Source organism: Xyrauchen texanus, chromosome 50 (assembly GCF_025860055.1).
Source record: "Xyrauchen texanus isolate HMW12.3.18 chromosome 50, RBS_HiC_50CHRs, whole genome shotgun sequence".
Classification (NCBI taxonomy): domain Eukaryota; kingdom Metazoa; phylum Chordata; class Actinopteri; order Cypriniformes; family Catostomidae; genus Xyrauchen; species Xyrauchen texanus.
Window position 1 is genome coordinate 4,428,279 of NC_068325.1, and position 288,358 is coordinate 4,716,636.

The window sequence follows — 288,358 nt, forward strand, 5'->3', positions numbered from 1 at the left end:
AGAGTTTTCAGTAGAGGACGATGCTGCTCTAGTGTGGATGAGAGGTGTAAACGTAGTAAAATGTATATTTTCAAACAAATACATATTAGTGTGGACAAGGCCTTATAAGGACATACAGTAGACTTTTTGTTTTGATATAAAGCTAATTATAATTACCACAGACTAACACAAACCCTTATAGAAAACATTTTCCATTTATCGGATTAAGCCAACTTTTGCAGAAGCTAACAAAATGAACAGAATTCATTGCTAGCTTTTGACAAAAAATTTAGCAGCAAAAGAGTAAATATCACATCAAGTTGAAGAAAATATGATTATGCCTAAATAACAGAATGACAATAGCATTTGCCCAAGATGTCTCAGTAAATATTATACAAAGAAGTAACAACACATAAACAAACAGTAACACATGTCATTTTGGTTAGACAGATTGTGCATATTTACAATTATGTAACTAGTATTGCCACTAAGCATTATTTCTTGAACAAACATGATACATGTGGAAAATTCACAAGGAAATGTGTAATGTCATCAAGATCTGACAGAGGTGTTTTGAAACATAATGTAGCATGTAAAGTAAAAATAGACGTTTTGGGTATAATCACCCAAGTACTTTGGGAAAGGAAAACTATTTGCAAAGCATGCCATAAATTACTCTATCAATAAAGAAATTTATAAATCCTCCTCTTGGTTCTAACCGTCAATGCAAAGAGACTTAATATGATCCATGTGCATGTTACTACCTGACATGGCATTCCTGCTGTTTGACTCATGGAATATGGTATGTAGTTGAGTGACAGGTGTACTTATATAACATTTATGACAAGTAACAGCACAATTTTAACAAATAAACAGCGTCACCATGTGGTCATTCTTCATGTAATTATTAAAGCACATCTATAAAAATTAACCCTAAAATAACTTAACAAGTTGAAGAATGAATGAAAAGGCTATGATTAAAATATATATATTTTATATATATATTAATGTAGTAATAAAACAAGTCAGAAGCCCTACTGGATAAAAAAAATAATTTTATATATATATATATATATATATATATATATAAAAATAGTTAAAACTATTAAATTTCAGAAACTAAAGAATATGGATTAAACCAATAATGTTGCAAAAATCAAAACTATATTCCATATAAAAAAATGTCTTATTGAAAAAACGTAAATGTGGTAAAAGAAATAAATAAATATTAGTCAAAATTACATACAAAATGCACACAGGTCTTTTTGACCCATTTATTAAGACCTAGGGTAGTGATACAAGTGCTAATTTTTCTGAACCCATGACCTGTTTATTATTTTTGACTACATGGATTTTATTTTTCATAAACTATATATATGCATACAGAGGCAAGTAAAAAGTATGTGAACCCTTTATTACTATAATTAGCTGGTTTTCTGCTTGAATTGCTTATAAAATGTGATCTCATCTTCATTGAAGTCACAGGTATAGACAAACACAATGTGTTTAAGCTAACAGCACACAAACAATTATAATCTTTCATGTCTTTACTGAAAATATCCCATTAAACATTAACCGTGCTGTGGAAAACATATGTGAACCCCCAGGCTAAAGATGACCAGAAAAGCAAATTAGAGTCAGGAGTTGGCAAACCTGACATTTAATTAATAAAACAAGATTGGAGGTGTGGGTTAGAGCTACTCTGACTTCTAAAAAGCACTTCAAAATGTTAAGTTTGCTATTCATAAGAAGCATCTGCTGACGTGGGTCATGAGTCACAAAGAGATCTCAGAAGACCTACGATGAAGAAATGTTGCTGAAAGCTGGAAATGTTTATAAAGTTATATCGAATAGTTTAGATATTAATCTGTCCACAGTTAGACAAATTATCTATAAATGAAGATGATTTAGTACTGTGGCTACTCTCACTAGAAGTGGCCGTCTAGCCAAGTTGACTCAAAGGGGACACCGCAGAATGATCAATGAGGTATAAAAGAACCTTAGAGTGACAGATAAAGATTTGAAGGAATCATTGGAACTGGTTAACATCTCTGTTTATGAGTCTACTATACGGAAAACATTAAACAGGGCAGGACACCACGAGGAAGCGGCTGCTTTTCAACAAAATCATTGCTGCATGCCTGAAGTTTGCCAAAGACCACCTTGACACTTCACAATGCTACTGGGAAAATATTTTGAGGACTGATGAAACTAAGTTTAAATTGTTTGGCAAGAACATGCAGCACTACACTGGTGTAAAAAGGGCACCACATACCAACATGAAATCACCATCCCAATGGTGAACTACTGTGGAAGAAGCATTATGATTTGTGACTGCTTTACTGCTTCATGGTCTGGACTGGTTGTCATCAAGCGAAAAATGAACTCCCAAGTATATCAAGATATCCTACAGGATAAGGTGGCTGTGTGCCAGCTGAAGCTCAGTAGAAGTTGAGCTGAGCAGGACAATGACCCTAAACTTCGAAGTTATTCCACTACAGAATCAAACTTCTGGAGAGTCCAGACCTCAACCCAATAGAGACGCTGTGGAATTACCTCAAGAGACCCGTTCACACCAGAATATGGCTGAGCTGAAGCAGTTCTGTAAGGAAGAATGGTCCAATATTACTTTTAACGTTGTGCAGGTCTAAACTTCAGCTACCGGAAATGCTTAGTTGAGGTTATTGCTGCCAAAGGAGGATTGGCAAGTTATTAAATCCTACGGTTCATTTACTTTTTCCACACCATAGAATGTTTAATGGGATTCAATGAAGACATGCAATATTATAATTGTTTGTGTGTTGTTATCTTAAGCACACTGTGCTTCGTCTATATGTGTGCCTTTGATGAAGATGAGATCACATTTTTGGACCAATTAATGAAGAAAGCCAGCTAATTCCAAAGGGTTCACAAACTAATTCCACATCATACTGGATCGATTCAACCCTCTTTGTGCATTCTGGGGCAAAAACAAAATACAATAATTCTTCTCCGAGAAGAATTGGCAATTTAACTTTTCTGTAACTTAAATATTAAATAACTTAAAAACATTTAAGTTAACCATAATAGCCCATATTAGGGGCCATTCAGACCAAATGCGTAACTTTTGATAAAAAAAGATGGATGCAGCACAAGGACTAGAAAAACATGCAGGTGCCTCGAGATGCGTTTATAACAGTTAAAGTTCTTTTTACTTGACATGTCCTCTAAAAAAACGTACGAAACGGTCTAAGCTTTCCAAGAAGTGGCTGTTTAGATAAAAAACAATTGACAACCAGCACAGATGGATGCCAACACACATTTGGTGCGAATGGCCCCTCAGGCCACTTCCTCACTACTATGTTTTTATTTGAAAGCGCATTGATTTCGTTACATTTATGGCTCTCATTCACACTAGACTGAGTTTTCCAATTTCATACATAAAAAACGAAAACCTCAAACTTTCAAACGTAGGCTACTGAATCACTTGTAATTTACTGCAAATCCATATTGTTTGTTTAAACGTAAGAAAAGAATGTCTTCCAGGACCTGTGCATTCATCGACAGTGCCGGTTCAGAAAGGATAAACCTGAGGCATGAATATGCACGTTCTACGCTTACTTGCGTTACAGGGAGTGCAATGACATTCATAGCAAGTTTATACAAGTCTGGGTTGGTTGTCGCAACGCTTGCCCAGTACTTGAAAAGACACTCACTACGCTTAAGACGTGCTCCTCTCGAGTATACGTCCAAAAGAGATGTTATGGAAACGTCAAAACTTCGCACTGTTGTGGCCTCCAGTTCTTTTGCCATTAACAGCTGTTCAATCTCGTCCTCTTCCTCGGATGACTGGAATGGTGTGCACTGTGCACTATCAGTCGCGTTGTTGCCAGATAAATATTCAATGGCATCCCAGGCATGAGTTAAGAGAATTTTAGCCCTTTCAGTTTGATGTTCCGTAAGAAAAAGTCTATATCTAGGATCAAGAAATAAAGCAGCTACAAAGGCGTCACTATCAAAAAGTGTAGCTTGCCGTACTCTGAGGCACTGGACTAGTCGTTTGGCAAAGAGGTTGTCAATTTTGTCTGTGCACAGTACACATTGGAGCCAAACGCCGTAGAAGTCACCTGCCGTGAGATGGTCAGACTGGAGGCTTTTCATCGCAATTTTCGCAGGTTTCAACGCGCACACCAAGTTGGCTATGTCCTGCCATTCGTTCTCATTTAAATGCAGTTCTTTAATGGCTGGCGACATATCCTCGCACAAGCTCCTGAGCTCCAAAAGCTGCTCAAGCATATGGTATGTCGACTGCCAGCACATCGCACTGTCGACAGTGGCCCTCTCATGCCCCATTTTTTTCAGAGGAATGACGATGTTCTGCGTGCTCAACTCTTTCGCAATGCGCCTTGCTGCACAAATCAAGCTGGATGACTGTTTCTCTTTTAATGCATCTTCAACTGCTATTTGAAAAGTATGAGCAGGACACCTTATACTGTCCAACATGTGTCCTTGCATCACAGAATCAAGTTCAATGTCTAATTCCTGATTTCCGACTTCAGCCTCAGTTAGCTCCTCTTTAACCTGTGTATTCGGGGCACCGGTTTCATTCCGATCATTAGACAGGCCATCTGGCATATCGGACAGCAAATAAACTTCTTTCATCATGTTAACGCCATTATCTGATGTTACGGAGTACACTTGGCGCATTTCGACATTATATTCACGCAAGACATCCTTCACAACTGATGAGATGTATTCGGTCGTGTGCCTTTCCGTTAGCTCCTTAATGGCCAACGTATGCATCACAATTTTTTCTTTGTCGGTGTACTGTACATTTATACAAAGAACAATTCGGCCTCTGCATGTAGCTGAATCAATTTTAAGCATCAGAAGTCTTCCACTTAACTCATTCTTGAGCTGTTCTCTTTCCCCTTGAGCAACATCTGACACCAGTTCACAGATGTTTGTTGAATTGATGGCAAAGCCATTTCCAATAGCCTCTTGTATTGGGTCTATAATTTTTCTGAAGCCCGAGTCCTCCATTAATGACAACGGTCTCCCGTTAATGGTTACTAGCTCTATGCATGCATCTTTTATGATATCGGGACTTAATTGGACATGTAGGCCTGAAATCTTTGGCCTTTTCACTACAGCCACATCCAGAGTCATTAGTCCATCCGCAGATGCTGGTCTCTTTTGGGCAGTTGTCTCGGCATGCTCTGCTGGATGTCTACGCTGAAGGTGTCTTTGTAGATTGCCTCCGTGGTGCCCAGATATTTCTGCCCCGCATCCTTCAATTTTGCAGAAAGACTTATTAGAGACCTTGTCATAATAGAAATACCGGTGCGCTGGATTCTCTTGGTGGCGACCCATCTGAAAAAAATCCATATATTAATGCATTTAGACTAACTACATTTTCCTTTAATTTAGTCGATGTTTGTCAGGTTTAATAATTTTATAAGCTGATGAAAATAACCTTGTAGTACACGAAAATGTGCAAAATGACGAAAACAGGTTTTAAAATGCAAGATGCCAAATTTGACCAAATATTCAAACTTTGAAAAAAGATTATAAACATTTATTTATTGAATCATGTAAATATGTACAATTGTTAACATAAAATCCATGAGAAAACAGTCCTTATCAAACCCAGACAAAAACAACATCTTTAAAACAAACTCATTAGTAACTTTTAAGAAATTCATGGGTATTGAATTCTTCATGCTTTAGAGACTGTTTAATGTTAATTTAGGATATTTTCCCACACTTTATGACAAATTTGCAATCCAAAACATCGCAATAAGTATGCATTCCCTCTAAAAAATGTGCCGTTCCCTCGCAATACGTTTTTGGTTTCCTCGCAATATGTTTGCCGTTTCCCTCGCAATAAGTCAGGTTTTGACCGCAGTAACATTGTAACCATAATATTCCTAGTAAAACCGTGGTAATAATTAGGATTTAACAATTTGTTTGACTGATACTTTCAGTTAAAACATAATATTTTTGTTTTAGAAGAAACAACTATTTCATGGGTTTATCACATAGTTCCCATTACGTACACAGAAAGGTGCTATTTAACAGTGCATTTCTCCAGTCTGAAAGATCGGAAAAAATTAAACACACAGCTACAAAGAGTGGTGTCTGGGACCATTTTGTCTGTTAAGTCGACATGTTTAGTAGTTGCATGAGTACAATGCAGTACCATATAAAAACAAATATATACAAGCCTCAACATCTGATAGCATATGTTGGTTGGTCTTTCCATTAACCAGCTGCACACCATACTGACCCCTGCCCATGTCGATATGTTTATTTATTTTTTTTTTTAAAAGGTTTGCCCAGAAGCACAGATTGTGGGTAGGCTAAAACTTATTTTATTGTTCTACTGTTAAACTGGCAAAGGTTATCACCTACAGGAAAACCAAAACTACAGTAATAATTACCATGTAAATTACAAGTTTTAATATAGTAATACCATGGCCTTTGCAAAAAAATAATGAACCATGTTTAAAAACCATTGTACATGTTCCACAAATTAATTATGGTTTTCAAAATAGTTTTGGGGTTTCCTGTATTTTTACAATGATTTTTTACCAAAAATACCATGGTCAAAATATGGTCACTGACTGTAGTAACACCACAGCAGATTTTGTATTTATGCTTCACAGCAAATACCATGATTTAGCTATAATTACTGCAGTAAAACCATAATTAATTGAGGTAACTGTGTGTTTTTGTGGTTCTACAAAATTATTTCTGAAAATAAATTGCCTCACTGTCATCTAAGGGGATTCATAGAATTATTCCAAAAGGTCTGCACTATATTGCAATAAAAAACAACAAAAAACATGTTCAACACTTTCCATATCATTTTTGGACATTTATCATTTGTTTGAATTAACATTACACTAAAAAGTAAGATGGGTGTGTCATTTATAACTTAAAAGTGCAACTCTTTGCATTTCAGGCAGATTGGAAATGAAAGATATGTACATGTTTGTGTTTAACATACCTCTGTCCAGTTGTTTGATGATTGTCTCACTCTCAGTCATACAGCATGTTCATTGTTAAAAGACTGCTCGATTAAACTGATAAGTCAGAACGAAATGACGTTACTAACAGTTTATATACCATTTTAAAACGCGTTTTAGTTCAGAATGATTAAAAGATGGTTACGTTTTCGTTTTTGTTCCTGTTACAATTTCTTTCGTTTCCGGTTTCGATCCTCCTTCTGTCTGTCGAACTCCGGATCGCAAAGTGAAATAACCCATTACCGCCACCTGCTGCTTCTTCTCCGGACAAATCAGTACTGCATGTTCAGCTCCAGCTTCAAGTAAATACATTTGCAGTTAATTGTGGCATTTTCACTGACTCACTGACCCCACAACATTCACGAAGCCCAGTTAAAAGTCTTGATATTATATTTTCTTCTCCCTATACAATTATCTTTTCCAAAAATGTTATTTCTGTTCCTTGGACAGGAGTCCTGTAAATAAGAGGTGATATTTACTTCCTGACAGTGTTTTTTATTTTATTTTATTTTTATGGAAGAGTACAGTGCAAGAGAGTGTTATGATGGTAACAAGGTTGATGGTGCATACCTAGCAGACAACTCCAAGCATTTAAGTGACACAGGTATTCTCAATAAATAAATAAATACAATGCATATTATATCAAGTTACTGGATAATGTTGATGTATTAAGGAAATGCCTGTAATAACACACAAGGCTTGTTTCAAGTTGGGTTTGCTAAAATTATGTTTTATTAATATGTTAATAGGGGACTCAAATGATGATACAAGATATTTCCAGTTGTTTCCTGACAGGTTTATGATTTGCAATTTACAACTGAAAGACTATTTATTTATTTTTGTTTCTGTATTGCCCTATAATTATTTTATTTTTTTCTCCACAAATGATGAATCATAGTGCTATGTCCATTACACCTTGTTGTAAGTTATTTTGCATAGATTACACTGTGCATTGCACATAATTATTGCTCAATGTAATAGTTTTAACTCAATCTGGAAGTGTACAGTTCTTGAGGGGAGGGCAGGGGGCAACCAATACTCCTCTCAGCAGTACAAACTGTCCTTTGTAATCTTCTGATATCCAGTTTCGTAGCTGAACCAAACCAGACAGTTACTGAAGTGCAGACTCAATGACTGCTGAGTAGAACTGTATCAACAGCGCCTGTGGCAGGTTGAACTTACTCAACTGGCGAAGGAAGTACAACCTCTGCTGGGACTTTTTCATAATGGAGTTAATGTGGGTCTCCCACTTCAGGTCCTGTGAGATGGTAGTACCCAGGAACCTGAATGACTCAACTGCTGCCACAGTGCTGTTTAGAATGGTGACCGGGGTCAGTGTTAGGGTGTTCCTCCTAAAGTCCACAATCATCTCCACTATTTTGAGCATGTTCTGCTCCAGGTTGTTTTGACTGCATCAGACAGCCAGCTGTTTAACCTCCCTTCTGTGTACAGACTTATCTTTATCACTGACTTCACTATCCTGTCTTGTTATGGCGCAGACTTTCTTTCTTCAATTTCTATGAAGAATTGTACAGTTTTTTCCCTCCTACATTTTTCTATATAGATAAATCGTATATTATTTAAAATGTTATATTATATAAAAATATTTTTTTATTTTGTTTAATACATTTTTCCTCCAGCGACTTTTTTCATGAAAAAGATCTGCTTCCGCTACTTCCGTAATACACTTCCTGTCTCAGCCAATTATCGCTGACTTCATGAGCCTCGGTTTGTTATTGTGCAGGACACCCAGTGAAAACAGCTTCTGCTGCCTGACTGCAGACTTTCTCCGTTTTTGTCCTATCTAAACTGTCAGTCCGATCAGTTAACTAGGACGGAGATGGAAATATCGATGGGGTCAGAGGAAGGAGAGCGCAGGTAAATAAATAATTGTATTATTTTATGCAGCAGTGCTGAGTTTGACAGCTAGATACAGTACACAGCTTTAACTATGAGGCTTGTGTTTAAGATTCCTGCTTAATTTAAGTAGTTTTAGCACATTGTCCTCTTATAAAATTAAATTTAAATAATATATTCAATAATAATCTTGTTTGCCGGTCGTTAACAGGTTTCAAATCGATCTAGCCGGCTAGCTAATTTATAAATCCCACTATGGTGAAGGTTTGTCTTATGCATATTAATCACGCTACGTGACATTCGTCCAGTAGCTCAATCTGATTGGCTGAAAGGTTAATATTAGTAAGTGGGCTGCAGATAGCTGGAGAATCAACCAATAGGCTGGGGCGCTCAAGGAAGGCGTGCAAGGAACGTAAGCGTGATGTATTTAATATTCATGATGTACGGAGTCCCAATTTCCCAGCATCGTATGTTCTAGCAGGTTTACCCGCAGAGCAGTTGACATACACATAGGAAATTACATCTCCAATCTTGTGATATACTAACATTTAGTTGTTAAATATCAAACGTCATCGCAAAACCACATTTTAAGTCCTTGTTTTGAAGAGGCTCTCAAAGTTGTGGCAAGTTTCACAGCCACTTCTGCAAACAGACTCCTAACAGAAACTGTGAATGACTCGGCAGTGTTGTGTGTAATGCAAGTAATTAATTACTGTAATTAAATTAATTTCCATAAAAAGTAAAGTAAGGAATTCCTTTTTTATTTTTCTGTAATTTAATTTAATTAGTTACTTCTGATGTAATTGCGGTAAAGCAAATTAAGGTACTGTAGAACAATTCACTATTAAATAATAGTGAATTTAAAATCGAAATTTAATGTCTAATGTTTAAATATATGTTTTCTAATTTAACGCTGCCCCCTTAAATTCTTTGACCAGTTCGTTAATAATTTATATGATTTATTTGAAATTAAAAATAATTTTGAATTAAAAGAACAATACTTTTCAGATGGTGGTGGCGTAGTGGCTAAAGCACAGGGCTGTTAATCAGAAGGTCGTTGGTCCGAACCCCACGGCCACCACCATTGTGCCCTTGAGCAAGGCACTTAACTCCAGGTTGCTCCAGGGGGATTGTCTCTGTAATCATTGCACTGTAAGTCGCTTTGGATAAAAGCGTCTGCCAAATGCGTAAATGTAAATGTAGTAGATAGTATTTCAGTAATTACTTTTAAGAGTCATTTACCCAACACTGTTCAAATGAAAAACATCTTTGTGTCAGGAAAAGTGTTGTGTTAGACACATTATATATTATAAATATGAAATGTAAGGTAATAATACAATTTACCATGGTTGTACCATGTTGTTTGGACTTTGTACTTTTGGTTCAGCATCATGGTAATACCTTGGATTTGAGCATATACCATGGTAGTACTGTGTTTTTTTTATTTTATATATATATATATATATATATATATATATATATATATATATATATATATATATATATATATATATATGTATGTTCTGTGGTACTAAATAATTTTTCTTCCTTTTTTATACAGTACATTTACCATGGTAGAACCATGTTTTTGGGGATATGTGTTGTGGTAATTTTTTTTTATACACATGTACCATGGTTGTACCATGGTATTCTTTCAAGTGCTTTACAGAAACATATAAATATTTATTACTGCAGTTTATACTGTATCAGAGTGCCTTGGTATTACCAACTGGTGCCATTACTGTACCATGATCTGTTATTTTTTTTCCATATTTTTTCCAATCAGATGGGAACACTGGAAGCTTCTGTATAATCTAAAGACCACTGTTGAAGGCTTGCTGTCGACCAACAATCCTAACGTGTGGTCTCGCTATGGGGGTCTTCAGCGCCTGCACAAGGACATGAATAATATCTTGGGCCATGGCCTAAAACTTGAACAGGTACTGTGTACTTAGAAAGGTTCACAAAAGACAGTTGTTTATGTTTTATAATGCGTTAACTCCAATATTCTGTCCAGAAACATGCCTGAACAACAGCATGATTTATTACAGCCAGGAACTATTAGACAGAAATAGCAGAATACATAAATTGCCAGTTAGGCACATGAGAACAAAAATAGATCAAACTTCAAAAGTTTCAATTCTTCTTTGTTTAGAATAGAAATTGCCTTTTGTGGCAGTTAAAACAAGAGAAAATTATATATTCGTTGGCGGCCAAAAGTTTTATGAAAGAAATTGGTACTTTTATTCACCAAAGTGGCATTCAACTGATCACAATGTATAGTCAGGACATTAATAACATGAAAAAAATACTCTAACAATTTGGAATTTTATTTTCAAAACTTCTTAAACTCCTTCAAAGAGTTCTCATTAAAACATCCTCCACGTGCATCAATGACAACTTTGCAGATCCTTGACATTCTAGCTGTCAGTTTGTCCAGATACTCAGGTGACATTTCACCTCACACTTCCTGTAGCACTTGCCATAGATGTGACTGTCTTGTCGGGCACTTCTCACACACCTTACAGTCTAGCTGATCCCACAAAAGCTCAATGGGTTTAAGATACATAACACTCTTTTCCAATTATCTGTTGTCAATGTCTGTGTTTCTTTGCCGACTGTAACCTTTTCTTTTTGTTTGTCTGTTTCAAAATTAGCTTTTTCTTTGCAATTCTTCCCATAAGGTCTTCACCCCTGAGTCTTCTCTTTACTGTTGTACATGAAACTGGTGTTTAGCAGGTAGAATTCAATGAAGCTGTCAACTGAGGACATGTGAGGAGTCTATTTCTTAAACTAGAGACTCTGATGTACTTATCCTCTTGTTTAGTTGAACATCTGGCCTTCCACATCTCTTTCTGTCCTTGTTAGAGCCAGTTGTCCTTTGTCTTTTAAGACTGTATGTTTTTTGGCAATTTCAAGCATTGTCCAGCCTTTATTCCTCAAAACAATGATTGACTGATGAGTTTCTAGAGAAAGCTGCTTCTTTTTTGCCATTTTTGACCTATTGACACTGAAGACATGCCAGTCTATTGCATACTGTGACAACTCAAAAACAAACGGAAAGACAATGTCAAGCTTCATTTAATGAACCAAATAGCTTCAACTGTGTTTGATATAATGGCAATTGATTTAGTTTCATATGATCAATTTAGCATGATAACTCTAGGATAAGGTGTTGTAGTGATGGCTGTTGGAAATGGGGCCTGTCTTGATTTGATCAAAAATGACTTTTTTCAAATAGTGTTGTGCTGTTTTTATCAGTGACGTCTTGACTGTACATTGTGATCAGTTGAATGCCACTTTGATGAATTAAAGTACCAATTTCCTTTCGAAACAGCAAAATCTGTACATTATTCCAAACTTTTGGACACCAATATATATAAACACAATTTGACCTGTTTAAGGTTATAATAGTTCAGAATTTTTTTTTTTTTACATTTTGATTTGATTTTGAATTTCATTGTTGTCTTAGTTGATTTTAATTGAATTTGTTGCTTTTCAAAAACTAAAATGTTTAGTTTTATCTTTGTTCGTATCATTATTAGATAAGTTTACATGTAGTTTTCATGTTGTTGTTTTGTGTGTTTACATCATGGTCTTACACCGATTATCCATAATAAGCCAACAATGTGAGTGGTCAGGTAAACGCCTTATTGTGATAAGATCATTAACGGTTTAAGCAAAAACGATTTTTGCCCGTTACTTCCATCTCATCCTGCTATGAGACATATGTTTTAGTTTTTTTTTTTTTTTTGCAACACTCACAGATTCACTTTCAGCTAAAAAGTGCAATTTTGCACATGTGCGCAACTGATGCACGTGATTACAAGAAAGTTTCTGCAACTTTAAGATGTGAGCTATAACCAACACAACACATTAAAGAGTTTTTTTTTTTTATTTCTGTCAGCCTGTAGGCTAAAAATTTAATTTAATATTGTATACTTGTATACTGGCATAACCAATAGTCACATGTTTTGTTAGCATGCTTTTTTTTTAAAGTCAGAGTTAAATCAAATTAAATCACATTAATTGGTATTTTAGTGCACTTTTATAGCTTCAGTATAGTTTTGGTTCTTTTGGAAATTAAATTTGATTTTATATCATTTTATTTTAGTTAACAAAAATAGTTTTTGACTTGACCTTTTTTTCCTGTTGTCCTGCAGGTATATTATAAACAAAAAGACTACTGGCGTTTTGTGTGGTGTGTGCGGTATCTCTGTCCGCATTTAGCCCGTCATGTTGAACAGGTAATTGTCCATTGAGTGAATCTTTCCTATTTGATCAAGCACTTGCATGACATTTAGACGACATAAATGAGCATTAACCACTTTTCCTCTTTCTCTGCAGTTCAGTCAGTTGGAGCCGGTGTTGAGTAGTGGCATGCAGTGCTTTGGAGAGGGTTATAAAGCCGAACGCTGGCTTCTACACAGTCTCCAAGGTCACATCTTATCTGCTCAGCTCAAGCCACTGCTGCAACACAAGGCAAACACACAGAAATTCTACAATGGTACCTCAACCCCCTACTGAACAATTTGCACCTTTATACAATCACTTTGACACAATTGCTAGTTAAGAAGGCAGCTCATAATCTAATGAAATTGCATTTTGGTGTGTCATTATTTATTATGTGATTGGTTTGGTCTGTAGATGGGGCCTTCCTGTTGAGTGAGCCGCATGTGTCTGCTATGTTCCAGTGCCTGGAGGCGGTAGAGCAGAACAACCCTCGAATGCTTGCGCTCATCGACACCGTCAGGGTGAGAACCTTTTAAATTTGAAACAGTCAAATTGATTTGATCTCACCAGCACACAATCTTGCATACTTCAAATATACAGTGGCTGAACTCTTTAAAATGACCTTTAATGAGAGCTGATCTTTATCAAAGTCATAATGTTAATCAATAAAGAGGGTTTGATTAAGCATTACACAGAACGAAAAAATATTTTATTGAACACCATGGTCTAGCATGTAAACACGCTCAATGATGTTGAATGTAAGTTCTTTCACAGATTATGCTTATTAAGCCGAAACTTGTGTGGTCACGTGAATGCAAAAAAACATAATTTCTCTGTTCATAAGTTCATAAACGGCTTAAGAATAAATTGATCAGGTGCCTGGGAAGTTCAGTGAGTAAAGACGCTGACTACCACCTCTGGAGTCGCAAGTTTAAATCCAGGGTGTGCTGATTGACTCCAGCCAGGTCTCCTAAGCAACCAAATTGTCCTGATTGCTAGGGAGGGTAGAGTCACATGGGGTAACCTCCTCGTGGTCGCTATAATATGTGGTTCTTGCTCTCGCATGGTGAGTTGTGCGTGGATGCCGCAGAGAATATCGTAAAGCCTCCACACTTGCTATGTCTCTGCGTTAACGCGTCCAACAAGCCACGTGATAAGATGCACAGATTGATGGTCTCAGATTCGGAGGCAACTGAGATTCATCCTCCACCACCCGGATTGAGGCGAGTCACTCCGCCACCACGAGGACTTAGAGTGCATTGGGAATTGGACATTCCATATAGGGGAAAAAAAAAACGGTAGATTTTTGCTTGCTGGAGTTTTTAACGGTTTACACAATGTGCGCAAGTGTTGTGGGCATGCCTCTTCGTGGTTTGACATCAAAAGCAGAAAATAACACCGCTATTTCAAATCTCATGTAAATGTGGATTTCTGGCTTAGTCAAATCTTTTTAAGAATCAGAATTTTGGGAGTCATAAGAATATTGGTGTGGATGTAAATGTACTCATTATTGGAGGAAGTATATACACTTTAGGTGTAGGGACTGGTGGCATTACCTCTGGCAACAGTAACTTCAGATGTTTTCTATATATATTTAAAAACACCCTCAGAGCTTAAATTCCCTTTAAGCTCTGAGGGTGTTTTTAAAGATTTCCTGTTTCGTTGGCATACCCAAAATTAAGGCTTGTTACTCAAACAAAAAACAAAGAGGGCCAAGTGTTTGGTATAATTTTAAAGGTGACATAAATTATTGTGATAAATTCTGAGACTCAGCCTAAGGAACTGCTGAAAAATCACAGAAAAACTTGAGCAAAATTTTTTTTCAAATTTTTCTGATTTTACATTATATATATCTCAGATGTAAATAAGGTAGCTCCAAAAACAAACAATTGTTTTGTTTCCAGTCATGTCACCTGTAACTGAACAAAATGTTGTGTTGATGCAACAAAGCAATCAAAAGTTATAGCATTTCATTTGAGATTAGTACTTGGCGCCATCTCCTGGTGGCCATATGTAATTAGAGTGAACGATCCTCTCTGCCCTTATTTGGATGACTTTTACCTCTGGTTGCAGCGATCTGAATTCTAATACGATTAATTTAGCATTCTATGATGCTGGACAACATACTACATAATTTACGATGAAGTCATCTGATCCAGGAAAGCTTATGTGTTATCATATTATTTGCATTACACACAATAACATTAGCACTGCATATAAACAAGACCTGATTATATTTAGTATGCATGTCAAAGAGATATACTTAGCTATTACTCACTGTTATTGTCTGTGAGTAAAATAAATAGGCTGGTTGTATTTTACTCTTTGAGAGCTTTCCAGCGACATATGACGATTTGATGAGTTTGATGTTTTTACAGATTACAATACAGTGCAATGCAAAATTATTAATACATTATTAAAACAGAACACTTCTGATTTGTCTGGAAAGTTTAAAGCATGTGTTCAGTTTTGGTCATAATGCCTACATGCATTGTAAAGCACAGCTTCTAAGTTTTAAAACAATATATTTTTTGTGTTGGTCAAGAATGTAGTTATTAATATTTTGATAATTAATATTTTTCTCGGCAGGTTTATATATAGGTGTTTCTTAAACTTTTACTTAACACTTTTAGCACTGTGGATTTATAGAAAAGTACTTTCAAATTTTTTTTTTTCAATTGCTTATTTGTCTACTAACAATGTCCAACAGTGTATGTCCATGCTTCACAGGAGATTTGTGTTGTTTATTTTATTTTTCCTGAAAGTCGTGAAAATTCCCACAACAGTTTAATTTCCAGCACATCTCAAATTCTGTATTGTGTTTAATAGAATACTGTGGTGGAAATAGTGCTGTGATGGGTATACCTGGACATTGTTAGTAGACAAATAAAAAATAGTCTTAAAAATATTTCAATGAGACTTTACTTTCTAGAAATCCAAAGTGCGGAAGGTGCCGCAGTTGAATATACACCCGTATATACTCTCTTTATATTGGGTTTGTCTATTAAAAAACTCACACCAGTCAACCACTAATACAAGTTATTGATATTTCCCTTCATTGACAGTCATTTTCAGGAGAAATGTTTTTGCATTCCAAATCCCATTCGATTTCTGATGAAAGTGAATGTTTGGGAATTTTGCTGCACAATCCAACTTCTTTGAACCTTGAGATGGACAATTTGACATTCTTCTACTCTAGTACAATGCTGGTACAATTTTTCTCTGTGTTGCAAAGTCTACTAAGCAACACCAAACTGCGGTACTCCCACAACTCAATAATACAGCTGGGATTAGATTATTTCATTGGAATGTAGTGTGTGTAGTATAATTATTTATCTTATTCGTCTTCTACACTACAAACATTGACAAACCTGAATTGTGCAGAAATAAGCTGCAATATAAAATACAGTACTGTGCAAAAGTTTTAGCCACTTGGGAAAAATGTTGCATAGTGAGCAAAAATAATTTTAGTTTCTCAGTTAACGTCATACAAAGTCCAGTAAACATTAAAAAGCTAAATCAACATTTGGTGTGAACTCTTTTGCCTTCAATACCAAATCTATTCTCCTAAATACATCTGGACACAGTTTTTCTTGGTTGTTGGGTTTCATTGTGAGGGCCATACCAACTGTTGCAGGGCTCCCTGTTCTTCTATTCTATTTGCAAAAGTAATGTTTGGGAGTCTAAAATGTATATTTCCTATTGACACACTAAAGCTGAAAATATAAAAACACATCTTAAGAAAAAATGTTTTTGTGAAGCTTATGTGCCTAAGACTTTTGCACAGTACTGTACACCTCTCTTAAACTATGCTTAGTAAAACTAACAATGGTGTTGAATTTCCTCCACTAAATAGGAACTCATCTGTTTGGATTTATGGAAGCCAAAGTTCAATAGAAAGCATTTGTAATAACTTTCAGAGGCGTTAACCTTTTTATGAGATCCTCTGAAATCTTTAGACCAGAAAACAATTAACTTCATAAAACTGAGCCATGAAACATGTATCCGTAAGAGAATGACATCCAGCGTTTGTGTTTGATTTATAGAAAAGCGGCCACAATCTTGCACGTAATTTATGTTATCTTAATATTATGTTATCAGCGTCTGGCCCAAATGTGTATCTCCACAAAGCTTTTATTGATCATACCAATAAATCTACCTTTCCACCAGAGACAGTAGACGTAAGATCAATGTGTTCAATAAAGATATGAAAAGTCTTTTTGTGAAACATTAAAGGTGCAATATGTAATATATTTACTGTACTAAAGCATAAATTATCAGAATATGTTATCAGAGATTTAGGTAACATGGTAAGTTGAAATACTGGCTTCTCTGAAAACAATGGTTCATCCAGTATATTCTACTTTGAAATGTCCGGTCTGGAATTTCTGTTTGTGTTTTGGCTTGTGTGATCCACCCACTGCCCATTTCCCAATAGTGTTTCGACACCTCGGGTTTCCAGATTTGAAACAAGTTAGCTGGCAAATACAGCGTCAGTTTGCTCGTTCCTGTTGCGTGTCCTCAACCTGGCAACCGTGTGAGCTTCGAGTCTGGGTAGGAGGGGGTGGGGGAGATGACTCACTCCAATATTTTGAAGTTGGACTGCAGTACCCATTTTAAACGCTTGGTGTCAATGTTACATATTGTGCCTCTAAACTTTTAATGTAATCACACAAGCTTTATTTTGTGTTTTGTGTACTGTCATTGTGTACATTTCTGGCTTAAGGATTCATAATTGTTGCCTCACTATTTTATATACTATTCATCTATCACTTGTGTGTTCAAAGCTTTCACACCTGAAAGAGTCTCCTCCCATGGGTTTGCTGAAGAGCCAGAGTCTGGTTTTCCTCCCCAGGGCAGCAGGAAGCTTGAATACTCCAGAGAGCTCAGAGTCTCATAGATTCAACACCTCCCAGAACTGCCTTACAGAGATTCCCAACACCCCAAACTCAAACAGCAGCTCAGGTCAGCAGGTTTCCCAGCGAGAACAACAGGCCGCTCTGTGGCTCTCTATTACCGGCACTAAATGCTTGCTTGCTTACATTCAAAAAGTCCCAATATGAACAGTAAACAGTGTGGTGTTTGGCGAGAAAACTGGAGATAGAAGGTGGGCTGTTAAAAATGCTTGTGGTATGTGACCATTTCTCAGAATCACAGGCACTTTCCACGAATAAGATGATGGGGCCTGATCCTTTTATAAAAAATATATAACTTTTTTTCTTTTCCAACAAATGGTCAGTTAAAAGAGGTGCTTACCCTCAGTAAATGATGTTTGTCCACCACAGGTCAAGCTAAATTTCATATGAGCAGTTTTTTTTTTAATTCAACCTGTTTATTTTTGGTTTATTTTTTGCAATCCTGTCACCAGAATTTGTGGCATGTCTTCAATGCAGTTTGAAGACCGATTTGTGTGATTTTTTTTTTTTTTTCTAGCAATAAACATAACAGAGACAATTTATAAAATTGTTATATTATTTATCAAATAAACAAATTAACAATAGATAAAATTAACTAAATAAATAGATAAATAAGAAGTACTTAATGAATAAATAAAATGTAATAAATACAATGTTATAAATCATTTAATACAGATTTATGATTAAATAAATGCTATGCCAGAATGGGTAAAGGGGTGGCAGATTTAGCCTGATTAAACATTAATTTATCCTGATTTAATAAACATCAAAATTCAATAGAGAAAACATATAAAATACTTACATAATTCTTCAAATGTATACATTAAAAATAATATTTAATAGATTAAATGTAATAAAATATATGAAATTAATAAATAAATGAGTAACTTAAATATATTTAATAAACGAAGTAGTGAATAATAAAAAAATAAATACATACTATGCCAGAATGAGGAACAGGTTTGTAGATGTAGCTTTATTAAACATCAGATTAGCCTTTGGCATTACAGCCAAACTTTTTTTGCCCGAGATATGAACGGAAAACTGAGGCTTACTCCCGTTTGGACATTACCGGATTTATTAGAGAGTTATGAGCAAATTAGCCATGGACTACTGTTAGCGGCCGTAACATTACAGCTTGTATTTATTTAATTATATAAGACTCTTGAGATCGACCATTTTGTTACACAGTTTTAGGTAAAAGCCGGTCCACAGCAAAATAGTAAACCCTTACCAAAACAATAACATGTCAATTTAGCCGAGCACTACCATGGATTGCAGATGTAAAATGACCGTTTGTAAAAATAAATGAATCTCCAGACTTGATCAATAATCATGATGGTAAGAACTACAACAGTCTGCATAATTCTACACAATTGTAGGTAAAATTGGGTCCGCAGCTTATTAGCAAAACTAGTTCAACACAATAAAATTAGCTAGCAGTTTAGTAGAGGCCTACAGCTGTGCACTGGTTGTACACCATAGCATTAATTTAACCTGACTGCATAAACATCCAAATTAAATTGAGAAAAGGTTTAAAATATATAATTATTGAATTATTGAATTTAATTTGAATACATGTATAAATTAAAAATAAGTTAAATGTAATAGAAAATAAGTAATAAGTAAAAAAAATTATGAATAATAAATAAATAGATTATGAACTAAAATGTATTAAATAAATAGGTAAATGAATCAATAAATGAATGAGAAAAAATTAATAAATAAAAACATACTATGCCAGAATGAGAAAGTTTTGCAGATTTAGCCAGATTAAACATCAGTTTAGCCTTAGATTTAATACACATCAAAATTAAATTGAGAAAATTTTAATGGGACATATTATGCGCTAATATGGGTGCATGCAAAATTTGGAACACAGTTGAATAATTTTTTAATATCATTTTTTTTTTTTATAAATTTGTTTTGCAAATTGTGTCAAAATGATGTAGAATTTTAATTGTTGAATACAGTTGAGAAAACATTTGATGTATTTAAAACTAGCTACTATAAAATTGCATGCTATGTAAATTTTATGTTAGATAATAGTTTTGTTGAGGTCACAGCAGAAAACAATATTTTTTGTCATGGGACACCAAAGTATATGTGTAGAAAATGCCAACTATGCATCTCTCGTGTGTTTGCCTTTCAGATGTTGCCCCATCCAGCAGTGCCCAGGGTGCACCATGGGTGCTCGGTGGAGGAAATCAGAGTTCCCCAGACACAGGAAACCCCGAGATTTCCTTCACAGAACCCACCTTGCCTGCTCGGGCTGAGATCCGGGATTGTACGGATGCCGATCTGGATGATGGGCCGGAATATCTGGCCATCGGAAATCTGGGCAAGCACAAACGACGAGACTCATCCCGCTCCAATCAGAGCATTGAACACACCGGCAATCAAGCCACCACCCCCACATCTTTGGCTCCGCCCCCACCACGCCGCTGCTCTTTCTCAGAGGCTCAGAGGAGTGTAGGGCGGAGCTCCAAGGGCCATATCCGCTCTCTGTCCGACACAAGCATCACTCAGAAACAGCAGAATGGTGCGTACAAACAGTTGAATTAACTGCATTCTGGAACACAAAGGCCTCGTCCAATCAGTGTTGGGGAGTAATTAACGGTTACAAAATTAAAAGTAGTGACGCAACAAACTTTTTTTTAGTAACGTAACAAAAGCTCAGCTATTTACGAAATAGTGTCATTTATGTCATTTTTTTTATTGTGCCTGAGCGAACTGAAGCGATAATAAAACACTCTATTGTAATCTCTTCTCTTCCTCAAGTCCTTTGCTAAACTAAGGTTCTATTATGAAGTGTTGGGGGTGGCTGTGGCTCAGGTGGTAGAGCAGGTTGGCCACCAATTGCAGGGTTGGCATTTCGAATCCCGGCCCACACGACTCCACATGTCGAAGTGTTCTTGGGCAAGACACTGAACCCCAAGTTGCTCCCAATTGCAGGCTAGATAAACTTCCACACTTGTACGTTTAAGTTTTAAAACCCAGTTTTCAGTTTAATAATGTCATGTCATTCATTTTCAAAAGTATGCTGTTATGGAGAGCAATTTCGAAAGTCTACGTTTTCATTGGAGGACAACGGCGTTCTTGTGTGCTTTAATTTTTTGGTAAAAAAGTTACCTAATAGTTATGTAATTAAACCGATATTGCCATTGCCAAACCCAAAATGTAAGTAATGTTTCAGTGAAAATCTTTACATGAGAGAAGCTAGTTTACAATGGCTCACATGCTCGTGGAAAAGAAGCTTCCCCAACACTGCATGCAAAGAAATACAAAATGCAAAACTAAATACTAATTACGTCAAGTAAAATGTAGGTAAATTTCCAAAGCTGGCCACCAACTGCTGTACCTCTTCTGCTCTTTCTTCTTGCTTTGGGTGAGTGTAACACACTTTCTCAGCTTCAACTCTTTCTCTTTCTCTTCTCTCTGTATGTGAAGGAGGGGGTCACAGGAAAATCACCATTATTATCGAGGACCCTGTCGCAGGTTTGCGGTGCTGCGTCTTATCCACCCCTCCATCTCTGTCACCTTTGCATGATTCATGCTGGTTTTATTTGGCATGTTACTCTCCATGTCATTTCGTTTATGTTTCCTCTGCTTTTTGCATTTATGGTTTTAAGATGTGAGATAAAATTACGGTCCTGTTGCATTCATTGTTGTTGTTACATTATTTGTACATTGTGAAACTTATATTGACTCATTTTTGTTTTGTGGTAATTGTCGCAAATTCCTCGTTTCTTGACGTCTTTGCATTTTTGGCCATTTTGTTCAAGTCAACATGAACCGTCTCACATTATAGAAGAACAAAGGGTTGTGAAAAGCATTTCTGATTTAAATGGGTGGACTTGGGACTTGATTTTATCCATTGAATCCTGCAAAGTAGCCATTACACAACAGAATTGATCCAGGTGATTAGATAGAAGGGGTAACAAAATAAGAGGGCTTGGTGACGTCGTCCCCAAGTCATCAAAAGTCATCAAGTTGTAACGTTTTAATGAAAGATAATGAAGACAACATTTTTTCGTAATAACTGGCACTGATGAATCCTGCACAGAACATGCATAGTAAATGGGGTCAATTTGGATTTCACGTTGACTTAAAAATTAAAATTACCAATTGTTATGCTGACGAACATTCAAACACTTCGGTTTGTGTAGATCCAGATTGGTTTTTAATGCAGAGAAGAAAGGACACAGTGAATGCTCTTTTGTTTATTTCCTCCATTTTAATTTGACTTTTACATCTGCATCGTGGAACAGATCCTGCAACTAAGAAGATGCATTTGTTATCTTAATCCTAATATCAAATATATTTGAATCATTTGAATTGTGTTTTTCTGTATTTCTTCAGAATTGGTTGCGGATACGCTGTGTTTGAAGAGCTGTGATCCATTCTCACCCCAGAGCAGTGACAACAGCTCCAACAGTTCACTTTATATGGAGTCTAGTGAGTGAATACATATATGATATTAAAGGAATATTACATGTTCAATAAAAGTTAAATTAAATCGACAGCATCTGTGGCATAATGGTGATTTCCACAAACAATTATTTTGACTCGTCCCTCCTTTTCTTTACAAAAGTGAGTTAAAGTTAAAGTGAGTCACTTACAGTGTGGATGGGACCAATCCGTAAATGTTAAACAAACTCACTGTTTCAAAAGTACCATATAGCCACAATAAGTAAATATATGTGATAAAATCACTTACTGATGATGACATAACGGCGCTAAACCTAAAAACGTACTGTTAAAAAAGCGGCATAAACAACTACACAGCTAAAACTGAATTTTTATTTAACAGAAGTAATGTGCTTTTATAAAATTATAAGCTTCAGATTTCTGCCTTTTTTAAACCCTTCAAAAATGGACCCAATTCTACCTGACAATGACTACCTGACTGTAACCCAGATTTTTGCTTCTTTAAAGAAAAGCAGGGATGATTTGAAATAAATTTTTTTGTTGTAATCAACATTAAGCCACAAATATTGTTAATTGAGCTTGGGCTTTGTCAAGCCAACAAATATAGAGCGCAACAATTGGGATCCTGAAGCCAATTTTTAACAGTATCTTATAAACCTTGAGCTCCGAGGTTTTTAATTGTTGATATATGCCTCCGTTGAACTCATCAGTTGGTATTATTTCAACGTTTTTGTTTAAAAATCGTGTTTAATAGTGGAATTCCTGATGAAGAACTACACTACCCATGATTCTGAGGGGGAAATCCACCAATCACAGAATCATGGCCAACAAAGTGCGCCAAAAGAGCTCTGCAGCGACCGCCCACTTCAATGATGCAAGTTTCCTACGATCTCAAACTATTTGAATATTTAAATAGTTAAAATATAGTTTCTATACTTCTAGTCAATAACTTTAAATCAATAGTTTTGTATTCTTTCATCATTTTTTATTTCGATTACGTCAGTCACAATGCTTGGAATTGTTGCTCATTCCCTCAATAGGGGAAAATTGCAATGTTGTGATTCACCTAGGAGCTGGCTGATTTGGTTCATGATGTAGAACTCTTTTATGAAAGATCCCTGTGAAAAAAGTATGGTTGATAAAGTTGACGAGCACTGCTGTGCTCTATTGACCCAAACTCATGCTGTTGGTTGAGCAAGAAGGGTTGGGCCATTGGAATAAAGAACAATGTTTTAAAAGCACAACAGAGCCACATCGTTTAAACTCTTCAGGGAAATCCATCACCTCTAAATGGCTCACTTATAGTTTAACATAAACTTAAACACACTTTAAACTTTAGGTCCAATACACAAGTGCTTTGGCTGGCTTGTCAAAATACTTTTAAACCTTTAATCTATTATTCACTTTTTGTTTTGCCTGTGGTGTTGTATTTGTCAGTAAAATTAGTATATTATTCCATGTGCACTTGTAGGTGGCTCCCTATACAATAGTGTGCCAGACGGATTGTTCCGCAGACCGTCAGAGGGTCAGAGTCTGATCAGCTACCTTTCAGAGCAGGACTTTGGTAGCTGTGCTGATCTGGAAAAGGTAGGTCAAATTTTTGTACCCCTCCCATTATTGTTCTTATCTGTATATAGTTTAATTGTGACACTCATTAATTCCTCATGGCTGCAGGAAAATGCCCACTTCAGCATCTCTGAGTCGCTGATAGCGGCCATAGAGCTGATGAAGTGTAAGATGCACAGGACGGTGGAGGACGCAGAGGAAGAGGGTGACAGCGACTCTGAAATCCAGCAGCTTAAACAGAAAATTTGTCTGCGCAGACAGCAGATACGACGCAGTTTACTGCAGCCACCTGCGACCTCTCATGGTGAGACACTTTAATTAATTAATTGGTATTAGTATTCTTTCTATACAATTCAACCTTAGTTTCTTCAGTCCACAAACATTGGTGTCAAATTGGTCTTTGGCAAACTTCAGGTATACAACAATGTTTTTGTTGTAAAGCAGCAGCTTCCTTCGTGGTGTCCTGGCATGCCACCATGCCTGTTTAATGTTTTCTGTATAGTAGACTCATGAACAGTAGAGTTCTTGTCCAGTTCCATCGATTCCTTCAAGTCTTTAGCTGTCTTTCTAGGGTTCTATTTTACCTCATTGAGCATTCTGCGGTGTCCCCTTTGAGTCATCTTGGCTGGACGGCCACTTCTAGGGAGAGTACCCACAGTACTAAATCATCTCCATTTATAGACAAGTTCTCTAACTGTGGACCGATGAATACCTAAGTTCTTCAAGATAACTTTGTAACCCTTTCTAGCTTTATGCAAAGAAACAATTCTTGTTCATAGGTCTTCTGAGATCTCTTTTTTGTGATGCTTTTTTATTAGAATGCTTCTCATGAATAACAAACTCAAAATGTTTGAATGCTTTTTATGAGTCAAAGTAGCTCTAACCTACACCATCTTGTTTTATTAATTGGATGCCAGGTTTGCCAACACCTGACTTTAATTAGCTTTTGTTGACCTCATTAGCCTAGGGTTTCATATATTAATCCAACCTACAACTGAATGTTTGAATGATGTATTCAGTATGTACAAGAACAATACAATAATTTGTGTGTTATTAGTTAAAACAGATGGTGTTTGTTCATTATTGTAATTTAGATGAAGTTCAAACCTGATTTTAAAACAAATCTATACATAAATGCAGGTAATTCCAAAGGGTTCACATACTTTTTCTTGCCACTGTAATACTATTTAGTTTGAACTCTTGATCATTTATTTAAAATGACTTTTTCAAGAGGTCCTATTCATGGAAAGTGCCATAAAAATGTTTTGCTGTTTCTGTAGGCTTCTCATCCATGGACAGCAGCGGCTCACAGAGGAGCTCTCAGGATTTATTTCATGCCTCTGACTCCGGCTCAGATAGAGACGTGGAGGATATTGAGCTCAGAGGTAGGACGTTAAGGGAGCAAATAAATGGAAGATGCATGTTAATGTTCTCAGATTGTGACACCTTGATTCTTTCCATATAATCCTCATGATTGCCTTAATCACTGATGTCATGTGATGAGAAATGTGTTTCAAATCACATTACCAGTAGCAGTAGTTTACGCTCATTTTTAACTGCTGATTTGTAATTTTTGGATCATGAAATTTTTCTTGATTTACGTGTTTGAGAGGAAAAGTGCAGAATAGTCATTGCAGCTGCATTTATACAGTTATATATTATGCAGAATTCACCATTAGCCCCGCAGCATTGCCTTAAAACCCACCCTTAATATGCCTCCCTGGTGCCAATGTCACACACCCCACCCAGTTCAAAAGCAAGAAGAAAACTCAAGCTAAGGAATCAGAAGAAATGAACGTGGTAGAGACTGAAGCTGCCATTTGTTTGCTTATTTTGGTCTTTACTTGGTGGAAAGTGAGACCTGACTCAGCGAATCTCCACCTTTCACATTGACACTGCCTCAATCCTCAGTTGGCCTTCTCTGGCCCAAGGGTAATCTGCAGGCCAAAGGCGCTTGGCTATTGGCCCGCGAAAGCCCCAAAGAGGCACGATGAAGCCCCGGAAGTGACAGTGGGAACTCAACTGGCCCTGGCATGCACTTGCCCTCAATTTGCCCGATAGTACAAACGTGGCTAGTGGTAACTACAGTTTAAAGAACTGATTCGATTGGATTTCTCAAATCTCAATTTGTAAAGACCTCCAAAAACTTTATAAATACAGGAGCATGACCAAAACATGCAATGAAGTCAGAACACTGTTGCTCCCACATTATTTGAATGAGCTCACAAAGAGACAAACAAATGTTTTTGTCTTCATCAAATATCTAAAATCTATCACTCTATCTTTTTAATAATGAGATACAAATGGTATTTGTCCCTACACGCCCAGCATTTGTTGTAACAATAGTTTCAGAGTTACTACATTTTGATGAAAGGCTATGATTACAAATGAGAGACCAGTGTGACACTGAACAGAAAAATTACTGCGTATGAATGGATTATGTGGATTTGGGCCTGTCCTCAGTGGCGTCTCTGTCTCTCAGATGGCAGTGATGGCCAGTCGCTGCTGGCAGTGTCACGGAACGGCCTCTCCCTGTCGCTCGCATCACTCTTTTCAGGTATCAGAGACAGACAGGAGGACCAAAGGGAAGCCATGTCTACAGTCCCTCACTTTATTGCTTGCATACGTGTCTAATGACTATTATACAATAGCATGATGTGTTTTTAGGGGTTGCGGGTCAAGATGGGATGAGGGTGCTTGAGGGTGCTGAATCCGCTTATTCACTGTCTCCGACATTCACATACGTCATATTTCTCCCCCTAGTAGCAGTCGTGATTTTGCTTGCAATGGATTTTTTTTAATAAAGGGAGAAGCTACCAAAGTTTTACCTCAGAATGACATTACTGTGTGGCATTTTGTTGAGCAAATGAATGAATTTAATAAAATTCAGGATTAATATTCACTCAGTATTTATTATTAATTGTAGTTTTTATCATTATTACTGTTTTATAGTTAATATTATGATAATTAACAGCAACAACAACCATAATTCAGCAAATATAGGAAGCAGAAATTTTAGATTTTAAATATATAGGTTTTACGGGTGCAGAAATAAATGACACACATATTTAATCACACATTTACTAGAATAAAAAGCTTTTTCTGCTATATTTGCTACGTAAACATACATTTTTGACTTCCACATTCGTAAATGTCTAAAATACAGAAGTAGCAGACATTTAGGACAAAATCCATTGATATTTCTCACTTCACGCTGATAGTTTTGCAGGAATATATCACTTCCAATTGGGTGGTTGCATACGGTCTAGTCGCATGAGATGAAATATTTCATTGCAACCGAATCTCAAATCTGATCCAAAAATGTGGCATCCGGAAACGGTTGGAACCGCACGCAGCCCCCGTGCGACTCTCCATTGGAAATGAATGACTTCCAGTCTATCATCTGTAGTTTGTTGAATGCAGTGAAAAGGCAGCTCTAGGCTGCAGTGGGTCTACCATCTGTGTACTTCAGCAGAAATTGAGATTCATCAGACCAGGTTATGTATTTCTAGTCTTTAACTGTCCAGTTTTGGTGAGCCTGTGCCCAATGCAGCCTCCGCTTTTAGTTCTTTGCTGACAGAAGTGGAACCCGACGTGGTCTTCTACTGTTGAAGCCCATCTGCCTGAAGGTTCGACGTGTTGTGCATTCTGAGATGTTATTCTGCTCACTACAATTGTACAGAGTGGTTATCTGAGTTATTTATGAGCCTTTATGTCAGCTCAAACCAGTCTGGCCATTCTCCGTTGACCTGTCTCATCAACAAGGCATTTCCCCGTTAGAGAAATGGGGCTCATCATCTGATACATATTTATGTAATAAGTAGGCGTAATTAATCATGAATTAATAATGATAAATAATCATTAATCCTCAGATAATTAATGTTTTGTTGCAAAACTTACAAATGCACTAATTCAATTCCTGTGTTGAATTTCTTTAAATTCGTCTTCCTGTCATTCCATTTCAACATCTTGTGGGTGTGGCAAATTAAATGCAAATGCACACTCATGAACTGAAAAGGAGTCAATTCTTACATTTTGGATTTGGCTATATATAACCCTATATATACTATATACAGTACTGCATATAGTACAGTGTGAACTTTAAACTATACACACTATAAACCATTAAATACACACAGGCTTAAATATCCATCAAACTTTCATTCTTGGTGCTGTCACATACACTACATTAATGTGTCATGCATTGGTCAGCAGATATGGGTTTTTCAGTGGACTATAGTGATGGTTTATGTAATGCAAATTGGTATATTTAGTTTTGAAATTATACAATTGAATGATACCATAAACATGCACAAATAACTCCAAATTTAACCCAATATTGGGAATATACTGTGTAATAATATTCAATTAAAACAGAAAAATTAAGTATCTTTTAATAGATTTTGAAACTGGCATAATGCAGAGCTACAATTAATCCGCCAGGTCAGGGCAGTTATCGCCATTGACAATTTCAAAATGGCACATTTTCTCTGATTAAACTGCCTGGGCAGCTTTTCCCAAAAGCATTGCAAGCCCAAGTAGATTGTAGAAAACATTGGCGCCAATGGTCTCTACGATCAACATAAGCTTGCCATGCTTTTGGTAAACTCATCACTGGCTGATATATTGGTATGTCTCTAGTATACAGCTATTTCTATAGATGTTAATGGACCATTAACTGTTTCCTCTCATTTGATTCAGATGCAGATATCAAACGCAGTGTGACGTGTAGCAGTAGATCCTTCCTTAGCTCAGAGTCCATGTAAGTACTCTTGAAATCAGCCTGATACATGGATGCATAGAGACAATACAGCATTTTTATTGTACTTTGTTTGGATATCATTGTCAGATCATATTGTGTTCATACGGTCCAATTGTTTATTGTTTGTGGTGATTGCTAAGGCGATTACAGTTGCTTATATTTAATATTAGAGATTTGAACAAACCCCTAAACATAAGTATTAAACATCAGCACGTAGCTCATCTTGCACGTTTGTGCTATGGACATGGATTATACTTCAAATCGTGTGGCTTGTTGGGGAGAGGTGTGCTTTAGCCATATCTAGAGACCAGAATATCTTAGAATATAGAATAGAAAACAGATATATTTGGCACATGGGCCAGTAGGCAATCACCCAGAACACCTAAGAAACCACATAGCAACACCCTGGCAACAACCCACAACACCCTAGCATCGTGGAGTCGAGTTATGCACAGGCAAGTGCCACTCGTATTTTCTTTAGACTTTTCTCAATGTTAAAAGAACCTGAATTTTGTTCTACCGCTGAACATCGTTTTTTGCTGAAATTTTTCAGAACTGCTATTTCTCATGTTTATGAGTAAATACTGGTGAATTACAGTATTAATTCTCTACACAGCTCTCCATCCATGCTACAGTCCAACTCGGCAGAATCTGTGGCCATGGGTCTCCTCAGACAGTTTGAGGGCATGCAGCTGCCTGCCGCTTCAGAACTGGACTGGCTAGTTCCAGAACAGGATGCTCCTCAAAAGGTATCAACACTCCTGTAGTTGCATCTTTAGGCTTGAAACATACTCTGCGCAAGTAAGACAACACAAATCTGTGTTGCATTCTCAGCATTGCCACAAGGGGGCGCTATAGCAGACATAAGCATGAACTGTCTTGCTGGGCAAGTTAGATCTTAAACATATTGTAAACATCTGGTTTAATAGCAGACAATTGAAGTCAACTCTATCACCCCCTTGAGGTCTTTGTCCGTCACAGTAACGTAGAGTAAGAATGCAAATTAAGTTCAATGGGACAGCGCTCTTAAAACGCATGCTCTTCTGCATTTGCATACTTCTGTAGAGTATGTAGAGGCTTAGTCGACAACTGTTGTAGATTTTTTTAACTTCCGATGCTAATAATATAAAAATGGTCAAATATCGTTCTATATTTCGGTATATCATTAATCCTTCTATTTTGATACAGATTAAGAAATGTCGGCATTAATGCAACCAATTTTACCATTGATTTGTTTTTTTAAAGCTTCTTCCAATACCAGATTCTCTTCCTATATCACCTGATGATGGCGAACATGCAGACATTTACAAACTACGCATCCGAGTTCGTGGAAACCTGGAGTGGGCTCCTCCGAGACCACAGATCATCTTCAACATTCACCCTCCTCCAAAGTGAGACCTTCACTGTTCATGTGTTTCATATTCAGGCTCAAATATTTTTCTTATTCACATTTTTTTTTTTATAACTTCTCTTTGTATTCGTCCAAATAGGAGGAAAGTTGTGGTGGCTAAGCAGAACTACCGCTGTGCTGGCTGCGGGATTCGCATTGATCCAGGTACAAAACACAAAGAGATTCAGTATGTAGGGGACAATGTACAGTCATCCAGTCATTATCGAAAAATAAACCCTGACAAACTCTGAAACAGAGGATCTGAATGTCTCTAGTTTTGTATTTTTTACTGGAAAAAGAATAACATAAATTATTATGAAAGCCAAAAAAAATTATGCTGTGGATCCATATTAACTGAGTTGTCCAATTATTTTGTAGAGGGGGCCAAAATGACTATTTTTGCCATTGATTTTGGAGCCAAACTACAGGTCAAAAAAATTACCTTAGAAAAGTTGCAGCGTCATTGTTTTATTTTCACACTGATATAGGGAGGTCTATTACTAAAATCAGTAAATTTTTTATAAGTTTGGGATTTTTATGATTTACGGTCTTACACTTTACTCCAAGAAACTTTAAATACAGTAGGGTTCCAGCATCTTTGGTTTGTAGATCCCTAATGATGCAGTCCAGAGCTCTGCAGATCCAAAAACTAGATTTACGTATGTATTGCACAAACTGAGCATCCACATGTGTCGCTTATTCTTAAAAAATAGTGTCATTTAGGACTTTATTTGTACTTCAGACCTTTGTTTGAAAAAGAAAAAACTAGCTTCATGCCATGTGACCTACATGTGGATTTCGACCATTAAAAATCGGTAGAATATATGGATGGAGCCACATTGAGAACTCCATATTGCTAGGGTTTAACCATATATGACCTTAACAATGAAGATACAAAAAGGAAAGTTTGTTCTTAACAGGAATCTAAAGGGTTGTTTAAGATATCTTTAATACGTCTAGAGTTATAGGCATTCCAACTTTGGAAAAACAACTAAAAAAAGTGTTTTTCTCCCATTTGTCGACTCACACCATTGATATATTATGCAACAAATGGTGCTGAAGTCAACTGATTTTAGTAATAGACCTACCTATCTCTGTGTAAAAATAAAACAATGACTCTGCCACCTTTCTAAGATGATCTTTTTGACCTGTATTCTTGCTAAATGAAATGGCCCTTAAAGGTTCCGCTAAGAAAATTCTCCCATTACAACATAGAAAGCAATGAGTCTAGCAAAGAATGCGCCTAAAGATAAACAATTTATACATTTTACAGCATTCATATATATATATATATATATATATATATATATATATATATATATATATATATATATATATATATATATGAATATATATTTATTATTATATATTTATTATTATATATATATATTTATTATTATTATTATTATTATTATTATTATTATTCAAAGTTACTTTTCTATAGTCTAGTTGGCTAGCATATTTAGCTAAAATGTAACGTGTCTCTTTTCTCATCCAGCTCTTTGTGTTTCTTACCAGTTCCCTGTTCTACTGAGCGATGTTTTCATTTTTCTTTAACTGGCCACTTTTGTACTTATAGCCATCTTATCAAAGATTTTATGCTCTCCATACAGTATATTGAAATCAATACTGAAGTCCTCTAAGGTCATTTTTACTAAAGTCAGCAACTAACCTTTTTGAGTCTCTTTGAGTGTGGGTCAACTATAAAATATACAATTACAAATATTTCACTTCTTAGTGCTGCGAGTTGACCGATCAGAATCAAGTATTCAAAAGAGTTGGGTAATAAATATGCATAGTAAAAATACCACTCACATTTCTCGAAAATTTGGGCTTTGGTAACTTGGGAATAATTTCTCTTTGTAATAGACTACACAAAGAGGCTGCGGTACTGCGAGTATCTGGGTCGGTATTTCTGCCAGTGTTGTCATGAGAATGCACAGACTGTGGTGCCAGGAAAGATCCTCAGAAAGTGGGACTTCAGTAAAAGCTATGTCAGCAACTTTGCCCGAGACTTGCTGGCCAAGATCGCAGGAGACCCTCTCTTCAACCCAAATGACATCAACAGCGGCCTTTACAAGAAGGTCAAAGCCCTGGATACAGTGCGAGTATGTTGCATTCATGAATTTGTGTCTCATGAACACAGTATGCCTCCTGTTTTTCTTCTTAAGCAACTAAAGGAAATGCTTGGTCACATTTACTTTTGCACTGTAAAATTCCACAGTCAGCTCAATGGGAATCGACGCAGTCAGGAATTTCTCCTGATGGACTTCCGGTGGTAAAGACGTTTTAAGTTAAGTTTAGTGAACTTTGACACTGAAATTTGCAGCGTTAACAATAGGAAGTTGCATTGTTTGGTAGTGAGCTCTGTGTGGGCCTTGCTTCATGCATAGCTACACTGAATATTCACAATGGATGAGGAAAGTGGTCAGTTTCTTTATAACCTAGTTTATAAAGTACAGCATAAAAAGAGGCTGCTTGGCAAGGAGTTTTTGGTGGTTTTCGCCAAACGGCAAAAACTCGCTTAACACTTTAAGCTCGGAAGGGCCAGTGAAAACAAAAAAATAATTTGTTAATAACTACTGTCTTGATCAACACAAAATATAAATGTAATCGGTAAAACATCAAAGCCACCAAAGAGTAGAATACAACCAGCCAATTTGTTTTCCAAATTGTTAGAAAATTTGAACAGGTGTTGCTCATTAGCACTGGGCGATAAAACTACCTCGATATTTATCACGCTAAAAAAATCCACGATATCGATGATAAGCTTTAGAATAATTTTCTATATTTAGCTTATGTTCTACATCTAGACGATCATGTTGTATCATGAAAAGCACAAGCAGTTCAGCTTTCTCAGGCTACTGAGACCTCACTAGCATGGAAGAAATCCACTCAAAGCCGCTCACAACGCTAGGGAACAGCTTGCTCCGCATCACTGTCAATCCTACAATGCCGCTCGGCTCCAATAGAAATTAATTGAAAATGCTCTCTGTTTCACTCACAACGTGCCAGTGGAAACATATGGCCAGGCTGTATGAAGTTTCTAACGTTAGCAGCCTTGCTAATGATTAGGCTATGCCGGTCACTGCGATCTGGGTCCAGACACCAAATTGATTCCATCTGGACTGGAAGACTTTATGATGACGGTTGCTCCCTCTCATCATCTCTAGTGAGCAGCACGGCACTGTGAACACTAGATCTGATCTTTCTGCACTGTATTCTTTCATATTTTTCTTTAGCACCGAACACACTTCATTTATGCCCTGTCCCGCTTTGCTCGCATTGCCTCTTTTCCCCGCATTAGACATGAGGTGCCACATAAGTTAATGTGGTTCCAGAGCGCCTTTAGACCGTACAATTTTTGACTTCTAAATTAAGCTTTGTTAATCAGCGTGTGAGCCTTTAATAATTAACAATTTAGGGGGCCTGGGTAGCTCAGCAAGTAAAGACGCTGACTACCACACCTGGAGTCACAAGTGTGAATCCAGGGTGTGCTGAGTAACTCCAGTCAGGCTTTCTAATTAACCAATTGGCCCGGTTGCTAGGGTGGGTAGAGTCACGTTGGGTTAACCTCCTCGTGGTCACTATAATGTGGTTCCTGCTCTCATTGGGGCACGTGGTGAGTTGTGCATGGATGCCGTAGAGAATAGCATTAGCCTCCACATGCGCTAGGTCTCTGCGGTAACGTGCTCAACAAGCCACATGATGAGATTCGCAACTGAGAATCGTCCTCCGCCACCCGGATTGAGGTGAGTCACTACTCCAACACTAGGATCTAGAGCTCATTGGGAATTGGGCATACCAAATTAGGGAGAAAAGGGGAGAAAAAAAAATTGTAATAATTAGATTTCTGTTCTAATTGTGTGAAAATGAATCCGATGTCATCATCTCTGACATAGATGACAAGGAAAGACAAAAAAATGACTAGTTTGTCTTTCTCATTTTAATGAAAATATAAAATGGTCCATTCAGACTTTTACATTTTTTACATTTTTCTCTCAGGGGACACCCCTGAACCCCCATACATTATCATTCCGCAGTCACAAGGGCTTGTATGCCACCATACTTTGGTATCTGAATGTAAAGAAATATACAATTTGAATGTAAAACATATTCAAACAAGTACTGGACTGCAGTTATTATACTTCAAAATGAACAGATAATGTTTTAACATTTATATCCAACTGCATTCGATTAATAAACAAAAAGGTTTTGTATTTTGGTAGAAGATCCCTCCGACCCCAATGCTTTGGCTGTCTTTGGGCCCCTAATGCAGTTTTTTTAGAGACTATTGTGACTGTTTAGGATAAAAAAATAAATTCTTCTTTTCTTCTGCCAACTTGGAGATTAAAAAATTAGCAATGTGCAAATGTGAAATGTATATCATGTTAAATATTGAAATCGAACTATATGAAAAAGAATATTGTGATAATATTTTTGGCCATATCGCCCAGCCCTATTACTCATAGGTTGTGTTTTTCTTATAACTTCACAAAAAATAAACAAAATATGAAATATCATATGCCATTACTTAAAATGAGGCACACAAAAGGTAATAGGATGCTAAGCTCATTAGATAATCCACACGAAGCACAATTTTCACACAGCATTTGGCTATCTGACATCTTACAATCTATCTACTAACATGTTAGCTTTTTTGGATAATATGACGTCATCGGAAATGCTGTAGCTTCATGTAACACTAAACCAGTTGTATTGGGTTCAGATTACTCAAACCAGTGGTGATAGTCCTCCATATTTGGGCAGAGTCATGTGACAAATCACTTTAATTGCATATGGCCACCAGGAGATGGTGCCAAGTACATCATACAGACTCAATGATGACACAAATGGCACAGAATGAAACTCATTCTGTGAAATCTCATTACAAAATGCTATTCAAACCTTTAGTCATTGACGTGTTTGCATGTGTAATTTGTTATTATGTACAATTACTGTGTTTTATTTGTTTGGAGAGGTTTTGGACACTTTTTTTGGAGAAATTATGGTGCTATAACTTTTGATTCCTTTGTTGTATTACACAAAGTTTTACTCCGTTACAGGTGACATGATTGGGAACAAAACAATAGCAGTTTTTTGGAGCTACCTTATTTACACCCTGATATATTGTGTGTATATATATATATATATATATATATATATATATATATATATATATGTTAAATCAGAAAAATGTGAAAGTTAATTGTTGTCTAGTTTTTTTTGATTTTTCAGAAGTTTTTTAGGTTGAGAATCTTTATTGAGAATTTATCATAATCTATATCATTAAAAAAATCAAACACTTGACCCTCCTTGTTTTTTTATGTATTTATTTTTTTTTTAGGTTTTTTGTTTTTGCAAGCCTTTAATTTTGGTTATGCCACTGAAACCTAAAATATTTAAAAACACTCTCAGAGCTTAAAGGGTTCTTCACCCACAAAAATTTGCCGCGCAATGGTAAATGTGACTGAACACCTGAAAACATTTTCATTCCAAGAATTGATGCATATTTCACAAGATCATCAATTTTGTTAAAAATGTCTTCTTTGCTGCAACAATCCATTTTTTTAATTATACAGTATATATGTGTCTCAAACTTCAATATTACCATATATATCTGCTTCAGATTTGTTTAGAAATCTGCTACTTATTCCTAAACATTGTAAATTGTCAGGTACAAAGCGTTCATTAATTTATTGCATACATTTAATAAGGTAATCAAATGTACTTGTTTAAAACAATTGTTTTGCCATCAAATAACAAAGGCATGAAATTCTACTTTCTTACCTCAAATTATTTTTGTAAATAAATCCTGTAAATCCTCATATATTTTATAGACTTTGGTTTAACAGATGGTTTTACAACACTCCCTGGTTTATCTATATAATAATATTATTATATTGATTATTTTATTTGTCATTTTAATTTTTTATTTCATGTCTGATTGAGAATGAATTGACACTTTCTGTTGCAGACATTGAGGGAACAGCTAAACCTCATGAAGAAACTCTTAAAAATGTGCCGTTTGGCTAAAGAGTAAGGATAATTTCCTGCATTTTTGTTCTTTCTGGTGTTTTCTGACATTGCAATAAAGTCTTCATTCTGTTGACAGGGTTTTAGATCAGTTTGACACACTTCCTGGACATCTGACTGAAGATCTGCATCTCTTCTCTCTCAATGACCTCACTGCTGTACGCAGTGGTAGTCTGGCACCAAAACTGCGAGATCTGCTTCGTCTCGGCTGCAGTCATGTCTCCGACTGTGTGGTGAGATTCATCTATGACGTTACCTTTAATAGGAAAATGACATAATGTTCCATTTGCCTATGCGTTATCAGTTTTGCACTTGATCAGTTCCAGATAATCTGTTTGATGTTGCTCTGTTTCTTTCATACAGCTCTGCCAGGCCAAGGGCTTCATTTGTGAGTTCTGTGGAAATGACAAAGACATTATCTTCCCCTACGAGCTGAACAAATGTCTGCGTTGTGAAGGTGAGACTGTTTTGAGTTGTTTTTTAATTGAAGTGCTCACTAACCATGTGTTTTTCTGTTGCAATGGTTATTTCTTGTTATTAGCAGTTTGTATTGATTCCATCCACAAAACAGACAAACACATCATAAAATACGGAATCAATTATATACATTAAACCCCTCTCCCCGAACATTAATTACCACACCATCACCTAAGATGAAGAGTCTGGGGCAAGATGAAAATTGAGTGTCCAAAACATCACACATAAATCTCTGAACCTTCAACCAAAATTCTTGGATCTTAACACATCCCCAAAATACATGGGTGTCCCTGTCTTCTGACTGGCATTGCCAGCAGGTGGGTGTGTCTTTAAGACCAAGCCTATTCAATCTAGAGGGGGGTCATATAGAATCGATGTAAAATCTTAAGATGCACCCTTGAATCTCTAAATGCAGACTTCACATTTTTTAGAATCCTAGACAATACTCCCTCCTTCAATACAAGTTTAAATCTTTCTCCCATAATCTCTTGAGAGAATTTAAAGCTCTGTCCCCAGACTCTGAATTAGCAGGGAGTAATACACTGATGCCTCATGACCTTTTCCAAAAGCCGTAATCATCATTTCTAGAGTATCTGCCGCTTTAGGGGTATGTTTAGGGGTATGTCTGCCGCTTTATATGCTACTCACAAAAATAGCACAAAGCATGTGGCGCAGCTGTAAATACCTAAAAAAATTATATCTGAGAATCCTGAAATATTGAACCATATTTTTATAAGATCTCAATACTCCACTCTCATTTAGGTCACCGAGATTATTAACCTCCCTCACAATCCACAGAAAGGGGATTTATTAATATAATTTTGGGTTCTGCCATATGCTCAAGGCAACATTTAAATAAATGTCTGAGTTAAACACTCTGGACACTTTTGTCCATACCGAGTGCAAATGCGAAATAACGGGGTGTAACTTAACTTCTCCGATTAGTTTGATAGAAAGGCTTTACTATGGTGAAATAGGGGCAAAAACTTCCTGTTCAATACCAAACCAGGGAGGGGCTCTCTCAGGTGGAAGTGACCAATGAGCCAAATGTCTGAGACCGAATGTATAATAATATAACAAAATCTTGGGTAGCCCTAGCCCACCTTTGTCAATTGGCCTATGTAACTTATTGAAATGTAATCTGGGACGTTTACCATTCCAAATGAAGGACTTCGCTTTGCTATCAAGTTGCTTGAAATAAGAGAGGGGGACATCTATTTACAAGGAGAGATTGTAGCAGGGAGTTGAATTTTGGAATACAATTAATTTTAATAACATTAATCTTCCCAATCTTCCCAATAAATGGAATGAAGCCCGCCTGCCCACATCGCTCGAAAACCTTTTTATTAAAGGATCAAAATGAACTCTGACTAACTAATTCACACAAATTTGCTGGGATTAAAATGCCCAAATATTTAATGCCCTGTTGGGGTCACTTGAAAGCATCTGGCTGAAAAGCCATTACCGTGCAGTACACTGTCCAAAGCTTCGGATTTAGACCAATTGACTCTGTATCCTGAGAATTGAAGGGATTAATAATTCTGTGGATTGAAGGCATAGATCTAGTGGGGTCCGAGACGAATAATAAAATATCATCTGGGTAAAGCAAAAGCTTATTACATACCTCTCGCCACCACCCCTGGAAAATCATCTTTCTTTCTTATCGCAGCTGCTAATGGTTCCGGGGCAAGACAGAACAATAATGGGGAAAGAGGGCAATCCTGCCGGGTGCCCCGTCCAGAGTATTTTTCATTCCTTGAATCGATCATTCTTCTCTTGTCGAATTTTCTTTCCTTTACACCTCGCCTCATGTAACACAAGATCTTAATCAGATGATCCCAGAAATTTGGCCAGATTTGATCGGGGCCTGTCTCCCTCAGCGGATCTCCGAGCTGGAACTCTGTAAGCTCGCTCGACTGTCTGCAGGCTTATGGCCTGTTATGTCGAGCAGTCTCCGAAAGAGCCCATCCAGAAATTTCACCATATCTCAACCTTCTCATCTTCAGGAATTCCAACAATTCGGACGTTGTTTCATTGGCTGCGATTCTCTAAGTCTTCCAACTTAACCCAGACTCCATGTCTATCTTGGTCGCTAGTGGATTAGCAGAAATTCCCTCTCCGATGACTCCAGATAATCCATCCGTTTCTCAACATCTGACACTCTTGTAACCATCTCTGTGAATTTTGTCTCCATGGCAGTGCTCAATCGACGTATTCCAGCAAGATCCTCCAAATCGTCAACAACCTTCTCCAGCATTACCGACATGTTCAACAGTTAACGCTGAATCTCTTTCGCTGCTTGCGCCCTCTTCAGTGGCTTCAGTTTGAGCATTTAAGAGTTTTTAATATCTCCAGAGCATGAGGATTTGGAATTCTTTGACATATTGTCTTCCTAGAACAGTAAAGAATCTGAGTGTATCGAATCTCACTGGATTATGACATAAAAAGCACTAAAAATATAACTTCTAATCTGAATCTGTGTTTGTTGTTTTGCAGATTGTCATGCTTGCTATCATAAAACCTGCTTCAAGAATGGGAAGGAGTGTCCTCGCTGTCTGAGACTGGCCGAGAGGAGGGAGCGGATGGCTCGCAAGAACATGGAAGAGCAGGAGGACAGAGTGGAAGAAGAGGCAATTGGGACATAGCAATAACCAAGACCCTATGAAAGCACAACAGAATAGTGAATGTATGTCTGTTTTCCATCCCGTCAGTAAGCTGTCCAAAAAGCTCTACTGTCTACATCATAATGACATAACAAAAGCTACGAAGAGTTTTGTAAGCAAACAGTGAGCCTCTGCTTTTAACAATGGCCACGTTCAGATAAGAAATTGCATTTCTTTTTACAATTTGCCATATTTTTTGTTGCTTCTGTCTCCCGTAAAAAGCAATTTCGTTTTAATCAACAGGGTGGCGAATTTTGTGTCGAGTAAACTTTTGTGTTTATCAAATCAGTCATGATTTTCTGTGTATCTGCCTATTGTATATTTATTGGTATTAACATTACTTTCATGTGCCTCGTTAATGACTGTTAATGTCTGTGACGACGAGAGATGGAAAATGGCAGCTGAACTCAGAACGGCGTTCTTGCACAATGTTTGTTTTTCAAGAGGTTTCTAAAAGTGCCAGTGACCAAAATTATTATTTTGAAAAGCTACAAAGACAATGGGCCTCATTTATGAAGCAGAAAATTCAAGCAGAATTAATTTATGTAACTCATTTGTAAATCTATTCTTGCGTAAATGTCGTATTGAATGCCAAAGTGGGCCTCATTTGTGAAATGCACGCCAAACAAATTTAGGTAAATTATTGCAAGACCATTTCATTTCATTATAGTCATTCATAAAACAATTAGAGGGTAAATAACAATTTAAGTTAGAATGGTTTTATATAGGCTTTAAAAGAAATGTTAGATTGCTTTAACGAACGATTTAGACAAAGATTCATTCTGCTCAGTTATAAAACAATTCTTGTGTACATTTTTATTGTAGAAGCGATTTAAGTTCCTTCTGCTTTGTAAAACCATTTATGTTATTTTGGTTTTACGAATGATTGGGACATAGATTTGTTCTGCTCATTTATAAAACTATTGTTGCATAAATTGTTTGAATTTTACAAATGATTTTTCAAACTTTTTACACATTCATTCCGCTTGTGAATGGCTTTATGTAGAAATTTGCTGTGTTATATTACTTTAATGAAATTCATTCTGCTACTTAATAAAACCATTCTTGGGCTAATGTTTTGGTTTTACAATCAATTTACACTGAAATTTGTTTGGCTTGCTCGTAATTTCTTTTTTACGTAAAAGTTTTTGGTTTCATGAACAGTTTACAAAAAATTATTTCTACTTGCGTAAATTGCACTTTGAATTAAATGCGTTGATTTACATACTGTAAGAATAGTTTTATGAAGGATTTAAACAGAAATTTGTGCTTGTATTTTTTGAATTGGTGTAATGTATGCAGAAATTTGCTTATGTTTCACAAATAATGCCAAATGCTTAGGTGTTATTATTTGTACATTTAATAGCCTTTTTGCTAAAACATTTTGCACCTTTTGAAAATGGCACTTTGTCTTGACTGTGTCTTTGTTTATTTAATTTGCACTAGTTTCATGATGTTTGTGTAGGTGATAATTCTATGTCTGATTAAACTGGAAAGTTATTGTTCATTCCAACATCTCACATTTGAGTCCAAAATCTCAAACGATCTTGAACCGCTGCCTTGATGCTCATATCTGTCAAATGAAGGTACGTGTGTAAAAAAGACAATTGTACCAATGTGTTATTTGCTTAACAGAGTTTATTAAGTTGTATTAAAATGCACTACATTATATTAAACAAGTTATTTTTAGCTTTTAATGGAGTATCTAAATGTTGGGAGAGAAAGATTAAACACAAGACCACATTTGTCTGCTGCTGTGAGTATATTTGAAACAATAATAACCATGTACTATTCTGCGGCAAGCATTAATAACTTGAATGCACTGACCTTAAGTATGTGAGACTGAATGAATGGACACTTGCTTAATATTAAGTTTAGAACTTGTTTTTCATTTGATCCTGCTGATGATCTGTCTACTTGAGTTTATTGTTGCTAACTTACTGAATTGCCTTTTTTTATTCAGGGGCTTTTGATGAGATAAAGTGCACTATTTTAAAAAAATTTACATAAGAAATATAATTTCTTATTGATATATATATATGTAAGTGACGATTAAAGAGGTTTAAATTGTTTTCCTGTTTTGTAGTCATTATTGCTGTGTCATTCATTACATTACCATACAGTTTTATGGTAGAATTTCCAGTTTACACTTTTCAGAAAGTCAGCCTACATAGTTGACTCCGCATGTTCAACAAGTATAGGAGAAAGTATTTTAATCAAAAAAGTTACACATGTCACCTTTCAAAAACTAGTTTGTTAATTTAATAATAATGGTACAATCATGTCCACACTACATTGTCACATTTCTGCCTCAGTGAATGGGGGAAAACATGCAAAAATCTATCTGAACACTCTTTCCTTAACTTTGCCTATTTCTAACGGTTCATCCAAATGCACCACATGCATATAATGACAAGTCCGTAGCCCGTGATTATCAGCAGGTAAATGCGGAACAGGAGGAAGTCGAGGATGTAGCCCACATGGCACCACTGGTCCTGTAGTTCATCTTCCCTTCGTAGAATGGACAAATACGAATGCATCTCTCTAAGATACTTACTAATCTGTCTGAGTTCAGGCAACTCCAGTGTCATGGCTCCTGAGGCTAGGAACATAAGAGGAAAATTAGCTTTAGTATCTGAAAGTGCAGTTGTCATTCATACTACAGTAGACACCATATTTAATAAAAATGAGGCTGTGAGGGATAGATATACTGTCTGTTCAATAGGTTGTACTCTGTGTTGGGCAAGCTATCCACTTTAACCCGTTTGCCTGATGAACTGCCGCAAAAGAATAATTAATTTGCGATTTTTAAGCATACTGTAAGTAGTTTGGATTGTAATCAGCTGACAGGAAATAGCGGACATACAACTTGATTGCTTGATTGCTTAAGTTGTAGGGTTTGTCAATGCTACCCTGCAACTTAACCAATGAAAAAGCTTTGCTACTGAAAAGCTACATGATTTAAAAACATGCAACGCCACCATCTTGTACAGAAAATGTAGTAGCTATTTGCAACAACACGACTGCCTAACTTCGTGTTGATTGTTTAACTGATGAAAATAGACTTTCCCAAAAACAAATTCAGAAACCCTGGAGAACATAGGCATGACATGATTGAGGCTAAATGCAAATGCCTGGCCAATGCATTGCAAATGTGAAGTAAATGTCATTGTTTGAATTTTGGTCCCCTTAAAACTGGAATAAGATATTGGGCAATGATGGGTTGTGCCAGAGATTATTTAGCAGATATGGGCCATTTTATTAAAATAAATTATAGCAATAGGAACGCCCAATGGTAGCCAATGGCCAACAAATGTAGAAGGTCCTGCATAAAAGAGCCAATCACCTTTAAGATACAGACATCCCTGTCATTATTCTAGTGTTGTCAGATTTTACCGCTGATTTGAAATATGTTTGTTCCTTTTATCGTAATCTTGACCAACCGTTAAGGAGATTTCAGTCTTTCCCATTTAAGTAGATAGGAGCTGCAATGTAATGACAGGAAATAGCCTCCCGGGAGCATTGCAAATATGGCCGACAGTGGACTAACTTGATAGAAGTCTTTGGTTGTGTCTGCGCAATAATGTGGGGAAAATATAGATTCAGGTTTCTAGAATTCGAGTTTCGATGAAAAACCAGGGGACAGCCAAAGTAAAAATGTGTTGACCCAAAAGGGGGGTCTTGGTCGAATGTGGCTTAACGTGTGCTCTTTTGTTGCTCTGGCTGTAACAAACCTCAGTTTGTTACTACCAGAGGTGGGTGATAGAGAGACCTTCAAATATACCATTAAATTAATTGTTAATCCTCAGGTAGCTAGCAATAAACAGGGCGACATCGGGGCGAGGTTCTCAAACTTTTGCTCCACCACTGTTTGTGCTGCAGGCCAGTATAGAGGCCTATCTGACAACTCTGTTAATGCTTAATTTCGTTGTATTATAAATTCCCATCTACCAAATTGTGGAACACAACACCGTAAAAATCAAGACTGATTAGCTAGAGGCAATTACATTCACATACTTGCATTGAATACGTACGTTTATCCCTCACACCCTCGTTTTTATTTGTGTCAAATGAAATATGCCATTCACCCTGACCAAGGTCCATTTAACGTTTTGCTGCTCACTACATAGAACAGCATATTAGAAAAGATTAATTGATTTATTGTTGTGAAACAGGTGTCTTACTTTTTTGTTGAGTGGAGGTTGACTCTGAGGGTTTGACGTCCAAGTGATTGCCCTGTTTCTCTCCAAGTTTGGATGGGGGGTCATCAGGAAAACTGTAGCAAATGAGTTTAGCAATGAACCCCATCACCACCACCTGTACCCAGTGCGGCACCTCCCTGTGCTTCATGTTTTTATGATGGAGAATGCAGGTAATGATGACAGTCTCCAGTAGACTAAGGACCATAAGCGCCAGACACACGGAGAAATAGATACCTGAGGAGGCCAAACCAAATGCTGCAGTTATTCCGTCAGCATTGCCGACATGTTCAACATCTCTCGCCAGATTTTCTCCCCAATTTGGAATGCTTAATTCCCAATGTGCTCTTAAGTTCTAGTGGTGTCGTAGTGACTCACCTCAATCTGGGTGGTGGAGGACGAATCTCAGTTGCTTCCATGTCTGAGACATGGTTAATCCATGCATCTTATCATGTGGCTTGTTGAGCGCGTTACCACGGAGACATAGTGCATGTGGAGGCCCACACTATTCTCTGCGGCATCCACGCACAACTCGCCATGTGCACCACCGAGAACGAGAACCACATTATGGTGACCACGTGGCGGTTACCCCATGTGACTCTACCCTCCCTAGCAACCGGGCCAATTTGGTTGCTTAGGAGACCTGGCTGGAGTCAATCAGCATGCCCTGGATTTGAATTTGCGACTCCAGGTGTGGTACTCACTGACCTATTAAAGGCGTTCCATTTGCAGTGCCGGGTAGCAGGCCATTCATAATCAATAGAAACACTGTGTAGCCCAGAATGAGGGTCATTTTGAAGGAAGAGCGGTCCATGCTGTGTGGTGGCAGGTAGAAAGACAGGATATCAACGATCATGAGGAAAGTGCTGGGGATGATCAGGTTCACCACATAAAGTATTGGCCGTCGCTTTATCACCACCTGATGAGTGGAAACAGTTTGATATTTTACATTTGAATAGACTTTGTTGAAAGATGCCATGAAATGGCTTTATGTGCACAGTTTTTTTTCCTTTGTTGACATACAGTATTTCCTAATTAAACTGGAAGTTGTGGCAAGACATATTGAATGGCTTGTCCATTTTTTCCTTCCAAATAGCCAATTTATAAAAAATAAAAAAAGCCTTTTTTATCCAGACAACTTAGCCAATCAGAAATGCTTTCTATTAAGTATTTTGCGCATTTGGGATTGCTGACATAGGGTTTTCTGGCATGTCTTTGGAGGATGGGGATTGGGAGAGAAGGGGAATTTATATTTTTGGTGAAACTTTTCTTATAATTAACCCAAGTATGTTTCGAAATTGTATACTTTATTAATCAAGACAAAATGTAAACATGACCGAAACCTTTCCCAATAAAGAGTACTCTTAAAAAAGAAAGAAAAGTCATTTACAGCACTCTGATTTGAATGTTTGGAATGGAATACAAGCTTATTACTTACTGAATATGGATTTTTAATTCATTTTTGTGTTAAATGTATTTTGGATGGTCCAATCCAATACTTAAAATGTGACTGTAATTACATCCGTTTCATTTGTGGAGTTGAAAGCATTGCATTGTGGAATTCAGGATTGTGTGAAGTGTGCTCTGTTGTATACTGCACATTTGACCAAATTTAGCTGGTTATCCATGAACTCTTAAAAGAAAACTGCATACTAGTATTCATACTAGCACAGTATACATTAGTGTTAATTTCGTTAACGAAAACTATGATGAAAAATTTTCCTTTTTTCTATGACTAAGACGAGACGATGACGAGATGCCACCGACGTCATTAAACACTAACTGTGACTATGTCAACGTGCAATATTGTTGACGAAAATAGACAAGACTAAAATGTAGTTTAAAAAATACAAACTTTACCAAAATTTCTTTATGTTCGTCGACAAAAAAGAGGATTCAAAATATCATTGACTGTTTTATTTCTAAACTACAATCCAAATATCCTGTTCATTGGATGGCATGAGCAGCAGTTTCCTTTCCTGTGCTGTGCGTGGCATATCAGGACTAAGCATGCACGGTGAGGAATATGGTATGTAGTTTACAGAAAATTAACGTTCATTAAATAATTACAGCAACAGTTGGATTGGGAGAAAGAGAAGATGTTATTAAGGCTAAACACAAAGAAACTGAGGTAGGTTCACGTCTTAGGTATTGTTACGAATTGCAGACAACGAAGGCAGACGAAGGTTGAGGATCCAAATGCAGCAACTTTATTAACATAAACGAACACAAAGGAAAACCCACAATGGGGAAATAAACATGAACAGAGAACTCGGGAAGGGAACACAGAGCAGGCTTAACAACTTTCATAAACATTCAACGATCGACAGTGACTGAACAAACAGACAGGGTATAAATACATGAACATGAGACAAAAGGGCCAATGAACAAACAGAACTCAAAATAACATGACAAGGTGATAAACAGAAACCAATGGGAAACTAACGAGGGCAGGTGAAAACAATGAACAGTGAACACGAGGGCTAACAAGACTGTGGAGCTACAGAAGGGACAAAAGTGAAAACTATGGAATAACAAAAGTGACAAAAATGGAAAACAAAGGGGCAACGGAAAAACAAGACAAGGTCATACATAACATAGCCCCCCCTCAAAGGATCGGATCCCAGACGATCCGAAATAAAAGAAACAAAGAAAAAAAACACCAGGAGCAGACGGGCAGACCAGGGGGGGCACGAGAGCAGGCAGGAAGTCCAAGGGGGCACAGAGGGCAGGCAGGAAGTCCAAGGTGGCACAGAGGGCAGGCAGGAAGTCCAAGGGGGCACAGAGGGCAGGCAGGAAGTCCTGGGGGGAGGCCACAGGACAGGGGCCGGGTCAGGAGGCCTGGGAGGAGGCCACAGGTCAGGAACAGGGTCAAGAGCCCTGGGAGGAGGCCACAGGACAGGGACTGGGTCAGGGAGCCCAGGAGGAGGCCACAGGTCAGGGGCCGGGTCAGGAGGCCTGCGACGTGGCCACAGGACAGAGGCCGGTTTTGGTGGCCTAGGAGATGGCCATGGGGCAAGGACCGGTTCAGGAGGTCTGGGTGCTGACCTCAGGGCAAGGACAGGCTCAGGTGGCCTGGGAGTTGACCACGTAATGTGGGTAGGCTTGGAGGACCTGGGTGGTGGCCGCAGGATAGGGGCCGGCAGAGGCGCGTGGGGCGGAGCCAAGGAGGACTTCGGAGGCGGAGCCGTAGAAGACTTGGGAGGCCCAGGAGGCAGGGCCGAGGGAGGCCCAGGAGGCGTTGGAAGCGGAGCGTTGCGTTGAATGGAGGGGTTGCTACCATCCGTCAGGAGGTGGAGGACCCGCTGCCATCCAACAGGAAGCGGAGTATCCATTGCCGTCCCCAGGGGACAGAGGAACTCCTGCCGTCAGCCAGGAGGTGGAGGACCATCGGGTTGCAGAAGGGCTGAAAGGGCAGCGTCTCTCCTCCAGAGATGGGGGGTAAGCAAGCGCCCTGGCCTGAATCGGCGGTGGAGTAGTGTGACGACGAGGAGGGTGTGGCCGGGCCGTGAGGATGAGTTGCTTAATAAGCGGGAGAGAGATAAGGGAAGAGCCGGGGAAGCCAGAGAGAGAGAGGGAGAGAGAGAGAGAGAGAGAGAGAGAGAAATACACACGTGGCTGCTCTGTGTGTGTGTCATTATGTTTCAGTTTAAAGTCTTGTTGTTTGTTACTCCGGTTCCCGCATCCTCCTTTCCCGAACTGTTACAATTTTGTACATGCTATACACTGCAGAAATAGTAATAGTATTATTGTGCTATGCTAAATATATGCTTTACCAAAAGCTTTACATGGTCATGACAGGATTTGAAAGATTGGATTCCTTTCTCACCCAGAAAGTGATGATGTCCCATTCGTCTACTCCGAAATTCTGAATCCCGGCTTTGCCAAAGATTGCCACCAGCTCCCACTCTCCACTGGCCGCCAGGTATTGTTTTGAGTTCTGTGTCATCTCGTCAAAGGACAGAGCAGGACTGACACGGACATCCTTTACTGAAAGGATAACAGGTGTTAGTATTACAGGTACACTCGTCCAGGAAACTGCCATACCAATCAGCTAAATCAGTAGTTGGAATGGGATAATTTGCACAATAATGTACTGTATGTGTACAAGGACATACTAAGGTCAAACACACACTACAAAACAGAAGGTCATCATTTTGTACACTTTTAAAGACTTAGTTTATTGTCTTTTGTCGTGTTCGTAGTTAATTCTGCCCAACAAAGTCAGAGCGCAAGAACTTCGACAACACTGAGGGGGAATTCACTAAGAATAAACTTGCGTTCACTGGAGCCACACACTGGGACTTTTGTCATAAAACTACCTTCCTAGAGAGACGGCACCAAGATGTTTGACCTAACGTCATCTAATAATGCATCTGCATAGTTTCAACTGCTACAGAACAAAGCAGGATTTTATGGACGCAGCCGGTACCGGAGAATTGCCTTCCTTAGTGTTCAGCTCAAATATTCTCTTAAAGAACTAAATTGGTAGTCTCACAAAACTACATCATCCTGTTGGCCAGCTACCGCATGACAGCACATGTAAAATTAATTATTGTAAACAAAGGGAAACTGGTCAGAGACAGGGAGTCGCAACAGATCCTAAAAAACAGACTGTCAATGTGAAAGGTGCCCTGTGCTTTCGACCTAATCGCAGGACTCTTACCTCCACTTCACACTCAAAAATGCACAGAATCTTTATATGCAGATAAGTATCAAATCACCCCCACCTAATGCCTAGTCTGGCTGTAATCCTGAAAATGGTGTTATTATGACCATCAATCATTTAATATTTATGACTTATAACTAACAAGTTGACCATTATGACCTTTAATCATCTGTTATTCATGTATTAATAGTTAGTAAACTAACCATTTATTGCAAGTATGATTATTATGTATACATTTGTCGTTTTATTTGGAGAAAGTTGATGTAGATCATTTCTTGATAACTCGCATTCATGTTATAAAGTTCATGACTAATATATACAAATTTTAGACCAGGGAAATGAAAATCCCTGGCCACACCTCTTCTCAAAGGTAACTTCTGATTGGCTAAAACCTTTCTGGGGTGATAAGGCAGAAAAGAGTTAAAAGACCATGTCTTGAGGAACTAAGTTTTAGAATTTTTTAGATTTTCTTATGCATAAAACCAATCCAAATTCGATTCAGTCTTCAAACGGAACTCCAGACCATTGACTCAGCCAAACACTTCCTTCTCAATGTACAAGGAATGTAAATACAATCCTCCAGATTATTACTAAGATGGAGCATTAAAACATAATTTCAAAACCATTTTCAAATTAATGGATACATTTTATATATACATTTAATTGTATCCCCTTTTTTCTCCCAATTTGGAATGCCAATTCCCACTACTTAGTAGGTCCTCGTGGTGGTGCGGTTACTCACCTCAATCCTGGTGGCAGAGGACAAGTCTCAGACAAGGCAGAGGGTTGACTCCACTTCTGAGACCGTCAATCCGTGCATCTTATCACGTGACTCGTTGTGCATGGCACCGTGGAGACTCACAGCATGGGAGGCTCATGGTACTCATCGTGATCCACACACAACTTATCACATGTCCCATTGAGAGTGAGAACTCCTAATTGCGACCACGAGGAGGTTACCCATGAGACTCTACCCTCCCTAGCAACTGTGCCAGTTTGGTTGCTTAGATTCCATATTAGATCAGTTTTATTAATTTTCTCTGCTTCAAATCTTATTTCTTTATGTGCTTATCATGTTTGTGTGTCTAGGTGTGTTATATTAGTTAGTAGTTGTGTAGTAATAAAGTCTCATTTCTACATTTAAAGTGAAGTTGGCCTGTGGTCTATGCTCATAACTAGTTACTGAAACTGCCTGAAACATGCTACTTTGCTAATAAATAGAGTTTTCATTATATGAGGATATTATTTTTGACTGACCCCCAAAGATAGTAAAGCCTTCAAGAACTGATAGATACATTCACCTCAACTTATAGTTGTCAGATTTCTGCTTTTTCACTTGTCAAAACAGCTAGATGCCAACTGGTTGTCTAGATATCAAATCACTTTAAAATATAGACACAAGAATGAATGTCGGTGTTGGCCGGGATCTGGAGCTTCTTGTGATAGTCTAACCACATATACAACATGATATGGCTTCAGTCTTGTCATGTTCGTTAACCTTAAGTGAATCAGAAAACATATGAAGGGAAATGGCTTGGCAGGAAATAATAATGTTGTAATGCTGATATTGCAGAAATAAGGAATGCTTTGGAAGTGGAAAAGTTACTGGTGTGCATGTAGGATCCGAAGGTGAAAGAGCAGTTCTGTATGTCGAAGGGAAAACTGAAGATCTGAAGATTGCAGGCGCTAACCAACCTCAACATCCTGTCATAGCGGATGTGGCCCGTATGGTTTACGTAAACATATGGGCAAGCCTGAGATAAGTCATCATCCACACTGAGCAGGAGGAGAAACAGATATACAGTACATGAATGAACTGATCAAACAAATTGACAATTGAAAATAAAATCACAGATGAGATCACTTTATTAAGCTAGTTGAACTTTATTAAGTTAGTTGTTTCTCCTAGACAGCAATGACATTATAGGAATGGTCCGGGTTCAAGACAAGTTAAGCTCTATCGGCAGCATTTGCGATTTATTTGAGCTGTAATGTTATGTAAATCACCCCATTAGCAGTGGGATGAACTTCTAGTTATGAGCAGTGTAATTCCTATGGATGGAGTTTGCTCCATGCAAACAGATATTTATGTCACATACCTTTGTAGTATCCTTGGGCAAGTTAAGCAAACTGTGCGAAATTCCCAATGTTTTCCGGATTTACATGGTCATAACAGAAGTTGGCCATGAAGAGCTGACAAGGTTAGTAAGTAATTTCATAACATTTCATCATGTTAACACATAAAATGTTCAATGTATTGACACAGAAAGACCACATGTTTCTACAAAATGTTCAAGTATCCCTGACATAAATGACTCCCCCAGAACCCAGTCGCAAGTTAGATGTGTTGTGGTTGATGACAGCACACGTTGTCGCCAACAGGCAAGGAAGCTAGTGTGCTACCAACCAATATATATATATAAATATATATCAAGATGCCCCATGGCTTTGGGCAGCAAACTTTTTTTTCTAGTTTAATATTAACTATTTCCATACATGTAGTCTCGCTCATTATTGTTCAGGACAAAGTGATGCCACATATAACTTATTATTTTCTTTGCAGTACATTTATCAGACATTTACTGCTAATAAAAAGAAAATCACACTTTTTCTACTATCACAATAGCAAAGTGTCAGAAGTTATAGAATCACCCTAATGACTTGTCTTGAAGGTGGCTACATTTTTTGTACGGAGCTATCAATTATGAAATTACCAACAAAGAGATTGACCTGTTTTGTCTGTCTTTCCCCTGCATCTTCTTCCAACTGTTTTTTTTCTTAACCACGTAAGATAACCATCTAATCAGAAGGCATCGTCAAGCTGGTGACATACAGTATAGACAACTTTCGTCCAATCATTTGACGTCTAATTATATCAATAGCGGGAGTTGTCGGAATACGGGTGGGGGGAAAAATAACGCACTCGCCATGGCCCCAGGGAAGACTAAGCCGCAGCTCCTTACTCCCCAGAACCTAGAAAGGGAGTGCAAGTGATCAACAGTCCATGCCCACATCCTGGCCCATCCTTTGGACACTCCCCATTCTGCACTGAACCAGATTTCACCAAGAGATGTCACATTCCCCTTTTGTTTGGACACTTTTCACCCATTATAGCTTTATTTCCCCATTTTTAACATGTTTATTATTATTTATAATAAACGTCTCTCTGAGGCTTGATGCTACACCCTGTCTCTTGCTCACCCTGCTACAGTGGTGGAGAATGTGGGCATGGAAGTGACGTCAATCACCACTAGATGGAAAGCAAGAAGCAGGCCAAAAAGGATCCATGGAAATGGCCTCCCACCACCCAAAAGGGTAAGTGGCAATTAATAAGCATTTACCCGGCAGCTGGTTGAGCCTGTCATGTTGAACCCGTGTTTCTCTGTTCCATCCCATATGAGAGCTAAAGGGTGGGCTGGCCCAGAGAGGTATCATCCAACTCGCCCAATCAGCCCTAGGGCCTGGTTGAGAAAGTAGCATTACCAAGTGGACGGCTAAGGAGCATGCATCTCTGGCTCTGGACCCCGAGGAAGTGGGTGGGAGAGTAAGAGGAGATTCCATCAGAACAATGCCTAAAGGGGACCCACCCCTTCCTCTTGTCTCTTGTTGCCCCACCTCTGAGGGCCATCCTTCAGCGACATCACTGCTGGCTTTAAAATGCAGAGCGTGCCTCTCCTCAGGGAGCCGGCTTCTATCTCCATGTGTGCACACACTTGTGTCCTTGCAGGTCCATGAGCAGAGCAGGGAGGATTCCGAATGAAATAGATGCATGCCGGACTCACTCCCCCGGAACCCCGCCATGAGATAGATGCGTTGCGGGGATGACAGCACACGTCATGGCCGACAGGCTAGGATGCTGGGCCACCTTCCCTTCACTCTCTGGGAACCCAGGGAAGACAGGCTGCTAAGGAAGCCACTGCCCCTAATGCCCTGGAACCTAGAAGAGGACTTGTGCGACCGCTGGTTCCTGCCCACATCCTGGACCATTCCTTTGGACACTCCCCATCCTGAACTGAGCCCCATTTCACTGCAAGGATGCCAGATTCCACTTTTGTTTGGACATTTTATATGCATTTTCCCACACTTTTCCAGACACTTTAATTCCCCCTTTTTGACATTTTATGTTTACTATTATTTTAAAATAAATGCCTCTACGAGGCCCGATGCTACACCCACTGTATCTGTCTCTTGCTCACCCCACCACGAGACATGTTTGCATCAATTAATCTTTTCCTGTGGCGCGATTGATAGAACATTGTGTCAGCTGCCTTATAGTCTTGGGTTCTTGTCCTGTGTTGAAATCAGTATGTAACCGGTTTGCATAATCAATGACAAGTGAGATTTGGAGGTTCAATTTTCCCTCTATAGTCAAATGTGTACTTTACTAACAGTAGGATTGAGGTTTGGGTTAGGAAGTAGAGTTAATCAAATATGTATTTCATCATTTACAGCTAAAAACTTTTGGCGCCACTCTGGACATTACACCCGGAAACTCACACATGCCCATACAGTCTGCTTCAGTTGTTGTGGTGTTATTTCATATTGTTTCTAGATTACTGTGCAGCGTGACCAGATGCATTTTAAATAATTGCAAAAAGCTTCATTGGCCCAAACAAATTTACTTAATCACATAAACCCAAATTTCACAGTTTTTTGGCCCTGGCACAAAATGACCAGCTAACATAATTTCACTAATCATATCAGCAGCACCAAGGAAAGTGTGAACAAGTACTAGTCAGGTGAAGACACTCTATCATTCTGATTGGATTATAAGAGCAGACTGATTGATTTAAATGGAGGGAAGAAGTGCTTCCAATCATTGTGTTCTTGTTAGCAATGTTTACCTCTAAAGTAAGACATGCAGCCATCATCACTTTGCAAGGCATCACATGCAAGGAAATTGCTGCAAAAAATATTGCACTTGAAAAAACCATTTACCGGATCATCAAGAACTTCAAGGAGAGAGGTTCAGCTGCAGTGAAGAAGGCTTCAGGATGTCCCAGAGTTTCCAGCAAGTGCCAGGACTGTCTCCTGAGGAGTCAGCTATGGAATCGTGTCACCACCACTGCAGAGCTTGCTCAATAATGGCAGCAGGTGGGTGTGAGTGCATCTGCACGCACAGTGAGGGAAGACTTTTGGATAATGATCTGGTGTCAAGGAGGGCAGCAAAGAAGCCACGTCTTTCCAAGAAAAACATCAAGGACAGACTGAAATTCTGCAGGAAGTACAAGGATTGGACAGCAGAAGACTGGTGCAAAGGTATTTTCTCTGATGAAGCCACCTTCCGACTGTTTGGGACATCTGGAAAATTGAGAGTCCGGAGAAGAAAAGGTGAACACTACTATGAGTCCTCTGTCGTGCCAACAGTGAAGCATCCTGAGACCATCCATGTGTGGGGTTGCTTTTCATCCAAGGGAGTGGGTTCTCTCACAATTCTGCCCAAAAACACTGCCATGAATAAAGAATGGTATCGAAACTTCCTGCAAGACAACTTCTCCCAACGATCCAGAAGCAATTTGGTGATGATCCGTGCATTTTCCAGCATGATGGAGCACCATGTCACAAGGCAAGATTGATTGTGAAGAGGCTCGGAGATCATTACATTGAAATTTTGGATCCATGGACAGGCTACTCCCCGGATCTTATTCCCACCTGTGGTCAATCCGAAGCCCACAAATTGTGATAAAATCTGAGCACTAATGAGTCAAGAATGGATCGCCATCAGTCAGGATTTGGCCCAGAAGCTGATATCCAGCATGCCAGAGCGAACTGCAGAGGTTATGAAGAACAAGGGTCAACACTGTAAATACTGACTCTTTCAAATTTATGAAATGCTTACCATTGTTTTCCAGTATACCATAGAAACATGTGAAAAAATTATCTAAAAATACTGAAGCAGCACACTTTGCAAAACACAAAATGTATGTCACTGCCAATACTTTTGGCCCGTATGTTCAACAACACTTACAGCTTTGGCCACTGGGCCCAGTGAGATCAGTGAGAAATGTTTTAGCCAACAGTTTAGATAACTGCCCCGTATTTTACCCAATGTGAAGACCACCAATATTGTAGTTCTCCAACCCTCTGGTTGGACAGTGAAATGTCCCATATTAAAGGTATTTTATCCTGTATTGCAGCAGTGGTGAAAAACTCGAGGGGGTTTATTCGTGTACCGAGACATTGGCAACCCAACATGTGACTTTAGTTTGTTTTCTCAAACTGAGTGATGAGTTGATATTATTTTCTGTTGTAACTGACAGGATGCCACAGATACTGTCAAGTTAAGTTGTATTTAACCTGGAACATTCCTTTATTTACAGAGCAATAGAGACTTTTCCTGCTTTTTAGATATTTCTCCCATTTATCTTTTGTCAAGATACCAAAGTTTGCATTTAACATTATTTTTTATAGCTCTGTAGCCATAAAAGCTATTTTTCTTACTCCTTTATACAAACAACTAATTTTGTTTCTCTTAAGAAAAAAGATAGAATTTATTGAGAAAAATCTTAAATGTAACATGTACTCCTAAGCTATGAAAGAGCAGTTTTCTCTGGATTGCTTAAAATTTCCTCAAACTCTCCAGAAGAGGGCACTTACAACTCGTAAATGATAATGTCAGGCATCCAGAGATCTTTTACAGGAAGCGAGATTTTCTCAATTCCATCACAGCGTTCTGGATCCCAAAGCAGGAACTCATGAAACCAGTACTATAACAACACATGAGTTAAGAGCAGGTTTGTGTTATGGCCAACTCTCAAAAAAAAATTTTTTAGATAAAGGTGCTTAGCATTCACAAAACTGATATTTGATGTGTAGAAACAGGGTTGATCATTTCATTTCATAAAATTGGAATTCGAATTGAATCCAAATAAAGGAATACAATTGGAATTAAATCTGCATTCTTTATTCAATTCGGAATGGTGCACAGCCTTGATTAAAAACTAGCTAACTTTCATGTTATGTTAGATACATTAGATAACAGAACATGAGATTTGTTCCTTGAATTCTTAAAAAAAAAAAAAGTCATACCAGATTTATGGAAAGTTCCTTATCTTCAGATGATTGCGCAAACAACCTGTATATACTTTAGTGTTTATGCCTAACCATAAACTTACCAGTCTGAGCCAGAGGAAGGTGGTTAGAATCTGTGCTTTTTCATTCTGTGAAACAGACCAGTCAACAAACGTTCAGATGTGAGCATAATTACACAACCGCATATGTGAAGATTGTCCTGTATTCACTCACCACCCCCAATATAGCATACAGAGTGAAGGAGATGTTGGTTATGGTGGGGTTGCTGAGGTTGACAGAAGGTCTGAATGATTTCCTGTCAATGACTTCCTGTAGAGAATCATACGTGGGTCCGCTTTGTCCATCTTCACAGTGAAGCATGCTTAGGCATGGCGATGCTTAAGTACACAAAAACAAGCCAGGGAAACTAACTTACTGACTTTATTTGAACAGCATTTTGCACTTTTATTAGACCTATATATTTGTATTCAAATGTTGAACTAGTTTTTGTATATATTGGTCTAAAAATTATTTGGACACTTAAACTGCACTTAATATGTATGAATGTCAGTGTTATGGGTAAAGTAAACTGTTAAACTACAGATGTAATCAAATGCAGGTACTTTAAATGTAAGTACAATGCAGCAAAATGTATGTAGATAATTAGTACATTGTATCAAATACTTAAAGGGATAGTTCACCCAAAAATGTTAATTCAGTGACTGTTTACTCACCCCTGTGTTGCTATAACCCTATATGACTTTCTTTTTTAGCACAAAGGAAGAAATTGTGAAAGAAATGTGTGCTCAGTGATGTCATACAATGGCAGTTTATGTTGACCACCTCTTCAAGCTTCAAAAGAACACAATGGTGTAATTTAGATGATTCATAATTATTCCATGAGACTCATGATTGTTATGAAAGCATACAATAAGATTTGGTGAGGGGAAAAAAAAAACAGAAATCTAATGTATTATTTAGTGAAAATGTTCACTGACCGTTGATCTCCTGTAAGCGTTAATGATAGTACATGATAGCAACAGTTCATGCAGCCCCCTCACGACATTGATAAACTTGTTTTGTTTATCTAAAAACAGTGATATAGCGACAACAGAAAACAACACAGCTGCGCAAAAACCAGAGAGCAGAACTAACTAAACATGCCTGAAGTGTTTGTCGTTGAAAAATGTATGCGTTTCTATGCCCAGCCTTACTTTTCTTTACGATTTGGACCAGTGCCTGGTCACAGTGGACGGAGTTACCCGCACAATGCCGAACATAGAAAAGGGATCTATAGAATGTACCATCGCTCGTCATTGCTGGTTAGGACAAAAAATCGGATTACTATAGAAAATATACCTCTTATCATGTGTCATGCCATCAGGTTAGGACACAGTGTGACGGTGGCTGCCTGTAGCTTCGTCTAAGTTTCTGTTTGATTTCAGAGTTCTCCGTTAAAAAAATAAGTCTGGGCATAGAAATACATCAATTCTATAACTACAAACTCTTCAGTAGTGTTGTGTTCTTTTGTCACTATCACTGTGGCGGACCTGTTGTTAGATAAACAAAACAAGTTTTCGCTTGAATGGCCCACGAGGGCACTGCTGAAGTGTTGCTCCCATGTCCTATCATGAACGCACACAGGAGATCAACGATCAGTGAACATTTTCACTAAATAATACATTCGATTTTGGGTTGTTTCTCACCAAACCTTATCATTTTCTTTCATAACAATCATGAGATTGAACTCACCTTACATTACTACATAGCATATAAGTAATAAGTCAAGTACATTATGAAAAGAATAATGACCTACTTTTGTAATCTTACAGTAAAAATGTCCTGGAAAGCAGTTTTTTGTAAATCATCAATTTGGTATGCTAAGTCAATGCTTAATCACTTCAGCCACAAGACCAATTTCTTCAAGAAGACACAATTACAACTGTCCAAAACATGGAAACTATGATCTATATTAAAAAGATGATGTATCATTCACTACCTGTCATTAGAACAAAACATGCCAAAAGAAGAAAAAGCCAAAGATGTCCCATAATAACTGCAGTCGAGATATCCTTTTAATTGTCCACAGTTTAAATCATACTGTTTTCTTCTACAGGTGAAATGTACTCACTCTTTACTGGCACCACATGGTTAAATGTTGTTTTTATAGCTTAGGTTCAGTTCGGCTGCACTCATTAGTGATCTACCTTGTTTTTCCATGACAAGAAAAAAACATGTTCTGTTGCACACATTTAATTAGAGGAAAGAACACTGGATTCACACTTGAGCTATTGTGGTTCTACAAGATGTTTTTGTTATTTCTTTTTGATAGGAATTGATATTTAAAAGATAATTTAACATAATAGTGCCCTAATGATCATGAATATTGAGGAGAATACAGCCCTTTTCTGAATGACATTATTACAAACTAACAATACAAATATTCTTAATGAGATTTACAAATAATACTAATAATTGTACACATTTAAGCACACTTTCTATGTACTGATAGTAACTTTGAGCAGAAAATTCCATCCTGTAATTTACATTTAAATAAAAAGCAAATGCCCTATTTACATCATCACACTTTTGGTGGTTTTCAGGTGATATAGGATGAGTTTACAGAGCAGGGAAGAACATAATATGACTTTTTGTTTTTACTATATGAATGCAGCCACAGAACCATAATTGTGATTGAGCTCACAATGATAAAGACAAAATAAAGGATAAAGAGTACACGATCAGTGACCTGACCAAAGAGGATCCACTCATCTGTACTGTTGTCCTTTCTGAAAGACTCTTCAATCTAGTGACGTATAGTCAATAGACTTTTACTCATCTTCTTCATTTCCTCTAGACATTGTTCCCGGAGACTCATTGGAGCAGATTCTGATTCTGACTTTGGAATTTCAGCCATGCTGTTTTCATAGACAGTGATGTTCGAGCAGTTTGCTGTACGCAGGAAACATGACTCAAAAGAAGAATTGACTTTGTCAGTATTGCTTTCATACCGTACCCTTAGACCACATGAATGGAAGCACAAACCACCATTTTTGACTCAGGTGTGGTTCGCTGATGTGTACCTCATTTTGGAGAACAGCTTTTACACCAAAGAAACACATCAAACAGACTTAAATCTGCACCAAAAGCATTCTAATAGAAAAAAAGATCTTGTCTTCCAAAAGGAGTATTACCTTCCATGGCAGAATTGTGATCACAAGATATCTTTTCCATCCTAACAAGTCGAGCAAGATATTTCAGTACCAGAATTCTGATCCACTTAGGTAATGGAGGATAGTTACTGGAACGACTCAAGTTATTAGTAATGATGTCATCATCAACAACATGCAGAGAGAGAAAACTCATCTAGATCAAGAGAGACAAGTAGAGACAGAGGTAAAGATTGCTCCTTCTTCTGAACTTAATATTTATGTCAATATTTTGAAGATGAACTATCAGCTAACTACCCTGCTGAAAAGATATAAAACATTCCATGCTGGTCCAGACTGGTTTATGCTGGTTGCTGGGGCTGCTCTAGTTGTTGACCAGCAAAAGATAGCTGGTGAAGCTGATTAACCAGCATTATCTATCTAATGAAGCTGGTATACCAAAGAAGCCTTGCTTGAGACAAGCTTTGAAAAAGTTTTGAGGGGACGCCAGTACTCCAACATGCCATTACATTTTATGACAGATTTTATGCAGAAATCTAAAGGGTTCATATACTTTTTCCTGTAACGGTCTACTGGTGACCAGCTGAGTTGGTGTGCATTTCCCAAAAGCATTGTTAGCCAACTATGTTTGCAAGTTCCATCGTCACCAACGATTTGGTGTTTCCCGCAACCATAGTTCCAACGAACATTCACAAACAGCATTGCAAAGTTGTGTGTTTAGGAATACAGCTCTCCACCTATGGTTAGAAGCATAGTTCCTTGTTAGTTTCCTGTGTGGACATTATTTGATTATTTGCAGCGGCTTCTATATCTTTATGCCATGTATATCTTTCATTCTGTCAAGACTTTGATCATGTTTACATGCATTAATAAAACTGCTTGTCCTAGGGTTTTGCAGAATGCGCCATTCTGAAACGGCACGTAAATGCAATGCACCCATTTATGGGATTAAAGGCTGTTAAGAGAAAGTACTTTAACACACACAGCTTCTGTCGAAGAGCACATTTTATGTGCACATGTTAACGCATAAGTGGTGTTCTTATAGGTTTTTAGAGTGCGTAAGTGCATATGTGCATAGGTGCATCGGGGGAACCCCAAAGTCTGATGTAATGGGAAACCCCCTATTGCAGTGCAATGTATCTGTTGCATTACACAGTGCATGCTGCTTTCTTGTCTTCAGCAGCTTTCGCAAATTAAACAGCTTTCTGTATTATGTGTAATGAGCTATTAGAATTTGATATCCAAAGAAGTTATTACTCCATCCCCTGCGTAACGTCATTAATGACAGCTCTTCATTATTGAACCAAAGTGGTTCGAACAAAGGATGTACAACATAGTTTGTACAGTTTTGGGAAACAGTCATGACTAGCTAGTTAATTTCTCCAACAATGCATTGTACTATGGTGGTTCAGCAGTGAGTTATGTCTTTGGATGGGAAACGCACCCCTCGTCTTTTCAGCTGGGTAAAGACATAACATAAAATGAGTGAAGAGGAAGGTTTGAAAACAGAATTATGAGAGGTAAGTAGGGCTGGACTGGTAATCTGCATGCACTTTGGGGTCGATCAGGGGCGGACTGGCCATTGGGAGAACCGAGCGTGCCGGTGGTTTGGCCGCGAAACGGGCCGAATGGGCCGTAATAAGATCAAATGAGCCACCGCATACGCAGAACGGACAACAAAACTGCACCGCGATGTGCAGATAACTACATACTCACTTTGATATATAGACAACTCTGCTTGTTCAGTCACCTGGGAACAGGGCAATCTCCTGCATTAATCTTCTACCTTGGAAAATCACCAGGTTCCTACCTTGGAGGAACCTGCTTCTAACAAATCTCTCAAACATGTGCAGGGTGGCCCAGTCTGCTGCTGCAATTGTGACTTCGGCAGAGATTGCATAAAATAAAGCAGTGGCAATTTAAAAAAGGTGTTTGGCTCACCTCATGACTTTTCTCTCCTTAAATTGCATGGCATGCAGAGACGGACGCAAAGTGCTGTGTTCCCTCAGCTATGTTCTCTGGGGTATGGATGGAGGCAGGCTGAACTGGCACTTGCTACTTTGTGATAAACTGGATGCTTTTTCTTCTCTTACGCAGTGGGGCAAGTCCCTGCTGCCTCCTGTACAAAAACATTTGGGCTAATAAGAGGTGGCTAATCAACGATGTTTTAAGGGAATGGAGGAATTGGTATTTCTTCACCATTTAAAGGAATCCAACACACATCCTGCACTAAGACCACTCTCCTACGCAAAACCCCTGGTGAGAGCTAGCTGTAGTGGATGTAGATATCTGGAGTGGACAGTGCAGTTAGGTGTGATGAACACTTAATGTGCAAATCCCTCATTGAAATCAAGAACCTGCAAACTACTGGACTTCCATCAAGTCCTTTCACATCTGCGGGACAACTTATTTGGTAAAGCCTTCATAATTGATTGGAAGTTAAACTCGAAATTGTTAGCATATTTGACCCAAGACTAATAAGCCCATAAGCAAACAGCACAAGGTGTAGCTTAGGTGGAGAGCACCAGCTAATCACTTCACAAAGAAATCTATTTGGTACTGTAAAACTAACTCTTAATAACAACAAATACCTCTCCTAATACCCAGCTAAAGAATAGTAGCTTTTTACTTTGGGCAGTTACATCTCGATGCAGAATGAGAGTCTGGGCCTATCCAGTACATTAGATAGGCAGGCACAGAGCCTTCCGCTCTGTAAAAAAAAAAAGCTATAAATGCTTCATTGATTGTGTGTCAAAGACACAAAATGTAATCTGACATTTTTTGAAAGTTCCACAAACATGAAAAATAAGGTTATCCCATCCAACATCCTCATAGAGCAGTAGTTTTTCTACCCACGTCTATCAACTCCATTTCACAACATACTTGAAAATTACAGGATTAAATAAATACATCTTTCAATTTAACCCACTCACTGTTGTGTTTGTAAGAGTTGAAAGTGTGTGCTGTTTTGAACATCAGATGGAAAGTTGAAGATGTCCAGTTGGCAGGAGCTAAACATGTGAAATGGCTTTCCATCCATAACTTCACCAGTTGAGGTGACATAGATATAATATGTTCCCCTGTTCCCCTTCTGTCACATCACTCGATGTTGTGTCGATTGTAGTGACACAAGGGGTCTCTTCTGAGAGCCTCGCGTACATCTGAACTTGAGAAAAGGCCAATGTCAAGTTGGCAGATAGAATTTGCATGCCCCGCCCCTGGACATACGGGTATAAAGAGGAGCAAGGGAGCGAATGTCAGACAGATTTTTTCTTCGGAGCTGAACGGTTGTGTGATAAGTGAGCTATGTGTCACGACTGCTTCACCCACCTCTGCAAGAGAGCTTCTGTTGGATCTGACGGCGCATTCCAGTGGCTTTCTCTGCCCCTGGGCGCTTCGACAGCGCTTCTCTCATAGAAAGATTTGACTTCTCTGAAAGTGTTTTATTTTCCTCTAAAAGAGTTTGTTTTCTGGTAAAAGAGCAACATACACAAGCGGACATTGAACGTCCTTTTCAGGATGCATCTTTATAAAGATGCCCTTCCGCCGCTGTGTAGTTCCTGGATGTGGCCGGTATCTCTCCAGATCCGACGGTCATAGACACTGCCTCGTGTGCCTGGGTAGTGATCACACTGAGGCAGCATTTGTGAATGGTTCATATTCTTACTGCAAGGAAATGACCATGGCAACATTGCGGCTGCAGATTTCGTTTCTCAAAACGAACGCCACTCCAGCCACCCCCCGCGTCACTCCTTCCCAAGGGATTGAGGACGACCAGGCTGGCGATGGAGACGATTTGGGGATGGCAGCACGCTCGTTTTCGCCAGGCACAGCCCCACGAACCACCTGCCCCCGGCACGCTCGTTTGCTTCCGTCTGCGCTCGGAACGATGGCGGCTCGCTTCATGGACAGTTTGCCTCATCCCTGGAGCCAGGTCTGGATGATGACATCGCCGCTGCATCGGAGAGCATTGAGGCGTCTGACGCTGAAGACCTGACCGGACTCCCATCCTCGAGCCAGCCCGCCCAATCAGAGCAGATGGCCGACGTGCTTTCCCGGGCCGCTGTGAGCATTGGGTTGGACTGGAACCCTCACCCCCCTTCAGGAACTGCGCTCTACCACTGAGCTCGCTCTCAGGGCTACGAAGGTCACCGAGCAAGCATTCGGGCGGGCGATGGCTACCATCGTGGTCCAGGAATGCCACCTGTGGCTGAACTTGGTCGAGATGCGCAATGTTTACAAAGCCCACTTTCTCAACAACCGTCTCCCAGTTTGGTCTCTTCGATGACACCGTCAACGACTTCGCCCAGCAGTTTTCGGCGGTGAGGAAACAGACAGAGGCCATCTCTCACATCATGCCGCACCGTCACAGCGCAGGCTGCCCCCATCTGCTCGCCATTGGCGTCCCCCTGTGAAGAAACCACCGGCAGCTCTGCCTCAACCTGGTTTCAGCTCTCAGGTTAATCATAAATTTATTTATTTATGATTAACATTTTTATTTTTATTAAAACACAGAAAAACAAAACATAATTACACAAAATCAACTTTTAACACCTACTACCACCCCTCCTCCTCCCCATCACCAACCCCACCCCGAACCTCAACAAACACCCCTGGGGTCTTACATGAACACATATAAAAGAAAAGAAAAACCAAACAACTAAAAGAGGAAAAAATACATTAAAATACATATATATAAAAATATAAAAATCACACACACTGACAATTACCCCTCTCTCTTCACTCTTCCACCTGAGAACCCTCCAAGAACCCTAAATATCCACCCCATTTTCCTAGAAACATATCCAGATTCCCTAATCTTCTATAAGACCCCTCCTCTAAGGCTACAGATAGATGTGTATTAAAGACCAAGCCTATACAGTCTAGAGGGGTCCAATAGAATCTATATAAAATATTGAACTGCATAAGATGAGCGCTTTAAGTGACAAGGGAACAAAGTCCCTATGAAAGGGAATGTATGAGGTACATTTTAGGAGAGTTATAATGATATAGAGAGAAAAGAAAATAGATTTTACATGTGCACTTTTAGTCTTTAATACATTATTTTAATTATATATAACTATAATTATACATATTATATACTCTGCACCATTCTACTGAGGTTAATTTCCGTTGAAGTAAAGAATTGTGGGTTGTGAGTGTCCGTGAATGATACACCTCATGCATCCACTAATTCCTGTGAAAGATGGTCGCATTGAAGGCTGCATTAGGACTGTCCTCCTCCCTTTTCTGAAATGAGACAGCCTTGATGACGTATGTGGCTGACAAATGCGACCTCGGGAGGAGGAAGCCTTCAAAACAAGACATAGCTTGTGTTTACTTCTTAGCGGAAGTACCTCCCACATTTCGCATAAAGCATCATGGCATAAGAATAAGGTAGATAGAGATCAGCCAATGCATTGAGCACTGGAGCTCTCTTCTGAATATAGTTATTATTTCATGTAATTGCTGTTTTTATATTCCAGCAGATGTCACCAGAGACACCCAATACATGACAAATTGTGATGTTTTGACACTTTCAATTTACTGAAATTAAGGTGTTTATTAAAGTGTAGATAATATAAAATGTGCATATTTTATATGGAAATGAATGGTGTAATTTAGTAATTTAGAGCTAAATAAGGTATCAATACCAAAAACTCCCCACCAAAATGCACAACTTTATTGTTTTTATTTTAGAAAAATCAGTGTTTTTACATATAAAAAAAATCACAAAAAGTACAATATTACACATGTAGGTTCGGGTAATTTTTTTTAAAACCGGCGAACACCAAAGTATGACGAACACCGTAAAATGGTTAAATCTTTACTTTCACTTTACACCGGAAATGATGTTGTTTTCTCGCTCAAATGTTATTCCCGCTAAAAGGCGATAGTAAACATTTGTGAGTATCACTATAGTACGAGATCTCAAAGTATTTGCTTTTCCGGGTATCTCCAAAATTAAAGTGTCAGTGAGTATTATCACTCAGGCGACGGCGCGTACAAACACGGATTCTGTGACTCTTATTTTGAAAAATATCTCAGTCGAATATTTTCTGTGGCATGTAATCGCATAAGTTCATCCGACGTGCTCCTGAAACGCTTCAGAAGTAAAGGTAGTTTATATTTTGATACATTAGTGTTTTTATTTATGAACAGGTCGTGTGTTCGCATTTGCTTTGGATATTTTAGGAGACCTTTGCATATTTTGGCGTTGTTGCTTTACAACAAAATTGTGATATATGCAAACTTAACGTTTACTTAAAGTTCCGAGCTGTAAATGCAAGAGCCAACAAATAAATAAATACAATTCCTTTATTATAATAATTTAATGTGGCAAAAGTTTGAGACCACACTTTTGTTTTATTGAAACCATTGAAGAAAGATTAAAGCGAAGAACTTAAATAAAGAAGAAACATTTATGTGTCTAGGTCACCTATTAAATGGAAGCAAATTTGTAACAGACTATGTCATGAACTTTGTTTTTAAATTTCCCCACAGATAACTGTCACAATGTCCACGATAGCCAATGAGGAGATCTCCGAGATATCCCCGGTGTTATTCTTGGACATCAGTGGACATCCAATGCGTTTCTATTTAAGACCTGGCCCTACTAAAATGCAGCTTTACCCACTGATAACTAATGGAGGAGGCATTATGTGTCGAAATCAAGAGCCTGGTGCCATTTTACTGGCCGAACCTGTGGACGTGACTAATGCCATGGCAAACACTGGACTAACGTATATCTCCACTCAGTTTATCAGAGATTGTGTAAAGCAGAACCAACAATTAGATATAGATGGATACACGGTAAGTATCGGGCCATCTGTTCAGACAAGGATGGCTTCTCGCAACCAAAGCAGTATACAGTTGGGTTATTCACAAGACGATGATGCTGCCATATTGAAGTTTATGGAAAAGCGGCATCATGAAGCTAATAGCATTCGGGTTTGGAGAGAAATGGAAAAGCAACGTGTCACAGACCATAGCTGGCAGTCAATGAAGAATCGGTTTCTAAAGCACCTTCAGCATAAGCTCTTGAAGAAAAGCCCGGAAAAATGTCCAGGCACTGCCTCTAAAAAGAAACCCCTAACCTTTTCTCACAGCTCCTGTTGTGAGGAGAGTATAACTCAAGCCTTGTCAAAGACCGGTACTTCACAAAAGTCACCTCGGAAGTCAGTGGTTATCGCAGATGCTGCTGAAATGCAAAGCGTCGCAGAGACCAGCTTTTGTCCAACTGTGAGGACAAATCCTCCAGCTTCTCCTGAGAGAGCGAGTTTACCTCCAGATGTTGCAGAGACAGGAGGGGAACCATCACAGGCCTCCAGTAATGATGGTGAGCAGGAATCTTGTGTCCAGATTCACCAACTGGACAAAATGATTAAGAATACACAAGAGCAACCTCGGCCAGTCAATGATGGGCCTGAAATGTCTAAAAGGCCAAGATTGGATGAAGATTGTGATGTACAAGACATTCCAGATGGTAATGCTTTAAAAGCTAAATTCTGTCATTATTTACGTGTCATTCCAAACCTGTTTTCTTTTTTTCTTTCGAGGTTTACAAAAGTATCATAATAGCTCATATGACTTGTGCACTTTATTCCAAGTTTTCTGAAGTCATACAATTGCTTTATGTTATTCACTTAAATTGACCCCAGCTGCAGCTCTTAACATTCGTGCCACATTTTTGCCATCTCCTGATCATTGTGATTTTTTTCACTTCAGGATCAGTGATGATACATGATTGAATGAATTCCATTTAGCGTCATTGACATCGAACCTGACGTGATGCGTATTCATTTTTTAGTGATTTTTGTAGTGATTTAAAAACTTGGATTTCAATAACTTCATTAATTTAGTTTTTTCCAATACAAAAACTATTGTATAGCTTCAGACAGACGTGGAATATAGTGCAGTAGTCATATAAACTACTAATATGGTACTTCAATATAATATTTTTTGCCTATTTCTAGAGCTTGACAGCTTATTGTAATAAGCTGTAAGCATTTTGTAATCTTTTGTGTTTGTTGAATGAACACCTCAAGAAGCTCTGTCCAAAAAAATGTTTCTCTCTTTTTATTTAGGATCAAATGAAAATACCTCATCCCTTAACAAAACCAGACAAACAACCTGCAAATCCTCGACGCCCACCTCTAAGAAACTTGGCATTCTTGCAAGAGCTGCAAGAGAGTTTGAGGACTCTGATGTGGTACGATCAAACAAAATCAACCCTATATATTTTAGAAATGTAGATGTCAACTCAACCAGAAGTTGGCTCACAGTTTAGGTTTGATCATTATTTTTAATGGTGAAAGTTAAACAATAATTATGATCAAAGGCATTAAATGCCACTGATCCATATTTACTGATCCATGAGTACTCAATACAAGTTTTTCTTGTCCTAAAAATACACTTTATGAAGAATAAACCACACATGTGGCTCAAAATTATAGAACCGATCACAGTGTAAATCGGTAAAAAAATGTTAATGAAACCAATTATACCAAATGGTGCCATTTATCGGAAGAGTAATATTAATGAACCGATAGCTGATTAAATAGAAAAGAGTGCATATCGGTAAAGAATATGTCAAATAATTTATCGGGTGCTATTATTAAGAGTCCCAACAAATGGTGCCATTTATTGGTTGACCCAATAATTAAGAACTGACAATTAAAAAGAGTGATTATCGGTAAAGAAAATCAGTCAAACCAATTTATTGGGTGCTATTTTTTAGAGACCCAACAAATGGTGCTATTTATCGGTTCACCCAGTAGTTAAGAACCAATATCTAAACAGAGTGAATATCGATAAAGAATATCAGCCAAAGCGATTATCGGGTGCTATTCTTTAGAGACCCACCAAATGGTGCCATTTATTGGTTGAACTAAGTAAAGCACCAATAACAACAAGATTGCATATTGGTAAAGAATATAGATAAAAGGGATTATCGGTTGTAATTCTTTAGAGTTACCAAATGGTGCCATTTATCAGTAAGCACAATATCAAAGACCCAATAATTAAGTAGAAAAGAGTGAATATCTGTAAAGAACATGGGTTAAAACCATTATTGCATGCTATTCTTTAGAGACTCATCAAATGTTGCCATTTATCGGTAGACATAAAAGTTAAGAACCAATAAATAAAAAGAGAATATAGGTAAAGAATATAGGTCAAAGCGATTATCGGGTGCTATTCTTTTTAAAAATATTTATTTTTTCTCACCTTTTCTCTACAATTTCGAATGCCCAATTCCCACTATTTAGTAGGTTCTCGAGGTGGCGCAGTAACTCTCCTCAATCCAGGTGGCAGAGGACAAGTCCCAGTTGCCTCTGATTCTGAGACCATTCAATCCATGTGTTTTATCACGTGGCTCGCTGTCCACGACACCGCGGAGACTCCAAGCATATGGAGTCTCATGCTACCCACCGCTATCCACACACAAATTACATCGTACCCCATTGAGTGCGAGAATCACTAATCGTGACCACAAGGAGTAACCTCCTTGTGACTCTACCCTCCTTAGCAACCAGGCAAATTTGGTTGCTTAGGAGAACTGGCTGGAGTCACTCAGCACACCCTGGATTCGAACTCGTGACTTCAGGGGTGGTATTCATCATCAATACTCCCTGAGCTACCCATGACCCATTGGGTGCTATTCTTAAGAGAGAGTCATTTATGGTCATAAATCATAGACCCGATAATTGATTAAGTAGAAAAGAGGTAATATCTGTAAAGAATATTAGTCAAACTGATTATTGGGTGCTTTTCTTTAGAGACCCAACAAATGTTGACATGGATAGGTTGACCCAATAGTTAAGAACCGATAACTAAATAGAGAGAATATCGGTAAATAATATCAGTCAAACCAATTATTGGGTGCTATTCTTTTAGAGACCCACCAAATGCTTATTTTTTTATTTTCTCCCCAATTTGGAATGCCCAATTCCCAATGCACTTTTAAATCCTCGTGGTAGTATAGTGACTCGCCTCAATCCAGGTGGCGGAGGACGAGTCTCAGTTGCCTCCTCATCTGAGACCGTCAATCCGTGCATCTTATCACGTGACTTGTTGAGCGCGTTACCTCGGAGACCTGGAGAATCACACAATTCTCCGTGGCATCCACGCACAACTCACCACATTCCCCGCCGAGAGAGAGAACCACATTATGACGAACATGAGAAGGTTAAGCCAACGTGACTCTACCCACTCTAGCAACCAGGCCAGTTGGTTAATTGGAAGCCTGACTGGAGTCACTCAGCCTGTCCTGGATTTGAACTTGCAACTCTAGGTGTGGTAGTCAGCGTCATTACTTGCTGAGCTACCCAGGCCCCCCACGAGTCCCACCAAATTTTGACATTTATTGGTAGACCAAATAATTAAGAACCAGTAATTAAATAAGAGTGAATATCTGTAGAGAATAACAGTCAAACTGATTATCAGTATCTCTAATGCCCTTTAATGCTTCACTTCAACAGATGGATGATGAAAGTGAAGAGGATGAGGGTCCAAGTGAAGCACCATTGATCAAGTCCTCAGACACCCAAGAAAGTTTAGCCACCCCTGAAAATCTTGCAAGGGAACCAGAAAGCCAAGCTGATCACCACAAAGCCCAACGTTCACCAGACACCCTTTGCAATGGGGCAACACTGATATCAGCAGATGAAGGGTCCAGTAGCACAGCTGTCCCTATAACTTTGAGTGCACATACCTTCATCTTTGAGACACAAGAAGACCACAGCAAGACAATTCAAGAGGAAACATTCTCAAGGGACTTGCTAGAGGTCAAACAACATGTCATGAACATGATAGGAGAGACCAAGAAAGACCTTGTTGAGGTGACCAAGGCACTGTTGAAATCCAATGGTGACTTCACAAAAGCTCAGATGTATCTAATAGAGGGATACGACTGTGAGATGCACGGACCCCTCTGGACCCGTCTAGATGATGAGTTACTCTTGTTAGCTGATCCAAATGAACTTAAGCAGCTTCAATCGAAATATGGGGAGGGGGAGGTGATCAGAAGGAAAGCCTTTCTCAAGACTACAGTTAACTGAGAGTATTTGTCTGGTTTAATGGGATTTTTGTGAATCCAGTCTCTTACTAAGACTGGACGGAGAATAGACAAATGTTGTCACAATTTTGTAACATCAGTTTGATGTTTTAGCTCAGTTTTACATTGAAACTTTTATGTAAGAATTTTGCATAATGACTGTAAAATATGTAAAAAAAAAAAAAAAAAAAAAAGTATTTTTAGAACTGTTTAGTAGTGTATTAAATGCACTTTATTTACAACATTACTCAAACATTGTGGGAATTCACACATTTATCTATCATAGAGCTGTTCAGGTTGTTGTCCAAAAAAGGGAATTAGCATTTTCTAGCTATGGGTCCCCTGGTGATCCCGATGGGTTTTACAATGGAAGTTTTGAATTTAAGAGTAAAATAAGGTCTGTGGTAAACACTACTTCAATTTACTTGAATGCTAGATATTGACTAGACTAGAGTATATTTTTCCATTGAGTATTTAGTCTCTTGTACCCTCAAATTCAGCTCAAGCTAACTTCTTTGGACATTTTTAGGCAGTTTTCTTTTGTCCGAGTTATAATTTAATGCAAATGTACAGCAAGGCCAAAAACTTACAAACAAATTATTAGATTTGTCTTTGATCGGTCTGCTATGATGGGAAGTAATAATTCACCTGTTTCAACTCTTAAATGTGGAATTTCATTTAAATGCTTTTATTATTATGGCATAAATTATAGTCCAGATTGGTGCAGAAAAAAAATACAAAATCCTGAAATTGAAATGCGGTTCAAAGAAGTAGGACTTTAAGCCATCAAGCGCCCCTACAGAACTAATTCTCTCTCTCATAGGAAACAATTAATATTTATTTACATCTGCCGCTGGTGGTCATTATATGGATTTAATTATTCGCTTTCCTACATGTCTAAACTTGTCCCAGACGGTGATCCATAGCGTTGAATCGAATAAACGTTACAATAACGGTTTCTTATGGCATACGCTGCGAGATTCCACTAGGGGGCGCGTGACGGCTCAGAATCTTCCTTTGACCATGAGCGACACATGTTCACTTAAATGTATAATCTTTTTCAATATATTTATTCAATTGATGGGCTCCTTGACATATAAATAGAAATCCGCCCCAGGAACCTCTATAAAAAAAGTGTTACAAATTTTTTTTTTTTTTTTTTTTTTTACACAGTTCAGTATTAACGCATTAATCACAAACAGCTGTGATTGGTCCAAACTACACAGCGCTGTGAAAAGTAACAACTGTCACGATACAATGCTAACCGTGATCTACATTTAGCAGCGGTCTGGACAGTAGTTTACTAATGAATAATAAAACTGAGAAACTTTATTAGCAATTTAATGGTAAAAAAAAAAACAACTAAAAGTCAACACATCATAATTATTATTTAGACGTAGTATATTTAACCGATTAAAAAAGCAACTTCCGGACAACTAAACCCGCCCAATTTAGTAACCTTACGTAATACGAATGGCTATTCTATCCATGTATTCTATTTCTATGATTTAAGGCAGTGACTGTGGACATATTTAAAGAGCATAGTCCAATAACGCAATCTGCTGATAACAAATACACACCAAATCAGTGACGACAGCGGGATATATTGAAAAACAACATAAGGTATGACCGCTTTAAACGTGTGTGTATGTATAAGATTACAGCAGCTCTTGCTGTCATATGCATTTAACACGGAGGGTTCAACACATTAAATATTGTTTTTGATACACGTATTTTGAGCATTTTAAAGCCTTGACTCTCCTTTAAAATCATTCATATGTATTGTAAACATTATGACCAATAACATGATCAGTTATAAAGTATCAGCAGGATGCTGGGTGTGTATATTTATGTTTATGTTTGTTTACCAAGACAACAGCATGTAAACATTGAAACTTTGGGTGATTTGGGAGTTTGATTTTAGTTCAAGACTGTTGTCAAAATAATTGGAATCTTCGTTAAGGCTAGACCTGAGTGTGTGATGTGTGTTATTATACTATAAAGGGACCAAATTGTGTTGATTCCTCTAAAATGTAAATAATACACTTACAAAAACTTCCCATAATAATGAACATACCATAATATATTTGTGTGTGTGTGTGTGTGTGTGTGTGTAAATGGTGCCATGTTAATACCATTTTGTGGACTGTTTCCATGGCATTCATTAAAGTACCTTGGAGTGTACCTTGTAAATACCATTAAATGTAAATATGACAATCATTCCATATGACAGTATTTATTAAAATGTGGTATTAAAATCGGATGCATCTTTGTTACGTTACTATTGTAAACATTGAAACGTGTAATATAAATGATTTATAATGCTTAACAGTTATTAGCTTTTAGTATATTTTCAAATAGCAATTTAGCTAAACTTTTATTCAGATATTTTTATATTTGTATGTACATGAACTACTGACCTGACAAGCATCATATGACGATTAATTACTTAAAGGAATATTCCAGATTAAATTTTTTATTTATAAATTTGTATAATTATAAATTAGAGATCAACAGAGAGTGGAAATTGCTGATACAATAACTAAGGTGGTGGAAAAGGCCTATAACCGATTAATTGGTCAAAAGTAAAAAAATAAAAATAAATATTTTTATATATGATTATCTTTTTTATTAAAAAAGATTAGTCTTTCCATACACTGTTGGGTGAAGACATAGAGGCTACAAGAGAGAAAAAAAAATATATATTTTTTTAGTTTATTCATCAGCCAAGTTTTGGTGCATAACATGGACTTTTAACTATAAACAAGCCTGAAAAATGCCTTAATGTCTTAATTTACAATGTCAGAGAATTGGCCTCATTACAATACTCTATATTAGAGTATTTACCAAATTAAGCATTTATAACCTTGTTAACCTAATATGGGAGGAGCCTAGATATGGTTGGGGTCCCTCCTTTAATATAAGTCTATATGATTTTTGTTGCCCGTTTTATTGTCCACAAGGCTGAAGTTTAATACTTAGGGTTTGTGGCTTTGGAAGAACACTACAAAATATACTATAATATAATAGACTGATATATCGGTTTTACAGATTAATCGGTGCCCATATTTGCATTTTAGAACTATTGGTTAACGACAAAAATCTATGCCGATTTAATATTCTATTAATTGATTTAGAAAACTATCAGATGATTAATTGGTTGTCTGCCTTTTCCACCACCTTAGTTATCGGTATCTGCAAAATCCACTGTCGGTCAACCTCTAATAATATCAACAGCTAGGTTTATTCATCGTAAACTGCAAATTCTATTCTCCTTCCTTTTTAATTAGCTAGTTGATTGCTGATAGGCATCAATTATCAATGTACAGGTATGTAATAGATTGTATATTTTTCCTGTCCCCGTTTCTCAGATTGGTGACCTGTCTAGTGGCAATATGAGCACAAAGGGTGGCACTGCCCTGTCCCGACGCAACTATCGCCTGGCATCTGACACAGACAAAGCCAAAGTTACAGGTATGTTTATGTAGTGATGAGTTTATCGTTATTCTGCCTTCTTAAGAGTTGTTTATTAGAGGTTGGCTGATAGTATATTTAACCGATATTGATAACTACGATGGTGGAAAGGGCCGATAACCGATAAATCGATTTATATATTGATTTACAGACACAGAGGCTACAAGTCCCAGATATAGTTTATACTTCAACCCCCCCCAAAAAAGAAGATTTGGTGCATTATGCTGGACATTTAACTAGAAACATCTCCGAAACACACCAGGGAGACTTATTTTGAAATGATGTTGTCTTGGCTCCATTACAATGCTCCATGTTTAAGTATTAACCACCATAACTTTTTATAGTCTATATATCCACCAGATAAAAGGTTTTGTGTATACAGTTGAAGTCAGAAGTTTACACCTTCCGCAAGCTTCTCACAATAAGTTGCTGGAAATTTGGCCCATTCCTCCAGACAGAACTGGTGTAACAGAGTCAGGTTTGTAGGCCACCTTGCTCGCACACTATTTTTTTTCAGTTCTGCCCACAAATTTTCTGTCGGATTGAGGTTGGGGATTTGAGATGGCCACTCCAATACCTTGACTTTGTTGTCCTTGAGTCATTTTGCCACAACTTTGGAGGTATGCTTTGGTTCATTGTCCATTTGGAAGAACCATTCGTGAAGAGCTTTAACTTCCTGGCTGATGTCTTGAGATTTTGTTTCAATATATCCTCATAATTTTCCTTCCTCATAATGCCATCAATTTTGTGAATTGCACAAGTCTGTCCTGCAGCAAAGCACCCCTACAACATGATGCTTCCACAACTATGCTTCAAGGTTGGGATGGTGTTCTTCGGCTTGCAAGCCTCATCCTTTTTCCTCTAAAGACAATGATGGTCATTATGGCCAAACAGTTAATGTTTGATTCATCAGACCAGAGAAAAATGTCTCCAAAATTAAGATCTTTGTCCCCATTTGCAAACTGAAGTCTGGCATTTATTATGGTGGTTTTTGAGCAGTGGCTTCTTCCTTGCTGAGCAACAGTTCAGGTTATGTCGATATAGGACTTGTTTTACAGTGGATATAGATACTTGTCTACCTGTTTCCGCCAGCATCTTTTCAAGGTTCTTTGCTGTTGTTCTGGGATTGAATTGCACTTTTCACACCAAACTATGCTCATCAATAGGAGACAGAATGCATCTCCTTCCTGAGTGGTATGAAGGCTGCATGGTCCCATGGTGTTTATACTTGTGTACTATTGTTTGTACAGATAAACGTGGTACCTTCAGGCTTTTTAAAATTGCTCCCAAGGATGAACCAGACTTGTGGAGGTTCATAATTTTTTTTTTCTGAGGTCTTGGCTGATTTCTTTTGATTTTCCCATGATGTCAAGCAAAGAAGCACTGAGTTTTAAGGTAGGCCTTAAAATAAATCAAAAGGTACACCTATAATTAGCCAATTAGCCTATCAGAAGCTAATTGGCTATTGCCTAAAGGCTTGACATAGTTTTCTGGAATTAGTGTATGTAAACTTCTGATCCACTGGAATTGTGATATAGTCAATTAAATGGAAAAAATTGTTGGAAAAATTACTTGTGTCATGCACAATATAGATGTCCTAAATGACTTGCCAAAACTATTAATATATGCTGAAGATGCATGCTTCCATTATAGTTTCAAATTTGTTGTATGCCCTCATTTTAATTGAGAACACTTGATTATCTTTTCAAAATAACAAAATACACATTGAAGTGAGTATTAATAGAGCATATGGATAAATATTTTTGCTGTTGAAAGATTGAAAAATACAGAATAATAAAACAAAATTATATCGGTAAATGGTTAAAGTAACTATCGGCACCGATTAAATGGTAAAACCAATATATCGGTCTACCTCTAATGTTTATGAATATGATTGATGTTTTTCAGGTATTGTCAATAATGAAAGATTGAGAAACATGAAAGAATAGAAAAAAAACTATTGGCAATTATTGACATAGATTTAGCAGATAACTGATAGTTCCAAAAGGCAACTATCGGCACTGATCGGTAAAACCGATATAACGGTCTACCACTTGTGTTTATGAATATGATTGATGTTTTTCAGGTATTGTCAATGAGAAGCTATTGAGTGATTATCTGCATCATGTGTTTCCCACCCCCGGTAAGCAGGGGCCTGCTTCTGCGACATACAGGTGGGTTTTCCGAACATTCATCCTTGTATTTCGCCTCTTTATTTTACAAACAGGTAGTGCGAAATACTCATACTGTTGTTCAAACAAACATACTCCTGCCTCAGACTCACACCATTGGTTGAGTCAGTGTTGTCTGTTTTGCTATAGAAGTAACACAAATACTTAAATTTGAGTGATCGCAATGCAATGTGAACTGATTAAGTTGCAAAGTTGGATCCGTTAGTGGTTTGGTTGAATGTAGGTTGTTGGTGTCTTGTGTTGTGTTGGAGGGAATCGTCCTGCTCTCATTCCCAGCCAGTGTCCGGTTACTGGTGGATCTATACATAGAACATGATGGGAGATGAGAGAAAGCTGACACTCACAGAGATGATGGCAGACTGTGAAAGGGGTTCAGTGTTTACATATGATCATCTGTGATTTCACCTCGGGTGCCATGTTGGGCATCTGTCAACCCATGTGACGACTGCTATTTGTTAATACAGTAGATGTAATTTTATTCAATGTTTTGCTTTAAAGAAATATGGTTTAATTTCAATCAAATCAAATCACTTTATTGTCACACTACTTTGTACACAAGTGCAACAGTAGGTGAAAGTCTTGGGTGCAGTTCCGAATAACATAGCAGTACCAATTACAATAAACAACATATTTACATAACAAATGTACACATACTTGCACAACACAATATACAATGTACAGTAAACAATACACACAATATAGAGTACACATACAATACAAATAAAAAATATGGGTAAGGGTATATAAAAATATATATACAGTCAGTCGTTGAATTGGGGAGAATATATTGACAGTCCAGTGTGTGTGTGTGTGGTACAAGATGATGATAAATAAAGTGCAGTGCTGATTGTTGATCGTGAGAGATCAAGTGTTCAAAAGTCTGATTGCTTGGGGGAAGAAGCTATCATGTAGTCGGCTGGTGCGGGTCTTGATGCTGCGATACCGCCTGCCTGATGGTAGCAGTGAGAACAGCCCATGACTCGGGTGGCTGGAGTCTCTGATGATCCTCCGAGCTTTTTTCACACACCGTCTGGTATGTCCTGGAGGGAGGGAAGCTCACCTCCGATGATGTTTCTGGCAGTTCGCACCACCCTTTGCAGGTCTTTGCGGTTGTGGGCGGTGCTATTGCCGTACCAGGCGGTGATGCAGCCAGTCAGGATGCTCTCTACAGTGCTGGTGTAGAACCGTGTGAGGATGTGGTGGTTCATTCCAAACTTCCTCGGCCGTCTCAGGAAGAAGAGGCGCTGGTGAGCCTTCTTCACAACGGCCTCAGTGTGGACGGACCATGTGAGTTCCTCAGTAATGTGGACACCGAGGAACTTGAAGCTGCTGACTGTCTCCACCAGTGCTCCATTGATGGTGATGGGGCAGTGTTCTCTGTCTTTACTTCTGCAGTCCACCACAAGCTCCTTGGTCTTACTGACATTGAGGGAGAGGTTGTGCTCCTGACACCAGCGTGTCAGAGTGTGCACCTCCTCTCTGTAGGCTGTTTCATCATTGTCAGTGATCAGACCTACCACCGCTGTATCATCAGCAAACTTAATGATGGCATTGGAGCTATGTGTTGCCACACAGTCATGTGTGTACAGGGAATACAGGAATGGGCTGAGAACACAGCCCTGCGGGGCTCCAGTGTTGAGGGTCAGTGATGAGGAGATGTTGCTGCCCATTCTAACCACCTGACGTCTGCCTGACAGGAAGTCCAGGATACAGCTGCACAGCGAGCTGTTTAAGCCCAGAGCCCTGAGTTTCTCATCAAGCTTGGAGGGCACTATTGTGTTGAATGCTGAGCTGTAGTCTACAAACAGCATTCTCAGATATGTGTTCCTTTTTTCCAGGTGGGAGAGAGCAGTGTGTAGTGTAGATGCAATGGCATCATCAGTGGAGCAGTTGTTGCGGTAGGCAAACTGCAATGGGTCCAAAGAGGTGGGCAGAACAGAGCAGATGTTCTAATTTGATGCTTCTAATAAATTGATAGTTCACCCAAAAATGAAAATTCAGTCATTGTTTACTCTCCCCTGTGTTGTTATAACCCCGTATGACTTTCTTTTGTTAACACAAAGGGAGAAATTGTGAAAAATTGTTGTGCTCCGTGATGTCATACAATGGCAGTTTATGGTGACCATCTCTTCAAGCTTCAAAAGAATGCAAAAGTATAATTCAGAAGACTAATACATTATTCTATGAGACTATGATTGTTGATGACTCGATAAGAATTTATTTTCTTATCTCCAAGTAATTCTTCCTCAAAGTATGAAAAAAATAATAAATGGAACCTGAATCGAAATTAAAATTAAAATCTTTTTACTGGTCCAAGTAAATAAAAGCCTCCCTCATGTCTCGATGACATTCTTGGTACTAGAAATGTCTCGGGTCCCTCCTTCAGTTATAATTCAATATAATTTTATCGTCTGCCAAAACAAATCAAACATCAGTTTGGTTGTTTAAAAAAAATTATTTGCACACCTTTTGTCAATAAGCCACATTAATTAAGTATCATTCATGTCTGTTGCACAAACTGTGTGAGACTAGTTACACATCAAAGTTGTAAAACTTTGGGTTAGGTATCACTAATTAAAGATACAGTATTTATATGAATGTATTTTTTATGTTTTCAGTGCTACAATACAGTCACATATGTGCTTATAATGAGTATCCATTTTGTTAGTGGGGTGCACAATATATCTAAATGCTAAATATTATTTGGCCAAAAACTGGGAAAATGAGAACTATAATGGTGCCAATAGTGGAATTATCAATAGTTTGTTATGGTTTATTTGTTTGCAGCAGAGAATCTCTGACTGCCTGTGGCTTCACTCTTCGTCAGGTAGTCTCAACTATCTCTTTGGTCCATGAGTGGTTTCAAAACCCCCATCATAATGCTAGAGAGATGGGAGGGTGAGCCAAACTGGATGGGCCCCCTCTGATGTCAGCAGCCAATCATAACCCTGAAACATAAAGAACCAAACTGAAATGTCCTCATCAGGAAGGTATAAAACTATCCTCCGGATGACCACACTTTTTTTCCTGAGTCCCTGTCCAGAGGGTCATTAACAGGATACACTTCTCTGTTCTGGTCTCACTCCATGAGAGAGAGGGTAACAGATTATCCAGTGTTCATCATCTCCATCTGAGAGACAGAAGAAGATCGACCAAATATCAAGTTTACCTACAAGAGACTATTGCAACGCCAAGTTCACAATCCCTATACCAAAGAGATAACTACAGCTACAAGGTTTAGCTCTGGCGTGCAAACCTTCTCTTCAAGCTTTGTGCATCTGCGTGTTCCAGATATAGAAACTTGCACAGACATAAGGGCTGTATATCTGCATGTTCCAGATTGCAAGAACCCTCTCTGTGCTTCCAGGAGATTCCTTCAATCCTCCGTTCCTTCATGTCCAAGGCTGTTGAAATGTAATCCAGCTCTTTCCCCACTGTAACATGGCCCTGAGCCCCAGTGGAAGATGTCTCTATCACCGAATTCATTAATTGATCAAGGAGAACGTAAATATCACTACTAAACCTCTTTCCTGAGACTTTGGCATTAGTGTATACTTTCAGTTTATCTAAAGTTCTTTAGACTACATAACCTGTAAATCAAATGTCTTGCATTAATCTGAGTTATTTGTTTTAATAAGGAATACGTATTTCATCTTATTAATTAACAGAGAAACAGCAATTTATCTTTCACGAGATGTTATACTTTGTCATTGCTACATCCAATTCAACCACTTACATCTTTCCATCCTATGCACTTTTATTTACCTATTCATTTATAGTATGTTATCTTTTAGCATATAAGTACCATTTTGTAATTTTGTTAGTTATTCTTGTTTACCTTTTTGAAAATTAGACCATTTTAATTAAAACTGGGTGTTCCTTGTGTTTCCAATAAAAAATTTGTTTTTATTGATTCATAGATACACAACACGCATACACTCACCTAAAGGATTATTAGGAACACCATACTAATACTGTGTTTGACCCCCTTTCGCCTTCAGAACTGCCTTAATTCTACGTGGCATTGATTCAACAAGGTGCTGAAAGCATTCTTTAGAAATGTTGGCCCATATTGATAGGATAGCATCTTGCAGTTGATGGAGATTTGTGGGATGCACATCCAGGGCACGAAGCTCCTGCTCCACCACATCCCAAAGATGCTCTATTGGGTTGAGATCTGGTGACTGTGGGGGCCATTTTAGTACAGTGAACTCATTGTCATGTTCAAGAAACCAATTTGAAATGATTCGAGCTTTGTGACATGGTGCACTATCCTGCTGGAAGTAGCCATCAGAGGATGGGTACATGGTGGCCATAAAGGGATGGACATGGTCAGAAACAATGCTCAGGTAGGCTGTGGCATTTAAACAATGCCCAATTGTCACTAAGGGGCCTAAAGTGTGCCAAGAAAACATCCCCCACACCATTACACCACCACCACCAGCCTGCACAGTGGTAACAAGGCACGATGGATCCATGTTCTCATTCTGTTTACGCTAAATTCTGACTCTACCATCTGAATGTCTCAACAGAAATCGAGACTCATCAGACCAGGCAACATTTTTCCAGTCTTCAACTGTCCAATTTTGGTGAGCTCTTGCAAACTGTAGCCTCTTTTTCCTATTTGTAGTGGAGATGAGTGGTACCCGGTGGGGTCTTCTGCTGTTGTAGCCCATCCGCCTCAAGTTTGTGCGTGTTGTGGCTTCACAAATGCTTTGCTGCATACCTCGGTTGTAACGAGTGGTTATTTCAGGCAAAGTTGCTCTTCTATCAGCTTGAATCAGTCGGCCCATTCTCCTCTGACCTCTAGCATCAACAAGGCATTTTCACCCACAGGACTGCCGCGATACTGGATGTTTTTCCTTTTCACACCATTCTTTGTAAACCCTAGAAATGGTTGTGCGTGAAAATCCCAGTAACTGAGCAGATTGTGAAATACTCAGACCGGCCCGTCTGGCACCAACAACCATGCCACGCTCAAAATTGCTTAAATCACCTTTCTTTCCCATTCTGACATTCAGTTTGGAGTTCAGGAGATTGTCTTGACCAGGACCACACCCCTAAATGCATTGAAGCAACTGCCATGTGATTGGTTGATTAGATAATTGCATTAATGAGAAATTGAACAGGTGTTCCTAATAATCCTTTAGGTGAGTGTATATCGAATCAACATTTAACCCCCACCCTGACCCCCAACGTACACTCCTGTGGTTACATATAATATACACACACACACACGCGCACAAAAAACAGAAAAGAAAATATAATAAACATACTTAATTTAATTAAACTTCTCGCTCCACAGGCCCTCCCCGAGAGTCCCCCAAAATGCGAAATAATTGCCCCATTTCCTATCAAACAAGTCCCAAATCCTCAGCCTTCTACTTGCCACCTTCTCGAAAGCTGCCACCCTCCCCATCTCCACACACCACTCTGGAAATGAGAGCGTTCCAACCGACTTCCATCCCCTTAAAATAATTTGCCTGCCAATCATGATACTGGTCAGAACCCAATTTTTTTGTGTTTATCCCCCAAATGACCGCCCCATCACCCAAAATACTGAGTCTGGGCCAAAGTAAAATTTGAGTGCTCAAAACATCACACATAAAATTCTTGGATTTTAACACCCCCCCCCCAAAAAAAAAACATGGGTGTCTCATCTTCTGATTGGCATCGCCAGCAGGTGGGTGTGTCTTTAAGACGAAGCCTATACAATCTAGAGGGGGTCCTATAGAATCTTTGTAAAATCTTCAATTGCATAAGGCGCACCCTTGCATCTCTAGATGCAGACTTGTTTTTTAGAATCCTTGCCAAGTTTAAATCTTTCTTCCATAATCTCTTGATAGAATTTAAACCTCTGTCCCCCAGACTCTGAATTAGCAGGGCGTAATACACTGATGCCTCATGACCTTTTCCAAAAGCTGTAATCACCACTCCCAGAGTATCTGCCGTTTAGGGGGTGTGTGTGTGCTACTCCCAAAAACCGTACAAAGCAGGTGGCGCAGCTGTAAATACCTATAGAACTGAGGTCTGGGAATCCCAAAATGTTGAACCAAATATTCGAAAGATTTCAACTCTCCATATATGTCACCGAGTGTAGGAAGCCCCCTCACAATCCACTCTGACCAGCAGAAAGGGGACTTGCCAATTAATAATTTAGGGTTCTGCCATATGCTTGGGGCAACATTTAAATAAATGTCTGAGTTAAACACTCTGGACACTTTTGTCCATACCGAGTGCAAATGCGAAATAACGGGGTGTAACTTAACTTCTCCGATTACTTTGATAGAAAGGCTTTGCAATGGTGAAATAAGGGCAAGAACTTCCTGTTCAATACCAAACCAGGGAGGGGCTCTCTCAGGTGGAACCAATGACCCAAATGTCTGAGACCGAATGTATAATAATATAACAAAATCTTGGGTAGCCCTAGCCCACCTTTGTCAATTGGCCTATGTAACTTATTGAAATGTAATCTGGGACGTTTACCATTCCAAATGAAGGACTTCGCTTTGCTATCAAGTTGCTTGAAATAAGAGAGGGGGACATCTATTTACAAGGAGAGATTGTAGTAGGTAGTTTTTTGGAATACAATTCATTTTAATAACATTAATCTTCCCAATCATAGAGAAATGGAATGAAGCCCGCCTGCCCACATCGCTCAACCTTTTTATTAAGGGGTCAAAATGAACTATAACTAAATCAGACAAATTTGCTGGGAATAAAATGCCCAAATATTTAATGCCCTGTTTGGGCCACTGGCAGGCTCCCAGCTGGAAAGCCGTTACTGGGCAGTACACTGTCAGAGCCAAAGCTTCGGATTTGTGTGTTCCTTGTGTTGGTGATACAGAAGAGCTCTAAAGGTTAGGCAGAATTTTACGAATCCTCTAGATTAATCAGATGACCAACTCCCTCCAATTTATAGAATTCTTTTATGTTAAGGTGAAACTCCTTAGCTGGTGCCCCGAGGATGGAGGGAGGGGCTGTCTGATATTAATACTCAACACACACGTACACCTTAAGTGAAGTGTGATCACAAATCACCACATATTTTGGTGTTTTGTGCAAGGCCCAGTTCATTTAAATTAGTTCCAGGGTGATTTTCACTACTACAAGGAGTCATGTTCTACACTTTGATAGCATACTTTTTCACTCGTAGAGTTAGACAATATTTCTTGTACCAAAATAGTTGATTTTGCTACTGCACCCTGTAAATGACAGTCTTTATGCATGTGAAAACTACTGGCGAAACAAGTTCCTAAATAGCTGTTGTTGTATAAATGTGTGTGTGGTCTTATGTTAATGAGCACATGGTTGTGACGTCATAACCAGGTGTTTTTGCTGTTTATTTAGTAGTTAATGGTTTAGGTGGACTGGGGAGTGAGTTTTGCATTTTGATTGGATATAATTAACCTGTCTCATGTCATGGATCTTCCCTGTAGAAAACTGTTGACGTTCCAGGATCTCGGAGCCCATCTGGAGAAGCTGCTGGCTGAAGATAATCTCACAGAAAACGGAAGAGGTCAGACATCATAACATATGCATAATAGTATTTTGATAAGACTTTACAGCAGTCTAGTAGTCAATGAATATTTAATAAAACTCTCAGAATGGGTTGTAATCCAAATAAGCCTTTCATATTTTCCAAAAGTATATGCAACATAATTTACAGTGGCAAGAAAAAGTATGTGAACCCTCAGGATTACATGCATTTATGTATAAATATGTCTTAAAATCTGGTTTGATCTTCATCTGTTACAATAATTTACGAGCACAATCTGTTTAACTAATAAAACCCAAATTAATGTATTTTTCTTGTACTTATTGAATACATCATTCAAACTTTGACAGTGTAGGTTTGAAAGAGTACGCGAATCCCTAGTCTAATGATGTCAACAAAAGCTAATTCGAGTCGGCAAACCTGGCATCCATTTAATGAAACAAGGTTGGAGGTGTGGGTTAGAGCTACTTTGACTTATAAAAAGCACTCAAACATCTTGAGTTTTCTATTCACAAGAAGCATCTGCTGACGTGGACCATGAGTCACACAAAAAAAAGAGATCTCAGAAGACTTACGATCAAGGATTGCTGCTTTGCATAAAGCTGGAAAGGGTTACAAAGTTATCTTGAAGAGCTTAGATATGCATCTGTCTACAGTTAGACAATTTGTCTATAAATGGAGACTGTTTAGAACTGTGGGACTCTCCTTAGAAAGTGGCTGTCAAAGGGCACACAGCAGAAAGCTCAATGATGTAAAAAAGAACCCTAGAGTGACAGCTAAAGACTTGAAGAATTCATTGGAACTGGTTAAAATCTCTGTTCATGAATCTACTAGACGGAAAACATTAAACAGCTATGGTGTCCATGGCAGGACACCACGAAGGAAGCTACTGCTTTCCAACAAAGACAGTCCTGCACATCTGAAGTTTGCCAAAGACCACCGTGACACTCCACAACGTTACTGGGAAAATGTTTTGTGGACTGATGTAACAAGGGTTGAATTGCTTGGGAAGAACCCTACAAATGGTATAAAAAGGTCATCCCAACAGTTAAGTACGGTGGAGGGAGCATCATGATTAGGGGCTGCTTTGTGGCCTGGACCACTTGCCATCATTGAGGGAAAAATTAATTCCCAAGTTTATGAAGATCTCCTACAGAATAATGTAAGGGTGGTTGTGTGCCAGATCAGTAGAGGATGGGTGACGCAGAGAGAAAATGACCCTAAACATCGAAGTAAATCCACTACAGAATGGCTTCAAAAAAAGAAAATCCACCTTTTGGAGTGACCCTGTCGGAGTCCAGATCTTAACCCAATAGAGATGCTGTGGAATGACCTCAAGAGAGCCGTTCACACCAGACATCTTAAGAATATGGCTGAGCTGAAGCAACTCTGTGAGGAAAAATGGTACAAAATCCGCAGCTACCGGAAATGCTTGGTTGAGGTTATTGCTGCCATAGGAGGATCAGCCAGTTATTAAATTCAGGGGTTCACTTACCTATCACACAGCAATGTGAATGTTTACTGGGGTGTGCTCAATAAAGACATGAAAGATTCTAATTGTTTGTGTGATGTTAGCTTAAACACATTGTGTTTGTCTATACTTGTGACTTTTTGATGAGGATGGGATCACATTTTATGACCAATTAATGCAGAAAAGCAGCTAATTTCAAAGGGTTCTTGTACTTTTTCTTGCCACTGTATATATCATAGAGAGAACACCGTACTTGTGTTGGCAATTGTACAATTTAATAAGTGGCTGTCTAAATTTGGGCCACACATTGCCCTTTCAAACTATGTCTTCATAAATTTGTATTTGTGTTTGTGCACAGACCAGGTAGAAGGTTGTCTTGGACCTTCAACTGTTGTCCTGGATCACAGCAGTGGGTTTGAAGGCCTGTTATTTGTTGACGATGACCTCTTGGGGGTGAGAAATTGTCTGATATTGAATTGATTTAAAATCTTTATTTCTTTAAACAATTACTCTAATTCTTTTGAAGAAAGGATGAAAACCATAATAGACCACAAATTAAGACAAACTTCTCAATGAGTTGTAATATGTACCGTTATTCAGTATCGTTCTGCTTTCCTCTTTGGAATTAAGGTTATAGGCCACAGCAACTTCAGCTCCATCAGAGCCACCACATGTGTCTACAAAGGTAATATTTCACTAAAAAGTACCATTTATATTGAATGATACAAATGGAATTCTAAAATTGTACCACAATTTTATTATTTTAGAACAATGCAAATTTGGACACTGAGTGTAAATGACGAGTAGAAAGAGTACATTTTATTGATATGATTATGTTTAATTGTTTATAGGGAAATGGGTGTATGAAGTCCTCATCTCATCTCAAGGCCTGATGCAAATTGGATGGTGCACATTGAACTGCAGGTTCAACCAAGAGGTACAAGCTCCCATCTGTGTTTAAAACTGAAATGCCATCACAAAACTTGATTACATTGTAATTGTTCACTCAACTCTTAAAATCCTTTTTTAAGTGGAGAGTTAGACTTAATCCAGCTGTGAAATTGGTTCTAAATGTGTCCTCTAGATTAACTGCTAACTATTAGTTTTTGTCCTCTGATAACCGTTTCATGAAAACTTAATTTTGTCCTCAGGAAGGGGTTGGCGACACGCCAGACTCGTACGCTTACGATGGAAACCGAGTACGAAAATGGAATGTGACAACCACCAACTACGGCAAGGTGAAAATGCAGTACTTGGCAGATTTGGTTCAGGGGTCACGCTCAATTTGTCCCTGTGAATTTGGGTGACCTGGCTAGTTTTTTCAAAGTGTTTTGAAAATGTAGGAACGTAAACATGTCTTCTCTCCTTGGTTTCAATGTAGTCTTGGGCTGCTGGAGATATTGTCAGCTGTTTGATAGATTTGGATGAAGGAACAATTACGTTTTGTCTGTAAGTGTTTTATTGGATGTAGTTCATGCTTTAGTTCACTGATGTCTGCATGTATTGAAAGCATCACAAATTATATTCAAATTCTGTTTACAATGAAAAGTTTTGTGTAACATTGCAACCAATCATACACAATAATGACGTGATCAATGTAATAATACGTTTTTTTTTTTGCTTTTTAGAAACGGACAGTCCCTTGGGATCGCATTCAGTAATATTAAGGTGGGGCTGGGCGTCGCATATTTTCCTGCGATCAGTCTCTCGTTCAAAGAGTCTGTAGCATTCAACTTCGGCAGCCGTCCTCTCAGATATCCTTATTTTTATAGAGATTTTTTGTGAGTCATATTTATGCTTTTGCCAGGAACTACAGGAATGCTTGTGTTGGTCTTCAGGAAGGAATTAAATATTTAATTGAATGCAAGTTGCGTATAAGATATCACATACACTATATAGTTGAATTATATTTAGAGAATATGTGAATGTATTATGTATATAATATAAATGTATTATATAGGTATTTATATAATGTCATATAAAAATGCTCTTAACTTAAATTCATTCATCATTACAAATGTTTATTATATATGAATTTACAAGATTTCAGTATGAAGTAAATATACTTCATTTAATGTTATATATTATACGTTTGATATATTTATGTATTTGAGGTTTTGAATAAAAGTATAGTATATTTATCTCAAATATAGCATTATATATTTAAATGTATCACCATATATAAATATTTAACAAATATGCACTTAAAACTTCTATTCAATTATAATTTTATTTAAATATTTCTTATAAATGTATATGATCAGAATAAATGAAATAAATTTACATTTAGTGTAATATATTTATATATTTTAATAACTTTTGAATAAGTGTAGTATATTTATCTAAAATATAGCATTAAATATGTAGATTTATCACCATATATAAATATGTAACAAATATGAACTTAAAACTTCATTTAATTAATTTGATTATATCGTTTTTAATATTTATGATATATTCTTTTATGCAATTGTTGAATGTATGAATGAATAAAGTACATTTACTGTAATATATTGTACATTTGATATATTTATATTTTAATGCGATATTAATAAAAGTATAGCATTTAATAAATATATAACCTATATAATTTAAATATTTATGATCATTTATATAATTTCAGAATGAATGTATTAAATATACATTTATTGTGATACATTTTATACATGTGATATATTAATATATTTTAATTAGTATATTTTTCTAAAATATAGTATTACTTATTTATATTTATCACCATATATAATATATAGCAAATATAATTTAAATGTAATTTAAATATTTATGAGATTTCAGAAAGAATGAAAGTAAATGTACTAATAATTATGAATAATTTACTTTAATACATATTATACATACGATTATACATATAATTTGTTAATTATATTAGATATAGCTTTATATAGTTATATTAATCATCATTGAAAAGTTTCTAGTATGAATTAAAGCAAAAACAACAACATAAAAAAAACCTTAACTCCTCTGTTGCTCACGTACCCTGTGGAAGGCTACATTCCTCTGCAAAGCCCTCCTACCACTGACCTCACCAAAGCCAACAAGCTTCTGGGATACCTCAAGACTGTTCTGTCCACCTCTATTGACACACAGGTACTTGCAGAGGACTTGCTCTGGAATAGAAGACATACTTTTGTTTGACCTGTCATTGATTTGAAAACTTCAGTAAAAGATTTCACTTTTTATTGTTAGGAGGAAAAGCTTATCGAGACCGACAGCTCATCCTGGCAGATTCAGGGTGATCCAACAGTCCTGGTCACCCTCGCACATATATTTAACCACTTTGCACCTCTAATGGTAAACACGTTACTTAGCATTGCTCTTTTCACAGAAATTATGGTACTTTTATTATGATGGGTCCATTATTTCCATAAAATCACTGTCATTGTTGTAATGCTTATTTATTAGGAATGTCAAATCAAATCCATTTATTGTCCCTCAATGTGTGCGTTTGACAGTGTAAAGTCTACTTGGTAGAAGACGTGCTGATGAACTTCCTGTTGGCTATTCTGGAGGGGGGCGGATCAGTGGACGAACATCCACTTATACAACAACTGATGGACCTTTTCTGGCTTCTCATGGAGGTAAAGATAAAAAGGCCTCAATTTTAAAGGGATAGTTCACACAAAAATTCTGTCATCATTTACTCACCCTCATGTGGTTTCAAACATGTATGACTTTCTTTCTTCTGTGGAACACAATAGGAGATGTTTTGTGATTTTCTCTTTTCATGCAGGAGTACGAGGTGAATGAGTGTTTGAAGCAGCTGATGATGTCATTGCTGAGAGCGTATCGTTTCTCTCCCATCATCCCTGACCTGGGCTTTCAGGTGACAAACTGCTTTGCTGTTCATTACTACAGCTGTACATACTGTAACTACATGTGTGTGCGGTCAGTCACCTATATCGGAGTTGTGTGGCATAGTGGTTGTGTAATGATCTTGGCTATTAACCAAAAGGTTGCAGGTTCAAACCCCACGAATGTTGATCCATTAACTATCAGCATTTTGCCTTTGATTAAATTAGCATAGCAATGTAAATAGACCTGGAGCCCATTCTTCAAAGCGTTGCTTCAAGGAATATTCTGTGTTCAATATAAGATAAGATCAGTGGACTGCATTTGTGGCATAGTGTTGATGATCACAAAAATAATTTCAATTGGTCAAATCTGGGTTACTGTGAGTAATTACATTGGAAGTGAATGGGGCCGATCCATTAACATTAAAATACTAACTGTTTCAAAAGTATAGTCACAAGACGTAAACAATATGCGTGGAGACCATGGGCGAGCCAGCTGCGCTGTCGGGCGAGCTATAGACCACGGGTTAACCATCATGCAAGGTGACCTTAGTTGACCAGGAGACCGGGGCAGTGGCGTCAGGAGACCAGGGAGGGGCCCCTTGGGTGAACAGAAGACCTGGGCTGCACTGCCAGGCAACCAGGAGACAAGGCAGTGCCACTGGATAACCAGGAGGCCTCGGGGATGGGACGGACAACCATGAGACCATGGGGATCTGGCGGACGACCGCGAGGCCACGTGGGATCCGGCAGTTGTTCAGGAGACCACGGGGGTGCCAGTGGAGACCCAGGTATAGGTAATGGACTTGGGGACCAAGGAGGTCAGATCAGGAGACCACAGTGGATCTGGCACACCAGGGGAGTCAGAAGAGAGCAAATGCAAGGTCAAGGACACAATCGACATGGGAAACATGTTCAGCATCAGCCAGAGCTTTTTACTACAACAGTCTGATGCACTACAAAATTTAACATACATTTGAAAGGCCCCATGAAATGGCAACGTCAAGCTCTGGTTTCTTTCCTGAGTTGACATATTTCCTATTGAAACCAGAATGCAATTGCCTTTAGTTTGTGTCACAGCATTGAACCAATATTTGCTATTTGCTATTGCAAGTCAAAAGTGGGAGGGACATTCTAATTCTAGAGAGCATTTTATTGTATTAGAATATGTATAAGCCCTTGTGGGCAAGATGACATCATCAATATTTTAGTGTTTTCCCAAATATTTTAAATCTTTTTAATTTTTAAGTACACTAGCCTATAGATGAGCTCAAAGCTAACACAGACAAAAAGCCCAAATGTTTTTTTCACAATTTTATTTTAGTCATCAATTTTGTCTTTTGACAAAAATGTCCTTTTAAATTTTGTCAATAATACATCATGCCATATTAATCAATTTTACTCTGACTAAAATCATTTTCAAAGACAAAAATATTTACAGTAACAGACCAAACTTTTAAATATTCCAATACTTCATTGTCTCTGCTGATGTAAGTTGTAATATTACATTTATGTTGAGGATATAAGGATTAATATTACACAAATAGATGTGTTTGAGTGAGGATAGTAACCCGTTAGTAAAGTTCATTGTACAAGTGTTCGGTCTTTTAATCCTCAGCATACTATAACTGGATTATTTGAATGAAATCTGGCTAGATTTTTCCCTCTTTAAAAATAAATAAAGGAAAAAACATTGTTATTGCATGGTTAATAACGTGCAGTATGTTTGTCATCATAATTTTGTGAACAGTATTTTTATTTAAGAATGTTTGGTTATCGTCGTGATTCATCTTTTTCGTCTTGTCTTCGTTATTGTTGACAAAATCCAAAAACCCTTTGTCAAAGAACATTTACGTCAGTCATTTTGTTGATGAGATTAACATTGCACAAAACAAACATACAAAGCTTATGTGGTGAAACTGAGAATTTTTGAATTTTAGAAGTTATTTTTTGATTCTGAAATGTTTTTTTCTCCCTGCGTCTCCTAGATTCATTACCTCCGTTTGACCACAGCAATCCTGCGTCATGAGAAGTCTAGGAAATACCTGCTGAGCAACGTTCTATATCCTCTTTTTTTTTTTTTTTTTTTATGATGCTAAAACTGTAGCAGTGTTTCATGATACGACAGACAGAAGGATAGATGGACGGATTCCAGTGACGAAAATTGAGAGTTCATGGCAAACTGGACGCAAATTCGACACTGATAATGTTTACATGCAAATGAGATTTACAGCAAACTTGTGGCAAATTGTCCATTGTTGCCAAAGGTTTGCCGGAGGTTCACCACTAGCGGTGAAGAGCTGCAAACTTCCGGCAATCATTTGCGGTGAATCAAAAGCTCATTTGCATGTGAAAATAACGAGCTGCAAATTTGCGGCAAGTTTGTGGCAAGTTTCTGTTTTTTGTAAGGGCAGACAAAAATGTTGCTAAAACTTCAAGGTGAATTTTAGTGGGTGTATGGAGTCAGTTTCTTTCAACCCTTACAAAAAGTCTAAACGAGCTGCAAACTTGCCGCAAAATACCACAAAATCGGCGCAAGCTATTTTCACATGGAAATGAGCTTGTGACACACTGCAAATGTTTGCCAGAAGTTTGTAGCTCTTCACCGGTAATGTTGAACCTGCAGCAAAACTTTGGCAACAATGGAAATTTTCCGCAAGTTTGCCGCAAAGCTAACTTGCATGTGAAAATCATCAGTGGGGAATTTGCAGCAAATTTGCCATGAACTCTCGATTTTTGTAATGGAAACTCACACGGGTGTCCTTCATCACATTAACTATGGATATATTCCACTCGTGTTTGTTAACCAGATAGTATCAAAGTACCATTTGTCTTAATTGACAAGTGTACTCGTGCTATCTTTCTTTAAAATAAAAACCACTTTATTTGATATTTTGTTAATGCAATTACTTCATCCATATATAAGTTTTAAGTGTCCAAATGCTGTTTTGGACCACTTAATATAGATAGATAGAATAGATAAGGAATGAATTTTTAGTCCTTAACAGTGTCACATTTGACGTGCTGCGGTCTGTGGTCTTCTTCTACATCAAGACTCCTCTGAGGGTGAAGGAAGCGGGGCTAGAAGAGCTCATACCAACCACATGGTGGCCAACACGTATCGACAAAGAGGTCAGGGATGTCCGGAAACTGACTGATTTAGTGCAACACTTGTTGCAAATCTACTTAATGTTGATTTTCTGATACATGACTCAAATCAACGTTTGTCAGTGCAGTTATGATAAATCATCAGCATTAAAGCAGATGAGGAGTGTAATTGATGAGTAATAGATTGATTTCAACAGGAATTTTAGATACATTTCAAAATGTTTTTAACAGCATTTATGTATCATGGTTAAAAGAATGCTTTGCCAAAAAAATGACAATTCTGTCATCATTTACTCGCCCTCACTGTATCCCAGGTATGTATGACTTTCTGTCTTCTGATGAACACAATTTAAGATTTTATCAAGAACATTTCAGCTCTGTAGGTCCTCACAATGCAAGTGAATGGTGAACAAACCTTTTGAAGAAGCCTTTATTTTTGTCACACTTTATACATTTTGCACATACACCGTGAAATGATTTATTTAGCATATCCCAGCTAAGATGGGGTCAGAACGCAGGGTCAGCCATGATACGGTTCTCCTGGAGCAGATAGGGTCAAGGGCCCAACAGTGGCATCTTGGCATTGCTGGGGCTTGAACCCCAGACCTTCTGATCAGTAACCCAGAGCCTTAACCGCTGAGCCACCACTGCCCCAAAAAGCTCCAATAAGCTCCAAAGGCATTATGAAAGTAATCCATTTACACCTTTGAATATGGCTCATTCAATGAGAATTTAGAATCAGAACTCTTCGTTTAGTTCCAATTATTTATGACAAGATATAATTATAATGTGATTGCAATCTGTATTATTAAGCTTTATAAATAACTTCGATATGGGCTTCACAGAAAGTGTTACCAGAAAGTTTCTCATCCAACAAACAGTGAACTGTGTTTGAACTGACCCCTCAGATAAGCGACAAAGTGACAAATAATACTTTGCTTTCTCACCCAATGTGTGTTCAGGGCAAAGACGAGAGAGACACTCGCGAGGAGACGGCAGATGAGAGGCTGAGACGTCGAGCGTACGAGCGTGGCTGTCACAGGCTCAAAAAGAGGATTGAGGGTATATTTCACACACACAAACAACAACAAATCTGCAACCCTGTCTAGCATTGTGTCACTCAATATTTGTGTGTTTAGTTGTGGAGGAGTTACAGGTTCAGATCCTCAGGCTGATGCTAAACAACAAAGACAAAGGGATGGTACGTTGATCTGTTGTCCTCACAGCTGAACTTCTCTAATGTGTTTCATCTCCCTATTCTCAAAGATGGCTATTTTAAACGTGTATATATTCACTTTTATATCCTAAATCTTAGAGGACTAGTTCGCCCAAAATGGAAAGTCCTCCACTCAATGTCATCATTTACTTACCATCATGTCATTCCAAACCTGTTTGATTATTCTGTGGAACACAAAAGGATAAAGATTGAAGCATGTACTGGCCGCTCTTTTTTTTCATATAAGGACAGTGAATTGTGATCTGGGCTGTCGAGCTCCAAAATTCCAAAAAACAACCATAAAAGTGTCTTTAAAGTAGCCAAGACGACTCGTACACTATACTCCAAGTCTTCTAAAGCCATTTGATAACTTTGTGTGAGGAACAGACTAAAATATATGTTATTATTCCCTTAAAAATCTTGATAACCGTGGTACATTTCTGCATTCATTCAAAGAACGAACGATTAGAAGCAGTATGCTAGGGTTGACGTTAGTGCGGTCATGTGACCGATCGCGACGCAACAAGGTTGAATATGCAGAAGTACCAATGAGATTTTAGAGCTTCGGTGGAAGACAGTGAATTTTCAGTGAATAACAAGAAAATGTCACATGGCTTCAGAAGACTCGTATGGACTACTTTTATGAAAGTTATGAGGATTTTTTGTTATTTTAGAGCTTTATAACATGGTCACCATTCACTTTTGTTGCACGGAAAAGAACACTGGACATTCTCCAACATTTCTGTGTTTGTGTTCTATGGGAGAAAGAAAGTCCTATGGATTTGGAATGTCATGCGTGTGAGTTGATGATGACAGAATTGCCTTTTTGGGTGAACTAATTCTTTAATACCCTATAAAGAGACGTTAAATGTGCTTCTTTATTGCTGTTTGTGGCATCTGTTTTTAGCTTGGTCAAATGGGATTTCTCTGTCCATAGGGAGAGGCATCCCGATACATTTTCCTGAACAAATTTCGCAAGTTCCTTCAAGAAAACGCCAGCAACCGAGGGGTAAGGCAAAGATCATGCCGAACGGCTCACTTAATATCAGTCTTTTGATACATGTTCACCTCTGGAAACATGTGGGAGACTTCAGGCATCTTATGTTTTTATTTTATCCAGTTGAATTAAATTGAATTAAAATTAAATTTATTTATTTATTTAAAGGGTTTGAATTAATTATGAAATAAAATGCACTGGTGTCATTATATGAGAAAAAAGTATGAGAAATATGATGTGCTCTAATCTTTTATTTTGGCAATGAGTTTTATACATTTAAGAAATATTAAATGAGCAAGAGTCCTGTTATGCTTAATATCATTATGGCTGTGATTCACCTGTTATTCGATAATAACAGCACGGTTGTGAGTGTGATTATTGCTTTTAAAAAGTTCATATAGAGTACTTAACGTTTTAGACACAACATGGGCAGTCATTTTGTCTGTTTTTGCTTCGCTAACAAAAATAGTTCCAACCTCACTCAGAATTAACAGTTTTATGAAACAAAATGTATACCGATATAAATGAATATGGGCATTTCTGATAGCATGGCCATTTATTGGATTGTTGCAGTCGTTTCTTCAGAAATCAGTGAGGGTTTTTGGATAGTGTGATATTGCCACACACATGATGTGAATGTAATCATGTTTGTGTGTTCAGAACCCCACAGTGTTGTGTCCCCCGGAATACATGGTGTGTTTCTTACACCGGCTCATCACGGCCATCCGGAGCTACTGGGATGAAGGCAAAAGGAAATGTCCGGGATCAATCAGCAGTGAAGGTGCGAAACACACATACGTGGATATAAATTGTGTGAAAAATGTCCCGCAGACTTAAATTGAAGATGGACCCATGCCACATCTAGAGACCAAAATATCATAGAGACTTGGGGGTGGACTCTTAAAAACTGCATAGCAAATTTCTGGCAAAATCATTTACTCACCCCCTCGTGTCATCCCAAATGTATATGACTTTTTTCTTGTGCTGAATGCAAACGAATCATTTAGAATAATATTTCAGCTCCGTCAGTCCTCACAATGCAATGAATGGGTACCAATATTCTGAACCTCCAAAAGGACATAATGGAAGCATAAAAGTAATCTGTCTCCACTGGTTAAATCCATATCTTCAGAAGTGACATGATAGGGTTAGAAACAGATCAATATTTAAGTCCTTTTTTTACAATGACATCACCACTTTCACATTCTTCTTCTTTTGTTTTTGGCGATTCACATTCTTCATGCATATCACCACCTACTGGGCAGAGAGGAGAATTTATATTAAAAAAAGGTCTTCCATATTGATCTGTTCTAACTCACACCTATATATCACTTCTGAAGATATGGATTTAACCACTGATGTCTTATGGTTTACTTTTATGCTGCATTTATGTGCTCTGTGGAGCTACAATATTTTGGTAACCATTCACTTGCATTGTGAGGACCTATAGAGATGAAATATTCTTCTAAAGTAATTCTTGTCTGTAAATGATGAGAACATTTTCATGTTTGGGTGAAGTATCCCTTTAAATTGTAATTATATTATAATGAATATAGAGGAAACTTGGCAGCAATAATGTTGTCAAAGAGCTCTCTGGAAGGAGTTCAGAATGTTTCATATTTATAAGACCTTATATACATTCTATTTATGTTTTTTTCAGATGCCTATGTGCCCCCTCAACTATTCTACAATGGGAAGGTTGATTTCTTTGACCTTCAACGGTTGGGAGGACTTCTCTCACATTTGAAGAAAACTCTCAAAGGTTAGTTAAAAGCACAACTAAACTCTTTCTCTGTTTTGATTTTGATTTTTTTTCACTGTGTGCAATTGCACTAAAGACCACCAGAGGGACTAGAAGGTCAATTTGTTTTAAGGGTGTTTCACTGTTACTTATGGCAGAGAGTTCTGTTCTCTAAAGGCAATGAATAAAACTGTTCATGAAATACCTTGTTTTGCTTAGTTATTTTCCAAAAGTTTTTTTGAAAGCTTTTATTCTTAGACACAAAATGAGATGTGTGTTCTCATATCGATGTAACCATTATGTTTGATTTGCATTGCAACTTTTGAAAGTTTGCTATTGATCTTCGCAAAGCTCTTAATAGAGTGGTTTGAATCGATCGACCTTACATATTAGTTTTAAATTAAGACGGAATGAATTGTACTTAACGCTCATGGTGTTTTATTATTTATTAACCGATGTGGCCGTTATTTTGATTTAAGACATCATTTAAAGTTCTGAATTGATAGGATAAAATGTATGCTGGTGTCATTTAGAAAAAGGTATTGATTTCACTCAAGGCAGTTTGACATTCTGCAAAAATACTGACTAGCACCACGGAAAATGCAGAGAGAGAAATAGGGTGAATGGAGGTGGAGAGTTGTGGCTTTTAAGTGATGATATGTTTGTTGTTTTGCATTGGGTGATGTTTTTGAGCCAGATACGGTGAGTTCGCCACCAGTATTTTTGCCATATTTCCCAGAATGCTCTTGAGGCAGTGAGTGGCTCATTCTTTGGAGCTGAATCTCAGTTTTTTGCAATCAGGTAGAAAATCAATGATGATCATCAAAAATCGACATGCTGGTTCTGAATTTTCATGCACCCTGAAATCGACCCCATTCTACTGAATTGCTGAAGAGCACATTGCATAAGCAACCTCTGAGACACTGGTTCTGGTCCCCTGGAAACCAGGAAGTAATTTTGCTCTCATAAACAATGTTGAGCGCAATTCGGAGGTCGTATTTTCACTCTAAAATTGCACTTTTACTCCACCGATGGTTAGTTAAGTTAGGAAATAGAATAATGTTTTAGTTCTGGCAACACATGGGGAAATTGCACCATTAGCAACTAAAAATACAACTCTCTTTTGGCGCCACTCTGTGGACATTTCACCCAGTGCAAGCACAATCAACAGCAGTTCCAGCTTCTGCCACTGTGGGCTGTGGTTTGAATTTCGGTAAGCACAGACCGATTTCAGCGACACAATTTTCGACCTTTTGTCGCCAAATTGACAGTGTGATCAGTCTACTCAATTATGACATTAAACTTGAACACGTACTATTACACAAAATACAACTAATAAACCTATAAAACACATTTGTTTATGTAACCAAAGCGATGAACAGGGGCATTTAACCAAAGATTTTGGTACAATAAAGAAACAATAACAGAGACATTAATTAGTGAAATGCAAAAGGGCTAACCATACCATATACTAACAACAGTACTATTTTGGAAACCATATTTTTATGTTTTACATTTAGATTTAATCTGTACCTTTAAGTGTTAAATATATACTTTAACGTTGTAATTTAAGTCTTTCGAACCTTAGGGACACAACAGTTCTTGGTTCTAAAAAGAATATCTAAAAGAATTTCACAGGAAATAGCCAGCTATCCAGGTAACTTTGTCATGCTAATCGTACTATGATTTAGAACACACTCATCCTAATCTGGCAAGCTGTACAGATCGGATTGTATGCAAATTGCGAATCAACCTGGGATTCACTCTTTGTTATAAAAATGGAAGCTGTCTTCGATTGTTTTTGTGTATGTGTGTTTCCATTGGTGGAGGCATAACTCCACCAAGGTTTGAATTTCATTAATTCTCATTTACTCTGTCCATGTCTTTTGTACCATCAAACTCTCTCATCTCCCTCTGGGATTCCTGTTCTCTGGCCTTGTTTGATTAAATGCTGATGATCAAATTGTTCCTGTTCCTATTTCATCTTCCTGCTGATTCTGCTCAAAACATCTTCATCAGGCGTGCTTCTGGAGCTGATTAAACTTGTTTTGATGCTTTTTCCAGAAAACTCGTATTTGAAAGGGATGAGCAAAGAACGGCAGACATTTGTAGCATTCTTATTTAGTCTACATGTCTGTTTAGTGTCAGCGTACTTCAGTTGCTGGGTTTCCATCTACATATTTTTATGCAAATGTTTGGATGGAAACATCAAGGTGTAAATGTAATATCCAAATGCGCATAAAAAACGTATACGCTCACTTGAGGTGGATATTTTTTTACCTAGTAAGTGCACAAAACTACAATGGAAATGCATTTACAAAATAAATTCACGTGACAAAAGAAAATTTAAGTGCAATATTCGACTAGGGTTTTTACTAGTCGAATATTTAAAGCTAAATGAGTACTTGATTAATCGAGTACTGGTGCACATCCCTTTTTGTTTCCACAAAACTCATCTTTGAAATGGATGAGTTAAGAATGGCAAACGTTTGTGTCATTCTTATTTTGTCGACATGACTGTCTGGCGTCTATACTAGTCAAATATTTCAAACTGAACGAGTACTTGATTAATAGATTACTGGTGCACATCTCTAGTGCATTTTTTCATAATTTTTTTAGGCAAATTAAAAGATGCTTGTTTACCCGATAAGTGTATATTAGAGTATAACCAAATCCTAGAACTGTCGGACATGTTTTCGTACCCAGCTGTCCCAGTCGCTAGCAAACATGAAGTTCGTGAGAGTGTTTTATCTACGATCTCTAACCTTCTATTTTGCATTAAGTCCCAAGTCAAGACCGGCAAGTCCAAGTCTAGTCCCAAGTCCTCAACTTGAAGCGTCAAGTCTTAAACAAGTCATTAGTGCTCTTTGCCCAAATTAGTGTCAGAATATTCATTACTATAGTAATTACACCCTCCACAAAATCAGCATGTTTTAGCACAATGTGTGGATTTTTCAGATGACCCCTCACCCACCGTAGGGAAAATGACCTTCTTAATGTTAAACTAATGATCTGGAATCCAAAGTCTTCTTTGATTATGTCGAGTTGTAAGTAATCAAGTTTGTGACTCTATTCCAAGTCAAGTCCAAATCATGTGACTCGAGTCCAAAACCCTGTAAATGAACGGTTTCGACGTGTCCAGTGTAGACAGCATCAAGCCATTGTTGCGTGTAATGTGTAGACAGGGTGACTGGTGGAGGCTCCAGTAGTTTAATCAGTCTTAAGAAATCCAGTCAGTTTTGGTTCTTTTTCACTATAAATCTTGACATCAGCAGTCTCCTTGGCGATAATGATTTCAAGCTTGATTACACTTCCTTGCGCCATCTAGCGCTCTGTTTATGCGTCAAGCACTATGAATTGTAATCAACCTTGATATCATGATCATGCCTAGAGACTGCAATGGCAAGGTGTACAGTGAAAAAGGAGTTCTGTTTTGGTCTGTTCTCACCCTAAATAGATTAGATCGCTTAAGAAGATGTGGATTTAATCACTTGAGTCATATGGATTACTTTTATGCTGCCTTAATAGTATATAATGAGAGATTTTTCATTTTTGGGTAAACTATCCCTTGAAGGAAAGTCAGTTCACCAGGGAGCCATCTTGGTAACAAGCCCTGGCAGCTATGTTTTTATGTAGGCAACAGTCATACCAGTACAGCTCCTGTCTGCTTGAATGGGGAAAGACAGAAATGTCCAAAACTGTTTTGTCAGGATTGTTTCAGTAACACAATCTAACAACCAAGAAATTACGTTTTGCTTCATTAACTCATATTATGCTAAAGAACATTTTATTTTCATGCTAGTTCAGATAATGCGCTTGGGCGTACTAGAATAAGCAAACTGTCAAAAAGGCAATTTGCTCTTTTTGCTGAAAGTCCTGACTTCCATTTCTACAGCCGCCATATTGAATGTTGCGCTTCTCCCATTTATTTTTCTTTGACTTGTATGTCTTCTCTCCCTTACACTGTCTCTGCTTTAACATATTTTAAATGCAAACTTTGGAGCTTGTCATCTGCATTGTATCTTGACAATATTGATTTAGATTTAGTAGCAACTGGGGGCTATATTTACATATATATATATATATAACGTAAAATAAAAAAACGATATATATATTTATTTTATTTTTTTATTGATTTTGGCCCACAAACCTTGTAGTTTTTTTTATTTCCACTCGATTTGACTCAGCCAAATCCATTATCTGGGCCTCATGTTATTCAGCATAGTGTTTTAAAAATGTATTTATTATGGTCACACTCATTATTTATGCTTTATTAGTGGTGTTTGCTAAGACAAGCATCACTATTACTATGGCTCATACTTTGGGTTAGGGAATTGAACAAACCCTTTACTTTAAGTATTACACTTCAGTGTGTAACTTGTCCAGCACCATTTGTGTTACGGACATGAATTATACCTGAAATCATGCGACTTGTTGAGGAAAGGTGCTTTAGTACTTGCATTGATTTTGACCCAAGCCGTATCTAGTCACCAGAATAGCATAGAACCTTGGTGGTGGAGTATGCTAACAACCACCTAGAACACTCTAACATCCTTCTAGCAGTGCCCTGGCAATGACCCACAACCTTTAACATTGTGTTGTTGACTTTTGAAATCTTAAACTACACCACTGTCATCATCATCAACATTGTCATGATCATCATTTTCATCAATATCGACATCACCTTGCTATTCAATTAGAGTGCTTATTGATTGCCCTGCTTATTGATTTTAGTTAACATTTAAAACTAATCTCGATCAATTATGTAAATCGCAACATACAATATGCAAGGATGGCAAGAGTTTTGCTTACCATGATGCGATCTTGTTAGTCAATTTGACATTTGGTTCTTTAGCACTTTAAATTGTTCTCCTGTGAAGCACTTTCAACTTTTTGCCCTAACCTTAACTAAACAACCTCCATTTGGAGCCGACTGAAGGACCTCTGTTCTCTTTCTCTAACCTCTCTATACTTCCTCCATCGAATGGCTTTATCAAGGTCACTACATGAGCAAACTTGATATATTTAACCCAGACGTTCATCTTTTGAACAGCAAGACAACTTATGTTCCAAGCCAGTTTGTTCTTCCTTGTCCAAGGCTCAACAATATGGATGGCCTGATGAGTAAAGGTGTTTCAGGCCAGTGTTGCATTGTCACTACATTTTATATTTCAAGATAATGTCTTGCAAACAATCTATTTTCTGTGATTAAATTGACATTGTTGCTGCGAAATGTGCTTATTTAAAATATGTGACCCAGGAAACGTTATCTAGCTGGCTACTATCAGATGAGGTTTTATCGAAGTTGCAAGAATGACTTGTTATAGGGGCCGTTTAGTCCAAATGCACCAAAGAGTGCTGGATGAGAGCTTTAAAATGCGTGTCTCTAGACACAGGACCGTACACTGAAAAGGTATAAAATTTGGAACACTGATAGAGGACACTCTCATAAGTAACTGTCCCAAATTTGGGGACTCCAACTCAAACCCTCTTGCGTCACCAAGTGTTCAAATTTGCATGCACGTTTTGTCTTATAACTTTTGAACTGTAGGGCTTAGAAACAAAATGTTATTTTATTTTGAGAAGGTCTAGTGGATCCGACCACTATGTATTATGCCATTTTAGAGTTTTCTTGAAAAACCTACTTTTTCGAACTTCTAGACCATATGTCCAATTCACAAAAAATGTGCACATATCATTTAGAGCAGTGGTTCCCAACTCTGTTGCTGGAGCCCCCACAACACTGCACATTTTGCATATCTCCCTTTTCTGACACACCCAATTCAAGTCTTGGAGTCTCCACTAACAAGCTTTTGAGTTGAATCAGGAGTGTTTGATTAGGGAGATCTAGAGACACTTATAACAAAAAGTTATGGAATTCATGATGATAGTCCAAACCGTTTTCTTATACCATATCAACAAATTTGATAACGACTGCACCAAAATGGATGTGAGGCGTTTTCAACATTTAGCATATTGACATGAAACGTAGTATACTGGGTCATCACAAGCTTGACTTCATGGTACAAGCACAGTTGTGACACAGGGCCACCTAGTGTCAAGATACATGAAAAATTGCTGTTTTTGCTTATAATTTCTGAATAGTTTGGCCTAAAATTAGATTCCTTAGGGCATACAGATTTTAAAGATACCAAAGTTTCCTATCCATATTGAGCGTCTGCCATTTTGAATTGTGTCTTAATTTGTTGTATTTTAGAAACGCATTGGTGTATCATTCCAAAATTTGGTATGTGTCATCGGGGCCTTGTCTTGAAGTTACTCAAAAACTTTGAGGACAGCAGCACCTAGTGGTCAAATTATATAATAAAATGTTTTTAGATTCTTTACGGCATAAAGAGTTGAATGATAGCAAAGTTTCCTATGTAAGCCATAGAGAGCTGTTCAGCCATGACGTCAATTTGTAGGCCAACCCGGACATCTAATTCATCATGGGTTCATCTGGATTTTCCTATGGGTTTTTATAAGGTGGGTTTTGAATTTATGATTTAAATAATGTCTGTGGTAAACTTTACTTGATGATACGTGGACGTTTTTGTTCTACAACATAAATTACACACTTTCATTTATCAAACGTGAATTTTGAATAATGTTTTTTTTTTTTTTTTTTTAAATCACACGGCAGCTTCAAAATTTATTTGAGATATTAATGTAGAACAAATGTGCCATAATTCGCTAAGTAATGTTTAACAGGTTAGACATTAGGGCAAATTCTCTCTGGGTTTGTGGACCACAATCTGAACAGCTCTATTGGACGTCGGCCATTTTGGATTTTGTCTTAAATCGCCATATTTTAGAAAACCATTGGCGTATCAATACGAAATTTGGTATGTGTCATCAGGGCCATGTCTTGAAGTTACTCAAAAAGTTTGAGTAAATTATGTAATAAAATGTTTATAACTTTAGAAAATTGTCCTATTGTCATGAGACTTGTGTCGTTAGCTTCCTTGGGTCATCCTGAGTACAACCTTTTCAATTTAATTGAAAACCTACTTTTTCAATCTTTTGACTTGGTTAACGAGTACATTAACTTCTGAAAAAGATACGTTTACTTGAGGTAAAATTGCATAAGGTTCACTGATAATCTTGATCCGTTGATAATGCTTTATGTTTACTGGTTATGATGATGCTGATGACTGCTGCTCAGTGGATTGAACCAGAGAACTAGATCAGTCTTATTCATGAAAAAATGTTCAGACTTTGGATCAACCAATTCATTAAAAGGATCCAGCTTGAACAATTCGTTCATGAGTCGGACATCACTACTCCTCTCGTGAATGCACCAGGGATGCATAAGGATGTATTTCAAGGTAGGAAAATACATAAATATGAGTTTGTAACAACACAAGGGAGAACAAATTATAACAGACTTTCTGTTTCTGGGAGAACTATTTCTGTAAATTATGCCTCTGGTTGAGTTATAACATGGCATGATAAAAGATTCAATAAGATTCACTTGTTTTAATGTTCATTGATCAGGAATGCATAATCATCCCCTTACAGCTTAGTTTGACTCGGCGATGTCCAAATCTGCCTCTTTTTCAATTACATTATTAGGCAATTAATGTCATAACTGTTGCTGAGATATACCTCGTTCTCCTTCAGTTTCTCATTCTCTCATGAATTAGCCTCAGACTGCTTCTACAACCCGCCATTCTCATGACAGAGGGCCTTTGATACCCTTGATATATAGTGCTGGAGTATAGTGGAACCTATTTCTCTCCTAAATCAGTTGTTATAAGCATTCTGATGACTTGAAGCAGTGGTTTTTATTACTCTGCTGTCCAGAAGACAAATGTGCTTTAATACACAATAGACTGGAGTTCTGAGCTTTTTGTCCTGTGAAATGAGATACAGAGCTTTGAAATTTCAAAATTTGAAAATCGCTGACAAACTCTTTTGGTTCATACTTTGCTTTTATTTCTTGAACCAAAAACAAATCGTTCTTCACTTTCCAGTGGCCTTCACTTTACAACTAATCAGTATCACAGCATGTTGCATGCATACTCTGGTTTAATTTTGTAATGTGTCAATACTTTTAAACAAATCTTAAAGTGGTCGACCGATAGTGGACCAGTTGGGCATGTGAAATGATTAATTAACCGATAGTTTTAAAAATTGATACTGAATGAAAAAATAGTGCTAATAAATGTACATAAAATCAAATCGGTCCATATTCTCAAATGTAAAATGAGTGGGGAAACGCTTCAATAGACAGTTAACATGGTGTTACCCTTGCACAGATTCCTACTCCAGACTCAAGCTTCATAATCGCATTGAAATACCATATTGTTTTTTATTCAGTACAGTTGTATGTAGAGTAGCAATATTCACAGATAGCAGTTTTATTCGGCTGAACTCGGTGGTGAAGCGGCTCAGACTATGAGCACAGGCCAGGGGCTGTTCAAACAGACAGAACACAACAGACTGGAACTGAACGCGAGGATCTTGAAACACACCATTTCCAAGTTAAACATCTTTCCTGAAAAACCATTTAAATAACTCATTGCTTAATCTGAGAAATGCTTATAAGAGAGCAAGACGCAATGGCCAAAGACCTCCACCAACTGTAAGGAGCTGTTCACACCAAACGCTTTTGCAACCACCATTTGTTTTTTAGCGCAAGAATCTGATTGATTGATGGACCTGAAGTCATCATATTTAAAAAATTAATTATAATTTAATTGAAATCAGATGCGTTTCTGATTTGCTTATGATTGTTTCTCTCAGCTGCATGAAGATATTAATTTGCTTTCTCACATTACTAGCATTAAATATGCAACTTAGCTGGCTAACGAATGGGGGGGCAGTCACCAAACTGGATTTCGCAACCTTAAAGCCCAGGGCCCCCCAGGCAGTCAAGGGCCCCGGGCACTGTCTCCATTGGAAATCTGTTATTGGTGCGGTTTAATTAGCAAAACCGATATATCGGTCAACCTCTAAAATCTTAAGTGAATGTATTGTTCTCGTCACTTCCACTATTTCAGTCGTGAACAACTCTTAATATGACTGGTTAATGAATCATAAAATAAAATAAGCTGATTTGTAACCACCTACTAGTGTAAAGATGTTATCTGCAGAAATGTGCACTGAAATAATCAGTGAATTTAAAACGAATAATGAATCAAAATCCGTGATTAAAATGTTTTCATTGAGTTAATAGCAAGACATAATAGATAATAATTGCAATATTTGCTCAAAGAACCTTAAATTAGGATAAATATAAAACAAATGCTAAATAATATATATATATATATAGCCGTGGCCAAAAGTATTGGCAGTGACATTAATTTTGTGTTTTGCAAAGTTTTCTGCTTCAGTTGTTGTGGTGTTGATTCACATTGTTTCTAGATTATTGTGCAGAGTGATCTGATGCATTTTAAATCATTGCAAAAAGCTTCAAGGGCCAAAAAAAATTAACTTTATCACAAAAACCCAAATTTCACAGTTTTTTGGCACTGGCACAAAATGACCAGCTAACATAATTTCACTAATCAAATCTGCAGCACCTGAGAAATTGTGAAATGGGTACTAGTCAGGTTAAATCACTCTGTCATTCTGATTGGATTATAAGAGCAGACTGATTGATTTAAATGGAGGGAAGAAGTGCCTCCAATCATTGTGTTCTTGTTCGCAATGGTTACCTCTAAAGAAAGACATGCAGCCATCATCGCTTTGCATCAAAATGGCCTCACATGCAAGGAAATTGCTGCAAAGAATATTGCACCTGAAAGAACCATTTACCGGAACATCAAGAACTTCAAGGAGAGAGGTACAACTGCAGTGAAGAAGGCTTCAAGATGTCCCAGAGTGTCCAGCAAGCACCAGGACAATCCCCTCCTGAGGAGTCTGCTGCGGAATCGTGTCACCACCACTGCAGAGCTTGCTCAATATTGTCTGCAGGTTGGTGTGAGTGCATCTGCGTGCGTGCACAGTGAGGCGAAGACTTTTGGACAATGGCCTGGTGTCAAGAAGGGCAGCAAAGAAGCCACTTCTTTCCAAGAAAACCATCAAGGACAGACTGAAATTCTGCAGGAAGTACAAGGATTGGACAGCAGAAGACTGGTGCAAAGATATTTTCTCTCATGAAGCCCCCTTCCGACTATTTGGGACATCTGGAAAATCGAGATTCCGGAAAAGAAAAGGTGAACGCTATCATGAGTCCTGTGTCGTGCCAACAGTGAAGCATCCTGAGACCATCCATGTGTGGGGTTGCTTTTCATCCAAGGGAGTGGGCATCTCACAATTCTGCCAAAAACACTGTCATGAATAAAGAATGGTATCAAAACCTCCTGCAAGAGCAACTTCTCCAAACGATCCAGGAGCAATTTGGTGATTATCCATGCATTTTCCAGCATGATGGAGCTCCATGTCACAAGGCAAGAGTGATAATGAAGTGGCTTCGGAGATCATTACATTGAAATTTTGGATCCGTGGCCAGGCAACTCCCCGGATCTTAATCCCATAGAGAACATGTGGTCAATCCTCAAAAGGTGAGTGGACAAACAGAAGCTCACAAATTGTGATTAACTCAGAGCACTAATAAGGCAAGAATGGATCGCCATCAGTCAGGATTTGGCCCAGAAGCTGATATCCAGCATGCCAGAGTGAATTGCAGAGGTTATGAAGAACAAGGGTCAACACTGTAAATATTGACTCTTTGCATATATTGAATGTTTTTGCCAATAAAAGCCTTTAAAACTCATGAAATGCTTATCATTGTTTTCCAGTATACCATAGAAACATGTGAATAAAATAATCTACAAATACTGAAACAGCAAACTTTGCAAAACACAAACTTTATGTCAGTGCCAATACTCTTGGCCACAGCTGTACTTTATATTGTCAGTCCATGTAGTACATATGCTTCAAACTGACGCTTCTGGGGCATTGAACTTATTTTCATCATCATTTAAAACTTTTTTTATGATGCTGACAAATTAAAAGTAGTTGAAACTTTTAAAATCGTGTCTCCGTATTACAACAGTCTTTTGAGTCATGCGTAAGCGGTTCTCATTCCGTGGCTGGGCTGCTTATGAGGTTTGTAAAGGCGTGCTGACTGCTGCCTTCTGAGTTTAATGTACTCGTGTACATGAATTGCTCTGATTGTAAGAAAATGTATACTTTTATTATGAAATTTAGGAGGCATGCATTATTTTTTATACAATTAATCACGCTAAATGAATGCATTAAATCGACAGCCCTAGTTACAACACTGTGTTATCTCACCTTTTAGATGATCTAGCTGCAAAGGCCAACATCATCATAGACCCGGCGGAGATCCAGGCCACCACCATGGACGATCTGGATGAGGATGAGGAGACCGGAGCTGCCCAGGTACATTTAAGACTGAAAGTGAATTGTTTGAGATATTGATGCTCCTCTCCATAGTTCAATGTATAGTTTTGAATTAGAGTTCTGTCATCATTTACTCACCGTCGTGTTGATCTAACCCGTATGACATTCTTTATTCATTGGAAGACAAAAAAGGAGATGTTAGGCTGTATGTCATTGCATGGGGGGAAAAAAACAACAAAACTCTGCAATGAAAGTGAATGGAGAGCGAGACTAACACTTAACACTGTTCCACTGAAAGAAGCCAGTCATAAAGATTTGGAACAACATGAGAGTGAGTAAATGATGTCTGAATTTTACTAACCCTTCAAATTCATTGGGCAGTGCTGAGAATGCTGTGTCATGTGAATCATGTGGGCCTTTGGAGTCTAGATGTTGAGTAAGAATGACATTGTGTGTATGTGTGTGTAAACCACAGAGACCATCTGGAGCCGTTGCCATGGGTGGTGCTTTGGCCCGGCCCAGCTGGTTGAGTTCCCCGACACTGGGCAGAGCCAATCGCTTCCTGAGCACCGCCGCCGTCAGCCTCATGACCCCTCGACGACCTCTTGCCCCGCCTGAGAAGGTCATGGTCCGAACGCTTGCTGTTGAAGAGAGGACAGAGGAAGACAGTAAGACAACTAACAAGCTTTTAACCTGTCAAAGCATAAACAGAACTAAAATACTGCTGATTGTTAACATAGCTAATGCATATAACTGGTAATCAGAAGGTCACTGGTTCGATCCCCATAGTCACCACCATTGTGTCCTTGAGCAAGGCACTTAACTCCAGGTTGCTCCGGGGGGATTGTCCCTGTAATAAGTGCACTAAGTCGCTTTGGATAAAAGCATCTGCCAAATGCATAAATGTAAATGTAGTGACTACAGGAATAAGCTATTGTATTGCAAGTTATTTCTACTAGCACTTTTTATAAGTGGAGTAAAGTTTTGTGCCCCATTACTTAAAAAAAAAACACGAGGCCCAAAATTCATAAAAAGTTTGAATAGTTTTAAAAACAAGTATCAAATATCTGCATTTGTTAAGCATAACCATTCAACCTTGTTATCAAAGTTATTGTGAGAAAAATTATCACACAAATATATTTAAGTTATGGGAAATAAAAGCAATCAGTACCATATACATATGTGTGTATATGTGTGTATTTTATAATTGTTTTAAATTTAATTTAGTTCTTTTTTTTTATGTTTATTGCTAGATAATACAGATTCACACAAATCTGGGTTTATACTGTATTTAAACGCTTCCTGAAATTTGGTTAAATGGTAAAAAAGAAAGAAAATGTGAACCGAAAATACAACTTTTTTTGTTTATTTGTACTTGTTCACTTCTCAAATTGAAATGCACAAACTTAAAACTGTGTTGACACATCCCAAAATTTGGTAACCAGGTTGAAAAAGTGGTAAACCTTATCAAATAAATAGAAAATAAAACGCTCCTAATATTGTTAAATGTTTTTATATTTACTGCTATAATACAAATTCACACAAATCAGGGTTTAAAACTGTGTAGACACATCCCAAAATTTGATAACAGGGTTGAAAAAATGGCAAACCTCATCAAATAAACCGAAAATAAATTGGCACATAATATTATTAAATTATTTTGGTTTACTACGCAAATATAAATTCACACAAATCACTGTTTGAAACGTCATAAAATAAACAAAAAATAAAATGGCTTATTTATTTTTAATGTTTACTGCTTGAATACAAATGCACACAAATCAGGGTTTTAAATGGTTTAGACACACACCAAAATTTGGTAGCAGGGTTGAAAAAAAATTGCAAACCTCACAAAATAAACAGAAAATAAAAGGCTCATAAATTAAATTTTTATTTTTTTAGGTTTACAACTCAAATTGAAATTCACACAAATCAGAGTTTGAAACACTAAAGACAAATCCCAAAATTTCGGTAACAGTTGATAAAATTTCAAACCTCAGAAAATAAACAGGCTCATTTTGTTTATTATTATTTTATATTTACTGCCCAAATACAAATTCACATCAAATCAAAAATCAGGGTTGTCTAAACTGTTTAGATACATAAAAAAATTTGATAAGAGTTAAAAAGAAAATGGCAAACCTCACAAAATAAACAGAAAATAAAACGGCTCATAATATTGTTTTTTTGTTTTGTTTGTTTACTACTCAAATATAAATACACACAAATCAGGGTTTTAAACTGTTTAGACATAGCCCAATAATTTGTAACAGGGTTGAAAAAGTGGCAAATCTAATAAAATAAACAAAATAAAAAAGCTCATAATTTTGTTTATTTGCTTTTTTTAAATGTTTATTGCTCGAATACAAATTCACACAAATTAGGGTTTTAAATAGTTTAGACACATCCCAAAATATGGTAATAGAATAGAAAACTTTAAACTGTATTAAGACCCAGCCCAAAATTTGGATTAGAAGGTTAAATATATTGCAAACCTCATATAAAAATTAAACCAAAAATAAAACCGCTCATACATTTTGTTTATTTGATTTTTGTTTTTGTTTATTGCTTGATAATAACAGAGAATATATATATATATAGAAAAAATCTAAATGCATAAATTGAACCTCCTGATCTTGACTATCCACTTTATTCTGAAGTTTAAACACCCATTTCACCAATACATTGTTGATCTATTGTTGAATGAGTTATAGAGTTCCAGGCCCTATTTGTACCAGATTCATGAAAAGTCACTGCTGTGTATATATATTCAGATTTTTAGCTGATGCCCAACACCATGCCAACCTCACTCCACAATTGCACAGGAAGTCTGTTGGAAACCAAATATCTTAGCTATATCTCCCAAAAAGCAAAGAAATCTATCATCTACCTCAGTGAGAACCTGACGTTTTAAACTTTGCTCATCTCCCTCTTTCTCTCCTTTCTTTCCCCCCTGCCAATACTCTCTCACCCTTTTCTTCCCATCTTCAGTCGAGGGAAGCCATGGTAACGATGGCCTGTTGCTGGGGCGACCGTTAGAAGAGCCAGACCAGCCAATCACGGAGAAGTCACTGTTAGAGATTCTGGATGGAGTTGTGATGATGTACAATCTGAGCGTTCATCAACAGCTTGGCAAGGTACAGGACTAAGAGAACAAAACACGGCCCTTTGGGACGTGTCTTTGTGTCTGTATGTCAAACCGACCCAACCGACACATGCAATTCGATCGCTGCAGAGCTTGGTTTTGACATTTTGTTATCTAATGCGATGACATTTCAGATGTTAAGTGTGGCTTAAGTGTCCAAATACTTTTTAAGGCCACTGTTAAATTCTATTGGCACAGCCTTAATTCTTTTCTTAAGTCGTTCTCTTTTGATAAAACACAAAATGTTCCATTCACGAATTGGAGGCCAGTGGTGTTCACAAAAACCTCACGACCTTGAGTTGTTTTTTCCAAGTCCCATTGCACAAATTGTAACAATTCAGACTGATTTAGCAGAGGCTTATTGTGCAGCTCACCTTGACCGACCCACTCAACGTGTCGATGCTTTCAACACTGAGTCACCGGTAATACATGGACTATGTCCTGACAGCAGCTCTGTTAGTGTTTCACTCTTTCAATATCGAGAAGAAAGAGTATACAACATAAAAACTGTGGAGCACTCAAAGGCTGTAAATTGTATATAATTCATACTCTCTGTAAAGTGCTTCGCTCGGCAGAGTCGTGTACAACAGCAACCTCTGTTTCCTCGAGCGTGTCTGTAGCGTTGAAGAGAGATTTCAATCACAGAGAGTGATAGGTCTTCTGTCTGCTTTCCTCTTGTCTTTTTTTGTAGCTCTCACTATGAGTTTGTGTGCGGTTGTTTTATGTATAAGCTTTCTTCTGCAATTTGTTTTATTTATTTATTGTGTTCGGGTCATTTTTGACCCGGGAGACGTAGATAATAATTTTTAAATACCCCAGTTTTTAGTATGGAAACCAGACTTTGGGACCTTGTCTCGACTATTAAAATACACATAATAATTTTTTTCGGCAGTTTTAAACTAATTTAGCTTAAAAACAAAGTAAAGAAGTGTTCATTTTGTATACTTGAGTTGTACAGTTGTTCTGATGATGTTTAATTGAAAAAGTATATGTTGGTTTCATTAGTTTTGGCCATCAAGGTGTATTGAGCAGTTATAGGAAATTCATTCAAATTTCTAGTAATTCTCACATTAGATGTTTATTTAAATTGAATATTATTTTATATTCAGATAAAAGTTCACATAAATGTTTATACAAAAATATGTCTTCACATGTGTCTCACTGGTTTTGCTGTAGTTCATGTATATTTTGATATGTCAAATAATTTCTACATTTTATTATTTCAAAAAAATAAATAAAAAAAGCCATATTAATAAAACTTTTGTATTTGTCAGTTAACATGCCAAAAATATCAATCTTTTTACATTTATGAATGGTTAAGAACCTAATAATGACTTACATTATAGTTTTATAATAAGCTTGAATTCCACCAGGTCTAAATTGACCCACGAATGCAGTTCTGAATGCAATATTTAAACCGAAAATGTTTAAATGACGGTGCTCTAAACCTGTTTAACATCCTTCTTCTTTGGAACACAAAAGGAGATATTTGAAAGTGTTTTTGCTGCTTGTTCCATATGAAATAGGATGGCAATTGTGCTGTCAAGCTCCGAAAAGCACCATTAAAGTAGTCCAAATGACTCGTTCGCAAATTTCGAAGTCTTCTGAAAACATACCATTGCTTTTGTGTGTGGAAAACATTCAAATTTAAGTCATTATTTACTGAAAACCTTCCCCTTCGCCACAGCTCTCAAATAGCATTTGCACTTTCGCATATTCAAAATTGGTGGAAAAAACAGTTTGAACATCCTTAAAAATGTGTCCTTTATTGATCCACAGAAGTAAAAAAAACAAAACAAAATGTGTTAAAACGCACTGACTGCCAGATTGTGAGCTGTGAGTAATTTATCAAACAAGCTGTCATTCATCAAAAGAATATTGAGAGTTGGGGTAACTATAGAAACGGTGGATCCTGGCTTTGTGTTCATAGTACTACAACATTTCCAGCATTATGAAAAACATGTTTTACAGAAAAGCACAATAGCGTCATTTGAAAAAGTAGCATTCAGACTTTGTCTACATTGTGTTTCCACATGTCAACATTAGATCTCTCCTGTTATAATCAATGGAGCTCTCCAAGAACCAAATGCATCCACTCGGACACTCCTAGCACCAAAAAGGGACAAACACAATGTGACAATTTAAGTTTACAAACCAGTTTCTATTTTTTATTTCTTTATTCTGTTTTCTGTAGAGTCACTCAAGTATTAAATTGCACGGCAGTATTGGTTCAGTTAAAGTTTTATAAACACAATGTCTCATTTGTACCATGGCTTTGGAAGTATATTTAAAGTGGCTCAGTTTCATTTTGAGATTTCTATGGAACTCTGTTGGAACTTGATTAGATTTACATCACAACCTGTCAAGCAAAACGGTCTGATTTGACTAACATGGAGTTTATAAATGCTTTCTTCATTGTCTTGGCACAGTGCAGTCATATGACTAGCCTTTATTATGGATATATGCTAGAATTCAGCTAGTGTAGAGGTGTATCACCATCACATCTTGCATTTTATCAAAGTCATTTTTGATTCCACTGAGATTAAGAGAGCCACATACCAAAATCCCAGTAAGTAATCCAGACGAGGCCTTACATTTAGGGAACACAGCCTAAAGTGGTCACGCACATTGAACTGAGCTGTGTGATGATGAGAGATTGTTTTGTTTTTCCAAAGCCTCTAGCTTTTTCCGTACGAAATTTACTCTCACTTGGGAAATCTTAAAGGAAAAGTTTATGAAAACATTTTAATTGTCTCTCTTTCAAAGAAACAAATGGTGAATTTTTTTGAAGGCCAAATATACAAAGAGCACCTTAAATGTGTCTTAATATTACTTCATTTGACTTGTGCACTGTATACCAAGCCTGTACCATCTGAAGTCATCCTATACCTTTTTGTTATGAACAAACCAAAATGGAAGTTGTTATTCATGAATGAACTTTCCCTCTGCACTGAAATGGACTACAAATGTCATGTGTAATACCAAAACGGCTCCATATTTGATTTGAGAGCAGAATGAAAGATTTTCATTGAATAAAGACTAAAGGTTTAGTAAGTTCCACACACAGAGCTATTGCATGAATTTCATAAAACCGGTCAAGAAAGTTTCCTTACCCCAGTTCATATGCAAAAAATTATTTATTATTTTGTTTCTTTTGATTTTGAAGCCAACTTTTATGGCCATTATGATTTTTTACATTGTAACATTTATTATCTACTTTTCAATGTTATATATATTTTATATAAATAAACATTGAACAGCAGTATCTTTTTTACTGTAATACAGCAAAAATGTATTACTTTGCGGTAATGAGTATCAGCATTGAAAACAATGGGAATTGTACTCATAAAATGTCTGGATGTGTTGCGGTAATGAGAATCAGTATTGAAAACAATGGGAATTGTACTCATAAAATGTCTGGATGTGTTGCGGTAATGAGAATCAGTATTGAAAACAATGGGAATTGTACTCATAAAATGTCTGGATGTGTTGCGGTAATGAGATTCATCATTGAAAACAACTGGACTATTGAATGTAAAATGTCTGGACTCGTTGCTGTTATGCAAATCATTGAAAACAGTGGCAATAGTAAAAGTAAAATGTCTGAATGTGTTGTGGTAATTAGTCATCGAAATCAATAGGAAAAGGAATAGTAAATAGTTGTTTATGAAAGTCATCACTGAAATTAATGGTAAAAGTAAAGCAACCGGACGTGTTGCGGTAATTAGTCATCATTGAAAACAATGGGAATAGTAGGACTGGGTAAAACTACTGATTTTCCAATGCATCGTGAGCTTTGTTTGAACGATCTTGGTATCGATTCTTAAATCCCAAGATATATCATTTTCTCTACGTGGCAACCGTTTATAATGCTAGTAAGTCACTAGCATATGCAACCAAATTTCCCACTATGTAACTAAATGTGTCTGTAATTATTTTTGTTGAATGTGTGAAAGTGAAAGAGTTTTGAGAACGGGCCAGTCTTCCGTGCCCTACTTAAAATACCCCTGTTCAGCGCCTTGCCTACGCACTGAGAACCATTGCCTTAGGGAATAGTAAAAGTAAAACATCTGGACATGTTGCAGTAAGGAGAGTCATCATTGAAACAATGGAAATAGGAAAAGTGAAATGTTTGGATGTGTTGCAGTAATAAATAAGCTTTGAAAACAATGAAAATTGTAAAAGTTAAATGTCTGGACGTATTGCGGTAATGAGATTTATCATTGAAAATGATGGCAGTATTAAAAGTACAATTTCTGGATGTGTTTCAGTAATAAATAATCAAAATCAGAATCGGAATAAGCTTTAATGCCAAGTATGCTCACGTACACAAGGAATCTTTTTTGTGATAATAGAAACAAGCTAGTGCACACAGAATATTACAGCGAGACAGAATATAAAACAAGGTAAGAGTATTAATAGACATACAAATAAATAGGACATATAACATAGAATGGTGTATGTACATGTGCAAGTGGTGATATATGTGCAAGGTAGGGGCATGTACAGTTACAGTATATGACATTATACATATGTACATGACATATTTTTGCCTTATTGCACTATGGGAGTTCTGAAGGCAGTTAAATTGTTCATGTGGTAAATGGCCTGAGTGTAAAAACTGTTTTTGTGCCTGATTGTCCTGGCACAGTGCTCTGTAGTGCCGGCAGTGGAAACGGGGGTAATAGTAAAATTAAAACATCTGTGTGTGTCGCGGTAATGAGAATCATCATCGAAAACGATAGGAATAATGAAAGTTAAACGTCAGAATGCAGTATGGTTATGTGAATCATCATTGATAACAATGGAAATAGTAAAATGTAAATGTCTGGATGCATTGTGGTAATTGGAATCATCAAAAATGAGGGGGACCGTAAAAGTAAAGCATCTGGATTTGTTGAAGGATTAAATAAGCTTTGAAAACAATGGGAATGGTAAAAGTAAACATCTAGTCGTGTTGCGGTAATGAGAATCATAATCCGAAACAATGGTAATAGTTAAAGTTAAACATCTGGATGCATTGCAGTAATGAGAATCATAATTGAAAACAATATAAATAGTAAAAGTAAAACATGCGAGCGTGTCATGATAAGAATTAGGAGATAAAATGTGCTTAAGTGTCCTGAAAACAGTGTAACTATGCAAACAATCTTGTAGGCTTCAGTTTCTTTATATAAAATGTAATAACTTTTTTTTTTAATTATTATTATTATTATTATTATTATTATTGATTTGGGGTTAAATTTTAACAGGTTTCATGAAAAATAAACAAGAATGTACAATGGGGTTTGCCATGCATTGGCAAAGCATTCATTTTAGCATTTTCATACTTGCATAAATTATGTTTCTGGCCTTAGTGTGCACATGTGTGTCTTGTAAAGAAACCTGTTCTAATATCAGCTCCATCTGAAAGGTTGGTGGTCTGTTCAGTATGACCACTTTAAACCTATCTCTGCCCACAGGACAAGGTTACTAGTGTGATAATTTACCCCTTTTCCCTCTACTTAAATGGGTGGCTATTTTGAACTGCAGCAGGATGGCTAGCGATTATGTTGCAGCTTGAAAACAAGGGTAATTGTCTGTAGCTACTAGCTCACAGGGAGTTTGGAATTTGATGTTCTCATGTCTTGTCATGTCATTATATACTGTATTATTTCTGCAGATGGTGGTTGTATCTGATGATGTTCATGAATACGCTGTCGCCCTCAAAGACACGGAGGAGAAGATCGCCCGATGCCCGAGCAGAGTAGGACAACCACATAACTCCACATTTGTATTGTAATATATGTGTATTTAATGCTGCAAGTTTCTCAGTGTTATTATTTATTATATATACTTATTTTATTTTGGCAGAGACCGGATATTCTAGAAGAGTTGCAAAAGAGCCAAAAAGTGTTTGCTGATAAGCTGAACCACCTGAGTCGTAGGTTGGCCTGGATCAACGCTACCATCTACTCCAAGGTACTGCTGACAACACTGTCTGAAAACCCAATGAAATATAGGGTGAACCAAATGTCCCTATAATTTTCAGTGGTGTAATTTTCTTAACTTATATAGAGTAGAAATTATTTTAATGTGATTTTCTAATTAATTGCCCATCATGTGGTCTTATGACCTATAAGCTATGCATCAGGATGTGGCCTATAAAGAGCATGCATTTAAAACTGCCTTGATTTGGCTTTTCAAAAGGGCAATTAGGGAATAGAGCGTTGTGTATATTCTTTAAATGCCAATACGTTTGTTAAAGAACTTTCTGCAGATGGAATGACAATAATGATTTTTAAAGGGGTCATAGCATGGAAAACATGACTTTCCTTGCTCTTTTGAAATAAGAGTTTGATGACCTACATAGACGTACTCTTAAACATATGAACGACGCCAAGATAACTCATTTTAGATGCGAAGAGGTTAGCCAATCATTAAAAACGTCATTTACACAATGGGTGTTAACAACCTGTTTAAAGACTATTAGTAGTTTTTGTCCATGCATGTTAGCTTTGAAGACATCTTTATACTGGGGTACTCTTAAACGTTGACAAAATTGGTAAATAAAACTCATAAAAGTCAATTGGCTTTTTATAAAAAGGGATGATCCATTTGATATGTCTTACCCAAACTTCATGTTTCAGTAGGAAATACATCAACACAAGAAAGAAAACTACTCTCATCAAGCAATTTAATGGGGTCTTTAATTCTAAGGGTCAAACAGAGGGATTGTATCGGCTCCCATACTGATGTTTTTAGATGGATTGGTATCGGTCTGACAAGCCCGATCCAAATCCGATACTGTGTGTTAGTCATGTTCATTCATGTCAAGCTCCAAAAATGACATAACATAACCACTAAAACACAATTAAAGTAGTTTATACTGTTTGACTTGTGCATTGTATTCAAAGCTACTTGAAGGCGTACGATAGCTCTGTGAATAACAAAAGGCTGTGTTTAATAACTAAATATATAAAATGCATGTGCAGCTCCAGCGTGTCGGTGAAATGGCGCTGCTCTGTTTACACACACATTTGCATTTTATTTTTAGCCATCACGCATTGTGCAACGTTTGAGAGCTACTCACGAACAACATCTCCAGCATTTGAATAATAAGCGAATTAAACTACTGTGAACTTGCCTATAAACAGACACATACAGAATGTCCTGGAGAGTTCAGAATGTCAGAATAAAAGCCTGAGTGTTTAAAAGTTAAAGGTGCACGAATGAAATATATTACTCTTGTATTTAAAATTTAAATTGTTATAAAATTATAACAATATTTAAGTTTAATGGGTTCCAACAGGAAACCGATGGAGTGCGTACTCCAGGTAGGGAAGGAGGTATTGCCCCAAGTGAAGGAGTTGAAGTACCTCGGGGTCTTGTTCACGATTGAGGGGACAATGGAGCGGGAGGTTGGCCGGAGAATCGGGGCAGCGGGGGCGGTATTGCACTCGCTCTATCGCACCATTGTCACGAAAAGAGAGCTGAGCCGGAAGGCAAAGCTCTCGATCTACCGGTCAATTTTTGTTCCTACCCTCACCTATGGTCATGAAGGCTGGGTCATGACCGAAAAAGTAGGTCGCGGGTACAAGCGGCCGAAATGGGCTTCCTCAGAAGGGTGAGGAGCTTCTCCCTTAGAGATAGGGTGAGGAGCTCAGTCATCCGCGAGGAGCTCGGAGTAGAGCCGCTGCTCCTTTGCGTCGAAAGAGTCAGTTGAGGTGGTTTGGGCATTTGGTAAGGATGCCCCCTGGCCGTCTCCTTAGGGAGGTGTTTCAGGCACATCCAGCTGGGAGGAGGCCTCGGGGAAGACCCAGGATTAGGTGGAGAGATTACATCTCCACACTGGCCTGGGAACGCCTCGGGGTCCCCTAGTCAGAGCTGGTTAATGTGGCTTGGGATAGGGAAGTTTGGGGCCCCCTGCTGGAGCAGCTGCCCCCGTGACCCGACTTCGGATAAGCGGTTAAAGATGGATGGATGGATGGATGGATGGATGGATGGGTTCCAAAAAATAACTGTGAATGAAAAGTGGACTGATGTCTTACAACTAAATTGAGCTAATAGAGATCTGAATCCTTTAAAGTCCAGATACAAGTTGAATGTTTTTTGCAATAAAATGTTTCTACTGAACACCTTAGACTGGAATTATAAATTACATTTATATTGAAATAATGTGTAGTTAAATGTTTGTTTATTTACATATAATTAGCATCACTCAGTGAGGTGTATATTTATTCTAAACTGATTATGGAAAAAACACACGGATCGGTATCGGCCGATACTGAGATTTCTGATATCGGATCGGAAGAGAAAAAGTGGTATCGGCGCATCCCTAATGCATTTACAGTGTTGGACATTGTCAGTAGACCAATAGTAATAAAAAATCATTTTTAAATAACTAAAAATAAAGACATTTTCTACAATTCCACATTGCTAAATATCCTCAAACTTGAAGACACACCCATTAAATGTTACGCGGTTCAAGGATGGGAAAGGAGGAGGTGGGAACTGGCTGAGCTAAACATAAACTTTAATGATACAAAAGAACTTTTAATTTGGGAACTCGGCACTGGGCGTGCATCCTTGCGGCCGGCCACGCCCTCCTCCTCGTCACAAATGCCCTTTAAAGTAACATTGGTAATTTCATTCATGCAGTTTTTCAATTATTAGCTTACTAGATTGTTATTACATGCTTAAATACTTGATATTTGATTACAATTTTGTTCATGTAGGAAAAAATGTTGGATTTGTACTGGCTCCTGCGAGTTTGTATTTGCACTATCGAGCATGCCGATAGCACTGGATCTCTTTTCGCCTTCATGCCGGAGTTCTACCTCAGTGTGGCCATGAACAGTTACAGCGCCCTCAAGAACTACTTCAGCCTCTCCAACTGCATGGAAGAACTTCCAGGTACTTCTCGACTTTCTTCACTCCTGAACTACTACTATCTACTTTTACACCTTGGCATGCACATGTACTATTCACTTTAACTAAAGTGACCTATAAGGAGCGTTCTACATAGGGAGGAGCTCTAAAGTACAGAACAATTGATATCTAAAAGACTATCTTTTTGGAGCAGATCATTTGTGTGCTGAACATTTTACTAACGCTTATGTTTCATGATTTTGCATCTGTTTCACTCAGGTTATGAGAACACGCTCGCACAGCTTGCGGCAATTCTCGCCAAACACTTTGCAGATCCACGCATCGTCGGGACAGGTGAGAGTAATTGTCTTTAAATGCACATTAAACCCACAGGTCTCTATGAAATTTTCACCCTATGACCCAGGTCCCTCATTTCATATAAATATATTTGATTTTTTATGCCTATTTTTTTTTTTAACCAACTGGCCAAAAGGACTCAAAATGAGTAGTAGCACCTCTCCCACCACACCTTCCTCAACAAGCCACATGATTTCAAAATGCATGTCTGTAAGTTACGTGTAGAAGTTTATCCTTAACCCTAAGAATGAGCCGTAGTAATAGTGACATTTGCCCACCGCAAACACCATTACAGTATAATGATGTACATTTCAAATAGACTTGGAGCTAAATAGAATGTATTCCTTAAAAGTGCACCTGCTGTACAGTAGTTATATTAATTCTTAATGATTAGTAGCTTCATTTAAGTATATAATTTGGTTCCAGACAGAGATCATATGATAAAGCCAGAGCCATTATGATTTATGACAAATATTGACATCTGTCTGTCCATCAGTCCGTCCGTCTGCCTGTGTGTCTATCTCTATCTGTCTGTCTGTCCTATCCATTCGTACGTATGTCTCACTCCCACCAGCTCTTTCCAAACTCTCTCTCTCTCTCTCGCTCTAATATTCCCATTACAGCAGGAAAAGAAATACTAGGATGATCATTTATTTCCAGCTGTTTTAATGGAAATAACCTAATATAGCCATTGGCTCGTACCGTTCATCACTGCGGTTCATTTCTCACATAAAGGTGTAATTAAAAGCTTCCTCTCTCAGCTCTCAGGCAATATGGAGTCATTTGCAAGATGAGTTTGAGCCGCAGTATTTTCTTAATCCTGTTTGAGCTGAGGACTGTGAAACACTCGACTCTGAATCATAAGTGAGCTGCTATGCAAATGAACAGATGTTATTAGACACGACCCATTTGTTCCAACTGCATTTCATAAGCAGGCTTTTTATTATGTTCACACACTGTTATGCTGATGCATTCAGTTTTGTTTAGTTTTTTTGCATATTTGTCTTGCTTTCTGTGGGATTGGTTACTGAACACGGCTGAAAACAGGGCAGTTGAACAGCAAGCGGACAAAAGTGTGCACTTACCAGTTCCGTTTAAGCAAAAAAAAAAAAAAAAAACGCTTTTATGCCTGAAGAGCAATTCTTTTGTTGTGTGTGGTGTGTTTTGATTAAATAGAAAATTCTATTTATGTAGCATGCCTCTTTCTCATGATCAAGGTCTTTATATATTTTCCTGAACAAAAGTGGAGCCGAGTCGTTAAGAAATGGTTAAGAGTTCTTGATTGGCAAGCACAATAGTCTCCGCAAGCATGCATACAAATGTTGTTTGCTTTGACACAAACATTGTCTTCCCTTCCTCTTTTAGTTCAGTGGTTCTCAACCGGTGTATCTTTTGGACCCAAATTTTACATTGGACATCACTTGCAACCCAACCTGTCTCAAATATAACCTGCATTTAATGTAGTCTGGGTCGTATTTTTCTTTGACCTTGCAAAGTTCTGTTTATATATACTGTATATATTTTGAGAATGAGGGCATGTCACAGAAACTAGCCATTATGGCATCTGTCCACTCTGGAGTGCTTCTACCAAGCGAAAGAATTTCTGTACTGTGGAATTGTGTAGAAGAATTTTGCTCCCCCTTTTAAAGACGAAAAGCCTTTTTATTTAGCTTTTTTCTGTGCAGCATTATGTGGTTGGCTGCAGTTTATTGAGGACATTTAGCATTGCTTCCTATTTTCCTGCTGCACGTGACCCTGTCAGAACAGACATTGGGTTGCGACCCACCAGTTAAGAACCACTTATTTAGTTTATTTCTTTTGCTCCACAGATATCAAAGACTCACTGATGCAGGCTTTGGCCAGTTATGTGTGTTACCCGCAGTCACTGCGTGCCGTTGAGAGGATCCCAGAGGAACAGTAAGTGCCCAAGTTCTCATCGGAGCACCAGTGCTCCGAGATCAGGAGTGCTCCTTTTTTAAGGGATACTTCATCCAATAATTACAATTTTGTCCTAATTTAATCATCCTCATCTCATTTCAAACCTTTGTGACTTTCCTTTGCGGAACACAAAAGGACGAAAAAAGAATTTATATCCCTCTCCGACTTTACAATAAGTTGTTATCCACTGCCATTATATTGAAGAGCTTAAAAAGAACCCAAAAATACACTGAGCCAAAATATTATGACCACTCACAAGTGAAGCGAATAACGTTGATCAACTCATAATAAGGCCACATGTCAAGCTCTGGATATATTAGATAGTAAGTGAACAATCAGTTCTCGTAGTCAACGTGTTGATTGCAGGAGAAATGGGCAGTAAGACCTGAGCGACTTTGACATGGGCCAAATTGTTATTGTAATGATGGCGTCAAAAGCGCCTACAATGGGAATGTGAGCATCAAAACTGGACCTTAGAGCAGTGGAAGAAGGTCGCCTGTTCCAACGAGTCCTGTTTTCTTTTACATCACGTGGGTGGCCATGTTCGTGTGTGCCGTTTACCTGGGGAAGTGATGGCACCAGGATGCTCTGTGGGAAGACGACAAGCCGGTGTCTCCCAATTGGAATTCCCAATGTGCTCTAAGTCCTCGTGGTGGTGTAGTGACTCTCCTCAATCGGGGTGGCGGAGGACAAATCTCAGCTGCCTCCGTGTCTGAGACGGTCAACCCGCACATCATATCACGTGGCTTGTTGAGGCATACCGTGTGTGAAGGCTTCACGGCATCCACCGCAGCATCCACGCATATCTCGCCACGTGTCCCACTGAGAGCCAACCACATTATAGTGACTACGAGGAGGTTACCCCATGTGACTCTACCCTCCCTGGCAACCGGGCAAATTTGGTTGCTTAGGAGAATTGGCTGGAGTCACTCAGCACGCCCTGGGATTCAAGCTCACAACTCCAGGGGTGGTAGCCAGCGTCTTTTCCACTGAGCTACCCAGGCCCCTTGGAGGCCATTTGACAAACACATAGACATTTAGTAACACTTTTCATTGTACAAAGAAAAAAAATCACGCACTGCTTTTCAACAATTTGCATCAAATCATAAAATACAACTAAGAACGCGGACAAGCTTCGTGCATCTTTCCCATCTGCCGCTGTCTCTTCTCCTTAAATACTCCTGCCTCCCCTCGCTGGAACGTAAGGCCGGTGTGGCAGGCAGGTGGAAGTCATTCGCCACTTATATTCTCGGCATCACTCTGCCCAGACACTGCTCTGCTCCGCCCTGTTCACCCCAGCCACCTACCTGATCATTGCAGACAAGGTACACCCCTTCATGGCAATGGTATTCTTTCCACCCTGCCACACTGCACACATTGTTCGGGAATGGTTTGAGGAAGATCATGAAGAGTTCAGGCTGTTGCCCTGGCCTTCCCAAGATTTCAATCCGATTGAGCATCTGTGGGATGTGCTGGAACATAAAGTCTGATCCTCAGCGGCTCCACCTCGCAACTTTCAGGACTTGAAGTAGCTGCTGCTAATATTTTGGTGCCTGATACCACAGGACACCTTCAGGGTTTCTTGTAGAGTACATGCCTTGGCGGGTCGTTGCCATTTTGGTATCACACGGAGGACCAACAGCATTTTAGGCAGGTGGTCATAGTGATTTGGCTTATCAGTGTATAATATATTTAAGTCTAACGTAAGACTAATTTAGCTACTTACAGTCTCAACAGAATCCTCGTTCATCTGCCAAAGATTCATTGCCATCAACTACGTGAACTAAGCCAATCAGATCCAAAAATCTCCTGCCATTTTTGTGTGCAATATATATCATATGCTATTAAATATATTTTCCTTTTGGTTTGTACTGTCTGTCTCGTGTATGTCATTGTATTGCAATGTTTTTATTTATCTAATAAAGTTATATGTGATTTATCTTAGGCGAATGGCTATGATGAGGAACTTACTGGCTCCGTATGAGCAAAGACCCTGGGCTCAAACCAACTGGATCCTGGTTCGTCTTTGGAGGGTATACTGCCTTTCTCTTTCCATTAAGCCTGCTCACTTGCAAAATTTCTCCCTCTCTCTGCCTTCCACTCACTTTCTTTTCATCTTTCCTTTGCCTTTCTTTTTTCTCCATTATATCATTAGGTTGAGCTCAGAATAGGTGCATTATATCAGAGACATTATTCAGAATATCTCTGCTGTTTCCATTTAGCATTTTGAAACAACCCTGACAAACCATCTACTCTCATTTAGCTTTTTAACATTTATTATATGGAGAAAGTGAATGCATGGATCTAAATCTTATAAACAATGTGATTCTTGGTCTGTTCTTACTCACCGTAGTGTCTTTTAATGCAGAGCGAATGTTAATATGTGACCTATCCTTAGTCATCGAGCTGTATAGCTGAATTTCTTTGCTGTTGAGCTCCCTCATTTCTTTTAGGCCACGTACTATACATACTGCAGCTAAATACGTTTGTCGCGCCTCCTCTAAGTGCTTAATCCTACTTTTGCATGCAGTATTTCAGCGCAACTGCGTCTTATTCACTTACTCACTAATCACGTGTAATGTAGTTTAACCAGGTACAATCAGTCACATAAATTTAAACTCGTTACATGTTTGTCGTTGGACATGCCCACATTTCATCAGCAAATGATTGCTGTTGCTCATGTCTCTTAAAAACACTTCTGGTTGCTTTGTATCTATAAATTGCCATATGAATGACTCATTTGTAAAAATTTTTTACACCAGTCTGTTTCAGAACAGTCCAGAGAGAGCACACTGTTAAAAAAGCAGAAGCAAAACACAGCACCTCTGTACATTTTGGATGTTAATGCATCTCTCGTTGCTTATGTTTCTTGGGTTAGAAATGCTAACACCAGACTGTTGGCATCTGTGTTACTTGTTTACAGTTTTGGAACATTGCAATGGTAATCATTATGTAATTGATATTTCAGCAGTGCCTGTAGTCCACTCCCCAGGAATTCACTTTTAAGACTGTGCAGTGTGTATTTGGCTTTATATTATATTGCTCTTGTTTTCAGGGTTGTGGGTTTGGCTACAGATACACTCGACTGCCTCACTTGCTGAAGACCAAACCTGAGGATGCCAACCTGCCCAGCCTACAGAGTGAGTCACCAATCTCTTTATTTTCAGCCCATCTGAAAACTTTTTAACTTTGTACTGAAAACTTGACTTGATTTTATGCTTAAAACTTAGATTTTCTCTATTTTCCTTCTTTGGGTTTCTCACTTTCTGTCCTCCCAATTTCTTGACAGTTTGTTAGATATTTTATTATTTCTTATAAAAATTTGAATGTTGATAAAATAGTTTTATAAAAACATGATCAATCTTATAAATCATAATCTGTGATTAATTTTATTCCACACACAGATTTTAAATATGAACTAACTACAGACTGATGAAACCGCACCCACTGTCCTTTTTGGGTCATTTTTTTAACTGAATTGAAAACCAATGAAAACATAGAAATTCATGCGATTATCTAATCAGCCAATCGTGTGGCAGCAGTGCAGTGCATAAAATCATTCAAATACGGGTCAGGAGCTTCAGTTAATGTTCACATCAATCATCAGAATGCAGAAAAATGTGATCTCAGTGATTTGGACTGTGGCATGATTGTTGGTGACTAGATGGGCTGGTCTGAGTATTTCTGTAACCGCTGATCTCCTGGAATTTTCATACACAACAGTTTCTAGAGTTTACTCTGAATGGTGCCAAAAAACATCTAGTGAATGGCAGTTCTGTGGACGGAAATGTCTTGTTGATGATAGAGGTAAACAAAGAATGGCCAGACTGGTTCAAACTTACAAAGTCTATGATAACTCAGATCACCGCTCTGTACAATTGTGGTGAGAAGAATATAATCTCTGAATGCTATACTGAGATACGGGTTGGCGCTGTTTTGGCGGCACGAGGGGGGCATTCTCAATATTAGGCACGCTGATCGGTGTATAAGTACGTTTCTTTTCCAGTTTTATTTAGTCTTGTATTGTCTCGGAATTACTTCTTAAAAATCACAATGAGATAAGGTTTATTTCATAATTTATGGTCTTTCTTTGGTGCGTTTTTTATTTTTGCATGCTCGAGGCTTTTTCCACAAATCTGTGTGTTTGTACTATATGTGTGTGCTTAAATAGGATATGTCTTGGCACTGTCACATTTAATCCACTTTTATTAATGTTCCACTTTAACCTGTCAAAACAAAGCACTCAAGACTGATTCATAATCATAACCAGCTTCTGTGCGTATGTCATTTATCAAAAGTGTTTTTGCTTGTTACTGTATTTATCTTAGAAATTCCTCGAACACTTTTGGCATCTCACAGTTAGTTGGCTTGTTGAATATTCTCTGGGGATATGCACGATCAAAGTTGACCATTGTTTCAATAATAATTAAGGCCAAAATAGTAATGATAGAAACTGAACATGGAGTCTGCTTCATACGGTGTAAGAAGTTTTCAGAATGTTCTTGTCACTTTGATTTTTGCTCATTTGCCACAGTTTTATTGTTTTGACAACAAGCGTAATAACTGATATTTGTGCAGAAACTTTACCTTACTATAGTACATTTAGTACACTTGTAAAAGGAAACTAATTTGTATTTTTTAATTTTTTATACACCAGTCAATTAAAAATTTGATCACTTTGGAAACAAGCACACCTTTCCTTAGCAAGTCACACGATTTCAGGTATCAGAATTTTGATATTTCAAGTTTGATACTTTAGTAAAAGGTTTGTTCACATGAGCAATAGCACTAGTGATGCTTGCCTCAAATATTTTAGGGAAGCTACATCCAAGATGGATAGATTACCCATAAGAGATATTCTGTGTTTGTGGGTTTTACTGTCTGTTATGACTCCTGTTAAGCAGTGTTTGTTCTCTGTTCCTGACCATGGTGGTGGCGTAGTGGCTAAAGCACAGGGCTGTTAATCAGAAGGTTACAGGTTCTAACCCCACAGCCACCACCATTGTGTCCTTGAGCAAGGCACTTAACTCCAGGTTGTTCTGGGGGGATTGTCCCTGTAATAAGTGCACTGTAAGTTGCTTTGGATAAAAGCGTCTGCCAAATGCATAAATGTAAATGTAAATGTCCTGATTGATCATTTTTAACACTGAGTACAGATGCTGGGATATTACTAGGGCAGTTTTGACGTCATTCCATTATTCTGTGGGACTGTAAAACATCTTTGCTTCGAGACTTTAAACTCATTAAAGTTAAACTTAGCACCTTTATGTGAACACGCAAACTCAGCAAGGATGTGGCTGTTCGGTTGTTGTCCATTTATTCCTTTTAGCAGACTCTCAGATTGATACTTTTATGAGGCAATCCATTAACCCAAAGCATCCATTGCATTGGCCACTGATATTTCCCCTGATCAGTTTACTTTGTAGCTCACAGTTTATTGCTAATCTGTTTTGAGGCATAATTTCTGATTGTGTAAAAGATGCCCCTCGGGGTGTATTGAAGGGATAGTTAGCCCAAAAATAGTATTTTCTGTCATAATTTAGTCGCCCTCATGTCGTTCCAAACTCGTATGGCTTTTCTTACCTCTGCGGGGTTTGGGGGAAATATATATTTGAAAGAATTTTACCTTTTGTTTATTTCAAGACAACAGTAGTTGATAATGACCCCCTTTAAAAAACAATGTAAAAAAAAGCACCCCAAGTTCAAGCGCTAACAACGCAAGTTCTGGCGTGACTGACCCAAGTTCTAGCACGAGTGTCACAAGTTCAAGCGCGAACAACGCAAGTTCTGGCGTGACTGACCCAAGTTCTAGCACGAGTGTCACAAGTTCAAGCGCGAACAACGCAAGTTCTGGCGTGACTGACCCAAGTTCTAGCATGAGTGTCACAAGTTCAAGCGGGAACAACGCAAGTTCTGGTGCAATCTTTGGAAGACGGCAAACGACGCAAATGTGAACAACGCAAGTTCTCACATGTACTACGCAAATTCTCATGCAAATGATCAAAGTTCTAGCACAATCTCAATTTATAGTGCAAATGACACAAGTGTGAACATGCAAGTTCTCACATGTACGATGCAGGTTTTTCCATGTACTCTGCAAATCCTTACGTAAACGATGCAAGTTGTTGCGCAATTTCAATTTAGAGTGCAAATGACACAAGTGTGAACAATGCAAGTTTTGATGTGTACATTGCTCACATGTGCTATGCAAATTCTCACCCAAACGATGGAAGTTCGAGTGCACACAATACACTACCACAAACTTGCACTGTTTTTACATTCCAGGGGTTTCTGCACAAGCCATTGTGAACAAGCGTCTCTCATAAACTACTTTAATGATGCAAGTTCTAGCGTGAACGACGCAAGTTGTAGTGAAATCTTAAGTTCTCACGTGAACTTGCTTTTGGTTTTGCAAGGATACAACGCAAGCCATTAACCATAAACTACTTTATGATGTAAGTTTTAATGCAAAACTCGCAAGTTTTAACTCAAAAGTCACAAGTTCTAGCGTGACCGCTGCAAGTTCTTATGCGACAGACTGAAGTTTGAGCATGAACGGCATGAAAATGTGCGCAGGAGAGCTATTGCAGAAGTCAAGATTTTCAGTATAAAAACTTACGTTTTGATTTGTTTCTCACCAAAACTGTTTGTCTTCAGCAGAAATTGATTTTTCAGAGAGCGAGGGGGAAAAAAAGGAACAAACTAATTTCAGAGGTGGGGCAAGTTATTACAATATGATGAAAGATTATAATATAGATGAAAGATATGATTTTTAGAATCATTTGCACTGGTGATTCAGTCACAGTAAGACCAGGAAAGTGTTTTAAAGTTAAAAGGGTCACTTTTTATTTCATGTGGATGTTAAAGGTCCTGTCCAGTGGTGTACTAGTGTCTGAAGAGGTGGGCATATTCCTGCATATGCCCTACACTACTGGTGCTGTCCCAAAGCCTTTTAAGCACTTATGGTCCTCCAATTCAGTTCACTGACACCAATGTTATCAGTTGTACTCGCTATCGAATTAAGATCTTCTCTTCAAGTTGATTGTGAAAAGCATTTGTCTTGATTTTCTTTTGTTCTCTCCTCTCTTTTATAGAATAAAATGGCAGATAAAATGTATTTGCAATCTCACACTTAATTTCAGTTTAAGCTATTATTAGTATCAATTACATTTTGACCACATTTAGCTGAAATTTGCCCTGTTCACATAAAAGTCCAGCTTATTCCTAGTGTGTTCTGTAAAGCTTGCCCGTGTAGGCAACAGTAATGAAAGGGGCCAGACCTTACCGAAGGATCGATTAAGGCTTTCAACAATAGCATAATCAGGAGCCCTAATGGTTAACTTTGCAATTTATTCCTCAGAGTTGTACATTTGACAACGGTCTCTTGGGTACGGTCTTCACACTCTGGGTCTGTTCCAAAATCTAGTGAGCTACCTCTGGAAGCAGCATTTTAAGACATCATAGTCCACAGTGGTGGAGCTAGGGGGTGGCCAGGGGTGGCCGTGGCCACCATGGACCTAAGCCTGGCCACCCCATTGGCCACCCCACTCACAATTGCTTTTTCAGTCATTTTCTTGGCAGAAGTTAGTTCTTTAGAGGTGAAATATTTCTGTACAAATGTACAAACCTAATATGTACGCACTCCAAGGTCGCCAAACCTCTCCGTCCCGGGTGTCATTGTATCCACTCACCTGATTGGCCTTTGTAGGACGTTCCAAATCAGTCTCTTATGATGCTCGATTTTAGTTAGGATGCTACCCAAGAAGATGCTTTCTATATATACACAGCTAAGTTTTGGAACTGACCTTTGAGCTTGTCTTAAATGTGATGCTTTCATTCTTTCACTGGTCTGATGAGTCTCAGTGCTAATTCCTCTTTTCTTTGCTCTCATTTGCATGACGTTCAGGAGATTTGTCAGTTGCTAGTTTTCAAAGTAAGTTTTGTTACTTTTTGGTTTATTTTCACCTTCTGTTGACCCTTATTAGCAACACTATCCTTTGTGCGGATCTTCTCTGATGTCTCTGTACTTCCTCACTAGTGTACTTTGTACTAGTTTTAGTTCTGCGTGTAGCTTTATAAAGATTTAGTTTTTTCCAATATTTTCCTTTTTTCTCCTCAAGGCCATTCTTGTTTGTCATTTTTACCTGCAGTTGTTCACTTATTCTTTAATTATAATTGTCCCCAATTATCTTTTGATAAATGTTCCACCTCTGTGTCCTACTCCTAATTAGTCAATTATACAGCTGTCCAAAGTTCAAACAAAGTTCAAACATATATTGAATATAATTATTTTAAATAAATTGATGAATAAAATAAATACTATACAATGATAAAGTTAATTACCTTTACAAGTGTTTACCATGGTAATCATCGTTTCTGACCAAATATATAGTTAACTACTGTTATAGTTACTATTATAAAAACATATTACACTTATATTTCTTAAATTAAAAAAGGTAATATCCTACAGTACAAACGGGGTAAGCAGATTTTTGACATCTTTGTATTTCTGATTAATTATTTCCATGGTAGTAATGGATAAAAATACTACTTTACTACACTTTTATTGTAGCATCAATAATTATGGGAATTGTGGTATTTTGGTGGAAACTATGGTTAGAATTGTAAATTGTAAAGGTTGCTAACAGACATTAGAATTATGATATTATGAAAGTTATTATAAAGTGTTAATAATACTTTGATTTAAAATAGATTTAAAAAGATCTGAAATTAAAAGAGAAATTATTTGGTAACATGTTTTGCTTTTGATGTTTCAGGTTAAAACATTTTTTTATAGAGATTATAGATCCTAGATCTGCAGACAGATGTTGCGTTTTCTGTGCTTTATTTATTTGTTTATTTTATTGACAATAATGGCCAAAAATACCAATTTATTACAGTTTTAATTTAAATATAGGAATTTAGTAATGTTGGTATTTTGGTGAAACATATGGTAACTGTAGTAAACTGAAAGGTCACTAACAAATATTTAGATTACCATATTATGAATGTCAATATATAAATGAATAGATTATTACCAATGTAACTAATATAATAAATATACTTAAAAAGAACTGTTAATGCTAAAATGTATATTTAAGAAAAACATAATTTGGTAACACATTTAGCTTTTGAAATGATATTTCAGATTTTCTATAGAAGATTTTTTTTTTTTTTTTTCATTTTCTGTGCTTTTTATTTACATGACCGTAATGAACAAAAAAGACCAATTAATTTAACTGTTACTGTTGTAATAATACTATGTTTACTGTAGTAAATTGTGGTCACTAACAAGCATTAGAATAACCATACTATAAAATGTATTGTGAAGTGTCGCCAATACATTGAATATAATAAATATACATTGAAATAATTGCAATTTAAATGGTTGTGAAATGATAAAAAAAATATAATTTTTATATTGATTTATATATTTTAATTACAGTATCAGCCAAAAATAAGAATTTACAGCACTTTATTTTAATAACAATAAATATGGGAATTTTGGTATTTTGAAAAACTATGGTTATCATAGTAAATTGTTCTAATGGATTATCATGAATAAAATATATATATATTTTTTTTAAAAGAACTGACATTTAAACACTCAATTCTCAAATTAAGAAAACTGATTGATCTCTCCGATTTTCTGTAGGCTTCTATAGATAATATAGATATTATAGAGATCTTAGATCTCTTATATAGATCTAGATTGTGTCTGGTCCTACCTCAAAGCATTTTTCAAAATTAAATTGTCTCCAGTGCCAGAGTAATTGCTTGCCAGAGTCCTGAAATGTGCATGTATTAGCGTAAACACCATTAAAACATCCCCTAATTCCAGTCTATATCCCTGTTTCTGTCTCTCTATGTATTTGCCTCCTCCTTTGCCCAATAAGGACCTATTCACCAACCAGCCACTTAGCAATTAGCAATTATGGACTTCATCTAATTAAATATAAAGGTTGTTTCTCTATCAGAGACCTTCATCCCAGCTTTATTTAGGGCTTTATTTCCATAGCTCGCTCTTGCTTTTTTTACAGTGTGCTCCAAGGCTTTTAGCATGTTTGCAATCGCTGTGCTTTCCCAGATATGGTATAAAATTACCCAATGTCCTCTGCGTGTGCGTGCGTGCGTGTGTGTGTGTGTGTGTGTAATGAGAGAACGGCCTTTCTGTGTTCGCAAGGCGTGGTCAGATAGCAGTAATAAAATGGCTGGGGAGGGTGATGGTTTCCCAACAGCTCTCTGTTTTAATGTTTCGTTATTGTGTTTTATTAAGCGTTGTCACTCTGCTCAAATGCTACAAACAGACGAGATTTCATCCACTGCGACAGGTTGATGTTGGCCTGTGGTATTTGTTTTCAAAAGACTTTCCCAAATACTCCCTCTGTCTTCCATTGATCAAATGAACAGATCATATTATTTGAAAATTACAAAAGCATTTTTTGTATCTGAACCGCTACCTCACTTAAAAGGAGATGCCAACTAATGGTGGAGTTCTTAAAATCATCTACAAACTTTATTCTGCAGAATATTCATACCAAATATTGCCATGCTGGATGATTATGCTCTTTTCTGATTGGCTACAGAGCCCTGCCCATCGCTTCTGCTGCAGAGACACATGGCTGAACTGCTCAGTCAGGATAAAGACATGGCTGCCAGCTTCCTTAACAGTGTATTGAACCAGCTCAACTGGGCCTTCTCTGAATTCATCGGCATGATACAGGAGGTAAGATACTTGTGTTGTCAAATCAAAAACCTTCTAATGAGCTTATCAGCTGACCTACAATGCAGAGAATCATTTCCTTAATCAGTGTTTTTCCAGTTTCCAGTAAAAAATATCTAAACAGCAAGATAAATGTGTTTGAGAAGCAAAAGTTTGTAAGATATTAAGACTAGGACTGTCAATTACATGATATGCCATTTAAGTTATTGAATTAACAGCATATATTAATATTTGGTGAAAAAGGACCCTTAAAAAGGACCATTTAAATTAGAGCTCTCAAAATTAACACGTTAATGAATGTAATTAATTTAAAAGTTTTAACGCGTACATTTACTGTTAATACAGCATTAACCAGCACAAACACTGGTTGGAAGGGCGGAACCTTTGCGATTTGTCAGCCAGGAGTCATTACACTGACGCACACAACTTAAACACACACAACATTTATGACAGTGATCAAATGTTGTAGAAAGTAGCTCATAGCTTGTTGTACAAAACAAGCCCAGATTGGACATGTAAGTATTTTTCAGCCTAAGTAAGGTACATTTTAATTAGCACAGAAGCAGGTCAAGTCTTAACTATCACCAATACTCAGAATGAGATGTTTTTGCGCTTTTCATGTGGAGTTAAATGTGGTGCTTGATGCTGGCGCTCATGCCCTAACGTGAATCATGTACGCAGCTTCACAATTGCTGTAACAAAGCTGATGGTCACAGTCTGCCGACAGATTAATATTATGGGGATGAGAGTTTAAGAGATTTAATGCCTATTGCAATTAATACATAGCCTATGTGGGGACTAGTTATCTAAAGTAGTCAAATACCCAATTAGACTTTAGGAAACGTTTGTTACTTGAATTGGTGATATTTTAGTGAATTTCTATCTTTGTACTGTGGAAGGCTTTGTTTGGAAAGTGTTAATAAAGCATTATATTGTTACATATTGTATTGTTTTCTTTTCTTTCCTAAGAAGGAAATCAATGTATTTTGACAGGAAAATAAGTATATTTAGAGTCACATTTCTGCACTTTCAACATTTGTAATTAATCATGAATAACAGATTTAACAGGATCCCATGTGACTCTACCCACCCTAGCAACTGGCCCAATTGGTTGCTTAAGAAGCCTGGCTGGAGTCACTCAGCACACCCTGAATTCGAACTTGCAACTCCAGGGGTGGTAGTCAGCATCTTTGCTCTCTGAGATACCCAGGTCCCCCGAATCGATAACATTTTTTAATCTAAGTATTACATGACTTGCTGATTATTTATAGAATAATTGAAATTAATTGCATATTTTAATATTTTCTAAGAAAGGCCCCCAAATAAAGGTAGTTCAATGTAACTACTGCATAATAATTCAAATAATTATATATACAGCTCTGGGAAAAATTAAGAGACTACTCCAAATGTTTCTTGATTAAGCATCACTACATGTATGGCAGCCATTCCATTCTTGTGTCAGTTGAATTCCTGCTTGAATTTTTGCACCAGGAGTTGCATAAAATCACCCAACAGCGATGTGAAAGATGTGAAAGCTGTGATTGAAAATCAGGGTTATTCCACCAAAAATGTATATCTGAAATCTTCCTAAATTGAATTAAAATGTATATAAGCTCTTCTGGCATTATGGTTCATTGTATGATTTAATGGACATAAACATGCACCGCTCAATATATGACAATCTTTAATGTGATATGAGCAATATTACTGTCCTGAATTTAAAACAATTTGGTCATGAAGTTTGCCACTGTGACATTGTTTCCACTGACTGGTGGGTTCTAAGGCAACAGTTTACATCAACAACATTTCCAAGACATAACACTCACCCGTACATTATTTGTTTTGGGCACAGCGTTTAATAATGTGTATTAAAAATCTTTGACACTTGCTCAGTCTTAAAGCCCACGGCACATGTCTGAGAGATTTTATATATATATATATATATATGAGTTGTTCAATCTGATCTGTCCTATTCTCACAGGACTTAATTGACGGTTTATGTACATGAGCGTCAGACGGGCGCTTTTGGAGCATCTCACTGAAATTCAACATTACAAATGCTGCGTACTTATGACGCTGTGGCAAGTTAATAGATCTGTGAAAATCACGTCTCTAGATCCCTGCATTCTGTTGTGCTTCGTCCAGCTATCAAGAACTCATCCAGTGTGAGCAGCTCTCTTTCTGTGGCTTCTGGAGGTTCACTTACAGCCCCCTGCTGAAGTGGCTTGTAAAAACACAAAGTCACTTGTGCTTCAAGCTTGAATTTCTCTGATGGTAGGACTAAAATACATACTTTTATTATGGAATGACGTAGAGGAGTCATGATAAATTGCATTATTTTGTTTTATTTAAATAATTGCACTACAATTATGCATTAAATCGACAACACCCTATATAATATAATCAAAGTAATTCGAAATTTTAACGATATGTATATAATAGGGCTGTCAATCGATAACATTTTTTTAATCAAATTAATTAAATGGTGTCCCGAATAATTAATGGCATATAAAAATATTTGCTGAGAAAGCCCCTCATATAACAATTCAATATATAACGATGAAATAGTCATACATAGTTATATTTAAAAATTATATATATATATGCATACAGTATATAATAAAAAAATTCCGACAATTATAATGTATTACATTCTTGTGGCAGAAGAGTTTATCATTAATAAGACCATTCAAAAAGCGGCTTTAGAATACAATGTATTGTTTACTACCATATTATTGATCATAAGTCAGTCATTGGTATACTGGTCACAGCAATCAAGTGAATTTGTCAATCAGTTGGAGATTTATTTTGAGGGCTTTTTTAAATACCCTTCAATGGACACCTGCATCAGACCTGCTTGTGTAGCGTTGCATCATAAACATAAATTAGGTCACTGTGTCAAGTTAAATATAGTTTGATACTTAGAACACATCTTGAGCTCAATCAAATGTTTTGAATGCAAAAACGTAACGCATGTTTGTGTTTTTCTGCCTGCTGAAGTGTTGTTTTCTTCACTGTATAAACTGCGTGTTGCGATACAGCTGAAATTTCAATTATTGCCCTCTGGAGTAAACAGGTGTTACTACAAGTTTGCATTTCTCAGGAGTCTTCCTTATTACGGTCCGGGGGCATTGCGATTAATTGGGTACATTTTGTTTTTAACGTGTCATTTTTAATAAAATGAATCACACTGAATTAATACGTTAAATCGACAGCCCTAATATATAATAAAATAATAAAGATACTTCAAAGACATTAGATTATTGTTGCAGATGGGTAAATTATTGATTAGATAACACGAAGTGGCTTTAGAATTCAATATATTGTCTGTTTTATGTCAATACAATTGATCATAATGTTTGTGCGTTCAGGGGGCACAGTTAATTGTGCACATTTTTTAAAGTTAACACTTTTATTTAGCCTTAATACATGTTTTTTTTAGGGAAAATATCTTGAACTAGGTTAATTTTTGAAAATTGTGGTTTTCTTGTTTAAAATAAAAACAGTTTACACAATTTTCAAATGAAAATGAAATAGTAAGTTTTTTTCAAGATTTATCCACTGAATATATCCCCTTACTATCTTACATAATTTTGCTTCTCAAGTACATTTGATCTAGTTCCAATGTTTAGATATTTTTACTGGAAAACAAGACAACATTTGTACAAATCTCTTATTTTTCCCTGATATTTAATAAAAACAGCGACAAAGCTGTTGTTTAGATGTTGTAAGTTTGAAAATCTTGTACTTTTGTTACGGCAGATTTCAGCGTATTAGCAACACCAGACAGAACTGCAAAAATAATGCCTGTTTCCAAACAGGTTTCCCAAGCACTCCTCCTGTTTACAGTTGTTCATGTAAAATTGCTCCAAACTCATCTTATTGGTTTAGCCAGATGTTGAGATGGAGCATTCTTTTTAATATGCTGCAGACATTAAGTACCATTTTTAATATTGCTATTAGCTGTGCTGATTCCCCCAAGGCCATCCGCATGCTTGTGTGTTTCAAAAGTTTGAGTCCACTTGTGAAAATACTTCTATTTCAAATTTGTCTAATTTAATCGTTTTTTTTTTTTCATTGGAAATGGCATTATCAGGTTGAATAAAACGTTTGTGCAAAACCCGATGATTATGTCATCACACAAAAATAGTGTTCTGCTTCCCATTCAGATCATCAAAAACACATTGGTGATCAAGAGCTAGATTGGCATGCTGGTGTGAGGGACTTCTAATAAATAAAATACACTACTACTCTCTTGCTGTTGCTCGCTTGCCAGTGATTACTAGTGTTGGGTGTACAGCATGCCAGCCCCTCCCATGGTAGGATCATTACTAAACGCAGGCTTTGTAGTCTCTTGGGAATAAATAGAAGACAAAACCTTGACTGATCTATAATGGTGTTGAATTAAACCTCAGCAGTGACATATGAAAGCACTTTTCCACCAAGCTCTCCTCTACTCTTAAATCAATGCCTTTCAAGAGCGCAAAGACACTGAATTCTGCTTGCAGCAGATTGGACTTTGATTTGTGCGCTCCTTCCCCTGAAGGTTGGATGGCTCTAAGGAGCAGATTTCATCTACAATGATCCTCGAATTAGGAGGCAGTGGTCTTCAGGGGAACTTGTTGTGTTTTAATAGTTCAGTTAATGGCTGAGGCAACTAATGTTTTTATTAGTTTTGCAGTCTATAGAAACGTATATAGGAAAATGCTGAAATTTGGCACACTGGTATGAGCGATTATGAGTAGCTCCCAAACAAAATTTAGGGTCTTTAACTCAAACCCTCTAGTGCCACCAACAGTTTAAAATGTCACTTACATTTCGGCTAATAACTTTTAAACTGTAAATCCTAGAAACATAATGAGTTATTCCTTGGGTCACTTGCTTTTCTGTCATTTTGAATTTTCTGAAAAACCTACTATATCAAACTCCTAGACCAGCAGTCACCAATTAGTGGACCATGGTCTGCAACCTGGCTTGGTTCCATCCAGACCATGAGATAATGACAATGGTTGTCCTATCTTAACGTTTCTACAGTTTTAGTGAGCAGTACGTCAGAACAACAGAGCTTTACACACCATAAGCACTCAGGGGCGATCTGCGCTATATCATCTTTTTTTCGAGAGCCGAACATGCTTCATTCCTGCCCCATGCATGTTGTCTCTCTCCAGAGGCTACAGAGTTCCAGACATGGCTATTTTAACAACCGCAGCGGAGATATGGTGAGCAGCAAAGTAGATGGAGACTGAATACTTTTGCTAAAACACACTGCAGAAAATGAGAATGAACAAAGTGAAACCATCTTCATCTGTCTGATAAATTACTTTTTTTTTTTTTTTTTTGAGACAGGGCAAGTTTACGTGTCACATTTTTAGACTAACGTCTTTTTCCATCTAAATTTAGCTTTATTAATCAGCATGTTACGTGCCATTTAGGGACAAATGTTGTGATGTCATCATCTCTGATTATTAGTTCGAATTAATAGAAATTATTAGTTAGCCTGGCTAGTAGAGTTGTCTGCTTCTGATGAGAAAGTTCCCATTATTTCATAGTCAGCCCATTTATTCTTAAGGAAACGGTATTTTTAAGATGTAAATTGTTTGTTTATTGTTAACGACGCCGGTCCCCAAAACATTGTTGACCGGTCCTTAGCCAGCTGTGCAGTGGTTCTCCGCGACGCCAGGTGATGACACTGGACCTCGCCTCCCGGCAGACGTCAGTGGGCTCCTCCACCTCCCGGCAGACCTCAGCGGGCTTCTCCACCTCCCCTGCATCCTGGCGGACTGCAGCTGGCTCCTCCGCCTTCTGGAAAACCGCTCCAGTACCATGGGACCATACCTCCTCGCCGCTGTGACCCTCCATCAGCGGCGAGGGCTCTCCGACAGCACATCCCTCCTCCTTCCTGGGTTTTGGCACCAATGGAATGGATTCACATAATGTGCAAGGAGGAGGCGGGAGCTGGCTGAGCAGTCAACGTAAACTTTTAATAAACAAATGAACAAAACACAGCATAAAACTGCTTTCCAGCATAACACAAAACACCCACACACAAGACGCCAGGTGATGACACTTGACCTCGCCTCCCGGCAGACGTCAGCGGGCTCCTCCGCCTCCCCTGCATCCTGGCGGACTGCAGCGGGCTCCTCCGCCTTCTGGCAAACTGCTCCAGTACCATGGGACCATACCTCCTCGCCGCTGTGACCCTCCATCAGCGGCGAGTGCTCTCCGACAGCGCATCCCTCCTCCCTGGGTTTCGGCACCAATGTAATGGATTCACATGATGTGCAAGGAGGAGGCGGGAGCCGGCAGAGCAGTCAACGTAAACTTTTAATAAACAAATGAACAAAACACAGCATAAAACTGCTTTCCAGCATAACACAAAACACCCACACACAAGACTACTGCATGCGTCTCTCTCTCTCAAACGGCATCCCCGGCTCCTCTTTATCCCTCTCCTGGCTGATTGGGCTGATTCAGCACTGGACATCTATCGTTACGACCTGGCCACACCCTCCCCCTCGTCACATGCTGCCAACGTGGAAAGTTATAATATATATATATATATATAAAGCCATACTTACTACTGACACTGCAAGTTATTTGCTGGGAAGGAAATGTAGAGACCGGACCTCTTGAAACTTTATTTGATTACCTCTGTCCAATTCACTTAAAATTTCTAGAGACACTCATGACAAAAATTTGAGATTCATGATAATCGACCAAATCATACTTCCTGTCTGTAATTTTTCCCAATTTGGCATATCCAATGCTCAATTTCCACACCTCATTCCGGGTGGCGAAGGACAAATCTCAGTTGCGTCCGCTTCTGAGGCAGTCAGCCCGTGTATCTTATCACGTGGCTTGCTGGGCCCACGTTTTACCATTTCCTCTCTTCATCCATCCTTGAACCCGGTTACGATGCCGCTTTTCTTTAAATCACAATCAGTGATGCCCAATCATACTTCTTACATGCTGTTTGTATACTTGGCCCTGAATTATTTTTTTTTAAACTCCTTATTTTATTTATGTATATATTTTCCCTTTATCTTTTTCTTTTTTTTTCACTAAACTATTTATAATTTTCTTCTTCATGATTGTTTTTATTAATGTTAAGAAACTTGTCTCAGATCCAGCAGGCGGCCGAGCGACCAGAGAGGAACTTTGTGGACACAAGGCAGCTGAAAGTGTGTGCAACCTGCTTTGACCTCTCTGTCAGTCTGTTACGGGTTCTAGAAATGACCATTACTCTAGTGCCAGAAATATTCCTGGACTGGACTCGCCCCTCCGCTGAGCTGCTGCTACGCCGATTGGCTCAGGTGAGAATGATTGACAGCGAGGTTTCTAAAGAATCCGTATTAAAGGAATATTCTGGGTTCAGTACAAGTTAAGCTCAAACAACACCATTTGTGGCATTATGTCATCATAATATCATAATTGTCATGGAGTAAGATCTTAATTAGGGCTTAACATAGACATTATTTCTTAAAGCAAAATGTAGTTTCTTTTAATGTTTGGGTTGCATTATGCCCCAGATAGGAGTGTGATTATCTTGTTCTCAAGGCCTTTAGAAGTTTCATGCATTTGAGGCCTCCATTTAAAAAAAAAGGGAAGTTTCCCTTTAAAAGGGAAGTTTCAGATCTTTTTTTTCTCAGCACTCACCTGCAGCTTGTAATCAGGATTGAATTGAAACACCTGTGAGCTCAGCAGGCATCTGCGCATCCTTGAGGAGAAAAGCACTCCCCCCACCCCAAATCCTCATCACCGACTGCATGAACATGTACCAAAGGCTACATTTACTGTACACTGTAAGGCCTAATGTAAATTATTACATTTTTTTTTGTCTTTGCAGCTCCTGAACCAAGTGTTAAATCGAGTCACAGCAGAACGAAACCTGTTTGACCGAGTGGTTAACTTGCGTCTTCCAGGTAATGCTCGCCAATCTCCTTTCGTTTTGTAGGAAAATTCATGATTTATTACATTTTGTGAAATATCAAACATGAGAGTGCATACTTCAGTACGCACAAGAATAAGCACTTGACAACAATTATATTCCTCAAGTGCATAATGCACCAAATTTGAACCTCTCATGTACTTCGGTTTATCTTTTTATTTGTCTTCTGACCTACCTGTTGACCTTTTTTGTTCCTTTTTCAGCATCTTGTTTTAAGTCCCTGAACAAAAACAGAATTGAATATGCATTCTTCAAATGTCTTTGTGTGACCTTTTTAAAAGTTTGGAAAGACAGCAAGTTAGTCTGAAAACATAATACAATTCAGCCTAGGGTATTGAGACCATTTTCACCGCAAAGGGCCACTTTTTCCGCCATGACACTCGATGTGTTTTAAAATAGTCTTGTTTACAGAGCAGTTGATTTGATGTGGATAGCGCAATATGACCAGGGTCAACCTGGTATTGATCGAAAAATTCTATTTGAGAAGGTTCTTTTGGGTTTTAGCTGGATGGGGGGTATATTGCTAAATAATTTTACCATTAAAACGTTAAATTCCCCGGATTCCTAAGACAGGCATATGTGATATCATATGAAAGCTTAGAATCTGTACTTTCCACAGAACACCATCATTTGTGCATTTATGTGACATAAAATATAAATTAGAAAATACAAATTATACAAAATAAGGGCTGAAAATATCCCCATCGCAAATAAGCACCACCTTGAGGTAATGTGGTAGAAATATCAATGTGAATATAAAATGTCTTTCACATAGTACTTAAATGGACATATATCAAATGAAAGCTCTCATTCTCAGGAATGTGACTATAGTATGCAGTATATTTTGGTGCTGTAATACCACCGTTCAAAAGATTGTCAAAAGTGTAGTATGATTTCTGAACTACACTACCCATGGTCCTGAGGGAGGGAAATCAAAGGATCACTGTAAACGAGCCCAGTAGCGACCGCCAATTTCCATTACTCAATCGAGTCAGTCTTCCTACACTCACAAACTATTTATATATTTGTATACAGTATATCTGAAGCTACAGTTTCAAAGTATCTTTCACTGCACTGAACCATGTTTTATGTTTGTGTATAGGCCTGGAAAGTGTCGATCATTACCCCATCCTAGTGGCTGTTACGGGGATATTGGTGCGCATTCTGGTAGACTCAGACAAACAAGGGTAAGTTTATGGCTTTGTTTCTTTATTTTAGCCTGAATTTTATGGTATTTTAAACATGTGTTGGGTTGGACAGACTATACAGTAAGGTAGACCATTTGTTTTTTATTAAAGCTAGAATTAATTCCAAAGTTTTCATTTTCGATTTCAGTGACATTTTCTCATATTCTTTCCTGGTTGGTTACCATTGCAAACAATCAACTTAATTATTAGTGATATCAGACCCTTTGTTTGACGTGAAGTGGCCTGCAGATGGTATTTTGAAAGTGTAATCTCATCTGGACTGGGTTGCTGTTTGGTGGAGAGCAAAAGACCTCCTAAAGCTAGATAAAGAGTCCATATTAGTGCTACAGAACCCAGCTTCTATATTTAATGGGTTGGTGTGAATTTGATAAATGATAGTTACACCAGGTGTCTGACTTTGGTTTGAGAGCCATTTTTCTTTTTGAAAACTGAGAAAAGCACATATGTTCTGTTGAAATGGGCACACGACAGAGGTTTGTTTGTTTTGGCAGGGGAGTTGTGTGACTTTGGTCTGTTCTTCAGAAGCAATTGACAGTTAATTGCCTGTTCTGTTTGCCTGGGGGTAAGTCAGACACCCACCACATCCCTGTTGTGGGTATGTGGGCTGAGAAGAGGTCAGAGCAACAGGAGGAGACAGAACCTGTCCTGTGGGGAAGTGAAATCTAATAACTGGCTCATGTTGAAAGAAGTTAGACTTCTGAGATACCACAAAAAAGGACAAATGGGTCTCCAATCCATCATGTTCGCTCTCACTTTAAATCCATCATGATCGCTCTCACTCTCACAGTCTTTATTAAACTGGATTTGGCATTTTGGTGGCATTTGCTGGCAAAAAAATATATCCACTTTGGCTAATGCTTTATAAAAAAATATTCTTTCATGGGCTAATGGTTATGGAACACCTTGAAATATTGGGCCTGGCAAAATCATAAAAATGTATAATATCTTTGAAAATACATTTTCTTTGTGACATTTGCATTTTTCTAGTTTCAAAAATATTTAATTGGATAGATAATCTGGAGTAAAACATGTTTGTAGGCAATAGTTAATGTCCAATATGTGGGCAAATCTAGAGCAATGTCTGAAAATTAGTCAATTCTTTTCAGTCAGTCAGTTAAACCAGTAACAAATCACGCTGAATGATTCATTAACGAATTGTTCTGAATCAGAATGATCTTTAAGTATTCTTGTCTAGGAATCACAAACGACAGGAAAGGTCATGGTCAACCCATGCAAAATAATTGATCAAAAATTGTGGGAACCATGTCTTTTTATTTCTCTATAGTTGGATGCTTAGAACAATCATAACATATTTGATGCTTAATATACATCCATGTGAAGCTGGATTTTGGACCAATGAGATTTCAGTGTGTGCTGAGCTACCCAGCATGAATCTATGAAAATGAAAACTAGGGATGCACCACTTTGGAATTTCTAAAACAATACGATAACCTATTAGTCGCAACTCATTGTGGCCAATACGATTATTGATAATTCACAATTAATTGTGGCCGAAATAACTGATAATTCACAGCTCATTGTGGCCGATACGATAACCCATAATTCACAGCTCATTGTGGCCGATACGATAACCCATAATTCACAGCTCATTGTGGCCAATACGATAACCCATAATTCACAGCTCATTGTGGCCGATACGATAACCCATAATTCACAGCTCATTGTGGCCGATAGAATAACCCATAATTCACAGCTCATTGTGGCCGATAGAATAACCCATAATTCACAGCTCATTGTGGCCGATACGATAACCCATAATTCACAGCTCATTGTGGCCGATAGAATAACCCATAATTCACAGCTCATTGTGGCCGATACGATAACCCATAATTCACAGCTCATTGTGGCCGATAGAATAACCCATAATTCACAGCTCATTGTGGCCGATAGAATAACCCATAATTCACAGCTCATTGTGGCCGATACAATAACCCATAATTCACAGCTCATTGTGGCCGATACGATAACCCATAATTCACAGCTCATTGTGGCCGATAGAATAACCCATAATTCACAGCTCATTGTGGCCGATAGAATAACCCATAATTCACAGCTCATTGTGGCCGATACGATTACCAATAATTCACATCTTATTGTGGCCAATACGATAACTGCTAATTCACAGCTTATGCTGGCCGATATGATGATAATTTACAGCTCATTGTGGCCAATACGATTATTGATAATTCACAGCTCAATGTGGCCAATACAATAATTTATGAAGACTGACCAAAGTTCTTTCAACCAGTGAATTATGTATTTAAAGTCTGAATTGTATGTGAAGAAGTATGCAAATTAGGACACCGCTTGTGCTTTTAGTCCATCTGCTAAAGCAAAAAAGGAGTACATTTAGTAATTTAGTAGATGCTTTTATCCAAAGCAACTTACAAATAAGACACATAGCCAGCCTTTCAGACAGCAGACAACTGGTTGATTATGACCCCCTCAAGAGTTTTAGACAGGAAGGGTAGGAGAGAGACCGGTCTGTATTTTTCAACTACTGTGAGGTTATGAGTTGGTTTTTTTAAGCAGTGGGGTTGCTCGAGCCTGCTTGAATGTATTGGGAACATTTCCAGTTGTGAGAGATGCATTGATAATGTGTGTGAGTTTGGGTAATATCGATGGAGATGCAGCTTACATAAGATGGGAGAGGATAGGGTCAAGTGGTAGGACAGTTAGAAAGAAGCACTTTGGAGACCCCAGTCTCTGGGAGAGAAGAGAAAGAGGAAAACAGAAGATGGGATGTTGGAAGAGAATAGCGGTGTGGGTGTTGGGTGTAGAGAACTGGCTGCTCACTACCTTGTCCGTAAAAAAACGTGGCAAAGTCATTAGCAGTCAGAAAAGTAGTTGGATGTGGTGGAGGAAGTATTGCACAACAGTTCAAAAACAACTATTTCACAGATGTATTCATGTATCCTGCTAACACAAGATAACAAATAATGAATAGCTTTGATGTTTCTCTGGCCATGAAATAATCAATTGTACAAAGATAACAAGAATCATGACTAGCCTTCTAAGAATTAACTCTAAAAAATAATAAACCCATATGAATAGATTTGTAAATCTATTCATATGGGTACAAAGGAGTCTTCTTCCTACATCGTTCTTGAACTTCGTGATTTACCTCAGATTATGCAGAACAGGCTTTGAACTTCCAAGACGCATGAAATAAGAAGGGAGAATAATGAATCATTCTGAGATCTGTAAAATATCTGTTTCCTGGAAGAACCAGATAGATGCCTCTGAATTATACATCTTTTACACTACTATGTTTTAGTGTGTACTGTTGAGCAGATGCTGGCCAAGCTTGTCTGTTTTGATAGTTTAAGAATGGTTTTGGGCTCTTTTCAGCTTGTCAGGCTGGGAGACCAGCTGGGCTACCAGCTAAACACCAACAAATCACCTAAGGGAGTTCAGACCAAACATGTTCTTGCGTTAAAAAAGATAGATACCTAAGCTGCCATTTAGACCGAATGTGTCCTTGTGTGAAAAAGAAAAAAAGCCAGATGTAGCGCAATGAATAGTACCAAATGCAGGTGTCTTGAGACCTATTTTAAAATGTTGAATTTCTTATAACTTGACATGGCATTTAAATACACAGCGCTCCTGTGCAAGATGTGGTGCAACAGTCAAATTTGTCCATCTAGCACATTTATGTATAAAAAAAAAAATCATTACAAAAAGTTCTTATTGTTCTGGAATATATGGAAAACATCCAGTAAAATATTTAAAACCGTATTCACGATAATAGTATAATTCAATGTCAAATCAGGGGACTATAGCAGGTTCTTTTTTTGTCACTTTTGCATTGTCATTTGTTCCAGGGATTGGTTTAACCCTAGTTTACCAGTGAACTTTGTTATTCCAAATTCATGTGGGTAAAAAAAAAAAAAGTACAATTTCTTTCGAGGGTTTCTAAATTTTTAAGACATGAAGTTGAAGTTTGTTGCCAGAGTAAGCGTGCACTCGTGAGGAAATTTGTTGTATTGAATTGCTCACGTAATGAAACACAATGCAATACACAATATAAATCTTGGTGCATAACTGACTAAATGAAATAAAAACTTTTCACTTGTTATTCAGTTATTTAGGTGCTACCGGTATTCATATTTATTTATTTTGTCCCACTTTATAGTAGGTGTCTTTTAACTACTATGTTCTAACATTAAATGCATTTATCGTGTAACTACATATTGTTCTGCAAAATTCTCCCAAAATTCACATTTACTGCTTATGAGGTAAGTTTAGGAATAAGTTTAGTGCTAGGGGATAGGTTAGGGTAGGATTAGGGTTAGTGTATGGTTTGGTTTAGGGGTAAGTTTAACATCGTAATTACAGATGTAATTAAATGGAGGCACTTTAAAAACAAGTACAATGCAACAACACATGTACATAATTTGTACATTGTATTCAATGGTTATGTACATAGTAGTTAAAGACGTTGTCCCTATAACCATCGACAATCTTCTTCCCGAGAATGAAATATATATGTTAGTTTAAGATATTTGGGAGCTTCTGGGCTGCTTTATTATGTCTTCGTTCTGTTGAAAGATCGTGGCATTGTTATAGAAGCCTACTTCAACTATAACAATAAGCTAGAATACTACGCTCAGCTGAACTGTGGCATTTTGTTATCTTCTCACAATGGCTTAGCATCTTTCTTGAATGTGCTCAGATAAGATGTGACCTTTCCCTTTGAATGTCACCAGACTTCTACTTGTGCTTCCCTGTTTTATAAGGTCTTATAAGGTCAATCTAGCCCTGTACACACACACAAAACAAGATGTTGAGTGGGCCAGGTCACTTCTGTTTACAGGTGAAGACAAGAGTTCAAGTCCTTAGACGATAAACATTACACATTTGATAAAACTGCTACGGTCATCCCAACACCTCAGGTACAAGCTAGGCTGAAATATAACCTTTAGAAGTGTGCTTTTAAAATACTTATTACAAATGATTATAATCCCTAAAAGTTGTAGTGATACTTGCCTTTGCAACACCCACTAATGATAAAAATGTAAGTTGATAAAGCAATGAGCCAAAATTTTATGACCACTCACATGTGTAGCGAATAATGTTGATCATCTCCTAACAAGGCCGCATGTCAAGGTCTGGGTAGATTAGTGGTAAGCAAACAACAGTTCTCATAGTCAATATGTTGAATGCAGGAGACTTTGAAAAGGGCCAAATTGTTATGGTCAGATGACCGGGTCAGAGTATCTCTGAAACGGCAAGGCTTTTGGGTTGCTCCTGGTCAGCAGTGGTGAGTGCCAACCTAAAGTTGTCCAAGGAGGGACAAATCACAAACCGGCAAAGGGTGTTGGGCGCCCAAGGCTCATCTATGCGAGAGAGCAATGAAGGCCAAACTGACAAAAGGTCTACTGTGGTACAAGTCACAGAAAATGTTAATGATGGTTACAGGAGGAATGTGTCACAACACGCAGTGCATCGCACCCTGCTGCGTATGGGGCTGCATAATTGAAGACCAGTCAGATTGCCCATGAGTGGGCACATGAGCGTTAGAACTGGACATTGGAGAAGCAGATGGTCCTGGTCCAATGAGTCCCGTTTTCTTTTACATCATGTGGATGGCTGTGTTTATGTGCACCATTTACCTGGGAATTGATGGCACCAGGATGCAATGTGGGAAGACGACAAGCAGGTGGGGGGAGTGTGAAGCTCTGGGCAATATTCTGCTGGGAGCCACTGGGTCCGGCCATTCATGTGTATGTCAATTTCAGACGTGCCACCTGCCTAAACATCATTGCAAACCAGGTACACCCCTTCATGGCAATGGTATTCCCTGATGGCAGTGGCCTCTTACAGGACTTAAAGGAACTGCTGCTAATGTCTTGGTGCCAGATACCACAGGACACCTAAAGGGGTCTTGTAGAGTCTATGCCTCACCGTGTCGGTTTTGGCGGCACGCGGAGGACCAACAGCTTATTAGGCAGGTGGTCATAATATAAACTGATGGTCATCAGTGTATATTATCTTGTTCTCAAATAGTGAATGGTTCTGGCATGAATGCTTGAAAACCAGGTTTATTCATAGATATCATTATAGAGATCATATTATTATTATTATTATTATTATTATTATTATCATATGGGCAAAAACAGCCACCATACTTTTATGCCCAGCTGCAATTTAAGTTTGATTTATGAAAAATTCCAACAATCCCCATAAACTATGTTATTATATTGTTATTTCACACCCTGAAAATAATATAGAGGGTAGAAAATTGCATTAGAAACACCTTTGCTATCATCACATGGTAAAACAAACCAAAAGTACTGCTAAATTTGGCATTTAATACCCGGCAAAACCTTTTTACGAGGAAACAATTAGTGTGATACCTGGCTCCTTCCCACATCCTTACCTTCCGCTGTAATATACACTAGCTTGAGGTATGGGACTGAAATTAAAAACAACTTTTCTGGAATAGGAGTCTCTTAAGGTTATTGGTCCATGATAAAATATTAAACAATTTTACTTTAGTGTACATTTTCTAGGCCACCATTCTGTCCAGCTTAAAGTATATTTTGGAAGGTCCATTAAGTTTTATCTGCAGTGTCTAATGAATTCATACAACTAAAGATGAACCTTTTTCTTATGGATCTTGGCTTGGCTAAAGGCCCATCCTAATTCGTCCAATTCTTATTTCAGTTCTTAGTTTTACTGGTTGAATAATGTTTCAGATGAGCCACGAAAGGCAGCGCATTATACAGAGATTTTACCACTTTAAACAATGGTAAAATCACTGTAACGCACCGCCTCAATTATAGTAAAATTAGAGCAAAATCAATATGATAAAATTCACAAAGTTTCAATGAATAATAAATTATCTTTTTTAATAATTGTAATAAACAATTCTCATAATATAGTTCATTAGCTAACTGTAGATTGTTTATGGTTTCCAAGAAACATATAACTTGCTGTATTAATACTGATGCATCTAGATTATATTTTCAAAAGACTTTTCTTTACGAAAAGGTATTATCATCTAAAAGATTTGAGTGAAAGGTTGAATTAAAATTTTTGAATTTCTTTGGATTTGGTTTGTCCCCCTTTTACTTTAATCTCGAGCTGGCACGGACTCCATAAATGTATGCAAAACCTGATGATCAGGTTGTCCAGTTTGATTTGAGAGTCTTCCATAGAGCATCTTGTGTGATTCGTTGGACCTTTTGTACAAAGTTAACATGGCCAATGTCACAAATGAGCAAAAATGTTTAAATGGATGCATGAGGAAACCAGACCCTTAAGGTTTGTTGATCACATATTTGCATGTGAGATCTTGATGAAACCCAATTTTGGCACTCTCGTTATGAACCTTTAATATGAGGTCAGTTCTCTCAGCCTTGGAATCTTTAATTCATGTCCAATTATCTCTTCACATCTCCTGTCATCTCCTCCAGATTGCCTGTAATTTTCCACTGGGACCAAAGAGCATTGTGGGACCTCTGCCAAGTTCTCGGTGTCTGCTTGGTCCAGCCTCAATGATCAGTCTAGAGTAGAGAAACCACATTGAGCAACTTCAAGATACAAGTGATGCTTAGACAGTTGTGATGAATCTGATATTGAACCATTCTTGTATTCAGAATATTTTCGTAGCTTGCATGAAGCAGCACTGTGCTCTCAGGTTTAGGAAGGAAATTTGATACACTCTAACCCAAAGTAACATATTTCCGGAGTTTGTTTGGGTAAACTAGAGGTTTTCTATTTTCTTAATAGCTAATACCAGTATCTAGAAAAAGGGGTGGCCAATGGGTGAAATAATGCTGATGTATACATAAAACAATTTAATCATAACAAATGAGATGTACACAAAAAAGCTGAAATTCGATAAACACTTATTTTACACAGTATTTACTTCAAATTCCATATAGCATATGACAATGGAAAATGCATTATCCATTGACAAAACTGTCTGAGTATTTTAGTACTGTTAAACAAACAAAGTATATTGGCAAAAGGCAATAATTTAAAATGGACAAATATTGGCTGATTCATTAGCCTGGCCCATATACACAGATGAGCCAAAACATAATGACCATCTGACTAATATGTGTTGGTCCTCCGCATACCGGCAAAATAGTGCCAACCCACCGAGGCATGGACACCTGTAGGTGTCCTGTAGTATCTGGAACCAAGACATTAGCAGCAGATCCTTCAAGTCCTGTAAGTTACATGATGGAGCCGCCATGGATCGGACTTGTTGGTCCAGCACATCCCAGAGATGCTCAATTGGATGGAGATCTGGGGAATTTGGAGGCCAGGGCAAAACCTTGAACTCTTTATCTTGTTCCTCAAACATTCCCCTAAAATGTGTGCAGTGTGGCAGGGCACAGGGCTGAAAAAGGCCACTGCTATCAGAGAATACCATTGCCATGAAGGAGTGTACATGGTCTGCAACAATGTTTAGGTAGGTGGCACATGTTAAATTGACATCTATATGAACCCAGGGTTTCCCAGCAGAACATTGCCAAGAGCAGTTGTTCTCAACCCTTTTCCTGGAGGTCCACTAGCACTGCACATTTTGCATATCTCCTTTTTCTGACACACCCAATTCAGGTCTTGGAGTATCCATTAACAAACTGAGTTGAATCAGGTGTGTTTGATTATGGAGATATCCAAAATGTGTAGCGTCAGGGGGCCTCAAGGAACAGGGATGAGAACCACTGGCCCAAAGCATCAGACTCCCTCCACCACCTTGTCGTCTTCCCACAGTGCATCCTGGTAAAAGGCACACACATGGCTGTCCAAGTGATATAAAAAAATGGGACTCAACGGACCAGGACCATGTATATACTGTGTGTGTGTGTGTGTGTGTGTGTGTGTGTGTGTGTGTGTGTGTGTGTGTGTGTGTGTGTGTGTGTGTATATATATATATATATATATATATATATATATATATATATATATATATATATATATATATTTGTATGTATACTGCATACCACTAATAGTATCTAATACTATATGATTTACCGATATTTAAATTATGGCTGATATTAGTAAGCTGATAAATATTTCTGCCCAATAATAATAAGCCGCTAAATATTTTCATGTTAGGGGCGATTATCTGATAAATGGCCGGTATTATTAATCCATTTTGTGTGGATACAAATCTAAAGACAATGGTTTTGTATGTTTCAAGTAAATTTAAGCACTGCACAATTAAGATATACAGTTAGAATTAGACTTGTAATATTATAGTTAATAAGATGTACTACGGCAAAGTTTTTGCTCATCTTGAAATTGTGGAATTTAGGATGCACAATTATATATCCAAAATTGCCTAACTGGAATATCCAGTAAGCCAATATTAATAAATATAAAACAATAACACCAATATCGGCCGATAACCGATATGGTAATGATATTGTATAAATTCCTGTTCTAGTAGTCCATGCCACATAATTGTGTCAATAACAAACAGTTTAACTTTTAAAGTGATAAAAACTTACCTCCTTTGTGGTTTTTAGCTTGTTCTCCACTTTTCTTTTGTGAATAAAAGAAAAAATGACTGATGCAATCGTGGTAAAATATGGTATTTTTGTCTAGATACAAAAAAAAAAAATTACTTTAATATGCTCTTCATTGTATCCTGTCCTTGAGAGTTCACTTGAAACTGTGAACCTGAGGTCATAAAACATCCCAGGGCACTTTATTTAAAGATTAAAGGGTGTTACCTTGGTTTCAACCTTGGTCTTTGGGCAAAATGTTCCCCAATGGTCCATATCAAACCTTTCCTAATAATCTTATTACACAAATAAATTAAATCTCTTACAGCACATCTTCTGTCCACCCCCAAATAGCTGTATGATGATGGACTGCTTTAGTATTTTCCAAAGGTCAGTTTAAGTTCACAAAAGTCTTTAAGATTAAGCTATACTTGAGACTACAAAACTATACATGGATGTGCCATGGTGAAGTGATGGTATAAGATTAAAATACATACAGTGTGACATGCTTTACTCCATCTAAAACTATTTTTAACTGATCTTTGTAAGCTTTATTATTATTATTATTATGCTTTCAGCTTATATTAATTGAGAGATTACATTGAGTATTTTTCCATTAAAGATACATCTCCAATCTTGTAGGCACAAAGGCAAAAATGTGTTTAAAATATTTGGAAAAAAAAAAGGATAAAAGTTACAGGACAAAACATAGAATATCCTTCGTAAATTCATAGATATTGTAACCTAATATCTTCATGTTGACAAAAAAAACAACATTCCATGGGCACGGAAAACTAGTACCCATATACTTTATCCATAGTACTGAATGATCACCATATTTATATACCATGGTATTTATGTTGTTGTCCCAGTTACTTCAGAGAACATCATGGTATTTTCTTGCTAGTCCATCGAACACATATTAGCTATGTTGAAATGGCATGATAATATTTAATGTGCTTTTTTGTTGTGTAAAGTCCTGCAATAACCCATGCATTGTGCTATAGAGATACTAATACAGTGAAATACTCATACAGTGATGCCAAATACTGCCTAAAGTATAGCTAATGAAAAATAAAGATACATTAGCATCATTCCATATAGTTCAAGTCTTTGTGTGATGACTGTATTTGTTTTTCCAGCCTTTATTAGCATCTCATTCCTATGCAGGGCTTGATGAAGCAGAGCCAAAAGTGTGTCAGTTTGCCACATTTTAATTAGCCCATTTCTCTTTTACCCCACTGACAAAAGCCCAGCTAGAACAAAGCAAAGCAGCTTTAACGCCTGGTGCCACCCTCCATTAGCTGAACTGTCAGACATGTGCTCTTCTGCAGCTGGTGCTACATTAAAATAAGACAAAGAGGGTTCAGTGTAGGTGACACTAGGGGTTTTGTTCCTAATTTAGCCAGTGAATGGAATTGCATCCGATTCACATACTTTCGGAGTATGTACTGAAGACTTTGTTGTGACACACAGCAGTTGATCCTGGTTTGGCTTCATTTGGAATTCTTTTAGTGTGCGTAGCAACAATAGTCTAAATAAATGGCCATATGATGTCTTAAATGTAAGTTACTCTAAATTAACTTAATTCCTGTTGCTTTTATACAGGAGAACAATTGTATAAAAGTAATAGTGCTGTTGTACTTAATATCAGCACTAGGGCTGTTCAATTTCAGAATTTTCAGAATTGATGGAATTGATTTCAAGAGTCAGGTAGGCAAAGTTAAATCTCATAATAAACTGTGCAATACAAAGCATTCTCCACAATATTTATAATCGCATGAATGACAAAAGATCTTGACTTTTTTTATTATTAGTAGGTCTATTCTAAAGAGAAATATGGGTCTGTATGCACATCCCAACATGGGACACCTCAATCCCACAAGATGAATTTGAGGGAATGTTGGATGAGCAGATGCGCCTGTATTCGAAGAACTACCAGAAATATGATTCACAGCATCATTTAGTTTAAAGTGAAAATAGTCTGTTACCGCTGATCTGTTGTTCTTGCAGTTTAAACCAGCCTAATCTTCCTGCCTGACTGGCTGAAAATTTCCTTAAACCCCTCTCAAACCAGAAAAAAGACTAGGCAAGGAGACTAACCAAGAACCGCAAAAAGCTTAGAGTTTACTGAGGTACAACATCATTCCCTCAAATAATGAGGTGGACCTCCAGCATGATATATATATATATATATATATATATATATATATATATATATATATATATATATATATATATATATATATATATATATATATATATATATTGTGATGCACACAAACGCCTCCCAAAACTCTTGTTGGAATAAAACTCAATTTAGATAATTTCCTTCCATTATTGTTTCCTAAAAGGCATCAGATACAGCTCGCAGTGCTGTACTAATTAGATTGTGACATAGTATAATTGGCTTTAGCAGCTTTAGGGAAAGAAATGGACTGGGTGGAGGGGTTGTACATTTCACTGTCTGTGTAAAAAAAACTCAATTTCAGCCTGGGCCACATCAGGGTTCATTTGTGCCCTCAAAGGGCCCATTGAAAATGTGACACCATGCAATTACCAATAATATTACATGTTATGTGTATTGAAATGCACATTTGACAGTACAGCATTGAGTTTAAGGCTGGGATGCAGATGAAAATTGTGATATTAACAACAGTAACATCTGGGGAAAAAAATAAACACCATTTTTATATGGCTAAATTGAAGTGTGACTAAGTTTTCTTTACAGATTCCTTTCATCAGGCTCATACTGATTAAACTACAGTCTTCTCTTGGAATTTCTTAAGGCAAACAAAACAACTAACATTTTCCTACAATCAGAGAGCATTACAAGAAAACATATTTACAAAGATGTAAAACTGATAGCTTGGTCCATAATTATTATGAAAATGTATCATAGTACTTTCATAATATCCATTGTTTTAACAATGCTATTTGTAATAGTTCATGGTAACCATAGGTAAAACCACACATGGCTCCTCACTAACATGGTTCGTAACTACAGTTTCTATATAAAGAATTATGGAATTATTTCTAAATATATTTAGACACTTTTTCTGTCACATCTACCATACAGTAAATAATACAGTTAGTGTGTTACTACAGTAAATCCATAGTACATTTTGTGTTGTGATTTAAGAATTGAAAAGCCTTCTAATTTATGTTTTCTTTGTCAGTGTCGTTCAGAATGTGGGAGCTGTTTGTTTTAAACTAGATTAATCACGGAACCATAAAACTTTTGCAACAGACAAATCTGTACCTGATTCAAATGGGTTTCACGCATCTCACTGGTTTACAAACACATTTAAAATAGTCTGTTCGGATGAAGCCAGTCTGCAAATTACCGCACCTGCTCTGCGCTCGCGCTGCTCTATCCTTTTGAGCTGTGTTGAAAATGATCTGTGTAGTGCTGTCATTCTGATTCTGAAGTGAGCAAATTGCGCTCCAAAACATACAGATGACGGGAAGGCTCAATAATATTCACGAGGAAAGCATAGCGCCGCTGAAAAATGCATTTAGGGGAAACGTTGGACATGGTACCATGGACAAACACATTTTAGAAGTGCCTAAAAGTGTTCAGAAGCTTCAGCAAAATGTTTTTTTTTTTTTATATACATATAGATACCATAGTGATATAATTTTTGGCAGTTTATGGTGACCACCTCTTCAAGCGTCAAAAGAACACAATGATGTAATTTAGAAGTTTATTAAATTATTCCATGAGACTCATGATTGTTATGAAATCATACGATAAGGCAGTGGTTCTCAAAACGTGGGGCACGCCTTGTAGGGGGAGGCGCAGAGGTATTGTGAGGGGGGCGTGGAAGACTGGTCCGTTCTCAAATCTCTTTCACTTTCACACATTCAACAAAATACTGACATTTAACACAAGAAACAAAGAAGCAATGTGCGCAAATTCTCTGCCTTTTCACGTGCCTTGCCTGGCAGCCCAAAGCACTCATGGTGTCAGGCGCCCTTGCAGCGCTCATGTAAACAAGCCCTTCTGACATGCGCACAAATTTCAAACGGGTGAAGAGGTGAATTAACTCATTAATTATTTATTGAACAGAGGTCCTGATTGCAGCAGAAACGGCACATAGCCAGCACTGTCAAAGGATGGGCCAATCACAGTTGTTTAATATGACTGGATGAGGATTTCAAAAATACTTTTATAGAGACTGCTGAGGCTTGTTTCCATTTCACATGTTTGAATCATTGCAATTATCATTTCTTATTAAAAATAACTATCTAGTGTAAAAATGCCTCCAGTGAGATTGGAGAAAACGTTCTGATAGTTTAATGCGGATAAATGGAGGATTCAGATTTATGAGCAGCCAAGTGCCACCTGGAGAAACATTTTGTGTCTCATGATATACAACAATAGTATTAGGCTGATAACATGTGCAATTTGCAATGTGTATATTCCCAGCGGTTGCTCCTGCTGCATCACTTTTTATTTATTTATTTGGATGTTTTGAAAGTGTATAGACATAATTATTTATTTTTATGTATTTATGTAAACAAATTGAGAAACACTGCGATAAGGTTTGGTGAGAAACAAATGGAAATGTAATGTATTATTTAGTGAAACCAGTTGAGGCAGTCGACCGACAGTTGATCTCCGGTGCCCCTTTATGATAAGGCACGAGAGCATAACAGTCCACGCAGCCACCTCACGACATGGGGCGCTCAAACGAAAACTGACTTTGTTTATCTAAAAACAGGTCTGCCACAGCGAGTTAATCACCCATTTTAGAAGTTTTTGTCCTAACAAGCATTGACGAGCGACAGTACATTCTATCGACCACTTGTTTTCTATTTTTGGCAGCATGCCAGGTAACTCCATCCACTGTGAACTGGCATCAGTCCAGAAACATTCTCATAACAGTATATTGAAGCCAGCATCTCATTAGCCTGATAAAAATTACTTGATTTTAGCAGAAAATGTAACACATACCAAATGTTTCTGAAGAGGTCTCACTGCCCTCAGGTCTGTCACAAATACTCACCGGTTCAGAATGGAGAAGAGGTGGCAGACATTCCTGCCAACTCCATCTCTCTCTTTGATTGGGGACTCCAGTTGAAAAAAAGAAATATGGCTGGGCATAGAAATGCATCTATTCTTCAACCACTAACTCAACAGGCATGTTTAGTGAGTTCTGCTCTTTGGTATTTGTACAGCGGTGTTGTGTTTTTTTTTTTGCTTGAACGCCCCATGTTGCTATGGGCTGTGTGGACTTTTTCTCTCGTGCCCTATCATGAACGCGCACAGGTGATCAACGGTCATTGAACATTTTCACTAAATACATTCGATTTCTTTTTTTTTCTCACCAAATCTGATCATATGCTTTCATAACAATCATGAGTCTCATAGAATAATTTATTAGACTTAATAAGCTTGAAGAGGTGTTCACCATAAACTGCCATTGAATGACATCACTGAACACAATTGTTTTTCACAATTTTTCCCTTTTTGTTAAGAAAAAGAAAGGAAGTCCTATAGGGTTATAACAACACTGGTGTGAGTAAACATTGACTGAATTTTCATTTTTTGGTGAACTATCCCTTTTAATAATAAGGTGTTTTTTTTTTGGACATGGTACCATGATAGTACTATGTTGTTTTTACATATCCCATGGTAATACCATGTTTTTGGATATGTTCCAAAAGGGTTAGGGTAAGTGTGGTTAATACCATTTTAGTGTTATAAAAATTCTATTCCATCTAAATACCATGATGCACTGTCTGAATATGGTACTCATTCAGTACCATCTGCTGCCATGACTGTACAATGGAGTTTTGTAAAGGCACATTTAGTTCAGTAAACAGTTGAATGGTGACATTTATCAATTGTACATTTGTGCTGTTTTCATACGCATTCAGCTTTTAATTTGCATGAGTCATTAATTATTTCAAAAGTCTACATAATTGAATTGTTATGGGAATATTGTTTAACAGTTGTGATGTTAATCCTACACTATAATTGCACTTCATCTACCAATACAATATCACCTCGACAAACATTTAAAAAAGAACATTGTTGCATGTAATGTCCAAAGTTCAGCAAAATGGGCTTATTACTGGCTCGTTTCACAATATGAGTCAGTCATATCCACTATTTTCAGAAGATCTTTTACAGAAATTCTTCAAAAGCCAGCACATATTTCAAAGCTGTGTTTTTCATTAGACAATTCAGTGTGTTTGATGATGCACTCTGAGATTCAGCTCACCTCGGCTGATTCATTGAAAAGCTTGTAATGTTGATAGCTTCAGTCTAATTCTTGAATACTGATTGCATTTCAGATGGACTAGCATATCAGGCTTTATTTCAAACAAGATGACTGTTCATTTTTAGTATCAGCCTTTAAAGCATCCAGATATTATTTGTTGGTTACCTTTTTCAATAATACACTAACTGGCCACTTTATTAGGTACACCTGTACATCTACTTATTCATGTGATTATCTAATCAGCCAATCGTGTGGCAGCAGTGCAATGTATAATATTATGCAGATACGGTTCAGGAGCTTCAGATGATGATCTCCGTGATTTGGACTGTAGCATGATTTTTTTGTGCCAGACAGGCTGGTTTGATTATTTATGTAACTGCTGATCTCCTGAGATTTTCACAAACAACAGTCTCTAGGGTGTGTATAGAATGATGTGAAAAACAAAAACAACCAGTGAGTGGCAGTTCTGTGGAAAAAAACGTCTTGTTGATGAGAGAGGTCAATGGAGAATGGCCAGACTAGTCCAAGCTGACAGAAAAGCTATGGTAACTCTAATAACCACTCTGTAGAGTCCGAACCTTGAGGCAAATGGGCTTCAAATGCAAAAGACCATGTTGAGTTCCACTTCTGTCAGTTAAGAACAGAAAACTGAGGCTGCAATGGGCCTACCATCTCTGTACCGCAACAGAAATCCAGATTTGTCAGACCAGGCAATGTTTTTCCAATCTACTGTCCAGATTTAATGAGCCTGTGCCCACATTAAAACACAGGCTCACTACTGTTCTAAGCTGACAGTAGTGGTACCCAGAGGCATCTTCTGCTGATGCTGTAGCCCATCCACTAACCATTGTTCGACATGTTGTGCATTCAGAAATGCTTTTATGCATGGAACTGTTGTAACTTTTTTTTTTGGGATTACTGTCAGCTTCTTGTCATCTTGAACCAGTCTGGCCGTTCTCCAGACATTAACATGAAAATCCCAGAAGATACAGTTACAGAAATTCTCAAATTAGCCCATCTGGCACCAACAATCATGCCATGGTCTGAATCACTGAGATCACATTTTTCCCCATTCTGATGGTTGATGTGAACAGTGGCCAGTGAGTGTATATGACAGATAAAAAAAAAATAAAAAAAAAAAATATATATATATTTTATTATTTTTATTTTTTTTATCCGTCATATACACTCACTGGCCACTTTACTGGCCACTGCTGATCTCCTGGAATTTTCACACCCAAATGTCTGTGGAGTTTACTCAGAATGGTGCCAAAAACAAATGGAAATGCCTTGTTGATGAGAGAGGTCAGCCAAGAATAGCCAGACTGGTTTGAACTGACAAAGTCTACAGTAACTTCGATAACCACACTGTACAGTTGTGGTGAGAAGCATAGAATCTCAGAATGCAATTACACAATATTAGGCAGGGGGTTTTAATGTTTTGGCTGATTGGCGTGTGTATGTATATATGTATATTGGCTTAGTCCACCCTGATATCATTTGAAACCTGACTTTCTCTCCTGAGAAACACAATATGTGAAATAATAAAATTATATATTTATATATATATATATATATTTCTCTCCTATATCATAATTGTTCCACTAATGTATTAATAGACAAACTCTTTTTTTAGGTTGTAATTTGGTTGGAAATTTTTTCTATGAAAAAATATTGTTCATTGTTATGTCACAATACCTAATGCATTTACTTTTGTTAATGAATAGAACCAGATATTAGAAATAGAGAAAATACAACTGATTTATAAGGCATTGAGAACACCCTACACATACACCCTTCAAAGAAGGCGTTACCAATTTAGTAGCTTTCTATTTCACATAAAACTACTGTGATGGAACAAATAGCAGACAAACCGTAGAGATAATTTGACTGCTTGATCCATAAACGTATTCGTTCTCATTTGTGTCTCCAAAGTTTGGAGTTTAAAGTATCGACTGTGGTAGAATAAGCAGTAGGCACCTGTGATGGCATCGGTAAATGGACTGATGTAGGTAAACACCTTCGAGGATTACGCAAACTGAATCCAAATCAATTGAAAAATTGTTTCTTCCACTCTACATACTAATGCGTACACAAGCCTCTAATGGGAACATGAAACTTTCAGAGCACATCAATTTAACTTTTATTGACTTGTTTGGCTTGAGTGTGTAATCATTCTTTTTGTCACACTTGTGCCGTATTACATTGTGGAGCCTCCATTTTTAAAGGTGAGGTGTTTAATATCTGCGGCTCTAGTGAAGCCAAACGGAATTGCTAAAATAATGACAGTTTAACCCTTTAGGCTTGGATTGGCCCGGGTCCACCGAGAAAAAAACAATGATCAAAATATTAATAACTACAGTCTTGACCAACACAAAATAAGCATTGTTTTAAAGCTTAGAAGCTGTGCTTTACAATGCATGTAGGCGTTATGACCAAAACTGAACAAGTGCTTTGAAATTTGCAGATAAATCAGAAGTGTTTTGTTGTAATAATTCATTAATAATTTAGCTTTTTACATATTATTGTAATCGGTAAAAACTTAAAATGGATCAAATAGCATATGTCGTAGGAAAGCTCTCAAAGAGTAAAATACAACCAGCCTATTTATTTTACGCACAGACAAAAATATAGCGAGTAATAGCTAATTATATGTCTTTGACATACATGTTACATGTAAACAGGTGTTGCTTATAAGCCATGTTTACGCTTATAACTTATATCTCATACCATTACTGTAAAGATGGGATTCCTGTTAATACGAGCCCACACACAACAAAATCGGATGCATAGATCATTAGATAATCCACACGAAGCACAATGTTCACTGGCTAAAAAACAAGTTAGCTTTCCTCGATCAGATGATTTAATCGGAAAAGATGTAGTATGTCATTGAACGCTAAACCAAATGTATTAGAATTCAGATTGCTTCAACCAGATGTGAAAGTCATCCAAATATGGTCAGAGAGGATCGTTCACTCTAATTACATATGGCCACCAGGAGATGGCACCAAGTACATAACACCGACTCAGAAATGGCTCAAATGACACAGAATTTAACTGAACGAGATCTTATTACTCTAGACTGCATGCTTTGGGAAGAGAGCATACCTTTAGTTATTGTTGTATTTGCATATGTAATTAGTTCTCATGTACAGTTATTATGTTTTATTTGTTTGGAGAGGCTTTGGGACAATAGGAGGCGTTTTTGGGCACTAGGATTAATTATATTTATAATTCTATAACATTTGATTGCTTTGTCGGATCACCACAAAATTTTACTCGGTTACAGGTGACCTGATTGAGAACAAAAGCAGTTTTTCAGAGCTACCTAATTTACACCCTGAGAAATATGATTTTTTTTAATTTTTGGGTTCTGTTTTTTGGTGTGATTAGTTTAAGCATTATGATTAATTTATAATCTATATTATTAAAAAATGTAAGAGTTTTATTTAAAATTATAATAAATATAGGTTTTTTTTTAGTTATGAGCCTCTAATTTTGAGCATGCCATGGCAACAGGAAATATTTAAAAACACCTTCAGAGCTTAAACGATTAAACAGTTTCTTGAATGGCTTGTTTATACTTTGGTTCTTGACTGCCACAGATATGCTGACTGTGTTGGATGGCGTTTTCAAGATTGATCTGTATTGTAGTGACAATTCATCACCATCGACTCCTCCCGCTGTCGCAAATAATTGTCTCCAATGCCGAGTGATTGTGTGGACTAAGCCATGTGCAGTTGTGTCTACCTCTCGCTTTACACGCCCTGCCTTCAGATTCACTTTTGTTTGCTGCCTCTATTTTTTTTAGATGAAGAGCAGAGTTTCCCAAACTGTGGGCCGTTGCCTACTAATTTGTAGGGTGGGTGTGAGTTGCTTGGGAAATCAAAAGTATGTTTTTTTTTTTAAAAGACATTGACATTTCACAAGGTCGTAGACAGTTTTCAGCACTTGCAGTGTAAACTGCTTTGTTTATTATATTGGGTGCATCATTTCCAATCAAGCTGTAATTTTGCCAAATTATGCAAAAAGTATTGTGTGTATTTAGGAATAATAACATTTTTGCAATTAAATCAGCCTTAGGAGGACAAAAAGCTGAGATGTTATAAAAAAAAATATTGAAGTCATTTCCATCAGCGTCATTTCCACCACAGAATTCTTCTTTTTGCTTTACCATGTTTCATCTGGTTAGGACACTTTGTTAGAGTTCGAATGCCTGCTGCATATTTCTTTCTGTATTGTTTGTGTCATAAATAAGACATACACACCTAGTAGGGCATATATTGATATTCTTTATTGCAACATTCTAGATATATCTCACTTTCACATTCAGAATGTTATTTCAACACTTCGAGCAGAGAGAGGCATTCATATATTGTAATCTAGTCTACGTTGTTTCATTCATTATTGCTTTAGACAGGAAATAAAGAAATATAGATGTGGCATTTACAAACATGATTACCTCCACACGTTGTCTTAAACTGAATTGTCAGCATCTCTGTTTTGCCTGGATGGTAAACAGTGCATGGGCAGAGTTTTGTGAATTAGTGTTTCGTAAGGAGAAACACTGTAGAAAACCAAAACTCTGTAGGTGCATGGCTTGTTACGGTTCTGGATATGGGTTTCAGGAACTGCACTGGATATTACAGCCCAAGATGTGTTTGTTGTCTTATCCACAGAGATTATTGTGGAGTTGAACGTGTGGTCCATATGTCAGGGACAAGGGGCTGCAGGGTGACTGCTGGGGTGCATTGACACATCTGAAGAGAAAAAAGTAAATAAGAAAGAGAAAAGAGAGTGAGCGAGAGTTAGAATTGAGAACTCAACACCGGCGAAAGCAATCTAATCAGGATTTTATTGATATTGTGTCTCTGCCATTTGATATGGCCTGCTAAAGAAGATCTGTCATCATTTACTGAGCTTCATTTTGTTTCAAACCTGTATTTCTTTTGTGGAACACACCAAGCTTATCTAGTGCATTAGATGTATGGGATCTCTCTATGGTGATTTCATGTTTTGGTTTGGTTTTGTTCCCATTCACTTTCAATTTCAATGGAAAAGAATAGCCTGGCCTTTTTGTAAAATGTATCTTTTTGTATTCCACTGAAGACCGCAAGTCTTGCAGGTTTGGAATGAAAAATGGGTGAACAGTTCCTTTTAAAAGTGCACTGTGTAATTTCTGTCATTAGTGGCACCAAATTGACTTTAAACCTGTTATATTGATTTAAGAACACTGGCTCATCCAATGATGTCAGTTGAGGGTGGGCCCCAAATTGGATTGTCTAAACAAAAGGGGAAGTGTATGAAACTTGTTTGAAAGTCATTAAGAGCAGATATTACTCTTCACATTAAACCTTGATAATATTCAAACACTAAAGGGTACAACTGAGCCTTTATAAATTTGACATCTACTTGTTTTGGTTATAATGAAGGACACTTATACACAAATTATCACAACCCTGTCACACTCTCATACATTTGCATGTGTGTATTTTCGCCCATCTGACCAATTCTGGCAGAATATCCAAATGACAGAGCCATCCTCACTACTCTGGATCAGTGACGAGATGAACGTCCTTTTGAAGTGTGATGGCCAATGTGCGATTCAGAGAGCTGCACAGACATGTATTTAAATCCTTTTGATTTCAATGTGTATCTTCCGTACCAGCCGAGACACATTTTTGAAATCAAAGAACGAGATGGAGCAGGTGGAACAATTCTGTTCATTACATCCTTGATAGTCCAGATATGATAAGAGCGCTAGGGATGGGTGATACCACTTATTTTTATATTGATCCGATATATATAATTTCCAGTCCAATATTGTTGCTTCCGATACTTCTACCGATACTTCTATTAAATAGAAAATTGGTATTTTAAAATATTATTTCATTATTCGCATAATTATTTATATATTTATTTTTTACATTTGTGTGCCTAAACAGAAAACTACTTGACTTTTACTTTGTTTACCATTACAAAAATGAACCATGGTTAAACTATAGATACTGTAATGAAACCATGGTTAATTGTTGTAAGGGTAGACAAAATTTAAGTCAAAAAATGTTCTGTTTAGGCTCACAAATGTAATTTTTTTTTGTATAAATTTTTTTTAAACCACAGTTACCACACAATTAACCATGGTTACTACTTAAATATTACTGTTGTAAAACCATGGTTTTAGCCCTTAAAAAAAACCCAAAATAGGGTCACTACAATATTACTTTAGTAAAATCATGGTTAACTATTTTATGTAATTATTTATTAACAACAATTACCCACAAGCTCATAAGAAATGTTACCTTTAGATGTGTTATTTTTGCGTGAATTTACTCCAGAAGCTGTTTCTCTCATTTTCTGTCATTACCTCTACAAGGCAGTGCTCCCTCTTGTTTGAATGAGCCTTGTGACAGTGCAAGTGCTTTTCTGCTTGTCTTTCAGCATGAATGTTAAGATGAGCGGAAGAAGAAATGGTTCCCATCCTGCACAAGCATTTGCTAAAATAGCCTAATCCTTTTTATTTCACTTTGAAGCTTATGATTATTGTTTATGGTAACCAAATAAAATATATCCCTAATTGAAAAAACAAAGTAACAAAATAATCATTTAGAATCATTAATTTTGTGTGAGGATCGATACCTTTTGATACAGCATCGGTATCGAATGTATAGATACTCTAGGATCGATTTGCCCATCCCTAAAGAGCACATCCCAAATCAGTCATGAAATAGAGGTGACAAATTGAGTTGAGACACTGGTTATGGATGTATTACGGAAAATATTTAGGTAATTCAGAAAGAAAAGCCACAGGAAAGTTCTACTAAAAGGATTCAAAATAGGGTCTTTTTCAACAAATGGTCAATGAATGAATGAATGAATGAATGTCTTGTACCTTAAAAAAATGTTGATGAGTCAAACTCTGGAGATTGTTTGTAATAAAAATGTATTTGCTTTTAAATGATCAATTATTAAAAAAGATAAAACAATGTATGGAATATCAACCAATTATGTCAAAATTATGTAATTGTTGTATGATTATAATTGTTGCATATAGTCGAGGTCAAACATTCTAAGGTGGGTAAGGTCAAAATCACTATTTTAAGAGGGGCGATTTGATGTTTTTATGACTAGCTTCATACATAAAAGTTTATCTAACATATCTAATATTTCTCACAACAAAAACATGGAATTTTTGCCTCTAATGCTTTTTTTAAAAAGCATTGGGACATCAAAGTGTACTTTGTCCAAGGAAAGTACCCACAGTTTGTGCTGAAACGGGTTTTGGATTTCTCCAAAGCTATGCCAAGTCAAAAATAGGTGGCTAAACCCCTCCGTTCACTCTGCACGTCTCTGGAAGCAAAATCCTTTATTTGGCATAACAATTTTCACACTCTGTTCAATTCGGAGCATCCTCAACTCACCCCAGCCGTAGTTTACGTCCCTGTGAAAAGCTGCAAGAACATGTCACCTCCTCACAAGCTAAGAAGTGTCTCATGAATGCATGCAATTGTGTAAGCTCTGAAAATTGACTTTTATTTTACCCTATAGGACATAAAAATAATAGATATCGACCTTGCAGGGTGTTATTAGACTGTGGGGACAGTTATGGCGATACGAAACTAGTGTTTTTAGGTGCCAGCATTCTGCAATTATTCCCCGCTCCATGAGACTCGACGTTCCAGATCTGTAAGTACTGGTTTAGTGCAGCCATTAAGAAAGCAGCCACATGGAGCCCTTGAGATGCAGAATTGCTCCCAAGTTAGAGCATTTGCTTAGTGAGAGAATTTTTGTCTTTTTATATATAACTGAAGTGCAAGAGAAAAACAACCACAGTTGTGTACCATAGAGTGGCCCTAAAAGATATACACTGATGAGCCAAACCATTTTGACCAACTGCCTAATAAGCTGTTGGTTCTCCAACCTGCTGATGCATGGACTCCACAAGACCCCTGAAGGTGTCCTGTGGTATCTGGCACCAATACATTAGCAACAGATCCTTCAAGTCCTGTAAGTTGTGAGGTAGAGCTGCCATGAATCGGACTTGTTGGTCCAGCACATCCCACAGATGCTCAATCGGATTGAGATCTGGGGAATTTAGAGGCCAAAGCAACACCTTGAACTCTTCATCATTTTCCTCAAACCATTCCAGAACAATGTGTGCAGTGTGGCAGGGCGCATTATCCTGCTGAAAGAGGCCACTGCTGTCAGGGAATAACATTGCCATGAAGGGGTGTACCTGGTCTGCAATGATGTTTAGGTAGGTGGCACGTTTCAAATTGACGTCCACATGTCTGGCCAGACCAGCAGAACATTTCCCAAAACATCACACTCCCTCCACCGGCTTGTTGTCTTACCACAGTGCATCCTTGTGCCATCACTTCCCAAGGTAAACAGCACACGCAAGGACTGATCAACCACCAGGCCGATTGGGCCATTGCCCAGGGGCCTATAAACCCAAAGGTACCCGAGCTCTAAATAAATTATTATAATAATTAATTTTTTTAGATGTCTATAATAAATCCATGTTAAAGTCAGCTTTATGAGAAGTACCAGTTGTTCGGCCGAATGCGTGTTGGATGACAGCAGCACAAGCACAGGTATTCGAGTGCATGCTCAGGGATTCTGCATCTCACAGGTGCAGTGTGTTTATTTGAAGAACTACAGAGAACAGCCTTTGATTCACAAAATGCTTTCAAACACAAAGATAAAGTGCAGTTTACCCTGGCTGTAAAGCGACAGAATTCGTGCAACAGTATGGATGACTTTAAAATGTTTATGTCCTGCATGCATTTAATGTTTAATGACAAAGTGAAAGATGCCTAATACCCTAAATATGTGCACAGTAAACTTTTGTAAAATTTGGTTAACCGCAAGAGTTCACAAAACAGTTATTGTGTTATTTGTCAAGTCAGGAATAAAGAACATTTATTGCCACGGATGCGTCAAACACAATCTCATATTAGCAGGGAATAAAGTGCAGTAAGCTATGAGCCGAAATGGCACAAAACATTGATCTTCAAAAGATAAAATCACATTAAAGTCGAACAAAAATAATCTCCGTCACTGCCTGCAATAGGCCTATTCTTAATAAATGGAAAATGCATAATTCTGCCTGGGCATGTTAACTTTCCATAAGGCAGCAAATGCTATGGTTCATAAACCTCTTTGGGATGCTTTGATTTGAAATATATACCCGGGGGGGGGCATTGCAATTTTCTGTTACTTAGTTCAAGCTCCTGTCGGCTCGAACCAGATGGGATAGCCTTCGTTGCCTCACGCATCGATGAGCCTTGGGAGCCCAAAACCCTGACACCGGTTTGTGATTTGTCCCTCCTCGGACCATTGTCAGTAGGTTTTCCCCACTGCTAATCTGGAGCACCCCACAAGCCTTGCCGTTTCAGAGATGCTCTGACCCAGTCAACTAGCCATTACAATTTGGCCCTTGTCAAAATCCCTCAGGTCTTTCCTCCTGCCCATTTTCAACAGATTGACTATGAGAACTGATTGTTTGCTTACCATCTTATCTACAGTCCTTGACATGTGGCCTTGTTAGGAGATGATCAACGTTATGTGCTTTATCTCAGAGTAGTCACAATGTTTTGGCTCATCAGTGTATATAAAATGTATGCATACTTAGAAATGTCTATATGTTGATGCATAACAAAGCATCAAAGTATAAGTGTTTATTTTAAAGGATTGCTCAACCAAACTTATCGATCAAAACATTTCACAATTATTTTTACTTTTTTTAGGTCTGAGATGATAAATCAAGAGTTGTACGCTTTCCAATTAAACAAAGTATTTAGACACTTTCTGGTTATCAAATGTTAATGTACTGAACTACACCTGTGGTTATTCTGCTATGACACCAGTGTGAACCTGCAGGGAATTCGCTTCATGCATCCACTTAAAATCACTTTAGAATTGCTGTTAGGTCCCGTTTATAGTTTATGTTGCCTCATCCTTGAATAAAAGTCTTTTTGCATTTTAAAAATAAAGTTAAAATGCACTGCTTAAACTGTTGAGGTGGGATTATAATGATTAGGATTTTTGCTAAAAATTAACTTTCCAACTCTTAAAGTTGGGATCCTTCTGAAGGATATGCAGAGTGTAGGTGCTACACAAAAATTGCACAATGTGTGGTGAACTCATGACCATAAGTGTAAAATATTTGCATATTTTGGAATAATAACAAGTATCCTTGTAATCCATGTAATTTTTAAGAGAAAATGCAACCTCCGAATCATCATTGTCTATGTGAACACAATCACTTACTGGTTTGCATAGGACAAGAAGCCGTGTCTCTGAGGATGCTTGCACATCCTGGGGCAGCTGTATCTCAGTTGGTAGAGTGGGTTCAAATCCCGGCCCACACGACTCCACACGCCGAAGTGTCCTTGGGCAAGACACTGAACCCCAAGTTGCTCCCAATGGCAGGCTAGCGCCTTGCATGGCAGCTCTGCCGCCATTGGTGTGTGAATGGGTGAATGTGTCACAGTGTAAAGCGCTTTGAATACCGCTAAGATTAAAAAGGCGCTATATAAGTTGCAGACCATTTACCATTCCTACTTCCTTCTTATAGTTTCATAATGACTAGATGGGCCAAGTTTCATTGTTGATGTGTAAATGTGAGCAGTCATCTGTTAATGTTTACAGGTTTCTTATATGTCAGACCTAAGGATAAAAATTAGGATGTTTCTCCTGCTTTGTTTCAGCGATGGCTCTTTTAGGACTTGGGAGAAAGTGTTGAGAACATAATTCATAACCTCTCATTTCTTGCCCGTACCCTTTGAAATTGGAATTGTTGAACCATGACATGCCAGCACCTGTACTTTTGTCTGCAATGCATCAAGAACGGACTTTTCCAAACATCTGTTGTGCTGTTGAGGTTTAGTGCTGCCCCTGTATACTATAATTCTTTTTAGCATAATTTATCTTTTCAAAAATAAAAGAAACAGTTGTCAGGTGTTTATACCTCCAAACATCTAAATATTTTGTGACTCATGAGATTTATTTTCAATCTGTATGTTAGCTGTACTAATATGGTAATGGTCTTGAACGTTATGTCAAATGGAATTGGTGCTCTGTATAGCACTAATAACGGTAAGTCATCTTAAGCCTGCCCTGGATGGCTTCATCAAATACCAGCAGAGCGACTAACACTCAGCTCAGAGCGCTCATTAACAATGTCTGCTAATTAACTTCAGGTTGTGCCTAAACATCCTTTTAGGTTTAGAGTGTCAAAATGGATATGGACACACACAACTAACAGAGGGAGTACTTCTTGTAACGATATCGAAACCCATCCCAAAAAATGAAGACGAAGTCATGCCTTAGGTCTGTGTATGTGGCCGAATCAGACACAAAGCATCATGATCACATTGGAAATTGATAAATGTTCATATACCCTCAAATCAATCCCATTCAACAGAATTTCTCACAAGCGCCATCCCCATTTTTGCATGAATTCAAATGTGTACAACTTTCCTTATGGCGCTACTGATAGCGTGTTGTGCAAGCATCCTCTGAGACACGGCTTCTTGTCCTATGCAAACCAGTAATTGATTGTGTTCACATAGACAATTGTGATTCGGAGGTTGCATTTTCACTTAAAAATTACAATTTTACTCCACTGACAATTAGGATTTGGGTAAAGGCCCCTGCACACTTCATACGAAATCGAAGAACTAATGTGTGTAACAAATATACCTACATCTGTATGAATGTTCGCATTGAAAACATTTTAAGACCATGTCATTCAATATTTTTTTTAATTAGTCTTTAATAAGAATCAAATCTACTCAACTACGCTTACGTGCCCATTCAATCTGTTGTTTGACATGCTGCTTCTGAACCAAACTTTAAGTGCTGTGATGTACGCGTCGTCTTCAGAGGTTCATGCCAAACCCCCGAAAGTAGAAACAAGGATTTTAGTGAATGCAAAGCGGTCCGGTTTCACTTTAATTTAACGATAGTTTAATTACAAATGTTATTTGTCGTTGTGTGTTCATAAACGCAGCATACACCTATGACAAAAGCATGACAATTTGTATGGCAATTAATCATCATAATTGTCATAATCGCAAGAGCTCTAAAACAGATAGTTAATCGTCATAATTGCAATTAATCATCAGCCAAATTTCATAATTGTGACAGCCCTAGCCCAGAGTAAGGTATGCCTATCATCATTCGTTTGTTTGTTTTTTTTATACCAATCTATGCAGTAGTATCAGTGTTGTCATAAATTACATTAACAGTGTAACCGGTGCATATTATGGCCACTTTTAACGTGTTGGCACTTTAGCGTCATGAATTCAGAATGTAAACAAGACAAATAACAGATTTTCTAATGCTTATACTCTATATTACTTTAAATCCTTAGTGGTTTTTATTGATCTCATATTTAAATGCTCCTAAATGGCTCTCCCAGTGGTGTGAGTAGTGTCTGAATGTTTGCAAACAGTATGTTGTTGCTCAGCTGTTTCAGACTTCTTTTTGGCTCTTAGTGCAGAACAATGAAGAACTTCTCTGTGAGTGTGCTGGGGCCTTTTTAAGTTTTGGGTTAGTTAGGGGATATGGTTGACTGTATCATGTAATTTCCAACTAAAATACAACAAGTGGTTTTTGATGCCACTCTTTTCATTGGAAACTAGAGCATACACATACTCATATGTTCAACAACACTTCCAGCTTCCGACACTGGGGGCAGTAATTCAAATTTTGTTAAGAACGGACCGATTATAGCAGCAAAACTTTCGACCTACTGTTGTCGAATTCAGTGCGATCAGTCTGACGTGAATATGCGCACACTTGTCTACCTGGGTTCTTGAGGTATACGTCCTATTAATATTCTCTATAGATTTTTATCTTATCTTTAGTGATTCGTGTATAAACCTTTAGAAACAGACCTACCATGAACTGTGAGGTTGTTAGGTATCATTAGAGGCTGTAAGTCTGTGTGATTTAAGCTTTCATAAAATTGTTTAATTGTTAAACTCCCTGTGAAGTACTACACAATCCATGATCCTGAAGAGAGATCGACCAATTAGACTACTTGCTGTTAGAATAGAAAGCTTCAAAAGAGCTTCCAGTTGACCACCCATTCCCATAATGCACTGAGAAACATTTTAGAGTTATATACTTGAATATTTTGGAATAAACTTGAAATAAACTGTATAGCATTTATAGTCAGTAACATATGTTCATTTAAAATTGTACCAGTATTTATGATTCTTTTAAGTATCTGGCAGAGCTTCATGGGATGAGTAGTTAATTTGCCCAATAAAGTACACAGTCCTTTTATTCTTGTTTTCAAATACCTTTTGCTTCAATCAAAGTTTATGCTGTAAATCATCTCAGAGCTAGGTAGTTTTGTTCAAAGCATTGTTAGAGGCTTCAAGAATTGTTTTGAAGAAAATTAATGGGGAAAAAATAGTTACAGAACCAAGGCTGCTGAAAGTTGCAAGTATTGCAGTTATAATACAGTAACTGCACCCATATTTGTAGGCGATATCCCTCAGCATTAATATAATTGTTTTTGGTCTTGTGAATCTTGATAATGTTTCTCACTATGTGTGTGAATGTATTTTAATAGTTGCATTGAATGCATTTGAGAAGTCTAATCTTCAAGAATCTCTGTTACTTTGACCTAGTCCCTAATGGCTTTTTCCTCTTTGTGTGTATCGATTACAGAAGTCATCTATGAATCAAGGCCAATGCCCTAATTCCACCTCATTGATAGTTGACAGAATTTTGTGTGAAGAATACAAATGTGAAATCCTTTCTTTAGCATGTTTAATACATTTTTTTTAGGGTACTGATTTAGATTTTTGTGTTGTTCAAAGAAGTCAGAGACATGTCATATATATTTTTAAAGAGGACTGTCAGACCTTTAGTCCAACCTCTTTGTGTATGCTAGCTTTCTTTTCCATTTTGGGATGGAAATTTAATTATTCTTATTCAAAGATTACCGTTCTAATTAACGATTCCAATGAAGAAAGAATTGGCAATGTTTGGAAAACCATTCTTATTGCATTTACTGTGCCCAGCAGTCTGTTATCAAATTATACGATCATTTCAGGTTTCCACAGAAAATGTTATTACAAATCAGAGATAGCATTTTATTGTACAATATACTTGCAAAATACAAAGAAAGGTATTATCTGTTTACATGTATTGCATCTAGAAACTTTGCTGTCTTTGTTATTTACAGTGGCAAGTAGATGGTTTTCTGCATTAATTGGTCGTAGGATGTGAATCTTCATCAAAGTCACAAGTATAACACAGTGTGCTTCATCTAACAACACACAAACAATTATAATATTTCAAGTCTTTATTGAACACATCCCATTAAACATTCACAGTGTCATGGAAAAAGTAAGTGAACCCTTGGATTTAATAACTGGTCAATCCTCTTTTGGCAGCATTAACCTCAAACAAGCATTTCCGGTAGCTGCGGATGAGACCTGCACAATGTTCAGCAGGAATTCTGGACTATTCTACCTTACAGAACTGCTTCAGCTCAGCCATATTCTTAGGATGTCTGGTGTGAATGCCTCCCTTGAGGTTATTCCACAGCATCTCTGTTGGGTTAAGATCTGGGCTCTGAATGGGCCACTCCAAAAGGTGTATTTTTATTAAGCTATTCTGTAGTGGAATAACTTTGATTAGAGTCCTTTTCCTGCTGATTCACCCAACTTCTACTGAGTTTTAGCTGGTGCACAGGCACCCTGACATCCTGTAGGGTTTCTTAATAAACTTGGAAATTAATTTTCCCTCTGATGGAAAAAGACCCTGAATCAGCAAATGAGCCCCAAATCATGATTCTCCCTACACTGTACTTCACCGTTGGGATGATGTTTTCATGTTGGTATTCGGTGCCCTTTTTACGCCATACGTAGTGCTGCGTGTTCTTCCCAAACAATTCAACTTCAGTTTCATCAGTCCTCAAAATATTTTCCCAGTAGTGTTGTGGAATTTCAAGGTGGTCTTTGGCAAGCTTCAAGAGCACAACTGTGTTTTTGTTGAAAAGCAGCCACTTCCTTCATGGTGTCCTGCCATGGACATAATGCCTGTTTAATGTTTTCCGTATATTAGACTCATGAACAGAGGTCTTAACCAGTTCCAATGATTCCTTCAAGTCTTTAGCTGTCACTCTAAGGTTCTTTTTTTACCTCATTGAGCATTCTGCAGTGTGCTCTTTGAGTCGTCTTGGCTGGACAGCCACTTCTAGAGAGAGAACCAACAGTACTAAATCGTCTCCATTTATAGACAGTTTGTCTAACTGTGGACGATGAATATTTAAGCTCTTCAAGATAACTGTGTAACCTTTTCCACCTTTGTGCAATGCAACAATTCTTGACCGTAGGGCTTCTTGGATCTGTTTTTTTGCTAGGCATGGTCTATGCCAGCAGATGCTTCTTGTGAAAAGAAAATTAAAAATGTTTAAGTGCTTTTTTAAGTCAAGGTTTGCCAACATCGGACTCTAATTATCTTTTGTTGACATTATAAGCCAAGGGGTTCACTTACTTTTTCCAAAGCACTGAGAATGTTTTATGGGATTTGTTCAATAAAGACATTAAAGATTGTATTTGTTTGTGTGTTGTAAGCTAATTTCAAAGGGTTCACAAACTTTTTTTCTTGCCAGTGCATATTGAAACCCATACTTTTAATTTAGTTTGTCATTGAGGCATCCGTATACAATGGAAAGTTGCATTTACGAATGAATCCTGTGCTTGAAGGTTGATTGTGGATTTCCTGCATAGTTGACCACTAAGAAGATGACAACAAAGTTTAAAGTTGCCACTATTGCACAAATTGCACAGTTTATTAAATGATTCCATTTGCATCGATGGAAGAATGTAGATGTTTCAGAACTGTCAGCAAAACTGAACACATGTTGTGAAATCATTCTGTCAGAATTCATTTGTATTTAAGCAGTTGAATAAGAACCAGTTCTTGTTTGTACTTTGAGTTAAATATATTTTAAAGGTGTGTAATATTATGCTAATAATTTTTTTTTAATATAAAATGCAGCAAAACAAACCAAATAAAAACTTGTTTAGTTAAAAACAACCCCATTGTAAGATTAATCTCAGATGCAGATTACTACTAAATCTGTCCAGGCAGGGTTAGTAGGGGGCGAGCTTTTGCTCTGAATGTGTTGTCTGGCTTGAAACGTTAATCAGAATGACTGTAAATTTTCTTGACTGATGAAAGTTCTTAAATGGAACTCTTTGCTGGTAATCGAAGCACTGTTGTCAAGCAATGATGAATACTTTAGAAATGGATGGGTCAGAACAGCAGGGACTGAGTGATGCTGTATACCAGGCAGGGTGATTTATCTATCGTTTGTCTCATGGATTTTGTCTCAGGGCTGTTGACTTAACTGTTATTTTTATTTATTTAACATGCATTTATGAAATGAGATAAGCATATATATATATTTTTTTGGATAAAACAATATAAAAACACAATTTTAAGAAGGAAAAAACTAAGTGTGGAGCAAATTTCATAAACTAAGTGTGGAGCAAATTTCAACAAAATAATGAGAGTTGTATGCTGTGTATGCAATTCTATTGACTAGAATTGTCTAGCTCAATTGTCGGTTTGCCATTCGTCGTATTTGCGAAGTTTACAGCTCATATACGCTGTTTTACCAAGTTAAATAAGCTTAACTTATTTACATTTTCACACGTTTGCAAGATCAGATTACATTTTTTTGAAAGCATCCAGTTCTACTTAAAATGTTGAGGAAAAGAGTCAATCTAATCAATTACACATCCCTCATTTACATGTTCACAGGCTGTTGGGCAAAACTGTTGGCTTTCTCCTGCTGAGCTCTAATGATGGAAAAAAAAAGAAAGCAGAGCTGATGTGATTGTATTATGAGAGACTAAAGCAGCATGTCTGTTTATATTCATGCTGGAATACTCGAGGCCTTTTTGCATTAAAGTGCATATTGTCTGAAAGGATATTTACATGAGCTTGCATTACTAAGCTGTCTAAGTCTGTTTAAACCAGGTCCAAATTAACTCGATGACACACAAATATAACATATTCACACAAACGCCTTTTTCCTTTTCTTTTAAAAACTGTTTGGATACCTGAATTAATTGTTTGACATCCAAATTATTAAAAAAATTACCAACTATGTGCTCAATGTCTAGTAGTTCTCAGTGTCTAGGAGTTCATAGAGATGTATGCTGTAGTTTCATACTAAAATGTCATTTTAATACGGGTCACTATTTTTTTTCAAAATAATAATAATAACTACAGTCTTTACCAACACAAAATAGTTATCGTTTTAAAGATTAGAAGCTGTACTTTATGATGCATGTAGGCAGTATGAACAATACTAAACATATATTGTAATCGGTAAAAATCTATTTTGTTTTACTCGCAGACAAAAATATAGCGAATAATAGATAAGTGCATGTCTTTGGCATACATGTTACATGTAAACATGTGTTGCTTATAAGCCACGTTTTCACTTATATCTTCACGAAAAATTATCGGAAACATCAAATATCACACATTCCTTAGAGGAGGGAATACCTATTAAAACGAGCTTACTCACAATGTAATTGGATGCATAGATCATTAGATAGCATATAGTGTGCTATCTGGCTAAAAACATGTTAGCTTTCCTGGATCAGATGACTTCTTCAATAAAACTTCTTTGTTTTATGTTGCCCAGCGCCATGGAACATTAAAACAATCAAATTAGGATTCAGATCGCTGCAAACAAAGGTGAAAGTCATCCAAATATGGGCAGAGAGGCTTGTTCACTCTAATTATATATGGCCACCAGGAGATGGCGCCAAGTACATAACACAGACGCAATGATGGCTCAAATGACACAGAATTGAACTGAATGAGATCTTGTTACTCTTACCTGCATGCTTTGGAGAGAGAGCATACCTTTTAGTCATTTATGTAATTAGTTCTTATGTACAGTTATTATGCTTTATTTGTTTGGAGAGGTTTTTGGACACTTGGAGACGTTTTTGGACACTAGGATAAATAATTTTTGTAATGTTATACATTTTGATTGATTTGTTGGATCAGCCAAAAAAAAAAATTACTTAGCTACAGGTCATGCTGTCATGATTTGGAACAAAACAAAAGCAGTTTTTTGGAACTACCTTATTTACACCCTGAGATATATATATATATATGTTAAATTAGAAAAACAGAAAATGAAATGTGGCTTTTTTAAATTTGATTAATTTTTCAGCTGTTTCTTAGACTGAGAGTCTTATAATTTATCCTAATCTATATAATTAAAAACTTTGATAAGTTGTCTTTAAAATATTATACCAAACAATTGACCATTTATGTATATATAAATATATGTTCTAAACACACAAAATAAATATATAAATATATATATATATATATATATATATATATATATATATATATATATATATATATATATATATATATCCTATGTTATCATAATTGTTTTTGCATTATGACATTCACATGACAATTAAGCCCCCCAAACTGTTCTGCAAAAACTGTCATCCAAAAGATGTACTTATCATTACTTGATGTATAATTGTACTTCACAAATTTACATTACAATTTAAATAATTTATACTTTATATAATTAAATGAGATATTTCCACATTGCAGTAAACTGTCATGAAAATAATGTCACTAAAAAATATATCATGATTCTTTACTGGTTGTGGCTCAGACATAAGCCCATATTGGTCTTCCCACACAGGCATCTGAAGCTCAGTATGGTGCATGTGGAAGAAAAATCTTTCATAGCAGCCCTAAAGCTCAGCAGATGGTCTGGTCATAGGATTACCCTTCACTCATTGTACATTTACCTGCAACGGAAACTGATGTCCTCCCTTATAGACACAGGCTCCATAATAATGCATATTATTGTCTTTTTCCCCATTGGAAGAAAACCTAAAGACTTTCAGAGATGAAAGATTGCTTATTTCATAGATGTGGCCTTAGTAATCTGATCTGAAAAATTAGGGCCTTCTCTAGTGAGTGTGTGTAGTACACATTGTAAATGCACTCATCATTGCATAAACTGTAGAAAAGGCTCTTTCACACAAGGTCCCAGCTTATGTGAAGTTTTTCCTGTGCTTTTTGTGCCGTCACAGTTTTAACGTATTGTTGTGTGACAGTACTGATCCAGAGTGATAAATAATACACTAATGAGGTGGACCACACACTGCACCCCATTGCTTGTCCCCTAAAAGCAGCTTCATACAGCATGAATACAAAACATACAAACTCAGATGGACCCAGAAAAGCATGCATCCAGGGCGGTGAAAATTATTCTATAGTTTGAGCATGTGGATAATATAAGGCATCCCAAACCTTCAAATTGTTTGGAATAGGGGAGAATGAGGTAAGCTGGGCCACCTTTTACTTGCACTGTTGGCCAGGAGAGATGAGTGGTAAAACTAAGATGCCAAATTTTATTTCAGGGTGTCTGGTAATAGTTTTTGTAATTGTAATAGTATGTCTTGCATTTGTAGGCAAAGATTACTATCACTATTGGATGAAAAGATTACCCAAAAGCATAAGACACACTTGACCACACAGCTACCATTATGGGAATTATATTTAATAAAAGGAATATCTTGCTAATCTTTATCCAAATCATTATATAGCTATTAATACATTGGCAGTTCACTAAGGTTTCTGTATTTATTTTAAGGCTTTGGTAAGTTTGCTTTGATATTTCAGTTTACCATGTGCACAATTTCCTAACTTAAGAGTGTGGCACATCTTACCCCACTCTTCCCTTCTCCAGGTTAGGTGAAAGCAAGATAGCTGAATGTGTGTCCATGCAGATATGGTTAGACTCACGACACAAAAAAGCATAATGGTGGTGATGATGATGATGATGATGAATATAGTGGTGGTGATTTTAGTGACACTAGTACAGCTGTGATTCATAAAGCAGAAGGAGCACAATAATTCATATGCATTTATTCTGGGGGAAGGTGGGCTTCGGATCAAAGGTATTGTACTATTGTAAAACTCTGTTTTCATTTTCACCATGACCCCATGAAATAACAAAATTGAGTTTTGTGGCATTTAGTAAGTTTAGTTACTTAAAAAAAAAAAAATTCTGTATCACTTCCTTCACTTGACTAAGGTACCAGCAATGAAAGATTAGCATTTGTTTGGCATTGGTTTCAGTCAGTGGTTTGTGCTGAGCAGTGGCATCTCTATATTAGCACCAGATGTGGTGCTGTTGTGCAAAATGCCTGGTATAATAGATGTTATTTTGAGAAATTCTTTAAATATTAAGACTTGTTGCGTTAATCACATTTCTGTCAATTGCATGGCATTGCTTTGAGGTGTTGTTAATGCATTGGTTTGTATTCAATTACAATAACTGTGGAAATGCAATGTTAAATGGTGTTTTGTTGGTGTTTGTGCGTGGCATCATTTTCAGAGGTTGTGCTAGGAAATAATCTTTATCCGTCAATTTGAGGAACTGATTTATACAATTTCAGTCAAGATCTAATTTTATTCATCATACTTGTTTTTATTTTATAGGTACTAAGTTCTAGGGCTAAATTCATACTTTTTTACGCTCAATTGTCATGCATTAAGAAACTGATGCAATGATTGAGATACAGTATGCAGTCATAAAATAAGAGACCCTCTCCTCGAAAACCGAACACAATTGGGCAATTGAGATGCATATTACCAGGAGAAAATAGCAATGGTGCCTGTTAATATGCATCTTAATACCACAGAATAAACAGGGGCACACAGATACACTGGTACTGTTATTTTCTTGTTTCTTTTTTATGTCAAAATGACGGATAGCATTTGGAATTATCCGTCAATGTTTAAAAAATTGGTAAATGATTTGATGGATAACTTTCAGTTAACATAACCCCTGACTTGTGTGCTTAAATGATTGTTTGTTCCCCACCAGAAATAATCCAAAAAACATTATATATATCATGACTAAACATAAATTATTTTTTTTTGCAAAAATATCTCACAACTTATGTCAGGCTTTGGTAGTCAGCAGCTTTTGGCAGAGTCATTTTGCACACACTGTTATACATTTGCACTTGAATACAAAAGCAGTTACTGTAGAACACACATTAAAGACTTAATATTACTATCAAAACAATAAAAAGACATTTACCTCTGGGGTCGAAGCAAAAGGATTTATTAAGAGGCTGATAAAGGATTAGTGAAAGGGAAGGGAGGTGTGAAAAGAGGAAACATAGTATGCTTAGGTAGGGTGAATGTACTTCAGCACATCAACAATTTTCACTGATTCCATTTCATTCAAATGTTATTATGGATGAGATGTGACCTCTGTGCAGTCTCCACATCTGTTCAGACAGTGACATTTTTTTTGTAAAACAACTTCCACCATCTGAACAATTCCCCTATGTTTTCTGGATAATTTTTTTGTCACCAAAATACTGCACAGCCCCTTTGAATTAAGTACTAATACTAACTATTAACCAAAATGCCAATGAGGAAAAACATTGATACAAAGGACATACAGTTAAGTTTAAAAAAAAATATCAACATTCTAAAGGAAGTATCTGGAAAAAAATGGAAATTCAGTTTGCATTTGTCATTCTCCTTCTTATCAATCATGCTATTTCTAGAGTAATAACAAGGGTTTGTGCCGTATTCATTGGGTTATATGCTCTAGACAAGGCATTCATAGCTGTGATTCTATCAAGGCTCAAGCAGTGGTAAAGGGAAAGCATTATACCCTTGTCATTTCAAGCCAAATATTTTACTCTTGTACTGTTGTGGTCAGTAAAGCCATAAAGCTGATTCATGGGAGCACTCGGCTCCATCTTTTTGCCTGTTGCGTTTTTATATCTTCTATCTGATTATGTGTGCTTTTCTTTCCTGCTCTGTTCTGTTCCCTGCCTTTGGCTTGCAACACCCTCTCCCTAATCTGTCCTGAGAAGCTGTGCAGTTGCAGACTGCCACGTCGAAGGACCAACGCTCTCATTCGAGCAGGTCGTTGGGATAACATTAAGCAGCCGCTATGGCACAATAGTGTTGTCTGAGAAGACGGAGGTGACAGAGTCTGCATCGCTCTGCGTTACCGCCAGCTTGGGGTGCTCATGGGCCATTGCTGCCCGTGGCCTCCCATTCTGTGCCTCCTTGATGGGTTCCAGAAAGACCACATGTTTGTTGTTACTGACCTTGTGGCCGGGACCCTCTGTGGTGGCAGGTGGTGTGGGCGTCAGGATAGATGACTGGGCGCTGCATTCATTTGCAGGGCTTGGTGTCCCTGGTGGTGGCTGCTTGCGGCACCAGCAGTGGCAAGGTGTCAAGTAGAGGTACATTAGGACCAGAACCAGGCTGACAACGCAGCCCAGAAGGGTTGTAAAGCCAGTATTGAAAGGCTCCTCCACCTCATGTTGAATTACCACAGTTACATTCACTTCCCGAGTCTCATTGCGTGACTCTTGATGGTTCAGAGCCATGCACAAGTACACCCCAGAGTCCTCCACTTGGGCTGCCAGGATTTCCAAAGTTCCATTTGCATACATTCGCAGTGTGTTGTTATTACCAGGAGGGGCGATATATTCCTTATGTGGGGACACCCACAGGTAGGCAAGATGCTTTCCCTTCAGTGATGTTTTACAATCCAGCAGCACTGAATCCCCCATGTCTGCTCTCAGACTTTCTGTCTCCAGTTGTGGTTTTATTGTGCAGTTCTCAAAAAATCGCACATGCTGGAGAAACCGCACTGAAGCACGCCGCTTGCCATAAAGCAAGCAGATATAGTCCTCTCGGAAGTCTCTCACTGAGGTAAAGCCTCGCTGCTCCCACTGTTTAAACATGCTGTACATGGAGCACTCACAAATTAGGGTATTGTTGTGCAGGAACAACCCTTGCTGTATTGATTCCTGTAAAGCTCCAATGTCCTCAACAGGAAGGTTGGGCATGCGGTTCGAGCTTAGGTCCAAGGTAATGAGACTGGAATGTTCCTGAATGGAAAAGAAAGGGAAGTCAGTCAGCCTGTTATGGCTCAGGTAGGCTTTCCGTAGGTTACTCAAATGGCTCAGGGCTTTGCTTTCCACCCTTACAATACGGTTATTGTAAAGGAGCAACTCTTTAACTCCTACTAACTCTTGAAAGTAGTGTTGCTCTATAACATTCAACTGATTAGAGGAAAGGTCCAGATGGTGAATGCTACTTGTATTCCGGAAGGTTCCTGGAGTGATACTGCTCAGCAGATTGTGTGCCAGCCGTAAGGTGTCAAGATTGGGTAGGCCAGCAAAGCAGCCCTCCTCTAGACGTTCAAGAAGGTTGTGGTTAAAGTCCAAGGTTGCCACCATTATAGGTAACTCTAATGGAACTTGGTTGAGGCCGAGGTTGCTGCAGCTCAGGATGTCGGATGCAATCAGGCAGCCAGAAGGGAGATTCGCCCTGGCTAGCTGAAGGAGGAAAGTGCTCAGCATTAGGGATGCGGCCACACCCTGAGCACACAGCATTGTGCTGTCAGAATGATTCTGTGTGTAAACAGAGCAGCCAGAGTTTCACAGGGATAGAAGTTCACACGCCGTTGATTCGAAGCTGGTGCCTTGGTTAGGTCTTCCTGTCTTTACAAATCTAATGGATAGTGAGAAGAGAGAACAAAAAGACATCAGCTATTTTAATACAGCACGTCCCTTGATTAATATTTGATTAATTATTTGCTTTCTTGGCTCTGTCCTGTCAGCCTAAGGCAAAAGTGTGGATCTAAGAGATGACTATTATTATTATTTAGTGAAATTTTAAACTTACCTTGAAAACGGTTACTCCAAACTTCCTTGAATGTCTTGCTTCATAACTCTTGTTTGGGTGACTGCAGCACTCAAACTTTGTGGCTCATAGATTCAGAGTGCTGCTCCAGATTTCAGTCCATCCTCAGGAAGAGAGTGATGGAGAGGTTTCATGAGTCAGTCAAGGGAGAGAAGTTGTTTATGCCCCATTCCCAAGGCTAATCCCAACCTTCTGTGCACCATCCTTTTAACGGTCCAAGTTTTCTTGCGGGCGTGATATTTGAGATAGGGCAGAAGAGATTTTAGAGTTGGCTCACTGCTGCAGGCTTGAGGATGGTTTTTGAGAAAGTCAGCATCCTGTCCACTTCAGTTAGTATAATCTTGCCCTCAGTTGAACAGCAGGCGCACAGCGTGTCACATGAGCACTGGACCACAAATTCCCTCTTAAAGCAATCTGTTGTTTGTTTTAACCATAAGATAGGGATACGGTGCAGGTTTTATATCACTGTTGCTTCAGAAACAGGAGAAAGTAGGCCATGAATTTTAGTTACAGATTTTGTCTAATTATTTAGTTCAGCTTGTAGCATGGATTGCAATCCACGTTGCTTGGTTAGGGCTACTAAATTCTCTCGTCCAGCTGCCTCTTAAGCTTCCAGTATCCATGTGGCATCTGGATAAACTGGAAAAAAGATGAAAGCACAAACAAAGATTAGTATCTTAAAGCTGCGTTTGTTACTCCTCAGATCCAGTTTGCTCTTTTTTTTTTCATCTTAACATCCGTCTTGTTTCTCTATCCTCCTCTCTTTCCTTTCTTCTGATTTGCTTTCTGTTTTACAGGTCTCCCTCCTATCTTCTCTGTGTGTCTCTCTTGCAGACCGAGTGTGTATAGCACTCCCTCTCTCTCGTTCTCATTCTCTATCTCTCTCTGTGTGCTCTATAAACAGACAGGCATGTAGTTTCGAAGGAGGGGCACTCTGAAGAGAGGGGTTCTTCTGAGTACTGATTGGTTGAAATCTGAGTTTATGAAAGGGAAGTGTTTGCCAGTGTCTCCCCTGGTGGTGCTGTTTTTTCATCCCTTGTGTTTTTCCAATTATTTATTTCCCTTCGTAGCCACCTCTTTGACAGGTTATATTCACTCCGCTTGGCTTTTAATATGCCATTAACCAATGCCTTTTAATGGTGATCTGAATAAGCCCTTAATTGCCTGGGTGGAAGTGCATATCAATGTGAACAGGGTGAATCCCAGAGGATTCTTATAGATCTTAAAGATGTTTCTTTACTGCTTTTTGTTGTTGTTGCCTTTTATGTGATTGTGACCTCTCATAATTACATTTTCATCTTGAGTATTGTAATGGTTCTTTTATAAACCATTTAAAAAAACACATTTATTATGATATTATAATATTGTCATTATTCAAGATAAAAACTGTATTATGTGAAAGCGCTCATTTACTAATTTATGCTTGTAAACATCAAAATATTACACAAAGCACCTTTGTGATTAGTATGAGGTACTTTTATTCTATCCTGGCTTATTTTGAAGAGACAGCTACAAGTAAGCCATGTCTAAGTGGCCTTCCTGAAGAGTTTAAACACAGTAGCTCTGTGATGGTTTCAAAACATTGCTTTGTTTATTTTATTTTTATTTTTTTATATGAAAACTTTTGGATCAGCCAGTGGCATACATTTGGGGTGGGAACAACAGTTTGTTCTAATAATGGCAGGGGTATTGTCTGAGAAACCTATTTGGAAGCAGCCACTTTTTTGCAATTCCATTTGGTGACACTAATGACCAGAAATTCCAATATCTGTAGCTTGGTTTGTATGTATGGATGAGATACATTTTCAGAATTTTAAGAACGTTTACATTCATTGTGAGGACAGTGCTGTTTTTATGTTTACTATGCCATTACTCAATTTCATTAAACAAAGGGGCCATTTTGTACACAGTAGGCGGATTTAAGTCTTATTCACAAACCACGACTGGTATAGTACTGTTCATTAAGTATTTCAATTGAGTAATTGTCACTTAATATGACACTATTACCACCCACACAAAGAAGGTATAAACCAAATTTGATTTCAAAGGCATGTTTGTGTGTGTAATGGATTCTTCTGTGATCATGGCTGAAGTAATTCATCAAATGATGGAGCAGAACATTATATGTAAATGTGTAGTACAGCCTAACATACTGTTGGCATTTTAAAGAGCCTTTTCAGGTGTCTGGATCGCAGTTGTAGAATGCTGTCCAATCCCAGTAAAATATGCCAGATTACATCAGTCAGCTGGATCCTTCATATCATGGCACCGGACTTCAAGCTGTGTGCTGGGAAAATTGCGTTCAGCACTAATTTTGTGGGTGTGTTTGTTCCATTATCTGATTTGTCTAATACCTTTAGTGAAATCATAGCAAAATCAACACAGACTTTGTGAATTTCACTGTGTTTAAAAGCTTGTGGGTGTATCTGTGTACTTGAATTAGTTTTTTGTGTGCTTGTGGAGTTCTGTTATGGTTTGTAGTGCAGACTTTCTTTGTATGTGTGTGTGTTAGTGTCTGTGTAAACTGTCTCTGCCCCTTGGTCATTGTTACATAGGCTTTGACCACTGTCAGGGAGCATTATCTTCTGATCCACTGCTGTGAGACACTACCAAAGGTATTCGAGCACTCCCACACAGATGTCTCTGGGTCCTTATAATACACAACCAATTTATTCCTTGTCTTAACCAGTTAAAAAGTTAAACTACCGAAAGCTGCATTTTAAGCAGTTTTTTTTGGCAATCCACAGGTGAAATCTTTCATTGAGTATTTGGGCTTAATCTCATCAAACTTGTTAATAAGATGTCCAGGTTATATTCAACCCCAACATCAAAAGTAAAACATAAGAATAATGTTTATATTATGAGACTCCATTGTTTAGCAAAGACAAATTAAAAGTTGTTCAGTGTCAACAGTCCTCCGATATGACATTGTTCCGGATAATTGGTTTCCTGGACTATATCTTGCTCATTTTTCAAAATCATTCTCTGGAAGTGAAGGATACAAGCAGGGAGACCGGAAGAGGAACCCTGAGGCTAATAGCTTAGTTTTAGTGTTAGTTAGTGTTTCCAGACATATTTGACCATCAATTTGAGCCAGAAGTTGCTTGGCACCTTTTGATAACTCTGACCCAAAAACCAGTAAAGCGTCAAACTGCTTATAATGGTGTCCCTGCTGACATGTTTACCACACTCCCTTCAGCATGATATTTCCATCTGCTTCCAGAAAACTACTAAATCACATTCAAGCTTTAGCACAGTGTCTGTAGCAAAGTTAAAATTATACGTTATTAACCTCTTCAACTCTGGGGCATTTTTGGGCTTTTCACACTCAAAACTTTTTTCAGAACCAGTAAATCCAAAACCAAATTAATTAGTGAATCCTTCTTTGAAATGGTTTCAAAAAGCTAAACTGAGATGGACTTCCAGTTGTATCGCAGTCGCGTCAGTACTCGCATGAACATGCCAACACTTTTTTCACGTGAGAGGCTGTGTGATCTCTGTCCTCTCATGCATTGGAAAGTGATCAGAAATGAAAATTTATAGTGGAAAAAGGACTTTTGTTTATCTGTTTCTCACCTAAAATGACTGTATCCCTTTATTAGACATTGCTTTAACAACTGGAGTCGTTTGGATAAATTTTATGCTGACTGTCTATGCTTTTTGGAGCTAGGAAGGTCTGGCTACCATTCACTTGCATTGTATGGACCTACAGAGCTGAGATATTCTTCTAAAAATCTTTGTGTTCAGCAGAATAAGGGAAGTCGTACACATCTGGGATGGCATGAGGGTGAGTAAATGATGAGATTAATGTAATTTTTGGTTGAACTATTCCTTTAAGTAAGTAGTGTCACTGCTTTTAATTAGTTGTCTTCCAACACTGTTCCAGAAAACATCATAAAGTTTTAAAATGCCACAGATACGGATTGCCACTCTTACTAAGAGTAGACTGAAGACCATCCACCCTTGTAATTTGGCATGTTGATACCATATTTCTCTCCATGACTGTTCACTAGTATTTTTGAAAGATAAGAATTGGTATAAGACCTCAAGTGTCCACTGATGTATTCAAGAAATGTAGACATTTAATTCTCAGTGGCAGTGGAGTGAGTGATTGATGACTAAGAGTGATGTGCTGTGAATGAACCCTGGAAAAGCAGAGTAGTTAAGAGGAGGAAGGCAAGGGAGTCGTTTGCAGCATTCAAGTCTACCTGAGAAAGTTCTACACTGCAAAACATAATTTGTCTTATTTTCTGTTAAAAATATCTAAACATCCTTTAAAAAAGAAAATATTACTTGAAGCAGAATGAGTATTAGGGTAATAGGGTATTAAGTCTTGTTCTCAGAGAGATTTTGTGAGGTATAAGCTTAAATACAATATAATTATTTTTAAAATAGAAAAAAAAAACTGTTTCCAATGGGGCAAGAACAATGAACATTTCCCTTTTTGAATCAACTTGTTTGAAGAATTTTTAGATATATTTTACCAGAAAACAAGACAAAAACACTTGATAAGATTTTCTTCTTTTTAAATCTGTCTTTGAAATAAATAATGAGCAAAAGCAGGTCAAAGGCTGTATTTGCCCTGCTGAATAAATTACTTCTAGAAAGCTTCAGATAAAGTGTGCAAATATGCACCAATGAATGGATGTTCTGTGCTGCTGAGGTATAAATTTACAATGTTTTTTAAGCACCAAGCACAATAGCTATGATGGCACAGAATTGGAAACTGATGGCTTCTATCTGGCTTCATTGTTTTCCACACAACTTTGTGGTAATTACTCAGATTTGCATTGTTTCATAAATCGTCTCTTTATCGCACTCTACAGAATTGCACAGAATAATTATGTTTTTCCACACAAATCAACCAAGACAAAATCATTGAGGGCCATCTACAGACCTGGGAAATAACACTTCATCTGTTCATTTCTTTTGATCCCAGACAATAATATGGGATTTTGCCTTATTGTTGAGACTCTGCATGAATTCAAGTCGAACTGAAAAGGAACACCTCTTTGATCTGCAATTGGAGTTTTTTGTTTTGTTTTAGAGCATGCAGTAGACAAAACTGCAACCAGACAATGTATAAACACAAAGTGAGATAAAAGACAGAAATTGAACAAAAGAAGAAAAAAAATTGAGTACTCTACAAATGCTTGAGACAGACTTCTTGCATAGGAGATAAAATAAAGATTTGAGACGTTGTCTCTAAATTGGCTTTTTTGTCACTTTCTCATTCCTGAACTAAATAATGTGCAGTTTTGCTGTCAGACTTTCAAGTGGAACTTTTTATTGCTGGGGTCAGAGTGCAGTCTAAGTCCATATACTGTTTTATAGTTACCTGAATGACTTGTTTTTTTTCAGTGTCATATACCATGGGTTCAACTGTATGATTTCAAAAACCTGGGAATAAACTAAGTTTGAAAAATGCAACACAAACATTCCAATGTTAAATGAATTATAACTATTTAAGAGTACTATTTCTCAGTCACTTACCAAATAAGCACATTTATGACATTGAACATATTAGCTCCTCTAGTTTTCCTTGCTTCCATTGAAGCACACAAAATGCTCTCAAATCATGCTGGATAACATGGATCATCAGGTTTTGCACAAACTTGTGGAGACCTTTTTAATTGCAAAAGTTTTCACTTAACATTTTAATGAAATGTTTTTTTTTGAAGCATTTTCACCAGTCGTTTAGACTTTTGAACCCCACTGTGTTTACATTTACTGGATGGAAAAACCTAAAAATAGGTTACTTGCTATTGTCTTATGTGATCATTACATGCTATTGTTTCCCACTGACAAATAAAAGTAAAAAAATCGTACTAATTTTCTTAATCATTTAATAATTTTTATATTCTTCCTTTTTTGTCTTGTTTTCTAAACATTTTCAAAAGAAACATCATGGTTACTTTTGTAACCTCCGTTCCCTGATGGAGGGAACGAGACGTTGTGTGGAATGTAGTGACACAAGGGGTCTTTCTTGAGAGCCTTGCGTACCTTTTGAACTTGAGAAAATGCCAATGAGAAATTGGCAGACAGAATTTGCATGTCCTGGCCCCGGACATACGGGTATAAAGGGAAGAGGGTGTGCGTCTGTCAGTCAGGTTTTTGCACTGAGGAGCCAAGAATAAGGTACGGCCATTTACAGTGGTTGGTCTAGTGTCAAGGCAAGGGGGATACAACGTCTCGTTCCGTCCATCAGGGAACGGAGGTTGCAACAGTAACCATGACATTCCCCTTCTGTCACTCACTCGATGTTGTGTCGAATGTAGTGACACAAGGGGTCCCATTTAAAAATGACATGCACTAGACCATGTTACGTGAACTGCTGAAAAAGGTGTCACATACAGACCCCCCTAAGGGAGTAACAGGCAACATGACTATCATGGGAGCAAGCCAGCCAGCCGCAGCCTTTTCTCTCTCTGTGTTTCTCATCATAGAGTATAAAGCGGCTGGGGCTATTTTAACACTATGAAATGCATCGGGGAAGGCGATCTTTTCCATTCCTGTTCTATCAAGGGGGAAAAGACCCTGCGAAGACCACATCCTGCCCAGACTGTGGGGAGGTGACGTGGCCAATACGTCACATGGGTTGTCAAGCCACACGTGGAAGTGGAAGCGGTGGTAGGTCCTATCTGATGAGGGAGGAGCTCTACAAACACAGCGACCAGGGGCAGAGGGACTGCCCAAGGCAGATGCTGTCCGCCGTACCTTGGAAAATACATCACAAGGAGTTGCCTGAAGAGTGAATTAGGCCTGTGGAGCCCTACCCCAGTACAGAGCACTTGTGGCTCGTAGTTGGTCTGGCCGCAAATTCCTTCACTGAATTCGCAGGCCAGAAGGCTAGGGATGCAGAACATCCAGGAAGCAAGAGCTTAGTGGCTAATCTGGGAGAGAGAGCGCACTGGATCACTTTGGTGAAGGGCGCTAGGTGCTAGCGGAACACCCAGTCGGCTGTTCCGTATTACCGGGTTCTACCGTCTCAGACCTGACAAAACACGGGACGAGACCGACTGAACCCTGAGATTGTAGAATCTTGCAAAGGTCTGCTCTGCAGATGTCTGCTAGGGAGATGCCGTTGGTCAGTGCCCACGAGGATGCCACACTTCTCGTCAAGTGTGCTCGAACCCGCAAGGGGGCGGGCACGGCCTGAGTCTGGTAGGCCAGGGAGATAGCGTCAATGACCCAGTGAGCTAACCTCTGTTTGGAGACTGCTTTCCCTTTCTGCCGTCAGCCGAAGCAGACAAAGAGCTGCTCAGAACATCTAAAGCTCTGCGTGCGGGCCAAATAGATATGCAAAGCACGTACCGGACACAGCATCGAAAAGGCTGTGTCTGCCTCCTCACGGTGCAGCGCTTGCAGGTTCACGACCTGACGTCTGAAGGGGGTCGTAGGAACCTTGGGCACATAGCCCGGTCGCAGTCTTAGGATGATGCGAGTATCTGCTGGACCGAACTCCAGGCAAGTGCCACTGACCGAGAACGCTTGCAGGTCTCCAACCCTCTTGATGGCAGCTAGCGCTATTAGGAGGGCCATCTTCAAGGAGAGGGCCTTGAGCTCAACTGAGTCAAGCGGATCGAAGGGTGTCTTTGAAGGCCCGAGAGGACCACTGAGAGATCTCAGGAGGGGAACAGGCTTGGCCAGGGAGGATTCAGCCTCCAGGCGTCTCTAAGGAACCTGATAATCAAGTCATGCTTACCCAAGGACTTGCCATCCACTGCGTCGTGGTGGGCCACGATAGCGGCTACATACACCTTCAAGGTTGAGGGGGACAGACTCCCCTCCAACCTCTCTTGCAGAAATGAAAGCACTGACCAAACTGCACATCTCTGCGGGTCTTCAGAATGGGAAGAACACCAATTTGCGAACAAGCGGCACTTGAGGGCGTAAAGCTGCCTGGTAGAGGGAGCTCTGGCTTGTTTGATCGTGTCTACTACCACAGGTGGTAGGTCACTCTGATCTTTCGTGTCCCGTCCAGGGGCCAGACGTGGAAGTTCCAGAGGTCTGGCGCGGATGCAGAGGGTGCATTGTCCCTGGGAAAGAAGGTCCTTCCTCAGGGGAATTTGCCAGGGAGGAGCATGAGATCCGAGAACCAAGTCCGAGTCGGCCAATAAGGAGCCACTAAGGTGACTTGAAATCTTAATCAACATTATGGTTATTTAATATATTTAAATATTATTATTATTATTATTATTATTATTATTAAGTAAATTGTAGCATTTGGTTAAATTTATGTTTTGTGATTTTTTTATTTCTTTATATAATATCCAAGGCTATACAGTTAAAACAGTCCCTCATACCTGAATAAACGGCTCCTTTCCAGAATAAAATTAAATAGAAGAACATTTCTTGTATAGTGACAGGGCAGAAAGTCTTGAAGCTAGAGATGAGAGGACACCAGCGGCAGTTTATGCAAGCCGCTGTGCTCATGGTAAATGGTCTGCACTTATATAGTGCTTTTTTTAACCTTAGAGGTTACCAAAGTGCTTTATACTGTGTCCCAGTCACACTCATACACCAATGGCGGCAGAGCTGCCATACAAGGTGCTAGCCTGCCATTGGGGGCAACTTGGGGTTCAGTGTCTTGCCCAAGGACACTTCGGCATGTTGAGTCATGTGGGCCGGGAATCGAACCACCAACACTGTGATTAGCAGTCGACCCGCTCTATCACCTGAGCCACAGCCGCCATGATGCTGTGTCCTGTGGGCGTCCATCATGTCGCGCACAGCACATTTTAGTTTATAAACAGATTTAGCATTTATAACTTTCTGATTTTTTTTCTTCCCAAACAACTTCCGGAAAATTCTGAAATATTATGTATTTTTTTTTACTTACTAACTGTGGTGAAAACTAGCAAAGTTGAATACTTCAAATTGAATCAACTCAAGTAAAAGTACTATTATTTATTTATACTTGAATTAGAAGAATGTGAAAAATTTACTGAAGTACTTTAACTGGATTAGTTGTAATTTGTTACTTTCCACCTCTGCATTTAAACTATGGTTACTATGCAAGAAAAACTGTACATTTAACAAGGGACGTTTTCATTATTATTATTGTCTGTGTGTGTTCATTTTAGTGCCAAAAAAAAGAAAGACGATTGTTTGAAACAGGCATCAGGTGCACACCAGAAGAGTTGAAGTGATATTTAATTAGCCCTCTGCCAGTACTGTCAGCCTTAGAGCGCAGCAGGAGGGTTGCCAGGTGCGGGTTGTGTGGGCATGAATCTTGTGTTTGTGTGATTTTTATTTGTTTACAAGGCCTTTGTTGTTTGATTGTTGTCGACTGCCCAGCCCTGTCATTCTGCATGTGTACTGTATTGCTAACTTAGCATGACAGCCAGTCGTTTCTTGTAATCTCTGCGTCCAGCTGGGTGTATTTGCATGCTGGATCAAACATATTTGTTCAAGTGTTTGTCTCTCTGTACCGAGGTTCTACAGCTTATTGCTTGGGCCTTAACATCTGCAAAGAATTTAGTTGGAAACAATATCAACCAGGATTTATTACCCTAAAAATGTAAGGACTCACAATACAGACTCTAACTCAGACTCTATAAAAAAATGCTAGCCTAGGTTTTCTTGGTAACTTCCATAATACTGTTGAATAACTTCCATTAATACTGATAAAAAAAAAAAAAACTTAAAAAAAACACTTGCACTTCGCAGTAATTGCGGTCACGCGGCTGCATATATGAACAGTCAAATGCGCTTTATAGTCAGTAAGTCAGACGCGGAAAGTAATGTCTGTTAATTATATGGAAAAACTCAGTTTTATAGTGTTATTTAAAAAAATAACTTTTACAAAATTTTTTTTGAAAAAAGGTGTTAGGCATTGCACAAGCAGCACACATTATTTTCAGCACCCATGTTAACAAGTTTAATGGTTAAAATGTTTTTATTGATTCAACTATTAAACAAACTGAATCAACATTTAACCCTCATGATTTAACCTATCCTTTAACTTTTTGATGTCTAATAATCTTGTTACCAACTCCGAGAATTTCACCTCAATCGTCGTAATCGATTGACGTGTTACAGCAAGATCCACCAGGTCCACTACAACGTTCGTCATTATTACAGACATGTTGGACAGCTGACGTTGAATATCTCGCACCGCACTGTCCAAAACAAGTCCCCCGGTCTGCAGCCTTGTCAGGGGCTTCAGCTTGGGCTCTGGAGACATTAAACGACACTTATGTGCTCGAGGATTTTGAATTCTTTGACATGTTTTCTTCATAGAACAGTTATGAAACAGTGTATCGAATCTCACTGGTTTAAGACTCAAAAATAATTAAAAATTAGCAAAACTCGCCATTCACACGTCCAACCCTCGCATGGCGCCACACGACTCCTCAACAGGTTAGAGTATTTACATTTGGCACGTGAATAGCACATTGGTGCATAGTTGGACTTGTCCTTCCTACATTGAGTCACTTACAATGGAAGTAAATGGGGCCAATCCGTAAATATTAAAATACTCCCATTTCAAAAGTATGCAATACCACTCACTTTCAATCCAATTGCAGCATCCATAAAGCAAGCGTTGTTTATAAAAATTCCTTAAAGGAAGTCTGCTTTCCTTTGCTTGCATCACGAGGAACTGTACGTGAGGGGGTGTATGCAGTCTGGTTGGAAAAACACACACATGAAAGATTGATCAGTGAGGGGTTGGATGTACATTGCAGGTGTGGCGGGTAAGGGGAAGGCTTAGGTTTTAATACAACACTGTGCAGCCTGCTGCTCAAACTTTATAGATCATCTGCCTTTTGTGATTTTCACTTTCTTCTTTGTGATATGGACGACACAACAAACAGGAAACAAATGAAACGGTTTCCCTTTGAATGCTTAAGCCAGTGGTTTTCAAATGGTTTTGCTTCTTGACCCTGAATTAACACTGGACTTGTGGTAACAAGCGATGACCCAACACAGCACCAATATTATATCATACAAGAGTAAACAAAAATGTCATGAAATTCAAACATTGAATTATTAAAAGGGTCATGTCTTGAAAAATCTAATTTATTTTGACATATAAGAGGTCATTGCACTATATAAACATACTGTAAGTTTCATTACTCAAAACTTCCTCCCCAGTCCGAAAGAGCATTTATTGTTTCTACTCCAGAAAAACGACTTGTTTTGAAATCAGCTACATTGCAGTGAACTGATTTGGAGAGAGCTGCTGAGGTACTCGAGCACCGAGAGTGTTGCGATTTTTACACTTGTTAGCTTTTAACCAAAAAATTAGGCCTAAGATTCCCTCGACATTGTTGTTCCTGGTTGTAGAAAAATGCATCTCTGCATAGCCGTAGGATCTATGTTGAAATCTGTTGAATATGATCTCATTCTAGTGTTAAGAATGAGTGGCTTACTCAAAGGAAGTTCCTGAATGCATCAATGTGTTCTGCAAAGATGTTAACCAATCATAACAGTGGGCATGTAAATTGAAGTCTTAAAGGGGACGTAGTGCAGGAATCAAGCATTTCATACAGATGGCCATAAACAGGGTAGAAAAAGGTGCAAAAACCTTTACTAACATTGTTAGTGAACCGCAAGGGAAATAATAATAATACTTTTTTTTTTTTTTTTTTTTAAATACTAGTCTCATAGAATGAGCATTATTACTATAACAACATTTTTGCAAACTGATTTTTACGTGTCATTCTAGGTTTCGCAGTAGTTTCTTGGTGAAATTAACACTAGAGATGCTATAACAACTGTACATTTGATTTACTTTACCACAAATCACGACTACAATGGCTGCTTATGAATTCATAAACATGTTATGATTTCGAAACACTTACTATAACATTTAAAAAACAATACATTTTAATGCTTGTATTACAGACCCATGTACATTTACAAACTTGTTACAATTTGATTAGGTTACTATTTGGTTATAAATTCGGTTGCTGTGGCGAGAATCGTGTCGTTTCCAATCAATCTGGAATTCATAAAAGCACTGTTCCCTGCAAGGTACTCTATTTTTTGAATCTGATGGAGAAAGTAGTTTGATTCAAAGGTTTACATGGCTAATATTCTTCGATTTATTAAATTATAAATGAAACTACACCACCTCTTTCAATTGGATAGAAATTTCAATCGCCTTGAGCTCAGTTGGATGGATTGGGGTTTTTGTATAAAACTATTTTCATTCTGTTTGAGCTGTCAGTTGGATTATTAACTGATTTTTAGATTACATGTAAATTTAGCCAGTGAGGACAAAATAAATCATTGGACCCTTGAAACTCTTATGACACTCTGTTAGGAAGCTGTGTTACAATTATCATACTGTTTAAAAAAACCATTGTTGTCAACTCTAAACCTCTTCATTGCTTTGTCTTTCAGGATCTCGAGGGCTTCGTCAGTGCTGTTGTCAGATCCTTGTTTCCAGCTTCAGTCCGTCCAGTACCTGGTCGGAGAGGGAGAGGGCGGAGCCACAGTCGGCGATCAGAAACACTTCTCTCTGCACGCATGTAAGCCTCTGACTAAACGCATCGTTCCAGGATTCTTGGTGCCTTCACATGCTATCAGATGAATCAGAAATTTGAGTTTCCCACCAGGAAATTGCACATGAATGTAAACATGAATATAAGTACAAAAATTAAGTCAGAATCATGATCTATTTAGCCACACCAATTTCTGACTTGGAAAGCCACAGCCACTGGTGATTCACAAATGGCACTAAATCGTGACCGAAAACAGCCTATATGCTCTTATAGCCAAGTCTGTTTTGTTATTCTTATCAGTCCATAATTGTTGCCTAAAGCAAACAGATAATATTAGGACTATAATTTCAATGTCAGGACTATTACATAAAAATGTAATTACATAAAAATTGTAATTGAAATAGAGACATTTTCTGCAGCATTTTTGCTTAAGTGCTTCCATCTGTTTTACATGTGTTTATATGCAATGAGACAAATAAGAATACTGCAGTTTTGATACATCAATATTGCAATGGGCTTATTCACCGATCAAACAGCACGTGAATATGATAACGGTAACTTTCGTCTTGCAATTGTCCTACCAGCATGTAAAGGCAGGGACTCACATTTCCTCATTCTCATGAAGTTATACAACTGCATATAACTTCTGCATACTCAGTGGGATATTATATTTAGTCTGCATTTGTCACAGAATCTATATGCTGTGTTTTAATTATTAATAATACTTAAATTCTCTATAATTTAACAGAGCCTACATGCATATCCTGAAGAAAACCACATTTTCCATGCATATAAAAGGAGCGTGTCACTGTCATAGAAATTTTCCTGACATTCAACAGTGTTAGTTTACAAAAGAATGTAAATCCATATTTCTATTCTATAATTCTATTCAACTTCTTAGGAACGTGCTTATATAGCTAGGGACTATATAATAGGACGCAGATGTGCCGGAGAAGAACCTCAAAATTAAATTAGCACTTTGCATGAGCAATTTCGCCAAACCCACTTGCGCCTAGACTTAGCGCATACTTGCATGAAAATATCAAAACTTCATGGCCATACGCATTGATTTTGCATCTATGACTTATGGCATAGCGCTGTGCTTAGACATGCATGTTTAACGAACGTTCACACATATTGCGTAGTAATACAATACATGTTCTCTGGAATATGTAATCAGATTACAAAAAGCTAATATTTGTAATTATATTACATATTTTTTGTAATGTGTGTATTCATGTTACAGTTACTTTGTGAATTGCATTTTTACATTTTGATTGCATTACCTATCGGTCTTGACTTTCAAAGAATCTTCTAAGGGGGCATGTTGATAGGACTAGCAAATAGTCTACCCAACTCTGGTGTGCAATCACAAGTGTCCGTATATTGGGTGTTCTACAATGACTTCGACCATGACACATCCAATCAGAATTTAGAGCCATCTATCCATTTTGTAATTTAATTTTTAGGATAATATGAATAAAAAAAAAGCTTTGCGCTGACATCAGGAAATCCTTTCTGACTGCATTGCAGTACCAATCGATCATTGCATCACTGGAGCTCATGTCTACTCTCTAACTCTATAGTCCATCCACCCCAATCTACCAGAACCACTGCACTGTAAAAGGCCTTGATTAATTATTTACACTAAGTGGATGCATTTCCAACCACACTATGACCACACTTCTAAACTGCTCCACTTGGAGAGAGAGCCAGGCATGACAGCGGGATCTTTGAGCACGTAAACACAACATTGAGAGTTTGTTTACCCTGTAGGGAAAACCTTTTTGATACTCTAACGCCAAATATATATATATGTTTTACAAGAATTTTTAGCCTCCAAAAGACCCAGTAGTGTGTAGTCACTTTAAATAATAGTTGTAGCTGAAACATTCCCTCTTAAAATCAACCTTAAAGGAGCAGTTCAGCCAAAAAATAAATATGTTGCAATCCAATAGGACCTTGTTTCTTATGCAGAACACAAAGGAAAATATTTAATGAATTTCCTGAATTAATAAAATGAATCACATTAATATCAGTATTTGCTGAAATACTCCCCCAAATATTGGTAATTCAGTATATAATAATAATAATAATAATACAAATAATCGCATCATAATGGGAATTACATGACATAACAGGAACAGGCAACGGTGAACTAAAATTCAAAATAAAAACCATGAATCAACTCTTGAACAAATACCACACAGATACAATACATTATATATATTGTTCTGTCATGTGTCCTGTTTAGGTTTGGTCTTTGGATTATTAGTTGTGTCTTTTCATTGACTTCCTCAATTCTGCCTTTTGACCTTGTGTATTGAATGTATTCATGTTCTTGTCGACCGTCATGAGTTTCTTGAGTTCCCAACCCTGTTCCTGAAGGAACACATTTTGGATATCTCCATAAGCAAACACACCTGATTCAACTCATCAGCTCGTTAGTGGAGATTCCAAGACCTGAATTGGGTGTGTTGGTTAAACACGTGCAACATCATACCATGATTTCAGTTTCAATATAATCAATTATACAGCATTTATGTTTGTCACAATGTCTCAGAAGTCCAAGTGTACCGATATTTAAAGTGTTTTAGATTGTTTCTTGTCATCAAGTAAGCGCATGTAATACTCTAGGATGAGACTTTTCAGCACGAGAGTGAATCTGATCCCCCCATAGAGTGACTATACTTTTACATGACTTTTAAAAACTTAAAATGTATGTTATCATTAGCATTATTATGTCTTCATCAGCTGGGCAGAATTATTAATATTTTTTTCTGGTGTCATTTTGCCCTCTGCTGGGCAGATTTTTTGTCCCACTCCTTCCCTGATGGATAATTTTACTCTTTAATAAAAAATACTTTTTGCTAAGTAAAGGAAAGTTTTGTTTATGTCCAGAGAGTAATAATAATATTAATACATTCAAACTTTTCATGATTTGGGCTTAGTTCAATGTTCAAAGGGAGTATAGAATTGTGTAGTAGAATTCAGTACCGTAACTCGAACAAATACTCACACCCTTTATAATTTAATAAAAAATATATCCTATTTAAATAAAATACAGGAAAGTACATTGAGGTTTTTTATCTGATTAATCGAAAAATAATCGAAGATTAATCGATTATCAAAATGATCATTAGTTGCAGCAATAAAATAAAGCTGCACTTGGGTTCACACCATCATCTCATCTTTAAGTCTTTGTCTGCCTGCCTGCACTGACACACACACACACACACGTGTGTGCATATATAATGTTAATGTCGTCATATTTGATTTGAGAGCTGCAATCGAGGGAAAGATTTTCAGTGAAAAATAACTTTTTGTCACACAAAGCTATCACATGGCCTTCAGAAGACTTGGAATGTAGTGCACTTGTGGTATTGACCAATTTTATGGTACTTCCATGGTGATTTATTTTTTCATTTATGGAGTTTGAAAGCCCCATTCCCCTTTCCCTTTTGTTATATATCGAAAGAATTGTCCAGAATATATATATTATTTCACATATTGTGTTACTCCGAGGAGAGAAAGTCAGGTTTGGAATGACTTCAGGGTGGACTAAGCCTTGAAGAAAGTATAAATGTAATTGTACATCTGCCGATTGTCTTCAAAGGGATCTGTTCAATGATTTGTCAGAAGCAGTTTTATGTCTTCTTTTAGCAAGGCACATTCATAACAAGTGGCGATCAGTACTGGCCATGTAGAAATAATAAATCCACTTGCAGTTTGGTCTTGCGGCACAATGTCTTTATCTCTTGATCTTTATCTTGGCATACTCTTCATTCAAAATCTTTTTTTTTTTCACACTGTGAGGTCAAATCTAATCAGATTGTGGGGGATGCTGAGGTGTGAATCTTGAGGCTTAGGATGAAGAAGCTGGCCCACTTGTAGTCATGGAAATGGAGGGTCGCCATGGACACCAAGTCCGGTATCAGTTCCTATCTGTCTGTCCTCTCTCAGACATCCCCCCTCTTATGTTTTTCCACCACTAAAATGGGCCGATGTTATCAGACTTCATTCCCGAGATCAGATTGGGAATTGTCCTTCTGTTTTTTTCAACCTGTAGCTCAAAGACTCTGGGGAAAGCTCGTGAAAGCTCCACCAACATCTGAACCGAGCTGAGAAGTGTAACATGGTTTATCCATGCGAACAGGGACACTTCTAGCCGCAGGATTTGCTTTCAGAAAGGAAAGGAAAGCAAATGCAAGTTAGTTCACTAGACTAAAATGAGAGACACAATGACAATGTTCATAATTGTATACTACCATACTTCATATACTATTTTATAAGTATGCTGTGTATACTGTGCACTGTATGGAAATTTCTGGACATTTTCTGACATTTCTGCTAAGAGTGAATTTGTTCTATTTTTTTTTATTTTATTATTTTTAATATACAGTATATACTCTGAATGGCACAAGGTAATAGGTTCTTTGAATTTGTTGTCTATTAGCCAATCCGCTCACGCACATGTTATATGTCAAGCCATTCGGCTCACATGAGCTGATAGGTCCTTTTGATGTTTAATCGGGAAACCAATCAACTTTCATTCTCTCTCTTTGCCTAACATTTGAATTTGCTCAGTTTGCAAGTAAGCTGGTTTCACTGCAGCACACTGCAAGAGTTTTATCTGAAACCCTCCTCCTCCCCAGGGTCACTTGTCTAGATCTCCTACATGGGGATTGTATTTATGTCCAGTTGTGATGCAGTATGTCATACATGCTTGATGCAGCATGTCTTTTTTTGTTTTCTGATATCTGATAATATTCTGATTTCTGTGTACAGGATGGATTGTTTTGAAGTGAGACTAGCCAACTAATACCACTAAATTAACCAACTAAAAATCTTAAGAATTCTGAAAATAGATTGCTAATACTTGCCATGTCATTTAGGAACTGACATTTGTTAGTTAAAGGAAAGTTACAAACTGACAGGTACTGACAAAAGCAAATTGCTGTTTGGTTTACTTATATTTAAATGAAAGGAGTGTAATTTGGTACTTCATTACAAGTCAAGCTTAATTGACAGCATTTGTGGCATAATATTTATCATATTTGTATTTTATACTTTTATTCTATATTTATTACCATAAAGTTTTCGAATTGTCCGTCCTTTTCTTTTTTAAAAATGGCAAAAGTTGAGGTTTCAGTAAGTTTTTGATTTTGAACAGAAATTTGAAGCTTATAATTTTATAAAGTCACATTAATTCTTCTGTTAAAACATATGCATTATTTGAGCTGTGAAGTTATTTAAATAATTTTTACATTTGTTGACATTAAAATGCATCATGGTAACGAAGTTATAAAATTGGCTATAACTTTTTACAGAAAAGGTTGGTAAGCGATTTTATCACACTACACCCTTTGTGAGATATATATCATATACGCTTATTTACACTTTGAAATAGTGAGTAGTTTAATGTTTACTTTCATTGTAAGTGCCTCACTGTAACACAGATTTTTGCCTTTTTTTTTAAGAAAAGTAGAGCAAGTAAAAATATTTTTTTGTAGTAATCAATAATATGCCACCAATGCTGTTGTTTGAGCTTTACTTGTACTGAACTCAGAATTCCTAAAAAAAAACATAAAAAATAGATTCATCAATACATGCAAGAATCCAAAAATAATCCTAAAAGGTACCTAAAAAGTGTAATCTTAAAGATTGTTACTGGTTACAATTATAGTACTTACTGCAATTACAATTATGTAAAGTGTAATTGGTACTACAGTAAATTGCATTTCTGAAGTAATCTACCCAATACTGGTAACCGCAGACTAACAGGATGGAAAGTGATTTTGAGGACATAGGAAAAACCTATACATTTATTACCAATTAAAACTATATTCCCAAGAAAACATGTCTTGTTTGAAACATTTCCATTAGAGAAAGGGAAAAATTAAGAAACCTGTATTTTTTCTTGATGAGTATTAGGTGCATAGTAGGAATGACACAACATTTATTACTGATGTAACTTACTGAATTTAACATAATGTAATGTAGACAACAATGTAGCTTACTACATCATGCTTAACTGTATACTGTTTTTTTCTACTGAATTGTAGACAATACACAGTATATAATATGCAGTGTGCATTATGAAGTATGTTAGTATTCAATTCCGAACACAGCCAATGAAAAACAACTTTTTCTGTTGCTTTCTCATGCTTTCTCGTGCTTTTCTCACCGTTTTTCTCACATCTCTCTCTCTCTAAGTCTCTCACACTAATTTATTTTTCTTAATATTCCATGTCTTTCATGCTATTTCTTTTCTCGGCTCATTACAAGACTGCAAATGAAGGGCAGGTGCTGCCTGAACAACGTTAATTAGTATGTGGAAATATGTCCAACACTTCATTATTTCTTGGTGCTGCCAATATCCAATGTTGTGTTATTAAATCAAAACCGCTAGGCACCTTCATGCTGGAAATTTCATATTTAAGAAGTGCCACTGCTTTGCTTTAAAACATTATTGTTAGTCATGTACTTGGCTGAGTTTCTATTGAATAGCAAGTCCAAGTCTACAGGTCGTTTCAAATATGAAAAACACTGATATGTGCTCACAGTATTTATTATTCATTTTGGAGCACATTGTGTGCGAAGTACAATGCGAGAATTAACAAATAGAAGCTGGCATGGTTGATTCTGGCATCATCTCCTGAGCTCTGTTGCTGATTTTGTTATAGTGATTTTTTTCTTTGTTCCCCTGGTCTTGTAAAGCAATTTCTTATAAAACACAAAGCATAAAGATATTTTTTAAGTAACAATTCTAAATCTAGTCGGATCACCATAAACTATGCAGTACATACATATGACCATTTTCAAATCAGTATTGCTCAATGAATATGTTTTCACCCAAAAATGCCACGTTTATTTTTTATTTTTTAAAGTAGTCCTCAAATATAATATATATTTGCACAAATATTCAAACTTGGCCAATCAAAGCATATTGGTTTTACGTCAGTGGCACCAATCATCGTTAGTTCATTAGTTGCGTCTCTTGAAACCGAACTCGATATGCTTGAATTGTTTTAATTGATCAAATTTGAGATTTAAGAGCTTCAATGTAAGGGAACATTTTCAGCAAATAACAACTTAAATATCAGTCTGAAATCTCCATTAATTTCCAATTCAAACTTGCCATATCAAACCATATTGGTTTGATGTCAATTGTGCAGTTCACACATACCATCAATAAGGACATTTATAGATAATGATACAACTTCACATTATGGAAAATCGCCTCAGCAAATTTTACCAGTATTTTGTTCACACATGACCACTAAACTGGAAATTGTAGGTAATTTTCTGAAAAAGGCTATATGTGTGAACGCGACTAGTGATACCAGTCGCCATTAGTTCATTAGTTGCATCTCTCGAAACTGAACTTGACTTGCTTGATTTATTTTTTTTTTTTATTCAACATTTTTTTATTCAACTTAAATATTGGTCTGATAATGATACCAATCATCATTAGTTCATTAGTTGCATGTCTCAAAACTGAAAGTTGATTGAATTGTTTTAATCAGACATCATTTGAGATTTGAGAGCTGCGATGTAAAAGAAGATTTTTAGCAAATACCGACTAAATTTTGTCTTAATCTTAAATCTTATCCATGCTCACATTCAGTTCCAATTCAAACTTGCCTCATCGAAGCATATTGGTTTGATTTGCACCAGTCAATGGCAACAATTGTCATTAGTTCATTAGTTGCGTCTCTCGAAACCGAACTAGACATGCTTTAATGTTTTAAAGGTTTTAATATACACCAACACAGCTATACAAGCTACATAGATCATGAATGACTCTTGTAATGAACGTATCAGATTGAGTGTGCTGGGTCAAAAAAAACAATAACTTTTATATCAAAGAGGTCCAATAAACCAGTAGAGTAATGAGGCAAGACAGACCATAGGTGGTACACATTAGCACTTCAAAGGGTATGTCCATCTTAAAATGTCCAGGCCAACCTGTACGCCTTTTATTATGCAGTATCTAATAAAAGGTCAAAATATCACAGCCCCTTAGTTCTTCTTCAAACCAGAGTAGAAAGAAAATCATCTTATTATCCTAGTAGCTCTGAATGAGGTTTCACAGAGATGGTAATGGATGTAATGCCACATGGGTTTTGACATGCATTTCCTAGGGTGAGTCGAGGGACTAATTAATGTCTAGAAGGCGTGGGAAAGATTCCCGGCTTTGCTCTGAAGGACTTCGGTGTGTAGGAGGTTTTGGAGAAACGGCAGTGGACTTGTGTGGGCCAAACCCTTAATGAAACCTTAAAGGAATATTTCACCCCTATGTTAGGGATGTTAATCATTTACATATGTTTTTGAATTATTTGCATGATATGTCGATAAATTAATCAAATTTAGCACATATATCAATATTTGCTGCTAAAAGCTCCCAAATAAAGAAAATTCTAAAACATTACATTATTGTGGTAGTCAGAAGAGTAAATCATTGAATAGACGAATTCATTGAATAGGCAAAAAGTGACTTTAGAAGTCAATACATTGTTTATTTTTATATTGATAAAAAGCCTATCATTTGCATACCATCCACAGCAATCCTTTTGCAATTGACTTTTTCAGAATGTCAAACACAGGATGTGTTCTACGCATGTGTCATGAGTTTCTCACAATGGTTGCGTCGCCTCTCACTGGTTTTCAGTTTCTGGTGCATTAAATGACACTTTTTTTTTTTTAAGATGTGTCACGTTAAAAGTTGTTTGAAACTTTGAAATTCGTGTCTTGAGATCCCTGCATTCTGTTTTGAATGCAAGAACGCTTGTGTGTGAAAGGTCAGGGGGCATAATTAACTGCAATCATTTTTAACACACTATTTTTCATTTGATTTATCATACTAAATTAATTTGTTAAATTGAGAGCCCTAATATACACCGATATACAGCCACAACATTAAAAACACCTGCCTAATATTGTGTTGGTCCCCCTTGTGGTTCCAAAACAAAGCTAACCCATATCTCAGAATAGCATTCTGAGATGATATTCTTCTTACCACAATTGTACAGAGCGGTGATCTGAGTTATCGTAGACTGCCCCTCACATGAATGTTTTTAACAGTATTTTCAAAGAACAAGAGGAGATACTTTACCACAACTTTCTTGGTGGTGATGTTATAGATGAGCAGACGCTAAAGTTGATGCTCTTCAAAACATAGGGCGGGACATACACAGTTTTGATGGACACTTCTCAAGGCCAATGGAGATACTTGTTAAACAGATATTTAATCAGCCTGATTAAACATTTTCTTTGATCATTTCGATGCACAATTCAAACAGTAGGAAGAGGTCATTCTGCGCATTCCTTCAATGTAAAAAGTCAAAATTTCCAAGAGGGGATCTATGTTTTTTTTCATCAGAGAGTGACGATAACCTCATTATCTCTCTCACTGCATCAACCAGGGCTTCTTTAACAACCTCAAGTTTGCTGGTGTTTATTAGTGCATTGTGAGCAATCTATTTCTCACGAGAATGTTCAGCGTCGTCATGATGAAACAGTATGTTTATAATGCCATCTAGCACTTTAGAGCAGCAAGTGGACAGTTTCAGCAACAGTAGCAGGGAAAAGTTAATTCTGGTTGAGTACCTTCTGTATAAAAGCTGTTCTAAGGATGCGTCTATGTACACATGTGTCAGACTGACACCTTTGGAGCTTCTCACTTTGATTGCATCACATTATAAACAGATGCTGGGTCATATTAAACCTAGTTTGAACTTTGAAAAACATGTCTCGAGACCCCTGCATTCAGAGTTGCATCTGTTCAGCTGGGTTAAGCCAGTGGTGGCTCAGTGGTTGAGGCTCAGGGTTACTGACCAGAAGGTCAGGGGTTCAAGCCCCAGCACCACCAAGATGCCACTGTTGGGCCCTTGAGCAAGGCCCTTAACTCCAGGTTGCTCCAGGGGGATTGTCCCTGTAATAAGTGCACTGTAAGTCGCTTTGGATAAAAGCGTCTGCCAAATGCATAAATGTAAATGTAAATGTAAATGGGTTAAGTTGCAAAAATGCGTTCCTCATCTTGTGCTGTCTGCTGTCAGTAATAAGTGCAGTTTGTTGCCTGTACAGCTGGAGTAGCACTTACTACCCCCTGCTGACTGGGACTCGTAAAAATTAACATGAATTTGGTACTCCAACTTGAATTGCTCAGATGGTAGGAATATTCATTGTCAGGCCTGGGGGCACAGCCCTAGTACCCACCTTTTTCATTCTGTGGAGCAGAATAGCTTACCAACAAATGCCTACAAACACCGATTTCCTAGTTATTGTTTTTTTTTGGTGGTGTATCCATATGTTAACCGTGTTGGTATTTGTTTTGGCTGTGTGAATAAAATGTAGAAATTCTACAATATGTCTGCGTTTGTGCTCCAGTGAGTGTAGAAAATAATACTAGATTTGTGTTTTCGGGTGGTTTTTGTTGTTCCTTGTATCTATGCTAGCTCTGTTTGTATGTAGTTTGAAAGGTGGTCAATATGTTATGATCAGTGCCAATCATGTACTTTAAAACCTGGAAGGATTTGCCTATAAAATAGGCCAAAAGTTTCATTAACACTGCCTCGTTTGAATGCCCCTCATAAATATTCAGTGTAAATATCACTGCGATATTTATAATTTGCAGGTGTTATGTGCACCCCATCTGCTCAAGCTCCTGCAACAGCTGTGGCTTTTGGATAAAAATTTTTTCCTTAAATATCAATTTGTTTCTGATTAGTGACATTAAATTATAAAAGCCCCTTGAGAACACCAGCCCCCTCAACAAGTTTGGGTCATTCTCTGGAGAAACATGTTAACTAGCCATCTCGTGTTAAATATCAGGGCAGACATCATAATAATCAGGCGTATTTGTTGATAATTATTGTGGATTATTGGCAAAGCATACATCGTAGAGGTCCTCACTCACATAAGACTTCATTCTCGCCAATTAAAAATAATGAAACTGGATGTTGTTGGTGCAAAAACTTGGCATAGGTTGATTTAATTATGGACTTTATTCATGTTGAGCTCTGTCACGATGTCAAGTTAGTAATCATGCAGTTACCAATGGAGAGTTCTCTCTTCAAATATGGGTACTTTTGGCCCCGTGGACTTCTGTAATATAAGCTCTCATACAACACACTTGTCATAGTCTTACTAGTTTATTTAATTTGTGTACTAACAATGTCCAAAAGTGGACAAAGTACATGCATCATCACAGAAGAATTGTCTTTTTTGTGATTTTTCTGAAACATGAATATTCCCACCATGTTATCATTTTGAGCACATCTCAACATATATACAGTATAAATAAGTATAAATCCAATTTATCACATATGTAATTATTTGCTGAGAAAGCCCCTCAAATGACAATAATTTAATATATAATGTAATTAAATGAGTATAAATAAAATATAGATTATTAAAAAAAAAATTTTTGCATCATTATAATTAATTACATTATGGCGGCAGACGAGTAAAGCATTGGTAAACCAAAACCAAAATTCCACAGCAGTTCATTTTGCAATTGAATTCGACAATCAGTCTGAGATAGATTCGTTATAAGGTTTTTCTAAGGACGCATCAATGTACACCTGCGTCAGACAGATGCTTTTGGAGCTTCTCACTTTGGTTGCCTCGCATTATAAACATACCATTTTTAGGTCACTGTGTCAAGTTAAAGGTAGTTTGAAACTGAGAAAAACACGTCTTGAGATACCTGCGTTCGGATTTGTGGTGCAAAGTTGTGTTTGAACCACGGAGCTTTAAAATACGGTTTAAATGGAAGAACGCGTTCTTATCTTGTGACATGTGCTGTCTGCTGTCAGTGAGTGTGGTTGGTTTGTTCTCTGTATAAGCTGCACGTTGCCTGTACAGCTAGAATTTTGCTTACTGCCCCCTGGAGAAAACAGGTGGTACTACAAGCTTGAATTGCTCAGATGGTAGGAATATTCCTTATTATGTTCCGGGGACAAGATTAATTGTGTTAATAATAATTTATATTTTTATATAAATAATCGCACTGATTTAATGAGTTAAATGATGGCCCTAATTATTTTCAATGTTATTTTTAAGTGTAATTTTTGAACACATCACATGTTTCATATTTCATTTCAAGCATGCTCTTCATTGACATGTTTCCCTCTATTAACAGGACACTAACTTATTATGAAAAAAAATTTTTTTGCACAATAAATCATTAAATTATTATGATATATTTAAGATTAGGTTATTTTTTTTTTTTAGATGATCTGTTTTAAAAAAATACAATAGATTTAGGATGGATTTTCATATTTGAATGTTGCATTTTAATTGAATTTTTTTTTTTATGCATTTGGCAGACGCTTTTATCCAAAACGACTTACAGTGCAATTATTACAGGGACAATCCCCCCAGGGCAACCTGGAATTACGTGCCTTGCTCAAGGACACAATGGTGGTGGCGTGGGGTTCAAACCAGCAACTTTCTGATTAACAGCCCTGTGCTTAGCCACTACGCCACCACCACTCCCACTAATTTAAAAGTCTAGTTGTGGTATAGGTGTAAAATAAATCTATAAATGAAAGGCATTTCAAAAAAGTAAGTAAATGTTATTTTAGTTAGATGAAAAAAAAATACTTTTAATTTTGATTTCGACAGTGTGCACACTATACTGTGGATTTCGGAATTTCGGTCTCTTTATATTAGATTTTTTAAACTACTATGTACGCACATTACATACAGTACAATGTACTTATTATATAACTACATGGTGTTCTGCAAAATTCTCACAAGATTCACGTTTGCTACTACTGAGGTTGAGGTACAGGTGTGTTTAGGGGTATGGTTGGGGTTAGGGTTAAGGGTTCACGTTAACAGTGTAATTACAAAAGTATTTAAATTCATGTACTTTAAATGGAAGTACAATGCAACAGCACATATATAAATAATAAGTACATTGTATCAAATGTTTAAGTACATAGTAGTTAAAGACACCTAATATGAAGTGGGTCCAGAATTTCTCAAGGTAATTTTCTGGCCACAATCTGTCATGTCCTGAAACCCAAGTTTACGGTAACTAAAACCTTGTTTGAAAATGCTATACTAAAATAAAATTAACTTCTAAGGCCCTCACCATCTTTTCAAATGTTATTTAGGGGGGTCAGACACCATGATTTGCATGAACAATCACAGCACTGTTTTACATAACAAACAGAAAAGGGTGGGAATCTGTTCAAAAATCTACAATTTGGACATAAACTTACCAGTTGTAGAAAAATTCAGCTACAGAAAAAGAACAGTAATGTTCCAAAAGGCATAAAATAGTTGTTCTCCACTTTGTCTTTCCTCTCGCATTCAAGATGTCGGCTGTCATTGCTGTTCATCAGTCCAAAACATTGAACAGAGCAGCAGTGATTGGCAATGTCAAGGCCAATTGGCACTTGCAGACTAGACAGGCATGAAATTGCTGTTGGGAATGTAAAATCTGAAGGAAAAATTAGCCTTGCAGACCTCCAAATAAGAGTCTAAAATTATCAAACTGATCTCGGAGTCCCAATGTATTCATGATGAGCATGAGGGGGAGGGATCTTTCACAAGGTTCCCTTATAGCAATTAGATTCAGGAGCCCTAGGCTAAAGCCAATGACTGAAGGATGGAATAATGAAGTAAATGCAATATCTGGCATTGATCTTTTTGTGCCAGTCAAGGCTATTGAAGCATTTGAGTGACAGTCACAACTATAGACTCTCCCTGGCATTTGCATGCAGTAAAACTGAGTAAATGTTATACAGTGGGGTTCAGAAGTCAAGAGTCCACATTGGAATTCTGGGATGTTTTTTTTTCACTGAAACCTTGATGTAAATGCAATGTTTTAGAAATTTGAAAGAAAAGTCAAGCAAATGTCAGATGTAAGGAAATTTGTTACATCAGTCATGTTAACTGCTTCGTACAAAAGGTTTCCATTTAAGCACACGAGACGCTCATTGGAACATTCTCAAATCATGCGGGAATAACGGTTAATCGGGTTGTGCACAAACCTGTGGAGTTCATGCTAGCTGGAGTGCATGCTGTCATTTAAGTTAAAGGTTGAATTCAGTTTCTCACTTAAATTGTTATGTTGGTCATGTGTAATAAAGAAAATTGTATTAAATCAGAAAAACTTAGTATTTACTGTAAAATATATTATGACGTTGAAGTTTACGGCAATTTAACAGGTTTTTTTTTTGTTTTTTTTGAGGAAGTCACTAATAACAAGAAAAATTAAAATGGCACTTCATGTCAAATCTCAAATGGCACAATCTATGCAAATCCAGTTTCAATATAATCTCAGAATTGCAACATCCAGAAAGAGCATTACATGTTTTGCATGTCCAGATACAAATCTATAAAAGATTTGTTAAAAATATTTATATTTAAATACTATGTTGGTAACTCTTTACAATAAGGTTCTATAGTAAATGTATTATGTATCATGACTAACAATGAACAATGATTTGTACAACATTTAATCTTGGTTAATGTTAATTTATCAAAATGTGATTTGCTTATTGATTGTTCATTCTAGTTCATAATTCATAAATTAATGTAAATGTATTAATAAGGTTGTATTTGTTAACATTTGTAAATGCATTAGGTATCATGAACTAACAATAAAAAAAATATTTATTTATACCCAGTATATACTCACCAGCCACTTTATTAGGTACACCTGTACACTACTTATTCATGTGATTATCTAATCAGCCAGTTGTGTCGTGGCAGTGTAATGTATAAAATCATGCAGGTATGGGTCAGGAGTCATTTTAACCATCAAAATGGGAATAAATTTGATCTCAGTGATTTAGACCGCGGCATGATTGTTGGTGCCAGATGGGCTGTAACTGCTGATCTCCTGGGATTTCCATGTGCAACAGTCTCTAGTGTGTATAGAGAACGGTGCGAATTACAAAAAACAACCAGTGAGCTGCAGTTCTGTGGACGAATATGCCTGAGAGAGGTCAACGGAGAATGGCCAGACTGGTCCGCCTCAATGTTCAACGTGTTGTACATTCAGAAATGCTTTTCTGCATAGCACTTTTGTAATGCATGTTTATTTAGGTTACTGTAACCTTCCTGTCAGCTTGGGACAGTCTGGCCATTCTCCGCTGACCTCTGTCATTAATGCGCCGTTTCCACTCTTAGAACTGCTCTTTACACTAGAGAATGTTGTGCAATCTCAGTAGATCAGCAGTTACAGAAATACTCAAATTAGCCCATCTGGCACCAACAATCATGCCACGGTCTAAATCACTGAGATCACATGTTTTCCCCATTATGATGTTCGGCACACTACACTAGTGAAGGTCAGTGAGAAAGAGAAGCTGTTAGATACTGTTTTGGATGATGGTAGAACAGTGAGCAACACACTCACTTTGCTTATGGCTCTATATCCCAGGGTGTTTGGGTGATGTCTCAGTGATGTACTCTCTCAGCAAAGCAACACCACTCTCGCATTCCTGTTAGGGTTTCCAATCGATTCTACCCACTCAGTGATGCACCCACTGAGAATAATGTTGAAAGAGCCCTAATAAGTGATGATTCTTTTTTGAGGAACGTGGAATAGAGACTCAAGCCAACATTGTTAAATGCATTTTGGGGCTCAGTCTGACATCAGATCAGATTTACAAGTGCTGGCTGTTGCTAAATGCTAATTTCTAAAATTGTTATTCATTTTGGCACTAATGATGTCTAGCTTCACCAGTCGGAGATCACTAGAGATAATAATAAAGAGGTGTGTGAATTTGCAAAAATTATGTCAGACACTTTAATATGCTCTGGCCCCCTCCCTACTCATCGTGGTGATGAAGTGTCCCTGAACGACTGGATGTCTGAGTGGTGTCTGGAGCATAGGATTCAAAGACAATTGGAAGAGTTTTTGGGATAGACCCGACCTGCTAAAGAGAGACAGACTCCATCCCTCCAGGGAAGGTTCCGTTCTCCTCTCTAATAAATTGTCTTAATCCTTTGGGGTCTGAAGGTGTTTTGGGCCCTGGAGAAGTTTTGACATGCCTTAACATTTGTGTCAAAATATGACTTGACATATCACTGTATTCAGCACAAACTCGACTACAATAATATGTGAGCAACATGTGTGTACATGTTTGTATTTTTGAGAAAATAACGTTTATGAAATATGAAAATTTGAAGCCATTGAAATAAGACCATATAATACTAAACATTTGTCCATAAGCCATTTGAGAACTGGATCTTGTAGCCTAGAGATTTTGTTACAAAATGATGTGAAAAACATTGTGATTACTCATTCATACAAAACAATATAGTAATTGAACTTTTGTAAGACACTTTTAGTGTTAGAAAGGTCATATGCAAGGAGGCGTGAACTATCATGAATATTGATTGTAATTCACACCTGAGGAGACAAAAGACCCCTCCCCTGGGCCTATCAATGAGGAATGTGACAAAGAGGATGAATGTGAGGAGACTTAATGATCAAAATCAAGTTTGAAATTAGAAGTAGTAATCGGACTATACATTTTCTTTACATAAAGACGTTACTTAATTTTAGACCTACACTACCTTTAACTCTTTCCCCGCCAGCGTTTTTTAAAAAAAGTTGCCAGCCACCGCCAGGGTTTTGGACGATTTTCGCTAAACTTTAATGGCCCGCAGAATATTTTCTTCCATGAATATATGAAGATGCTATATATCAAAATAAAGATCTGGATGATTTTATTTTATCTTCATTTGTTCTTTTTTTATTGCGACTTGAACAGAGGTAGGTTTTGTCAAAAAACAACATTTCAGACAAAAAGCTGAGAAAAAGGCATGTTTATTTCTGATATTTTGAGCTTCTCATACTCCACTTCTTCATGTTTGAGACGATCGCAGTCTGTTTCTTTGATCAAAGAGTTGCGTACTCTTTCAAAACATGCGCAGGGGTCTTCCTTACTGTATAACACCTAAAACACGGAAACCCGGAAAATTCCGTGTTTGGCGGGGAAGCGTTTTTTCATAAAACACGGAAAATTCCATGTTTGGCGGGGAAAGGGTTAAAAGAGGAAAGGGTTAAAAGAAGTCTCTTCTGCTCAACAAGGCTGCATTTATTTGATCCAAAAGACTGTAAAAACAGTGATATTTTGATATGGGGTATTGTTTGTAGAAATTTGAGGAAAATAATTAATTTAATCAATTTTGGAATAAGGCTGTAACATAAAAACTGTGGAAAAAGTGAAGCGCTGTGAATACTTTCCGGATGCACTTTATATTCAAAATGTCCAATATTTGTAAATACTTTGTACAGAGTTCTTGTCTTGGTGATTTGACACATACAGTCATCATTAATAAATTTGGTCATGTTTAGTCATCTCCTGCAAAGGCCTGGGTTGTGGTTGTTTGTAGGTGCATTGTTTTGGAAGAACTCACCACGGGCAATTCTTCAAATGTACAGTCATTCTATAATTTCTGTGTGAAAAGTCTGATATTTTTTTGTGTTTCATGTAGATACAGACTACATCAGCGCAGAAGAAGAACAGAAGGTAGAAAAGATGCTGATATTTCTGACAGAGGATTCCAAACAGGCAGCGGCCAGCACAGCAGTGAGTACACCTATCCACCAGCCATTCCTCACACCCTTCTACCTTCACTATATATTTAAGCAATATCACACGAGCAAGAGTGTTGATATTTAGACCAATATTGCTTTTATACAACAGATTTAAAAATAAGTCAATAATATTTAGTTATGCACGTTTCAATAAAAGTAGTTCCAAAATCGCACAATTAAACATACAAAAAATCCCCTGGAAGCATTTGGTCGACATTTACATTTATGCATTTGGTCGACGCTTTTATCCAAAGCGACTTACAGAGCCCTTATTACAGGGACAATCCCCCCGGAGCAACCTGGAGTTAAGTGCCTTGCTCAAGGACACAATGGTGATGGCTGTGGGGATCGAACCAGCAACCTTCTGATTACTAGATTACTAGTTATGTGCTTTAGACCACTACACCACCACCTCCCCAGACCTAGACAATGGGTGCTGGGGAGGAGGAGGGTTTTAGAGAGAAAACGTTTAGTGTGTTGCATTGAAACTGGCTTACCTGCAAATACTGATGCAATTTAAATGCTGGACAAAGAGGGAGTACACATTTGATTGGCTAACAGCTTACATGCCAAAGGACCTATCACCTTGCACCCTGCAAGTCGATTAGCAAACGGATTACAAGTTCAAAGAACCTGTCAACTTGCACCATGTAGAGTTTCATAACTGAAAGGTCCTTAAACACAATATTTATGTGAGTAGCTTTTAGACAGCATTATGGTGGGTGGCAATAAAAGCCTGTTAGTGATTTCTGAAGTGGAATTACAACATTCCCTTAGGTTTCTGTACTGTAGTGTTAATGCAATAGCTGCCCCATTCAGGTCTTTCCACTGCAGCATTAGATAGCAGAAAACAAGGTCTTCTCAAAAGCATCCTCCCAATGCAGAGAGAAATATGATCGGCCAGTCCCATCTCCCCTCAGTGAACCACCAGACATACCTATACAGAGAGGCGTGAATTTGATTTTGAACAGATAATTCGCCACCGTTTTAAATTGAGTTGTCCAATCTGGTGCATCGCATGAATAAATATTTGTTTTCTGTAATAACTATATATATATATATATATAAAATGTACACACACACTGGTGGCCAAAGTTTGGAATGAAATACAGATTTTGCTGTTTCGGAAGGAAATTGTTACTTTAATTCTCCAAAGTGGCGTTCAACTGATCACAATATAGTCAGGACATTACTGATGTAAAAACCAGCACCATCACTATTTTAAAAAAAGTAATTTTTGATCAAATCTAGACAGGCCCCATTTCCAGCAGCAGTTACTCCAACTCCTTATCCTAGAGTTATCATGCTAAATTAAACATTTGGTACTAGGAATTCACTTTATATCCATTATATCAAACACAGTTGAAAGCTATTTGGTTCATTAAATTAAGCTTATCATTGTCTTTTGTGTTTGTTTTTGAGTTGCCACAGTATGAAATAGACTGACATGTCTTAAGGGTCAATATTAGGTCAAAAGTGACAAAAAAGAAACTGCTTTCTCTAGAAACTCATCTGTCAATCATTGTTTTGAGGAATGAAGGCTATACAATGCTTGAAACTGCCAAAAAAGATTTCATTCAACGGTGTGCACAGTCTTAAAAGACAAAGGACAACTGGCTCTAACAAGGACAGAAAGAGATGTGGAAGGCCAGATGTTCAACTAAACAAGTTGATAAGTACATCAGAGTCTCTAGTTTGAGAAATAGACGCCTCACATGTCCTCAGCTGACAGCTTCATTGAATTCTACCTGCTAAACACCAGTTTCATGTACAACAGTAAAGAGAAGACTCAGGGGTGCAGCCTTATGGAAAGAATTGCAAAGAAAAAGCTAATTTTGAAACAGACAAACAAAAAGAAAAGGTTAGAGTGGGCAAAGAAACACAGACATTGACAACAGATAATTGGAAAGGAGTGTTATGGACCTTATGGGATCAGCTAGACTATAAGGTGCGTGAGAAGTGCCCGACAAGTCGGCCACATCTATGGCAAGTGCTACAGGAAGTGTGGGGTGAAATGTCACCTGAGTATCTGGACAAGCTTACAGCTAGAATGCCAAGGATCTGCAAAGCTGTCATTGCTGCACGTGGAGGATTTTTTGATGAGAACTCTTTGATGTAGTTTAATTTTTTCAAATTGTAGTAGTAATTTTTCAAGTTATTAATGTCCTGACTATACATTGTTATCAGTTGAATGCCACTTTGGTGAAAAAAAGTAACATTTCTTTCCATAAGAGCAAAATCGGCACATTATTCCAAACTTGTGTGTGTGTGTGTGTGTGTGTGTGTGTGTGTGTGTGTGTGTGTGTGTGTGTATGTGTGTATGTATATATATATATATATAGTGAGAGAAAAAAGTATTTGATCCCCTGCTGATTATCAAAAAATTATCAGTCTATAATTTTAATGGTAGGTTAATTTGAATAGTGAGAGACAGAATAACAACAAAAAAATCCAGAAAAACGCATGTCAAAAATGTTATAAATTTAATTGCATTTTAATGAGGGAAATAAGTATTCGACCCCCTCTCAATCAGAGATTTCTGGCTCCCAGGTGTCCTTTAGACGGGTAACGAGCTGAGATTAGGAGCACACTCTTAAAGGGAGTGCTCCTAATCTCAGATTGTTACCTGTATAATAGACACCTGTTCACAGAAGCAATCATTCAATCAGATTCCAAACTCTCCACCATGGCCAAGACCAAAGAGCTGTCCAAGGATGTCAGGGACAAGATTGTAGATCTACACAAGGCTGGAATGGGCTACAAGACCATCACCAAGCAGCTTGAGAAGGTGACAACAGTTGGTGCGATTTTTCGCAAATAGAAGAAACACAAAAGAACTGTCAATCTACCTCGGTCTGGGGCTCCATGGAAGTTCTCACGATGTGGAGTTGTAATGATCATGAGAATGGTGAGGAATCAGCCCAGAAGTACACGGGAGGATCTTGTCAATGATCCCAAGGCAGATGGGACCATAGTCACCAAGAAAACAATTGGTAACACTACGCCGTGAAGGACTAAAATCCTGCAGCGGCCGCAAGGTCCCCCTGCTCAAGAAAGCACATGTACAGGCCTGTCTGAAGTTTGCCAATGAACATCTGAATGATTCAGAGGAGAACTGGTTGAAAGTGTTGTGGTCAGTTGAGACCAAAATCGAGCTCTTTGGCATCAACTCAACTCGCCGTGTTTGGAGGATGAGAAATGCTGCCTATGACTCCAAGAACACCATCCCCACCGTCAAACATGGAGGTGGAAACATTATGCTTTGGAGGTGTTTTCCTGCTAAGGGGACAGGACAACTTCACCGCATCAAAGGGACGATGGACGGGGCCATGTGCCGTCAAATCTTGGGTGAGAACCTCCTTCCCTCAGCCAGGGCATTGAAAATGGGTCGTGAATGGGTATTCCAGCATGACAATGACCCAAAACACACGGCCAAGGCAACAAAGGAGTGGCTCAAGAAGAAGCACATTAAGGTCCTGGAGTGGCCTAGCCAGTCTCCAGACCTTAATCCCAATGAAAATCTGTGGAGGGAGCTGAAGGTTTGAGTTGCCAAACATCAGCCTCGAACCTTAATGACTTGAAGAAGATCTGCAAAGAGGAGTGGGACAAAATCCCTCCTGAGATGTGTGCAAACCTGGTGGCCAACTACAAGAAACGTCTGACCTCTGTGATTGCCAACAAGTACTAAGTCATGTTTTGCAGAGGGGTCGAATACTTATTTCCCTCATTAAAATGAAATTCAATTTATAATTTTTTTTGGATTTTGTTTTATTTTTTTATTCTGTCCATCACTGTTCAAATTAACCTACCATTAAAATTATAGACAGATCATTTGTTTGTTTTCAGCAGGGGATCAAATACTTTTTTCAATCACTAATATATATATATATATATATATATATACACATACACAGTGGGCACGGAATGTATTCAGACCCCCTTAAATTTTTCACTCTGTTATATTGCAGCCATTTGCTAAAATCATTTAAGTTCATTTTTTCCCTCATTATTGTACACACAGCACCCCATATTGACAGAAAAACACAGAATTGTTGACATTTTTGCACATTTATTAAAAAAGAAAAACTGAAATATCACATGGTCCTAAGTATTCAGACCCTTTGCTGTGACACTCATATATTTAACTCAGGTGCTGTCCATTTCTTCTGATCATCCTTGAGATGGTTCTACACCTTGAGTCCAGCTGTGTTTGATTATACTGATTGGACTTGATTAGGAAAGCCACACACCTGTCTATATAAGACCTTACAGCTCACAGTGCATGTCAGAGCAAATGAGAATCATGAGGTCAAAGGAACTGCCTGAAGAGCTCAGAGACAGAATTGTGGCAAGGCACAGATCTGGCCATGCTTACAAAAGAATTTCTGCTGCCCTTATGGTTCATAAGAGCACAGTGGCCTCTATAATCCTTAAATGGAAGACATTTCGGGAGATAGGAGAAAGTTGTAGTAAGTCAACCATCACTGCAGCCATCTACCAGTCGGGGATTTATGGCAGCATGGCCCGACGGAAGCCTCTCCTCAGTGCAAGACACATGAAAGCCCGCATGGAGTTTGCTAAAAAACACCTGAAGTACTCCAAGATGGTGATAAATAAGATTCTCTGGTCTGATGAGACCAAGTTAGAACTTTTTGGCCTTAATTCTAAGCGGTATGTGTGGAGAAAACCAGGCACTGCTCATCACCTGTCCAATACAGTCTCAACAGTGAAGCATGGTGGTGGCAGCGTCATGCTGTGGGGGTGTTTTTCAGCTGCAGGGACAGGACGACTGGTTGCAATCGAGGCAAAGATGAATGCGGCAAAGTACAGGGATATCCTGGACGAAAACCTTCTCCAGAGTGCTCTGGACCTCAGACTGGGCCGAAGGTTCACCTTCCAACAAGACAATGACCCTAAGCACACCGCTAAAATAACGAAGGAGTGGCTTCACAACAACTCCGTGACTGTTCTTGAATGGCCCAGCCAGAGCCCTGACTTAAACCCAATTGAGCATCTCTAGAGAGACCTGAAAATGGCTGTCCACCAACGTTTACCATCCAACCTGACAGAACTGGAGAGGATCTGCAAGGAGGAATGGCAGAGGATACCCAAATCCAGATGTGAAAAACTTGTTGCATCTTTCCCAAAAAGACTCATGGCTGTATTAGATCAAAAGGGTGCTTCTACTAAATACTGAACAAAGGGTCTGAATACTTAGGACCATGTGATATTTCAGTTTTTCTTTTTTAATAAATGTGCAAAAATGTCAATATGGGGTGCTGTGTGTACAATAATGAGGAAAAAAATTAACTTAAATGATTTTAGCAAATGGCTGCAATATAACAAAGAGTGAAAAATTTATTTTGCCAAATACATTTTAACTCAGTTTTTCCTTTTAATCATTTAATCGTAGAAAACATTCCCTGTCTTAGGTCAGTTAGAATCACTATTTTAAGAATGTGAAATTTCAGAATAATAGTAGAGAGAATCATTTATTTAAAGGGGTCATATAATGCCATTTTTGTACAGGTTAATATGAATCTTTAGGGTCTAAATGAAAACTTTGTAATATACTTTTATTAAAAATTCTCATTAGTATTTTAAGAAAACACAAATTTTACCTGCTCAAAAACAGCTCTGTTTTCAGCACGCCGTTTCAGTGCATATGACTTTAAATGATAATGAGCTTTGGTCACCCCGCCCCTCCGTTCTGGGGGCGTTTTTGACACAACGCACGTGGAGTGTTGCCTTGACAACATGTTGCACCATGTCCAATTCTTCAGATGTGCTTGCCTATACGAAAGCAAAAATAAGTGATCAGATAACATCAATTAGAGTATTAATAGTCTTGAATCATATGCATTTGCAAGATGTAAACAGTATTTTGCCAGTATTGTGTTACCATTCATCTTCATGCAGTTATAACTGTTTTTTTGACATTACTTCTTAATCAGTAACATACACGTAAACCAGGTGTAACTTAGTGTTACCATGTTATCTGTAACACCTGCGTACACAGTTTTTAATAACACAATAACCATAACGCATTGTTCATTATAAATGTGGGATTATGAATTATATTGAGAACGTCGTAACGTTATGGAAAACATGCCGTAATGTACCCTGAGTGTAAACATTAGCCACATTCATTGTGAAGCGTGCAAGCGATTTGCAAAGATTAATATAAAGGTTAATAAAATGTTACACTTACTTCTTCTGGAGGTGCAGAGGGAATATAAATAGTTGGTACCGAATCTTTTTCAGCAGCAGCTTCTTAGCAAAACCAGCTTTATACTGACCCTCGTTTATAAAGCAGTCTGGTGAAAAATGATTCGCGCAAACATGAACGCATTGACGTTGCTCGTGGGGAATATTCCCATCGTAAACAAAACTCAGCCACTGCGTCTTCAGCGGTTCAGATTTAGGAACATCAAAATGACTGCTGTGTTCGTTATTACACCGAAGAACAGAACACCACAATCGCTTAGGCGCCATTCTGCTCCAGTGTATCAACAATGATAACGGACTATGATTGACAGCTCGCTCACGAGCGAGGGCGGGTCTGTGTTGAAACACTGCTGTCAATCAACCATCCTGGGAGGGGCGTCCGACCGTGTGATGTCACATGGTCGAACGGCTCGATTTGAGGCAGGGGAAAATATATAAGGAGATTAAAACAAAAACACTGGATGGATTTTTATCATAATAGGATGGTTGTGTACAGGCACAGCCAACACACATTTCAGTACAATCAACTTGAAAAAGTGCATGTACCATTATATGACCCCTTTAAGCTTTTAGTTCTTACCTCTCATTCCCAGTGGGTCAGAAGTTTGTGCACTTTCAAGCTGTAGTCTGGCTTTTTATGGCAATTTTGGAGCATTGGCTTCCTTGCTGAACAGCCTTCCAGGTTATGCTGATATTGGACTTGTTTTACTGTGGATATAGATACTTGTCTACCTGTTTCCTCCAGCATCTTCACAAGGTCCTTTGCTGTGGTTCTAGGATTGATTTGCACTTTTCATACCAAACTACGTTCATCTCTAGGAGACAGAATGCATCTCCTTCCTGAGCGGTATGATGGCAATGTGGTCTCATGGTGTTTATACTTGCATACTATTGTATTTACAGATGAACGTGGTACATTCAGGTGTTTGGAAATTGCTCCCAAGGATGAACCAGACTTGTGGAAGTCCACAATTTATTTTCTGAGGTTTCTTTTGATTTTCCTGTTATGTCGAGCAAAGTGGCACTGAGATTGAAGGTAGACCTTAAAATACATCCACAGGTACACCTCCAGTTCAGTACACGTCCTATCAGAAGCTGATTGTCTAATTGTCTAAAGGCTTGACATCAGACACAGATAACTTGGTGCTATGTAAACTTCTGACCCACTGGAATTGTGATATAGTCAATTAAATGTGAAGCAATATGTCTGTAAACAATTGTTTTTTTTCAAATTTTTACCTCCGTCGATTTACTTCTCAAACTGTCTCCTGTTATTGGATATTCCTGGAACAGTATGCAATGTATCTTGAAACAAAATTTCCGGTCAAAGCTGCAGCATTTTCATGATATCGCAGAACATTTCCTTAACCTTCTCTTCTGACGAGAATTATTGTTCTAATTATTATCTGTATTTCTGTCATTACATTCCGGAAGATGCTAAAATGTCTGAATTGTGCCAAAATGTGCTGGACCAACAGAAGCAATCATACAGCAGTTTTAGTAAAACCAAGAATTTGTTCACATTTAGTTCATTTATATATTTTTAGGTGTTGAGGTTATTTTGGATTTCAGTATGATTTATTATTTCATACAAAAGACCACTGAAAAGTTTAATTTATTAATTCCACTACTTTTGCCCAAAAGTAATGATCCATGTATCCATAAATATTAAGTCTACTAATAGACTACTTACAATCAATGAATAGAATAGTGGTAAATTAGATTTTTAAAATTAGTATAACTACAGAAAAATACATTGAAAACAAATAGTCACACTTGAAATGCATAATCTGGGCACCCAGTTATTAAGGTGTTGTTTGTGTAAATTAAATCTGAAGCGTAAACGTTCCATGACATCACTGCAAATGAAAGTCATCATTCCACTTAATTGAATATGTCAAGTTACATTTGCTCCCAATCAAAATGAGCTGACAACATAAGTTCCAAAAAGTGCAGTCATCATATCATCTGCTATCGTCTGCTTAACACTTATAGAACAGAGAGTAGAATAGAACAGGATAATGTTATACATTTATTCTGTCACAGTTGTGTCAAAACAAAGGACGTTTTCTGTTGTTACCTTAATTCATCTCTATTGGCAACATTATTTCCAGAATTTTAATAAACATAGATTGGTGATAGATTGTTGTTTTCCTTAAGGCTTTAAATGATGTAGCTAATACATATTGTTATTGTCCTATCTGTGTATGGTGTTATCCTGTATTTGTTATTGCTGTTCATTCCTGCTGTAATATAATACTTACTCATATATTGTCTCTATAGATCAACCCTAGTTAATTTAGACAATCATTAGATAAGTTAAGCTCTTGACTTTTAGTGACCTTTAGTTATTTCCATTTGTAATTAGACTGGTTGATTGTGTTGTGTGGGTGAAGGAAACAAAGACACTTAAACTATTAAACTTACTTTATAAATGTATTATAATGTGATTTTCTCTAAACCTGTAAAGAAAATGTCCTAGTCAGATTTACCCCAAATCAGTATAAAAAAAATTTAATAATAAAAAATAAAATGTTATTATATTTTGTATAAGACAATGAAGCCTACATTTATGAGCATTAATATTTTTTGCATTGTGACATTATTTTCAGAACACTTTAGCATTTTAGCACATTTTACCTTACGATTCTCAATACCGTAATGGGACCAAGTGTTTTACTTTTACTATTCCCATTGTGTTTCAAAATGATTCCTATTACCATAACATACTTTTTTTTTACTTTATTAAAATGCTGTTGTACAATGATTTTATTAATTTAAAATCAGCAAAAATGAAAGGCAGTACCAAGGGAATACTGCTATGATGTAGAAATACTTTACAATTTAAATATTATAGAATTTTTTTTCACATTGTGGTAATGACAATATCATATTAATCAACTTTTTTCGTATTGCTGTAATTAGAATATCATAATTGACTTTTTTCATATTACGGTAATGAGAAATCATAATTATCATCTTTTTTCACATTGCGGTAATTAGAATATTGTACTGACCAATTATTTTCCCATTGCGGTAATGAGAATATCATAATGACCAACTTTTTTAACATTGTAGCAATGAGAATATCATAATGATCAACTTTTTTGCATGGCTGTAATGAGAATATCATAATGATTGACTTTTGCGTTAATGAGCATATCATAATGACCAACTTTTTTCACATTGTGGTAATGAGAATACAGTATCATAATGATTTACTTTTTTACCATTGCGGTAATGAGAATATAGTAATGACCACCTTTTTTCCCATTACATTAATGAAAATATCATAATGACTGACTTTTTTCCCATTGCGGTAATGAGAATATTATAATGATTTACTTTTTTGCATTGCTGTAATGAGAATATCATAATGACCACCTTTTTTCCCATTACATTAATGACAATATCATAATTATTGACTTTTTTGCATTGCGGTAATAAGAATATCATAATGACAATGCAACTTATAATTGCTTATTGGTTTATTGTGATTTTGGAGTCAAAGGTTTTGTGATGTCCCATTAAGCACATCTTTACCAGAACAGGAGCTAAACATATCATTACCTCATTGTGTACTTGCAAGTCTGTATTTGTTTCCACTCGCTGACATTGTTTACACAATTCTGCCAAGTGCACCTTGCCTCTGACGTCCTGGGTAACAAAGCCTGCCATCGGTCTTTTGTGCAGTAATGATCTGATCTGTTTGTGTGTGTGTGTGTGTGTGTGTGTGCGTGCAATTGGGCCTTCACACATCTTTTTTTTTTTTTAAGTGGTGTCTGATTACCAGTAATTTTTCCAGCCATAAGCAGCTCTTGCCTCTGCCCAAGTGAACAAACCTCTCATCGACACTTATCGATAGTCATTAACATCTTCTCTCCATTTGTTCCTTGTTTATGTTTGTTTTTCTCTTATAAAAAATATAGAACGCCCCTCTCAAATATATCTGGTGGTAGATCTGTCCCACTGTTAGGATTTGACAAAAATGTGGGTACATTTTTACATTTGATATGGCAAGAATGCGTATTGACGTATCTATGGGTCAGTTAGATGCCTTCTGGAGTAGGGATGGGAAGTTGTTAGGAATTTTAACAATTCCGGTTCCTTAATGGTTCCATTAACGATTTTCTTTAGTAATTTTAGGAAGAATCTACTCAACTCAAATTATCTCAAAAGACAAATATGTTTAGGAATCAGACTACACTAGTCTTGTTATATGATTCATGCTGTAGATTCAAAAGAACCGTCTTAAAAGGTTCATTTGTTTAGGAATCAGACTACACTGGTCACACTGTGTATGTTTTGGGCTGCTAATTAAATACAATTCTAGCAAGGTCTCCCATCTGCATCTAGCAACTGCATAGCAATGTGAAAATCACTTAGAACACCTTAGCAACCACATAGATATGCCCTGGCAACCCCCTACTACACCTTAGCATTGTAGTGGCTACTTTTACACATGCAAGCGCCACTCATATACACACATACATATACTATTATTAGTATAGTAGTTAGTTATATTATATTAGTATTTTTTATTATTCCAAATAGTCATTGAAATACATTTATACTTGGTATCTCTTCTGATTTGACCGTGCTAACCAGTTTTCAAATTTCTAGTGCTTTGAAGTTACAAGTCTTATTTACTCCCGGGGTTGTGTCCCAGATTCCAGATTTTATGGAGAAACAGGCTTAAAAAAAGCAAATGTTACACCAGAGTTTGAGAGCAATATTATAGTTTTTAAAGTCATTCCTGCTGGTTTCTAGTTAGGCACTAGGAAATCAACTTTAACACACTTTTGGCAGATCTCTGTTGCTGCAATTTACTGTCAATATAATACATACCTGCATGGACAAGGTACTTTAGCAAGAAACAGTCATTTTCTTGGGAAAAATAAGGGTTCGGATTACGTTTTTTTGACAGCACATTGGGCTACTTCTCCTCTGGAAAGTGCCAGTGTAATTATCTGCCTGTTTTCAGGGCACTTTAGCTTAGACGAAAGCTATAATTTTCACTCCCACAGCTAAAGTACTGCCTCCCCTCTCCCTCATTCTCTAAGCAGCTTGAAAGGAAGTTGAAATTGACATTTCTTGGCTTCTAAGTGACCCAAAAGTCCAGAGAAGTGTTATATATTTATTCAGTCTGTGACTCAAAACTGAATACGGTCATGATATTTCAAATCATGTGGCTTTTTGAGGAGATCACCTAGGGGATCGGATCCAAATTTCACTCAGTGGCCCCTTTTACACCTGGCATTAAAGGAATAGTTCATCCAAAAAGTATTATTCTGTCATTATTTCTTCATCTTAATGTCAGAGCTTTATTAATTATTTGATATGCATTTACACCTTGCATTCTAATGTGTCTCCAGTGTGATCAGATGGAGAGCTGATTGCACTTACACACGCTTACATATTTGTGTTGGGTTGCGTTATCCTTTTTACCAAATTTTAAAACATTGTTGGATAGTTCAAATCCTTTCCATTATTTTGGAAGGGACGTGAGTGAGAATTTGGGGAGGGAAATGACAAATGAGAAGTTTCAAGTGTAGTCCAGTGGAAAAAATCACTGACCAGATCTCAAGACTGTGGTGTCTGGATTCTTCTTGACATTGTGAAAGCAGAATAAAATAAAAAGCCAAGAACCGCCAAGACAGCACTTATAATAGCTAATAGGCCTTATTAATGAAACATGAGCAGAACAAATTTGTGTGTAAAAGCTTTTATAGATCGATTCTTCAGATGATTGAGGAGAATCCTTTTCCATGTCATCAAATTTAGATTTTTAGCTGGCGAACCATAAAATGGATGAAAACATCCCAACTAGGAACACCCTGGAAACCACACATTAAACCCTATCATCGTGGTAGCAATTCAAGAAAACCAGAAAACAAAATGTATTACTTTTTAATGAGTTGGCAGTCTGGCTGTTACGTATGACAATGAGTAAGCATACTGAGATTGGTCAGACGTTTGTTCCTTACTGTTTTACCATATTATTTCCACAAGGAAACCATTTTTCTCTAGGGCAGGTTATTGTAAGTGTACCCTAGCTTTTATATTTTTGCTGGATTTCGAAATGCATCTAATACTTCTTGTCTTACAATGCTTGACCTACTTTCTGTGCAAAGAATCTGAAAGCGTATCTGTGTTGACAACTGACTGTTCAAGCTATTTTTATGGTTGTGTTGACTGAAAAGCAGTGGCATGTCTAACCCGAAAAGATGTTTTGTTTGGCGCCAATGCAATAACTAGGACAACGTCTCGGTTAATCCATTTTCTTCATCTCACCGGTATTACGAAAGGTACAAACAACAATCTGCTTGGATATAAATAATTCAGCAGAATGCTAAAATGTCTTCAATTTTAGCATTCATCTCCTTTATTACAGCCTTAAATCTTTAAGATGCCATATCTGCAAAATATGATGTGTAAACAAACCCATAAATTACCACAGACTGGCACTCTGCCCCTCTTATAGTTTGAATTGCTGTTTGTGTGAAGAGTACATTTATGTTTTCTGGGGTTCATATGTGTTTTACACTTGTGCATATGACATTTAAGCTAAAAGGTAATTGCCCCCTAAAAGTACAACTGGCCCCCTCCAATTCAACTGGTCTGGAAGCACCCCTGTGCAGCTCTCGGTTAAATATCACCCCTTTATGTCGAAAAGACCCCATCACAAGAAAGGTCAGTTGTCAGACCTCTTAGGTGACATGCATGCCTGCACTCTCCTCGCAGTGGCATCCCCTGCAGTCAGACCATTAGTGGCGGCCTGAACATATTGCAGATGCTGAGATGTGAAATGTAAATTTTGCTAATGCATGCTTGTTTCCACACCGGCGATACATTTATTGAAACAGCACAGCAAATTTTTGCCGTCGCCTAGTGTGATGGACATTTTTTGTTTCCATGATTTTCCATGAACATTTTTTGTTCAGAAGGAGATTTAAATGGAATTACTGCAGAAATCCATAAAGAATCTTCTCGATGTTCAAAAAGGTGACACAATTTTACTTAGCATTGGAGAGAACTCTGTCGACCTTTAAAAGTACATAGATAATTATATTTTACAGTGTCTTCCCCAACATCCCAATTATATTGTCTCATTTAGATGGAAGTAATGGTGTCCCGCATGGAGACCAGCAAGCTTTGCATATAGGGTCTTAGAGTAACATATCTACTGTAATCATCCAGAGAGGGCTGGACGGTACTGTACAGCAATTTGTGCCACATCAGCACATTTGCTCTGACTGGAGAGGGATATATGACCTGCGGCACTGAATGGATGTAGCCATAAGTTCATTCATCACATCTATGTGGCTCATAACGCTAAATTCCATTTAGCAGTAGAGCTCTGTGGGTAGTATTCAGTCTTTTTGACGTGATTAAAATAAACAAATCTTTAAAGGTGAAGTGTGTCATTTCTGTTCCACTAATAACACCAAAAACTCTCTGGCCCAAAATAAAAAGTCGCCGTTTGGATTTCAATAAGCAGTTACTTAAGAGCCTATGATTGGATCATTATTGATGTGATTAATATGTTTCAGCTGGCAACAATTCTTTTAACCCTAACTTATGCAGCGTGTAGCTTCTCATTTCTTAAACAACCATTTCGGAAGACGTGATCGTGGAAAAGAACAACAATGCCTAGATTCATCTGGCTCAAATTGTGAAAGAGTGGTTCAGGGAGCATGAGGAATCATTTTCACACATTAATTGGACACCACATAGTCCTGACCTTAACCCCATTGAAAGTCTTTGGGATATGCTGAAAATTAATGCAACTCTAGATGGAAATAAATGTTGTGACGTTGCATAAATTGTCGAAACAATGCCATGAAGAATGCATGCCATAATCAAAGCTAAAGGTGGTCCATCTAAATATTAGGATTATTACAGAAGAAATGTTTAAATACACTGGTGGCCTCTAACCCTTCAAAGTTGTAACTGGTACTTCCTCTATGCGCCTTCTCTAGAGCAGCAAAGAAAATATAAGTGAGTTGATAAATTGAGCAAATGATTGCGTTGTAATAAATTATTTAGCCATGTAGGTGGGATGCATTGTCTTCTAGTTAAACATGCTTAAGACATCATTTAATCTTCCTTTGTTTGTGCAATTTCTGTGTGTAACATCCCCTATTGTGCACAATTTATCAGATTCCATTGCATTCTGTTCCATTTGTTGTGTTGTCTAGCAGGGTTCCCAATCATCCTGGAAAACATGGAATTTTGCAGTGCTATTTTCCAGTCATGGAAAACCTAAATATCCTAGAAAATAATTTAAGTATAATTAAAATGTTTGACTGTGTGGCTAACATGGTTTTTGTTACATGTACAAAAACATGGTAACAACGAACTTGGGTAGGTGTCAAATACACAAATTCTTGTAGTTTTGTCACTGCCAGTGGAATGTCACTGCCAATGGAATTTGACATATTTGGGATGAAAAATAATGTTTTAATTAGGGATGTGCCAGGATGGTCCACTAATCAACTAGTCATCCAACAACAGAGTATTCGATTAGTAGGATCGACTACTAACATTTCTGTTTTTATTTGTGATGGTTTTAATGGCAGACACCATTCTCAAAATCATCAAGAGACCTCACTTCTCAGAGTGTATTGCTTGATGATAGCTTGTTGTGCTTAACAGTGAGCCTAACGGAGTCTAATTATACTTCTATTGGTTTTATACTAGTCGTTCAGACAACCCACAGACTAGTCAATTATGAAAATTGGTAGTTTTGCACATCCCTATTTTGAATGCACAAATAATACAATTAAAATTGTGAAATGTCCTAGTGTGATTATTAAACTGCAAAAGGCTGCGAAAAAATTATTACATTTATAATCTGCATGTGCTGCATGCTTCAAAATTAATGTATATTAATTCAGGAACCACAATATGCACATCATGACTTCTCTTGTTCTCTTGTAATATTATACCTGTTGGGCACAAAAATGGTGTTTAAATGTCCTGGAAAAATGTGCCTTGAAATGATTGGGAACACTGTCTAGCTTTTTTAATGCAAGAACATGTTCAGTGTGAATGGTCCCTTACTCTCACAATCACAGGTTTGACATTGACTGATAACTGTTTTTGTTTGTGATAATGGGCTAGAATTCTGATTCTGGTCAATATCCAAATGAAATGTGTAAAGTACCAAGTGTTCCTGTCAGGCCACTGTGAACCAGAGTGAACCAGGGCAGTCAAAGTCACTGTCTGCTCCAGCAAATTACCACAGGATAGTGGATATCTTCCCCTATTACTCAAACACAGGATCTGAAGGTAATAGCTCAGGAGAGACGGACTTGGGAGGGAGTGAATGAGATTGGGCTTCTATTTCCTTCATCTCAGTTTAGAGACCAACCAGAAACCCAATCATTCCCCCTGGAACAAAGTTTGACTTTGAAAATGGAAGGACACTGGGGAGAACCAGAGACAATTAAAAGAGGCCCCCAAACAACCATACAGAAAATGGATAAAGAACCTGATAGCCCTGCTAACTGCATAAATGTGGATTAATCAACAACTTGTTCTTCAAAATTACTAACGTTAGGGCTCAGATTCATTTTTGGAAAGGTGTAATAGGGTCAATGACGGTCCGTCTTCAACATGCAATCATTTTAGAAGGCTCACAGAATTGTGAGAACGTTTTGAAGATTAGTATTGAGTATTATGTGTGGCTTATAATTCTAATGTAGTTTACGTAATTAATTATACTAGTTGTCTGATAGAGGTATTTTAATGTCTGATACCGATATCTAGAGAGCAAGGTGGCCGATGGGCGATATAATTACATGAGATATTCACAAATTTGCTGAAATGAAAAATTATTTTAGACAATATTTGCCTAACATTCATAGCTATGTTTATTTTATTTTTTTATTATCAATTGAAATTGGTTATCAGCATCAGCTGATAATCTCAAAATTCGCCATATATCAGCAAATTGACCTGGCCGATGGTTGAAATATACGAGATGTTCACAAAAATGCTTTAATTAGCACTTATTTTAGACAGTATTTACTAAGCATTCATAATTCAATCTAAAATAATAGTTTATTATACACTGATATTGTAATTTGCTGATGCTTATAATCTCAAAATGGCCAAATATCTGCAAATTAATTTACCTTGCAGATTTAAATAATTAAATGCGATGTTCACAAAAATGCTGAAATGAACACCTTTAAAAATATATAAATTTACCCAGCATTCATAAATTATTTAATTTTTTTATCAATTGACATTGGTTATCGTCTGATGCCAATCATCTCAAAATGGTCAATTAATCGCATATTAATTGACCTGGTTTAAATGAGATGTTCACAAAAATTCTGAATTTACATTTATTTAGGCAATATTTACCCAACATTTCTCAAATTTCTCAAAATAGCCAGTTAATCGACCTGGCCGATATATCGTCTATCACTAATTTACAAAATCACCATGAAAAAAAAATTGTACAAAAGGGAGAGGGGGGAAGTTCAGTTGGCGCCTCACCTCTCCCCTTATATAGTACATTTTCCAGAAATCTTTAGCACAAGCTCTTAGATGTATGGTATTTAGATTCATTTTGGGTGATCCGAACGTAAATGAACAGCTCTAAATACAGGTTTAAATGTGGTACAAATACTTTTGTGATTTTCAAACTACATTAAAAACACATGTGACCACATCACATTTGTAGTGTAAACGGTGATCTGTCCTGATGCGTCCCGAACCGCAGAGAAGCACTCGCCCAAACTGAGTTTTAAACATTTTCCATTTACATATGACTTAAGAGGGAATCGTCTGAATGAAATGTGTATACATATACATGAACAAGACTTCAGGAGCTTCTTTAATGTGCCTGGAATCAACATGCAGTGACACAAATGTGAGAAACACACACCCGAAGCTCAGTTAATACAGGTACACTTAAAATAATGGAGAATTTTCAATGCAGAAGTTTTACCAAGAGGGTTAGCTGGTTTGTCTAGCTAATTAAGTTTTTTGAATGTCTTTTTGACTCTATTTTTAGAAAAAATATGGGTCAAAAGATAATAAAAGCTTTTTGATTTACCAAATTATTCATATGTATCACAACATATATAAATGCAAATCTACCAAACAGGAAGTTAGGACATATCGCTATCATTGCCATCATGCTTAGAGTTTGCAGGAGTAATTTGTTAGTACTCAGATCCCAATTTTATTGTCATGTGGATTTAATCACAATCTTTCTCCTCCATTCCACAGCCGACCTGTGAGGATGATCTCTGCCCTATCTGCTATGCACACTCCATATCGGCTATCTTCAAGCCCTGCTCCCACAAATCCTGCAAGTGAGTTCAACAAACTGTTGCCAATATCCTGTCAACAGCGCCATTCTTCTATTCATTGTTCCATTTAGTAGATTAACAGCATGCATTTTAATGCTACAATAGCCATTACTTAACATATATACTGCGTGGTACGATCATGTTTGTGGGATTGCAATGGTTCCACTGGTAATGTTATGGTCTCTGCATGGTCACATTGTGGTCTCCGGATACGCAGCTTGTGTAATAGGGTGTTGTGGAATGGCCTCTAACCAGAAGGAATGCTATATACCCTCACTGAGCACTTTATTAGGAACACCTGTACACCAACATATTCATGCGATTATCTAATCAGCCAATTGTGTGTTAGCAGTGCTATACATAAAAATCTTCATATCAACCATCTGAATGGGCAAACAATGTGATATCAGTGATTTTGACTGTAGCATGATTGTTGGTGCCAGATGGGCTGGTTTGAGTATTTCTGGAACTGCTGATCTCCTGGGATTTTCACGCACAACAGTAGAGTTTACTCAAAATGGTGCCAAAAAAAAAGCATCCAGTGAGTGGCAGTTCTGTGGACAGAAATGCCTTGTTGATGGAAAAAGGCCAGATTGGTTCGAGCTAACAGAAAGGCTATGGTAACTCGGGTAACAACTCTATACAATTGTAGTGAGCAGAAGAGCATCTCAGAATGCACATCTCATCGAACATTTAGGCGGATGGGCTACAACAGCAGAATACCAGGTCGGGAACTTTATTAGGACCATAGTGTTGCTTATAAAGTGTTCAGTGAGTGTGTGTACTTTAAATTGCTTACATTGGTAAAAGTAATGTGTTGAAATGTTGGTGCCTATGTTAACCTGTGATCAATCAAGTCAATTGATGGTAGTCCACACAAGATAAATGAAATTTTATATAGAAATGAAATAGTTCAATGGGGATCTCTAGGGCTAGGTGGTATGATGGTATATAATGAACGGTGGTTTCGACTGGAGCTCATCCAGTCAGAATTTAGCGTCGAAACTCTGTATTTTATAAAATTAGTTTTATAGTGTTTTTAAGTCTTTTGTTTTTAACTCAAGGGTTACATAATGTGACGCTGTTTTTGTAGGAATGCTAGACTAATCATTCATTTTTAATGATTCATTTCATCTTTTGTTTTGCGTTCATTAAGTTCCAAATACAAATAGTTACATTTGTAAAGTATTTAATTCACCGAGTTATCAAAAATAGGCATAGTTAATTAAAAATGACTAAATAGTGATATATGCTGTTACCGTGATATAAAACGATTCTGTGATCCCTTGATAAAAGTATTTATTCGTACCGTCCACCCCTTTATCTGTGTCTGTGTTACATTAAGCTTTCGAAAATAAGGACGGCATTGATTTATACCCTTTATCTATTTGGGTTAATCTCATAAATCAAAACTTAATTGTTCAGGATAACATCATTCTCACATCCATACATTTTCTTCGCAGTTTATTACATTCTGTTTTTGGGTCGATTCAGGTACATCATCCCAGCAAAGCGTATAGCAAAAAACTCCTGGCTGTGACATGACTCAGCACTCTTTAAATGATTAAATGTCACTGATGGACTGATCCCTCTCCTTGTTTTCCTCCTCCCCTCACTCTGTCTTTTATTTCAGGGCCTGTATCAATCAACACTTGATGAATAACAAGGACTGCTTCTTCTGCAAAGCCACTATCACTGGAGTGGATGATTACACCAAACCGGCCTCCTCTTAGCATGCCCATCACACACACTCAGTGTTCAAAAGCTTTGGGTACTGAAAATCAAGATGACGTACACTTTTCCAAAGACACACACGAAAAACACACATACGCTGACTTGAAACATTTACTTCAAACAATGAAAAATCATTTATGTGGACTTCCATGTTCAACCTGGTTTTTTTCTGCCAACTTAATCCCTCTTTGTTGGCATATCATAACATTTTGTCCTCTGGAAAATGGAACAAGGCTTTGCAAGGCAACAGTCTTTCCCAGATGTCTTTGTGATGAATGGAAGAGATCATGTTTAGAGTTGCCGTCTCGTGGAGGTTGTGACAGAGTAGGAGGAGAGCTGAATCTGGAAGATGTACTGACAGTGATGGATTGGAAGACTGCTGGGATACAACAAAGAGGAAATGACAAATCCTCCCTCAGGTGGACAACTTGCTACTCTCCTCAGTCCATTGTCTCAATGTATTCTCTTCCTCACCCCTTTTCCTCTTGCATCTCACTTTCTCTTTGCTTGCCTTCTTCATTTATTCATCCCTTCATTTTTCTTCCTTTTCCTCTTCCAATACACTTTATTTTCTCTTCCCTTTTCCCTTTTCCCCTTACTCCTGTTTCTTTTCCAATTTAATTTCTTTTATCTTAAAAATGTCCCCCTTCCTTTTCCTTTCCTCTTACCATTTCCTCTTCAATTTATCTTTGTTTTCACCTTCCTCTTCCCATTATGGTGTGTTCACCTACAACGCGAAGCGAGCATTTTGCGTGGCACGATTTCATACAAAGTCAAAGCAAAGATCTGAATAGACACGAATTCACACAGGCGGCACACAAAATCGTTCATTTGCGTATTTGCGTGAGTTTAAATATTTTAACTCGAGCGAGAAATTCGCTTGACACATTCAGATGTCACTGACGTACTGATGTAGTAGCAGAAGAAATCTGGAAAAATGGATGAAAGAATAGTTGTAGCGGTGTGTGGGCACCCGGAATTGTATGACACAACGCCATACGTGTACAGAGACCGGACGAAAAAGACATCTCTTTTAGGAAAGTTGAGCGAGGAAGTTGGACTACCTGGTAAGTTCTGGAAATATGCACGTCTACTTGATTCCAGCTATTGGTGGTACTTTACTATAAACCAAGTTGTAGAAGCCCCTCCTCCTGTCATTTTCCAGAAGAGAAGGGGGAATACTCATGGGTTCGCGTTACTCGCGCGAACGCGAGTTTAAACACGCATTCATAATCTAGCGGTCAAACTTACATGAGCAATGCGAGGCGAAAGTTTTCTTCACATTGTATGTGAACGCACCATTACTCTCTTCTTGTTCTCTTCTCTCCCCTTCTTCCTCTTTTCTTTTCTATTCCTTTTTCCCTTTCTCCTTTCTCCCATTTCCTCTTCTTATTCTCTTCCTCTTATTTTCTCCTTCGTTCTCCCCTTCCTACCCTTTTCTTTTTCTCCATCCTCTTACTTTTCCTATTTTCACTTCCCTTCCTTTCCTCTTCCCTTTACATTTACCTTTTTTCTTCTCGCTCTTCTCTTCCTCTTCCTATTTTCTCTACTATCTCTCTTTGCAAACTCTGGTTAATATAATATCAGGAAGGCAGATAAAAACTACATGCATTTGATAATGTGTTTTATACTCAATACTGACAGCCATATTTGAAATGACAGTATGTAGTAACACAAAGCAGAACCTTCAGTCAGTTCTGATTGTTGTACATGAGAAGATCAAAGGTAAAAAAAAACATTTACACAAAGTAGTTACATACACTAGTCATTCAATATATGTAACATACAAGAGTTTTATTAAGGATTTATAAAGCATCATACAGAATAGGAACTACTTAAAGTTATATATGGTTTTGAAATTAAACGGTTTACATTTAGACAAATGTGATTTGATTTGTGGGACAGTAGTAACAGTTCATGCTTGAGAGAAATGCTTTAATGTATGCCAACGTCTTCAAAACACTTTGACCCACTGTTTTGCAACATCTGTCATTAATTGTCAAGACCATAAAACAATCTGCTCCCCGCAACATTTTTTCCCTACCAGAACTTTTGTATGTGTGGTCTGTCAGTAATCGTGTGGTCATAGTGGATGTTCTCAAACAACCTAAAACCTTTTTAATTCTCAGACTTTTCCTTCAGTCTTTTACATTAGTGCCTAGACTGCTGTACTCGTAATGAAACACCAACAGACATCTAGATTGAAGTGCTTTACTCTCGTGTGCATGGGGATAGATAACCCAGAATCCTTTACTAATGGATTATGTTGTAACATCGACTCAGAATCCATTGCCTTGTCACAGTTATCTTAAAAGGATATTTAGCCATTGACAGCACCAAATAAGTGTGGTGGTTTGACCCAGTTTAAAACCTACAAATAATTAGAGAGGAGGACAGATGGCTAGATACAAATTGAGCCAAGATTGGAGGTGGATTTAGCACAGCTTTGCCTGTCAATATACAAACAGCTTGATTTAGCTTTTTGTAAAAAAAAAAAAAAAAAATCTTCCTAAGTTATCATATGCTACTTACTTAATAATGCACACAGACTGTTTATTCCAAACATCTAGGGAATTTACTATGACACAGAAACCACTGCAGTTCTAATCACTTTAAAATGAATATTAAGTATGAATTATCGAAACCAAAATAATATTTGGGTCACAACGTCACTCATTTGGACTGTTAAACCATTTCTCACAGTGTGGTGTAATGTTGTTTTCAAACAGGGGGTGCATGATTTAATTTTGGACCCCCCATGTATAGCTCTTTACTTTTAGGTGTGTGTGATGAAGACGTGTGTTTGCGGTGAGTGTGTCGACGAATAGACTTTAACAAAGGGTTTCCATTCTCAGGCATCTGCTTTTGTTGTCAAAGGGAATTTTAGATTAGTTCAACTATATTTAAAGGACTGTTGATGTTTTTGTTTTGTTCAGAAAGATGGCAACTTTTGTTTTTGTTTTCATTTTTGTGAGAGTGTACATGTATTGATGTAATATTATCTTAAAATTTTTTATCTGAAATGTCTGTTTAGTGTGGTTAATCAGTACACACTGCTCACTAATATGGTACACATCGGTGTCACTTTTTTTGAAAGCAATAAATGCAACTTTACCAGTTAAAATAACAACAATATCATAATGTTGATAATTGGTTGAATTAATAATCATTTGTTAGAATTTTTTTCTATAAGCATTTTTTTAAGTATCAAAATTGTAAAATTATGCCATGTCGCACATTTTATGTGCAACCCTGCTACTGCATGAATTTATATATATATATATATATATATATATATATATATATATATATATATATATATATATATATATATATATATATATATATATATACATAATTAATGCTAAAGCTCCACCCCTTTTACATACAATTATTTTTCCCATTAAAGCATATTTCTTTTTAGATATGAGAAAACTTTAACTATCAAACTTTTAATAACTACAGTCTTGACCAACACAAAATAGGTATCATGTGAAAGCTTAGAGGCTCTACTATGCAATGCATGTAGGCATTATGACCAAAACTGAACAAGTGCTTTGAAGTTTGCCGACAAATCAGAAACGTTTCGTTTTTATAGTTAAAAAAATAAATAAAATTGCACTGTTCATATTATTGTAATCAGAAAAAACATCAAACTCATCAAAAAAAAAATAACATACCATCCCATCTTCGAAGATGCGATTATCTTTCAAATGAGCCTACACAAAAGGTAGTCGGATGCATCTGGCATTTTATAATCTGGCTGAAAACACATTAGCTTTCCTAGATTAGATGATGTCATCAAAAATGATGTAGCATCATGGAACGCTAAACCAATCAGACAGGGTTCAGATTGGTGCAAAAAGTCATCCATATTTGGGCAGAGAGACATGCTATTGGTGTCTGTTGCATATGGCCACCAGGAGATGGCACCAAGTTCATGAACACAGACTCAATGATGACTCAAATGGCACAGAATTAATCTTATTCTGTGAAATCTCATTACTAAAATCATGTTTGCATGCTATGCAAACCTTATTGTTGTGTTTGTTTGTACAATTTGTGTACAAGAGGCTTTTGGACACTTGATGTTTTTTGACACTAGGATAAATTATTTGTGTAATTCTATAACTTTTGATTGTTTTGTCGTATCAACAAAAACATTTCAGTTGACATAATTTGGGAACAGTACAAAAGCTAAATTTACATTCTGAGGTATATAGTCAAATCAGAAAAATTTTAAAAAATCTTTTGGCTAAAGATTTTTCAGCAGTTTCTTGGGCTGAGAGTCTCAGAATTTATCAAAATATATATGATTGATTAAAAAATGTGTGTTTTTTTTTTTTATATATTCTTAACAATGATACCAAACACCCTCAGAGCTTAAATGGTTAATATACTGTAACTTTCAATAAAATAATGAAATAAATTTTAAACTGCGTTCAGACATCCCAAATTTTGGAAAATGGGTTGAAAGTTTTGCGAACCTTATATAATTCATTTTTTATTTAATGTATTGTTGAATAAAATAGCAAAACACTTAATTTTATGAGTTTCTAGCTTTACATTGGTGCAAATTACAAGGTCCTTCACAGTTTGGCGTTTGATTGATTGGCAGCACAGTTAGTTTATAGTTTATCTATTTATATATGCCATGCCATGCCAAACATGTGATACTGTACATTACATCTAATCTTTATATTATTACAGTGGCAAAATATAGGTACTGGAATTACCAAATTCCTCCATAGCTTTACCACATAATGTTAGGGTTATTTTGAATGACAGCTACCTTGGCAATGCACAATAAACATGGGCAGTAGCCAAACATTGCTGCTGTCTGTTCCACAGCAGGTTGTGCTAGTGCAATGCTGTAAATAAGAAATGGTGTTTGTATCCTGAGGAGGCACCACACTCTTTGAACTCGCCTTTCTTCCTAGCCCAGTTCTCAGCATCTTTCACTCTATTCCCTCGGCAACAGGTTGATATAGCATTGTATATTAAGGCAATGTCTGTGCCAAGCTGCTTTGAAATGGGGATGTAAGACATCACCCAGAGGTTGAGTCTCCTGAACTTTGAACTCATTGAGCAATGTTTGCTAATGTTTATGCTGAGAAAGAGTCTTTGGTTATAGTGGGTGCACAGTAATGAAGAATAGATTATAAAAACCCTGGCTGTTATCTTGGCTTCGCTGGGCCATATTGCATTTGCTCTAGTGGTCTTGAATTAAAAAGCGGTGATTTAACAGCATTATTTTTGTAAAAGATATGGTCAACATGCCAAATTATTTTCATTAAAGGTTTTCTTTTTAGCTATCTTAAGATCACTGTGTATCCCTTGGATTTGTTCTCTTTTCATCTTCCTTTTTTATCAGAGATGGATAAAGCATTTTAGATCTTAGCTCTTTTCACCTGCAATTGGAGATCCGCCACCCCTGCTAATACATTGACATATGTTCATTTACTGGGGAAAGATAGCATGTGGCGTGCACAGAGCCGCAGATGAGCCAAATCTGAGGCTCCGAGACAAAAGAGGAATCTGCCCGATTCCAGCCTTTCTGAACCACCCTCAGATCATCACCGATCCTCTACCTATTGGTTAATCGGAGACCTGGAGAGGCCTTCAAGCCACAGTGTCTCGCACCCACTGTGAAATTTGGTGCAAGATCGGTGATGATCTAGGGGTGCTTCAGCAAAGCTGGAATCGAGCAGATTAGTCCATGTGAAGGATGCATGAATCAAGCCACGAACAAGGAAGAAACTGGAATCCTGGAAGGAAACTTGCTTCCTTCTGCTCTGACAATGTTCCTCAACTCTGAGGATTGTTTTTTCCAGCAGGACAATGCTCAATACCACACAGCCAGGTCCATCAAGGTGTGGATGGAGGACCACCGGATAAAGACCTTGTCATGGCAAGCCCAATCTCCAGACCTGAACCCCATTGAAAACCTCTGGAATGTGATCAAGAGGTGGATGGCCACAAGCCATCAAATAAAGCTGAGCTGCTTGAATTTTTGTGGCAGTAGTGGCATAAATTTACCCAGCAGCAATGTGAAAGACTGGTAGAGAGAGCATGCCAAGCTGTGATTTTAAAAATCTGGGTTATTCCAGCAAATATTGATTTCTAAACTCTTCCGAAGTTAAAACATTAGTATTAATGTATATGTGCCTCCCACTTAAAAAGTGGGAGGCACATATACAAACTGTTGTAATTCCTACACCGTTCACCTGATTTGGATGTAAATACCCTCAAATTAAAGCTGAAAGTCTGCAGTTAAAGCACATCTTGTTCGTTTAATTTCAAATCCATTGTGGTGGTGTATAGAGCCATAAAGATTAGAATTATGTCGATGTCCCAATATTTAAGGACCTGACTGTATGTATGTATGTATGTGTGTGTATATATATATATATATATATATATATATATATATATATATATATATATATATATATATATATATTAGTACATACATACATATATATAGCATATACATATGTATATTTGGGAAACTTATGGGATACAATAGACCGTCTTTCCCAATCCACCTTCAGAATATTTTTATCACCTCGCTATTCAGTTCTCTAGCTTTTCAATCATCTACTGCATAGAAACAACCCCAGGCCGGCAGAGTGCAAGGGTTTATAGATCGCCTGCAGAAATAGCCTCACCGGAAAGGAGGAGGATAGGACAAAGGGTGGAGAGAGTGAGACGGAAAATACAAGAATCTTCCCTCCCCAGGCAGGTCAACGATAGCACCCCATGTGTATTTATAGAGGAACAAGAACAAACCTGCACCTGAATCAATATACTCGTGACACGACTTGCCCACTGCGAGGCCAGAAACCTGGCTGAGAAAATGGGCCCCGGGGACCAAGAACAGGAAGAAACCTCTAGGTCTTTATGGAAAGAACTCAAGGTGAAAGGCAGGCATGAAAATGAAAGAAGGGGATGACAGTAATATGCAGACCATTTTTTTTTATTGTTCTATATCTATGTAAAAATTGATTAAAGATGGTTCCCATCGTGGATACTGATTGGTCAATATAGCGATCCAGATATGTTAAAATGTACAATATATTAACAGCAAATCAGTACATTGTCCGAAGTTCCAAACCACCCCTCCTAGTGGGCGAAGCTGAAACTACAGTTCGGATATACTGTGCAAGCACTTACTTTAAATAGGTTTTACGTGATATATGTACTATGGCTGTTGATTTAACGTGTTTATTTAGTGTGTGCTTAAGAATATGGTTTATTCAATGGTTTTCAAAGAAAGAGTAGTTCTAAAACATCATGTAAATGAGAACTGCGATTTCCTTATGCCATTTAAGGGATTAAGAGAAAGCTATTTAACACATCTAGGTTTCTCGTGGAGAAAGCTGCTTACGTGGTCATAAGCAGTGTTCTAACAGGTTTTTGAAAAGTTTGCATGTGCGTGGAACAGACCAAATTTCAAATGTCATTGGATGGAGCACATCCACGAATCAACAAAACATTCTGGGAATACAGTGGGAAAAGCACATACACTACAAACTATACCCATTTATAAAAACCACTGTAAATATTGACAGGCCCTCACGTTCATATACACTGAGGGAATCCAGAAGTTTTACATACGTTAGAGGGAAACCCCACTATTGAAGCTCAATTCCCCTGCAGGTCGGTATAGAAAGGTAAGAAAAACAAACACGGCAACAGCTCTGGAATATCTGGAAATAAATCGAAGCAACAGGGAATAAAATAGTGTAGTCTTCCTCGGATACCATATTTGTTATTTACACAAGTGATGCAGGGAAATGGCATTGCTATGGAGAAAGCTATGGTGCTTAGACAGTGCATGTAAACGGGGACAATTCAATAACCCACTTTCTGGTGTCCATGTAAATGTAATCAATGAGCCTGTTTACATGCACACCAATACGCGGATTACTCTCTAAAATCAGCTTATTTAAAAATCTCATAAGGCAAGAAATACACGTTTACATGACATTTGAAATAATTGCGTTATTCACTACCTTTTCCGTCAAACCGTAAAGAGGCACGTACGCACATTGGATGAGCCAGTAAGAGCACCGGGTAAGGTGTTTACGTGGCATACAAAATTGGCACAATGGGCATAAAACTACCTGTGTTGATCAGGTTTTCATAAGGCGTTTATGGCCTTTACAGCGATAAAGGAACGCAGTTTATTGCGTTTACATGATCTTGCACATTGTCTGCTTATTAAGCATAATCGGAGTAAGAACGTGCATGTAAATGGAGTGGTGGTGGTGTAGTGGGCTAAAGCACATGACTGTGAATCAGAAGGTCGCTGGTTCGATCCCCACAGCCACCACCATTGTGTCCTTGAGCAATGCACTTAACTCCAGATTGCTGGAGGTCACTGTTGCCCCAAACATTGCAAATGTACAGTTCTATTCTTCTAACTGGCAATACACATTTACATTTATGCATTTGGCAGACGCTTTTATCCAAAGCGACTTATAGTGCACTTATTACAGGGACGATCCACCCGATTGTCTCTGTAATAAGTGCTTAAACTGTGGAGGGTGTGGTAAGGGAGCGTCTGAAAACCTCAGCCAGCAGCACGAAAGCAACAAATATTGGGCTGCTAATTATAAGCATATAAACATAACTTGATTAATTAAATACCCCGTTGGTGGGTCATGGATTACTGGAATTAAAAAAAGTGGGTAGCAGTGGGCAAAATTTTGAGAATCCCTGCTCTAATCAATGATTCACAGTAATAACACATATAACACAGTAATGCAAAATATTTCAATCTGAATTAGTATATTTATTATATTTATATTTATTTGATATTTTATGTATTATTTATAATTATAATTATGTTTAAACAAATTGTAAAAAGCAAAATTGCATAAGAGAGAGAAGACTTCTTTTTTTTTTTTCTTAAGTATTTTTTTTTTTTAGCATGAACCTCAATTGAATTATTCCTGACTTTCAAACAGCATTTTAGTGGTGCTATACTTAATTATATTCTCATCTCACTGAACATTATGAAGCACAGCTGCACTCAATAGAAAGACTCAGTATTCCAGCATACATGTTTCCCCCCCACATTCAAACTGTTTGTCAGCACAGATGTTATCAAGGACTATTGCATGATGAAATGGATACGACCTCTCTCTAGAGGTCAAATAATAACTGTTTTACTGACACGGATTGATAATACTGCAGTCATTCTGCCATCTGGTGGCTCAGCAGAGCATTTATTTTCCTGTCTTTTCACCCTCTAAAGGACAGTTCTGGTTCACTTTAGCACAGAGTTCTTCAGCAGTAGTTAGTGGTACTGAAGGGGTTAACATCAACTAAAGTTAAAGTTAACAAAACATTAGTTGATTAAATGTATTAAGTAAAATAGAAATGCTGTACATCAATTATGACTATTTTAATGGGTTTGCAATGTAAGAATCATAACAACATATTTAAATACATGAATGTGGTAATACATGCATGCTATTATAGGCAAGGGCTAAAATGCAACACTCAGTTTATACAACATGTAATAATTATTAATAATAATGATCATTTATATAAATGCATAACTATACAATATTAATTCTAATTATTATAATTAATATTATTCTATTTTTTGTAATAAACCTTGCGCATATTTTTAATAATGCTATTTAAAATGTATTTTTAATTGATTTCATGTAATAAATCAATATTACTTAATTAAATAATATTAATAATGACAATGTTGCACAATACTTAGCTAGAAATAGTTCAAGTTTGTTGTGCTATTATTAAACTAAGTGATTCTATATTTCAGGTTGACGGTGTCTGTGCTGGGACATTTTCGAACCATTATTGCTTTATGTAGAATCTTCATTACTGTTGACAGTGTGACGCACTTCATGAAAGTCTGTGTGAACGTTTAAAATGCTCATTCCGCGGTTTTTCTCTGCCGCTTATTGACGACTCTTAGATTGTTTAGAAAAGTTTCAGAGAAAAGTTTCGTGGGGGTATCTGAACACCGATATAGTGAAAACATGCCGCGTGTTCATTATTTTATTCCACGTCGCGAGGTGAACTTTGGTGACCGTTCATCCCCAATGACATGTTAGTCATCGTCACACTGATCCCTATTTCAAGTGTCCCGTTGACTGACAAAACAGATGTCAAGTAAGTGATGTGACATTAGTCTTTAGATATGCAAGTAAATATATTTAGATAAGTGAACATTAACCTCATAATAACTTTTTATCATTTTTTTCCAACTCCATACCGGCCAGGGCAACATAAGAAAAATAAATGATTGGGTTAAACTTAAAATATCAATGTTTACGTTTAATAGTTTTATATCACTGGCATTGCCATCCTAAGACTGAAATTCCAAGAACAGAATACATTTTTACTTTAAGAATATGAATCTGCAGTAAATCATCAATATGTTATTTATAAAGTAATTTTAACTGGATATTAACCTCTTTGGTTTATTTGTTTTGTATTTTGTTTTGCTTCGTTTCGTATTTTGTTTTGTTTTTGTTTTGCTTTGTTTCATGTTTTGTTTTGTTTTTGTTTTGCTTTGTTTCATGTTTTGTTTTGTTTTTGTTTTGCTTTGTTTCATGTTTTGTTTTGCTTTGTTTCATGTTTTGTATTTTTGTTTTGCTTTGTTTCATGTTTAGTTTTGTTTTGCTTCATGTTTTGCTTTTTGTTTTGCTTTGTTTCATGTTTTGTTTTGTGTTTTGTTTTGCTTTGTTTCATGTTTTGCTTTGTGTTTTGTTTTGCTTTGTTTCATGTTTTGCTTTGTGTTTTGTTTTGCTTTGTTTCATGTTTTGTTTTGTTTTGCTTTGTTTCATGTTTTTCTTTGTGTTTTGTTTTGCTTTGTTTCATGTTTTGTTTTGCTTTGTTTCATGTTTTGCTTTGTGTTTTGTTTTGCTTTGTTTCATGTTTTGCTTTGTGTTTTGTTTTGCTTTGTTTCATGTTTTGTTTTTTTTTTTGCTTTGTTTCATGTTTTTCTTTGTGTTTTGTTTTGCTTTGTTTCATGTTTTGTTTTGCTTTGTTTCATGTTTTTCTTTGTGTTTTGTTTTGCTTTGTTTCATGTTTTGTTTTGTTTTGTTTTTGTTTTGTTTTGCTTTGTTTTGTGTTTTGTTTTGTAGTAATCAGGATGAAGGATCAATTGGATCTTCAAAATCAGTATGTCAAAACTCCTTTGGTTTTGTCATTACATGTGTGTGGCAGGGCGGAGGGCGGGGCTGGGTCATGATTCTACACACCTGGTCCCTTAAGGTGCGTACACACTGCCAGCGACTTTGTCGCTGCAGGTCGCCAGTGGCTGGCGGTGAAGTCGCTAGTGGGTGTTCCCACTATTGGTTGCCTAGTAATGTTTATAAATGACATTCACGGATGTCATTCCATTGCTGTTGACAGCGAATCTCTTTTCTTCCCACTAAAAACAAACATTTTGGAGGGAAAAGACTAAATCTAAATGGAATCAGTACATAAAATACTTTATATCAAAGATGAATGAGAAACAAGGCGTGCTGTTTGCCATAGCGGCTGTTTATCTGCGGCGAAAATGCAAATGCCGGTCTGTCTTGGTCCATAAAATCCCTGCGATCTCAGATACACCTTTCCACGCAGTATTTTTCTTAAAAATGTCCTTGTACGTGGGAAGAGACATATCATAGAGCACTGGAAAATTTCTATCAGCAAGAATTAGCCTTTCATCCATCTTTCCGATACTGCAGGAGCTGAGAGAGAGAGAGAGAGAGAGAAGGATCATGAGAGCTCTCCCGTCTTCTCTCCTATTGGCTGTCGCTTGTCTCAACTTTGTCGCGTCGCTGGACACGCCCACATCTAGTCGCCAACGGTCGCGACAGCTCTTGTCGCCGGAAATCACTGTGCTCTCATTGAAAATGAATGGTATGGAGTCGCTGGAACGCTGGATGTCGCTGGCGCTGTGTACGCACCTTTATCAGGCTAATCAAGCCTCCGAGAGGGATAAAGGCCGATAAGGGACCGGGTGTGTAGAATCACGACCCGGCCCCGCCCTCCACCCTGCCACAATGTGTGTAAAGTCCTCAGCAGTTGCTTCATTGATTTTTGTCCCATCAGTATGCTTGTTTGATCAGAGAAAAGATGTAACCTAGGATACAGCCTATGCATTCACAGGACACAAGTTTTGATGTTCCAGCTCCCTGGATTGCTCCTGCTACTTCATCAGGCAGATTTGACACGTTCTCCGATGTGCCAACAGAACATTTTCCATGCATGGAGGAATTCTACAGTCAGGAGAGCAGACTAATGGAAGAGTACGTTGAGTTTAATTTGTACTGCTGAATTAAAAAAACAAAACAAAAACAGGAGTTCCATACAAACAACAATAGTGTTATAATTGTCAGTATTGTGTAAATTGTACACATTTGTACAAAATGTGCTGTTAGAATTGTCCAGAAACTTTCAAATCTGCAAACCCCAAATGATTTGTAAACATTTGTACATATCTGAAGATGTTTAAATGTAAAAGGGTTTACGTTCCTTCCTGTTTTTGATAATTAGCCCCTAATAATATTTGTTTCCAGCGACACAGAACTTGAGTCTACTGTTGACTATACAGAAGAGCTGGAAGAGTTCAGAAGAATCCAAGAGGAAGAAATGCGATCAGATTCTAGGTAATGAAAAATGCCTACCACCAACCTTTAATCAAGCTAGTTTGGCATTAAATAAAATTGATCTCTTGATCTTGAAATCTCCTTACAGCGATTTTTCCTACAGTGACTCATCAAATCCAGCTCTTGGTCCAGGTCACCACGCTCTTTCCGATCATGCTCCTACACTCACTCACCATACCCCAGCAGCGAAGATCCAGGTCACGCTCCCCCATGACATCGACAGTTCTCACCCCAGATCCCCTCTATACAGGAATCACAGTCCCTGTGAGGAACTCCTACCTCTTTCCAGATGGAGCGGGAAAGTGAATGTTGAAGCCAGTAAAGAGAGCTCCAGCATAAAGGTGGAGAGGAATGATGTGGTTGACACTTTGTCAAAATTTATGAAGAGCCGGTGGTGTCAATTTGCTACCTGTTTTAGACGCGTCTTTAAATGAAAACTTCTGAAGCATCAGAGTATTGCACTAAGTCCAGCTCTCCAAGCTAATTTTTTTTTAAATAATAAAAAAATAAAAAACATTATAATCAGCAACAAAAAAAACATGGAGCAACAAAAGATATATGGAGCAAGAAAAAAACAACATGGAGCAAAAATAAAACACAAGGAGGAGTAATAATTTTTTTTACTCATCACTTAAAATAAACAAGTTTAGTGCAGGTGTGAGATTGTCTGTGTTTGTATGTCATTCTCTTGTTTGCTGTAAGTGAGTAGATACTTGAAAGAGTAATGAGTAATTTTTCTATTCTGTGGTAAGATGTAAATATCCCAGTATCTGAATATTGTCATCATGCAGTAGCCTGCTGTATACCAAAGTACCGTGATACACTCTAATACCACCAAGGATGTGAGCCTTTTATTTGTAACTGAGAAACACACACACTAAAGCACATATATAAGGCAAAGCTACTATGATGCTATACTGATTCAAACCCTCATGTCAAATATAATGTAAACTGAATTTTATGAAATCATATTTCAGATGTAATTTTGCAGGTGTCCAGTAGGGGGCAGCAATAAGTGTACATGAGCTGTCCATGGTGCTGAACTCACTTAACATTGGAGTAAAAACCTTCATTAAGCTTGAAAACTTCCAAATTAAATTAAACTTTAAATAGTAAGAATAGGAAATAATCACTCATGACTATGTGTCACAAGTTTTCCTCCAGTAAAAAAACTACAAATGGTAACTTTATTTATGCAGCCATATTTATAATGCATTGTAAAGGCATTATAATGCATTAGTAATGTCTCATAATACACATCATAATATGTTTTAACTTATCATAAACGGTTGTAACCACAAGAAACATCCCTTTTTATCTTCAGAAGTTATAATATATATATTTTAGCTCCTGCTACTTCATCAGGCAAATTGGACTCTTTCTCGGATGTGCCAACAGAACTTTTTCCATCCATGGAGGAATTCTACAGTTAGGAGTGCAGACTGATAGAAGAGTACGTTGAGTTTAATTTTTACCTGAATTTGTTCAAATGTAAAATGGTTTACGTTCCTTCCTGTTTTGTTGTTGTTGCTGTTGTTAATTAGTTCCCAATATCAGTTAGTTTCCAGAGACACAGAACTTGATGAGTGTACTGTTGACTATGCCGAAGAGCAGGAGAAGAATCCAGAAGGAGGAATGCGATCAGATTCTAGGTAATGCAAATATACACCACCAAGCTTTAATCAAACTAGTTTGACGTTGTCTAAAAATGATTGCTTGTTGTTTCCATTTCAGATCAGAATCTCCATTTAGTGTTCCTTCCTCCAGTGTATTTGTCTCTTCATGTTCCTCTTCAAAATCCAGCTCTTGGTCCAAGTCATCACGCTCTGATTCCCAATCAAGCTTCTACCCTCGTTTACCATACCCCAGCAGAGACTGAAGTCAGACCCACAGCAGTCAATCCAGGTCTTGCACCCACATCCGATATTCACCAGATAGGTATTGGGATGTAAATACAGCATTGTACTGTCACTTCTTCCCAGATGGATGTCTGTCCACAGAGTGTCTTTTAGTGGTACGTGTATTTACACTACAATCTAAATTATGGGCAGAATAATTTTCTCTTTCCCACTGACTCTCATCCATCAAGGAGCTGATCTACTTATGGTGCTGTTTATCTGTAGAATTGCAGATAATGCAGTCTCCCGAGCCTGGACAATCAGCATTATAGTGCCAGTATGGAAGGGCAAGGGAGACCTGAAGGGAGGCAATTAGTTAGTGTACCAAATACCACCCGATCCGACTTCTATGTCCTATAAAGAAGATATTTGAGAACAGACTGGACGCTCATATCCGCAACATCATCAGCTCTCCCCCATCCAGTGTGGTTTCATGAAGAGATGCGTAATGACAGATGCATCCATGCTGCCTGCCTGCTCACTGAACGGCATTGTGAGAAAAGAAAGATGGTCCATATAGCATTCCTGGACCCGGGAAAGGCATTTGAAAGGGTACCACTTGAGCTCATTTGGCATGCGGTTCAATCCCATAGCATCCACCAAACACTACTTGCACTACGACGCAGCTCTTGTACTGTCACAATGTGATGTTACAAGCTCTGTACACTACCCTGCTGGGGTCAGCAAGTGTTGAAAGCAGTGCACGGCTGGGTGGGGGCGGGTCATTTCGTCATTACCAAGCCACTAAAAAGGCTGCAGGCTCGGTGCCACTGGGCGGGGTGCCGGAAAGACTTGGAGTTATTTGTGCAATGCTGTGACAGTTGTCAGAAACCAAATGCACCCCAGCAGCAATGTTTTGTGGGAGGCCCTATGGAGCAAGTCGGCGTGGGCAATCTTGGGTCGTTCCCTGTCTCCGATGCTGGGAACCACCATGTCCTCATGTCCTCATGGCCATGGACTACTTCAAAAAGTGGCCCGAGGCATATGCGATCCCCGACTAGATTGTCATCACATCGGCAGAAGAGCTAGGCAGTGTTCTACCATTTCGAAGTGCTCGAAGAGCTCCACAGCGATCAGGGGTGGAATTTTGAGGCGGAGGTGTTCATAGAGTTATGTTGCCATCTTATGGTGTGAAAAGTCGGTGTGGTAGTGGTGTAGTGGGCTAAAGCACATAACTGTTAATCAGAAGGTCACTGGTTCGATCCCCACAACAACCACCTTAACTCCAGGTTGCTCCGGGGGGATTGTCCCTGTAATAAGTGAGTAAGTCGGCCAGTCTCCTAAACTATGCAGCCAAGATCTCGGATGTTGTGTACCAATTCCGCATGGGCAATCGATGTCGACAGGTACACTTTGGACTAACCATCTGCTATTGCGCATCAGCTCGTCCTGTTTGTGCAATACCTGTACCTTTCCTACTGGCAACCAGCTTAAATGTTATATCACCCTCTTGTGGTCTACCAAAGCTATTGCGCTAGACTAAGTTTAATGGAAAGTGACTAGCCAAGATTTAAATTAGAAGCTTAATTTGTGTGCTTTCTAATCACTGTCAATGATAATATTAATATACTGATGCCTCAAAAATGTATTGGTAAAATAATGTGCCTATCAATAATCGATATATCAGTATTTTATGACATATAGTATATATTTAATTCAACATACTGCTGTTGAAAACATGCAAGGATATCCAAAGATTGCTGAAATTTCCCGATCTGAAAGACAGGATAAAAATCACAAAACTGACATTTTCACTATTGGATTAAGAGACAGGTTCGATCATTTGTGACATGTCAGTTTAAAAAAAATAAAAAATATATATAGTATTGGAATTTTAGTTTGGAGTATACGTTGCCAAAATACCCTAATTTAAGAGCGTTTTGAATTAAATGTTTGAAACTAACAAAACCTCAACTGCGTTGTGTTGAGCTACTATAATGGCTTAAAAGAAGACACTTGGAAGTTTGTTGTCCAAAACAGGTTGGTTGTCAAATCAGCTTGAACTTGCGTTTTTATTACTTTTAATACTTTTAGTAAGATTCCTTGCTGAGGAAACTGTAAATGTTTAAAATGTGACTCCTATAACAAATGCATTAGCTGAAACTTATTTAAAATTTTGGAGACCTCTTTAAAGTGTATAAATTAAGGCAGAGTTGCACACTTAATGTTTTCAATGTATATTTTATTACTAGGCATCTAGTTTACATGCTCTGTATGTGTTATGCTTGAGTAACGAGGCAGACGAGGAAATGCGGATCCAAACGCAGCTTGAACTTTATTAGACGAACCAAAACAGGAAAACACAAAGGAACAACCCACGATGGGGAAATAAACATAAAATAGTAAACTACACACGACGTGAGCAAAACAGGGGACTCGAGGAGGTAACACACACCGGGTTGACATCAAACAACGATCGACAAAGACTGAACAAAGACACGGGGTATAAATACACAAACAAGGGAAAAAGGGGCCAATGAACGAACAGAACTCAAACAAGATAATAAGGTGATTAACAGAAGTAAAAGGCAAACTAATGAGGGCAGGTGAAAACAATGACAGGGAACACGAACGCTAACAGAGGACTATGGAGTTACATAAGGGACTAAAGTGAAAACTAAGAAGTGCAAAAGTGACAAGATGGAAAAACAAGAGGGCAACAGTGAAACAAGACAGGGTAACCGTTACAGTATGTATGTTTGCAAAATCTCTGGTGTTTTAAAGAACCCAGCATCATTATCATAAGAAGAACATTATGATGTCATTTATTGATGGATGATGAGTGTATTTCTCTTGCAGCCTCCTTTGATGCAAGTCAAGCGAATATACCTCGAGATTAAATTGTGTAATGTTTGGAATGCATTTTTCTTGAGTGATCTCTAGTGGAATGACAAGACTAAAACCTAACATTTCTCCTATTGCTGCATACATTTATTTCCACATTTAAGTCATCTTTGCTTACCAGGAAGTCTAATTATAATCTGTAAATCTAATTTTTGCCGGATGCCTGCCCAAGACGAATGTAGGCGATAAAATCAAAAATCAGGATTAACTGCAGCTAAGAGCAAACACAAACAGCAGAACATTAAACAATAAAACCATTGCATTTCAACATCAGAATTGAAAAAGAACCCCCCCAAAAAAACATTTATTTCCAAAGAGAAATAGAGTAATCTTCATTTTGCATCTGCCTATTACACTGAAAACAAAATGGGAAAACACAGGTTGTCTGCTATTACTATTGCTATTGCTCGCTAAAAGTTAGCTAACTAGCATAACATAACAACCAATTAAATTGTTTGCCATTGTGGGGTCATTATCACAATAATAACTTCTCTAACACAAAATGGAGGGGTCATGTACCATCCCTAAGGGGTTTATTTTGTGAAGTCAATTGCGTATTCCTTCAGAAACATCTCTACATGGTTGAGTTTTATTGAACTTTTCACTGAGCTCAAACAGCGGCAGTGAGAAAAGACCGCTCTTGACAGTGCCCATCTTTACTTATTCTTCTCTTTTATGGTTCTTTTACTTCACCGTGGATAAGAAAGGAGTTGAATATGATCAGTCTTCAGCAGGTGGTACAATTCAGGCAAAACTGGAAAAATATACGCATATGTTATTTCATTGTGAAGCTTTGATTCTCCCCTTTGCAATGAGCCTAATGGCATTGCTTTATCTTGTTCATAAATGGAGTGGTTATGGGTCAAATTGAGTTCATTTCAGTGCCTGAGCTAGGTCTTGCTGGTACTATGTAAAAGTGATTCAAAAAAATATTTCCCAGCTATCGGCTGCCGATATATTGTGCACGCCTAATGTTAATACATAACACTTATATAAGGGATGGGGATTTTTTTTGGTAATTTTATAGTAGAGTTCTCTAACCCACAAAAAACGACTATTTGATTAATCGTAAATTAAAATGTCAAAAATAACTGAAGTATGACACCTACGTGAAATGTACATTTTGCTTTATTCACAAACGTTACCAAGAATGGTTTAAAAATAAGGTAACTTCAACCAACTATTCTTTACTAATGAGAATTTTTTTTTCAATATAAAAATAAATACATAAATAAAACATTTGTACTCACCCAGAGTTTAGAAACATAACAAAGCATATATAAACTATAAGTCTACAAAAGGCCATCACATTTTATTAATCAGAAAAAAAGCAAGTGGTCCAAATGTTTGCTTTTTTCAAAAATGCTCTGCCCAGTTAAGAGATTTAACACACACATACTTGTCTGATAAGCTTCAGAGTTTCTTGTACCACTTCGCAATTACGTTCCACTATAATAGCAGATCATTGTCTGTTGGCTTTGACTCCAACAAGAACAGAAGAATATCAGTACAATACAATGCATTAAGAATCAAAATATTACAAGTATTTCTAGTTTTATTCTTGTAATTTTAGATTATAAAAACATGTTCAAAATATTTCTATAAACTTCAGCTTCTCTAACTTTAAAAAATAACAACATATATTAATTCTGGGAAATAAAGCCCAAAGTGTCTTCTTTTAAAAGATACCACAACTGTGTCCATACTCCAAAGGGTCCTGTAGATACATCCATTTCAGTTCAGGTATGTGATTTTCATTGTTTGTGCACAAAAAGTGGGTGCTTATCAACAGGTTGGCATATTTAAGCAATGTCCATTTTATGTGTTTCATCTAGTGCTATCAGTCGATTAAATGTTTGTCTCGATTAATTGTATATAGTTTTTTTTTCCATCTTAGGAAAGAAAACAAAGTTTTAATAACATTTTCCAAACAAAGCTTTCTGCAGTATAAAGATAGAAATGCACTAAAATAGCACCAATTCAAGTAATATTAAATGTTTCCCAAAGTCTAAGTGGGAGTTTGACTCATTGAAAGAACTAGTTTCCCCACATTGGTTTCATATTCATTGCAATGGGCATCAAATCTCTTAAACTCATCCTCCACAATATTATTCAGCCGGCAGACTTTGGCTATCCACTTTGTTACAGCAATCGTGAAGCCATGTTCATAATTTGTGTCAGGGTCTGAGTGCCAGCGTCAAGGGCCGCTTTTAACTCAACATGAAAAGCGTTTGCAGACAAAAACGTCTCATTCTGCATTTTGGTGAGAGTTCAGACATGGCGTTCTTCTGTGGTAATTAAAATGCACTTACTTAGGCTGATAAATACTTGATTTCTATCACAAGATCCATCTAGGCTTGTTTTGTACATCAAAGAGTGTAAAGAGCTCATTTCCCCATCACTTCATCACTGACACTGAATCACTGCTGTGTGTTTGTGGTGTGTCCTTCAGTTGAATGACTCCAGGTGGACACATTGCAAAGGTATCACCCTTCCAACCAGTGTTTGTGCTGTATTAACTCTAAATGCAGTAATCGCGATTATGAAAAATTGATGTGTTAAACTTTTTCAAATAATCACATCTGTTAACTTGCTCTTTTTGGAAGCTCTAGATACATCATGGCTTATAAAGCATTATACACCCATGATGGTAATGGATTACACTGTAACTATATGGTTACAATTATTTATGCAAAGATATAATGGATTACAATGTGTATTATTATTCATTATGAATGACTTTGTCATACATTACACATAGAGGCTTCTCTCACATTCTTCCTTTCTTCTATATGTCTTGTCCCATAATCCTCCCTTTAAAAGGAGCATGGATTAGGAAACCCCTACTGAACTCCTGAGAGCTGTTTAATAATGTCAAAACATGTTATGTATCCCTGTCAGTTACAGTGAGAACATTAGCTTGGCAGAATATTGACAGCTCCACATCATTTGCACCTGTTGTGCATGGCAGATATTCAATTCCAAATCCTACTGAGTTGCCTATGAATGGCAGAATTTTAAAGAGGTGCATTCCCGATGCAAAGAGTCTTCCAACAGGTATGCATTTGAAATATGCCGCCTCCTAAGATACCCTGTTTCAGCTAAATTGTAAGGCTGCATTGTAAGTATACTTCACAGAGAAACCCATAATGGATACAATAATGATTATTGTATAATACAAATTATAAAATAATAATAAAAATTCAAAATGGCGGACGACGTGAGAGAAATGGCTTATATTTCCTTACTACATATTGTAATGTCTTGCTAAAAATAGTTAAACATCCATCCATCCATCCATCGTCAACCGCTTATCCTGTGTACAGGGTCGCGGGGGGGCTGGAGCCTATCCCAGCTAACATTGGGTGAAAGGCGGGGGACACCCTGGACAGGTCGCCAGTCCATCGCAGGGCCAAACATAGACAGACATACACTCACCTCCACATCCACATCTAGGGCAATTTTTTTGGAGACACCAATTAACCTAGCCTGCATGTCTTTTGGATGGTGGGAGGAAGCCGGAGTACCCGGAGAGAACCCACGCAGACACGGGGAGAACATGCAAACTCCACACAGAAAGGCCGGGGCAACCAGGGTTTGAACCCACGACCTTCTTGCTGTGAGGCGACAGTGCTAACCGCTGCACCACCGCACCGTGTATTTTTGTGATTATTAGAGTATCGGCAGAGACTATTTAGCAGAGACGGACCAATTCTTTAACAGATTTAATATCCATTGCAATGAAAATGCAACCTATGTGGGGACTAGTTCAATTAATCAAACTCCCTCTTAGACTTTGGGAAACGTTTATTGTTACTTGAATTGGTGCTATTTTAGTGCATTTCTATCTTTATACTGTGGAAGGCTTTGTTTTGAAATGTAAATCAAGCATAATATTGTTAGATTTTCTTTTCTTTCCTAAGATGGAAATAAATGCATTTTGACAGGAAAAGAAGAATATTTCAAATCAAATTTCTGCACTTTCAAAAGCTGCGATTAATCGTGATTTTCTATGAAAAACTAAACGATTAATCACGATTAAAAATATGAATTGACTGACAGCACTAAAACAATAAAATAAATAAATAGAGCTGTCAAATTAACATGTTAACGCATGCAATTGATTAAAAAAGGTTAATTAAATTTAAAAAAATGAATTGCGATTAACGCATTTATCGTTAATACAGCATAAACACTGGTGTGAAGGGCGGAACCTTTGTATTGAGTCCTCCTGGAGTCATTACACTGATGCACACGCCACAGCACCAGAGCCCTTCTACCAAATGAGCCTACAAGCTTGGCATAAAATAGCATAATGCGGCAGTTCCATAGACATCCTATGGACGAAACTGTCTTAACACACTGGTTGACCATTACACTCCCTCCTATGATAGAGCTGTGGAGGTTGTTATCTCAATGAATAAAATACTCTCTGACAGCACTTCCCTGTCAGTGATAAAATTATGGAGAAAGGACCTTTTAACACTATTTGATGTACAAAACATGCCCAGATGGGACTTGTGATAGAAATCAAGTATTTTTCAGCCTATGTAAGACACGTTTTAATTATCACAGAAGCATGTCAAGTCTTAACTATCACCAAAACAAAGAATGAGACGTTTTTGTCTGCAAGCGCTTTTCATGTGGAGTTCAAAGCTTGATGCTCTAATGAGAATCATGAATGCAGCTTCACGATTGCTGTAACAAAGTGAATAGCCACAGTCTACTGGCAGATTAATAGTGTGGAGGATGAGAGTTTAAGGGATTTAATGCAGATTGCAATGAATATGTAACCTATGTGTAGACTAGTTTTTTCAAACTCCCACTTAGACTTCGGGAAACGTTTAATGTTACTTGAATTTATGATATTTTAGTGCATTGTCTTAATATTGTGGAAGGCTTTGTTGTGAAAATGTTAATAAAGCATTTATATTGCTACATATTGTTTGTTTCCTTTCATAAGATAGAAATAAATGAATTTTAATAGTGTCAAATTTCAGCACTTTTAAAATCTGAGATTAATCGCGATTAATTACAAAAATATGCGATTAATTGCAGTTAAAAATATATTGATTGATGGCTCTAAAAGAAAAATACTTTTTTTTTTTTTCTTGCCCAAACAATTTCTCAGTTAGGGTGAGAGCATAAAACTAGACATATAAATGTAAACAAAAACAAACAATAAAATGTGTTAAATAGCATTTAAATGTTTATTTTGCTATAAAAAAAAATTGCAAGGACACCATATGAATCATATGAAATGGCAAATAATTGTTTCTTAAGAATATTTAGTGAATTTGGTCCCAGTTTATCTCTCTGGCTCAAACAAAATTTTCCTAGTTTTACTTGTCCAAATCTAAACTTTGCCCAATGGTGACCCACAAGATACAAAACCAGCCCACATTATGATCTCATTGCTGTTAAATGGGATCACCCAGCCAAACACAGACTGTCATAGTTGCAGTTCCAATGTTCTGCCCCATAGAGCAGGACGCCGTGTCTTTCCAGGCGGCCCTGAGCCTCAGGGAAGGAGCTGCATTGGTGGCTTCCCTCCATGAGTGTAATGGATAGTAGAGACTCTTCAGGCTGTCTGAGCAGAAGCCAGCACCATGCAGGCCAAAGAGAGGCAATATCCTGCCTTGACACCTGGGCTGAGCCCGGTGACAGCTGAATGAAAGTGTTTTTGTGGAGGCTGATATCACTCTGAGCAGATGACAGAAGCCTGAGGCATTGGAAGTGTTCTTCCGCCCATGTGCTGGAAGCCTTTTTCACATTTGGACAATGTGAAACTGTCAGTCTTGTGCCTACATAATAGTACGTTTGCGTAATGCCGAAGAAGTGATCTCCTAATTATTTGTGTTTTTTAAGTATTAAACTTGAGTAACACATTGAGTTGTTTGCTCTACACTTGTGAATTATACCTTATATCATGCAGCTTACTGAGGAGAGGTGGCTATTCATTTTCACAGTTTTGGTGGATGATAAAACAGGTGAAAAATGCTAATAGACTGAGACATATCCAGCTGCAGACCTGCAGCACCACCAGTTTCAGAACCCCAGCGCCAGAACCGGAAGTGAGGGGCGGAGTTATTGACAATGAGACAAGCATGGCGGAGAGCATGGTGAGTTGTGTAACGTTGTCTAACGTTTTTGACCTCATGTGGTGAAGAATTATCGCATATATTAAGTTCAGCGTTTATCTGCTAAATATTTAATTTGTGCATAACTTTATCATCTTATTGAAGCTTGAATATGTTGTCATACTTTATTGTATTAAAATGAAAAATTCTACGGATGGTTCGATACATTTTTGCGTGTTGTAAATGGGCCTTGCGGTGATGTTTTGAAGACATCTTGTGAAGGTGTTAAAGTGTTTGTTCCACGTTCCTCTGTTATATGCATTGTTTGTGAGTTAATGTTACCTTATAGTTGTGTTTTTTTTACGTTGAGATTATTGTGTGGTGCTTTCATCTCTTTTAGAGACATATAACGATTCAGAGAGGTGACTCATTACCTGAGCTGCAGCAGTGCAACAAGTGCTGCAGATATTACCACTGCCAGTGTATTTAAGCCAGCCAAACTTGTCAAATTAAAAAGTCATGTTCAAATCCACTTTAACAAGGCAGTTGTATATGGAGGTATGAATATCTTGAGTTATTTGTTTAATATATGTACATCCAATATATTATAGCATAATAGTTTACTGGTATACTGATTTATTTTAGGCTTCACTATACACAGATGTGGACTGGGATGTAGAACAGCACTGCATTACCACTGCCCATACTGTGATACTACAGTTTTAAGGAGAAGGGATTTTGAGACGCATGTACAGGTTTGCAAAAAAAACCCGCTTCCAACTTCAGCCACAATTTTATCACCAGCCACTGCAGCGCTGACCACACCTTCTCCAGCCACTGCAGCGCTGACCATACCTTCTCCAGCCACTGCAACGCTGACCACACCTTCTCCAGCCACTGCAACGCTGACCACACCTTCTCCAGCCACTGCAGCGCTGACCACACCTTCTCCAGCCACTGCAGCGCTGACCACACCTTCTCCAGCCACTGCAACGCTGACCACACCTTCTCCAGCCACTGCAGCGCTGACCACACCTTCTCCAACCACTCTGACCACACCACACAGGGTTCGTGTGCAGCCTGTGATAAAAAAAAAATGCCCAGTTTGCAATATCCTCATTAATAGAAAAAACTTAAAAAAACAGATTGACCGCAAACACACAGAACAGCCAATACAGGACATTAATGCCACATTCCATCTTGTAAGCCAGGACAAATGGCATATTTACAGTCCTTAAAGTTACCAAGGGTCACAGTGTTCCTCTTCATATTCAGCTCAAGACATGGGGAGAACACCATAAGGTCATCTGTGAATCACATGAATGTCAGGTCAACATGGAAGTTGCACAGAGGAGTGGCCTGTCATCATATCTGTGCAAACACATCCGCTCTGTAACTTACTGCACATCTTCTGCAGAACCAGTCTCCCTGAAAGAGGAGATTTTAACCGAGATGGTAAAAGCAAAGTGGTTTAGTAATGAAAAGAAGAAGATATGCCTTACTCACCAGCAGCTTGCCAACAGCAATTGCATACCACTCTCTGTTCAAACTTCAATTGGCACCCCTGAAACAAAGAAATTAATTTCAGTATTTGAACCCAGTGTCTCCTATTACAGTCGGTTGGGACGTGTAATGGTTGTGTATGACTCAAAATTAAACACATGGCATTGTCCCTGTGCCAAATTGAGGCGTTCATGTGTGCACAAATATATTGCAAAATGGCACCTTTTTCAGACCCAACCTGAGTTGTTTCGAACAGTCTTCAGCAGAGAAGAATCACCACTCAAAGGGCCACATGCACAGTCTGAGGAGAAGGATTTCAGAGAAGACAGTCCTGTTTATCCTCCAAAAGATCTGGGGCTAAAAAATATGGTATCTTACATTCTTCTGCACAAGAAGATACCCGTTGATCTACCAGATGATGTGCATGTACCATCACCAGACAAAGACTACCCAAGGAACCTTTGTCCAGATGAAAGTATCTGTCATAGTTGTCCAGGTGTTATCCCCCTCAGTGATCCCATCCTAATTACAAAGAAGGCTAAAATACTCACAAACTGGTCCATTATTGAAGGTATGATTTGGTGTTATGTAATTGCGTATGTGATATTCAGCTAGATTGTCCTCTGATGTATTACTTGTTTAAATTTTAGACGTTGCCACCTACTGTAAGCAGTGCCCACTTTGTGGAATGTTCTACCGTTACCAGGAGTGGAAAGACCACCTACATAACTTCAATGACCACATCATCCTTGCCATACCCTTATGCCTAACCTTGAGAAGCCTTCTCCAGGTAACTTTTAATGTAACACAATGGTGTATGTATTTATGTATGTTACTTAAAACAGATTTTGTTTATTTCAGGTACATACTTCTGTCAGCAGCGCCGTTGATTTTTTGCAAGATTTGACCGGTTTAAAGTTTCCGTCAGCAGACACAGTGCTGCATGCTTATTTACACTTTGAGGCCCTTACAAAACATGAGTATGAGTATTCATGCGTTACTTGTGGTGATTATCCCCCTGTTGTGATAATGGATCTACACAAAAAGGGTGTTTTCCAGCTTTCTGGTATGTTTATTGTAATCATGTTCACTTCCAAGTTTGTTTTATTTATTTATTTTCTATTTATTTTTCTTCATGTTATTGCCATATAGTGAACATTTTTGGTACACATTTTGTTTTCTTCCAGTTAATGACATAGAGGAACCCCCAGAAAACTATCAAGGGGAAGTCAATCTGGAAACATTCTGGGAGGCATTGTCCAAAGAGATGATATGTCGTGGATTTGTTGCAAGTATGTGCAAACATATTTTTTTATGCACCATATTGCAAAGAAATTAAAAGAATCACACAGCTTATTATGTTTTTAATTCTGCTTTTGTAGGTGGGGCACAAAATCCATTTGTTTTTAAACCCATGTATCACTTCTGGGCTCCTTGGATTGGCAAGAACACACGTTGTTCAGATAGTGTGCTAAACACAGAGTATGAAAAACTTCATTCTTCAAAGTCTGCCTCAGAGACCGCAGAAATTACGGTGACAGAGGAGAGGCTGAAGGAAGAACTTCAAAAGCAAAAGGTTTGTTTGTAAAAGTACTACTAATATTGTAGTTCCAATATACTACACTATATTCAATAATATTTTTTTGTAGGTTAATGTTATTCGAAAACTATGCAAAGAATGTGGTCTGGACTCCATTGGATCTCGGAGTGACCTTCTCCTCAGATTGTCTAATGAAATGAAATCGAGGCAAACATATGATAAAATCTTTGAAAAAATCTGGGGTGCCTCTGGTGAGCTTAATTTCTAATACTGTTTTGTCTGGTGTTACAAATATAACCTTTGATATTACAGTCAATATATTGCCAATACATTAATGTTTAAAACTTTGTAAGAATTTTTTTTTGAAGAATGTCTTTTTTTGTGCTATATTAGGAGGCTGGGGAGTCTTCATGTGCCCATGTGGCATAGTTTACAGTTTAAAAAGCAATCTTCGAGCAGAAAGCCCTCGAGATTTTGCTGATCTTCTGTTCTCATGGAAGCATCTGCCGAACATCATTATTTATGACTTTGCACGCGGTTTTGCAACACATGCCAATCTAAGGGCACCAGAAAGCATACCTATATGTCCATATGAAGGACGCTTAGCAGAACCCAATGAAGAAACATTAAACTTGCCAAATCTGGAAATCTGAAAGTGTCATTGCCTTGGCTGGAGGAAAAAATGAGTGTGAGCGATCCTCAAGGACACCCACTGACAGGGTCTTCGGATCATTCCAAAGACAGTAGAGATGTTCTGAGGAAGATCACTATAGTGCCTCAACTAGCTGGCAAAATAAATAGCCAGGTTGCAGAGCAACTGTTCTCAAAGATGAGAAAAAATAACTACTTTTTGAACATGTCTCAACCATCAACACATCTGTTTCAAATGAGGACCATAATTCACCACTATAACGAAAACAAGAACAACAAAGTGAGGACTAGATTAATGAAGACGTTTGGATCAAAGTTGGTGAAGAATATGCATGGACAGGCTGTGCTGGGTAAATGAAAATATCTTATATATATATATATATATATATTTATTTTTTTAAGTAGTGGAAATGCATAGGCCACCATCCAGTGTTTGTGTTTAAAGGAAATATGAGGTTTGGGTCTATCTCTTGTTGGCTGTTTGTATTGTTATAGAAAATTCTGACATCTCCACTGAGGAGCCAGTCCCCATAGACATTGAGATGGAGGACACAACCCCGACCTCAATGATGGTCCCAACCAGTAGTAAGTGTTAATATATCTTGTATTAAGTCTTGATATATCCTGATGCAAGGTATTGTATGTAATTATCCATTTGAACTATTACAGCAGAAAATGAAATTGTCTGTAACATCAAACGCCTGTCTGCCAGTAGAGTGTGTTGGGATTGTCTGCCAAGTCATAGGCAATCAGCAATGGTATGTGAATGACAGTTTTCAGTTTTATTTGATGTTGTAATGGCACTCACAAACCAGAATTTATGAATTTGAAATGCAGAATGAAGAATTTTTTTAAATATATATATATATATATACTATGTAATTTCTTCTCTCATTTGTCTTTAAGCTTGAATGGGCTTTGGGGACAGATGACCCAGATGAGACAATTGCCAAAGTTGGAAACTTGGTTCTGAGAAGGAAAGATTTCTGTACTCTAGGTCTCAATGAGCTGTTAGAGGCAACAGTGAGTTGACATGCAATAACATACAATAACAATATGAAATGTTTGTGACTGTTTACAGTTCTCTTTTTAAAAACTGCAGATTGCAAACAGCTGTCTTGAGGTAATCGCATTGGTGGCTAAGGAACGAGTAAGTTTTTGTAAAGCTGCAAATCTCAAATAGTCAATAGTCCCTAGTTGTCTAGTGTACAGTCTTACATTGGTATGTTATGTTGTAGGGAATGGATGTGTGGACAGCCAACGCATATGTTGTGGTGACCTGGTTGCCTCCAAATAATTTGGACCCATCCTTGTCATTTCCAGTGAGGCCACAAAGTTACATAACATTCACAGCAGTGTCCAATTTTATTTTAAACTGAATGGATTTTTTTTAAATCATCTATAGGATTGTATAGCACTGAAAGATTGCATTGTCTTCCCTGCTTGGAAGCCAGCACACTTTGCAGTGTTGTCTGAAAATTGCCTGCTTTTGTCTCATCACAATTCAGAAATGCCATTTCATGATTCTGAAGTACTAACACTATTTTTTGCAGGTCATGAAGCCAAAAGATAGGCACATGTACTTCCTAGATTCAACCAATCCATATGGGTTGAGTGATGAGAGATATGTGAAAGTTTTCAGGTTGCAAAAATAAATATAGAAGTGAAAATGTTCAAGGTTCTTAGTTCAGGTTTGCTGTTCAAGGTTCTGACTTCAGGTTCGCTGTTCAATGTGTGTGTTCAAGTTTTGCCGTTCAAGAGTTTAATAAACTTGCTTAATGGTTACTTGCATGATGTTCTGATTTTGCATGCTGTGACAGTTTTTACAAGAAAGACCAAATACTGTTGACTGTGTTTTTGCATGGATTCAGAGCTTCAAACTGTGTGCTGCACAATGTAACTTCATATTAACAAATCTGTTTTATTATTTTTGTTGCAGTAAGATGACAGCCAAAATTGCACCTGGCACATGGGTGCTACTGAAAAACAAGGTTGGTTATAAAGAAGTCTGCTAAAGTTGGGACTGCTGAAGTGTCAAACCCTTAATAAACTCATGCTTTTCTTTTTCTTTTTTTTTTTAGGATATCCCCCAACAGATTGGTGGTGTAGACTGTGGAGTCTTCATGTTGATGGTGAGACATTGTTTTGATATAATTAAACCAGATTGGTGTGGTGGTGTTTTTATTTAAATTTTTTAAAGTTGTTAAATACGGAACAAGGAAGAATTTTTTTAATTTGACGTTTACAGAGATAATGTTCCTTAATTTTTGCTGTTTTCCAGTATGCTCTACATCTTGTCTTGGGAGCACCCTTTGATTTTACATCTGTAAGTAATTACCAGTTCAAGTAATTGACCTTTATGATGTTGTAGCAGTTGAAATATCAAGATTTCTCTATTTTTGTCTTACAGTGCGACTTTCCAAACATACGGAGATGGTGGGCTCTTATTCTTATGGAGAACTTTGGGGTTTTCTCTGAAAGGTAGATACTGGACATTTACTCCAGCCCACCGTTACATTTGCACCCTCTTCTGATCAATTTTAAATTAACCAAGATGTATATATTCCAGTGCAGAAACCCTACAAGAGTCCCTTCCATGTGAAGAACAAGCTACGCTTAGCAACAGTGAGGCGGTGTGTGTGTGTATATATAATCTCTTTACATATAATACAGGATGGTCATGATTAAATGGGCCTAGGGGTGAATTGGTTTTTTGTTGTATATATTTTTATTGTTTCTTTTAAAATGATGCTTAATTTTCTCTTTTTTAGTTTTTTGACATGTTTTATTTTACATAAAGAAAAATGCATGCTGCACATGTCCTTGTGGAATAAAGTATATTTTATATAAAATGCCCATAAGTTTCAAGCATTTTTTTTCACCATCATGATCAGGAAGTAACTCTCATAATACAATGAAACGGATAACTATATACAATTATATTACACAAGATCAATGTTTTAAAATGCTTATTGTACTGTACCTTAAAGAATCATTATAACATACGTATAAAGTATGATGTTTCGTTTGTAATAAAAGCAAACTACTCTCCAAAACGTTAGGTGGCGCTACTCGGTTTAGAACGTAAGCTCCGCCCCTCACTTCCGGTTCTGGCGCTGGGGTTCTGAAACTGGTGGTGCTGCGGGTCTGCAGCTGGATACTATTGAATAGACTTGCATTGAAAGAGGGACCTAAGTCATATCTAGAGACCAGGATATAATAGAGACTTGAGCTCTTGGGATGGGAACTGTAAGAATTTTAATGATTCCTATTTCGATTCTGATTCCTCTAATTCTAGTTCCTTAACGGTTTAGTTAACAATTATAGACTTTTGAGTAAGTAATATTTGGAAATAAGAAATGCAATTCTTATTGGATTTACTGCCCTAAGAAGACTGTTTTCATTTTGATGTGATATTTGTATATTTTGACAACACATTCTTGCTAAAGATGTATTTACCAGATTTTAGATTAAGATATTTTATTCATTCATTTTTTTTAATTTATTTTTTATAAAATGCCACTAATTGCAACAAAAGTCATACAGGGTCTCTTGGTTCTCTCGACAGCATTAAGTTAATAACTAGTGGTTTAGTATGTTTTTCATTTACTAAATAGATCCGACTGATAAGAGTTATTTGTTCAGCAGGAAGCACTTTATGTGCCATACCAGGCTATGCTGTATACCCTCTATGTAGATTCAAATGAATTGGCTCATTAGAGTCATTTGTTCAGGAATAGGTCTACCCTGGTTGGACGGTATAGTTCGCACTGTAGATTTAACCCTCCTATGGTATTCGGACATTTTTGACAGAAATGCATTTTTCAAATTTAACAAAAATGATTTCCTTTATCTGAGCAGTACAAGACTTGGTTACTTTTCCTCCATTTGCTATCTGAACATACATTTTTTTTTTTTTGTGGCTTGATTCAAATAGTCTAAGTGGTCGTAAAAAAGTGACACCATTGGTATTCATGGTCAAAACTGATCGACCATTGAAAATGAATGGGACAGACCAAAAAAACAGATCAATTCTTTTTCGATCTGTTAAATACAATTAATAAATCAGCCATAATGCAGAAAAAAAGACAGAAATAACAGGGTGAGATTCTAAAACATCCCCAGTGCAAAACATACACACCCACTCACTACACACACACACACAAATTTTTTTTACATTTGTCAAACCATTTGTCGTAATGCTAAACACACCCCTTAGAAATGAAGGGGTGAGACGATAACACACTCACAATGCAAAACACACACACAGGTTTGAAATAAATGATTGGTAGAAAAATACTTATTCTTTGTAACACCTTGGTCAGGTTTGGTGACAAGCATAATGACAGAAACGTCAAAAACTGGCACTTCAAATGAATTTAAAATGCTAAATTTTGACAAATAATAGTTTGATAATGTCCATATATATATCCAAATGCATATCTTGTGATAAAATATTAAATTGTTACAACAAGCCATCAGACTACACAGTAAGTGACCACAGTCATCTGGCTGTTACTTGCATGACATGGTTTCAAGTCATGTAATTTATATTTTGTTCACCAGATGGCAGCAATCTGCCTCCAATTTATGTCACATAAACTCATATATTTTCTTCATGTTTAAAGTAGGGATGGAACTATAAAAAATGTTCTCTTCCGATCCAATTCCGATACCTGAACAGTATCAGCTAATACTGATCGCGATCCCATACATTGGTGATACATTCAATTTCTTAAGGCTTTTATTTTGAAAGTGCAGCACTGAGCACTCCAGGAAGTCTATGTTTGAGTGTTTGTTTGTAGTGTATTATGCTTTTCATTCAACATCTGGTAAGATACTTGTCTGGTGCCGCCCTAAATGCGTGTTATAGGTGGACCAAACTATTTACATCTACATCTGAGATGGAGTTTTTGTGGAGCGACCACATATTGTGCTGAGCAGCGCATCGCGCTTTCAGTAAACCGTGGTGCCGGAGACATCTTCAGCTGTGCATAATGACTGTATATGTTTTATTAAACGCAGCATTTTGCAATTCACAAAGTTTTTGGATGACTATAAGAGCCTGAATAAAATGCACGAGTTATATGGACTACTTTGATGGTGATTTGAAGGTTATTTATGTCATTATTTGAGCTAGACAGTAATGTAAATGACCAACATGCGGTATCGGATTTCGATTGGGCTCGTCGGACCGATATCCAATCCAGGTGAAAACAGCAGTATTGTACCAGATATCGATCCAGGCAGGCCCGGATTACCCAATGGGCATTATGGGCACGGGCCCAGGGGCCCATGCGTACTTGGGGCCCAAGCGAGGGGAAGATTTATTTATTTATTTATTTTTTGTTTTTCATTTCCGAAAACGGAGCGTATATTTGCATTACGTGCCGGCCCGGTGCCTGTCTTTTTAGCAAAAAGACGCTCGACACAAAATAACTACTGTAGCGTAAGGCGTGAGGTGCATGATGGCTTTTGACGCGTTCAGCCAGAGTTCGAATCCGCCTTTTGCCGAACTCGCTCTTCTCCCTTTTCCCAACACATGCAGGTACTGCTGGTGGTGACACGTACGCGTGCATTTGAGCAACACTGGCAACAAAACTAGCACTAGTGTAATTGCTAAATAAGTTAATTGCCATTATGCAACGTTTTAGAAAAGTATGAATTAGCAGAATATCCAGTGTTATGAAAACAGTAGGTCAACATAACTACAATGCATTCTTTAATTCCCTGTCTTATTCTGCCCTCTGGCATATCGAAATTAATACAAACCTTAACATAAAGAGACGGACAGTGTTATTAACAGACAGTAAAAATCATACTAATAATACTATGTAAAAAAAAATCTGATGAGCCCAGAATATAAACTCAACGTGTTTAATTACACGTTATAAGCATTGCCGAATACACTCAAATGAGATCGACTCAGAAAAGACGTCAATAAATGCACGCGTCACCTGCTACATCCTCTTTGTTGCATGCGCAAATTATGATCACTAATACAAAACAGGCGGATGCGCTCTGCGCTTCATATCCTTCTGATTTAGATCAGAACCTTGCAGATGAAATTATCCAGTTCAGATACTAGAGAGCGAGCAGGATAAGTCTCCTCAAAAACTGTTGCAGGTGCTCTTGAAACATGGTGTGCAATCAACTTTCCCCAATGTGTTTGTAGCCCTACATATTTTTTTGACACTGCCGGTTACAAATTCTGAAGGAGAAAGATCTTTTTCAAAAATGGCAAGAATAAAAAATGAACTTAGAACAACACAAACACAAAAGCGCCTCAGTGCACTGTCACTGATGGCCCTTGAATCTCAGCTGGTCATGGACTTGGATTTTGATGACATTGTAACTGAGTTTGCTAACAGGAAAGCCAGGAAGAAGTCTTTTTAAGGGCAGCCGGAGAGAGGAGAGGAGGAGAGACAGACAGACAGACAAAAAAGTGAGGAGAGGAGGAGAAAGACAGACAGACAGACAAAAAAGTGAGGAGAGGAGGAGAAAGAAAGACAGACAGACCCTGAGGAGAGGAGGAGAAAGACAGACAGACAGACAGACAGACCCTGAGGAGAGGAGGAGAGGATGAGACAGACAGCCCCTGAGGAGAGGAGGAGAAAGACAGACAGACAGACAGACAGACAGCCCCTGAGGAGAGGAGGAGAGCATGAGACAGACAGACAGACCCTGAGGAGAGGAGGAGAGGATGAGACAGACAGCCCCTGAGGAGAGGATGAGGCAGACAGCCCCTGAGGAGAGGAGGAGAAAGACAGACCCTGAGACTGAGGAGAGGAGGAGAAAGACAGACAGATAGACAGACAGCCCCTGGAGAGGAGGAGAGGAGGAGAGCATGAGGAGAGGAGGAGGTATTGTGTGTGTGTGTGTGTGTGTGTGTGTGTGTGTGTGAGCGTGTATTTATCACTTTGTGGGGACCAAATGTCCCCATGAGGAGAGTAGAACCTGAAAGTTATGACCTTGTAGGGACATTTGTAGGTCCCCATGAGGAGAAGCACACTAAATCAGACTAAATTATGTTTTTGACAGATGTAAAGATGCAGACAGTTTTCTGTGAGGGTTAGGTTTAGGGTAGGGTTAGGTTTCGGGATAGAATATAAAGTTTGTACAGTACTGTATTATGTCTATGGAAAGTCCCATAAAGCATGGAAGCACAACATGTGTGTGTGTGTGTGTGTGTGTGTGTGTGTGTGTGTGTGTGAGAGTGAGAGAGAGAGAGAGAGATCAACTTACATGAAATATAGTATTATCAAAATAAACAAAAACAAGCTGCTTTATTTTACATTTGATTTACATTTACATTTAGGGCATTTGGCAGATGCTTTTATCCAAAGTGACTTACATGTAGTACATTTGTCAATAGTTGGACAGGTCATACACCAGCAATTGTAATTTGTATTGTAAGCAACCAATATTATACCATAATACTTACAGCATCTTGTAATGTGTCTACTACAATTTCACTATCATTCAATCATCAAACAAAGTGCCATTAGGGGCCATGAATAATAAAGTGCTAAATAAAGTGCAGAATTTTTTAGTATAAAGAAGAGTAAGAAAGAAAAGTTGAGTTAAGATGACCTATACTGTTTGCATCCTTTTCATCACAGGAAGAGGAGAGGGGGAGAGAGACAAAGAGTGGCAGCCCCTGTAGAGCCGAGGAGTAGAGGACAGGAGAGGAAGAGAGAGACAGACAGGAAAGCTACATTAATGGGTGTGTGTACGTGTTTGTGTGTTAATTATGGAAGAATTTGATTCATATAACTGGATTGGTAAAGGTGAGGCACTATGTGCTTGCATATGCCAGCTAGTTGCTCGCTATAGGTGTTGCCAGCAAATAGTATCCAAAAATTCAAAAGCTTGATTGTGTGGGTGGGGTGGGGGGCCCTACAAGACATTGTGCCCAGGGGCCTCTGAATTCTTAATCCGGGCCTGGATCCAGGTATCGATTCGGTGCCATCCCTAGTTTCAACTTATAGAAGTGTAGGTTCAGAATTTTATTTAGATCTTTTTTTTTTTTCAAAAATTGTCTTATTTGTAAATGCAAAGGAATGGAAATAAGCTCAACATAGCATAAAATCCCAAACGAAATGCATCATTTTGTTTTTCTTCAGGGAAGAAGAAATGGTATCATCATCATAATAAAACATTTAAAATAAGAAAAAAGGGTTACACATCTGACCCTTCCGGTCAAAAATGACCGCAAATATCAAAGGGAGGTGCCCATTTTTAATACCATAGGACTGGCTCATAAGAGTCATTTGTTTGGGAATTGGGATAAACTGGTCACGCTGCATGTTTCATGCTGTAGATTCAAAAGAGCTGGCTCATAAGAGTCATACATCGAGAAAATGATGAAGCTGTCAAGAGACTTTACATGACATCACATATATCAGACCATCTTTCCATATAATTACAAAACATTTTTAACACTCCACCTTCCCTCTGCACCACAGCCAATCAAAATGCAATGGAAAATGACTTCTCTCGAAGATTCAAAGCAGTGATTCCCAACTTAAAGGAATAGTTCACCCAAAAAGGAAGATTCTGACATAATTTACTGACCTTCATGCAGTTCCAAATCCATTTGACTTTCTTTCTTGTGTGAAATACTTAAGGAAATATTTGGGACTGACAACATCAGCATCCATTCACTTACAGTAAGAAAAATACCCTGTATACTATGAGTTAAAAGTAACACATTTCTTGTTTGTTGTTGATGAAGAGGTACACAAGACAAAAAATGTTGTGCAACACTCATTCAGATGTTATCAGTCAGCAGATGGCGATAGAGTGCTTTAGAAAAGCTTAAAGCTTCCACACAGACATGCTTCTGAGAATAAGGCTATATGATTCCCGACCCTGTTCCTGGAGACCCCCACTGCACATTTTGTTTATCTCCCCTTTCTGACACACCCAATTCAGGTCTTGGAGTCTCCACTAATGAGCTGATGAGTTGAATCAGTATGTTTGATTAGGCTGATATCCAAAAAGTGTAGTGTTGGGAGGGCTCCAGGAACAGGGTTCAGAACCACTGAATGGAGTATTTGGGTATTGATTCTGGTGGTATTCAGGTCGAGCTGTTAGCTATGCTTTGAAAGTGGAATTGATCTGGGAAGTGATGTTTTCTTTAATTCCCAAATGAATTTGATCCTGGTTATGCAAGCAGCCTTGAAATGTGCGCTGAGTGGGAGAGCCCCCCTTGGGGGACTCCCAGTGAGAATGATTGGCAATGCAGAGTTTGTTTACGTTTAGTATCTGAGAGGATCCAGCTGTACGATGAATACTGCCAAAATCTCTCAGCACCATCAAGTGTGTCTGTGCATTGAGTAAATCAAAGTAATGAACATTGGATTTAAAAATATATTTTTTTTAAAGAATACTATATAGTAGAATAACAAATACTGTCAATAGTACACAATTGCGATTTTTAAATGAAACTGTATTCCATGGAAAATGCATACAGCATAAAATACATTCATAAAAAAAGTTTATTAATTCATAAAAACAAAATGAACAAAAATTGCGACATTAAAACCACCTGCCTAATATTGTGTAGGCCCCCTTTGTACCACCAAAACAGCACCAACCTGCATCTCAGAATAGCGTTCTTCTCACTACAATTGTACAGAGTGGTTATCTGAGTTATCATAGAATTTGTCAGTTCGAACCTGTCTGGCCATTCTTTGTTGACCTCTTTCATCAACAAGACATTTCTGTCCACAGAACTGCCGCTCACTGGATGTTTTTTTGTTATGTTTTTGGCACCATTCTGAGTAAATTCTAGAGACTGTTGTGCGTGAAAATCCCAGGAGATCAGCAGTTACAGAAATACTCAAACCAGCCCGTCTGGCACCAGTGATTGGCTGATTAGATAATCACATGGATGATTGTTGGTGTCATCTCTGTGTGAGCTCTGCTTTCTAATGACACCTGTATTGAGCTTCTAGTCCACTCAGAGGACGAGATATTAAATGAAACAATGAGGGTGGTGCATGAACTGAAAATTAGACTGAATGTCTATGGACGAGCACATCTGTGAGTGCCACCTACATTGCAGATCTGTATATTGTGATGGAATGTGATAGAGAAAAATTCTAGTGCTTTCTGACACCTATTGGAATAAATGAGACTTTTGAATTTCTGAATAATTTGAGTCTTTTTGTTTTATTTGGGCTGGCCTCTGCAAAATGAGACAATATTTTTAGCAAATAGTCCACAGTAGGAAGGGTGTGAAGGGTGGAATTTCATGGAAACATTATATACAAACCACCAAAAATGAAATAAAGCTCCATACACTAGTACAAAATTCAGTCTTTATGTTCATATTTTTATCTTTTGTATGAATAGTACCTGGGGATTTTCTTCATATCAAAGACCGAGAACTTTCTAAAGAGATTTCCACAGATAAATCTATTTCAATTATCACTCAACATTCTTTGAAAAATCTTTATTATGTGGAGGTTTGCTTTCTCTATTGTACAAGGACGAGTTTGAACTCTGAAAGCTTCAAAATAACTTTTTGAAACAATTTTTACATTTGAAAAGTAAGTTGAAGCCCTGTATCACTCATTAAAGCCTTCAGGATAATGGAACGGAAGTCTCAACAGACACAATTATGAAAGAATCACAGCATTCACAGTCTTCATAAAATGTTACTGGAATTCCACAACTTTGATTCAACGTAATATCTGTTTAATCAAACTGTTACTGTATACTGCATGGAGATGTTATAGATATATATATATATATATATATATATATATATACCCTGTTAAAGAATAATGACGGTTATTATCTTATTATATTCATTTATTATCTGGAAAAAAAATAAACACTCAATGTGGACTGCAGGGTGTTGAATTACAGTGCAGACGGGTGTTATCTGTATGGATGATGAATGGCCATTCTGTCGCGTTGACATATCCGCAGTGTGGCAGATGGGACCCGAGTCACTCAACGGAAGACACAACTGGACAGAGAGCACATCATTTCCCTCCCAGCCATATATGACACACAACATATTAGGTGTCATTGAGTGCCCTGCAGTATGGGCAAATGCCATTTTATGCTAACTTTTATAGAGCCCACACACTCTCATTTGTACATTACTGTTGCTATTAGGGAAACATAATGCATATTAATATAATCCTGGTTACAGTGTTTCTAATACCTAAACAACTTTTGGTCAGTTTATATTAGGTGGCTTTAACAACTCTGTACTAACATTAAAATGCATACAATACAATGTACTTATTTTGTAACGTATGTTGTAATGCAAAATTCTCACAAAATACACATTTGCTGCTACTGGGGTTGACGTATAGTTAGGAGTAGAGTAGGGTTAGGGTTATGTTAGGGTTCAGCTAGGGTGACCATATTCTGGTTTTCCAAAAAGTGGACACCTTTTTTAGGGAGATAGGGTTCAAAACAGTTACTATGAATGCAAACTTTAATACAGTGAAAAAGATTAACATTTTGGCATGCCCAATCCCCAATGTGCTCTAGGTCCTCGGGGTGGTGTAATGACTTTTCTCAATCCGGGTGGCGGAGGATGAATCTCAGTTGCCTCCAGGTCTGAGTGATAGTAACAACAGAACACAACGCAGCTGCACACAAAACAGAGATCAGAACTTCCTTAACGTGTCTGAAGAGTTTGTAGTCAAAGAACTGATGCATTTCTATGCCCAGCCTTATTTTACTTGGAAATCAAACAGAAATGAGGATGCTACAGGCAGCCACCGTCACATGTGTCCAAAACTGATGGCAAACGACACACACGGTATAAAGTATCTTTTCTATGGTAATCAGAGTTTTTGTCCTAACCAGCAGTGACGAGCGTCGGTACATTCTATCGATTGCTGGTTTCTGTTTTCTGCTTTCGGCATTGCGCGGGTAACTACATCCGTTGTGAACTGGTAGTTACTCTCATACCTTATCATGAACGCGCACAGGAGATCAACGGTCTATGAAAATTTTCACTATGTAATACATTAGATTTCGGTTCGCTTCTCACAAACCTCATTGTATGCTTTTAGAACAATCATGAGTCTCATGGAATCATTTATTAGATTTCTGAATTATACTTTTGCATTCTTTTGACGCTTGAAGATGTGTTCCCCATAAACTGCCATTGTATGACATACCTGAGCACAACACTTTTTCACAATTTCTCCATTTGTATTAAGAAAAAGAAAAAAGTCATATAGGGTTATAACAACACAGGGGTGAGTAAACATTGACTGAATTTTCATTTTTGGGGGAACTAATCTTTTCAGCATCCCTACCAGCCCGATATAGCTACACTGACCAACAAAGTCCTAGAAAGTAGAATTTTAATAAAATAAAATTGGTTAAATATAATTATTACACGGGATCCACATTTTTATGAAAATTCTTATGGCAGTTATCAGTTAATTATAATGACACTTTTAATAATAAAAACACTTTTGTTGAGACAATGCAGTGGTATCTCTCCATTTAAAAGCCAAAAGATCACACAAATCATTAGACTATTTCCAATTTTCCCCTTAATGCTAAATCAATATCTGTGCATGAGTGGCCACACTTACATACTTAGATGCATTACAGAGCCAAATGCAATAAATTCTCAGTTATACAAGTTTTTTTGAGAACACGAGCTTGAGCAATTTGAGCCTCTAGTCAGATACAGCATTAAATCTAAAGTTTCAATGTCAGGCATATTTCCATCTCACTTAGGCTAATGACTGCAGACTTAACGGATCTCTTTTCCAGACTCATACTTGAACAGCAGAACATAATGTGATAAAGATTACTTTATGATACTTTAATAATGGCACACAGTCATTTATGAATAACAGTAAATAGAGTAATAGAGTAATTTGTGGTGTTTGATGTTATGGTTTACTGATTCTACTGGAATAACGTAACGGCATGGGCGGACTGGCCATTGGGAGAACCTGGACTTTTCCCAGTTTGCCAGCCGAGAAACAGGGCTGAATCGGGCATTTTCGTGGAATTTCAACAGAATTTCAAATCCAAGGCTGTTTTCACTTCCCAGTTCGCCCCATGTTACACCATGGTAATACCATACATTTTAGAGAATTATATTGTTGGTACATGTGGTGGTAGCATGGTACAGTGACTGTTGAAGATGGTAAAACCATAGTACTTTGATATATCTCTTACAAAAAAGTACTATGTTGGTTCTACGGTAAAGATATGTGATCAGATGGTAATACTATGATACTTTGATATATACCATGGCACTGAAATTCAAGTACCACGGTACTTCCAAGAAAACCATTGGACTACAAAAATACATGGTATTACCATAGTACCTTTAGGAACTTTGCTTTAAGTGATACCATGGGTACTGAATGATTACCATAACACACATCCAAAAACATGGTATTCCCATGGTTCAAGTCCACATTTTTTCACTTTTTTGTTAGTGGACTCTTACTTTTTGTTTCATGTTGTGCGATTGTGTTTGCAACATGATAAGTGTGTTGACAGAGTTAGCACATCTGAGAAGTTCATGCAATGTTGAGACGTTCATTTCCATCACGCTCCATCTCGGTCGAAAAGGCACCCCAGCTGAGGAGCAGATGACTCAAGCACTTAGCATGTGCTCAAAAACGCAGCAGGCTGCATGCTTCAGAGGATCAAAGCTGCTGCAAAAACCGCAAGCCACTGTAATTGCGTACAATGAGCTGGTGAGTTGAGCAGTCCAGGTGCTATTTGAACAGGTGCATTTGCATGTCTCAATACAGATGGCAAAGGCCTTCGCGGTTTTGATCACAATTTGAGAACAATTTACCCGCATCGTGCCTGCCACTGTGCTCCAGACCTGCGCTGTTTGCCAGGGTAAACAATATGAATGATGCCAGATGTTCTTTTGCTTGGTACATATCTAAGTTTCCAAAGTTTTGTGTAGCCAGACATTAAAATTTCTGTCCATCCAAAAGTAATTAGTATTGATTTTTCCACATGCAGTTCTGCTCGTAGATATTTACTTACACAAACCCTAAACCTAACCATGATTTTAATAGAAAAATAACTGTTGCGTACCACAGAAGAAAGATAAACATCTTGGCTTTGAACAAGCATTCTTACAATTTTTTGTAACCTTATGTCATGATCCCGCTCTGTCTGCACTTTTGTCTTTGTCCGTTTATTTCATCTATGTGAGTTTGTACTGTGTATGAGCTCCAGTGGACTGTACCATGAAGCCGGTTTCGGTGGCTAGCCAGGTACCTTTTAGTTTAGTTTGCCTCAACCCCAAGTTTTAGGTAACCATGAAAGTCGGTCGGCATTTAGCGATGTTCATCGCCATAGTAATTTAAGCTACATGGCAAACCTGCTCCGTAGCAGGTTTCATTCTGGATTACAGATCGCTAACGGATGCTGAACTAATCAGCTGTGAGCAAAATAACATCTCTGACACTATCAAGTCTCAAAGCACACTTTACAAATAAAATCTAAGATATCCACAAAATCAATTCTTCATGATAAATTAAGCAACAAATATCTTTGAAAATATAAACATAATATATTAGGCCTTCTACAAAACCATCAGTAAGATGGATTAATATGATACCTGCAAAAAGTAATCATTTTTAACATTTTAAAAGCTCAAGATTGCTATGGAAATGGGTGAATGCCATCCAAACCCCATCTTTCATGGACTCGAGATGAGCATACAGTATTTTAACTGAAGTTATGCTAATATAAGTAATAAACAATAGAGAAGCAGTACACAAAATGCGTCTTTTATAAAAGAACAAATACGTCTTATTATTGCATACCAATTTTTGGCATACTGTACAGTATTCTAAGTGCTCACTTTTTAATTAATCAATAGTAGCATTTTTTATGCTTTTTTTATTTATTTTTTACTAAAGACAATGTACAAATTATACATCAAGAAAGAGAGAGAGAAAAAACAAGATGTTATTTTGAATAACCATATCAAATAACCATTCACAACATATTCTATAAATAATGTGTAATTCATTCATATTTACTTCAAATATAGTGGAAAGAAATTTAAGGCATCATACCTCCCTTTCATTTTCATCATACCTAATATTTTAACTAATATTGATCAAAAATCAAGAATCTGAAGGAAACAATCTAAATTAATGCATAATAGTTTTAAGCAAATCCCATTTACGTTCACATTCCAGACTTTTCTCATTCATTTTAAATGTTACTTTCTCCATTTGGTATATTTCCGAAATCATTCCTCTCCATCTTTGAAATTGTGGGGATTCTGGTTTAAGCCAATTTTTTGTTATGTGTTTCAAAGCTGCTATTCTGGGTATCCTAAATATATTTTGTTCAGTTCTATTTCTTAAGGACAATGGCATTTTACCCACAACAAGGTTTTCTGGATGTATTTCTATTGTGCAGTTAAATAATAAATGAAACTTTCTAATTACTTCATTCCAATAATTTGACTGTAATGAGCCTTTTTTCCTCCACAAATTCTCCAACAATCCCCTTTTATCATGCTATTGTATTTACTTTGAAAAGCAGGTGTTATAGAAAATCTCATTTGTATCTTCCAAGCAGATTCCCTCCAAACACTGGATTGTGTAATATGGATGATATTTCTTCCCAGTCTTGCGGACTAATTTTTATTTTTAATTCATCCTCCCACCTACATATACACGTACTTCCACCTACATACACGTATTCAGAGTGTCCTGTATATCACTTTAAAGTGAACTCTTTAAAATTCCTAAATTTTTTATTAGATTAGTTGTATAGTATGCATCGGTTGTATAGATTATTAATAGATGCATTTACTTTTTTATTTCTTTTAATTAATTAATCTGTTAACAAATATCTTCTTACCTGTAAATAATGAAAACATTGTGAATTTGGAAGCTCATTTTTGCTAGGTTTGAAAAGGTATCCATTCCTTTATCAGTGAACAGTTGCCCAAAACTTAAATTTATTATCGAATCCATTTGGCATGAAATTAGGATTTTTTTGCAATTTCTTGTAAATTAACTATAACTTTATTAAAGATGCAATATGTAAAATTTTTCATGTAATATTCACCTTTTTTTACCAATATGTGAACGGCTTTTAACGCAACATAAAAAATGTGCCCTTCCCGGACTTCCTAGGTTGCCTATTAAAGCCTGTAGGAGGACAGCCTCCCCTCCAGCCTCTCCTGCAGGAATGAAAGCACTGACCGAAATGCGCACCTCAGGATGACCTGTTCCTTGTCCTCCCTGATCTTGCACAGCACCGGTGCAAGAAGGCTCACTGGGGGAAATGCGTACTTGCGCAGCCCCCGGGGCCAGCTGTGTGCCAGCGCGTCCGTCCCGAGAGGAGCTCCTGTCAGGGAGTACCAGAGCGGGCAGTGGGAGTTGTCTTGGGAGGCAAAGAGATCTACCTGTGAATTAGTCCCAAATCAGCTGGACCACCTGGGGGTGGAGACTTCACTCTCCGCTGGGCGAAACCTGCCGCGACAGCGTGTCCGCCATCGTGTTGCGGTTGCCAGGGATGTGAGTGGCGCGTAGTGACCTGATTCGTGGCTGAATCCAAAGGAGGAGATGGCGGGCAAGTTGTGACATATGCCTTGCCGATTTATGTACGCTACCGTCGCAGTGCTGTCTGAACAGGTCAAGACGTGCTCCGGATTAGTGGGAGAAACCGCCATCGAGCAAGAGATACAGCCAACAACTCAAGGCAGTTGATGTGCCAACGCTGCCGGGTCCTGTCCAGAGGCCAGCGGCAGCGTGCCCGTTGCGCACAGCACACCAACCCTGTCGAGAGGCGTCTGTGGTCATCACGACATGTCTGGACACCTGCTGCAAGAGGACTCCGGTCCGCAGAAAGCAGTGGTCTGTCCAAGGGTTGAAAGTCTGACGGCAAGAAGGGGTGATTGTCACAAGGTATGTGCTGTAGCGCCATGCCCATCTCAGGACTCGGGACCAGTGCTGAAGCGTTCTCATATGCAAATTTTGCCATCTTGTGCAAGTACTGGGACTATTCTGGCCACTTAAAAGAGGCACGTGAAAGATTGAAAGTGATTCAGACTATGTCAACGTTACATTTGATGGATACATTTGAAAACTGTGTTTTCATTTTAAAAACGCTTTCTGTACACACTGGGGTTTTAAAGCATTTTCCAAAAGTTTCTCGTCTATATTGAAATATTTGAAAACTCTTAAATCCCCTTACTGCACATGTGAAAAATCACCTTTCCATGTATGGTTTGAAATGCAATTGTCACAATCTCGAGTAAACTTCCTGTCACCTTTGATGGAATGCAATGTGAAGGCTGGGTCCTTCCTTCTCTCAGCACCACATACAGTGACTGAATAATCCAACCAAATTTACACCCAGGAGAGGCACAATGCGCATCTTCCTTTTTCCATCTCCCCTCACTAACTGACGTGAGGGACTTCGCATGTGGGTTTTGATTGCAGTGGACCGGCTGGACTATGATGAGACTGATCATAAAGAGGTTTATGGCATCTTGTCTCGATCAACCTCTCAGTCAGGGGGAGATGGAGGAGCTTATGGCATTTGGGCTTTTGGGATTTTGACCACCTTTATAAGTGCAGAGAGTCTGCACTCCCATCCCAGGTGGGATTTTCCCAGGCAGACCATACCATCTCACCATCAACAAGCCCAGTCCTCTTATGACCCATAAACTGAGGAGGTAGAACAGGTCAGCTGCAGCCCACCTGCTCAAGGCCACTGTTGAACACCAGGAGGTGGCGGCCATTCCCACTGCAGTGATCCCGACCATCCAGAGGAGAAGGAAGCAGAGTTCCTCAGTTGCTGCCAGTGTTCCCGGCCACGGATGCCATTTTCCAGTCGCTGCCAGCATTCCCTGCCATGACGGTCGGTGCACAGCCTGTCCAGTTCCCCATGGACATCGTGTCTGTCCTGTTCCCTGTGGCCGTTGACGATCCTGTCCAGCCCTGGTGACTTTTGAGCCTGTTCAGTCCCCTGTGATTGTCAACTAATCTTGTCCAGTCCCTAGCAGCCATCGACCAGCCCTTTGCTCAGTCCAGTGGCCAGCACCTGTCAGACACAAACCACCAGTCTGACCATAGTTCTGTGGCCATCCACGGTCAGCCAGACCCCTTGTCCAGCAGCCATCCACGATCAGGCAGTACCTTCGCCTGTGGCTAGTGCCCAGTCTGATCCAAATAATGAGGCCATATCTGACCTCATCCTCTGTCCTGTGGCCATATCTGACCTCACCATCTATCTTGCGGCCATATCTGACATAACCATCTGACCAGACCTTTCCCTCTACCCAGCAGCCATCACTGATATCTCCCATTACCCAGTTACCACCCAGGCTCATCCTGCCTTTATCAACCTCATTACTAACATCGTCCTCTCCCAAGTTCCCACTTGCCCTGCAACTTTCCCTGACCTAAGCCCCATTCTAGTTCTGTCCTATACCAAACTCCTTTCTGGTCTCTTCCTCATCCCTGGGTCTGCTCCCTTGTCGATTCCCATGCCGTCACCTAGACTGCCCTGGTTACCTGGCCAACTGCCTGACCTATCCTGGCTTCCTAAACGTCTGCCAGTCTGCGCTTGTTTGTTCCATCCTATCCTGCACAGTTTGGACACCATGAGACATCTGTGGTGGGGGGTACTGTCACAGTCTGGGCTGGACAGGTGTGTGTGTATTTGTGTGTCCTGTCTCTCCCCTCATTCTCCAGATGACACATGGAGAATGTGAAGCTCTGTTGCCAAGACGACTGATTGTTTCTCCACCCAGCTCGTCACCATCTGCACCTGCCTCCAATTACCTGCTCCTATATATAATATTCTCTACTTTGTTTTGTTTTTGTTGGATTGTTTTGCTGTGTTGCAACTCTGTCAGCGTTTTCTGGTCTGTTTCCTGTCTCCAGTTTCAGTCGGTCTAGTTTGTTTTGTTTTAAGTTGCTTATTCTCCCTCGAGTTTTGATTTGTATTTTGTTTATTTTAAATAAAAGCCCTACTCTGCCTTCCTGCATTTGGGTCCTTCTCTCAGCACCATGTACCTTGACAGAAACATTTGTCTTTAACAACACTATCAAAGTGCATTGCAGACAAAACAAAGCAGCTACAACATGGGCCGCCATCTTAATTCTTTTGGGTTGAATGGATCACAAGACTGCATCACATGACAATAAATACTTCATAATTTTCAGATATCGCCATTTCCCCTGTCCACACTACAATGAGAAGACGGCATCTCCCTGTGGACAGAAGTGAAAACATAGCAAAAAAGAGTACTTTAGACTTGGCCTCACTCTTTCACTCAACGACATGCAGGATCTGAGATGCGTTTGCTGCAGTTTTAATCACAATCCAGGTATAATGTTGTGACGTATTGCTATAATATTTAATCATGACATATGTATTGTGTTTTGTATTGTGAGGTGGTTGGTGATACCCAGCCCTAACTAGAAGGTCCTCAATATAATACAAATTTAATACAAATATTCATAAAGGACAGTACCATCTAGTAGCTTACCTCCCAAACATTTGAGGGCCTCTTGTTCTTTGCTGAGGGCAACATTTTAAAGTTTCGTTTGCAACTTTAAGGAAATAGAATTCAGTTATTTATTTATGATGGGGCCAGTTGTCCTCTGGCAATACTTTCCCCAGTCCTTCACTGTTTTGCTGGGATGGTTGCCTGTGAAGCTAGCTCTGAGAATTCCGATGGGTTAGTGGCCAGGGGAGTGGAACCAAATATAAAAAGCATCTTTCAGGTCGAAGTGTTATCTTGAATTCTTCACTACAGGGCCATGCAGTTCGGCCCATAGTATGCTATGGGAACACACTCTTCTCTCCATAATGTCATAAAGTAGGGAAGAGGTAGTCTGTGATTCTTTTATTTACCACTTCAACGGTTTTCTTGCACACAGCCAGAATAGGAACCATCAATGACATTCTTGTCAAGGCTTTGCAAAGATTGTTGGCATTTCCGACAAAGTAAAATCACTCTCATGCAGCGAGTAAATGGCAAACTGATCCGTTCAGTTACATCAAAGTGCAGATTTCTCACATACTGTAGATACCTCGATAATAACAGTTGGGGGCACAGAGGCCCAGCAATATGCCTGGAGAAACAGAGAGAGATTGTCATTAAGTCCCCCTCCATTGATTTCACATACAAGGGTTTTTACGGCAAGTGAAAAATACAATAATTGTCTTTAGGGCAAAGAGGTATTTCAGGACATTAAGTGGGTCTTTTGTTTTTTAACTGCTTCTGTTCCAGTTAAACTGTCCCTTTAAACTTCCCAAATTGCATTCCATCCTCAGAATGGAATAGTACTCACTGCTTACTGAATACTACACAATATACATTTGTATATTCCAACTTTTTAATTTTTTTATTATTAAGTGAAACAAAAGACATTACGCAACTATTAACATTTCAACATTAGAACGCTACATTTGCATGGGATTTGCACCCAGTTAACCTGTTTATTGGAAATAAATAGTTATAAAAATTATATATATATATTTAAATTTTTTTATTTTTTTATTTGTAATGACATTTTGTCTATTATAAATGTTTTAAGTCTTGGAAGTCTGCAGACAAAAATACTGTATAAATTGTGGCTATAATAACTTCTGGATCATTCTTTACACTGAAATTAGAGCACATTATATTGCGGGACACAGTTGGATGAAATACTGGAATATAATAACGTCCTTAGTGTCAAGAAAACTACAAATAAGCACGAAGGCTGACACAAGATCAACAGTTTATAAAACTTGGAAATGCAGTGTTTATTTTTCACATATAATACATATTCAGATAAAGCCTTGCAATTGTTTATTATTCATTCATCCTGACATTTAAAATTTCCTCTTGTGATAACATTTGGAACAAAAGATTTCAATTCAAGAATGTGTTTGCTGTGGAAAGATAATTAGTATTAAATCACAAAGGAAAATTTCAAATGTTCTCTTGTTATTTGTTTTAAAAAAACAAAAACGATAAAATAATATAATGTAAAAATTATGTTTTGATGATAAAGTTTGTCTCATGAAACCCCATAATTGCTCCATAATTGTAAGAAAGAGGTATCCTTGTAAATTTTGTCAAATAATCAGTTTTATTTAAATATTATTGGCAACAAGAATAGAGTAAGATAACAAATCCTGCCAATAAGAAAGAAAGTATTATATTTTTATAATATGCGTGGAGATATATCTAGCTTGGTGAACCCAATTAAAAAGACAAAGACCCACACTGACTGCCAGAGCTGTGAGAATACATTCATATGACTGTCAACACTATCTGAGTAACCATTCAGTCTTAGCTGTGAGTTGACATATGTCAAACATGTCAAGCGAATGATGAAGGGCATGACTTCCAGGCCAAAAGGGTGCCCTCCAATCTTAGCACCAATTAAAGGAATAATTCAAATAATTTTGACCAAAAAAGAGGTTCATACAACTCTTTTTTAAGACATACAAGAGCTTTTTATGATGAACAGACTGTTTAACAGATTATATTGTTATTTGCTGAAAATAGATGTAAGCACCAATGTCATTTGGCATTTTTCAAAGCCATTTTTAGGCAGATTATTCTTTTAAAGTGCTGCAGAAACTATTAACTGCCAGCCATTATCCCAGCAATGTCCTCCTTATTTATTGTATTTTTCAACATGCAAGGGTCAAACTTGCTTAGCTCAGGTGAAGATATTGTATTGCCTAAATGCATTGCCTAAATCAATCGAAGAGTAATTAATGAGAAAAAAAACGATAAAATTCCTAAGGCAAAACAGATCAGTGGCCATTTTAAGCAGAACTACTGTAGAAACAGACATCATACAAATACTGGATTCAACAGGAGAGATAAAATTAACCAGGCTCGTTATCCCAGACACCTCTCTGTCAATCAGAGCAGAGATGATTGAGCCTGATTAGCTACAATCAAAGCTAGTGCTAAAGCCTGACTGTCTGCTGACTTTGCAATCAATGTCTGGTTGACTCAACCAGCAAATGTGGGCCTGAACAGCGATGAGATACTATCACCCTCCTACTACCACAAGCTATAATCCCTCTTCAGTATACCCTGGCATTTCCAGACTGAACTGGGAAGCCCAAGAATCTCCCTTTAGCTGGATTGAACCCAGCAGCGACAGCAAATGGATCTAAAGGAAATAATTCTGAATTGGCTTCTCTCATGGGGTTTGTTGTCAGGGCTATGAAAGCCTGACTTTACTTTAATCAATTGCCTACATGCAATGATAACAGGATTAAGGGACGTGATCCAGTCAAGTGTAGTTTGTTGGAGAGGTTTTGAGAAGGAGCTGCTATAATACCCAGGAAGGCCATTAAAAAGAATAGTTCACCCAAAAATGACAATTCTGTCATAATTTTGTTGTCCATGATGTAGACGCGGGTTACACGCAAGCTTCTTTTTTGGCCATTTTGGAGCTTGACATCCCCTGGTCACTATTAATTGGCGCTGTACAGTATATTTAAAAAAAAAATCTACTTTTTTGATTGCATTTGGGTTTGGAATAACATCATTTTCAGTTTTGGGTGATCTTCAAGGTGTCAAAAATGGTAATGAGGTTGTGGAAGGTCAGTAGCAGACACAATGGTTCATGTCACCCAAGTACATTGAGAGGAAAAATGGCAAAAGATGGATTTCTGCCATTCCGCACTGTTAATCAAGCATGACATCACCACTTCAGCAACAAAATATCCACTGGCTCAACATTAATCTTCCAATCAATGACTTGGATTTGACTGGATTTTCCTATCAACATCCTAAACTGACACTGACTGACATCTGCGGTCCTAATTCTGCAATTCTGGATTAGGAAGTTTATGATCCTTCCCTTGTCCTAACCTCTTCTATACATTTTTGTCTTATTTTACCTCTTGGGGCCAGAGTTAGCATCATGATGCATGGTATTCCCAAAGAGCCAGACCTTTGACAACTGTTGTAGACTCTGGTGTACCCCTTAGCGAATTCTGGCTTACCATCTGAACATAAAAAGGCTTTATTTGAAAAGTCTAAGTGGTCTTAAAAAAAAAAGGGACACCTTTGGTATTCGCAGTCAAAATTGGCCGACCATTGAAAATGAATGCCATTTTTTTTTTACAATACAATCAACAAATCAGCCATAGTTCAGGAAAAACACACACACACACACACACACACACACACACACACACACACACACATGTTGTGTTTCCATGTTTTATGGGGACTTTCCATAGACATAATGGTTTTTATACTGTACAAACTTTATATTCTATCCCCTAAACCTAACCCTACCCCTAAACCTAACCCTCACAGAAAACTTTCTGCATTTTTACCTTTTCAAAAAACATAATTTAGTATGATTTATAAGCTGTTTTCCTCATGGGGACCGACAAAATGTCCCCACAAGGTCAAAAATTTCGGGTTTTACTATCCTTATGGGGACATTTGGTCCCCACAAAGTGATAAAATCACCACACACACACACACACACACACACACACACACACACACACACACACACACACACACACACACAATGAACTGGTGAGACTTTAACATAAAACCTTTTTTTTTTCCATTTGTCAAATAAAACCAGTAAATCGGCCACAATGCTAAACATACACACTCAGAAATGAAGGGTTCAGATCATTACTCTTATATCATTGTGGGGACTCTCCATAGACTTCCATGAATTTTAAGGTAACACAAATCTAATGATAATTTCTATCCCCTAAACTTAACCCTCACAGAAAACATTTAGCATTTTTACATTAAAAAAAAAAAGTATTATGTTTAATAAGCTATTTCCCTCATGGGGACCGCTGGCTGGGCCTCACAAGGTAGGTGATCTCAGGTTTTACTATCCTTGTGGGAACATTTGGACACCCACACACACACACGTACATAAAAATAAATTTTTTACCATAGAAAGTTTGAAATTGTTACATTTTTACATTTACATTTTCTTGACATTATTATGCAGTTACTTTGAGTTATTAACGTTTTTATATTACAAATAAAATATTACTGGTTGAAAAATACTTATTCCGTGTCTTCTCTTTGTAACACCATGGTCAGGTTTGATGACAAGCATAATGACATAAACTGCAAAAACTTTTAACTCAATTTTAAAATGCTAAACTTTGACAAATAATAGTTTGATAATGTCTAAATATATATCCAAATGCATATCTTGTGGTAAAATATAAAATTATGTTACAACAAGCCATCAGACTACACAGTAGGTGGCCACAGTCATCTACTGGCTGTTACTGGCATGACATGGTTTTCAGGTCATGTTATTTATATTTTGTATGTCACATTCTCATATTTTCTTCGTGTTTCAACTTATAAAAATGACCGCAAATACCAAAGGAAGGTGCCATATTTGAATACCATAGGAGGGCTAAAAACAGTAGTCCAAGAGTGTGACAAAGTATCCTTCGTTGCAGGGCTTGAATTGATAATAGTACATGCTCAAAGTCTAATATGTCCATGAAGTTACACTTTTTGTTTTCAATATGCATCAGATGTTCTGTGAACGGATGGTAGGTGATCCGTGGGCATGCCATCTGAAGTTGAGACTAGATGCAGCTTAAAGATGCCTTTTTCAAGGATTGACAGTTGGAAACATGCTTAATTTAACAGAATTAATTACAATTTTGACAGAAGATGCAGAAAGTGAAGACTGTTTCAGTACCTGACCAGCAAACCAATGAAGTTGCCACACACAAGTTGCGATTATATATATATATATATATTGACTGAGCAGCCACATAAACAAGAGCTATCCGTGTATGTACACATATCCACTAATGTAACCTTGTTATATTCCATAGTAGAAAGCACTAAACTAATGAAAACTGGCTTTTCATGTAATAAAATTATCCACTTTTTACTTAAATTCATTTGAAATGTTATAGCCGGTAGATATTAGCAGTATAAGACAAAATGATGCCAATGAGCCAAGCGCACCTGGATATGAGGCCCTCCATCTCCTGTGGCACAGGAATCATAAAGATAATGTAAGTTAAATCAACTCCTCCACTTTAATGTTTTACTCATAAGCCAGATGGATGCACCACAGTGAAGTTATTGCCTCAGCTGCCTGTGGAACAGAATGAAGAGAGAGAGGAGAAGGAAAAGAAAGAGAGAGTAATACGTATGTCTAGTAGTGAAACTTTATCCTTTGAATACAGATCTTTCAGACCTACATTGTGCTTATTAACCTTTGACAGAAGGCAACTGAAAAGTTATTATTATTATTATTTTTACCTTGACCTGGTTAATAGATTTATTTAAAATGTAAGAATTCAGTAACTTTTAGTGTACTGTAAATAATCTGTAATTTGCAATAGAGCTTTTAAGTGTGTACTCTTAAAACCTGAAAGAGAATGAACCATGAACCAATGGAAGTGATTTTTAGAATAGCTATGTTCGATTTATGAGTAAATTAAGGTCTGTGGTTAACATTACTTAAAATTATGTTGTATCTACAAGTTGCTAACAAGTTGCTAAATAGAGACTACAACTACCACAAGGATGTGAGTTAACATGCTTACCAAGTCAAACATCCATTGTAGTCCATTGTTAGCAACTAACTTATTTTAAAGCACACAATTGTTTAAAAATTAATGTTTTAGGTATGGCTGTGTGTTATTTATATTGTAGAACAAAACAGGTCTTTTCATACCTTATTTTACATATAAATAATAAAAAAAACATAAAAAAAAATAATTTAGAAATTCTAGAGGGAACCCATGGTGAATTAGCCTTCTGGGTTGGCCTACAAATTCACAGCAGATACTGTACACTGGGACTTCCGGTTTCGACATGACAGAGTAACGCGCTTCACAACGACTCCGTAATTGTTTTTATATAACTTCGTCAAAACATTTCTTTAGGAACCGTTAACACTAATAAAACTATAGTCTCGCAGCCTGCAAAGTATTAACCGACTTTAAGATTCAGTTTGTTCAGTTTTCTAAATATGCCGGGCAAATCTCGAAAAGCTCCAGACCAGGCCTTGACACCCCCCGGAGTCAATATGGAGGAATCGCCTGAGAAAGGCACTCCAGAGTCCGGTAATTCAGCTATCCTCAATGCGATCTCCTCTCTTCTCGCGGAACTTCTTTTAATCAAGTCTGACATTGGGAAAATTATTGACTCAAAGATCGAGCAGCTTGCTGTCACTATTCGAGGGGAATTGTCGGCATTCAAAAACGAGGCCAACGCAGCAATTTCGGAGGTTAAAGTTACGGTGGACGATCATGCTGTGAAATTAACGAGCCTGGAAAATTATGCTTCCACTTCTTCTGACACAATGGTTAAGATGGAACAAGATTTGGGAAAGCTAAAGCTTACAGTGGAGCAATTCACAGAAAAATGCACAGACCTCGAAAGCCGGAGCAGAAGACAAAACATTAAAGAAGTTGCTGAATCCGGAGTTAAACCTAGAGATTTCGTTGCCCAACTCCTTGCAGAGGCCCTGTCACTAGACAAACCCCCGCACGTGGACCGTGCCCACCGAGCTCTACGTGCCCGCTCTGGAAGTGATGAACCACCACGGGCCTTCATCTTGCGTTTGCAATATGTCCATGAGATGGAAGAAATAATGCAAAAAGCCGCTAGGATGCAACGGATTTTCTTTAAAGGCCAAAGAGTTAACATTTTCCCGGACTATCCGCCTGCTGTGGTAAAGCGACGTGCACTATTCAAATGCGCGAGGGAGTTGTTGAAGGATAAGCCTGGAGTTAAATATGGACTGCAATATCCAGCGAAACTGAGAGTTTCGCACAACGGCAAAGAGTATTTCTTCACAGATCCGGACAAAGCGGTCAAGTTTGCTGAAGGTAACTTTGAAATTCCAGGACCACTTTAAGAGACGCTGTCGGACTGAGTCAATTAAGGTCAACATAACGTGAATGACGAAGACACATTGACTGTTTACTTGATAAAAATTAATGTCGTGTTATGTTACTTGGAGATGTTCACCCTGAACACTTTATTACGTAGTTGTGCTGATACCAAGTTTTTTTGTGTGTGTGTGGAAGTTTAAGGTTCGATACCATTTGAAGGTTTGTTAGGTTTTTTTTTATTATTTATTTTTTTATATATAAGTTCAATTTATTTCTAATTCCGTGCCGCGCCGCGAGTTCTGTAGTCGGTCAGATGTCGGGATTAATGTTTGAGTTTTGGGGAATGGGGGGTGGGGGCCTGTTTAAAATGGTGCAAGGTAGGAAACGAGCAGTGATGATGTCTAGCCAGATTTTCAATCTCGTAAAGAATAACGTCAACTCAAAAGTAGCAGAAAGGGTCTCAAGTTTACCTCGTGGAATGTAAAAGGATTAAACCATCCGGTTAAGAGAAGCAAGATATTATCACATCTAAAATCTCTCTCCTCAGATATAATCTTTCTGCAGGAAACTCATCTCAAAGTGGACTCTAAAGACAAATTAAAATCCAGATGGATAGGACAGATCTATCAATCCAATTTCTTACATAAATCTAGGGGGGTAGCTATCTTATTACGAAAGGGAGTTCCATTTAAACAAAAAGCCCTGAGAACCGATCGGGATGGCCGTTATGTTATTGTATCTGGTGAGTTATATGGCTCCCCGATTACGTTGATAAATGTATACGGTCCAAATTATGATGAACCAGAATTTTTTAGAAAGGTATTCTCTCTTATCCCCAATATGTCCCAAACAAATCTTGTTATAGGCGGGGACTTTAATTGTGTCCTTGACGCATATCTCGATAGATCATCGTTTAAAATCTCCCAGCAATCTAATTCAAGAAAATTATTGAATGCATTCATCAATAATTCTAATTTGGTAGACATATGGAGACTTATGCATCCAACCGAAAGAGATTATACATTTCACTCGCATGTACATAATGTATATACTCGTATTGATTATTTCTTGGTGGACAACAATCTTACTTCTAATATCCTAAATTCTAAAATTCACGATATACTGATTTCAGACCACGCCCCAGTTTCATTTGAAGTTGTCCTTGATCAAACATCTTCTATCCGCCCTCTATGGAGGATGGATCCTCAACTTATTGAAGACCCTAAGTTCATTGATTTCATGAGTTCACAACTGGAATTTTTTTTTGATAGCAACGATAAGCCAGGGACATCACCAGGACTGCTCTGGGAAACTTTAAAAGCTTATATAAGAGGTTGTGTTATATCATATCAGGGGTCCCGAAATAAACTATTCAAAACTAAACTAATTGATTTAGGGAAACAAATTCATTGGTTAGACAATGAAAACGCACTAAACCCCTCACCAGATATTCATAAGAAAATTTTACAGTTAAGGTTTGAATACAACAAAATAATCTCTACTAAAATAAATAAAGTGTTTCATTTTGTTAAACACAAATACTTTGAATTTGGGGAGAAGCCCCATAAATTATTAGCCAGACAATTACGAAAAATAAATAGTGAAAGGACAATTCATAAAATACAGACAAAATATGGGACACAATGTATCACAAATAAAGAGATAAACCAATGTTTTAAGGAATTTTACTCAAAGTTATACTCCTCAGAAACTGATTCGGACCCACAAACAATGGATGAATTTTTACGCAAATGTACTCTTCCCACACTATCTCCACAGGATCGGGCATCTCTTAATAAAGATATCTCACTAGAGGAATTGAAGAACACAATAAATTCTTTAAAGAGCATGAAAACTCCTGGCCCAGACGGGTTACCAGCCGAGCTATATAAAATATTCTGCGACATCCTTACTCCTTATTTGTTTAAAACTTATCAGCAAGCATTAAGATGTACTTAAAGTAAACTTGGAACCAGACCCAGTGCTCATTATATTAGGACATTCTAATCATATATATTCGTTGAACAGTGCTCAACAGAAATTTCTTACATATTGTCTGATAACAGTCAAGAAACTGTTACTACTGTTTTGGAAAAAGGTTTACCCTCCTGATGCTAAACTATGGATTGAGGAACTGATGTCTACTCTTCACCTGGAACGAACTAGATACCTTTTGAAAGGCAACATGGGACAATTCCACAAGATTTGGGACCCTTTCATTTGTTACCTCAATAGGAATGTTATTCTTTAATGCAATGTATTGTAGGCTGACTTAAGAGCTGTGTATTAATGTCACTGGATTGTATATTAACAGGCGGGGATGGGGTGTTGGTTATAGTAAATTATTATTATTTTTTTTTTTTATTATTATTTATTTATTTTTATTAAGTTTATTATTTTGTACTTATAAGAAAATGAATCCTGAAACCTGTAATTATGTCAAGGCTATTTGATGTCTGAATAAAAACCAATTTAACAAAGATACTGTACACTACATGGCCTATATAATATTTACACCTGAACTAAGACACCACGGAGGCCCCCATGATGTGTCACGTGACTACATTCACCTTTATGCATGACAGGATGTTTGCCAGAGTTTTATGTCTCACACAGCCAATTATATGTACTTTTTAATTATGAACTGATCCAAATCATGCATTACTAATGCATGATTTTTTTACTCGGTTGCTAGGGTATCCCCATTATTCTGCATGTGTAAGGTGATCCGATCTAATCCGATCTAAGTCCGATGGTACCCAACAAACCTACAGTTTTTGGGCCAGGTTCGGATCGGTTGTTCAAGTAGGCTATAGGACGAGTTACGGGCTGTTCACATGTGCATCGAGGCCATGTAAACAGGCACTCACTGGACGTCTTTGATCGTTGTGCCACAACTTACCTTTTTCAGTGTACCGCGCAGGACCGGTGCATTTTTTAAGAGACTGTTAAGTGTAAAAGTACTTTAATATTTCTAAACCCATCTGAAGACACCTGTGTTCTGGTTTACCATTTGTTTTCCTGCATCAAGCTTTTTCAGCGCTGGTGTCACAAATCGACATTCTGATGAAGTTCAGGTTGCAAAGTGGACTTAATGTGACTATTACACATGATTCCAGATTGTTTTTGACCTGGCAAATTTTCAGCACTTGATAAATGGTGTGTGTTTTTCTCCTTTTTGCTCTGGTGTGCAATGCTAAATCATTTTAAATCAAAGTAACTCGAAGAGGTTTATAAACCGTAGCGTTCATGGACTCATGGTAAGTGAACCTGCCTGGGTAGAATTACACATTTGCCATTGATTGAGAGTAGGCCTACAATGTTGCAGGCAGTGACAGATTAGTTTTGTTTGACTATAATATGATTTTATCAGTTGAAGATTTATGTGCTATTTCGGCTCATAGCTCACTGCACTTTATTCCCTGCTCTATGTTTGTGTTTGAAGCATCCATAGCAATAAACGTTCTTTATTCCTGAGTCACGATTCCTGACAAATAACAGAATAACAATTTGTGAACTCTTAGGTAACTAAATATTACAAAAGTTTACTGTGCACATATTTAGGGAATTAAGACATCTTTCGCGTTGTCATTAAACATTAAATGCATGAAAGACTTAAACATTTTAAAGTCCCCTATACTGTTGCACAAATTCTTTACAGCCAGGGTAACTTCACATTATGTTTGCATCTGGATGCGTTTTGTAAATCAGACACTGTTCTTTGTATTCCTTCAAATAAATGCACTGCACCTGTGAGACACAGGTCCCTGAGCGTTCACTCGAGTGCCTGTGCTCGTACTGCTGTCGTCCAGCTCGCATTCAGACGAACAAATGGAATTTCATATAAGGCTGACATTTAAGAGGATTTATAATAGGTATCTCAAAATAAACTAGAATGTACATTTCCTGAAGAAAATGTGAGTGGTGCTTGCCGTGGCAAAACTCGTCAAATAGCATTTTATAACTGCTGAGATATGTGTTTTTTTACTCGGTTGCTAGGGTATCCCCATCTGGTTGCTAAGCAGTTACCATAGTGATATTTATCAAGTCTTCCTTGCTATCCTGAGTAAAATCAGTCAACCCGGAAGTCTCTACGATGTTCTGATCCAGAGATATGTGATTTGTTACTCGGTTGCTAGGGTAACCCCTCCTTGTTGCTAGGCAGTTACCATAGTGATTCTAATCAATTGTCTTTGCCATCCTGATTGAAATAAACCAACCCAGAAGTCTCTACGTTTTTCTGATGCAGAGATATGTGATTTGTTACTCGGTTGCTAGGGTAACCCCATCTGGTTGCTAGGCAGTTACCATAGTGATACTTATGAAGTCTCCTTGCCATCCTGATTGAAATAAGTCAACCCAGAAGTCTCTACAATTTTGTGCTGCAGAGATATGTGATTTGTTACTCGGTTGCTAGGGTAACCCCATGTGGTTGCTAGGCAGTTACCATAGTGATACTTATCAAGTCTCCTTGCCATCCTGATTGAAATAAATCAACCCAGAAGTCTCTTCGATTTTCTGGTGCAGAGATATTTGATTTGTTATTCGGTTGCTAGGGTAACCCCATGTGGTTGCTAGGCAGTTACCATAGTGATACTTGTCAAGTGCCCTTGCCATCCTGATTGAAATAAACCAACCCAGAAGTCTAGGGCCTTCAAATTGGGTTTTCGAGGCCCCGGCACAATTGGCCCAGTGGTTAATCTGTCCCTGACCTGAACATCACACCAATATGTGCTAATTTGAAATTCATGTTTCATGTTTAGTACAGGTGATTTACATTTTTCATTTATTTTTGCTTAATTTTCTTGATTTTTTCAGAGTATGGACAAATGTTGAATTGATTTATTTGAATTGGTCAATTATTATTTTGTCACTGATTTCACTTATTTTGGAGTATGATGAAATTTGCCAATTGCGAGTAGGCATAAGTAAGGACCTGCCCCTTTAAAGTGATAATTTCTGTTCCACCATTTTGAATTTGAGAGAGACAATGAAGAGTTGTTAAGTGTGTTAAATTGTTAACTGAGGACTGAGTTTAGATGGCAAACATTCAAAAAGGCGAATCAGGATGGAATGGG

General features: G+C 37.7%; 7 protein-coding genes across 10 annotated transcripts; 5 read left to right on the forward strand and 2 right to left on the reverse strand.

Moving 5' to 3' along the window:
• The first annotated feature begins 8,723 nt into the window (after window positions 1-8,723).
• LOC127641262 (run domain Beclin-1-interacting and cysteine-rich domain-containing protein-like) lies at window positions 8,724-41,375 on the forward strand. 2 transcript variants are annotated; one of them, XM_052124114.1, is made up of 21 exons: window positions 8,724-8,867; window positions 10,633-10,786; window positions 13,010-13,093; window positions 13,194-13,353; window positions 13,494-13,600; window positions 17,867-18,044; window positions 20,148-20,537; window positions 21,446-21,493; window positions 22,358-22,453; window positions 23,898-24,013; window positions 24,101-24,296; window positions 25,273-25,377; window positions 28,694-28,754; window positions 29,371-29,503; window positions 30,000-30,145; window positions 30,245-30,309; window positions 32,014-32,252; window positions 36,122-36,183; window positions 36,260-36,413; window positions 36,544-36,637; window positions 39,154-41,375. In XM_052124114.1, exons 1-21 carry the CDS (start codon window positions 8,830-8,832, stop codon window positions 39,300-39,302), a joined length of 2,775 nt encoding a protein of 924 aa, XP_051980074.1. In that variant the 5' UTR covers window positions 8,724-8,829; the 3' UTR covers window positions 39,303-41,375. The 2 variants fall into 2 exon arrangements, with proteins under 2 accessions (XP_051980074.1, XP_051980075.1); XM_052124115.1 differs by lacking the exon at window positions 21,446-21,493.
• A 320-nt stretch (window positions 41,376-41,695) lies between these two features.
• Window positions 41,696-55,580, reverse strand: LOC127640966 (5-hydroxytryptamine receptor 3A-like). Its single transcript, XM_052123707.1, has 8 exons — window positions 55,434-55,580; window positions 55,304-55,348; window positions 54,786-54,895; window positions 49,795-49,964; window positions 47,349-47,509; window positions 44,228-44,438; window positions 43,505-43,756; window positions 41,696-41,922 (listed from the first exon to the last, which is right to left on the reverse strand). Exons 1-8 carry the CDS (start codon window positions 55,578-55,580, stop codon window positions 41,696-41,698), a joined length of 1,323 nt encoding a protein of 440 aa, XP_051979667.1.
• Window positions 55,581-64,441: 8,861 nt separating this feature from the next.
• Window positions 64,442-69,530, forward strand: terf2ip (telomeric repeat binding factor 2, interacting protein). The gene is made up of 4 exons (XM_052124463.1): window positions 64,442-64,488; window positions 64,874-65,855; window positions 66,457-66,581; window positions 68,851-69,530. Exons 2-4 carry the CDS (start codon window positions 64,886-64,888, stop codon window positions 69,427-69,429), a joined length of 1,674 nt encoding a protein of 557 aa, XP_051980423.1. The 5' UTR covers window positions 64,442-64,488; window positions 64,874-64,885; the 3' UTR covers window positions 69,430-69,530.
• Window positions 69,531-70,949: 1,419 nt separating this feature from the next.
• Window positions 70,950-232,287, forward strand: LOC127641218 (E3 ubiquitin-protein ligase RNF123). The gene is made up of 39 exons (XM_052124042.1): window positions 70,950-71,048; window positions 72,797-72,899; window positions 74,986-75,073; window positions 82,531-82,610; window positions 84,419-84,513; window positions 84,691-84,745; window positions 84,912-84,997; window positions 85,212-85,298; window positions 85,442-85,509; window positions 85,689-85,814; window positions 87,054-87,168; window positions 87,268-87,372; window positions 87,534-87,659; window positions 87,812-87,904; window positions 89,861-89,934; window positions 90,887-91,004; window positions 91,943-92,042; window positions 92,120-92,181; window positions 93,134-93,205; window positions 93,854-93,974; window positions 94,854-94,955; window positions 106,189-106,289; window positions 106,726-106,918; window positions 109,242-109,387; window positions 115,058-115,141; window positions 115,249-115,356; window positions 118,113-118,290; window positions 118,525-118,599; window positions 120,432-120,519; window positions 122,486-122,573; window positions 123,596-123,680; window positions 131,127-131,266; window positions 138,388-138,576; window positions 139,110-139,185; window positions 140,314-140,398; window positions 192,297-192,424; window positions 209,873-209,967; window positions 227,454-227,539; window positions 229,170-232,287. Exons 2-39 carry the CDS (start codon window positions 72,821-72,823, stop codon window positions 229,267-229,269), a joined length of 3,897 nt encoding a protein of 1,298 aa, XP_051980002.1. The 5' UTR covers window positions 70,950-71,048; window positions 72,797-72,820; the 3' UTR covers window positions 229,270-232,287.
• Window positions 160,429-180,793, reverse strand: LOC127641217 (amphoterin-induced protein 3-like). 2 transcript variants are annotated; one of them, XM_052124041.1, is made up of 3 exons: window positions 179,925-180,793; window positions 178,334-179,750; window positions 160,429-160,906 (listed from the first exon to the last, which is right to left on the reverse strand). In XM_052124041.1, exons 2-3 carry the CDS (start codon window positions 179,630-179,632, stop codon window positions 160,829-160,831), a joined length of 1,377 nt encoding a protein of 458 aa, XP_051980001.1. In that variant the 5' UTR covers window positions 179,633-179,750; window positions 179,925-180,793; the 3' UTR covers window positions 160,429-160,828. The 2 variants fall into 2 exon arrangements, with proteins under 2 accessions (XP_051980001.1, XP_051980000.1); XM_052124040.1 differs by lacking the exon at window positions 160,429-160,906 and having other exon boundaries at window positions 177,326-179,750.
• Window positions 232,288-241,405: 9,118 nt separating the features above from the next.
• On the forward strand, window positions 241,406-256,435 carry LOC127640967 (uncharacterized). Its single transcript, XM_052123708.1, is given in 13 exon segments — window positions 241,406-241,557; window positions 241,828-241,917; window positions 242,006-242,308; window positions 243,462-243,569; window positions 253,158-253,297; window positions 253,385-253,949; window positions 253,951-254,813; window positions 254,893-255,032; window positions 255,104-255,308; window positions 255,430-255,534; window positions 255,625-255,818; window positions 255,892-256,033; window positions 256,176-256,435. Coding segments are annotated over 13 exon segments (3,267 nt in total).
• Window positions 256,436-256,464: 29 nt separating this feature from the next.
• On the forward strand, window positions 256,465-259,252 carry LOC127641352 (uncharacterized). 2 transcript variants are annotated; one of them, XM_052124313.1, is made up of 11 exons: window positions 256,465-256,783; window positions 256,929-257,018; window positions 257,103-257,191; window positions 257,340-257,456; window positions 257,536-257,583; window positions 257,672-257,755; window positions 258,373-258,424; window positions 258,515-258,565; window positions 258,715-258,759; window positions 258,844-258,914; window positions 259,003-259,252. In XM_052124313.1, the coding sequence occupies exons 1-7, from the start codon at window positions 256,465-256,467 to the stop codon at window positions 258,373-258,375; spliced, it is 750 nt and encodes a 249-aa protein (XP_051980273.1). In that variant the 3' UTR covers window positions 258,376-258,424; window positions 258,515-258,565; window positions 258,715-258,759; window positions 258,844-258,914; window positions 259,003-259,252. The 2 variants fall into 2 exon arrangements, with proteins under 2 accessions (XP_051980273.1, XP_051980272.1); XM_052124312.1 differs by lacking the exon at window positions 258,715-258,759 and having other exon boundaries at window positions 257,672-258,424.
• The last annotated feature ends 29,106 nt before the right edge of the window (window positions 259,253-288,358 follow it).

Excerpts from the sequence above, each read along its gene's own strand:
- LOC127641262 (XM_052124114.1), top strand. The coding sequence starts at position 8,830 with ATGGAAATATCGATGGGGTCAGAGGAAGGAGAGCGCAG. Across the intron at positions 13,354-13,493 it reads CACACAGAAATTCTACAATG|ATGGGGCCTTCCTGTTGAGT; the intron begins GTACCTCAACCC and ends TTTGGTCTGTAG. Across the intron at positions 25,378-28,693 it reads GGAGGATATTGAGCTCAGAG|ATGCAGATATCAAACGCAGT; the intron begins GTAGGACGTTAA and ends CATTTGATTCAG.
- LOC127640966 (XM_052123707.1), bottom strand. The coding sequence starts at position 55,580 with ATGCTTCACTGTGAAGATGGACAAAGCGGACCCACGTATGATTCTCTA. Across the intron at positions 47,510-49,794 it reads CGGATCCTACATGCACACCA|TAAAGGATGTCCGTGTCAGT; the intron begins GTAACTTTTCCA and ends TTATCCTTTCAG. Across the intron at positions 44,439-47,348 it reads GGGACATCATCACTTTCTGG|GTGGTGATAAAGCGACGGCC; the intron begins GTGAGAAAGGAA and ends TCCACTCATCAG.
- terf2ip (XM_052124463.1), top strand. The coding sequence starts at position 64,886 with ATGTCCACGATAGCCAATGAGGAGATCTCCGAGATATCCCCGGTGTTA. Across the intron at positions 65,856-66,456 it reads TGTACAAGACATTCCAGATG|GATCAAATGAAAATACCTCA; the intron begins GTAATGCTTTAA and ends CTTTTTATTTAG. Across the intron at positions 66,582-68,850 it reads AGTTTGAGGACTCTGATGTG|ATGGATGATGAAAGTGAAGA; the intron begins GTACGATCAAAC and ends TCACTTCAACAG.
- LOC127641218 (XM_052124042.1), top strand. The coding sequence starts at position 72,821 with ATGAGCACAAAGGGTGGCACTGCCCTGTCCCGACGCAACTATCGCCTG. Across the intron at positions 140,399-192,296 it reads GTAGACTCAGACAAACAAGG|GATCTCGAGGGCTTCGTCAG; the intron begins GTAAGTTTATGG and ends TTTGTCTTTCAG. Across the intron at positions 192,425-209,872 it reads ACACTTCTCTCTGCACGCAT|ATACAGACTACATCAGCGCA; the intron begins GTAAGCCTCTGA and ends TGTTTCATGTAG.
- LOC127641217 (XM_052124040.1), bottom strand. The coding sequence starts at position 179,632 with ATGCTGTGTGCTCAGGGTGTGGCCGCATCCCTAATGCTGAGCACTTTC.
- LOC127641352 (XM_052124312.1), top strand. The coding sequence starts at position 256,465 with ATGAGTGTGAGCGATCCTCAAGGACACCCACTGACAGGGTCTTCGGAT. Across the intron at positions 257,019-257,102 it reads AATGATGGTCCCAACCAGTA|CAGAAAATGAAATTGTCTGT; the intron begins GTAAGTGTTAAT and ends GAACTATTACAG. Across the intron at positions 257,192-257,339 it reads GTCATAGGCAATCAGCAATG|CTTGAATGGGCTTTGGGGAC; the intron begins GTATGTGAATGA and ends TTTGTCTTTAAG.